At 47.2% G+C, this 288358-nt stretch overlaps 1 protein-coding gene across 1 annotated transcript; it reads right to left on the bottom strand.

Annotated features, from left to right (window-relative positions):
- Positions 1-20045: 20045 nt before the first annotated feature.
- LOC144822590 (uncharacterized) lies at positions 20046-29924 on the bottom strand. Its single transcript, XM_078680309.1, has 4 exons — positions 29657-29924; positions 27451-27771; positions 22016-22048; positions 20046-20685 (listed from the first exon to the last, which is right to left on the bottom strand). The coding sequence occupies exons 1-4, from the start codon at positions 29922-29924 to the stop codon at positions 20189-20191; spliced, it is 1119 nt and encodes a 372-aa protein (XP_078536435.1). The 3' UTR covers positions 20046-20188.
- Positions 29925-288358: the final 258434 nt, after the last annotated feature.

Genomic DNA, 288358 nt, shown 5'->3' with positions numbered 1-288358 from the left:
TTCAGGAAAGCCTATTGTTAACGAGATATCAAAGCCAGTTACTCTAGAAGTTGGTCCATTGTCCCGAACTACTGATTTGTTACTTACGAAATCATGTCCAGAAAATTTGTTAGGTATTAAAACATTGAAGGAATTAGGTGCAGTAATATGTTGCTCCCCAGAGGGAGTTCGTTTGTTTTTGCGTGACTTCAAAGGTCACTATGTATTACGTGATTTTGATCCCAGATTGTCTAATGTACCGCAGCATTTATGGGCGCAAGGTCCAACTGATGTAGGTTTCATGCAAATCACACCCCATCGTGTGACTCTCAAGCAGGGTGTAGTCTTGCCACGAATCAGACAGTACAGATTGCCACCTGAGGCTGTAGCAGCCTTATCCAAAATTATTGACGAGCTTATGGCTCAAGGAGTGGTTGTAGAAACTGACTCCAATGTATGTAATTCTCCTATCATTCCAGTCATGAAACGTACTGATCCAAATGCACCTCCAGTATATCGATTAGTGATTGACCTTCGAGAACTTAATAAATGTATCATACCCCAGTATCCAGTAGTCCCAGATATTTCATCTCTGTTGACAGCTATTGATTCTGAAGCTATATTTTTTACAGTAATCGATCTCAAGAATGCATTTTTCAGTGTTCCGATTCATCCAGATAGCCAGTACCTTTTCGGTTTTTGTTTAAATGGAAGGAGCTATAAATTCACACGAGCTCCTCAAGGTTTCACAGAAAGTCCTAGCATTTACAGTCAAGCACTCAAGAGACAACTAGACAACATTCACATGCCAACTGACACTGCCCTGCTCCAGTATGTAGATGATCTACTGATCACAGCCCGTTCTGAGCGTGCTTGCGAGCGAGCGTCACTTACAGTTCTGTATTTCCTAGCCGAGATGGGGCACAAGGTGTCCCCTTCGAAGCTTCAGTTCTGTGTCCAGCAAGTGATCTACTTAGGCCACTTACTGTCCAAGTGGGGTAGGCAGTTGACACCAGATCGTATCCAGTTAATAGCAAGTCTCCCTCGGCCCAAGACACAGAAGGAGGTACGTGCTTTTATCGGCCTCACTTCTTATTGCAGACAATGGATTCCTCAGTATGCATTTCTAGCCAAGCCACTGATACAGTTAACGACACAGGAGGCAGCCGTATCGACTGTTCTCCCTTGGACATCCGAACATACACTTAGTTTTAATGAGTTAAAGAAAGCCTTATGCCAAGCACCTGTCCTAGCTACACCGAACTACAGTAAGCCTTTTACACTTTTTGTCACAGAACGTGATGGTACAGCATTATCTGTTCTCACGCAAGATCAAGCAGGACAATACAAGCCCTGTGCTTATTTTTCGAGCACATTAGATCCAGTAGCCCAGGCTCTGCCTGCGTGCCTCAAGTCAGTTGCAGCCACAGCTCTAGCTATCAGACAAAGTGATTCCATAGTATTAGGACACTCTCTGACAGTACAAGTTCCACACTCCGTGGAAGTTCTTTTAAACCGAACACAGACTCAGCACTTGACAATTGCAAGTTTAACAGGTTATGAACTGACACTGTTCCAGCCACACATAGAAATCAGACGCTGCAACGTTCTAAATCCTGCTACACTGTTACCGTCAGTTACTTCAAATCCTGCCACACATGACTGTGTGGAAGTCATTAACACTATGACTAAGCCAAGACAAGACCTGACAGACATTCCATTACCTAATCCCGACCTGACACTTTATGTGGATGGTTCATGTATGAGAACTAGTACAGGAGAACTAGTAGCCGCGTATGCAGTGACTACTGACACTGAAGTTATTGAAACACACCGTATTGACACCCTGTCTGCTCAAGCAGCAGAGCTAGTTGCTCTGACCCAAGCCTGCATACGTGCCAAGAACCTGAAAGTAAACATATATACAGACTCACGTTACGCATTCGGAGTTGTACACGACTTCGGAGTGCTCTGGCAGGAGAGAGGTTTCATGACTTCTCATGGAACCAAGATTCAGCATGGTCTCCTTATTCAAGCTCTGTTAGATGCAATACATTTACCGACAGCTATCGCTATCATGGAGTGCAAAGCACATACGAAAGTTACTGACATTATTTCCCAAGGTAATGATCTAGCAGATCGAACAGCCAAGCTTACAGCTCAGACTCCAGACATTCCAGTTAGCAAGACACAGACATCCACTCTAGAACAGACTACATGTATGACAGTTAAGGACCCTACACAAGATGTCATAGACATACAGTTACATGCTACTCCTGAAGAAATCAAGAAATGGTCCGAACAAGGAGGGGTCCAGACAGATCAGGGATGGTTGACGAAGGGAAAAGCCACATGGTTTCTCCCCGACTCTATGGTTCAAGTCATTATTAATACCGCACATAGTCCAGCACATCTAGGAGAAAAAGCTATGTTAGACAGTATACAGAACCTTTGGTTCAACAAGCATCTACGAGCTGCAGCCAAGCAGAAAGTCCGTACCTGTATGATATGTTGTCAGTTCAATCCAGGTAAAAGTGTTCCGGTGGAACAAGGTGGATTCCAGCCCCCTGACCACCCTTTTGAAGTCCTCCAGATGGATTATATTCAGATGGAGCGATGTCGAGGTTTCAAGTATGTCCTCGTAGTTGTATGCGCTTTGTCCAGGTGGACAGAAGCATATCCAGTTCCAGATTACACAGCAGTGACCACTGCCAGGCAGTTGGTTCGTGAATTCTTCCCCCGTTATGGACTCCCTAGGGTCGTGTATTCTGATAACGGCCAGCCATTCTCATCTGAGCTCATGAAGCATGTTTCCCTCTTATTAGGGTACCAGTGGAAGTTCCATTGTGTACGCCATCCAGAAGCAGCCGGTCTCGTAGAGAGACATAATCAAACCCTGAAAATCCGTATTGCTAAGACATGTAAAGAGAAAGGTGTAGACTGGCTAGTTGCCCTGCCAGTTGCTCTATTTTTCATGCGGATGGTTGCACACTCCAGATCAGGTCTGTCCCCTTATGAGGTCGTATTCGGCCGCCCCCCAAATATGTGGGGTACACCTAGACCCCGCAGTATTACAGATGTTTCAAGTAATATGCTGACAGATTACCTAGCTTCCTTGATGTCTGCCCTACACTCTTGTCGTTCACAGGTTGCCGCTGCATTTCCAGACAATACTGAAGTCAAACCACACGAGGTCCTTCCCAGAGATTTGGTCTTAATCAGGAATTTTGATCGTTCAAGTCCGCTGGAGCCTCGCTGGAAGGAACCGAAACTCGTCCTTCTGACCACCCGTACGGCCGTGAAGTTGGAGGGCCGTAAGGGCTGGGTCCACCTGTCCCACGTCAAGAAATTTCACGGACTTAGAAACAAGACTTTTAATGACATTTCTACAGACATTTCCAATTCTAAAGACTGCCTGAAACCAGACTCTAAATCAAACATTCATTTAATTCCAGAACTGAAAGTTCCTCTGTTGGAGAAAACTCCGCAGCAGGAATATCGATTGAAACTCCGGTCTAGTAAAATAAGTCAGCCAGTTTAATTGTCTAAGTCCCCCTCGGGTGAAACGGTTAGACAGGTATCTGACATGTATGAGATAGACCCCCATAGTGAGAGAGTTAGTCAAAACTCTATCCGATGTATCGTTTTTCTAAGTTTTCTATTGTTTCTAAGTTTGATGATTACCTGCACAAGTTATGCATTGCATTTATGTTTTCCAAGTTCACATGTAAATAAGTTTTCTAATGCTACAGTAGAGCACACGTTTAGTGATCTGCCTCCTCACGAGTTATCCTATCGTCTTGCTTTGCGTAATAACACATTCATCAGAATGTTACATTATCCACACCAGACCAGCAATGCTACCAATTGTTGGGTGTGTGGTCGACTCCCCCCTTTCCAGACACCGAAGGGAGTTCTGCCACTCTTTCCTTATCCGTTTTCACATAATGGTTCGTGTGGAGCATGGTCCACGTTAACGTCATCCTCAAATGATATGTCCCTTCTGAATAGAACATGTTTTCCAGACAAGCAAGGTCTCCCCCATAGAACAGGGTTAGATCTAGAAAATGAAGTTTATAATTTAGGTAACTATTCTTCGAATGTTATGGTCCTGAATGTTCAGTCTGATACTACTCCAGACTTACCTGCTATTTCAGTACTACCAGTCAAAGGCGAATTATGTGTCAGAAATAATGGTTCCGCACATGTAGGACATAGTGATTGTACTACTACTGTCGAGTATAGTGACAGTGGGAAATCTATTTTCAAAGCTTCACGTCATTCTTATTTTGTTTGTGGTCAGACCGCATATGTTCGTCTGCCCCTCGATTGGGATGGAACATGTTATATTGCCTTCCTACTGCCACCAGTTTTTCTAGCCCCATCAGATTATCACAGAGACACACATCTAGTACACGTTAGACATAGACGAGAGATTGAGTCCCCAATTGTCGATCAAACTGAAACTGCTCTAGAACAGTATACAGATTTCAATAAAGGTTTCTTCTTCTTTATAGGCCCTATCCAGAATAGTAAGCTAATCCGTAGGTTAACCAGAACCCTTGAAGCAGTAGTGAATGAGACTACTTCTGCTCTAGGTAACTTAACCGAAGAGCAATCTGCTATGAGATTTGTCGTGCTCCAAAATCGTCTCGTTCTTGACGTCATACTGGCCGATAGAGGAGGAGCATGTAGAGTCATCGGATCTAGTTGCTGCATTTTCATTCCTAATAACGCGCCGTCTGTTTATTCAGCTATAACCAGACTTCATAAAATTGCCCATCAGTTACACCAGAATCCAGGCACCTGGACATGGTCCGGTTGGCTCTGGAGTATCATATCTGCCTGGGGATGGAAAGTATTGTCATTCCTAGGTATTGCAGTAATGATCATATTCAGTTGCTGCCTCTGTATACAATGTGGCCCTGCGATTTGCGGCATTTGTGCTACCTCATGTATTCCTAGTCCTAAGTCCCGTTCTAAATCCCGTTCCAAGACAATTCGAGACGAGCAAATGATACTGTATGAAATGATAGATGGTATCATGAATATTGATGTTTCCTGATGGAAACGTAGGGTCAAGGAGGGAATGTGGAAAAGTAAATTTTGCCATGTTCTGTGTCCCTACGTGTTCCCCATCTTATGCTATATGTGCATGATTAATATGCATATGTATTCTCTATGACCGATTAAAGACGCAATTACAGTTGTGTCCATCTCTAGTATGCCAGTTTCCAGTTTTCATGAATACAACGAATATTAGGCCTATGTAAAGCTACGTTGCCACGTTTTACAGTGTGCACGTTAATTCATTGAATTGTCCCCGTTTCTAGGCCTCAAAAAGGGCCCGGACTCAGATTCAGCTCCTGTCTCCTGAACCCTCTCCGAGGAGCGATACAGCCCCCACCTGCATCCCTGACCCTTAGCTTACTTTCATGCCTCACAGTGCCCGGCTCGGCCTGGCTCTGCCTGCCAGTCTGCCAAGAGTATGTTATGATTCTAGTTATCAGTCCAGCCCTCCTTCTCTGCATTCCTAAGCTACTGAATCGCATCAATAGTTTCCGTCATGGTCTAGCCTTTATGTCTCCATGTAAGAGAAATACTGTATTAATATTCATAGAATATTCCTCAACACGCACTACATGTAGAATAATGCATGCACCAGTCTTAGTGTCTGTTAGCCTTTACCCTGATAACTTTTGGATTCTATCAACATGTTCTCTAAACACCAGATACTAGATAGGCTTTAGGTACGTGTCGCTCTGACACTCCAGACTTTCGTCTCCTCTTCTAGCGCAGAGTTCATAGCCCCCAGTTCTCCCTAGTAACACGTCATTGCCAGTTTGCGCGCACCACTAGGTTAGAGGTCCCAGCTGCTCAGGTAGCCCCCTCCATGTTTCCGCCCCTTTTTATGACATATTCTGTTACGTTTACATCACATGTCTATGTATACGCCCTGTACACGCCTTCTTGTTACATCATTTCTGCCCTTATCTTTCGCGACTGCTACAAACTCCGCCTACTGCTACGCCTATTGTATTGAATGCCATGTGAATGTTTTAACTATATATACTTGTGCACTGTTATTAAAAGTTAGCGTTCCTTTGTCCCTGCCCCAGGCAGCTGCCATCCCATTCCCATGCAGGCTGTCCTGTTCCAGTCCTTTATGCTTAATTAAAGCCTGTCAACTCTAGCTACCTCGTATCTTGACTCTTATTTATTGAGCTATCTATTTGTATGAGTATCCTGAAAAATAGTACCGGTAATTAATTATTTATTTACCACAGCCCAGGAAGGGATAATACAAAGAATGGTCAGGAGCAGAGCCAGGAAGGACTAGAACCAGGTGCACAGGATTCAGGAAATTAGAATCAGGGTGACCAGAACTAGTTGTACTCCCATTCTTTTGAGCTGGCATTCTATGTGTGTCTGCGTGTTTGTGGTGTGTGCAACTGTGCAGTAGAAAGACTCCATGTGTGGGAAAAGTCTGAATAGGATTCCTTATGAACAAGTTCTTACCTTAAAAGGGTTTTGTATGGTCTGCTCTAATGCATTGGCCTTACACCTTTTACTAATCATTTGCCCCCCTCCTAGTTTGCTATGTAACAGTTAACGTCTTATTATTTGTTGGCCCCTTTTAATTGTAAATGTTTAGTTTGGTATTCTTATTTGATGCCGGTACTGCAACTGTTACCTTCCTTTCCCTCCAATTGTGAAGCGCTCTGATATCCTTCGGGACCGTGGACGCGCTATATAAAACTTTATAAATAAATAAATAAAACATATGTGGACCATTGGGATGCATGTTCCATGACGTGATGGACTTGCCTAGACAGTGAAAGTATATTGACTGCAGCACCTTGGCTGGAGGGTGGAGACTGAAACACAGAGTGAAGGGGATTAGATCCAACTACCCACAGAAATCCTGTCAGCTCTTTGTAGCAAAGGGTTGCTGATTATTTCTTTCTGAGTAATGATATGTTTGGTAGATGTTAGGAGTAAGGGATAGTTCAGAAGTGTCTCTGAAAGGTACAATATAGTTCTTGGCAGTAAGGATACTCTGTTGCATCATAAATGTGGTAGGTGGACCTTTGATATAATCCTGATGAAAACCACGCTGTCTTCTCTGTAATCGACCCCGTCCAACAGCCCTGTGAAGCATAGGCGGTCAGAGAAATGGCGACATGTCTGACCACCAAATTTGGATGGCAGTAAGAAATAGTAAAAACTTATTAAGGCTTCCTGAGCTATGGGAGAAGCCTCCCATGGCAAGGCAGCATTCTTTTTTCTTTACAAAAATACTGTTTTAAACAGGCCTGTGACCTTCCAACACATCCCTGTTAGAAACAGTAAAATGCATTGAGTGGAACTGCCGTAATGGTGGTTCCTGTCAATTTCTTTATAAATGACCGCTTTCTTTGCAGTGATTTATAAAACTTGTGGGCTGAATATTCACGGCCTGGTGGATGTAAAGTCCCGCTCAAGGCAAACGGCGAACGCTCCATCCACAAAAATATCACCTAGTCCCAAAGTTACTAAACAGTTACGCTTTTGTCTGTGCCTGTTAAAGCCCAAGAAGGCTGAAGTCAGTCAGGGGCTGAGGTCTCCACAAAGGTTGAGTCTGAGCATCAGGCAGAACATTATAATTGAGGAAGATTCACCCCAAATCCATTCCGAAACCTCAAAAGTGGGTCAACGTCCCCTGCCTGGGAAGTGGAACTGTGAAATGATTGATCCGTAGGTCACAAGAATGGAGGCAACAAAATGGACCTGATCCCTTAGTGTCTCATTTATTTCAATATTTGTAATAAAATCAATGAATAGAATATCTCTGCGTAAAAGTATTTAACTGATTTACTAGAAATATACATTCATATTCCAATGATATTCAGTACAATAGATTATATCATTGCTTTCGGGTGTTTCAGTCTGATTTGCTTAATGAACTGAACCAGAATTATGAATTCCAAAGTGCACATACTTGTGACATGTCCATATTTCTGAAGACCCCACACATGTCGTACCGAGGCTCCAGTATGGCCTAGCAAGTCATGGACATTCATCATGCATCACCATCACTAGAGCATAGCTAGCCACCAGTGTACAAGGCAGGTGACCGAGCGTGCAACCCTCACTTGGTTTCTGCAGGTAGAAACACAGGAGAAGGGCTGCAGCTGCACAAAGGCCGTCATGGACCAGGGAATGGGTCTGTGTTATAGTTGAAGTGGTGAGCATGCTACAAAGAATCTCCGGTGGGGGCCTGACCGAGGGTTGCCCAGTTGGCCTGTCTACCATCACCCTCCGGTGCCCTCCCTGTTGCTGTGGAGGGCTGCAGAGGGGGCCTGGCAGACAGTGCAAGTGCATAACTCCCCCAAGTTCACAAGAGGAGCTCTTCTGAGGCACAGGCAAAGCACCTGTTACCATGCAAAAGACCTGGCTGTCAGAGGCACACTGATGAGTGGAAGGGGGTGGGTTTTGGTGACCCACCACAAGTGTGAGTATGAGATGAGATTAGCACTGCAGCTGTAGGTGGGCTGCGCATGGGAATTGTGAGTGGGTCCAACTGATAGAGATGCAGGCTGGGGGTCAGATAAGGAGGATCCTGTTTGCTCTACATAGGGGACATACCTTGCACCTACAACACTGCAACACTGCATCCAGAGGTACTGAGCGTCACATTGACTGTGGGGGGACTGTGTGATGGAGTCTTGAGTGTGCCAGCTGTTACACTGAACAGGAGCCTGTGGAGGATCAAGAACTGACAATAATCTGCAGCTGAAATTAAAGCAGCCAGGAAGGTGGACTCTGAGGGCTACAGGTGTGAGACCCAAACTCCTTGGTCCAACAGCTGTTGTCCTTTGGAACAGGGACAGAGTCAGTCCTGACCTGTGCCAGCAGGGAACGGCAGGCCTTGTAGCCCCTCCAACACACGGTGCTCATGAGGCCTCCCACGGAAAGAATGGTAAAATAGAAGCAAACCAACCCCAGTTCCGAGCCCCAGATCATGACCGCCAGAGAACCGGTACCTCAGGAGATACCATAATCAGTCATGTGAAAAGGATGTTGGACTCTCAAGCATGTTTAAGGCGGGTGAGCAACCCAATAAACCCTTGCGGGCTTGGGCAAGTAATATTTACAAAAAATAGGCCAGCAAGGGAATTTGTTTCAAAATTGTCAATTTCGGTCACCATGGGAAGTAAATGAATCAGTTACCCACATTAATGTCAATAGGTGACTAGATTTGAGTTGTTGTTACACAAATGTTATTACCACACTAATAACAAAAAGAAATACACAAACCAGGGTTTTAGTCAAAGAATTATTATTTTCTTTATAGTGAATAAAAAAGGGTACTAGAAAAATGCATTTGGGACAAATGAAGAGCAGATTATATACTCCTACTATCCATCTCAAACAAAAGTCAAAACTGCTAAACAATGTTGCTATAATGATTTCAAACCAACAGAGTAAATGAAAATCAATATAATAGATAAAAATCAAGCAGAATTTAGACTTTATAGTCGACGTTTCGGTCTTTTATGTTTGATTTCATAAGACCATCATCAGGACTTCTTTGTTGTGCATTTAGGACGATGACCCTAGGGAAAGATGCAGAATGCACCGCCTAGCGGTCAGTGATGCTGATCAGGATCTGTCAATGAGAACAGTGGGATCCAGGCCTTCAATATTATGTATAGTCACTTGGACGAATATTATTTACATTCCAATTGAAAGTTATGAATTCAAGTCCAAACGGTGCCTTTAATTTTGACACGATTTGAATGATTTTTGAAAGCGACACGAGTTACGCCAGCAGCATCAAAGCGACAGCGGACTCTCAAGCAGCCACATTTGATGCCATTCTTCACCGTTCCAACTTAAATAGACTCATTCCTACAACATGTCCAGCTGCTAAGAACATATCACAAAATCTTTGCTGACATGGTGGAGGATATAGAAGACACACTCGTGCCACAGAGAGTGCCAGAGATGAAGGGAGTCCCCAGCACCAACGTACTCGTGAGAGAACTGGTTCCCCGTGACATTATTACAAGGCAAGACTTCAAAATGTCTCTCTGTGGAGAAGGTCACAGGTTTCCGATTGGGCGGCACCCTCTGAAAGCCCCCCTCCCATAGTCAATGGTGGCCTGCCCATTCAACTTCAGGACAGAGACTGGCTGCTATAAATAGCTCACACCAAGGAGCTGTGGTAGATAAGCGAGCTAGTAGGCAAGATATATCTGATCTACACTGTAGTGGTTCAGTGTCAACTTTCTACCTACATGGAAATTTAAAAAAAACTTGAGCGCGCTGAACATTCATTACTATCTCATGTACCCAGCCAAATGTAGGACCATCAACCAGGACAAACAGTCTTCCCGACGACATCAGTGCATCAGTGGAGGAGTGTGGCTTAATGGTTAGAGCGGCAGACCCTGATGCGGAGGTCTGGCCGGGACCAGGGTTCAATTCCCACCTCGGCGGGTCTTGGGCTCAATTTCCACGGACCTGATAATTCTCGCCTCGGTGCCTATTCTAATCATGGGTCCCACTCTGCAACTCTGGGCAATAGCTTGCTTAATCTCCACAACGGCCCCCACAACGCTAAGGATGCCTGGCTTCCACCTTGGGGGCGCCAGGAGTGGACACCTCGCAGGGAAAGGCCAGGAAGGGTTCCTCAGCGGTATTCGTTGTGCGCTATACAAGTACATTTACATTTACATCAATGGGACTGGCTCCAGAAGAAGGGTATCAGTGTACTGCTCACAATGGGGTCAGAAGTTTGGAGCTAAGAATAGCAGCTCCCCGGAAGTGCTATGCAAGACAACTGAAAATACACCCTACACTTCAGGAGCTGGCTGAGGCCAGGGCCCAAGTGATTGTAGATGTCTGGTTTCAAACCTCAAGCCACCAAAAATCGAGGTCTTCTAGAAACCATGAACCCAGGCAGGTTCCGCTGAGGACCAAGACAAGCCGGATGAAGGGCCTTCTGCTGGCTCCTCAATTAGCTGATGATATAATTTCACTGGTTCCACACTCTGGGCAGACTCTAGAGCATGCATATGGATGCTGAGGATGGCATAGTGCACCCCCATTAGGAGTGAACCTGGTGGTTTCTCTTTTTTGACCAGAGCCTGGCGGTTATGCTGCACTTGAGGAAGCAAAGGGTCGGGAATCACAAACTGGAGTTGCTGAAGCTCCAGATGAGGAAACAAGAAAAGTCGCTTTTGGTACATGAATTGAACATGACAGAGCTGAACATCAAGGTCAAAGAGGTGAAGTCCAGTGCAAAGGAAGGCAGCATACATCCAGTTCAAGGGTGTAAGTTCTACATTCCCAAAGATCTAGTGCAGAATGTCCAGAAGGGGAAGGATATTTATGCTTGATTTGCATCTTATAAAGCAGCACTGTGTATGAATGAGGTCCCTGAGAAACAGTGGGGGGCGGGCCTGTGCAAATACTTTAGGCCAATGGGAGAAACACCCTGACACCTTGGAAGGAGGCAGGTGCTCAGAACTATCCCAATATGAAGCAAGCTTTATGCCTTAGGTATGGGCTCACACCTGAGGAGTACAAGGAAAGTTTAGGGGGGATATGTACAAGGAAGTGGCGGAGAGATGCCTCTCCCCACCACTACTGAAACGCAAGACTGCAACATAGTTACAAGAATGTGGTCCGATCTTGCATTTCCCCCGGCGATGGTGCTAAGTTTAGCAACTTAGTGACAACACTGACACCCTTGCACCAGAGTTCACGAGAGTCTGTGTGCAGGGGAAACATGGCAACCCTTGATCCTTCAGGGATCATGGAAACAGTACAGTACTTTTTGCTCAGTTGATCGTGTTCACTTAGTCTGAGAGTGATATGCAGAATAAACGATGGGGACATTTTCAATCAGCTTTTTTTGTACCAGCGTCATTCTTGTATAACCCATGTTTGCTGTGACAATCACTGGGCAGAAACAGATGTATGAGACTACAAGCACCGACAGAGTAAATAAAAGGTAGAATACCACCATGGTGCAAAAACAGTGAATATATGGAGGCATATAGACTTTACAGTAACAAGCGTACTCCTACGATGGAAACCCTACCTGAGTGCACCTAAGTGTACCTAGCATGTATGTGGGTGTAGAGCCAGGATTCCCTAGGAAAGAACCTACCCCATCACCTGATGGGAGAGAACGAAGGACCCCATATTGGTCTTGAGTTGGACACCCCGCAAGAGATGTCAGACCACTGCATGCTGGAGCTTCTGCAGGCCGGGACCTCTGCATCTAGTGTCAGCTTGGAAGCTTCTCCTCTGCTTGTCTAGTGTTGGTATTATTCTTTTATACCAAAGAGATAGCCTCTGGGCTCCATACACAATTGATGTGTTGTGAGTATGAATATCTAAATGAGCCTAAATCAATACCTGTATTTATGCAAAGTAGTTATTTCGTCTTTGGATGAACATAACCATGACGTTCATGCAGAGCATGTTCATGTTGGGATGTAAGTTATGTGCAGGGTACTTTTCTAAGAATGCTTATGCATAATAAATAACTTTGCAGCTCGAACTCTGGCAGGCCACGGGACCTCCCGGTCGCCCTCGTCGTCTCGAGGAAGGCGGCAAGCTGTCTGTTGACGGTCTTCTCGATGACTTTGGCCGGGAATGGTAGGAGCGAGATGGGGTGGTAGTTCTTGAGGTCGGTGGGGCCTGCTGATGGTTTCTTCAAGAGGGCGCTCAATTCGGCATGCTTCCAGCTCTCCGGGAAGGTGGCGGTGTTGAAGGAGCAGTTAATAATGTCCCGGAGTTGGGGTGCGATGACAGAGTCGGCCTTGTTGAAGACGTGGTGGGAGCATGGATCGGTTGGCGATCCGGAGTGGATGGTGTTCATCGTGTGGATGGTGTCTTCGATGCTGACCGGGGTCTAGGTGCGGAGGGTGGTGGTGGGGGGCGTTGGTTCTGTGGTTCGGTGCGGGGTCTGTTCGTTGAGGCTGTTGTGTATGTCTGCGATCTTGCTGTGGAAGAACGAGGCGAGTGAGTCGCAGAGGTCTTGTGATGGAGTGATGTCGTTGTTTCCGGCGCTGGGGTTGGAGAGCTCTTTGACGATGCTGAAGAGCTCCTTGCTGTTGTGTGCGTTGTTGTTAAGTCGTTCCTTAAATGCTAAAATGTATGAGCGGGGGCTGCACTCTAAGTTTTCAAACTTAATACAAATTAAACCAGTGTGTGTGCTGTGTAAGGATTAGTGCCTGCACACTATAAATATAGACTGTATATGGCCTGGTGCCGGAAGACCACCAGGACTCCAAACACGCACAACAAAATTGAATTAAATACTCCTTTTGTCAAGCTATAGTATATTTTATCTAGTGTACTTCATCACAAAAAATTCATATCATTTCAATCATCATATGTTTGTGTATGGTAAATCACGGAAAATCATCAAAATTCCTATTTACATCAAAACATCATTATTAAATCAATGAATCACAAAATATATCCAAAACATAACAATAACACCCAATGCATTTCGGGGCCATGCCCCTTCGTCAGGGGTCTAATTATTGCTGTTTTGTATGCTGCCACTATTATGAATAGTGTGCGTTATCTTCTGCCTGTAATGTTCTGAACTTGTCTAAATGCGTCCAATCTGTGGGGTATGCGTTAGTTCTAAACCCCTAAGCCTCTCTATCCCATTGTTGGGCTTAATTTTGTTTTTCTTGACTGATTTCTGTTTGCCGCTTGTTGTTTGGGCTTCTGCCTGTGTGATAGGAATTCTGACTTAGAGTGGTTTGTACAGTCTCCTTAACCAGTGAAGTTGTTATGATCACTATTTGCCTGTTTATTTATGCTTCGTCTTCTTTTTCAGAAGACAAGTTAACCACTTTGAAGAATGCTTTTATGTTACTGTTCTTTTTTCTCCCTTTCATTTTTTGTTTTGGTCCTCGTTTAATTTGTTCCCTGAGTTTTTCTGGGCTTTCTTTCCCCAAGCTTTTGTCTTGAGGGCTGTCATGATTGATGATTTCTCGACCCATCCCTTGTTGCCCCTGCATATAGATGGGCGGTGTATTCGATTGCTTGAAGCGATCCTTTCGTTGCGATTCTGCAGGCGTCTTTGTGGCTTTCCCTGCAACAGCGGCATAGGTTTCATCGTTGTTTTTTTATCTCCGAGATGTTCGGCTATATGGCCTGTCCCCACTTGTGTTTTGGGCCCTCTGTCCGTGCTTGGTTTCGAAATTTAGTGTATTGTATATGCTCTGTGTCTCTTTTATTGCTGCTGAAGCTACAAAGGGGACCGTGCGTTGTGCTTAGCGGATTTAAGGTCCCAAGCTGTTCTCTTGACTGGCTGTAATGTGGCTTTGTTGATTTGTTCACCATGCCTGAGTTTTCTTCATCTTTTGCGTTGTTAGTTGTCTTTTTTAAGTCATTCAGGATACCCCCCAGTAGTTGTGGGATCGTTGAGAGTTTGTCCAAAATTGTGTAGCAGGCGCAGCTTGGCTGCATTATTTTGGTTTCTGCTTGTACCCTTTTGAACATGTCATTCATGTCTGCCAGCTTGTTGTTGATATTGGCTTCATGTATTGCTAGAAAATGTAGGAGGTATAATTGCATATCCATTTTGTCCCAATGGTACTGCATGGCCTTTATTGATAGCCGTAATGTATTTAAGCAAGGAGGGCCATAGTATTTCCGGTCCCTTTGAAGGCTCTTCTGTGTTTGGGGTTATATCAGATACTTGTTTTCTGTCTGCCTCCTGTGGGATAACTGGGACGTATGATGGAAATGTCCTTTTGGTCGCACTCCATTTTTTCTGTCTCTTCTGGTTCTTCTATATACTCTCTTTTTGGTGATTTTCCTAGCTCTCTCCCGTCACCCACTTGTGAGTGTTCTAACTGTGCCAACTGAACTTGGGCCCGGTCTGTGGAGATGTCTGTCACTAGGTTGCTAGTGTTGGGTCCTGGATTTGCTCTTACTTGACCCAGCGTGTTAGAGTCCTTGTTTGTTGTCTGTTTTGGAGGTTGAGGCTCTGATTTTCTGGATGGATCTTATTTTCTGTTGTTGGTGAGCTCTGGATTATTTTGCTAAGCCTCTCTTACTGTTATTAATGGCTGCAAAGTTGGCAGGATTGCTATCCTCAGCTCAAGTGGGTAGCCCCTTTAGTTCACGGTACTATTATTGGCCTTGTAGTTTTCCCTGTAGCCGCCTTTGCCTGTGCCAATCATTTCTACTTGGGTTGGGCTTCTTGCCGGAACATTGTTTGTCGTTTCCAGACTTTCCCTGACCTCATCGCGCTCTCAAGGGGTTACATGGGTTATGGTTGTAGTTAACATCCCTCAGGTGATTGATTCTAGACTGTCTGCTTGATCGCTCACCTGCTTAGATGGTTGATTACTTGGTGTTGGTTTGATTAATTTATTGATCGGGGATAATGTTTTTGGCTGGTTTCCCAGGGCTTCCTATATGAATTTCTGAATTAAACTCTCTGCGGTTTTCTGCTGTTCACTGTAGTGTACACAGCTTATTGAACCTTATTCAGCTCCTTCTTGGTGCCCACTTGGTGTTGGTAGGCATAATGATAAATGTGAGATGGAAGCCTAACTCGCCCCACTTTGACCACTTTCAACTGTTTCCACCTCCTTTCTGCCTGACGGAGCTCTGGCTCTGATACTATCTCTGTCTGCTTCTGTTCTGTCTCAGTCACCCCGCCCTGCCCCTGCTCCCGCCTCTACTCCTGCTCCTGCCTCCGCTGCAGCTGCCGCAGCAGCAGCTGCTGCAACCGCTCTGTCATTATGGTAGGAAATGAGTCTGGGAGTGAGCTCAGAGAGGCCAGTGGCTGGGGACAAACAGGACTCTCAGGGTGGGGTAGGGTCACGGGCTTCCCCCGGCTGAATACGGACCCCCCCCTGTGCTTTGCCAAGAACACGCACTCTGCTGTGTCAAAGACACGGGAGGACAGAGGCATCAACACCAGTGCCGGTAATGTCTCTTTCCTTTTTTGCGCTCACCATCCGCGTTTGCTGCCTTCCTTTTTGTCGCTGTCACTCTCGCTATCGAGATGTCGGTCAGCGGGAGACAGCGGCGGCTCGGCGGTGCAGTGGTGCTTGCAGCAAGGATGAGGATGTTTAATAAAGAAGAAAGGAGGCAGACTAGCTCTGTCGCCGCTCCACGGCTCCTCCGTGCCGCGGCTCTGTGCTGCTCTATGACCACGCCTTCCACTTTCCACAGGAAGAAGCCTAGAGACGTCACAAGGAGTTATGCTATGCCCTAATAGTCGCCCTTTATTGATTGTGTTGCACACTTAGTAACTTCATCTCCCGCTGGGAGAGATTGAGGAAATGTGTACTGTACTCGCATTGCCATTTTTATCAATTTGTCTGAAATTATTAATATTGTTCTATGATAAAATATGGCATTGAGCTTGCAATGAATGTTACTTACTATTCATGGTAATGGGAGGTGACTGCTGGAAAAAAAGTCTTTGGAACTGTATTCCAAGCAATAAATCAAATAAAAAAAAATAAAAAAAACATTAAGATACCGAAGCACTTGTCCTTGTGAGCTCTGCTTACTTCAGAATAAGACTTAGAGAATCGGTCGTACTTTTGGCGACGGCTGTTACTAATTGCAAGAGTACAACAAGCCAGATACAGATTCGGGCTATTGAGAGAGCCAATTGATCATGGTTGACTATTGAGAAAACCAGGTCTACATAATAATTCTGGGACACAGTGGTCCACTTGGCTAATATAAACTTCCAGCTGGAAGTATTAGATGTTTTGAAATACGGATATGCAACGTTTTTGTCCTGAAGATGGTCCTGGGGAATGTTTAAACCAATAGTGGACCGAAACATCGACGCCTAATATCGATTTGCTTAGAGACGAACCTTTGTGTTAATTTGAAATCATCACATTATGTTCTGAAAACCTTGTGATGTATGGTGTTTTGTTTGTCCATACAAATTAAGCAAAAGATGTTTTATACTACTTGTAACAAGATCTAGAATGTTAGTAGTATGATTGTTGCCGTATTATACTGTTTGAATCTTGATTATATTAAATAATGATACATGATGATAATCCCATGCATTATTTGACATATGTTCACTTGTTGTGACTAATCACAAATTAGAAATAATTGCGAAACAATTCCTTAGGGGACACTTTTGTAGTTTTGTTATACTTCAGAATAGAGCAGCCTTTTCCACAAATTGAATCGTGTCAAGACTCAGGGTGTATGTTAGACCTGGCATCATTGGCGTGAGTCTCCCTTCCATTTTGATGGATTGCCTCCTCTGTGTTGATATGTATTTGCTGGTTATTGTATGTATGTGTGTATGTATGTATTGGTTTTTATTAAGCGCCTATCTCACCCGTAGGTCTCATAGCGCTAGCTGAAAGCCAAATCAAAAACAGTGTTTTTTTTTTTTAAAGCCACGTTTTTAGGGCTTTACGAAATGTCTTGTGATTTGTTTTGGGCACTGTGCCACTGCTGGTCAGTGCCTCAGTGCAAGTGCTCCCTATGTTAAATGTATGTACTAATTGTTATTCCATGATTGGGTTATTTGATTTACTGTCAGTCCCTAGTACAGTGCACCATGTGTGCCCAGGGCTTGTAAATCAAATGCTGCTGGTGGGCCTGTATCACTGGTTGTGCCACCCACAGAAGGAGCTTGTAAAGTGTGTCTCAGGCCTGCCATTCCAAGGCCTGTGTGCAATCTGTGACTGCCATGTCGACTTGGCCGAGTGCACCCACTTGCCAGTCCCTAAACCTTCAATTTGCTTCATATTAGACACACCTATGGCAGGCCCAAGGGCAGGGTGCATTGTAAGTATAAGATAGGACATGCTCTGGTGTGTGCAGCATTTTCTAATAGTGATTTACAGCCATTTTTGTTTTTCACTATTGAAGGCTACCTGTTCTCCATAGGCCAGAATGGGCTCCTAGAATTATTACATTCTTATATTCGTAACTAGTATGCTGAACTCAGAATAATAAAATACATCTTTTAGTAAAGTTTTACTAAATACCACTTTTAGAAAGTGGGTATTTTCTTGCCTAACTATCCAGGCCTGCCTCTGCTGGGTTATGTATTCCTTGTCTGGGTTTGTGAGTGACAGGGCTGGGGGATTCCATGAGACAGGCTGGGGCAGCCCGGTGGTGAATAGAGAGATCTGCATCTAGATGGGAGGGAGGAGTTGCACCTGGGACCGGAATAGGGCTGGGCCTTCCCTCATCAATGCTGGCTCCACCTCCAGTGGCTTGTCTGATGTCTCTGCCCTGCACTGAGAAAGGAGAGGAGTAATCATGTCAATAGAGTGCTCCAGAGCTGTATCTTCCATCCCCTGTGCTGGCTCCACCCCCTGTGGGGCAGTTGATGTCTCTGCCCTGCACAGTGAAAGGAAGAAGAGAGTCATGTAAACAAAGTGCTCAGGAACTGGTTAGAGAACAAAGGATTTTGGGGTATAGATATTGGGACCCCGATGCCAAGAAATTAGATCACTTCTGGTCAAGATACCTTTCTGCCAAGGAGAAGAACCAAGGAAGCTGCAGGAGTTGTACTGCCCCTCTGCCAGTGTGCTGTTTGCTGGGTTGGCCTGCAGTGGTTGCTTCATTGCCAAGTAAAGGAGAAGGAACTTTGTAAGGACTTTCATCTACAGAATATTCTCCATGGGCTTGAACTGCACTTGCCCCCTGCTGTCTCAGGGATAAAAGACTTCACCTCCAGCTCCCCACTGAATTTCCTTGCTGGGAATTCTGACTCCAGACACTTGCATGCCGCTGGGAGCTGGAAGCGTGACGCATCGAGAGGAAGCGTGTCGCTGGTGCAGCTGAAATCTTCGCATCGCCGGAGAAACGAGCCTTCGCCGCATCTCCCAGGAAGCGTGTGTTCAACGAAGCTGCCTGCTGTTGCCTCACCAGAGAAGCGTGACGCCATTGTGAGAGTCGCCATCGCATCACCGGAGAAGCATGTCGCAGGGCCTGTCGCGGCTCCAAAGTACAGAGTCATCGTCATCGCATTGCCGCATCAAGGGCACCATCTTCTCGCATCGCAACTGGATCATCACATCGCATCAAGGAGCCATCTTGCGCACCACAACGGGCCCGCAGGCTGAGAATCTACGCATCACCTCCGCACTGGTAAAGATCACGACGCATCCCCTACTGCAAGCATTAAGGCACGATGCATCATCTCCCCCATATCACGGAACGAACGCATTTCCCCTTTTGCGAGCCTTTTGTTTACTTTGCGTTACGCATCCAGGTACTTTGGTGAAAACTTTGTTGCATTTACCAACAACTTGAACTAAGCAACTGTAATTATCTTTTAAGTAATCTTAAGTGTAGTATTGCGTATTTTTGTCGTCTGTGGTCTTGTGTTTAAATCTATTTAAAGAATACTTATTTTTATCAAACCTGTGTTGTATCCTTCTGTAGTGTTATCACTGTATTACCGTGTATATTCACAAATGCTTAACACACTGTCTCTGAGATAAGCCTGTCTGCTCGTGCCAAGCTACCAAGGGGGTGAGCAGTGGTTATTAAGGAATGTAATCCCCTTATCCTGACTTAGAAGTAAGGGTCCCTATTTGGACAAAGGTGAATCCTAATGCCAACTAGAGACCCCCAGATCTAACAGTGTACCTCTGGCAGAGTCTGAGCTTCCATTGGTGCAGGAGGTTCAGTGGCACCGGGGCCCAGATGCCCTTGTTATTGCTCTATTTTACCTTTCAAACAGCGGTGAAGGGAACCATTGCCTTCCTTGCTGCTGGGCCCAGGACAGACTGGCTAGGCGATGTAGCTTCCATTAGTATAGCAGGTGCAGTGGCACCGGACACCGAGCCCCGGATTGATGTTGTATTTTAGAGTGCCCTGTACACACTCTCTACATCACTGCTGCTGGGCACGGGACTCCGATGGTGAATATTTCAGAGGAGCCCTCCATTTTACTCGAGTTGCCACAACCTCTGACCTCTGACCTCTGACTCCGACTTCCATTTTTCTCTCTCACTGACATGTTCTACTTGAAATCACATCACTCTGGCTTTTAGGAAGATGCACAGACACTTTTGTTTAACTTGCTTTTCTATAAAACTGTTTTGTTTTTTATTGAATCGAATTGCCCTTTTTTGCAGTGTCAAGTATTTTGACATTATCGTGAATTCAAATTATCATGAAAAAGAAATAATTTGTCAGACACACTTTTTTAACATTTGTACGATTACTGCAGAAAAACGCGTCTTTGGCGCCCCAGGCAGATGTACGGGTATACTTTCTCTTTGAAGGTGGCGGTGTGGGTGTAGATGTGCTGCCGGTTTGTAGCATCGTAGAAAGACACCAGCCCCTCCTCGTAGTTCACGAAGATCCCCACTTTGCTAAGCCTGCCAGTAAAAGAGTGCTGTTTGTCCGTTTCATCCATAACATTATACACTGAGAACCCCTGGGTGAGGACCCAGAAACCCCTATTGGGGGTAAACAACACTTGCACCCCTGGGCTTGCGGATGCGCTGGCCACCCCCAGCCTCCAGTTGTCTTCCATCTTATACACTTCCGGGACAGTCACTGTCGTGTCTATGTCCACCTGCCAGTACCACCTCCCAGAGAGGACCCCCCAGGACCCCCGGACGCAGCGGTCCAGGCCGAGGTTCTGGAGATCCTTCCCGTTATTCTTGATGAGGAAGGTCGCACTTGCAAAGCTGGACTCCACCGACAGGGGTGCTGCGGAGACAGAAAACACCATCAGGCCACTCACCCAACTTTTCAACACTTTCCAATAATGCGCAGAATTTGCTGTCAGAAAAAATATATTAAAAAATAAGGGCACTAGTTATGAAGGCCTTACACTGCTGTTACATCACTTTTTGTGACGCTGCAGTGGCATAAAAAACGTGCCACACTGCTCCGCCTCTGGGGCGGCCGCTCCTTTTCCCACACGGCCGCCAGGCTCTGGAACTCCCTCCCCCTTGCCCTCAGAGGGAACCCCAACAGGATGGCTTTTAGGAAAGCACTGAAGACACATCTGTATACCAAAACTCGGTAACCTCGCGGCCAGCCCACTATTACAAACAATGCAAGCGCTGCGAGGCCTCCGGGTAGTTTCGGCGCTATACAAATATAATTTTTCATTTCATTTCATTTCCATATTTACAAAGGGATGCGTCTAGGTAGATGTGTCAGCATTCAAGCCCCTGCAGCACACTACACCTGCAGTAGGTGTAATGTATCCACGGTGGGCGTCCGACACAGGAAAGCCAGGTAGGAGTGTTCCAGTGAAATCTATGAGGTTTCACTGCGACACTTCTAGAGCGCCACTACGTCAAATCCTTACACCTGCTTGAAGACGGCGTAAGGATGAGGCAGGGCTTTTCTTATTGCTGGACTTGCGCTTGTAAATCCATGTAACAGAGCCCACTCATGTTTTTACTCAGCGATGTGACCCTTGCCTGAGGGACTTATTTACAACCCCCATTCCCCACCGGTGCGTCACTTTAAATATCTGAAAAAGCCAGTGGCCCTCCTATACGAAGACCAGTACCGCATGAGGTGGATGCATGATAAACTTCAGGACAACCCTACTCACAGATCTGTACTAACGTCACAGACAAGTTGTACTAAAGTGTATGTGCAGCAGGTCAGTGTGACGGGTGGTAATGTGCGGGCAGTTGTGCCTCATGCCTCATGTCAGGGGATTTTGTGTTTATCAGCTAGGAACAGCTAGGACAGCTAGGAGCCCCCTCGAGCTGCTGCAGATACAGTCTCAAGTGATCTCATATTCTGATATGGTGCCCATCTGCCGTTCTTTCTTCAATGCACAGAAAGTCCAAAGTAACTAGTTTTGAGGAAAGTAACACTTTTTAAGGTGGCTGTGGTGAAAAAGTGGCCACCCGCCCTCCTGGCCTTTGGACAGATCTCTCTAGACATGGAGAGTTATAAGTATATCTCTTCTGTGTAACAAGTCTCACTTGTTACATATCTTTGTAAACACTGTACCTGGCAGGGAGGGGACTAAACATATATATTAAGGATGCAAAACAACTTATAGATGTACCTTTGAAGGCTGTTGGGTCGAAAACACGACTCCCTGCAAAGATAAAAAAGAAACATAACAAGATATTAATTTTATATTTTGTTCCTTGGTTATACACTGGTAATATAAACATTAATCAGCTGTATACTTGTGGCCGCCTGCACCATCACCTTTCTAGGGAGGCATCCAGGAAGCATTACTGTATTTACCACCCTCTTTACCCCAAGACCGAAAGGGACAAATAAGCAGCCAGTGGTGTAATGAAACCATAGGGCCCCACTGCAAGGTCTTGTGTGGGGCCCCACGTATAATAACTCAGCCACCTGTCTGTGCCCCAGCCTTCCCGGGAGGCATTACCATATTTACCATGTTTACCTCCTATGTCTACCTCTCATAACTTCAACAATGAAAAGTGGGCGAGAAACTACGCCCACCTGCGCACTTCGCGTAGCCCAACTATGCGCCGCATGCCCCCCTCCCCTACATACCTAATTTTAGTCAATGGGCACATAAAAATAAATAAAAAGGCACTTACCTTGTCCGCGGCATCCCGGGGCGGCCGCGCATGCGCATTTCTCTCGAGGGCGGCCGCGCATGCGCATTGATTAGCAGACGGTGGCGTGAACAAGCAGAGGGAGCCCCGGGACGCCGCGGACAAGGTAAGTGCCTTTTATTCATTTTTATGTGCCCATTGACTAAAATTAGGTATGTTCGGGAGGCGTGGCGGGCAACTTCGCTTATTGTGGAGAAGTGTGGCTCACTGGTTAGAGGAGGCAGACCTGGAAGCAGAGGTCAGCCCGGGACCAGGGTTCAATTCCCGGCTCGGCGGGGTCTTGAGTCCTAAAATGTCCATGGACTCGACAATTCTCGCTCCGGTGCCTACTCGATTCAAGGGTTCACACTCTGCGACTCTGGGCAATAGCTTGCTTAATCTCCACAACGGCCCCTCGCGGCGGGATGCCTGGCTTTCACCTTGCGGATACCCTGCCGGGGTTATCTCACAGGGGAATACCAGGACGGGTTCCCTAAGCAAGCGCTTAGAAACCGCTTGGTGATTTGCGCTATATAAATTCCTGTACATTTACATTTACATTCGCTACGCCCTAGGAGTGGGCGTAGTGTTGCCTGCTTTGCCTACTTTGCACAAGGCGAAGTAGGCAACAATCAATCAATCAATCACAGCATTTATATAGCGCACTACTCACCCAGAGGATCTCAAGGCACTAGGAGAGGGGGGGTCCGCTACTGCTCGAACAGTCAGGGCTTGAGTTGCTTCCTGAAGGCGAGGTGATCCTGGGTCAGGCGGAGGTGGGTCGGTAGGGAGTTCCATGTCTTGGCGGCGAGGTAGGAGAAGGACCGTCCCCCTGTGGTGGCTATTCGGATGCGGGGGACGGCGGCGAGGGCGTGGCCGGTCGATCGAAGCTGGCGTTTGGGAGCGTAGAAGTTGAGGTGGCTGTTGAGGTATCCTGGGCCTTGGTTGTGTAGGGCTTTGTGTGCGTGGGTGAGGAGTCAGAAGGTGATTCTCTTGTTTACCGGGAGCCAGTGCAGGTCTCTCAGGTGTCCGGAGATGTGGCTGCGGTGGGGGATGTCCAGGATGAGTTGTGCTGAGGCATTCTGGATCCGCTGGAGTCTCTTCTGGAGTTTGACGGTGGTTCCGGCGTAGAGGGAGTTGCCGTAGTCCAGACGGCTGGTGACGAGGGCCTGGGTGACCGTCTTCCTGGTCTCGGTGGGGATCCACCGGAAGATCTTACGTAGCATGCGCAGGATGTTGAAGCACGACGAGGAGACGGCGTTGACTTGTCTGGTCATGGAGAGGGAGTAGTCCAGGATGAAGCCCAGGTTGCGTGCGTGGTCTGTTGGTTTGGGTGCGCTGCATAGGGCGGGGGGCCACCAGGAGTCGTCCCAGGCGGAGGGTGAGGATCCCAGGATGAGGACTTCCGTCTTGTCCGAGTTCAGTTTCAGGCGGCTGTTCTTCATCCATTCGGCTACCTCTTTCATCCCTTCGTGGAGGTTGGCTCTGGCGGTGGCGGGGTCGTTGGTGAGGAAGAGGATGAGCTGGGTGTCGTCGGCGTAGGAGATGATGTTGAGGTTGTGCTGGCGTGCGATGTCTGCGGGGGGGCTCATGTAGACATTGAAGAGGGTTGGGCTGAGTGAGGAGCCTTGAGGAACGCCGCAGATGACTTCGGTGGCTTCAGAACTGAACGGAGGGAGGCGGACTCTCTGTGTCCTTCCGGCGAGGAAGGAGATGATCCACTCCAGTGCCTTCTCCTGGACTCCGGCCGCGGAGAGGTCTAGGAGGATGAGGGCCGCTGTTTCTCCGTTGTCGAGTAGAGCTCGGATGTCATCGGTAGCTGCGATCAGGGCGGTCTCAGTGCTGTGGTTGGCCCGGAAGCCGGACTGCGAGGGGTCGAGGGATCCGCTTGTCTCAAGGAAGGCGGCCAGCTGCTTGTTGACGGTCTTCTCGATTACTTTTGCAGGAAACGGGAGCAGCGAGATGGGGCGGTAGTTCTTGAGGTCGGTGGGGTCCGCTGTTGGTTTCTTCAGTAGGGCGCTGAGCTCGGCGTGCTTCCAGCTCTCCGGGAAGGTAGCGGTGTCGAAGGAGGTGTTGATGATGTCCCGCAGGTGGGGTGCGATGACAGCGTCGGCCTTGTTGAAGACGTGGTGAGGGCAGGGGTCGGTCGGAGATCCGGAGTGGATGGAGTTCATCGTGTCTTCGGTGCTGATGGGAGTCCAGGCGCATAGGGTGGTGGTGGGGGGCAGTGGTTCGGTCGTGGCGTGCGTCGGTTGGGTGCTGAAGCTGTTGTGTATGTCTGCGATCTTGTTGTGGAAGTAGGAGGCGAGGGAGTTGCAGAGGTCTTGCGAAGGGGTGATGTCGTTGTTTCTGGCGTTGGGGTTGGAGAGCTCTTTGACGATGTTGAAGAGTTCCTTGCTGTTGTGTGCGTTGTTGTCCAGTCGTTCCTTGAATGCGGTTTTCTTGGTGGCGTGGATGAGTTGGTGGTGCTTTCGGGTGGCGAGCTTGAGGGCAGCCATGTTGTCCGGAGTTGGGTCTCTGCGCCAGGTTCTCTCTAGGGCTCAGCAGTTCTTCTTGGAGCTCTTGAGTTCGTCGCGGAACCATGGGGCTTTCTTGCTGCCGGGTCTGCTAGGCGGGGTCCTCAGGGGGGCGAGGTCGTCTGCGCAGTCGCTGATCCACTTCGTGAGGTTGGTGGCCGCCTTGCTTGGGTTCGTTGTGCTGGTGGGAGGGTTCATGCTCAGGGAGGTCACGAGCTGGTCGGCTGTGATCTTGTTCCAGCTTCTGCGTGCAACCTGTTGCTGGTGGTGGTGGATCGTGGTCCTTCCGAAGCTGAAGTGGACGCAGCTGTGGTCCGTCCAGTGGAGTCCGGTGGCGTGGCTGAAGGCGATGTCCTTGCTGGATGAGAAGATGGGGTCGAGTGTGTGTCCGGCGAGGTGGGTGGGGGTGGTGACCAGCTGCTTGAGTCCCAGGTTTGCGAGGTTGTCCAGCAGGGTGGTGGTGTTGCGGTCGTTGTTGTTCTCCAGGTGGAAGTTGAGGTCCCCGAGGAGGATGTAGTCAGGGGAGCAGGGGGCGTGCGGGCTGATGAAGTCGGCGATGTCTTCGCTGAATTGTGTGCATTGTCCCGGGGGTCTGTAGATGAGGGTGCCTCTGAGGGTGGGCGTAGCGAAGTCCTTCGCCCAGGGTTACTATTAATTCCTTAGAGATGACATTCACACTAAGGAGCTTATTTAGGACACGCTATCGCCACCTTTCACTGACGCTCCTTTGACGCAAGCCTCTCAATCAGATCTATAAGGTGATGCAAAGCCACTCTGCATGGTTTACGTGGCCTCATAGATGTCCTGATCTGTGATGGAGGCATGGCTATGTCTTCCGTTGTGAGTCCCAGTAATTTGGGCAAATACAGACAGCAGCCTTTGATAAATGGAAAAGAGGTTTTGGTATTCAGGGATACAGGACAGACCATGGTGAGGAACAAAACAATGGATTTAGGCCCAGAACTCTGTACTGGGGTGAATGTATGACATTGTTCTGAATTCTATGCATCAACTGTTGTGTTTGCATTTGTAGTTTTTAATAAGCATCGTAATGATGCCTGTAGTTTTTAATAAGTAATGTTTGTTTAATTGTTCATTTATTTTCTTTATTGTGCAATTAATGTTTTTATTTTTTATTTTAGATTCTGGTGGGGATGAACAGAATAATAAACACATTACACCCTCATCCTTTCTTGGGCAAAGGGTGCAATGTCCTTTCTTCAACAGCCCCTGCTCGCAATCAGAGGTTCTTTTCAGTCGAAGGAGCACATGCGGGCTCAATTGATGGAAAATGTAAGGGCCCTAATTAATGAGAAATTGGCATAGGGTAGAGTCGCAAGTCTTCTTGCTGTGCTGCCCTACACTAATGTGAAAGTGCAAGAATGCACTTTATTTATTTAGTAAGGTGGATTCCTGTCCTTCCCCCTGCGCTGATGCACATTGTGCTGCCTAGTGATAATGTAGGCGCCCTTTCACTATAGTGCAAATGTTCCTCCGTTGCTGACAGGTTTGTTTTGTGCCGGAAGGACCCCTTGTTGTGCAAAAACAATCCTGAGAGGCATTTTCCTAATTCAAAATGTGCTTCAGAATGCAAAAATTATTTCTCCGCATTAGGCCTGCTCTCGGGAGGCTTAATGTTTTGGCGTTGCACCAGGTTTACATGATTAAGTAAATCTGGGGCAGTGTAAAAATCCTTGGGTGCTGCGTGGGAAAAACAAAATAATGCCCATGGAATGCCTCCTTGATGCAGAGTACGGTTAAAAAAACACATATAGCGTAGCGTGTCCCCGACAGTAATTTCACTTACATAATATTTAAATGGGTAGGTTGAGATATTGCATGGCTTCTTAATTTTTGGAATTGGTTACCAAATATATTGATTACTTACTTTTGAAGTCATGCTTCTTTCTTCCATGATGTCTTAAGCATCATCTTTATATATATTTTCACATGAAGTTGATAGAGTTATTGTATCAAAAACAACCCTCGAAGCTGATGTATATAATAAAAAAAATAAAGGTTTGAATGGAAAACTAATCTGTTTCAAATCTTGGTGGTGCCTTGCGATGGACACTTCTTCACCTTATAACCTGCGCATACTGAAGGGACAGAAGTGACAGCGTCTGCTTCTTGACGTAAGTCATCTGCATGTAGGGTTGTCGAACTACACCCCCTTCTTCATTCATTGCCTTCAAGGACTTTACAATCTCTGAAGGATATCACTAGAATCTATAGTTCCTAATAAAATCAATTCAGCATGTCAAATTACTTTAATGCATCTATTAAGATTAACATTTTCTTGTTTCATTAATTTTCTTTCTTATGATTTTCATTAGTAATGTGAAGTTGTAATGAAATTTTTTGATTAATCCAACTGTACTTTTTGGTTGAAGGTTGGCTTCTCTTACCTCTGCACTGCACCCCACTATCCCTCCTAGATGTGCAGCTGTTGGTTCCCCACGAAGCGCTTGGACAATTGAAGATAGACGTTTCTGCTCCTGTGCACTTGACGTTACTCATCCACACAGGGAAGACACCATTTTTATATGGACCATTATTGGTTTCTGCGCTGGATGCTGAGCCACAGTTCAGTTGTCTACAGACCACCTCAGCATCCTTCAGATCCCATTCGCTATCACAGACCGTCCCCCAGCGATTCTCGTGTTTGATCTCCACCCTCCCACGGCAGGCGTCACCGGAATTCACCAACCGGACAGTATCAGCTCCCCCTGTGAGCAAAGGACCAGAAGGAGGTGAGAAAATTGTTTACAAAGGAATCTAATTATTGAGAAAATTTGTCATAAAGTATTTAAAACATCCATGTTCCCCCATTGTCAACTCATAGTGATTACTGTGTGTGGAGTCTTCTGCATATATAAATGAAAGTCATACACAGAGTTGAAGTCAGGTCCGGTTCATTCACCTCAGCCATCAGGAATTTTCCAGTAACTGACAACCAAAGAATGTGCACAGTAGAATTCTACATGGAACTCAATGGTAAGATGCTACATGGAACTGAGCATGACATCCACACCTTCCCTCTTTACAATAAATAATATGTTTAACAAAACAAAGGAGAAGAGATCAAAAGAAAAAAACAACATAGTCCTTAATATGTAAGAGTAATTAACAAGCATAGGTCTTCGTATTCACAGGTAACCTACTGATCCTCTGACTTCTCTCTTTGATATTAAAGGGCAAAAAATGTAAAACCATCAGAGAGGAATCAGCATTAATTGACGAGGAAGAAGAGCAAGTGAGATCCCTAGGACTAGAGGATGAAACCAAATTAGAATTGACCAAAATCACCCGACTCTTATTCCAAATTCTGCCATCATCAGTCTTCACAGCATTCTTTAGAATGTTGACAACTTTTCTGACTTTAGTGTACTTAGACCAGGGTTGACAACCTACAGGTGCCTTACTCTTCACATACTTACCAACATTCACTTGTATCGAAGAACAGGAGCGTAAACCCGTCATCCGTGTTGGGATTGGGGTAAAGTATGATAGAGAGAAGGAGTATCCCAACTGGTATTATTCATAGGCAATTAATACGGATATGCATACACTATTATCCACAAGGAAATAAGGAGACTCTATTGAATTGTAACATGTGCTCATGGCATCATTTTTATAAACCATTTGAGGAAAAGTTTAAAAGGAAAAAAGGGAATAATTTACAGTTGCAACAGCACTGTAATACATTAATAAAAAGCAATTATTGCAACCCAAATTGCACGTGTGTGCGTGGTTTGTGAGTACTAACCGGCAGTAGCAACTCAGGTGACAATCCGTATTAATTGTCTATGAATAATACCAGTTGGGATACTCCTTGTCTCTATCATACCAACATTCACATCATTAGATTGGGCACATTTCTTAACATCAAAATCCAGTTTCCTTGTCAACTATTTATCAAGTTCTCTTTGTCTCCAATCACCTAGTTGATTATCTTTCAACCCCTCATTCAAACTCATCCATCCTGGACATAACTTACAGTTCGAAGCTCTACCCTTGAATAACTTAAAGGGAGATCTTCCTGTGGTCATGTGAGGAGACATGCGAAAAGCAGTAATCCTGTCTTGCAAGACAGATTTCCAGTTCAATTTCTTTGCCCTGGCCAATCGTATGCTTTCTTTTAAAGTCTTGTTAACCCTTTCTACAGCCCCATTAGTTTCCGGATGGTAATGGGAGCTTCTCTTATGGTTAATACCACAATCTTTCAGATAGGACTGAAATTCAAAAGAACAAAACTGCGTCCCATTATCAGAGAGAATGCAAATGGGGAAACTTTCCCTCTTAAATATTTCCTCCATGAACCTTATGACATTTTTTGATGAAATATATCTGACAGAAGTCACTTCAATCCATCTAGAGTAAAGATCAAGAACATCTATTAAATAAGGAGTGTCACTAACACCATGAAAAGGTCCAACAATACCAATGACTATCTCATCAGGCCCACTCCTACAGACCATGGGCATTTGTTTGGTTTTCAATATATCATCAGTAGTACAACACTCAAGACAATCACAAACCATTCTCTCAACCTCATTATCCATCCCTGGCCCTAAAATTGCATTCTCAAATACTCTTTTGTTTTCACAATACCACAATGTCCAACATGTGCAAGATTAAGAAGCCTACTACGCACATCTAATGGTTTTTCAAGCTTTGTACCCCAAACAAGCACACCATCCACAACAGACAGTTCTTGACCAACGAAGGACCGTGGCTTCTCAAGATGTCTGTTCTTTCCCAATGGAAGCCACTCAATAACTTTTGTGATTTCAAGATCATTACTAATTTCAGTTTTCCACTCAGACTCATCTGTCTCACCCAAAGTGAATTCATAGACATTTATCACATCATTCACCATAATTTCTTAATATAAATCAGAATTCTTTTCATCTACTAAACGTGAAAGATAACTAGCAGATTTGTTGATTACCCCTGGAATGAAATCAACATCAAAATCAAACTCTTGAAGGGAAATAATCCACTTCTTAACCCTTGAAGAAATAGAATCCAGACAGTTTTTTGGAAACACCTTTTGTAAACGTTCATGGTCTGATAGGACCTTCACTCTGGTACCTCAAACCACATTTCTAAACTTACTTAATGCCCAAAAGATGGCCAAAGATTCTTTCTCTATTACAGAATAATTAATCTCCGAGCCTCTCAAAGATCTCCAAGCTCAAGTAATCAAACCTTTATCGCCACTTTTCTTTTGAAGGAACACTTCTCCTAAACTTTTGGCACTAGCATCAGTCAAAATGATAGTCTCTTCACCTGGCACAACAGTTTGCAAGCAGGGGGCTTCATTTGAATCCTCCTTGATAAGGACAAACTCACTGGCATACTCAGTACTCCAATCAAAAATAACACTCTTGCCTGTCAACCTCCTAAGGTTTTGTGTCTTATCTGCATACCCTGGAATGAACTTAAAGTAAAATTCTACCATTCCTAGAAAAGACAACAACACCTCCTTTTAGAAGGCTCACTAATGTTCACAATGGAGTAAACAAGCTCTTTTTTAGGGAAAACACCCTGTCAAGAGATGCAATGACCTAGATAGTTTACTTCTTCAACTGCAAACCTCTCTTTTTTGAGGGTCAAACCAGCCTTTCTCAAACATTCAAAATCCATACAAACCCTTGAGTAATGCTCCGCCTTAGTGCTACCATAAATCAACAAATCATCTTGATAGCACTTCACACCAGAAAGACCTTTTGGAACATTCAACATTATCTGTTTAAAAACAGCCGTCACCGAAACAAGCCCAAAAGGCATCCTTAAAAATGTTAAAGTTCCCATGGGAGTGACAATGGCCGTCAAATCCTGTGAAGGCTCATCTAATTCCACCTGATGATAGGCTGATGCAAGATCAAGGGTGGTGAAGTTCTTAGCACCCACCAAAGTGCCAACCAACTCATCTATCAACAACTACCTCTTTATTGAGTGAGTGTAAGTCTTTGCAGAGACTTATCTCATCACTGGCCTTCTAAGCAACAACTAATGGAGCCAACCACTCTGTTGCCTCAACAGGCACAATGACTCCCATGTGCACCAAACATTCAATCTCTTTCTGTACATCCGCTTGATCATTCAAAGGCACTTTCCTGACCTTAGCAACAACCAGGACAGCACCCTCTCGCAATTTTATGTGATCTTAATACCCTTTCAGATACCTTAATTCCACTTCACCTTCAGAAGAACGACGACCCACCACCACCAGCAACAGGTTGCCCGAAGAAGCTGGAACAAGATCACAGCCGACCAGCTCGCCGCTTCCCTGAGTCAGCACCCTCCCGCCAGCTCAGCGAACCCCAGCCAGGCCGCCGACAACCTCACGAAGTGGATCAGCAACTGCGCGGACGAACTCGCCCCTCTGAGGACCCTGCCCAGCAGACCCGGCAGCAAGAAAGCCCCATGGTTCACCGACGAACTCAAGAGCTCCAAGAAGAACTGCCGAGCCCTCGAGAAAGTCTGGAGAAGGGAACCAACACCGGACAACATGACCACCCTCAAGCTTGCCACCCGGAAGCACCACCAACTGATCCGCGCCACCAAGAAAACTGCATTCAAGGACCGACTGGACAACAACGCACACAACTGCAAGGAACTCTTCAACATCGTGAAAGAGCTCTCCAACCCCAACGCCGGAAACAACGACATCACCCCATCGCAAGACCTCTGCAACTCCCTCGCCTCCTACTTCCACAACAAGATCGCGGACATACACAACAGCTTCAGCATTCAACCATCGCACACAACGACCGCAGCAACGCCGCCCACCACCACCCTCCGCGCCTGGACTCCGATCAGCACCGATGACACCGTCCGCATGATGAACTCCATCCACTCCGGATCTCCGACCAACCCCTGCCCTCACCACGTCTTCAACAAGGCCGACGCTGTCATCGCACCCCACCTGCGGGACATCGTCAACACCTCCTTCGACACCGCCACCTTCCCGGAGAGCTGGAAGCACGCCGAACTCAGCGCTCTACTAAAGAAACCAACAGCGGACCCCACCGAACTCAAGAACTACCGCCCCATCTTGCTCCTCCCGTTTCCAGCCAAAGTCATCAAGAAGACCGTCAACAAACAGCTGGCCGCCTTCCTCGAGACGAATGGATTCCTCGACCCCTCACAGTCTGGCTTCCGAGCCAACCACAGCACCGAGACCGCCCTCATCGCTGCCACCGATGACATCCGAGCCCTGATGGACAACGGAGAAACAGCGGCCCTCATCCTCCTAGACCTCTCCGCGGCATTCGACACTGTCTGCCACCGCACCCTAGTGCAGCGCCTCAGCAACGTCGGAATTCAGGAGAATGCTACTGGAATGGATCGTCTCCTTCCTCGACGGAAGAACACAGAGAGTCCGTCTACCACCGTACAAGTCAGAGGCCACCGAAGTCATCTGCGGCGTCCCTCAAGGATCCTCGCTGAGCCCCACCCTCTTCAACGTCTACATGAGCCCCCTCGCGCCCATCGCACGCCAACACAACCTGAACATCATCTCCTACGCCGATGACACCCAGCTGATCCTCTCACTGACCAACGACCCCGCCGCTTCCAGAGCCAACCTTCACGAAGGGATGAAAGATGTAGCCGAGTGGATGACGACCAGCCGCCTGAAACTGAACTCAGACAAGACGGAAGTCCTCATCCTGGGCTCCTCGCCCTCCGCCTGGGACGACTCCTGGTGGCCCCCCGCCCAGGGCACCGCACCCACACCGACAGACCACGCACGCAACCTGGGCTTCATCCTGGACTCCTCCCTCTCCATGACCAGACAAGTCAACGCCGTCTCCTCGTCATGCTTCAACATCCTGCGCATGCTACGGAAGATCTTCCGGTGGATCCCCACCGAGACCAGGAAGACGGTCACCCAGGCCCTCGTAACCAGCCGACTGGACTACGGCAACGCCCTCTACGCCGGAACCACCACCAAGCTCCAGAAGAGACTCCAGCGGATCCAGAACGCCTCAGCCAGACTCATCCTCGACATCCCCCGACGCAGCCACATCTCCGGACATCTAAGAGACCTGCACTGGCTCCCCGTCAACAAGAGAATCACCTTCCGTCTCCTCACCCACGCACACAAAGCCCTACACGATCAAGGCCCGAGCTACCTCAACAACCGCATCAACTTCAACGCTCCCAAACGCCACCTCCGATCAGCCAGTCACGCCCTCGCCGCCGTCCCCCGCATCCGAAGAACGACAACAGGAGGAAGGTCCTTCTCCCACCTGGCCGCCAAGACCTGGAACTCCCTCCCTCCCGACCTGCGCCTGACCCAAGACCACCTCTCCTTCAGGAAGAAGCTCAAGACCTGGCTGTTCGAGCAGTAGCAGCACCCCCCCCCCCAAGCGCCTTGAGACCCTCCGGGTAAGTAGTGCGCTCTATAAATGTCCTTGATTGATTGATTGATTGATAATTTGTCTTCAAAAACATCAGCAAAGCATTCTGCCAAATTTGCAACAGAATCATCCACCACCTGAACTTGGACTTGGGGGATAGCATTCGGTTTGAGGGAAACACCTATTATACATTGATGAGGTCATTCTAAAACTGCATAGCCTTTCTTGGCCACATATACTTTAGCAGCAGTCAAAGGCCCTCTCACTTAGATACATGCTAAAAAACACCCAAGTATGTTTATTGGTAGACCACTGTAACCAAGGGGAGAAACATCGTTTTTCAGAAGTGTAACTTTTCCTCTAAAATGCGCATCATAAATGTCTTTGGAAATTACAGTGAGATAAAAGCAGGAGTCAAACTTCATTTCTAGTTCAACACCTTCAATGGTGACAACATGGGAGGGATTTTTTGTTTTATTATAATCTACCTGATACATAATGTCTTTTACTTGTGGTTGTACCTTGTTTTGAGACTGTTCCTTCAGTTTTACCATGGTTTTTCAACACTTGGTAAATTTAGCCTGTCTCCCACATGCATTGCAACTGAAATGTAAAGCTGGGCAGAAAGAAGCATTCACTCTGTGACCTGTCCCCCCACATCTAAAACAGGCAGACCTGTTGTCTAGTGAAGTTTAATTTTTAGCTTGACACACTACTTCTTCAACACTATTACTCATAAAATTAGACTTGTTTTTTACAGCGCTTAACTCATCAACACATTTCATCATGTGTTCTACTCTCTTATCAGTAGCCAAAACCTCATCTAAGGGAGGCTCATCCTTCAACCACAGTTTGTCTATAATTTTATCATGAGCACATTTGAATACAAATTGATCTCTAATTCTTTCGTAATCCTGTGACAAATTCTTCTACAGACTCATCCTTCTTTTGTTCACGTAAACCAAAATGATACCTCTCCATAATAGTACCTAAACGAGGAAGATAGTGTCTCTCCAGTTGAAGAATACAAATCTCATATTCGTTCAAAGTCCTCTGATAGGAAGCACTAAGCTCTAGTAAATGTTCAAGAGCTTCCCGTTCTTCTCCTCCAAGACAGTGAAGAAGTAATGAATGTTTTCGCTCGTCACTTAAGTTTATCCCACTAACTCTTGCATAGTTTACACATCTTTTTACCACTTTTGCTATTTAATAGTAGGTTCTCCCAGACTTATCAAGAAAATTGGTGACTGTGTCACATTCTGCATTTTTTTTTACATATTACAACAATATTAACAAAATGACTCTAAGAAAATTGTAATGCACTATAAGAATTAAATCACTTTTTTTTAATGCAGTAAACCCATTTTTTTTGTGAATCCCCTCAAAATTATTAATGCTCAGTACCAAAGTCAGTGAAATCACTATTTCCTGCAGTAAATATCACAATAAATAAATCTTGCATTTCTCACATCACCATACAGATATCATACAGATATGACAAACTCTTCCACCTAAAAAATCAACAAAGAAGAGGTTACAATGCAAATTCAAAGTGTTCTAATAACTGTTTCATCTGTGACCTGATATGTTGTCAAATACACAGTTTAAAAAAAATATATCTAACTAACTTTCAATACTGGCACTCAAGCCCTGATGTGCCCATTTCGTTCAATAAGCGTGATTAAGTGGCAAACAGATGTCAAAGTCCATTCTGCCAAACAACTTTGAGAAAAGAAAACTTCTCATAGAGTACATTGTGCTCGCTAGTATTCACAATATCACAAGATGGCGCCAATGCGTTACGATGCACAATAGGAAGCTTCGTGAAAATCAAACTTGCAGTTTCTCAATGTATTAACCCCTTGGGCGCGGACACGATTCTGTGCCTGTGCGGCCATTTTATTGAGTAGGCGGGTTCATGATGGCCCCCAGCCGTCATCAGCACACGCCCACCATGATGCATGATGGCCAGGGGCCGTCATCAGCATGAAAGGGGTGAAGATGGTTCCTTTGCGTGACCACATACGCTGCCAAGACAGATGTCAGCTGAAACGCAGAGGAGACTGTGCCAAAATGCGCTAATCCTTTCAAATACCACAACGTTGCACCACAGACACCGGCTCACCTCCTCATCTTTTTTTAATAAATGGGAGATTCATATCACGTTACCAGCTGCTGGAGAAGAAAGACAATCCTTCTCATCTACACATAATTCTAATTCTGCTGCTGGAGGAGGGAGAAGCTGAACCTTTGTTTGATGCTGAGGTGATACAACTTGCTCGTCGCCAAATAAATGTGGTGTCTTCTGCACATATAAATGGAAGTCATACACAGAGTTAAAGTCAGGTCCGGTTTATTCACCTCAGCTCTCAGGAACTTCCCAGTAACTGACAACCAAAGAATCTTCACAGTAGAATTCTACACAGAAGTAAATGGTAAGATGCTGCATGGAACTGAGCATGACATCACACTGTGTCATAAATGCTACCAGATCACACTCATTGGCTAGTACTAACAATCAACTCAGAACTCTTTCAGGCTACCTAAATGACATCAAGATATATATATTAACATTGGGACAAAATCACATTTAATAATGACTCGATTGACTTGTTTGCTGACCATATTTTTTACACAGCTATACAAAGCACAACCTATGTGTGTCCCTTTGGAGGAACATGTTCCTGATGAACCCCCAGATTGATCATCTCTCTTTAAATATGTTTAAAAAACATAACACTTTCCCTCTCATCATACCTGCCAGTAGTTCTAAGTGGTTTATTAAAATCCATCACAGACTGTCACATTTAGTTTATATGGTGGTTGCAATTAAACTGTTTCAGAAATTACAGATTTATGAGGGTTCAGAGGGTGGGTTGATTGAGGCTCACCAATGGAATATAAGAGCCCTGCTGAGATGATGGAGACAGCCCCAGCCATCACCAGAGGTGAATCACCCACCTTATCTAGTGCTCTGTGCCTGCCTGGCAGGGAGAACTGGGCAGTCAGTGACTGCACCAGAGCAGGGGATGCCGCTAATGCTGACCTGGCCACCGTGCTTCTTTTAACCCGCTTACCATGCATTCAGTGTTCACATTTAAACTCCCAAAGCTGAGTTAATGTGGGGCCTTCTTTGTTTTCTGTGCCTGAAAATGTCATGCTCGCATGGTGGACCAGGGCAGGAGAATGAAAGTTGACCCTCCATAAACAGAGCTACGTGTTCCTGATAATATTTAAGTGGCATATTATGCTTTTGTGTAAGTCTTACATAAGTTCACATAGGCTGGGCAGGTGGGGTTGAAGTGAAGTGAGACACAGCAAAGTCTTTCACCACTCACATGTATGTCTAGGATCAGATAGATAGATAGATAGATAGATAGATAGATAGATAGATAGATAGATAGATAGATAGATAGATAGATAGATAGAAAGATAGATAGATGGATAGATATATAGATAGATAGATGATATATAGATAGATAGATGGATAGATAGATAGATAGATAGATAGATAGATAGATAGATAGATAGATAGATAGATAGATAGATAGATAGATAGATAGATAGATGGATAGATATATAGAGAGATAGATGATATATAGATAGATAGATGGATAGATAGATAGATAGATAGATTATATATAGGCCCCTACACATGCTAACAGTATATCAATGATGTAATAACAGTGTGACAAAAGCTTGAGTCTTTGTTGGAACATGCGCTTCAGTTTATTCACTACAGCCTTAGCCAACACGTGTTTCGTCGTGCTTATGGTTGTGCACAGCGACTTCTTCAGGGCTAAGAAACAAATAGTACAGAATTTGGAATGAAAGGTATGCAACAATAGCTTCCAATGTCAGCTTCCAATTGTGACAGAATAACTTTGAAGGATCGTCGCATGTTACCTTCACGAGACTGTGATAAAACCATGCTGTCCTAATTGTGTCATCTCAGTTGTTTAGTGACAAACTAGTGTATTTTAAGAAAAATTATAATAACACTGTTAGATAAAATAAACTGGTCCAGAGTTAAGGCATGACTGTTCCTTGTGAGTCCAGTTGTGACCTATGAAGCTAAACAGTCAAAAGTGACTGCTGTGCTGTAACTGGCCACGTACCCCATATCACCCATGCCTTTCAACAGTTGTGTTGGGTTTTCGTTTAATAAACCACTCAATGGAGCCTCTTCAGTGTGTTGTGTGGATTCCTTCAACTTGCTGCAACTCAATTTTGCAATACTTCTCTCCAACTCATGCCTGTCAATTTGAATGTTTTAAATACTTGTTTTGAGTTTCTAAATTACCATGTTTGTATCAGGAGGGTACATAGCACTCTATTTGTGATTAATTCCCATATCATGCATTCTCCATCAAATAATGCGCACCTCATTATCTCCCAGGATTGTTGTGCGTACACATTCCCTTCACTGGGAATAATATCATTTTAGTGGTGTTTTTACATAGATGTAAAGAATATAATAAAAAATTGTTGTTAGTAATATAATGTCTTTCAATATTATATTTTTAACAAAAATAGTTTTATACTATAATGATCTTCTTCAAGCCTGTTTCCGCAATATATAACTTTTTGTGGAGGACTTTGGAAGCGCCAGAATACTTGATGCCGCATTTATATTATAGTTATTCGTCCTCCAGTTCTCGAGCAGATAATTTTCAGAAAAAAAATCAGCGCTTTTTGAAAAATATTTTGCAAACACGTTGGGTACATATAGCCTAGAGGAATAAAAAATATATAATCATATTTAAATGCAAATCCCTATTTGAATTTCATAGACATTATACCTTGCTCCCACAGCACAAGTGCTGAGAATTCAACAGTCAGAGACAATCCTGTTCTGTTCAACCTTGAGCTTAATTTAGTGAATCGTAAATACACCGCTCAAATAGGAATATAGTTAAGAGTTGAAATCTCATCCACACATCTCAGTGAAGCAGGTAACCCTCAGTGTGCCTTGTAGGAGAGTAGGATCTGCTTACTATGGTTACCCCTGCTTTTTGCTGGTGTTTCACTGTTTCTCGACTTTAGTCTGGCTGGAGCCTTGCTAACCAGGACCCCAGCCTAGCAGCTTCCTCTCTAAATTGATTGCATGTACTTTAGGTGCACTCCAGATTGGTTACTGGGTTACCCTTGTGAGTCCCAAGTATATGGTACCTTAGGTACCAAGGGCATGGGTACCCCAGAGGCCTACCAGGGGCTGCAGCATGTATTATGCCACCCCTGGGAAGCCTTGCAAAATGGCACCACTGGTCAGCTACTGGAGCCTGGGTATGGTCGTGTAAGCACCCCTTACTAAGATATAGGTTACCTATATCCACCTTCATTCCCAGACACATATAAACCTATAAGTCACTCCTATGGCAGGCCTTATCAATCCTGAAGGCAGAGTGCTTGGTTTTATGTGAGAGGGTGCCCATGCATGAGCAGGACTCCTCTGCAGCTTTCGGAATCTGTTCTCTGAGGCTGTTCTGTGATACAGCCATATCATATACTCTTAAGTGTATTATAACCTCGCAGTAAATGCTAACTTTGGAATGGCTGCATGGAAACATGTTGTGTTCGGTGTCATACACTTTGGAGTCCTACAACCCCCGCCAGTCCTGGCGGCAGGGGTAGAATTCCACCCATCTAGAGCAAGAAGACATGTACACACTTATCTGACCAGTAATAGTTTTAAAGAGCCCCAGCATCGCAAAATGGATGCTGCAGCCAGAGACACAAGTCTGGCCTCCTGCTGCTGGATGAAACTCCGGCAGGGGAGGCCTGGACAATAGGTTTCCTGTCACAGGGTGTAACCACCTCCCCTACAGGCTTTAGTGTATTGGGACTGGGTGGGTGCATTCATAGAATGCTTTTCTGACAGTGCTGGGGCACACTTGGTGTTCCTGTGCATACCCCAGTTCAAACCGGTTGCAGGGGCGCTCAGCACCTGCTCTTGTGTGAAAGTGGACACAGGGAAAGGGGTGCAACCCCCCCTCCCTGGGTCCTCCCATAGGTTGGACCCTAGAGTCAGTCCAACCCTTAAACTTAGTATAAGTATAGGAACACAGTCCTTAGGACTTTAGATTACACCTGGACTAAACTCTGCAACATATATCCTGGAACCTCGACATTCTACATTGATTAGAAGATGGAAGAATTGTTGGGTCCAATCCAGATACCGACACTGTAGCTCTTGACATCCTTCATGGGACAGCTCGAATCCAGCACCTGGTCATCATCGACGCCTCCTGGTCCTCATGGCTGAAGAGTCAAGCTTCACCTTCTTCATCTGTGGGCATCAACTCATCGCCTTCCTGGTCACTGGCTAGTGACTCAGACTCTGTCTCCTCTGCTTTCAGGTTCTTCACATCTCTGATCCACCCTTGGATCCATCCGGACACTTTTCATTTGGTCGCCTCCTGCATTTTTCAGCAGATCGCCATAGAAAACAATGACAAAATCCAACACGAAAAGACACCTATGCACCCGGCTTACCTGGGTGAGGTTACTAGAGTACTCCAGTGCTCCCGTAGCTGTTGACTGCCTAGTTCTAAAGGGGTTTGCTCCAAGTCCACTTCTAAGTGTCCTTGGGGCATATGTAGGTAGCCGTTTGCGATTCGCAAACGTCAAAATTCGGCGAATTTCGGCGTTTGCGAACCGCAAACGGCGTTTTGATATGTAGGTGCCACTTAGCAAAAAAAGGAATCGCAAAAATTGCGATTCCTTATTTTGCTTATAGCATTTAAGGAATCGCAATTTTGCGATTCCTTAAATGCTATGTAGGGGTGCTTTAACATTTGCAAAAGGAATTGCAAAATACCACCTACTTCACGTAGATGGTATTTTGCGATTTCCTTAAAAAATGCATTGAAAAAAAAAATTCAAAGTGCCATGTGGCGCACAAACATGCCCTTAGGTCACAGAATCCACGCCGCGCAGGGGCCGCCTCGTCTTGCAATCCCTACTTCCCAAGACTTTTCTCCCACTCCTTGGGCAGTTCCTCCGAGCAGTAAACACGCCTCCTCTCCCCTCAAGAAAACAAATCAGTTAAAAACAAAAATCTGATTAAAACACGGCTTTGCCAGTCTTGAGTACCCCACTCTGCTCCATTCAAAACAAAAATCAGGACTTTAAAAGCAGTAAAGTAAAATCTAGGAGGCTTGCAGCCCGTCTGCACGCTGCAACGCCTCAGCTGATCTCTCTCCTTCACAGGTGGCTATTCATCTTTGATAGGCTGCAGCCTTCAAGGCTAGTGGTTGGTTTCAGCAGCTAACGCTCCCGGGCCCGATCTCCAGCTGGTGTTAGACTTCAGCAGTAATGCTGCCATTCTGAAGAAGTATACATACTGCCAACAATAAAAACTAGACATTTGTCACCTTTAAGAAAGTCGAAAATCTCCAGCAGGATGAAGCTGCAGTCTGTAGCCAACATGGGCTCAATGAGGCCAGAAATCTCTTATTCGAGGAAACTCTGCGCAGAATGTGCTGCTGTGGAGGAGTATGTTGTGGGAGCTGCAGCAAAGTCAGGCCAACCGGATTGCGCCTTGAGCAGGTAACTTCCGGTCTCTTCTTAGAGCACTTTTTAGCTAAACCCTTTCAAGCTCCACATTTTGGTTTTAGGTTGTTTGATTATCTTCTGCCCAATTTCTAAGAGTCTAGGATTGGGTGGGCACCATGTAGAGGGCAGGAATCACTTCATGCTGGGTCCAGTTGGAGGGTTAAAGTTGTTAGAGCTTTTTGTGTCTGTGTTGTTATGTACCCCAAAGTAGGCCTAAGTAGCGAATGACCTTAACATAACAGTTGTGGCAGTGACCTTTTACCTAGTTCTCTGCTGAATAAATATTGATCTGTTTCCCTGAAACTAGCCTCATTTATGATGCATGAGGATTCTTAGAAAAGTGCCCTACACATGACATACATAACAGGATTAATTTACTCTCTGTAAAAGTCATGGTCATCTTCACCTTGGGGCCAAAGAATTACTTTCCACAATCACTGATGTTTGTTCTAGGCACGTGCACAATCATATTCACAACACATCGATTATGTAAGGAACCATGTGGCCATCTTTACAGAATGAAATTCTCCGTTCCATGCAAGCTGACAGGATAGCGTAAAAACACTTACACACACTTGTAAATACTTCTAATTTGGTGACCCGTGTAGTCGCAAGTCAATCAGAGTACACTTATCACACCATTACACTATCCATTACACACAAATGCTGAAATATGCTTTGCATCCACAGAAAAAGTACTGACAGCAGTAAAAACTGTGTAGTGAGAAGAAGAGCACTAGCTTAGGGAAAACAGTTAATTGTCATGACTCCGGTACTAACCTTAGAGGCGGTTGCCAGAGCAAGGATTCCATACTCAAAAGCACTGCATCTGCGATACATACTATGTGCCAATTCTCTCACTGCAACAGACGTAGACTACAAATTTGATTCTACATTTAGAACACAAGCATATCTGCAATACGAACAAGAAAACCCTTAAGTATTTATACATTATTTACACTGAGGGACCTGCCCAGCCTGCCGTAGGAAGTAAACAGCAATACTGCGCAGAATGTGCAATTGTGAAGGGACGTATGCGGAATGCCAAGTTCCATCGTAATACATAGACACAGTCTCTAGGGAGACTGAACGACACAGCTGGCATATCTAAAAGCCCTGATACTTGCACTACAAATTGGGGTCATAATGGGTTTCTAGATTCCAAAGGTTTTACAAAAAAACACAAATTGCTGTGAGAACAGGTGGCAGAGCTTAAAGCATGCTTGCCACAGGCTCATGTAATTCATACATTGAGTCATCAGGGTGTTGGCATGCACATTGAAGAGAATCTATTGGCTGATGAAGCCGCCAAGGCTAACTGCTGCAGCTGCTGCAATCTCTCATTCGAGGATAGACGGACAGATAATGATAGTTGTGAATTCTACATGCAATAACAGGTCACACATCAGGAACAAAGATGTAGATTATGTGATTATCACAGTGAGACCTTGTGCCACCTCCTGTGCACGTGTGAGTTTTCTAAAGAAATGAGGAAAATTTTAATGAAACTGATTTTTAACATGCTACAGATCCGTCCCTGCAGGCAAGCTGTGACGAGCTGGATGGGAGCAGGTTCAAACATTTTAATATGCCGCGGGGTAAAGTTCATGAACTCTGTAGAGACCCAGCTTCAAAAAGCAGAAACAGACCACCGACAATGTCTGGGTTAATTTGTAAATTAAAGAACCAGAAAATACATTTTTAACTAAAGGAACTTTTAAGTGTTTGCTATCTTAAATTGTTTTTGTACATATATGCTTTATGTTTGTGAAATACCAAATAAAGTAAATTTTTGACTGACTTCATGCAATAACAGCTCAGCCTTGCCAAAAGGTTTTCCACTCAAGTACTCCTACAAGCTAGATGTGCAAATTCTGTATGCTCAAGTTCCAGAACTGGGGGATAGAGTAATACAAAACATGGCTTGCAGATTAGGATTAATTCTAGCTGCACATGACGGTCAGGGTTCAGCACACGCATGCATCACTGCAACTGTTTAATTACTAAAGCAGCATTATTGGGTGGCAGGTTTCACTAAACAGACAAAGGTTTGTGTCCTAAAGTGCGACATCTGTGGTTAGATGAAAGGTTCCTCTGTAGCACGTCTACCATAAATTCCATTACAGATATCAGACAGACCATTTGCATGTGTCTATTTGGACCACTGCTGCCACTTACAATCTGACAGGGTTTACTGGTACATCTTGGTGGCAGTAAATTCATGCTCTAGATACCTGTGGGTTTAGCCTCAGCTCTCAGCTGACACCTGAACTTTTATAAAGGATTTGCAAGTTTTCATAGAGACGTATGAAATTGGCATATTACGTTCTGACAGTGGCCTTGCATTTAGCTCACAGGCTTACAAAGAAGCCACAAGAAGTTTGGGTGTAGCATTGCAGTGCTTCTCTCCCTATAATCCCAAGGGAAATTTTATTGTGGAGAATTAGAACTGGGAATTAAAGCAATCCTTAACAGCTAGGGTGACAGTTTATATGAGAATGGTGCTGTTTCAATACATGCTTATTGAAAACGTCCCCATCATTTATTCTGTGTATCTCTTTGAGACTAAGTGAGTACTATTGACTGCGCGGAAGTACTGTACTGTTTCCACTATCCCTGAAGGAAGCCATGTTCAATAGTTGCCTGAAACAATTCACTCCTTGGTAAGGTTAGGGGAATTATGATGGTACTGTTAGCTAGTTGATCTAAAGACTAACATATCCTTTGGGGGTGTCTGGAATAAACTGGGCACCAATCCCTTAGTTTATGTTGTCTAAACGCACATGTCCTATGTATTTTTAGGAACTACACTACACTGTAGCTCAGAACGGGAGGCCAGACAACTAGCCCTTGCAGTCATCTAGTAGTCTTGGTTTCAAGCACATAGGCAAGCCTTAAGTACTAGGGCAGTCCTCTGAGGTTTTAAGACAGGCTTACAGCAACAGGGCAGTCCTCTTAAGTCCAAAGCTGACCTTTAACAGTAGGAGAGTCCTCTAAAGTGTGGGGCACCAACTGAGTGTCCTCCTCAGTCCAAAAGTAAACTGAAGAAAGGATCTGAGGGCCCAGTTGTTTTTTTTACTTGATACCTGTTTTGAAGTGGATACAAGTTCTGGAGTTTTTCACCCACAGATAATTCTGGAATTTTCTTCCTCTCTGCACAGGCTTAAAGTGGTCAGTGGTGACAAGAGTCAAGTGTAAACCTTTCTGTGTGTATGTGCTAAGGCATCTCTTTTGAAAGGGAACAAAGCTGCACCACACATCTGGGTCGGATAGCCCATCCTGCCAACAGCTAGTTTCCCATTGTCTCACTGTGTGGGAAGAATACCCACAGGCCAACTGCCATGCTAATCAAAGTCATGTGACCAAAGATGCCAGGATACATGTTGCAAGCATGAAATGGTTAGGACAAGGAAATGACAACTTTCTAAAACTGCCATTTTTAGAATTGTGTCTTAAAATCTGACTTTGTGAGAATAAACAAGGACCCCCTGGAAAGGATACACTTCCTGGGACAGGGTAAAGCAATTTAAAATGAAAGACAAAAACCAAGGCAAGATATAATGTCTAGCTCAATTACATTAAAGAGAAAAACACAAAGTACTATGATAGCATGATTGATTTAATTCGAGTTGTTAAAAGTTGGCATGTACATATTCATTAACACATTTTCTTAAAATATAAAAATAAATGTTTGAAAATAGTTTCTTTCTGAATGATACATGAAATTCATAAAGTATATTGGTACATCAATTATTCTTAGAGATGTCACGGAGGAGATGGTTCTGACTTTACCCTTAAAGAGTATTTGTATAAATAACAATTCTTTAGAGACCAATCATGATATTTCTACGCATTACCAAACAAAAGTTATCACTGATTCAATGTGATAGGATAACTCAATGTTTTTCTAAGGGCGAAGCAGGCCTCAAAGTAATGAAAAACAAATTCTTTTTTTTTTCTCCTAGGACATGTAAAACGTAAAGGAACTTCACCTACTCTTTAATTACAATGCACCCTGCCATCTGGGCTCTTTAAGGCGTACCTTAGGGGTGATGTATTTGCATTCAAAAGCACAGTTTATATCTGGAAAAGGGGATATTTTGCCATCTCTAATTTGCACTTTAAAACTCCACACCGGCTACTTACTGAGGAGAAACTATAGGTGTAGTAGGCTCACTAGCAGCATTTAATTTCCAGGCCCTGTGTACATGTTGCACCACTTTATTAGCTACTTATAAGAACATTAAGTGTGGCAATCAGGTGTAGGCCAATTATAAGGATTGAGCACAAGCACTTTAGCACAGGGTAGCAGTGGTAAAATACACAGAGGATACAAACCTACAAAAAAAGAATTTCAGCAAATAGGAGAGTATTAGCAATACAATTTAGAGGAAGGGCAGCTAATGAATTCTGTATCAGCCGCCTTGTATTTGGGGCATTGGGAATGTATGTGTGGGGTCAATTCTAGCCAGATTATGAGATGCAGCATATGCACAGTGTAGAAACTTATAATGTCAAAGTTTATGGCTGTGATTTAGGAAACAAACTTTGTTTGGGCGCAACTGTAGCACCAGGTCTCATCTGGCACCAGAAGTCCAGTTTCCATATTGCCCTGACACTACCCCCCTTATCCAGTTTCATGGCAAAACATGCCTGGTACAGCCTGGAGATCAGTCACACCGTCTTTCACAGTAATGACTAATATCAGTGGAGGGAAGTCATGCGGGACCAACAGATACGAGGGCTGTCGGGGACGCAACGTGTTGTTCATTCGCTGAAGTATAACATTATCCATGTGAGAAGTTGGCCTGGCATATGCTGTCCACTAGTTATAGTCGGCACCTTGCACCAGTCAAAACGACCCTTAGAAGTGATAGGGTAAAGACAACCTCATTTCAAAGCTATCCTAGTGATAGCTATGGAGAGCAGCCTTCAGGCTAAGTCTTGCAGGAATGCAAAGCAGCTTGTTTTACCAGTCTATAATCTCATCAATGACAACATGAACAGATAACCACACCAGGTAGATATATAAAAAATATATGGATTTATTACCAAACACACCCTACTAGTCTCTTTATGATGCAAGAGGTCAAAGGAGATATGTTACACTTAATATATCACAGTAAATTAACACAATATACGATAGCCCCTTGGGGCGAACCAAACCATATATTAAGAAAGTGGTATAAGAACCATGACTTGACTAGACACAAGGCCTAGAGCCTGTAAAATAACTGGCACCCCACGGAACCACCCATGGTAGTGACACAGGGGACCCACAGGGGACATGTGAGGTGTAAGAACACAGCTGCGGGCTCCGATAGCCTCTAAAGGGAAAGTTGCGGTTGGAATTTAAAAGTTTAAGGACACTTATAGGTGGACTAGAAACAAATCCTTTTGGACTTAGATGGTTCTAGGGCCAACACCCATGGGAGCACCGGAGTACTCGTGTTATCCCACCCAGGGAAGACGGGTGCATAGGTGTCAAATGGTGTTGGGTCGCTTCGTTATTTCCAATGGCGAGATGCTGCAAAGTGCTGCTGCCGAGAAGAGGAGAAGTGTCCGAAGAGTTCCAAGCCAGGATTGAAGATGTGAAGAACCTGAAAGCAGAGGAGACAGAGTCTGCGTCACTTGCCAGTGACCAGGGGCACGATAGTTGAATGCCCATCGATGTTGGGTGCTTCAGGTGCGAGGAGGGGAAACTTGACTCTTCAGCCACGAGGACCAGGAGGCATTGACGATGACCAGAAGCTGGATTTGAGCTGTCCCATAAAGGATGTTGAGTGCTGCAGCGCCGGTGCCCAGATTGTACACAACAAGCCTTGGCAACAGCAACCCATGCATTAAGAGGAAAGATGCTTCGGTGTGGACTAGCAAGGCCCTGGGGACTCCCAAGCAATGGAGAGTCTGGACACATCTGGAGCAACCAGGGAAGCCTAATTAAAGTTAGATTTTCCTTCACAGGGATCCACCAGTCAATGGACAAGGGATTGTAAAGGTTCCTTGAGCAAAAACACAAAGGGACGGCTCAAGGAACACTCGTGGAGTGTATCCCAACAATCTTCAGTGGAAAAGGTGCTCAGGGTCTGGGCTACAAGTAACTCAATGCACAGCCTCAAGAGAAATCAAGAAGCTAATGCACTTACAAATGTCCACAGTATCCAGTGGTTCTGGTTCCACGGTACCCATGAGGGCTATGGGTCTCAACTTTGCTGGAGACTTGGGTCAACCTTTGGGAACTCTGTTAACTCATCTCCTGTGTTGCAAATACTTTGGAGTAAGGCAGGAGCTTTGGAAATGCAAACCGGTCAGATGCGTCTTTGGTGCCTGCCAAGCAGGGGAGTAAATTCTTTACTCCAAGGGAGATTGTTCAGTCATCTAGCATTGTGTAGATCGTCAAAGTTCCAGGACTGAGTTCCAGGGATATCTAAAGTTCTGTAGTCAGGGATTCCATCTTTATACCCAAGGAAGGGGTTGGACTAACTCAGGAGACCCACCTATGGGAGGGTTTGGAAAGAGGGATGGCTACACCCATTTCCTTTGTCCAGTTTTACGCCAGAGCAGGGAATGGTAGTCCCTGCAACCGGGTTGAACTGGACTATGCACAGGGACACCAAACGTGCCCCCAGTGCTGAACTTCAATCACTCTTTGTGATGCCAGGGCTCTATTAGCTGGTACTGGGTATACTGGTGCTGTCATGTCTCTCCCTCTAGAATGGTTGGATCATACTCCCAACCAGTTACTGGTGTGGGGGCATGATTCCAAGGTGTTTGACACCAAGCACAACATGTTTCCTTGTAGCCATCCCAAAGTTAGCATTTACCGCAAGGTTGTAATGCACTTAAGAGTATATGGTCAGGCTGCATCACAGACATGCTCATGCATGGGCACCCTCTCACATAAAACCAAGCACCCTGCCTTCAGGATTGATAAGGCCTGCCATAGGGGTGATATGTGCAGTGATAGGGTGAGATATAGTGAACCTATATCTCAGTAAGGGGTGCATGCACCACCTCACTCAGGCTGCGGTAGAAGTCCTGTGGTGTCATTTTGGAAGGCTTTCCAGAGGTGGAATAATACATGCTGCAGCCCCTGGTAGGCCTCTGGGGTACCTATGCCCTGGGGACATATTTTACCATATACTAGGGACTTATAAGGGCACCCCAGAATCCAATCTGAAGTGTACCTAAGGAAGCAGCTAGGCTGGGCTCCTGGATAGCAGGACCCCAGCCAGACTAAAGTAAAAAAACAGTGAAACATCAGCAAAAAGTCGGGGTAACCGTAAGAAGAAGATCCTTCTCTCCTACAATCCATGTGTGTTCTATCTCACCAAAGAAGAATCTGTGTGTGTTATGATGTGGACAGGGAAGAGGTCCCCAATCTTGTATAAATTACGGGTAATGAGAGTAAGTTATACCAGCTTTTCTTGTGTGAGGGGAAGTCAGGGGTTGTGTGACAATGGAAGAGTTGATGATCAGCGTATACCACCAACGAGAAGGTGGTAGAGCTTCCTATGATGTCCGGTCAGTAGCAGACCACGTCTGGATATTGAAGTGGTCTAAGGGTATGCTTTTTGGAAGTTTAGAGATTAGCTTTTGGCACTGATGAAATCTTGGCTTGGTATGGAAAGAACTGTCTTTAAAATCTAATCAGGACTCTCAGTTTTTCAGTACCCTGTATTTTTGCACAGTTTTTATGTAACTTATATTATCGCACACGCTAATTGATGTGGTAATGAGTGGGAATGAACTGGGACTGCTGATGTACTGTCTTATCTTTTTTATATATTATAAGTTGACAATGTTTAAAGTGATTTTATGGTCTAATATTTTTTGATCGTATAAAGATGAAGAACACTTAACCGCGTGTCAGATTCTTGAAAGGCCCAAATGTGATATTTAAAAATAACTTTGTAGGAATTATGCCCTATTAATTTTCAACATGCCGTTTCTATCTCTAATTATCTGCCAGAAATCATTAAGGGAGCTCTAGAATACATTTTAAAGTGTTTTCGTCTCACATTTACTGGTTAAAATATGCCCTGAAGAGGTAAAAATTCACAGACTTTAGGTGATGTCTTCATTTTATGTACTGGCATGGACATTAAAACACCCCGGTAATGGCGGTATAAAACCTATTTCCCAAAATCTTCATTGCTGTGTCTCACTCAATGGACCTCCTGTAAGTGTTCAAAAACACTGTGCCACCAACCACCATTTGCTACTGTTGGATTTCCTCCCCTGTGGCCCGAACACCACCTGTATCTCTACAATCCCTGTTTGCGACTGCCTGTCGGCTGCTGCTCAGTCGTCGGTTCTGAAGTGCTAATCAAGCAATGTCTTCCTTCAAATGAAGCCCACAACTAGCACAAGGCCTTCCATGACAAGCCAGAAATTAGCCCAGACCAGGAACATCATCAAAAGGAAGTCATTGAACATTGCAAATCAAGCACATGCTCCTATGGGAAGCAAATATTTATGTAGCATGCTTTAACCCCTTCGCTGCTAGGCCTTCCCCCTGTGATAAGCTTTTTTGTGGCAATTTGGGGTTGTTCGGGCTTAGGCCCCTGTTTTTGTTCACTTAAGGTATCCACATCAAATTTGCATCCTTTTTTTCAACACCCTGGGGATTCTAAAGGTACCCAGGCTTTGGAGGAATTTAGAAAGGGAAGGGAGGAAACCTGTTTCATGGACCCTCCTATTTGCAATTAAGAAATGATATAGTAGTTAAAATGATTTTCAAACTCAGAAAAAGGGTTTTCCACATAGTGATAAGCACTTTAGACGTCACAAAGCCTGTGGTTTTGCAACATGAGGCCCTTAATGCTAAAAGTGGCTTAGATTCAGGCATTAACCTGGTTTGACAGACAGTACAGAATGTCACGCTCTTATTCTATGGACTAAGGCACAGTGATTTGGGAGGCCCTCTTTGGGACTGTCTCTTGCTCCAGAAATACTCCTAATTGTTTATGTTTGCCTGCAGAGGTGACAAATGATAACGATGATTACACCCTTTGCAAGATTAGTTAAAGCTTTTTTTAATTTACTAAATGTAGGTTCCTGATGTTACTCACAAGGCAATGGAAAGGTACAAGGGTCATGTACCATAGGTTTACCAAATGATTTCCTATTAGACATCTTTTTCTGCCGCAAATCAGTACAATCAGGATTTATTCATTCCAGTCCAGTTCAATTAAACAAATGTGACTGAAGACCTGAAAACAATGATTTGTGAAAGAACAACAGAACTGGAAATGTTGTATCCCAGTGGCATGGAGCATCTAGGATTTGGGGTGATTTTACCAAAACAGAAACACAGTTTAATTCAGAAGTTTCATTTCCATCTCAAGACAGAAGGATGAAAAACTATGGGCCTGATTGTGGTTTCAAGGACCGAGTACACAGTACACATCACCTCTGCCATCCTCAAGGACCTCCTCCATCCAAGTTTAGAGTTGTCTGCTGGACCTGGTGGCTACTCTGTATATTGACAGAACCTGTTGTCATGACGGTTCCTGCTCATGCATGAAACATTTGAAGGACACTACCTTCAGACACGATGGCTGCCGAGCAAACGTTTCCAAATGTTTTTTTTTTAAACAAATTGCCAAAGTGACAGTTTGTTTTTGAAAACAAACAAGCTAATGATCCAATACTCTGGGAGATTTCTCTCAGGCTGGGGGGTAAATATTTCTGTCCTGTCCCTTACAGCCATGTATAATCTAAATATTGTAGATGGTGCTCTCCGTTTCTCCGAGCAGAAAAATGGAGAGCACCGGTAGGCGCGGGTCATTCTTGCTTGCAGGGGAGAGGGTGCGGAATACCACTGAGACTTAGCTGATTGTGTTGCGGCTAACCCCCTTACACGGCCGGGTCGAGTGTGGCGGAAGAATGCTAGAGACACAAGTGCAGACACAACACGTAGTATTATTATTATTATTATTAGGAGCTTATAAAGCGCACTTATACCCAAGAGTGAACCTGGTGCTGTATAATGATTCCCTGGAGAACGAGGGGCTTAATTCCTAAATAACCAAGTCTTCAGCCCCTTTCTGAAAGAGAGGAGCTCCTCTGCCTTACTAATATGTGCCGGCAGGCTGTTCCAGGCTTTCGCTGCACTGTATGAAAAGGTATTTCCTCCCCAACTGGCCTTTTTTATTTGGGGCACCGCCACTAGTCTGCTTTCAGCGGAGCGCAGTTCTCTCCCGGGCCCATACTAATTGAAGCACCTAGTCAGAAACTCTGGGCCACTGCCCTTAAATGATTTGAATACCATGTATATCGCCTTAAACTGAGCTCATCTGGATACTGGCACCTAATGCACTTACCGTAATCCCTCTGGTACAGAGGCAAACCATGGAATGCCTGTTATCAGTCTCGCTGCCGCGTTTTGAACCATCTGTAGTCTGTACAGGTGGGTTTTTTTCAGATTCAGGTATAGACTATTACAGTAGTCCAACCACGACAGAATAAGAGTTGAGACTGCTAACCTGAAACCATCAGCTGGAAGAGAAAATTATATTTTTCTCAGTATCCTAAGGATATGGAAGCAATTTGCAACCACTCCACTAACCTGCGCCCCAAAATCCAGTTTCTGGTCCATGATAACGCCTAGATTTGTTGCCTTGCACATGGGGACTGGTGGCTTCCCCAATACCCAAGACAGGAGAGCAAGGTCAGTGTGCACGTTGCCTGGTCGGCCCCCGGGATGCCTGAGACAGAACTGGGACTGAACAGCATCAAGAAGGTGCGTGACAACGGGGGTACACCCTATGTGCTGCCTGACTCTGTAATGGCGGGAGCAGAACCCCAGCGGGTAGATCTGTTATGAAGTAGCACAGGAGGTGCCAGTTGATGGGGAGGTTTTAAACAGGAGTCCACAAGGGCCATAGAGGATGCAGCTTGGAAGTCAGATGTGAGGAGAATCCAGAGCTGCACTTGCGCCTGACCCTAAAATGGCTGCCACTGGGGAAGCTACCACCCTCTCACAACACAGAAGTCTGAAGATCCGCTACAAGGTCTACAGCACAAAAGCACTACTATGCATAGACGTCGGTCACTCCAAGGGGCTCCCTATTATCAATAAAGACATCACGAGTGTGGAGATGACACATCTGCCCAGGAAGCATAGTTTCATATGATGCGGTGAGTGGATCGCGCCTGACCCCCACTCTAAGGCGGATTGTCTCAACGGGCAGCTGGGGGTATGTTTCCCTTGTGTCAAAGGTTTTGGGAGCGGCAAAGTAATCCGGACCTCGCCGTGTGCAAACTCTTTATTTATTTACTTGGGCATAAACACTACAGCTGGTTGGGATCAGGAGAATTATCAGTAGCAGTTAGCACGCCTCCGGGTAGCACAGGCAGCTAATCAGATCCACGCCTGGCCGTGCCTGACCCCAAGATAGCGGGCCGACACGCTGCAGAGGATCTCCTAATTGAAGGGGATGCCACATTAAAGTGCCTCTCCAGCATCTAGCGCTGCAGTGCAGCATGAGGGATTGTGGCCTACCCCATAGGCCATCAAGCACTGATAGCGCTCAGCATTGGGCTACCGCTTCTAGGAGCAAGCTCCCTGAGGAATGATAATCCTTCTCTGTCACCTCTCCACTCATGGGGTCAGCGGAAGGACGAAGCAGAGGGTGTTTCCCAATTACACCGGGACCGATGCCTTCGATTGAACTATGATGATGCCCCATGGGCGAAAACCGAATCTGTTTGTACTTACCGATGGACCCGAGTACCACTGGCCATTACCCAGTGGAGCTGTCCTATGCAGCTATAGAGGAGTCTGGCTATTGTTCACCCCTCGGCCGTCACCTACCCAGGCAGACACCGGACATTGTTTTTAACAGTGCTTCACGGTCTTGTCTATCTTTCACTTTGACTGCTTGTTTCCCCTGATGTACCTTCCCCAATCTGGCTGCCTGACACCATCTGCAGTCCTTTTTCCCTGTTTACCTTCCCCCTCTACCTTCCTTGTCACATAAGATGTTTTGTCTTTGCTATGTAAGGCGAAAATAATTTATGTTATTATGTAATCTCATGTTTTTCTACTGTCTGTTCTCACCGCGGAGTCCGAACAACCTTGGCCGATGCTCGGTGGGGCTGTCCTATGCAGCTTGAGAGGATTATGGCCCTGGTTAACCCCCTCAGCCGTCACCTACCCAGCCGGAAATCTAACATTGTTTTCGTTGCCTCCCCATTATGTTTTCTTCCCTCTATCTTTCTCCTATGTCTATACTTGGAATTTGTAACTGAAGTAATCATTTAATCTGTAAATTGCTGATCATCAAGTAAAGCGCTCTGATACCTCCGGGTCTAGCCGGTGCTATATACAACTTTGCAAATAAACAAATAAATAAATAGTCAAGCTAAAAGAGGAAGTATTGCATCAAAGAGCTGCAAGCAAAAGAATAGGACTGTCATCAATTGAACTGATGTATTTGGAATACTGTTAAAAATCGGGTCTCTGGTTGGTAGATGTATGCATCCTGTCCAAGTAAGGACAACCATTCTAGTCAGGGTAACTCAGATATGCACCCTTAATAAACCTGTACTCACACCCTGGTAGTTTGGTTCAGAGCAGGCTTAACTTAAGCTGCAATGAGTAAAGTATTTGTGTAACACTTAAAACAGTGGGAATAGTGAAGACACCATAAAAAATATACTACACCTGGTTAGAAAACTAGAGCTTAATTTATTGAACAAAGCAAGAGCAAAACAACAAAAATAAATATTTGGAGTTGTGTATTTTCAAAGAATATCCGCAAATATAGTGCTTAAAAAGCATAAAGCTCCAACCAGGACTATATGGTTGCACTTGACCAGATCAAAATCCTATAGTTTAGCATACAGCACTGGAGAAAAGGCAGATTCGGGGCCAACCATGTCCAACTGGAAAAAAATATTGGATGGAGGAAGCATCAACTTTGAAAACCCGATGGGGGCTGCAGAGGAGGTGATGCGTTGGGGTTGATCCCTTTGGATGAAGGCAATACGTTGGTTCTAAAACATGCGGTCAGAGATGCGTCACCTGTGAACCCATCATGATGAAGGTGATGCATCATTGTTGAGCCCTACATCCAATGATGCAATGTCCTCGAGCATGTATGTGTCTGCATCAACGGAGGCATGATGACTGGACCGGTGCAATTGCAGCAATGTGTCGATTTTGCTTTTTCAGCACAGAAGACCCACTTCTAAGGACCCAGGACTGCATTGGCACCATTTGGCATGGGCAGACTCACAGATGTAAGAGTCCAGGTGCTGTAGCAGGGTTGTTTGACGTCGTTGATGTCCCTGAGACTTCAGTGCAGGAATAAATCAGGCAAGCCCTTGGAGTCAACCTGGGGTCAATTGGTGTTGGTCCATTCCTTCTCACTATGGCAAAGAGGGCAGCAGTCTGGTCAGCACAGCTGAAAAGTAGAAGGGAAGTCCTTCAGCAGCACAGCATTCCTTCTTCCTTGCAGAGTTTCCACAGGTCCAGAAGTGTACTGTGTCAGTAGGGTCAGAAGTCTAGTTCTTATACTCAGTGGTGCCTTTGAAGAGGGGATGACTTCAAAAAGGTGCCTATTCACTACGGTTTCATCTGGAATCTGTGTCTTTAGAATATCGCTGGGATAGCTGTCCTGCTCTATGAAATCATTCATTCATTAATTTGCTCATTTATTCATTCCTGTTAAGTCAAACACAGGATTTACGAGTTTTGCAGTTTCATCAGACTCACATGCACTAAAAAATAATTCATTAGCCGTTAATTGGTGGAAGATCACAAAAGGAAAGACAGATTTTCTTTTGGTGAGCACCAAATGTGCACATTTCTCCTCATAATCCCACAATAGACAGGTTTCATGACACCAAATATCCAACACCTTGGGGTTAGAGTTCACGTTTGTGATAACATCCGATGATGTGGCACTCATAATGAGGGCCTTTATCTCACAAGATTCCTCCTGACAGCCACTCAGAGGGGAGGGTACACTGAACAGAATGTTGCCAACACCTGTTTAGTGTTGTGGATAAATTCCACTGACTTCATCAGGGCTAATAAGCCATATATACGTTCAGTCCTCAGTTGTAAAACAGATTATCGCAAGCACTCTGTAGTAAGCTGTGATCTCTATCACATTGTTTCATGTGTAATGTTGCTTTAAGAGTGTACTACTGGTGCTTAGTTACTTAAGAATGTGTAGTATTCTCGTGTCATGGTATTTCTTCTATGTTACTCTTTCCCTAGCTGCTCAGCCTGTGTGTGTGTGTTCTGGGTAGAATGTTGGTGTGTGGGCTATGTGTAGAATGCCTGAGTGACTGGGGGCTGGTAATACACCTTACAGTATAATATGCAGGATACTACAGACTGTTTGATGGTTACTCTTGAGATAATGTCTGTTGGAGCCAGCTGACTTTAATACCGGCTCTCTTTCCATGTAATCCTACTTAAATAATCTCAAGACAATCAACTGTTTCCAGCTCATTACTACATTTTATTGGTGACGGAGCTGATTACATGGATGAACCTGCGTGCCTTAACACAACTTAGCTTTATTAGTTACGTCTCGCTATTCTTGACTCTTTAAAAGAAAGACATTCAAGACTATTTACTACGTGACTCTACAGCAACAGCAACAAACACGGCTGTCAATTTTGATTTATCGTCACACCTATTTCCAAAAAAGAAGCATTTTCAAAAAACACGGTAGGATCGTTTTTATTTCATTGCCTTCTGTTAATTGATCCTATAATCGTTTGGTGTATTCTCGCTTATTTCGGATCATTGAGACGTTTTCTAAAGACAAGGGCACATTTTACTAATTTTTGGCGGATTTTCCTCGGATGCATTATTTAAAGATATCAACATTAACTTGCCATCAACTGTCTTTACCTGTGACGTTTGCCTTGAATAAGCTACGCAGCTTCATTCTTTTCTTGCTTGTGTTGTAGTTCCTTACAAGTAATACCACAAGTTAGAGCACTTCTCTTCTATTGGCTGCTGCTAAACGTCAACTCTTCTCTCATTTGCTGCCTATTGTTGTCTTCATCATCCTTCAAGCAAAACCATTGGCTTCTGGCAAACAACGTCACGACCTTCATTTTCCTCAATTGAGTATTGGTATCCTAGCAACTGAAACGCATGTGTCCACCGGCAGGAAAGAAGCGCATCAGTGTGTACTTTCAAACAATTGTGTGGTTCTTCGCTGATACGCACAGCAATTTATGTGCGTCATCTCTCATAATTAAAAGGTGTTTCACTGATATGCACAGTAAAAGAGAGTATCTTTTAAACATTTAAAGCGCTCTTCCTTCTTGAGCATTCTCCGCATCTAGTACGTGCCAAAGAGAGAGGATTTACATTTTTTTATCGCTGTGCCACAGAGAGCTTGTATTAAGTCTCACTGTAACACACTGTGTTATTCATACTTTGACATGCTCCATATTTAGTACGTGGCAGAGAGAGAGAGAGAGGGTTCACGTTGTTTTTCGCTGACTCTCACAGCAACATCCGTATTTGTTCACACAACTAACTTCTTCAAGGCACGTATTTTCGCTATTCATTCGACTAACTCCTTCAAGCCACATTTTTTTTTCGCTGATACATACAGCTAATTTCGTGTGTCATAAATTATTTTTTATGAGCTTTATAATTGACATTCATGCATATATTAATGCAAAACACTGTGCTATAGTAAGTTTCTGTGATTTTAGAGTGCATTTATCATTGTATGCCACTTGGGTGTACGTTTTTATGATAGTATGTTGTTTTAAACATTGTTTCACTTTTGCACAATTCAGAATATCATCATTTTGTTTAAACTTTATTAGCGATGTGTTCTTTGCAATCTGTTAATCCCCCACTGTCCTTTCTTGACACTACTGGTGAACCTACTATAAGGTGGGAAGTGTGGCATGATGCCTTTGAAACATATCTAGGAGCAATAGGTGCATCCAGATTTGCTGCTGAAAGGAAAAAGTATTTATTACTACACTCTCTGGTGTTTGAAGGGAGATCGGTCTTCAAACACCTTCCCGATACTCCTGAAAATGACCCTCCTTTAAATGATGTATATTTAGAAGCTGTACAGAAACTTAAATTACTTTTCGACAAGCAACCCAGCCTCATGGTCCTTAGGCACACGTTTTTTAAGAGGAAACAAACAGATAGTGAAGACGTTGATTCCTATATATCTGCTTTAAGGAAATTAGCAGGGGACTGTAAGTTTGAGAATTTCACTGACCAGCTTATCAGAGACCAATTTGTATGCCATTGTAGAGAGAAAAGTATAAGACAGAAATTACTCTCTATGGGTGATCCTTCTTTGGATGAAACTATAAAGATAGCTAAAAGTATTGAAATATCTATGGTTTCTTTAAAGGAATTGGAGGGAAAAATTACTGAGCCAGTAAACGCCATCAATCTTAATTTCACATCTAAGACATTTAAGAAACCAGTCAAGTCTAGTTTTACCAACCCAGCTAGGTCATTTAAATCTTCCAAGCTTAATTCTACAGATGCCAATGTTTGTATACGATGTGGTAATGTGTCTCATCCTAAAGGCTCCCGTTGTCCAGCTTCAATGTCACCTGTAACTATTGTAAAAGGGTTAGACATTTCTCTAAGGTTTGTCTCAAATTAAAGGGGCAAGGACAAAGGAGTTTTGAAAAACCCACGGTTTGCATGATTCATTCAGATTCTTCCTCAGATGGTGAAGTTGTTTCTGTTGTTACTGAGTTTATGCCTAAAGAAGTTGTTGTAGGAGACCCTAAAGATTGTGTGGATCCTATAGCAGACATTCAAATTGGGTATAAATGCATAAAACTACTAGTGGATTCTGGTGCAAAGATAACTATGATAACGGAAAAACTTTTTAATGAAACATGGGAGGGTACAAAACCCCTTCTTCCTCCTGACCGCACACCGGTATCATATGAAGGCCGGAATTTTGACCTTCATGGTTATTTTGAGGATGAATTGTGTTTTAAGGGGAGGAGGATACGTGGTAAAATGTATGTGGCTGTTAAGGGTCTTGATATTTTAGGATGGTTCCATCAGGGTCTTTTCAAGATGATTTTGAGACCAGGAACTAAAGACCAAGACCTTGTTGTTGATTTTGCTGATGAAGTTCAGTCTCTTCAAAAGAATTTCCCATCTGTTTTTAGTGGGGAACTCGGGAAAATTAAGGGATTTAAGCACAAAATAATTGTCAAGGATGGATCGTTGCTTGTTAAGCATAAGTTGAGGGGTGTACCTTACAGTGTAAGGCAAGATTTAGACAATGAATTACAACAGCTTTGTGAGAAAGGTGTTATCGAGCCCACAGAGTTACCCCCTTGGCTTTCACCTTTAGTCGTAGCCAGAAAAAGGGATGGTCAACTTCGTGTATGTGTGAATTTGAGGTCAGTAAACAAAGAAATTTGGGTTGACTCACATCCCTTGCCTAAAATCCAAGATCTTTTTGCGAATACAAAGGCTGCTAAAATTTTTACTAAACTGGACTTGGCTAGCGCCTATCACCAGATTGAATTGCACCCAGAGTCACGTCATCTCACAGCTTTTGTCTCTTCTCTGGGGACGTTTCAATACCGATGTATGCCGTTTGGATTGGCATCCGCTGCGTCGGTGTTTCAACGAGTGATGAATAACATTCTCAGAGGAGTTGATGGAGTGTTAGTTTTCCAAGATGACGTACTTATTTTTGCAGAGGATTCTCTTTCCCATGACAAGATTTTACATAAAGTTTTGAGTCTTTTTCAAGAACATGGGGTTGTTCTTAAGTTAGAATTTTTTTTTTTTTTTTGTACGCAAGTGGAGTATTTAGGGCACATTCTTACTCAAGATGGAATCAAACCAAGACCTGGACTTTTAGAGGCTATTTCAAATGCTGCCACTCCCACAGACAAAACAGGTGTGAAATCTCTTTTGGGTCTCTGTGAGTACTATTCGAGATTCATACCTCACTATGCTACCATTGTTCACCCCATTAGCAATTTATTAAATAAGGGAAGCAAGTTTGCGTGGTGTGATGAATCTGTATCGGCTTTTCAAATGGTTAAAGACAGTGTAAATGGAAGTTCCATTCTGAAGCCTTTTGATCCAAGTCTTCCTTGTTGCTTGACGGTCGATGCAAGCTGCATATTAAACGCCTAAACATGTATTTAGTCGTCCACATGCAGGCACTTTCAATTACATGACTTATTTAAGTGGAATCCCTGTAATGTTGCATATCTTTCCAAAAATACACCAGTGCCTATTATTATAACGATTTTTTTTCATTCTTCATCAGTGATATTATTTTTTACATATAATGAAAATCACTATGACTTTTTAAACGACAAAGCTTACGCGGTAAAAATCACTCTGCATTTGCTTCCCTTTAAGAATGTAGTTTATCTACCCCACGCATGTGAACCTTGATATTTCCATCTGGCAGCAAATTCCGGCCTTGAATCACAAGACATGAACAACAGCCTTATTGTCACAAAAAAAGTTAGCGTAGCATCTGTTCGCGAACATATCTTTCACTTAGCTAATATTCACAGACAACACCATTCCTTATAAAAGAGTGGCCTTCCTTTACAATGTACTGAGGTGACCCCCTTAATTTTAAACGCATCCTCCACTTCAAGACAGGCTATTTTTTTTATAACTACTAAGCAATGGTTTAGTGACCGGACTGCCAAACATTATATCAAGTCATTCTGCTACTCTTCACTCCATTCTCTGCGACCTATTTCTGTGGACTTCCTGTTGAACTGCCAGTGCTGCGACGTTTGTGTTCCCATCTCGTTTATTTCAAAATGGATGTCCCTCCTGTCTTCGCAAACAAGCCGGAACACTTAGAACTATTTCGCCAGAAGATGCTTGACTACTACGGCATCTTAGCACTCTCGACTCTGAATACTTCATATCGATTATCATTTCGATATTCCTATTTCACCTGTGTGCAGCCTGTATTTCATTGCCTGAGCTGTGATTTCATGTGGGCCCTGGACTTATGTCTCTGCAACTTGGTACCTCCTGAAGTGAATTACAATCATCTCATGAATCCGTTAATTGATCATGAACAGTTTTGTTGCAACGGAGGGATTATGGCCTTTGCAGCGATACAAGGAGTTCTGGGTCATTGGGATATATTCGCAGCGGCGCAAGATTTCCTGACAGACAGCTACATTGAAAACCCACCGAGCTGTCCTCTGATGGTACTAGAGGCTCCGGTAATAACAGATCATGAATGCTGCTTTCCTCTTTTCAATTGGATGGCTGACATGTTTTCGGATCATAACAGTGACTTCTTGTTAGAAGCAGTTGCTGCCTACTTTGCCTATGCAATCCTGGGTTGACTGTTATGCAAGCCATTGACGTCCACATTTCGTTTTGCCTCCCTATCTTTTTCACGTTTTCTTGGATATTTTCTTAACATGAACAGACCTATTGGCTTTACTAACAGTGGACATTATGATTTCCTACTGGTTAAATTTTGATCTTTTATGTGGACTAAATTTTTTTTCTTCACCTACTCCATTTTGAACTTTATTTTTTATTAAAGTCTAATCTCAACAATTCTATTGTATATCTTATCTTATGTTATTTCAAACGTACTCGAACCAAAACTCGCTAATATATGCTATATGTGCCCAAATTAATGTGTAAATATAGAGTGAGTTTTTTATAACTGTAAACGTAATTTTGCATTTGAACTGCTTAATTCCGCCTCAGACACCTCTGATCATTTAATTTTCCATAAACTAAAATATTTTGATTACATACATGCACCTCTCGCCATTTTGTCGGTTTTGGCGCGTTTTTTTTCCCTTACACAATAGCATAACAGAAACGTGATAGTGCTTCGCATGCAGAGAGCTGATTGATAAAGACATAATGTCTAACCACTAGCATTTTTATGTATCGTTCCTAAACTGAAAGGCCAGAGACCTTCTTCCATTTATTAAAATATAATGAGCCTTATTTATGAAGACCTTGCGCCGCCGGTGCGTCACTTTTTCCCATGTTAAAAGTGACGCACCGGCGGCGCAAGGCCTTCATAAATCTGCCCCAATATACTTCCTCATAAGAGTGTATATTTAATTTTGCTAAACCATATTCATTTTTCATCAACTATACCGTTTGTATTTTATGTACTAGTGACTATACCGATTACTTTGTTTTTTGCAATGTCTCTAATCGTATTAGATAAGAAACTTGCCTTGAAAACAGTGCATTTCTGAATAAACATTTCAAATATACACGTTCTCTCTTTTAACCCATAATCCCAACAAGCACCGGTTTCGGATTCATAATCCTCATCAGCCAGGCTATCTTGAATCCAGTGGCCAAGTGAGCAAGGGACTCACGTCTGAGCATACCCTGCCACACTTAGGGCGAAAAAAGCGATACAAAAGGGGATGATGGACGGAGCATTTGAGCAAATCAAACACTCACCCCAAGTCAACTGATCTGGGTTCAATCCATCACCATTCTTTAGCTCACTCGGCCACCCCAGTTCAGACATGGCCATATGCAAATCAGTCTGACCCTGTGCCTCATGGGAACAGTCCAGCTCGAACTGCCAAGCCATGTCTTCCCTGGACCGGAAACAAGCATCCTGGGACCGGTTTCGGATTCATAATCCTCATCAGCCAGGCTATCTTGAATCCAGTGGCCAAGTGAGCAAGGGACTCACGTCTGTGCATACCCTGCCACACTTAGGGCGAACAAAGCGATACAAAAGGGGATGATGGATGGAGCATTTGAGAAAATCAAACACTCACCCCCAGTCAACTGATCTGGGTTTAATCCATCACCATTCTTTAGCTCACTCGGCCACCCCAGTTCAGACATGGCCATATGCAAATTAGTCTGACCCTGTGCCTCATGGGAACAGTCCAGCCCGAACTGCCATGCCATGTCTTCCCTGGACCGGAAACAAGCTTCCTGGGACCGGTTTTGGATTCATAACCCTCATCAGCCAGGCTATCTTGAATCCAGTGGCCAAGTGAGCAAGGGACTCACGTCTGTGCATACCCTGCCACACTTAGGGCGAACAAAGCGATACAAAAGGGGATGATGGATGGAGCATTTGAGCAAATCAAACACTAACCCCCAGTCAACTGATCTGGGTTTAATCCATCACCATTCTTTAGCTCACTCGGCCACCCCAGTTCAGACATGGCCATATGCAAATCAGTCTGACCCTGTGCCGCATGGGAACAGTCCAGCCCGAACTGCCAAGCCATGTCTTCCCTGGACCGGAAACAAGCATCCTGGGACCAGTTTCGGATTCATAATCCTCATCAGCTAGGCTATCTTGAATCCAGTGGCCAAGTGAGCAAGGGACTCACGTCTGAGCATACCCTGCCACACTTAGGGGGAACAAAGCGATACAAAAGGGGATGATGGACGGAGCATTTGAGCAAATCAAACACTCACCCCCAGTCAACTGATCTGGGTTTAATCCAGCACCATTCTTTAGTTAACTCAGACACCCCAGTTCAGACATGGCCATATGCAAATTAGTCTGACCCTGTGCCTCATGGGAACAGTAAAGCCCGAATTGCCAAGCCATGTCTTCCCTGGACCGGAAACAAGCTTCCTGGGACCGGTTTCGGATTCATAATCCTCATCAGCCAGGCTATCTTGAATCCAGTGGCCAAGTGAGCAAGGGACTCACGTCTGAGCATACCCTGCCACACTTAGGGCGAACAAAGCGATACAAAAGGGGATGATGGACGGAGCATTTGAGCAAATCAAACACTAACCCCCAGTCAACTGATCTGGGTTTAATCCATCACCATTCTTTAGCTCACTCGGCCACCCCAGTTCAGACATGGCCATATGCAAATCAGTCTGACCCTGTGCCTCATGGGAACAGTCCAGCCCGAACTGCCAAGCCATGTCTTCCCTGGACCGGAAACAAGCATCCTGGGACCGGTTTCGGATTCATAATCCTCATCAGCCAGGCTATCTTGAATCCAGTGGCCAAGTGAGCAAGGGACTCACGTCTGAGCATACCCTGCCACACTTAGGGCGAACAAAGCGATACAAAAGGGGATGATGGACGGAGCATTTGAGCAAATTAAACACTCACCCCCAGTCAAATGATCTGGGTTTAATCCATCACCATTCTTTAGCTCACTCGGCCACCCCAGTTCAGACATGGCCATATGCAAATCAGTCAGACCCTGTGCCTCATGGGAACAGTCCAGCCCGAACTGCCAAGCCATGTCTTCCCTGGACCGGAAACAAGCATCCTGGGACCAGTTTCGGAATCATAATCCTCATCAGCCAGGCTATCTTGAATCCAGTGGCCAAGTGAGCAAGGGACTCAAGTTTGAGCATACCCTGCCACACTTAGGGCGAACAAAGCGATACAAAAGGGGATGATGAACGGAGCATTTGAGCAAATCAAACACTCACCCCCAGTCAACTGATCTGGGTTTAATCCATCACCATTCTTTAGCTCACTCGGCCACCCCAGTTCAGACATGGCCATATGCAAATCAGTCTGACCCTGTGCCTCATGGGAACAGTCCAGCCCGAACTGCCAAGCCATGTCTTCCCTCGACCGGAAACAAGCATCCTGGGACCGGTTTTTGATTCATAATCCTCATCAGCCAGGCTATCTTGAATCCAGTGGCCAAGTGAGCAAGGGACTCACGTCTGAGCATACCCTGCCACACTCAGGGCCAACAAAGCGATACAAAAGGGGATGATGGACGGAGCATTTGAGCAAATCAAAAACTCACCCCCAGTCAACCGATCTGGGTTTAATCCATCACCATTCTTTAGCTCACTCGGCCACCCCAGTTCAGACATGGCCATACGCAAATCAGTCTGACCCTGTGCCTCATGGGAACAGTCCAGCCCGAACTGTCAAGCTTCCGGTCCAGGGAAGGCATGGCAGAGTGGGCTAAATAACGGTGATGGATCAAGCCCAGATCTTTTGACTGGGTGTGAGTGTTTGATTGGTTCTGATGCTCCGTCCATCACCACCCCCTTTTGTACCGGTTTTGGCCACCATAAGTGTGGCAGGGTATGCTCAGACGTGAGTCCCTTGCTCACTTTGCCACTGGATTCAAGCAAGCCGGGCTGAAGACGGCTGGAATGCCAGAAACCGGTCTTAGGAAGCTTGTTTCTGGTCCAGGGAAGGCATGGCTTGGCAGTTCGGGCTGGACTGTTCCCATGAGGCACAGGGTCAGACTGATTTGCATATAGCCATGTCTGAACTGGGGTGGCAGAGTGGGCTAAAGAACTGTGATGGATCAAGCCCAGATCTTTTGACTGGGTGTGAGTGTTTGATTGGTTCTGATGCTCCGTCCATCACCACCCCCTTTTGTACCGGTTTTGGCCACCATAAGTGTGGCAGGGTATGCTCAGACGTGAGTCCCTTGCTCACTTTGCCACTGGATTCAAGCAAGCCGGGCTGAAGACGGCTGGAATGGCAGAAACCGGTCTTCGGAAGCTTGTTTCTGGTCCAGGGAAGGCATGGCTTGGCAGTTCGGGCTGGACTGTTCCCATGAGGCACAGGGTCAGACTGATTTGCATATAGCCATGTCTGAACTGGGGTGGCAGAGTGGGCTAAAGAACGGTGATGGATCAAGCCCAGATCTTTTGACTGGGTGTGAGTGTTTGATTGGTTCTGATGCTCCGTCCATCACCACCCCCTTTTGTACCCCTTTTGGCCGCCGTAGGTGTGGCAGGGTATGCTCAGACATGAGTTCCTTGCTCACTTTGCCACTGGATTCAAGCAAGCCGGGCTGAAGACGGCTGGAATGCCAGAAACAGGTCCTCGGAAGCTTGTTTCCGGTCCAGGGAAGGCATGGCTTGGCAGTTCGGGCTGGACTGTTCCCATGAGGCACAGGGTCAGACTGATTTGCATATAGCCATGTCTGAACTGGGGTGGCAGAGTGGGCTAAAGAACGGTGATGGATCAAGCCCAGATCTTTTGACTGGGTGTGAGTGTTTGATTGGTTCTGATGCTCCGTCCATCACCACCCCCTTTTGTACCGCTTTTGGCCGCCATAAGTGTGGCAGGGTATGCTCAGACGTGAGTCCCTTGCTCACTTTGCCACTGGATTCAAGCAAGCCGGGCTGAAGACGGCTGGAATGCCAGAAACCGGTCCTCGGAAGCTTGTTTCCGGTCCAGGGAAGGCATGGCTTGGCAGTTCGGGCTGGACTGTTCCCATGAGGCACAGGGTCAGACTGATTTGCATATAGCCATGTCTGAACTGGGGTGGCAGAGTGGGCTAAAGAACGGTGATGGATCAAGCCCAGATCTTTTGACTGGGTGTGAGTGTTTGATTGGTTCTGATGCTCCGTCCATCACCACCCCCTTTTGTACCGCCCCCCTTTTGTACCGCTTTTGGCCGCCATAAGTGTGGCAGGGTATGCTCAGATGTGAGTCCCTTGCTCACTTTGCCACTGGATTCAAGCAAGCCGGGCTGAAGACGGCTGGAATGCCAGAAACCGGTCCTCGGAATCTTGTTTCCGGTCCAGGGAAGGCATGGCTTGGCAGTTCGGGCTGGACTGTTCCCATGAGGCCCAGCGTCAGACTGATTTGCATATAGCCATGTCTGAACTGGGGTGGCAGAGTGGGCTAAAGAACGGTGATGGATCAAGCCCAGATCTTTTGACTAGGTGTGAGTGTTTGATTGGTTCTGATGCTCCGTCCATCACCACCCCCTTTTGTACCGCTTTGGGCCGCCACCAGTGTGGCAGGGTATGCTCAGACGTGAGTCCCTTGCTCACTTTGCCACTGGATTCAAGCAAGCCGGGCTGAAGACGGCTGGAATGCCAGAAAGGGTCCTCGTAAGCTTGTTTCCGGTCCAGGGAAGGCATGGCTTGGCAGTTCGGGCTGGACTGTTCCCATGAGGCACAGGGTCAGACTGATTTGCATATAGCCATGTCTGAACTGGGGTGGCAGAGTGGGCTAAAGAATGGTGATGGGTCAAACCCAGATCTTTTGACTGGGTGTGAGTGTTTGATTGGTTCTGATGCTCCGTCCATCACCACCCCCTTTTGTACCGCTTTTGGCCGCCATAAGTGTGGCAGGGTATGCTCAGACGTGAGTGCCTTGCTCACTTTGCCATTGGATTCAAGCAAGCCGGGCTGAAGACGGCTGGAATGCCAGAAACTGGTCCTCGGAAGCTTGTTTCCGGTCCAGGGAAGGCATGGCTTGGCTTGGCAGTTCGGGCTGGACTGTTCCCATGAGGCACTGGGTCAGACTGATTTGCATATAGCCATGTCTGAACTGGGGTGGCAGAGTGGGCTAAAGAACGGTGATGGATCAAGCCCAGATCTTTTGACTGGGTGTGAGTGTTTGATTGGTTCTGATGCTCCGTCCATCACCACCCCCTTTTGTACCCCTTTTGGCCGCCGTAGGTGTGGCAGGGTATGCTCAGACATGAGTTCCTTGCTCACTTTGCCACTGGATTCAAGCAAGCCGGGCTGAAGACGGCTGGAATGCCAGAAACCGGTCCTCGGAAGCTTGTTTCCGGTCCAGGGAAGGCATGGCTTGGCAGTTCGGGCTGGACTGTTCCCATGAGGCACAGGGTCAGACTGATTTGCATATAGCCATGTCTGAACTGGGGTGGCAGAGTGGGCTAAAGAACGGTGATGGATCAAGCCCAGATCTTTTGACTGGGTGTGAGTGTTTGATTGGTTCTGATGCTCCGTCCATCACCACCCCCTTTTGTACCGCTTTTGGCCGCCATAAGTGTGGCAGGGTATGCTCAGACGTGAGTCCCTTGCTCACTTTGCCACTGGATTCAAGCAAGCCGGGCTGAAGACGGCTGGAATGCCAGAAACTGGTCCTCGGAAGCTTGTTTCCGGTCCAGGGAAGGCATGGCTTGGCAGTTCGGGCTGGACTGTTCCCATGAGGCCCAGCGTCAGACTGATTTGCATATAGCCATGTCTGAACTGGGGTGGCAGAGTGGGCTAAAGAACGGTGATGGATCAAGCCCAGATCTTTTGACTGGGTGTGAGTGTTTGATTGGTTCTGATGCTCCGTCCATCACCACCCCCTTTTGTACCGCTTTGGGCCGCCACCAGTGTGGCAGGGTATGCTCAGACGTGAGTCCCTTGCTCATTTTGCCACTGGATTCAAGCAAGCCGGGCTGAAGACGGCTGGAATGCCAGAAACCGGTCCTCGGAAGCTTGTTTCCGGTCCAGGGAAGGCATGGCTTGGCAGTTCGGGCTGGACTGTTCCCATGAGGCACAGGGTCAGACTGATTTGCATATAGCCATGTCTGAACTGGGGTGGCAGAGTGGGCTAAAGAACGGTGATGGATCAAGCCCAGATCTTTTGACTGGGTGTGAGTGTTTGATTGGTTCTGATGCTCCGTCCATCACCACCCCCTTTTGTACCGCTTTGGGCCGCCACCAGTGTGGCAGGGTATGCTCAGACGTGAGTCCCTTGCTCATTTTGCCACTGGATTCAAGCAAGCCGGGCTGAAGACGGCTGGAATGCCAGAAACCGGTCCTCGGAAGCTTGTTTCCGGTCCAGGGAAGGCATGGCTTGGCAGTTCGGGCTGGACTGTTCCCATGAGGCACAGGGTCAGACTGATTTGCATATAGCCATGTCTGAACTGGGGTGGCAGAGTGGGCTAAAGAACGGTGATGGATCAAGCCCAGATCTTTTGACTGGGTGTGAGTGTTTGATTGGTTCTGATGCTCCGTCCATCACCACCCCCTTTTGTACCGCCCCCCTTTTGTACCGCTTTTGGCCGCCATAAGTGTGGCAGGGTATGCTCAGACGTGAGTCCCTTGCTCACTTTGACACTGGATTCAAGCAAGCCGGGCTGAAGACGGCTGGAATGCCAGAAACCGGTCCTCGGAATCTTGTTTCCGGTCCAGGGAAGGCATGGCTTGGCAGTTCGGGCTGGACTGTTCCCATGAGGCCCAGCGTCAGACTGATTTGCATATAGCCATGTCTGAACTGGGGTGGCATAGTGGGCTAAAGAACGGTGATGGATCAAGCCCAGATCTTTTGACTGGGTGTGAGTGTTTGATTGGTTCTGATGCTCCGTCCATCACCACCCCCTTTTGTACCGCTTTGGGCCGCCACCAGTGTGGCAGGGTATGCTCAGACGTGAGTCCCTTGCTCACTTTGCCACTGGATTCAAGCAAGCCGGGCTGAAGACGGCTGGAATGCCAGAAAGGGTCCTCGTAAGCTTGTTTCCGGTCCAGGGAAGGCATGGCTTGGCAGTTCGGGCTGGACTGTTCCCATGAGGCACAGGGTCAGACTGATTTGCATATAGCCATGTCTGAACTGGGGTGGCAGAGTGGGCTAAAGAATGGTGATGGGTCAAACCCAGATCTTTTGACTGGGTGTGAGTGTTTGATTGGTTCTGATGCTCCGTCCATCACCACCCCCTTTTGTACCGCTTTTGGCCGCCATAAGTGTGACAGGGTATGCTCAGACGTGAGTCCCTTGCTCACTTTGCCACTGGATTCAAGCAAGCCGGGCTGAAGACGGCTGGAATGCCAGAAACCGCTCCTCGGAAGCTTGTTTCCGGTCCAGGGAAGGCATGGCTTGGCAGTTCGGGCTGGACTGTTCCCATGAGGCACAGGGTCAGACTGATTTGCATATAGCCATGTCTGAACTGGGGTGGCAGAGTGGGCTAAAGAACGGTGATGGATCAAGCCCAGATCTTTTGACTGGGTGTGAGTGTTTGATTGGTTCTGATGCTCCGTCCATCACCATCCCCTTTTGTACCGCTTTTGGCCGCCATAAGTGTGGCAGGGTATGCTCAGACGTGAGTCCCTTGCTCACTTTGCCATTGGATTCAAGCAAGCCGGGCTGAAGACGGCTGGAATGCCAGAAACTGGTCCTCGGAAGCTTGTTTCCGGTCCAGGGAAGGCATGGCTTGGCTTGGCAGTTCGGGCTGGACTGTTCCCATGAGGCACTGGGTCAGACTGATTTGCATATAGCCATGTCTGAACTGGGGTGGCAGAGTGGGCTAAAGAACGGTGATGGATCAAGCCCAGATCTTTTGACTGGGTATGAGTGTTTGATTGGTTCTGATGCTCCGTCCATCACCACCCCCTTTTGTACCGCTTTTGCCCGCCATAAGTGTGGCAGGGTATGCTCAGACGTGAGTCCCTTGCTCACTTTGCCATTGGATTCAAGCAAGCCGGGCTGAAGACGGCTGGAATGCCATAAACTGGTCCTCGGAAGCTTGTTTCCGGTCCAGGGAAGGCATGGCTTGGCTTGGCAGTTCGGGCTGGACTGTTCCCATGAGGCACTGGGTCAGACTGATTTGCATATAGCCATGTCTGAACTGGGGTGGCAGAGTGGGCTAAAGAACGGTGATGGATCAAGCCCAGATCTTTTGACTGGGTGTGAGTGTTTGATTGGTTCTGATGCTCCGTCCATCACCACCCCCTTTTGTACCGCTTTTGGCCGCCATAAGTGTGGCAGGGTATGCTCAGACGTGAGTCCCTTGCTCACTTTGCCACTGGATTCAAGCAAGCCGGGCTGAAGACGGCTGGAATGCCAGAAACCGGTCCTCGGAAGCTTGTTTCCGGTCCAGGGAAGGCATGGCTTGGCAGTTCGGGCTGGACTGTTCCCATGAGGCACAGGGTCAGACTGATTTGCATATAGCCATGTCTGAACTGGGGTGGCAGAGTGGGCTAAAGAACGGTGATGGATCAAGCCCAGATCTTTTGACTGGGTGTGAGTGTTTGATTGGTTCTGATGCTCCGTCCATCACCACCCCCTTTTGTACCGCTTTTGGCCGCCATAAGTGTGGCAGGGTATGCTCAGACGTGAGTCCCTTGCTCACTTTGCCATTGGATTCAAGCAAGCCGGGCTGAAGACGGCTGGAATGCCAGAAACTGGTCCTCGGAAGCTTGTTTCCGGTCCAGGGAAGGCATGGCTTGGCTTGGCAGTTCGGGCTGGACTGTTCCCATGAGGCACTGGGTCAGACTGATTTGCATATAGCCATGTCTGAACTGGGGTGGCAGAGTGGGCTAAAGAACGGTGATGGATCAAGCCCAGATCTTTTGACTGGGTGTGAGTGTTTGATTGGTTCTGATGCTCCGTCCATCACCACCCCCTTTTGTACCGCTTTTGGCCGCCATAAGTGTGGCAGGGTATGCTCAGACGTGAGTCCCTTGCTCACTTTGCCACTGGATTCAAGCAAGCCGGGCTGAAGACGGCTGGAATGCCAGAAACCGGTCCTCGGAAGCTTGTTTCCGGTCCAGGGAAAGCATGGCTTGGCAGTTCGGGCTGGACTGTTCCCATGAGGCACAGGGTCAGACTGATTTGCATATAGCCATGTCTGAACTGGGGTGGCAGAGTGGGCTAAAGAACGGTGATGGATCAAGCCCAGATCTTTTGACTGGGTGTGAGTGTTTGATTGGTTCTGATGCTCCATCCATCACCACCCCCTTTTGTACCGCTTTTGGCCGCCATAAGTGTGGCAGGGTATGCTCAGACGTGAGTCCCTTGCTCACTTTGCCACTGGATTCAAGCAAGCCGGGCTGAAGACGGCTGGAATGCCAGAAACCGGTCCTCGGAAGCTTGTTTCCGGTCCAGGGAAGGCATGGCTTGGCAGTTCGGGCTGGACTGTTCCCATGAGGCACAGGGTCAGACTGATTTGCATATAGCCATGTCTGAACTGGGGTGGCTGAGTGGGCTAAAGAATGGTGATGGATCAAGCCCAGATCTTTTGACTGGGTGTGAGTGTTTGATTGGTTCTAATGCTCCGTCCATCACCACCCCCTTTTGTACCGCTGTTTCGTGGGGAGGCTCGTAGCTGTGCTGGTTCTGTCATTGTAGGGTGGGACAGCTCACAGCTGTGCTGGTTCTGTCATTGTAGGGTGGGACATCCCGCAGCTGTGCTGGTTCTGTCATTGTAGGGTGGGACATCCCGCAGCTGTGCTGGTTCCTTCATTGCAGGGTGGGACGGCCCGCAGCTGTGCTGGTTCCGTCATTGCAGGGTGGGACGGCCCGCAGCAGTGCTGGTTCTGTCATTGTAGGGTGGGACGGCTCGCAGCTGTGCTGGTTCTGTCATTGTAGGGTGGGACGGCTTGCAGCTGTGCTGGTTCTGTCATTGTAGGGTGGAACGGGTCGCAGCTGTGCTGGTTCTGTTCTCGTAGGGTAGGACGGCTCACAGCTGTGCTGGTTCTGTCATTGTAGGGTGGGGCGACTTGCAGCTGTTCTGGTTCTGTCATTGTAGGGTAGGTCGGCTGCAGCTGTGCTGGTGCTGTTATTGTAGTGTGGGACGGCTCGCAGCTGTGCTGGTTCTGTCATTGTAGGGTGGGACGGCCCGCAGCTGTGCTGGTTCTGTTATTGTAGGGTGGGACGGCTCGCAGCTGTGCTGCGTCTGTCATTGTAGGGTGGGACGGAACACAGCTGTGCTGGTTCTGTCTTTGTAGGATGGGGCGGCTAGCAGCTGTGCTGCATCTGTCATTGTATGGTGGGACGGCTCACAGCTGTGCTGGTTCTGTCATTGTAGGGTGGGACGGCTAGCGGTTGTGCTGGTTCCATCATTGCAGGATGGGACGGCTCGCAACTGTGCTGGTTCTGTCATTGTAGGGTGGGACGGCTCGCAGCTGTGCTGGTGTTGTCATTGTAGGGTTGAGCGACTTGCAGCTGTGCTGGTTCTGTCAATTTCAATTCAATTCAAATATCTTTATTCGGCACTTAAAAAGATACCATTAAAGAACATGAAGATACATACATACAATGTTTAAAAGCATTTTAAAAAAAAAAAGAAAAAAGCATATTAAGAACAATAAAAATAGGTCTAAAAAAGGGGCGAAACGAACAATAAATCATTGAGGATTTTGTACAGACACTCATTCAGACTATAAATTGTATTGAAATTGAAATTGGTTCTGTCATTGTAGGGTAGGTCGGCTGCAGCTGTGCTGGTTCTGTCATTGTAGGGTGGACGGCCCGCAGCTGTGCTGGTTCTGTTATTGTAGGGTGGGACGGCTCACAGCTGTGCTGCGTCTGTCATTGTAGGGTGGGACGGCTAGCAGTGGTGCTTGTTCTGTCGCTGTTGGGTGGGACGGCTCGTAACTGTGCTGGGTCTGTCATTGTAGGGTGGGACAGCTCACAGCTGTGCTGCCATTGTAGGGTGGGACATCCCGCAGCTGTGCTGGTTCCGTCATTGCTGGGTAGGTCGGCTGCAGCTGTGCTGGTTCTGTTATTGTAGGGTGGGACGGCTCGCAGCTGTGCTGGTTCTGTCATTGTAAGGTGGGACGGCCTGGCTCTGAGCCTTCTTACATATTTCCTTAATCAACGGGAGCAAAGGGTCAAATTGGGTGACTTCCTTTCCACCGCCAAGCCTTTGCAGTGTGGGGTCCCACAGGGCTCCTCATTGAGCCCTACGCTTTTCAACATTTATGTGGCCCCACTTGCTAGACTTGTCAGGTCTTTTGGATTGGAAGTTCTCTCGTATGCCGATAACACCAAGATCATGGTCTCCCTGTCACAATCCGTCGAGACCACGGCCCTAAATATCAAAAACTGTATGGAAGCAGTGGCAGGTTGGCTGACGTCGAACTTCCTCAAATTTAAACGGGGAAAAGACCGAGATCCTTGTATTCGGAGAAAACAAAGAGGTCTGGTCAGCCGACTGGTGGCCACCGGCACTGGGAGCTTGCCCTCAGCCTTCCCCTGTCGCCCGCAATCTGGGGGTCATTTTTGACACCTCTCTTCACTTCGACAAGCAAGTAAATAGAACGGTTTCCACTTGCTGTGGGATTCTAAGGGTGCTGAGAAAACGTACCCACTATCTCTCCCCGGACGCCCGGAAACTTGTCTCTCTCACCCTTCTATCCTCGCGTCTGGACTATTACAATGCCCTATACCTCGGCATGAGCAATAAACTGGTCCACCGCCTGCAAGTTGTCCAGAATGCAGCAGCGAGGTTTGCTGTCGATGCCCCCAGACGTTCCTCAGGAACATTGATCAGGAAAAGACTTCACTGGCTTCCTGTGCATGCCAGGATAACATTCAAAACTCTGATCATCACTCACCGGGCCCTCCATGGTGCTGGTGCCGAGGACATTAGGTCCTTGGTGTCAACCTATGCCCCTGGTAGGGCCCTGCGCTCGGCCAGTAAGAATCTGCTAACTGTCCCCCGAATTGCTAAGGCGAGATGGGGAGGTAAGGTGTTTTTTTCCCTTGCCCCCAAACTCTGGAACCAGCTCCCCTTGGAACTCAAGAACCAGAGTCCCTCACCCTCTTCCGTAAAGGCCTCAAAACCCTGCTTTTTGTCGAAGCCTATCTCTAGTTCTCCTATGCTCACTAGCTGCACCTGCCGATTTTCTATCTCCTGCGCCTTGACACCTCCGGGCAAAGTCGCGCATTACAAATCTCCAATCAAATCAAATCAAATAATTGCAGGGTGGGACGGCTCGCAGCTGTTCTGGTTCCGTCATTGCAGGGCAGGTCGGCTGCAGCTGTGCTGGTTCTGTTATTGTAGGGTGGGACGGCTCGCAGCTGTGCTGGTTCTGTCATTGTAAGGTGGGACGGCCTGCAGCTGTGCTGGTTCTGTCATTGTAGGGTGGGACGGCCCGCAGCTGTGCTGGTTCTGTTATTGTAGGGTGGGACGGCCCGCAGCTGTGCTGGTTCTGTCATTGTAGGGTGGGACGGCCCGCAGCTGTGCTGGTTCTGTCATTGTAGGGTGGGACGGCTCGCAGCAGTGCTGGTTCTATCATTGTAGGGTGGTTCGGCTAGCAGCTGTGCTGGTTCATTCATTGCAGGGTGGGACGGCTGGCAGCTGTCCTTGTTCTGTCATTGTAGGGTGGGACGGCTAGCAGCTGTGCTGGTTCTGTCATTGTAGGGTGGGACATCCCGCAGCTGTGCTGGTTCTGTCATTGTAGGGTGCGACATCCCGCAGCTGTGCTGGTACTGTCATTGTAGGGTGGGACATCCCGCAGCTGTGCTGGTTCTGTTGGTTCTGTCATTGTAGGGTGGGACGGCCCGCAGCTGTGCTGGTTCTGTTATTGTAGGGTGGGACGACTCACAGCTGTGCTGGTTCTGTCATTGTAGGGTGGGACGGCTCACAGCTGTGCTGGTTCTGTCATTGTAGGGTGGGACGACTCGCAGCTGTGCTGCTTCTCTCATTGCAGGGTGGGACGGCTCACAGCTGTGCTGGTTCTGTCATTGTAGGGTGGGTCAGCTGCAGCTGTGCTGGTTCCGTCATTGTAGGGTGGGTCGGCTGCAGCTGTGCTGGTTCCGTCAATGTAGGGTGGGTCGACTGCAGCTGTGCTGGTTCCGTCATTGGAGGGTGGGTCGGCTGCAGCTGTGCTGGTTCCGTCATTGGAGGGTGGGTCGGCTGCAGCTGTGCTGTTTCTCTCATTGTAGCGTGGGACGGCCCGCAGCTGTGCTGGTTCTGTTATTGTAGGGTGGGACGGCTCACAGCTGTGCTGGTTCTGTCATTGTAGGGTGGGACGGCTGCAGCTGTGCTGGTTCCGTCAATGTAGGGTGGGTCGGCTGCAGCTGTGCTGGTTCCGTCATTGTAGGGTGGGTCGGCTGCAGCTGTGCTTGTTCTGTCATTGGAGGGTGGGTCGGCTCGCAGCTGTGCTGGTTCTGTCATTGGCAGTGCTGGGAGGGGCAGGTGGTGGTGTAAGCTCGCGGGGCCTCCTGAGAGGTCCCTGGATCCTATTTCCTCTTTTTACAAATAAATCTTTCTTTTAAAGTGATACTTTGGTGAGCAGTATCTTCAGTTTTGTTAGCTTTTTTAACTATAAAAAATACTGTAGTTGGTAGTGATACCATTCAATACAATCTTCTTTTTCTGGAGCCTGCTAAGGCAGTCAAAAAGGAAAAGGAGGGCCAGGAGGAACATCAAGAGAGGGAAAGGCATGGGAGGAATGAGCTTCAGGAATGAGTGATAAGTCAAGAGCCTTTCTGAGTAACGCAAAAAGAACAATTATGGGCAGAAAGCAGGACAATGTCATACATTCACCCCAGTACAGAGATCTGGGCCTAAATCCTTTTTTTTTTTGCTCACTCTGCCATTCCAGTTTGAACCCAGCCTTATGCAAATCAGTCTTGACCGTGCGCCCAATGGGAACAGTCCAGCCCGAACTGATCCCATGAGGCACAGGGTCAAGACTGATTTGCATATGGCTGGGTTCAAACTGGGGTGGCTTGGTGAGCAAAAAAAACAATGGATTTAACCCAGATCTGTGACTGGGGAGAATGTTTGCATTGTCAGCATGCTGTCCATCATTTGTTTGCTGTAACACCTTTCTGAGTAACAGCTGCTGCATTTCTTAAAGTATTTCTTGCTCCTAAAGTAGGTCCCAGTCCTATTGCAGGAAAGGGCTGGGTGCAACACTTACCTTCTGAATATTTTGGTTCTCAATGTTTTGACATGATTTTACATCCATAAGATATTTAAATTTCGGATATTCTGGCAGTGATCCAGCAAATAGAGAAGAAAACAGAATATTCCATTTATTAAATGATGGGAGACTTACTTGCCCTTTGGAGTTTCAAGAAACAAGTTCAGGGCTGTGCAGCCTTATTGACAATAGGCAATGTGGCTCTGGTGACCTGTATAAAGAAGCTAGGAGCAAAGAAGATCAAAGACCTCATCAGAGTTAGTGACAGAAAAGAGCTGACTCTGTTTAAGACACAAAAGAATTCTGAGAGCCCAGTATTTGTCAGGAAAGGAGAATGTAGTGGCAGACTGGAACTCGTGACTTGTTGCGGATGACAGTGACTGCATGTAGAAAGGGAGGGTTTTCAGAAAATGCAGGAAATTTAGATCTGTTAGAGGTGTTAATATTGAAATAGTTGATGTCAATTTGAATAACGAGACATTCATGTAAAAAAAAAATGACTCCATGTTGCTGATGTGTGCACATGCATACATTATCATACATACACACGCTTACAGACTCTGGCAGCGTCGGTTCATTGGGCCTCTTTTGTATTTTCAGATGATACACATAATTGGTCAAAAGCATTAGCAAAGCCAATAGATCTACAACACAAGACCTATTGATTTACCAATGCTTGTTTCTTACTAGGGCAGCAACCTCTCCTTTAGCCATCTTTTACACGGTTACTTTCCTTTCCCTTCTCCTTCCTTTAATCATTATTTTCCTGATCCTTTCTTGGGCATTTCACCCTCACTTTTAAAATGTTTATATTGTTGCATTTTTGACTGTTAATTGTGAACACCAGCAGTTATTGCAGTCTACACATGGTGGAGCTGTTGGTCTAATTTAGAGAGGCGCACAAGACCAATTGTTTATTAATGGAATATACATTAAAAATTCCAATACCTGCCACCCAAACCAGTCTTAATATTTTGGGGGGCTGGAATATTCTGAATTGTCACAGTTGCACGGTGTGATGGTTAGTAGCTGTTTTGGTACTATTATAGGCATTTTTTTTACACATTAAACTCTGGTTCAAATTGATACATTAGTTAGCAGTATTGTCATTTTTTTTAGTTTTATTTTTTAGGCATAAACACCGCCCATCCTGACACCACCCATGCCTCACACCGTCCATCCTAACACCACCCATCCTGACACCGCCCATCCTGACAACGCCCACCTTTACACCGCCCATCCTGACACCGCCCACCTTTACACCGCCCATCCTGCCACCGCCCATCCTGACACTGCCCATCCTGACACCTCCCATCCTGACACCTCCCATCCTGACACTGCCCATTCTAACACCGCCCATCCTAACAACGCCCATCCTGACACCGCCCATCCTGACACCACCCATCCTGACACCACCCATCCTGACACCGCCCATCCTGACACCACCCATGCCTCACACTGCCCATCCTAACACCGCCCATCCTGACACTGCCCTTCCTGAGACCGCCCATCCTGACACCGCCCATCCTAACACTGCCCATCCTGACACCGCCCATCCTGACTCCGCCCCTGCCTGACACCACCCATCCTGACACCTCCCATCCTGACTCCGCCCCTGCCTGACACCACCCATCCTAACACCGCCCAGCCTGACACCACCCATCCTGACACCGCCCATCCTGACACCGCCCATGCCTCACACCGCCCATCCTAACACTGCCCATCCTGACACCGCCCATCCTGAGACCGCCCATCCTGACACCGCCCATCCTGACACTGCCCATCCTAACACCGCCCATCCTGACACCGCCCATCCTAACACCGCCCATCCTGACACCGCCCATCCTAACACCGCCCATCCTAACAACGCCCATCCTGACACCGCCCATCCTAACACCACCCATCCTGACACCGCCCATCCAAACACCGCCCATCCTGACACCGCCCATCCTAACACCGCCCATCCTGACACCGCCCATTCTGACACCGCCCATCCTGACACCGCCCATCCTGACACGCCCATCCTAACACCGCCCATCCTGACACCGCCCATCCTACCAACGCCCATCCTGACACCGCCCATCCTAACACCGCCCATCCTAACACCGCCCATCCTGACACCGCCCATCCTAACACCACCCATCCTGACACCGCCCATCCTAATACCGCCCATCCTGACACCGTCCATCCTAATACCGGCCATCCTGACACCGCCCATTCTGACACCGCCCTTCCTAACACCTCCCATCCTGACACCGCCCATCCTGACACCGCCTATCCTGACACCGCCCATCCTGACACCGCCCATCCTGACACCGTCCATCCTAATACCGGCCATCCTGACACCGCCCATTCTGACACCGCCCATCCTTACACCTCCCATCCTGACACCGCCCATCCTGACACCGCCTATCCTGCCACCGCCCATCCTGACACCGCCCATCCTGACACCGTCCATCCTAATACCGGCCATCCTGACACCGCCCATCCTGACACCACCCATCCTGACACCGTCCATCCTGACACCCACCACATTTCTCAAACAGCGTCTTCCTAAGTTTCTTCTTAGGTCTCTTCTTCCTTCCACTAACCACCTAATCCAAACACAGCAAACATAAATCCAGCCCAAGCGCAGGCCTAAGGTGCCAACCTTAAATAAAATTCACTCTTTTCCTACCCCAAGAACAATGTTTGTTGTAGTGATCATAGATTAGGGGAGGGTGTGCGGTGGTTGGCATCTGCCTGACGGTGCTTGGGTATGGCAAGAGCACGGCCAATGGAATTTTCATCTATTCGAGCAAGGAAATAGTTTCTAATTATGCAAGCGTTTATGGATCGACCAATGGCAAGTGCTGAACTTAGAGATAATAAATTCCAGGCACACAGAATATCATAAACTCTCCAGAAACCTCAGAGGCTCACCGATGCCATGTGCGTGTCTGACTCTACAGACATGCCTGGGGTGGGGGGTTTGCAATCTTGGGCTCGATTCACAAAGATAAAAATGGGAAGAAGGTCTAACTTTAGGACTTTCGGTATTCCCAAAGGGTATTTACTGCTCATAATTGCCCATGCCAAAAGTCGTAAAGTTAGATTTGAGTCTCAGTTGAGCCGTGGCTCCGCCTCCTTGTTTTTACTTCTTTCCTAAAACCATCCTGTGGTGCCAGGAGCGCCCCTCCAATCCTGGAGCCAGGGCCGGGGCTGGTTGAAGTCACTGCTCTGTTGTTGTATGAGAACACTGGACCGGAGCGGTGGACTCCTCCGGCTGTGTATGTCTGAGCAGAAGCTGCCTCCACTGCCCAGTCAATGCCCTTGTCCACAGAGGGCTCCTGCAGCAGGCCTAGAAGGCCAGAGTCTGGGCCAGGAGGACATCAAAATGCCCCAAAGGAAACTAGTAAATGTTTGGACACTTTGGGTGGGGTGGATTGGTGAAGGAATCGAAAAAGGTAGTGGTGTGTTTAGGAAGAGGGTGGTCTGTTGCGAGTAGAGTGGTTGCTGTGAGTTTGGGAGAAGGGTTAAGAAACAGTTTCTTTAGGATTTAAGGAGGTGTTATAGGGTTTAAATGTTAGCCTTCATTTTACTTTTCGCTTTCAACTTAGCATCTTTTTGATGTGGTGGTTTGCACATGTTTTTTCACTAACACTAGAAAGTGCCACACACGCATTTATTTTTAGCAGGCTTTGTTGTTGTATAGACTGTCTTGTTAGTTCCCCGCAAGGTCCTTGGTTTACTATGTGGTGTCAGACTAAATGAATTAGCTATGGTGTATGACTCCTCGCCCCACCAGCAGTGCGACGAGAGGTGGGTTTGCAGAATGGTGGAGAAAGTCTGCGGGTCCCCCGACCATCTCTCAGCAATCCCACCGTGTAGGGCATACTGGAAGTAACAAGAGGTCCTATTGGCCCATAAGGACCCTCAGCAGCCAGGAAGACATGATCCCCCAACCAGTTGAGCACCAGGAGGCACATTTGCCGAGTATTGGAGAAAGGGGACAGGGCCTATTATTTTAGGTTGGGGGGCTGTGTGGCCCCCTTCCCTGGACCATTTTGGACTCAAAGGGGACCCCTTACCCCGGGGCCTGATCATTTTTTTTAAAAAAAGTATCTCAGAAATGGGAGGGGGACGGCACAGACCTCAACCCCCTGGGCCCAGCCTTTAATATTTTTTAATACTTCAAAGGGAGGGGGTTTCAGTGGCCCCTCTCCCGGGCCATTTTCGGCCTCGGGGATCCTATCTCTATATATATTCACTGAAAAAACCATACAGAGTAATAAAATTGGCATTACACTATCTCTGTACCAGCATTAATGTCAAACATTGCACAAGGGGTTTGTAAATATGCCAATGAAACCATTACACTATCTCTGTACCTGCATTAATGTCAAACATTGCACAAGCAGCTTGTAAATATGCCAATAAAACCATTACACTATCTCTGTACCAGCATTAATGTCGAACATTGCACAAGGGGCTTGTAAATATGCCAATGAAACCATTACACTATCTCTGTACCAGCATTAATGTCGAACATTGCACAAGGGGCTTGTAAATATGCCAATGAAACCATTACACTATCTCTGTACCAGCAGTAATGTCAAACATTGCACAAGGGGTTTGTAAATATGCCAATGAAACCATTACACTATCTCTGTACCTGCAGTAATGTCAAACATTGCACAAGCAGCTTGTAAATATGCCAATAAAACCATTACACTATCTCTGTACCAGCATTAATGTCGAACATTGCACAAGGGGCTTGTAAATATGCCAATGAAACCATTACACTATCTCTGTACCAGCATTAATGTCGAACATTGCACAAGGGGCTTGTAAATATGCCAATGAAACCATTACACTATCTCTGTACCAGCATTAATGTCGAACATTGCACAAGGGGCTTAAAATATGCCAATGAAACCATTACACTATCTCTGTACCAGCAGTAATGTCAAACATTGCACAAGGGGCTTGTAAATATGCCAATGAAACCATTACACTATCTCTGTACCAGCAGTAATGTCAAACATTGCACAAGGGGCTTGTAAATATGCCAATGAAACCATTACACTAATCTCTGTACCAGCAGTAATGTCAAACATTGCACAAGGGGTAGGTAAATATGCCAATGAAACCATTACACTATCTCTGTACCTGCAGTAATGTCAAACATTGCACAAGGGGTTTGCAAATATGCCAATGAAACCATTACACTATCTCTGTACCAGCATTAATGTCAAACATTGCACAAGCGGCTTGTAAAAATGCCTCTTTTTTTTGTATATTCTATCTCAATTTATGCCATTAGAAAAACCCTTTAAGCATCTCTCACGGCATTTCATATTCTTGTCTGGGTGCCAAATTTTATTATTCTGCATGCATTTTCTGCTTCCACCCATGTCAAACATTGCGCAAGAGTCTTGTAAATATGCCCCTCTTTATCTTATATTCCATCTCAATTGATACCATTACTGAAATACTTTATGCATCTCCCACACCATTTCATATGGTTTTCTATCTGCTATTCCTATCCCTCTCCATACATTCACTGCTTCCACCCATGTTAAAGGTTGCACAAGGCGCTTCTAAAAAAGGAGCATATTTACAAGTCCAATGAAACCATTACACTATCTCTATACCAGCATTGAATCCAAGCATAAAAAACTATTTAAAAAGAAGTCTACCTTATAAACTAACAAATACAATCTGTAAGCACACACAGCTAACATTATGGAAAAAGGTAAAACTATAATACCTTAATTCACACAGACACTCACTGTGATACTTGTCAAAAATCTTTAAGCTCTCTATCTTTTTTAAAAGGATCATTACTCACCTTTAAAAATGCTTTGGAAGATGTAAAACAATGTCAGTCACAGTCAACAGATATTCTTAAGCAGAATCTCAGAATAATGCTTCTTTCACTGGAGCCTGAGAATAATGGCACAGATACTTTCACATTTCAGACCCATATTCTTGTACCTAACCAATCAAAATTATTCCCTCACAAATTCAAAACCAAACTGCACATTTAAATTGGTTGCACATTTCAAGACTTTGAAACTCACATAACATTCACCCATCCCCCCAGAGCTCATTCACCCTGTAACCATAGTAACTCCCTCCTAACCCAGCACACAGTTCACAAGTTCATCATACTATGTTGCAAAAGAATCCATCAAGGGTGTTTGACCTCTCAATGTACTAGCTAATCAACTGCAATGTTTCTTTAAATGACTTTTTCTCAACCATTGAAATGACTTTTTACAAAAAAAAGCATGTACCCTAATTTTCAGTGGAGATTTTTAAGAAAGCACCAATCATTTCTGGTTTTTCAACTGCACTGATTCTCAACCACTTTTTTTCATAATCAAACTGCCATTTCATTTCCACAACTCATCTGACTAGAAGCACATCTACCTTCAAAATGCCAAAAGTCTGGTTTGTGGGTCATAGCTTCAGAAAGGCCTTAAAAACGTGGCTGTTTAATATTTAGTACTCTGAAGCCATATTAACAATTGGATCTACTGCGCCGGGAAACCCTTTGTTGGGTAGCTGTGCGCCCTATAAATGCATGAAATAAATAAATAAATAAATAAATAAAATAGCTATGTCCACTGGAGTCAAAAATACGCAGCTAACAGAGGTATTTACAACCTTGATTTACCAAATGTGGACATTGTATGGATTGGACAGAGAGGATTGAGAAGTCACCAATTGATACCATTGGTAAAATCCTTTATGCATTTACCACACCCTGACCTTATAATTTTGCACTGTGGTGGAAATGACTTGGGCACTTTGACTGGGGTAGGTCTGGAAATGCTTTTAAAGAACATCTTTGGGCAATTGATGTCACTTTTTCCAAAAACTGCCTTGGTATTTTCTAACATATGCCAAAGGCAAAAATGGAACTGGTCCAACCAATTTTGTCCACAGATTGAGAAAGCAAGGAAACATGTGAATAAATCTGTTTCTGCTTTCCTCAGAGACTATGGTATGGGTTCTATATACCACAACAACTTGCGTTACAACATGCAAGACATCTATAGGAGAGATGGTGTGCATTTTACAGATGAGGGGAATAGAGTTTTCCTCTTGAATATAAGACTCTGCATTGATACCTACTTGTAGGTACAAAAAACACCCACATAACACAACAGCTCTTTTCAGAGCTAACTTACCTCTAAACACTCTACATTATTTTTTTACTCTATTTTTTTACACTGTTTTTCCCTGTGGTGCGCTCAGGGTGCGCGTACCGGAGAGCGTAGCCGGGAACGCACCCAGCGCTTACCCCGCGAAATTTAAAAAAAAAAAAGTTTTTGGGCCCTTCAGGGTCCTTCTAAGCCTCCCTCAAAAAAGCTAGGTGGTCAGGGGATGTCTACCCTGCCCCCTTTTAATCTTTTCCCCCTTTCTTTTATACCTCAGCTGTCTCGATTTTCCCGAGACACAAGATGGCGGAAAGTCCGGACTGTTAAGAATGTTGACAGACATCATACAGCCAATCAGCTTTCCGCTTGCGCACTCCAGTAGCGGGCCGGGTGCGCTCCCCAGTACGAGTACCGGTGAGCGCTCGAAGCGCGCCTATTGATATATATGTTTTTTTGAAGTAGCCTTTCATAAAAACCACAAGAGCAATTTCAAAGAAATATAGAAAAGGCCCTACTACATACCAGTACCTATCATTTTGCCAACTTTGGTGTAATTCCATTCATCCGTTCAGACTGTAGGCGTGTCTAAATGTCCTATGGAAAATTGAATGGGGAAAACACATTTGAAAGTATTGAAATTTGGAACCAATCAAAATATTACTTTAGTTTTGAATTTCTGTATGATGAAGTTTGATTGGTTATGTGTATATCTCAAATGAGAGGAAAACACGGCCATTTTGTAATACCCCAGTCTGAGGCACTTTTGATAGAAAATTTGGGTGCTCAATTGCTGGACTTAGAATAACACACTACTAACTCTTCTATTTTCAAAAAGGTGAGTTGTTAATTTGTAAGGGGAACTATGTTGTACACTTTAAGATAATTTGGAAAATGTTTTCCATTAGTTATTTACAGTCCTTCTGTTATAATTATTGTTTAAGATTGGCTTCATCACATGCAGTGCTTTATATTTCTAGTTCCTGTCTGATACTATACACTGCCCAATTAATTTTAAAGAACTAAATACTTGATTAAGCTACTTTAATGTTATGTATTACTAAAAACAATAATTGAAAGTGATTACTTTTTTCTGCAATTTACAGCAAGAAATTTGAAATTAAAATGGAGCACAGCAAGGAAATTTCTTCTGAAATTACAACAACACATCTTGAAAATGAAAATGACATGGATATTGAAAAAAACATTTCATCACAAACAGAAGATGACTTAAAAGATTTTTTGAATCAATCTCTAGATGAAGAATTAATTGAAGGTTTGGATGAAGTAGAATGCCAACAAACATCAATGAACAATTTTCATGAGGAGATTAAATATATGAATGAAGATGAAATACCAGATGAGGACATGCTACAAGTTCTGTTAAATTATGAGAAATCTGAACAATAAATTATTAATTACAAATTCAAAATTAGTTGACATATTATTCATTTTTATTTCTAATTTATGAGGTAAAATCGAAGTGATTGTAGTATAATGAAATACTTATAGTATAGAGTGCACAATTTTTATGTTACATAGTAAGTTTACTCATATTTACTGCCCTTCTCCCACTGTATTTTTACCAATGTATATTTGATATCTCTTCTTCATCTCCGGCCTCCTTTCTCTCACTATCTGTCTCTGATACACCCTATCGCCGCCATGTGTAGTTTCAGAAAAGAGTGAAATGTAATACTTCAAAACTTGAACAGAGAGCAGGGTGGAGTGCCCCTCACCCCAATTCTTTTTTAAAACTATTTTCTTTCACTGTTTTCCCCTTGGTGCGCTCAGGGTGCGCGTACCGGAGAGCACACATGGGAACGCACCCAGCGCTTACCCCACAAAAATTTCAACAAAAAAAAAGTTTTTTTGCCCTTCAGGGTCCTTCTAGGCCCCCCTCAGAAAACCTAGGGGGTCAGGGGGTGTCTACTCTGCCCCCTTTTAATTATTTTCCCCTTTCTTTTTCACCTCTTGTGTCTCGATTCTACCGAGACACAAGATGGCGGACTCTCCGGACTGTTTAGAATGTTGACAGACACCCGACAGCCAATCAGCTTTGCGCTCGCGCACTCCCGTAGCGCGCCGGGTGCGCTCCCCGGTACGCGTACCGGTGAGCGCTCGGAGCGCACCTATAGATATATAAGTGTTTTTGAAGTTAATTTTCAAAAAAAACACTGGAGCAATTTCCACCAAATATAGCAAAGGCACATCTGCGTACCAGTCCCTACAATTTTGCCAAGTTTGATGTAATTCCATTCAGCGGTTCGGGCTGTAGACTTGTCAGACCGTCCTATGGAAATTAACATGGGAAAACACGTTTTGGGACCTCCCTTTTTTTTCAGCCCCCACTTCACGAACCCCCCTGAAACTTCAAGGGAAGGAGCGGAGCGGAGCTGGCCAAAATTTTGGAAAATTACACACAAATTCCTCAACCGGCGCCAGAGTTATTCCCAATAGAATGTTGCGGATTTCCTATGGTAGCCAATCCTAACTATAACTACCTACTGGCGACCGCCAGTAGGTAATATATATACTCTAGATCTGCATAGGATTATCACAGTGCCATCCACGCCGAGATAGAAAAAGACAAAGGGGCATATTATCAAGAAGGGCGGTATAAATATCGCCGCTTTAGCGGCATGAAACTGCTGCTAAAGTAGCAATAATGGGCTTCATAATATGCGGTAACAAATTCCAATAGAAGCCCTTGTTCACAACATTACCTGGGCTCCAATGGGAATTCACACGGGCATATTATCAAGCCCATTATCGCCACTTTAGCAGCAATTTCCTGCCGCTAAAGCAGCAATAATTTTAACTCCGTCCTTGATAATATGCCCCAAAGTCTTTTACTATTTTCACAGCAAAGTCTTTAAGCATAGGACTAGCACAGTGCTGTCCTTGCCGAGCTGTAAAATGACAAAATCCATGTATCACTCCAGGCACAATATTACAGCTTTGAATTGGTAAAATACCAACCACCCAACCTGAAATTAACAAAGGCAACCTCTGACAAGTGTTTTGCTCTCAATAAACTCTTCAGAGAGGTATAGCTCTGTCCAGACACAAGCGAGCACCCGGTATAAGTTAAACCAATACCCTTTCAGGCACAGAGTGATGAATAAATTATGCAAAAAAGAGGCAGAGAACCCTGGGTACTTCTTAAGTTGAGGTGGAAAGCAGCTCCTGTATAGTGTACTCTCAACACCACCGACACTCTAGATCTGCTTAAATCAAATGTCTACTTTCCTATGATCGTCTTTAAGCATAAGCTTCTTTTTCTATATATATATATATCTCCTAATTGGGAGGAGCAAGTACTATAGAACATCACATTTCAGAAACTGCGATTGTGCACCTCTGGGCATTTATAACCTTGCATGCACTGCCATCTACTGGAAAAATAATATAATGGAGACAGGATTTTAATCTTTATTTTACTCAGCATATCTTGCCACATACAACAAAGCTGGACAGTGTGTTCTTTTTTTGGTTTTGCTTAATCTAAAAATTCTTACAGTCACTTTTGAAAATTCGCCAATAATAAACTGTTTTACGTTGTACTTTCACTCTGTTGTGACCCTTCATCTTTATCTACTTAATATGTATTGCAATTCACCTGGCACAGTTGCATATTGAACCCTCATTGATTAAAGTTGGATAAAACTCTGAGACAATTATTTAATTGGAAGTTTATGCGATAAAGTTTAGCGTGGAAAGAAAAAAAGGCATTATTGAATTTTGTAGGGAAAAAAAGTTTTTTAAAGTATTTAAGAATCTACTTCTGTGTCAGCCCCCACATGGTGCATCTTCTGTTGATTACAGTGAATGTTTAGCAGCAATTGATAGGCTGACATTGCAATTCAAGGAAGAACCGCGCTTTATAATGGAGAGACATATATTGTACACATGTCATCATCCATCTAATGAACCAGCTCATACTTGGGATGCAGCGTTACGGATTTTAGCTTCTGAACGTGAATTTGTAGGAACTCTTGAGCTTTATATGAGAGAATGAATGGTTATTTATTGCTACAGAAAATGCAAGAGCAACTTTTGAATATCACAATCCCTTCTTAAGAGAAACAATTGATATTGTGAAAAGTGCTGAGGCTGCCATCAAAGACATGTCTGAAAACAAAATTACTCATGAAGAAGTGTGTGTAATGAGGTAAAAGCAAACACCTGACAGAAATGGAGGTAAGTCAAAGAAGAAACTAGCCTAACTTTTGGGAGGCACCTAGCTATCCGGTGAGGGCCCCCCCCCTCCAAAACAAGGTGACTGTAACCCTGAGGAGACTTGGCTCGGCCTGGACAGAGTGCTGGGGTGAGGTGGCTCCGGCGGGGTCCGGCTGCACGTGCTGTCCACCTAGGAGCCTGGTGGTGCAAGTGGGCTGTGGAGCTCAGCTATAGACAGCTCTTTGCCTGGACTCTATTCTTTGTGGATCACTCTTCTGTGGACCTGTTGTTGAACCGTGGCCTAGTAGAGCCACTTTCTTCATGGGGAATGGCAGACCAACAGGGGCCCACAGCCAATCCAAAAATGACACCTTCACTGCTCCATCATCTGGCACACGTGGGCACAGGAACCAGCAGCCCCCCATATGCCCCCTCCCCGGCAGAAGATTCTGAGGCATCTTGTTGACAATTCAGGCTTCCCAGTTGGTGTTGGAGTCTAAGATTGGTGAGGTTGGAGTGGCGGTATCTCTCCTGTGACAGGGTTTATGTGGGTGGCGGACAGGATGATAGAGGATGGATGAGTCTCTGTGGGGGAGAACACTTTGGGTGAGCTGCAAGACAGGTCCTTGCGGGTGGTCGGCGCGATACGAGGCCTAGAGGAACAATCGGTGGATCTAGAGAATTGAGTCCGGTTGTGTAACTTATGTTGTGTAGGCTTCACAGACGGTGTGGTGGGGTCAAAACACGAGCATTTCCTGAAGAATGGATCTCATCCTGGGTGGCCATGAGCCGCTGTTTGTGGTTGAACAGGGTCCAAGGGTCTTGGTGCCCAGGCCGCACCCGAGGATCTCAACTCGCCTGATTATTGCCAATGTACTCATCTCTAGGGACCGCATCCACTTTCGTAGCACACTATGGATCATGATGTTCCCAGACTAAACTCACCAGGGGCAGCTGTCTTGGACACCCTACAACAAGGTAAAGCCGAAACTCTGCTCCTTACATCTGAAGTACGTGCTGATGTTCCCTGCCTATGGGTTATCTACAACTCTAAAACTGTCTTATTTCATTCCCCGATAGTGGCCTGCGAGTGGGTGAGGGAACAGCAGGCCTTGACAATTATTCTGTTGCTGAGATGACCTGAATGTGGGGGGTACCCTGGTGGGGGGGGGGTGGGGGGGGCTCCTGTCTTTCCATCAAAAGTCACAGGGCTGGACCACTGAGGATCTTGAGCAGACTCTGACGCTGAGATGGGAAACCGGGGCTTAGGGTCAGGGCAGCATGGCTCCAAGGGACAAGTGTCTTCACAGCAACAGCCTGCCCAGACATTGGCTGTGACTTATTGGCAGACTCAATCAACAGTGCCTGGGGCCTTCCAGACTCTTTTTCTTGTACTTATGTCAGCACCAGGGTCTTCTATGTTCGTAGCTAAGGTGAGATGGTGCAGGACAGAGAGGGGAGTGAATATATGGACTTTCACTAACGTTTGAGTGCTTGTCTTCTGGGGTGAGCGACAGATGCTCCTTGGTGGAAGTATGTGGTGAGGGTTGTTGGTGAGTGGACAATATTTGTTTTGCTCTTTTTATTTCAAGTTGGAAGTTGTTTGTTTGGTGACTAGGACGATACCACAAACAAGCTGTATCCCTATTTTATTCACAGCAAACTATACGCACACCCACTTGGGGCAACACTCTCCGCGATAGTCCTTTCCTAAGTCATGGTCCCCTACTTATGTACTTACTTATATACGTCAATGGTCCTAATGATGATATTAAACGAGGGGCGGGCACCGCTTTTGAAAGCGCCCGGGCTCTGCGGTCTGGCTCTTGCAGGAAACTCACCTGCTTGGCACTCATTGCTCCTTCCTGGCCCGTGAGTGGTTTGACAGGTTTCTTCATGCAGTGCTCCTCGACAAAGCATTCCCACTGGTGGTCTCTCAGGTCCACTTGAATCCTCCGGGAGGTATGTTGTAGTGGAGGGCACGCTGCTCGGGTGCACATACCACTTCATTTGTGTATATATTTTCCCCATCTTAGTACACAGTACAAAGAGGGAGCTTTGGTCACTGATTTTCTGATGTCTTCATGGGACAACAATTCTTGGTGGAGTTGTTTCAATTTTATTAGGGTCACCAGGGAAGACTTATTGGGGTTGGGCACAGCCGGAGGGAGCACAGATGTGATGTTAGCATAGAGAATACCCCTCTTCAAAGACTGGAACCAGGTATTACTATTGGACCTTCTGAGCCACTCATCAGTACACTTCTGGACCTCTGGACTTCACAGAAGAAGGACTTCCCTGCTATTTGAGGCCAGCCTTGTCCCCCAGAGGACTGTCCTGTTACTTGCCCACTGCCTTGACCCTCAGAGGTCTGCCCTGATGCTTGAAGCCTGCCTTGACCCCTAGAGGGCTGCCTTACTGCTATGAGAGAAGTGCCCTGCTGCTTGAGGACTGCCCTAATCTCTGAGAAGGAAGACTGGACATGCTTCCCATGCTGACGGTTACTGAATGCCTCCAATGGTCAGTTGGCTGACCTCCTGTCTGATCTACAGGGACACAACAAGCTCCAGAGGCCTCTCTGCAACTGCCCATCAAACCTGCTGCCACTGGACATTCCAAAAATAGTGAGCGTCAGGAGAACAATTGTCGGGCGCCTACCTTCTCCCACATTTAAACCTGACTGGTGAAGTGTAGATTCATTCTGTCTCAGTCAGAAGATACTCTTCAGTTATCAAGAAAGTAGATGTTCCCAGTCACAATCTACTTTAATACTTTCATCATCCGATTCCCTTTATTCCATATTTCATATTTGAGTTAAAAAAGATAAACTTCAATCAAGGTATTAACACACAGCCAGCATGCGTTTTGAGGTATCACTTATCTTTTCAAGGCTGAAACCAACATATATGTACATGGAATAAGTTTCAAATCATTTAAAATCGATATTATATGTGCAAGATTGGATTACTACACAATTAGGCTCAATCAGTCAGCAAAACAATGCCTACATTCTCACATTTAATCTACATGTGTGATTTTACATCACCACCAAAAATACAACAAATAAAACCACACTGACAATCATGAAAATGCCTCCTCACATCAATTTTATGCATTTTCCTCTAAATAATTGTGCAAAAACAAAAGTACTGTGAACAACGGTTGCTTGTTTTCTTTTGTTTACACAAATGGTGCCTAATTACTGGATGAGGAGTAATGACTTAATTTTCATCACAGCTCTAGACACTGGGGCAATTACTTGCTGCAGTTGCCTGCTGCACCTACCGCGCTGGATTGCAAGTGAGGTGGAGCGGCTAGTAAATCGGAGTCCACGTTGGGGGTGCATCTTAACCCCTTCCCGTGGGGCTAATTCCCCCGCTGTGCTGGGGGCAGGGGGGCGCGCGCAGAGCCATGGTGCTCATTACGAGTTCGGCTCGTCATGCAGCACGTGACGCTGTGCTCATGACGAGCTGAGCTCGTCAGAACCACGCCCGTTCCAATTGAACGCCCAGCCCAGCAGGGGAATTATCCTCATGTGGGCGCGGCGCAACGGTCATGACGAGCTCAGCTCGTCATGGGCACAGCGCAACCGTGCCTCATAACGAGCTGAGCTCTTCATGAGCACTGAACGGGTTAATCCACGGACGAGAGGTAAAATTGGTGAGGTTGCTTATTTATTTATTTATTTATTTATTTGGAGTTTTATATAGCGCATAGTTACCCTCGGGCATCCCAGCGCTTGTCCAGGCAGCAACAAAAAGCCAGATCAGTCACATCAAGTAGGAAATAAATGTGTCTTCAGAAGCTTCCGGAAACGAAGAGTACAAGTCTCTAAGCGCATTCTCAGCGGCAGCGCATTCCAGAGAGTGGCTGTGTGAACCGAAAATCTTCTACCACCAGTACGGGCCTTCTTAACTCTCGGGACCTGAAGCAGATGTTTCTGGTCAGAGCGCAACGCTCTGTTCGCTTTATAGGGCCCCACTAACTTCCTTAGGATAGGGGGTCCCTTCCCCTGAAGGATTTTATGTGCTTTGCAGAGAGCTTTAAATGTAACCCTCTCCCGCACGGGAAGCCAATGCAGTATCTTCAAGGCGGGTTTAGCTGACTGTCTCCTTGGCACATTCGTCAGCATCCTAGCTGCAGCGTTTTGAACCCGCTGAAGCTTGCTGAACGTTGCTTCAGGGGCACCAAGGAAAATAGCGTTACAGTAATCAAGCCTTGAAATAATCAGCCCCTGAATGAGTAGCTTCCTCGATGTCAAAGGGAGGAGAGGCAGAACTTTACGGGCTGAACGAAGGAGCCTGAAACAGACCCTGCTGTTTTCTTGGCCTGGGTCTTGAAGGAAAGGTCTTGCTCCATCCAGACCCCCAAGCTCTTGATCTCCTCCTTAGGGCTGGGGAGCTCGCCCAGGCAACTGGGCCAGATAGTAGAAGGGAGTGAAGGAGTCTTGTGCCCTAGCACAGTTGTTAAAAGTGAGGTTGGGGTTGGACCAGCGTGAAGCAGAAGTGAGCGGTGCTCTGACTGCTCCCCCACTCTGCTGGACCTCCCCCCATCATCAGGTCTAGTGTCTGAACCCTTAGACTGCCCCGCGATGGCATAAAAGAAACTTAGGACCAGAACTATTCACATGAAAAGAGTGGGCACGGAGAGCCCAAAAGAAATAGTAAATGTAAAGCCCTCCATATTGGAGCTGTACAAAAGGGGGTGGTGATGGACGGAGCATCTGAACCAATCAAACACTCACACCCAGTCAAAAGATCTGGGTAAAATCCATATTGGAGTTGTCCCGGGAACCATTGGGATGACAACATTTTTTTCTCTCGTATATCAAAATCAAGTGATGCACCAACAGGAGATGACCATGGAAACCTTCAGAGAAAACATCTGGACAGCGAATCCTGAATTCTCATATCTGACCGGGTCATGAAGAGGAACAAGAAGGGGTTTATCTACTGAATAAACAAAAGGAGAACAACCTCAAGACTTCCAGGAACTAAAACTACAACAGGCTGAGGAGGCACCACCCTCAGTTGCAGTGAATGACTTCACTCCACCAGACATCAATTTCAACTCAGCTTCTCCTTCAGCGTTTTCAAAACCAACATTACAATCCTTCGATCAAAACGATGACATCTTATATGATCTCGCGGCATCAGACGGGGAAACAGTAGAAAGCTTGGCAGCCTTTCTGCCAACAATCCTAGGTCTCAGCCTCACGATCTCTCTTGGTCTTGGTTATCTAAAAACGTGAACAGCCATTGACAGGGCACTGCAAACAAACAAAACTTTATTTATTCACTCCGGAAATTATTGAAGGAGCCTTCAAGTGACGTCAATATACAAGAAAGTATTTAATTTTTTTCCAATCTTTGACCAGAAAAGAAGTCGAGACTCGACAAATCACACACTTGGTCAATAGGTAATAATCACTATTGAACCGCCCGGCGAGAAGGGGTCACGCAACAGGAGGCCTCGCACTTCTATTGAAGGGAGAGATATTCTGGGATCCGGAAGTAGATAATAGGTGTGTGCCAAACATCCAATGCATACAGATCAAGTACAGGAAAGAGAATCTGGACTCCATTCACCATCTCGTTATATTTATCGTTTACATCCCCTCAGGGCCTAAGAGTGATCCCTTAATGATCAAAGCATTTGACAAAATCGAGGGGCATATTATCAAGGGGGTTTATCTCTGCTTTTTTGGCTTTAAAAGCCAAGAAAGCGGAGATAAAATTATCTCCCTATTACCTAGCTGTCGCTAACACCAGTTAGCGAGAGCTAGTAGGAGATAGCGACCATCTTGGGCCCCACTTTGCATGTCAGTGATATTTATCACTAATGACATGCAAAGTGGGCGTGCCAAGATGTTAGCGAGTGGAAACAGTCGCTAACATCGCTATCTCCTATTACCAACTTTTGGAGATATTTGCGCTAAGCGCGAATATCTCCAAAAGCTAACGCCTGCCCAGGAGCAGTTCTTTGCCATGTTATCCAATGGGAGGTGGATAACATGGCTAAGAGCATTAGCTCGGTAATGCATGAATATCGCTGACTTTTCAGCGATATCCATGCATTGCGGCTGTTTTTTATCGCATTTGCGATAAACCTTGGTAATACCAAGGTTTATCTGCGATAAAAATCGCCGCAGCTCTAACCAAGCAATAGCGATAATTATCGCTATTGCTTGGTAATATGACCCCAATTTCGTTATAGAACCGAAAGGATTTCCATCGGTAATCACAGCGGGGGATTTCAATGGAAACATTTCTAATACTCTACTGACCGAATGGGGGTTCGCGCACAGGAGAAAAAGTTGTCCACTCCATCACCGCTGTTTCCTATAGATGTCAAACATGATAAAAGGGGGAACATGCTTGTGGCCTCAGTGACGTCATCTAAAGGGCTCATACCAAATGGAAGGCTAGAGGGGGATGTTCCCGCGGCTGTCACCAGAAAGTGTCCCTTTAGTTCCTGCATTCTTGACCTCTGCAGCTTCAACCTCTTTGGGATCATGCCGACCCTGGATGAAAGTGATCCTGCAATCTTGTTTCTGGCACCTGAGATCCCTTTGCAATCCTCTGACACAGGGTCCCTGTCTCATCAAAACCGAACCATAGAAGTCGATTCAAAAAACGGACAGAAAACATGGAACTAAAGCAAATGCAAAAATGTATTCTGCTCTCACTGCTTCACTATTGCCCAACGGAAGCACCGGTGCCGGCCCGATAACAGTTCACAGGATCCGGTCACCGAGCGAGTGGACTCCCTGGACCGCTGGACCGTCGGGCGTGGTCACCGTGGGGGCCACTCTGCTCTAAGGCAGACAGACTGCGTCACCTCTCAATTAAACAACTGGATTAGATTGAAATTTCTAAAGTACTCCAGAGCCGGACAGAAAGAGACCGCAAGGCTGAAAGAAGTGCGCGAGTGACAGAAGGAAAACAACAGACTCGGAGAACATGAAACAAACCGGGTGGACACTCAAAGCGCACAACACCGGAACAACAGGGAGGAGTTCTGGAGGACAGTAGCAGAAGCAACAGGCACAAGGAAATCTCCAGTTTCCGCTTCAGAGTGGGAAAAGCATCTATTTGAGTTTTATAATCTTAATTTCCACGGTTTGGTAAAACTAATGACATTTTGGCCCTGAAAGGAGGGAAAACTCCATGACGTGTTAGCACCAGCGAAAGAAACAGCACTAAACATAAAGGGAGGAAGACCAACTGCAGCCACAGGCCCAGACAACATGTCCATTAAAGTTCAACAAAATAACCCCGAAGCCTCGAGCAAGTTTTTGGCCTCTTCATTCTCCCACTGACTCTCCATCGGGAGAATAAAAACTATGGCAGGGAGCATCGTGGATCCCATCCTGAAAAACGGTTTTGCCCATCACCCAACAATTACCGACAGACAGCCCTACTGGGCGCTACTGGGCAGACTTCTGCAACATGCGCACTGGAACATCTGTAAGACTGGGCACTCTCCACAGGAGAGACACCAACAACTCAGGCTGACTTTCCACCAAAGCATCCTGTGACGGGTAACAGTGCAGCCCGGCAAACATTCAAAGATAAATAGTAACAAAGGAACAGGCTGTTTACTGTCTTTCTTGATTTTACCACCGCCTTTGATCGTGTAGACAGGCCAATCCTTAGGTCTGAGTGAAGCTTGGTTACCTAATGACCTCTCACCATGATCAAGAGGTTACACTCTGCAGCACGGTGTAAAGTCCAGCTGGGGGTGGGGGGGGTTTGAAGGGCCTGTCGCTGCGAGGAATGGCCTTGCAAGCCTCTCTTGTAGCCCCCATTCTATTTTCCCTTTCTATAAGTGACCTCCCAGAGCGTTCACAAACAATTATTACTTCTCCCCTAAAAATAGCTTCAAGCAGCATGCACATTTTAATGAACGCCGACGGTGACGCAATCATTGACCCTACTCCGACAGGCTTACGAAGAAACCCCAATGCCCTAAATCATATGCTGAAGAAAGGTTTCTTATACCAAACATCTCTGAAACTAAAGTTCTTCCCTTTGGCGGGAGAAAGCGTCGCCTTCACTATAACTGGACATTAGATGACAAACCTATGAAGATTGTTAAGAAATATGCCTACTTAGGGAGAATTTATACACAGACTTTACAAAATTCTTCCCACCTTGGGCACATTAGCCTCAAGGCGGAGGCTCTCGTTGGTGGATTATTGAGATTGAACTCTTCCACAGGGAATAGACATTTTGCACCCACACGCGAGGTCTACATCACCAATTCTAATCTACACCTTAGAATGCAGTCCGATCAAGGCGTGGAACTGAGTGAACACAAAAGAAGGGATTCTATGACGCAAATTGCGAGAGTGAATCACTCAGTCTCTGTCCCAGCATCCGCCTGGAGGTATCCGTGGTCAGTGCGTCAGCAAAACCTATCACAAACACACTTCGTTGGGCCTACAATCTCCTACACGCAGACGCAGGGTCGACAAGGCACATTTTAAAACAGGAGACTTTCAGAAACGAGTCATCACATCCTACTTTTAATAAGAATTCAAGCATTGCACGAACTCAGTCTGGTTGCACAAATGCACTTTTGAAAGCAATGTCCCCTTCACACTCGAAGCTTTATCTAAAGATCCTGACCCCGACAATGAGCACCGAGCTGGATGCAGACCCCTGTTCACAGCTCAAACCCGTTGCACACCTTTTAGATGGTTTACAATATAAAACCCCGCAGCGATACATACGTTATCATCCGAGCATAGGGTCCGGCGCAGCATAGGCTGGGGACTCTTCCCTTGAAGACCCAGACTTTTAAATGGGAAAAATCTGAAAGAAACAATGTAATTTGGGTAGAAGCCTAATTAAGTTTTCTTTCAGATTTTTCCCATTTAAAAGTCTTATGGAGCGCGGACCCTATGCTCGGATGATGACGTATGTATCGCTGCGGGGTTTTATATTGTAAACCATCTAAAAAATGGGTCAGCCTGCACTCCACCTGCAATGCTCCAGCCCACCCCACAGCAAGCAAAATATACAAACTCCAAAAAAGGAAACAAAAATAGAGGTGCTAGTCCTAACCCCATTTTGAAAAGTAGCGGGCTGAATGTTCTTGATTTTCCAAAATGAATAAAAAATGCCAAGAGTGGATGATGCAGATTGGAAACAAAGCAGAATGAAGCTTTCTTCCTACAGACCAACTCCAAATGAACAAGGGCTGAAGAAAGAATAGAGAGGGGTTTTCAAGACAGGAAGAGGAAGTTGATACTGTCTGTACACTAGCCACACTCTCTATGGCACTTTCCACAGTAAACAAGAGAACATGCATTTCATGCTAAAACACTACATGGACAGCCCACTCAGGTACAAGGTGTACTGTAAAGGATACTGGAGCTCATTGTTGGGGTCCTGCATTAAGCGACAGCCACCCACATTCGGGGTAATCCCACTGATCCCATCTGTAATGTGAAATGCTGGACATAATTCAAGATTGGCTCAAACAAAATGATGCCCAGGCTTCCTAAAGAGATGAAGGTTTATTGCCAGCGGAGAGAGCAATAGTCCCCTGTCATCCTGGGACAGTGACATGTTGTCGGTATTCTTCTTTGGTTGTGGGGTTAGGTACAGCGCCCACAATCCCATTCCCCACACATTGCAAATCTTGTCACTGCAACAGAAGCTGAGATGCCTGTTGTCATCCTTTGGTTCTCATACATCCTGTCCAGGGGGGCATCGTGTGCTGATACTGAAGAAAAAACAAGCATTTGCAATGCAATAGGTCTCGCCTTTGGGATCTTATATGTATTTAGCTATGCACCACATTAGCCTGGGTGCTGAAACATCTACTGTTCTTTAACATGGAGGGAAAGTAAGCACCAAACTGCGTGACACGCCAGGTATGGGAGAAATATTGCCTTTCAGAGGGAAATGGTATAGTCTAAAGCTCCGTTTTTAATATTAAAAGAGGGCCTTCAGTGATCATATCACTGAAAATACAAGATTTGAAAGAACTATTGTTTACGGGTGCTCGTGGAAAATAATTACTATGGAATGGAATCTAGAGAATGCCAAAGTGATTCTGGTATTCTACTGACCTCTGCTGGTCGTTTTCTAACAAGAAATGTTACTAGAGGCAGTTGCCAGAACAAGAAAAAAAGAAAGTCTCTCAGCAGAAACCAATTCTGGTATTTTACTGACATCTGCTGGTCGTTTTCTATCAAAATAGTTAAATAGAGGAAGATGAACAGAAAAATAAGTCCCTAAGAGGAAGCAGACAATCCTAGGACTGATCTCCAGAGCCCACAAAGCACATACACATATAAGTATAAACTAAAGTATAATAGAGAGGTCTTTAATGCTCGACCTAATCAAGTGTTCGTCAGTTGGAGAATTCATTGGCTTTTTGGCAACTGAATTGAGCCAGCCAGATGTGGAGACAAGAGGCACGGGTTCTCCTCATCTCTGCACTGGTGCACACCATGGCAGTGATCGCTGGGAATAACAAGAAAGCTCTGATGAACACTTCGATAAACCTGAAGGGAGATGCATGAATGCTAATTGGCCCAGTGATTTGGAGCAAGGGTTTGTTTACCCTAATCTTGTCCAAACACCTAATAAGAAGGTAATTTGGATTTTAATGTGAATTCCCCAAGTGAAGGATTCCACCCACGCACATTGCTTGATTATGTTTTGAAGTTCAGTCAATGTAAGTCCAGGATAAATGGATCTGTGCAGGGGTATTAGCCTATCCATGCAAGATAAACTTGCACGTTGTGAATTTATAAAGGACCTTATTTGCAGTCATTGCTTATCCTGAACTATGGGTCTGGCCTGTATTCCTTAGTCCATGGGTAAGTAGTAATAGGAGTATAGGACAGTTGCAAACGGATGTATTGTTGTGCAATATTAATTGCTCTGGAATTAGTAAATCTATCATTTAGTGCAGTAAGTACTAAATAGTTAATGTATGGAAAAGAGGAGAAAATAAACACAGGTTCTGGAGATTTGTCTCATTTTACACTTTGAGTCTCCACATCAAGGATCTAAAGGCCAGATGTATGTGGCCCAATACCAGTCGGTAACGGCCGAAATTACCGAATTTTGGCCGTTACCGACCGGTATTGGGCATTTGGGATGTAGGGGAGTATTCAGTAAATAACGAATCGGTATATGAGATGTAGAAAGCACTTTGAAGAGTGCTTCTGTGCTTTAACCCCTTCGGGGCTAATGACGAGCTGGGCTCGTCATCGCGCTTACCTGTCCTGCGCGGATGACAAGGCCAGCTCGTCATCAGCCCCACCCTCGGGGGAAGCGCTGGCGCTCCCCCCGAGGCTCTCAGATTGTCATTGTTTTGCTGGGGGCGGCAGTGGAAGAGCTTCCGCTGCCGCCCCCGCCCCCCCCCATGGTAATCCCTGATGACGTCAGCGCGCACAGCGCGCGCTGACATCATCAGGGATTCCCAGCGCTCGGGAAGCCATTTGCTTCCTGCGCGCTTCAGAAGAAGGTAGGTTTTGGGACTCCGGCGGGGGTTTGGGGCAGCGAAGAGGCATCAGGGGAGAGGAAAGAGATTTTCCTTTCCCCTGATGTCTCTTTGCAGGGCATTTCTGCCTCACGATCGCGCACAGCGTCGCGATTGTGCGGCGGAAATGCCCCCACTAGACACCAGGGATATACTTTTAGTTTTTAGGAAGTGACCCCTTGGGCAAGGGTCACTTCCAGGCTGGCTGGCAATATGTTTTCGTTTTTCTGCCCCCCCTGGGGGGAAATCGGCCCGTTTTTTCGGCCGTTTTGCCCCCAGGGGGGGCAGAAATTCCCCACTAGCACCAGGGATATAGATTTGTACAAAGATGGCGGCCATTTATTTTGTTTACGTTTTTCTGTCCCCCCTGGGGGCAAATCGGCCCGTTTTTTTTTGCCGTTTTGCCCCCAGGGGGGACAGAAAATGCCCACTAGACACCAGGGATGTAATTTTAGTTTTTAGGAAGCGACCCCTTGGGCAAGGGTCACTTCCAGGTGGGGTCTGAGTATGTTTTCGTTTTTCTGCCCCCCCTGGGGGGAAATCGGCCCGTTTTTCGGCCGTTTTGCCCCCAGGGGGGGCAGAAATTACCCACTAGAACCAGGGATTTTTGTTGGGGCAATGTGTTTGTTTTGGGAAGCGACCCCTTGGGTAAGGGTCGCTTCCAGGTGGACATGATTGTGTTTTTGTTTTTCTGTCCACCCTGGGGGCAAATCGGCCTGTTTTTTTTGCCGTTTTGCCCCCAGGGGGGGCGGAAAATGCCCACTAACACAAAGTTTTTAGGAAGCGACCCCGTGGGCATGTTTGCTGGTGGTGTGTGTGGGGAGTGGTACTTGGCTGGATGGTGTGCGTGGAGCGGTGCTTGGCTGGCGGTGTGTGTGGAGTGGTACTTGGCTGTCGGTGTGCGCTGAGTGGTGTTTGGCTGGCGGTGTGCGTGGAGGGGTACTTGGCTATCTATGCACAGAGTGGTGCTTGGCTGGCGGTGTGTGTGGAGTGGCGCTTGGCTGGTGGTGTGTGTAGAGTGGTACTTGGCTGTCTGTGCACGGAGTGGTGCTTGGCTGGCGGTGTGTGTGGAGTGGCGCTTGGCTGGTGGTGTGCGTGGAGTGCTACTTTGCTGTCTGTGCACGGAGTGCTGCTTGGCTGGTGGTGTGTGTGGAGTGGCGCTTGGCTGGTGGTGTGCGTGGAGTGCTACTTTGCTGTCTGTGCACGGAGTGCTGCTTGGCTGGTGGTGTGTGTGGAGTGGCGCTTGGCTGGTGTTGTGCGTGGAGTGCTACTTTGCTGTCTGTGCACGGAGTGCTGCTTGGCTGGCGGTGTGTGTGGAGTGGCGCTTGGCTGGTGGTGTGCGTGGAGTGCTACTTTGCTGTCTGTGCACGGAGTGCTGCTTGGCTGGCGGTGTGTGTGGAGTGGCGCTTGGCTGGTGGTGTGCGTGGAGTGCTACTTTGCTGTCTGTGCACGGAGTGCTGCTTGGCTGGCGGTGTGTGTGGAGTGGCGCTTGGCTGGCGGTGTGTGTGGAGTGGCGCTTGGCTGGATGGTGCTTGGCTGGCGGTGAGTGGTGCTTGGCTGGTGGTGCTTGTGGAGTGGCGCTTGGCAGGTGGTGTGCGTGGAGTGCTACTTTGCTGTCTGTGCACGGAGTGGTGCTTTGCTGGCGGTGTGTGTGGAGTGGCGCTTGGCTGTTAGTGTGCGTGGAGTGCTACTTTGCTGTCTGTGCACGGAGTGCTGCTTGGCTGGCGGTGTGTGTGGAGTGGCGCTTGGCTGGTGGTGTGCGTGGAGTGCTACTTTGCTGTCTGTGCACGGAGTGCTGCTTGGCTGGCGGTGTGTGTGGAGTGGCGCTTGGCTGGTGGTGTGCGTGGAGTGCTACTTTGCTGTCTGTGCACGGAGTGCTGCTTGGCTGGCGGTGTGTGTGGAGTGGCGCTAGGCTGGATGGTGCTTGGCTGGCGGTGAGTGGTGCTTGGCTGGTGGTGCTTGTGGAGTGGCGCCTGGCAGGTGGTGTGCGTGGAGTGCTACTTTGCTGTCTGTGCACGGAGTGGTGCTTGGCTGGCGGTGTGTGTGGAGTGGCGCTTGGCTGTTAGTGTGCGTGGAGTGCTACTTTGCTGTCTGTGCACGGAGTGCTGCTTGGCTGGCGGTGTGTGTGGAGTGGCGCTTGGCTGGTGGTGTGCGTGGAGTGCTACTTTGCTGTCTGTGCACGGAGTGCTGCTTGGCTGGCGGTGTGTGTGGAGTGGCGCTTGGCTGGTGGTGTGCGTGGAGTGCTACTTTGCTGTCTGTGCACGGAGTGCTGCTTGGCTGGCGGTGTGTGTGGAGTGGCGCTTGGCTGGTGGTGTGCGTGGAGTGCTACTTTGCTGTCTGCACGGAGTGCTGCTTGGCTGGCGGTGTGTGTGGAGTGCTGCTTGGCTGGCGGTGTGTGTGGAGTGGCGCTTGGCTGGTGGTGTGCGTGGAGTGCTACTTTGCTGTCTGTGCACGGAGTGCTGCTTGGCTGGCGGTGTGTGTGGAGTGGCGCTTGGCTGGTGGTGTGCGTGGAGTGCTACTTTGCTGTCTGTCCACGGAGTGCTGCGTGGCTGGAGGTGTGTGTTGAGTGGCGCTTGGCTGGTGGTGTGCGTGGAGTGCTGCTTGGCTGGAGGTGTGTGTTGAGTGGCGCTTGGCTGGTGGCGTGCGTGGAGTGCTACTTTGCTGTCTGTGCACGGAGTGCTGCTTGGCTGGCGGTGTGTGTGGAGTGGCGCTTGGCTGGTGGTGTGCGTGGAGTGCTACTTTGCTGTCTGTGCACGGAGTGCTGCTTGGCTGGCGGTGTGTGTGGAGTGGCGCTTGGCTGGTGGTGTGCTGGAGTGCTACTTTGCTGTCTGTGCACGGAGTGCTGCTTGGCTGGCGGTGTGTGTGGAGTGGTGTTTGGCTGGCGGTGTGTGGGGAGTGGTGTTTGGCTGGCGGTGTGTGGGGAGTGGTACTTGGCTGGATGGTGTGCGTGGAGTGGTACTTGGCTGTCGGTGTGCGCTGAGTGGGGTTTGGCTGGCGGTGTGCATGGTCTGGTGCTTGGATGGTGGTGTGGGTGGACTGGAACTCTGCTGGCGGTGTGTGAGTAGTTACTTTCTGTTGGTCACTACACACACTGCTAGTTGAGTGACACTCTACGCAGTCCATCATTTTCTGTAGTTGCTATGTCAGATATGTGGGCGTGTGAAAGTGATGGGCGGCTGGCGGTGTGAATGTTTTGTATGTGTCACACGTACAAAAGGTGTATGAATGTCCTTACTGCCCCTGTGTGATATGGGTACTGGTAGTAGCAAAAGACTGACTGGCACCAAAGTGGTCAGGCACTTTACAAAAATTCAAAAAATTATCCAGTGTCTTGATGTTAAAACTCATCTAATCTCATTTGGTCTAAGCCCTAATTGATGGCCCATCTGGCCGAATTTTAATTTGGGGGGCAAATTTGTGTGTTGTTTTTTTAATTGTTATATTGTTTGTGAAATGTGGTAGTAATTTTTTTTTCTTCTCTATTTTTGTCTTGTTCCAGGCTTTTGCTGTTTGGATTGTTGTAGGTTGCGTGTCTGTTTGCAGCTTGTGTAGTTGCTTGTGCTTGGTAAGTGAATGTATTTTGTACTACTTCTCCTTGATGTTTGTCTTTTTGAAAAAGGTTGTACCTCTAGCAGTTTGTGTGGCTCTGTGTTTTTTTTTTCAGGATTAGTGTTTGATGTGCACTTTGTTTTCTAATGTCATTTCTTTTTTTCTTTCTAGTGGGATTTCATTTCTTTTCGCTGTGTCTCAACAGAGTAGGTGCTGGTGAGTGTAGCTATATTTTGTAAGAGTGAAATTGTTTTGGATTGTATTTATCTTTTAGTGAAAGCCTTACCTTGTTTACTTCTTACTTTGCACAGTGTAGGTTGTTGTTCACTTGTGTGTGCAGTCTTCTTTCTTTGTAAGGATAATGGCTAGTCGCAGGATTACTGCTCAGCAGGTTCTTGGTTTGCTTTTTGAGTCTTCCTCGGACCATGGTTCAGAGTCTGAGTCCGATTCGGACTCCCAGGAAGTGGCAGAAGATTCAGGCAGTGAGTTTTCTCTTCGCATGGAATCATCATCATCGGATGATGACTCTTCTTCTAGTGCTGATGAAGGGCCTATGGTACAGGAGGACATTGTGTTGCCGGTAGTGGGCCAAGAGGCACCTGTGCTGCTGCCTAGGGCCGCAAGGTTTCCTTTCTTTTTACGTCGGCAAGAGGCATGTGGGCTGGAGCCTGCACCCAAAAGGCTTCACATTGCTGTGGTGCGCAAAGGGGCATCTGGTGCTTTTCGTCTTCCTGCTCGTGTAGTGCAGCAAGAGGCATCTGGGGCTGTTAGGCTTCCCATTGGTGTAGAGCGGCAAGAGGCATCTGGGCCTGCTGGGTTTCCCGGTGGTGTAGTGCAGCAAGAAGCATCTCAGGCTGCTGGGCTTCCCGTTGGTGTAGTGCAGGAAGAGCCCTCTGGGGATGCTACGTCTTCTGTTGGTGTTGTGCAGCCAGAAGTATCTGTGGCTGTTAGGCTTCCCGTTGGAGAACAGCAGCAAGATGTTTCGGTGCTGCAGGCTGGGGTGGCTGCTCCCCCCGTTGATAGGGATGGCCTCTGGGTTCCCCCTGGCTTGGTGCAGCCGGCATTGCCAGAGTTCACTGGTGTTCCTGGGTGTAGAGTGAATACAGAGAATTTTCTGCCAATTAATTTTTTTCAGTTGTTTTTTGACGATGTGTTTTTGCAAAAGATTGTTGAGCAAACCAATTTATATGCAGAACAATATTTGAGGGCCAACAGTGCCAGCCTTAAGCCCTATTGTAGAGCAATCCGGTGGACTCCCACCAATGTTGAAGAGATGAAGAAGTTTCTGGGATTAACTTTTTTGATGGGCTTGATAAGGAAGTCATCAATTACTTCATATTGGTCCACTAGTCCCTTGATGGTAACAGCTGTATTTCCAGCAGTCATAAGTCGTGATCGGTATACGCTTCTTCTTCGGATGATGCATTTTGCTGATAATAGTTTAGCGTTGTCACGCGATCACCCTGATTGTGACCGTTTGTTTAAAATTCGGCCTGTCCTTGATCACTTTGTTGATCGTTTTTCTGAGATTTTTGTCCCTGGTAAAGAAATTGCAGTGGATGAGTCTTTGGTGTTGTTCAAGGGCCGCTTGGTTTTTAGGCAATACATTCCTAGTAAGAGGTCACGCTATGGAATCAAACTGTATATGCTGTGTGACAGTGAGACTGGATATGTCTACAATTTCAGGGTGTACACTGGTAAGGAGTCCCGCATTAACCCTCCCGGTTGTCCTTCTACTTTTGGAGTAACTGAGAAAATTGTGTGGGAACTAGGTAGAGGATTATTTAACAAAGGCCATCATTTATATGTAGATAACTTCTACACTGGTGTGCAGTTGTTCAAGGAGTTGGCCAAAGTGGGCACTGTTGCTTGTGGCACAATGCGCAGTAACCGTAAAGGTTTCCCAAAGGAACTTGTTTGCAAAAGGCTTGTGCGGGGACAGTCTACGGCATTGCGATGTGGGGAGCTTTTAGCTGTGAAGTATTCAGACAAGAGAGATGTGTACATGCTGACTACTATCCACGATGAAAGTACTGTACCTGTGCCTGTTTGGGGTCAGGGTGCTGAAGTGCGCAAACCTGTGTGCATTCTAGCTTACAATAAGTTCATGGGTGGTGTTGACAGAGTAGATCAGAGGTTGGAACCTTATGCTGCTCTTCGAAAGGCTTACGTTTGGTACAAGAAGTTGGCTATCCATCTGTTCCACTTGGCATCATTTAATGCTTTCGTTGTGTACCAGAAGTCTTGTTCTGGGACGAAGATGACTTTTCTTAAGTTTCAGGAGTCTATAATAGGCAGCCTTGTACTTGTGCAGCAGGCAAGTGTTCCTAGATTTGGAGTGGTGGAGGAAGTGGCTAGATTGCAAGATCGCCACTTTCCTGAATCTATTCCTTCCACTACTGCTAGAGACTTTCCGACTAGAAGATGCAGAGTCTGTTGGCGAAGAGGCGTGCGGAAGGAGTCTCGTATATACTGTCCTGACTGTCCTTCTAAGCCTGCATTGTGTATGTCAGCTTGTTTTAAATCGTACCACACGCAAAAGAACTATTGGGAGTTTGATTGAGCTGTAAAGTGAATTGCTTGGTCTGCATTCTGTAAAACATTTTTAGTTTGTTTCAAGGATTGGCATTAGTGCAAAGTTTTTATTTTAAGAATTTGTGTTACCTGATTTGTAGGTATTTCCATTTGTTTAGTGTCATTTTCAAAAAAAGAATTCTAAATGTGTTTGTGGTGTGTGCCGGCTGGTGCTTGGCTGGCGGTGTGTGTGGAGTTGCGCTTGGCTGGCGGTGTGTGTGGAGTGGTGCTTGGCTGGCGGTGTGTGTGGAGTGGTGCTTGGCTGGCGGTGTGTGTGGAGTGGCGCTTGGCTGGTGGTGTTCGTGGAGTGGTACTTGGCTGTCTGTGCATGGAGTGGTGTTTGGCTGATGGTGTGTGTGGAGTGGTGCTTGGCTGGCGGTGTGTGTGGACTGGTGCTTGGCTGGCGGTGTGTGTGGAGTGGTGCTTGGCTGGCGGTGTGTGTGGAGTGGTGCTTGGCTGGCGGTGTGTGTGGAGTGGTGCTTGGCTGGCGGTGTGTGTGGAGTGCTGCTTGGCTGGCGGTGTGTGTGGAGTGGTGCTTGGCTGGCAGTGTGTGTGGAATGGTGCTTTGCTGGCAGTTTGTGTGGAATGGTGCTTGGCTGGCAGTGTGTGTGGAGTGGCGCTTGGCTGGTGGTGTTTGCGGAGTGGTACTTGGCTGGAGGGTGTGCGTGGAGCGGTGTTTAGCTGTCTGTGCACGGAGTGGTGCTTGGCTGGCGGTGTGCGTGGAGAGGCGCTTGGCTGGTGGTGTGCGCTGAGTGTTTGGCTGGCGGTGTGCATGGTCTGGTGCTTGGCTGGTGGTGTGGGTGGACTGGCGCTCGGCTGGCGGTGTGTGAGTAGTTACTTTCTGTTGGTCACTGCACACACTGCTTGTTGAGTGACACTCCACGCAGTCCATCAATTTGTGCAGTTCCAGTGTCAGAAATGTGGGCGTGTGAAAGTGATGGGCCCTTGAATGGCGCTGTTTGCTGGTGTGAGTGTTGAAATGTGATGGGTCCGCGGCTGGCGGTGTGAATGTTTTGAATGTGTCACACGTACGAAAGGTGTATGAATGGCCTGTAAAGAGGTTGGTGCCTTGACGTGGCTTTACAGCTCACGAGCTGTGAGTCAGTGGTTCAGTTTATCATACTTGCAATTATACACAGTGTATTTCATTTTTGTGAAATTACTTGCGTATACAATTGTATGTACTGAATCATCACTCACCCTCGTGCCAAATCCAACCAGTATGTGTGTGTGCTTGCGGATTAGATGGGTGTGCAGTAATAATTGTTTTTTTTCTCTTTCTGCATTAGGGTGTACCTTGTCCCTTATTGTGATTGTTGTAATGTGTTGCTTTTATTCCAGATGGTGTCAGTGGTCTTGTTTGTATCAGGTATGAAAGGTGCGTGAATGGCCTGTAAAACGGTTGGTGCCTTGTCGTGGCTTTACAGCTCACGAGTTGCGAGTCACTAGTTCGGTTTTTATGCATTTATTTATTGACAGAGCATTTCATTTTTTTGAAATATCTTGTTAATAAAATTTTATATACTGAACCATCACTCGCCCTCGTGCCAAATCCAACCTGTATGTGTGTGTCTTTGAGGAATAGATAGCCGTGCTTGAATGTTTGTCTTTTGAGTAACTCTGTTAAGGTGAGGTACCCTTTTACTCGGGAGAACAAGGGGAACGCTGGGTGGTAGGACATTTTTGCCGGCACGGCGATCCCACGGCAAAATTTTTGTAAAAGTGCTATTTTTACCTAATTAAGGTTTGCAAGGAGTTCTGGGTAGGAAAACATTGGGGGACCCACGCATGCCATACCTCCCTGGACTCCCCCGGGTGTCTACTTTTCAGAAATGTGTGGGTTTGGTAGGTTTCCCTAGATGGCTGTCTCGCACGGGGCCAGAAACCCAGGTAACCCCTCTTGCAAAAGCTGGAGAATTCATGTCCACCAGCTTTTGCAAGAGGGGTTACCCGGGTTTTTGGCCCCGTGCGAGACAGCCATCTAGGGAAACCTACCAAACCCACACATTTCTGAAAAGTAGACACCCGGGGGCTTCCAAGGAGGTATGGCTTGCGTGGATCCTCCAACGTTCCTTTACCCAGAATCCCTTGCAAACCTCATTTTTTGCTTGGAAATAATCATTTTTTTTCACACGTTTTAGTGTGGGAAAGCGTGGCATCACTGGGCTCACACAAATTACCTCCCACCCAGCATTCCCCAAGGTCTCCCGATAAAAATGGTACCTCACTTGCGTGGGTAGGCATAGCGGCTGCTTTAGGAAAAGGCCCAATTCATACTGTGGAGACAAAAACATTACCTTTAGCCAAATAATCTTATTTTTTGAGGGGGTCACCTGAGCTTTTGGCCCGGGGCTTGGCAGGCATCTTTGGAAACTACCAAACCCAAACAGTTCTGAGAACTAGACACCCGGGGGAGTCCAGGGTGGTATGGCATGCGTGGGTCCCCCAATGTTTTCCTACCCAGAAACCCCTGCAAACCTGAAATTTTGGTCCAAAAACCAACTTTTCCATACTTTTTTGGGTGGGATCTCGCTGCCGGAACAAATGTCCTACCACCCAGCGTTTCCCTTGTTCTCCCGAGTAAAATGATACCTCACTTGTGTGGGTGGGCCAAAGGCAAGTGACTTAGGCTGGGGTGCTTAATTTGTAAAACGTAAATATGAGTAAAAACTACCTTTTTCAAAATTCATTTTTGGGGTGTTCTACTTTGGGGCACCCACACAAGTGAGGTATCCTTTTACTCGGGAGAACAAGGGGAACGCAGGGTGGTACGACTTTTTTGCCGGCACGGCGATCCCACGCCAAAAAGTTTGGAAAAGTGCAATTTTTACCTAATTTTAAGGTTTGCAGAGAGTTCTGGGTACGAAAACATTGGGGGACCCATGCATGCCATACCTCCCTGGACTCCCCCGGGTGTCTAGTTTTCAGAACTGTTTGGGTTTGCTACTTTGCAAAGAATACCACCGAGCCCCGGGCCACAAATTCAGATCCCCCCCCCCCAAAATCAAGGTAGTTTTGCAATAAGGTAATGTAAATTCACCACCGTACGATTTGAACCGTTTCCTGTTGCAGCCACTATGTCTACCCACGCAAGTGAGGTACCGTTTTTTTCGGGAGACCTGGGGGCACGCTGGGTGGGTGGAAATTTGTTGATCCACGCAGATTCCAGAACTTTCCACCACAGAAATGTGAGGAAAATGTGTTTTTTTGGTCACATTTTTATGTTTTCAAGGAGTTCTGGGTAGGAAAACATTGGGGGACCCACGCATGCCATACCTCCCTGGACTCCCCCGGGTGTCTACTTTTCAGAAATGTGTGGGTTTGGTAGGTTTCCCTAGATGGCTGTCTCGCACGGGGCCAGAAACCCAGGTAACCCCTCTTGCAAAAGCTGGAGAATTCATGTCCACCAGCTTTTGCAAGAGGGGTTACCCGGGTTTTTGGCCCCGTGCGAGACAGCCATCTAGGGAAACCTACCAAACCCACACATTTCTGAAAAGTAGACACCCGGGGGCTTCCAAGGAGGTATGGCTTGCGTGGATCCTCCAACGTTCCTTTACCCAGAATCCCTTGCAAACCTCATTTTTTGCTTTGAAAAAATCTTTTTTTTTCACACGTTTTAGTGTGGGAAAGCGTGGCATCACTGGGCTCACACAAATTACCTCCCACCCAGCGTTCCCCAAGGTCTCCCGATAAAAATGGTACCTCACTTGCGTGGGTAGGCATAGCGGCTGCTTTAGGAAAAGGCCCAATTCATACTGTGGAGACGAAAACATTACCTTTAGCCAAATAATCTTATTTTTTGAGGGGGTCACCTGAGCTTTTGGCCCGGGGCTTGGCAGGCATCTTTGGAAACTACCAAACCCAAACAGTTCTGAGAACTAGACACCCGGGGGAGTCCAGGGTGGTATGGCATGCGTGGGTCCCCCAATGTTTTCCTACCCAGAAACCCCTGCAAACCTGAAATTTTGGTCCAAAAACCAACTTTTCCATACTTTTTTGGGTGGGATCTCGCTGCCGGAACAAATGTCCTACCACCCAGCGTTTCCCTTGTTCTCCCGAGTAAAATGATACCTCACTTGTGTGGGTGGGCCAAAGGCAAGTGACTTAGGCTGGGGTGCTTAATTTGTAAAACGTAAATATGAGTAAAAACTACTTTTTTCAAAATTCATTTTTGGGGTGTTCTGCTTTGGGGCACCCACACAAGTGAGGTATCCTTTTACTCGGGAGAACAAGGGGAACGCAGGGTGGTACGACTTTTTTGCCGGCACGGCAATCCCACGCCAAAAAGTTTGGAAAAGTGCAATTTTTACCTAATTTTAAGGTTTGCAGAGAGTTCTGGGTAGGAAAACATTGGGGGACCCATGCATGCCATACCTCCCTGGACTCCCCCGGGTGTCTAGTTTTCAGAACTGTTTAGGTTTGCTACTTTGCAAAGAATACCACCGAGCCCCGGGCCACAAATTCAGATCCCCCCCCCCAAAATCAAGGTAGTTTTGCAATAAGGTAATGTAAATTCACCACCGTACGATTTGAACCGTTTCCTGTTTCAGCCACTATGTCTACCCACGCAAGTGAGGTACCATTTTTTTCGGGAGACCTGGGGGCACGCTGGGTGGGTGGAAATTTGTTGATCCACGCAGATTCCAGAACTTTCCACCACAGAAATGTGAGGAAAATGTGTTTTTTTGGTCACATTTTTATGTTTGTAAGGGATTCTGGGTAACAAAACCTGGGGGTAGGCAGACGAGTCACCCCATCCTGAATTGCCCTGGGTGTCTAGTTTTCAGAAATGTATAGGTTTGCTAGTTTTCCCTAGGTGCTGGCAGAGCTACGGCGCAAAAACAAAAGGTAGTCTTTTTGTCAGAATCGTGCAAAATTTCACTGGGAAATTGAGGTGCGACCATGCTGCGTTTTGCGCTGTGTCATGTCGCAGCCACTATGCCTACCCACGCAAGTGAGGTACCATTTTTTTCGGGAGACCTGGGGGCACGCTGGGTGGGTGGAAATTTGTTGATCCACGCAGATTCCAGAACTTTCCACCACAGAAATGTGAGGAAAATGTGTTTTTTTGGTCAAATATTTATGTTTTCAAGGGATTCTGGGTAACAAAACCTGGGGGTAGGCAGACGAGTCACCCCATCCTGAATTGCCCTGGGTGTCTAGTTTTCAAAAATGTATAGGTTTGCTAGGTTTCCTTAGGTGCTGGCAGAGCTACGGCGCAAAAACAAAAGGTAGTCTTTTTGTCCGAATAGTGCAAAATTTCACTGGGAAATTGAGGTGCGACCATGCTGCGTTTTGCGCTGTTTCATGTCGCAGCCACTATGCCTACCCACGCAAGTGAGGTACCATTTTTTTCGGGAGACCTGGGGGCACGCTGGGTGGGTGGAAATTTGTTGATCCACGCAGATTCCAGAACTTTCCACCACAGAAATGTGAGGAAAATGTGTTTTTTTGGTCACATTTTTATGTTTGTAAGGGATTCTGGGTAACAAAACCTGGGGGTAGGCAGACGAGTCACCCCATCCTGAATTGCCCTGGGTGTCTAGTTTTCAGAAATGTATAGGTTTGCTAGTTTTCCCTAGGTGCTGGCAGAGCTACGTCGCAAAAACAAAAGGTAGTCTTTTTGTCAGAATTGTGCAAAATTTCACTGGGAAATTGAGGTGCGACCATGCTGCGTTTTGCGCTGTTTCATGTCGCAGCCACTATGCCTACCCACGCAAGTGAGGTACCATTTTTTTCGGGAGACCTGGGGGCACGCTGGGTGGGTGGAAATTTGTTGATCCACGCAGATTCCAGAACTTTCCACCACAGAAATGTGAGGAAAATGTGTTTTTTTGGTCACATTTTTATGTTTGTAAGGGATTCTGGGTAACAAAACCTGGGGGTAGGCAGACGAGTCACCCCATCCTGAATTGCCCTGGGTGTCTAGTTTTCAGAAATGTATAGGTTTGCTAGTTTTCCCTAGGTGCTGGCAGAGCTACGGCGCAAAAACAAAAGGTAGTCTTTTTGTCAGAATTGTGCAAAATTTCACTGGGAAATTGAGGTGCGACCATGCTGCGTTTTGCGCTGTTTCATGTCGCAGCCACTATGCCTACCCACGCAAGTGAGGTATCATTTTTTTCGGGAGACCTGGGGGCACGCTGGGTGGGTGGAAATTTGTTGATCCACGCAGATTCCAGAACTTTCCACCACAGAAATGTGAGGAAAATGTGTTTTTTTGGTCAAATTTTTATGTTTGTAAGGGATTCTGGGTAACAAAACCTGGGGGTAGGCAGACGAGTCACCCCATCCTGAATTGCCCTGGGTGTCTAGTTTTCAGAAATGTATAGGTTTGCTAGTTTTCCCTAGGTGCTGGCAGAGCTATGGCGTAAAAACAAAAGGTAGTCTTTTTGTCCGAATCGTGCTAAATTTCACTGGGAAATTGAGGTGCGACCATGCTGCGTTTTGCGCGGTTTCATGTCGCAGCCACTATGCCTACCCACGCAAGTGAGGTACCATTTTTTTCGGGAGACCTGGGGGCACGCTGGGTGGGTGGAAATTTGTTGATCCACGCAGATTCCAGAACTTTCCACCACAGAAGTGTGAGGAAAATGTGTTTTTTTGGTCAAATTTTTATGTTTGTAAGGGATTCTGGGTAACAAAACCTAGGGGTAGGCAGACGAGTCACCCCATCCTGAATTGCCCTGGGTGTCTAGTTTTCAGAAATGTATAGGTTTGCTAGGTTTCCCTAGGTGCTGGCAGAGCTACGGCGCAAAAACAAAAGGTAGTCTTTTTGTCTGAATCGTGCTAAATTTCACTGGGAAATTGAGGTGCGATCATGCTGCGTTTTGCGCTGTGTCATGTCGCAGCCACTATGCCTACCCACGCAAGTGAGGTACAATTTTTTTCGGGAGACCTGGGGGCACACTGGATGGATGGAAATTTGTTGATCCACGCAGATTCCAGAACTTTCCACCACAGAAATGTGAGGAAAATGTGTTTTTTTGGTCAAATTTTTTTGTTTGAAAGGGATTCTGGGTAACAAAACCTGGGGGTAGGCAGACGAGTCACCCCATCCTGAATTGCCCTGGGTGTCTAGTTTTCAGAAATGTATAGGTTTGCTAGGTTTCCCTAGGTGCTGGCAGAGCTACGGCGAAAAAACAAAAGGTAGTCTTTTTGTCCGAATCGTGCTAAATTTCACTGGGAAATTGAGGTGCGACCATGCTGCGTTTTGCGCTGTTTCATGTCGCAGCCACTATGCCTACCCACGCAAGTGAGGTACCATTTTTTTCGGGAGACCTGGGGGCACACTGGGTGCATGGAAATTTGATGATCCACGCAGATTCCAGAACTTTCCACCACAGAAATGTGAGGAAAATGTGTTTTTTTGGTCAAAGTTTTTTGTTTGAAAGGGATTCTGGGTAACAAAACCTGGGGGTAGGCAGACGAGTCACCCCATCCTGAATTGCCCTGGGTGTCTAGTTTTCAGAAATGTATAGGTTTGCTAGGTTTCCCTAGGTGCTGGCAGAGCTACGGCGCAAAAACAAAAGGTAGTCTTTTTGTCCGAATCGTGCAAAATTTCACTGGGAAATTGAGGTGCGACCATGCTGCGTTTTGCGCTGTTTCATGTCGCAGCCACTATGCCTACCCACGCAAGTGAGGTACCATTTTTTTCGGGAGACCTGGGGGCACACTGGGTGGATGGAAATTTGTTGATCCACGCAGATTCCAGAACTTTCCCCCACAGAAATGTGAGGAAAATGTGTTTTTTTGGTCAAATTTTTTTGTTTGAAAGGGATTCTGGGTAACAAAACCTGGGGGTAGGCAGACGAGTCACCCCATCCTGAATTGCCCTGGGTGTCTAGTTTTCAGAAATGTATAGGTTTGCTAGGTTTCCCTAGGTGCTGGCAGAGCTACGGCGCAAAAACAAAAGGTAGTCTTTTTGTCCGAATCGTGCAAAATTTCACTGGGAAATTGAGGTGCGACCATGCTGCGTTTTGCGCTGTTTCATGTCGCAGCCACTATGCCTACCCACGCAAGTGAGGTACCATTTTTTTCGGGAGACCTGGGGGCACACTGGGTGGATGGAAATTTGTTGATCCACGCAGATTCCAGAACTTTCCACCACAGAAATGTGAGGAAAATGTGTTTTTTTGGTTAAATTGTTTTGTTTGAAAGGGATTCTGGGTAACAAAACCTGGGGGTAGGCAGACGAGTCACCCCATCCTGAATTGCCCTGGGTGTCTAGTTTTCAGAAATGTATAGGTTTGCTAGGTTTCCCTAGGTGCTGGCAGAGCTACGGCGCAAAAACAAAAGGTAGTCTTTTTGTCTGAATCGTGCTAAATTTCACTGGGAAATTGAGGTGCGACCATGCTGCGTTTTGCGCTGTTTCATGTCGCAGCCACTATGCCTACCCACGCAAGTGGGGTACCATTTTTTTCGGGAGACCTGGGGGCACGCTGGGTGGGTAGAAATTTGTTGATCCACGCAGATTCCAGAACTTTCCCCCACAGAAATGTGAGGAAAATGTGTTTTTTTGGTCAAAGTCTTTTGTTTGAAAGGGATTCTGGGTAACAAAACCTGGGGGTAGGCAGACGAGTCACCCCATCCTGAATTGCCCTGGTTGTCTAGTTTTCAAAAATGTATAGGGTTGCTAGGTTTCCCTAGGTGCTGGCAGAGCTACGGCGCAAAAACAAAAGGTAGTCTTTTTGTCCGAATCGTGCTAAATTTCACTGGGAAATTGAGATGCGACCATGCTGCGTTTTGCGCGGTTTCATGTCGCAGCCACTATGCCTACCCACGCAAGTGAGGTACCATTTTTTTCGGGAGACCTAGGGGCACGCTGGGTGGGTGCAAATTTGTTGATCCACGCAGATTCCAGAACTTTCCACCACAGAAATGTGAGGAAAATTTGTTTTTTTGGTCAAATATTTATGTTTGCAAGGGATTCTGGGTAACAAAACCTGGGGGTAGGCAGACGAGTCACCCCATCCTGAATTGCCCTGGGTGTCTAGTTTTCAAAAATGTATAGGTTTGCTAGGTTTCCCTAGGTGCTGGTTGAGCTACGGCTCAAAAACAAAAGGTAGTCTCTTTGTCCAAAGAGCTTAAGATTTCACTGGGAAATTGAGGAGCGACCACGTTGCATTTTGTGCCGTTTCCCGTGGTAGGCACAAGGCCGACCCACACAAGTGAGGTACCATTTTTTTCGGGAGACCTGGGGGCACGCTGGGTGGGTGGAAATTTGTTGATCCACGCAGATTCCAGAACTTTCCACCACAGAAATGTGAGGAAAATGTGTTTTTTTTTTCAAAATCTGAGCTTTGCAAGGGATTCTGGGTAACAAAACCTGGTGGTAGGCAGTCGAGTCATCCCATCCTGAATTCCCCTGGGTGTCTACTTTTCAAAAATGTATAGGTTTGCTAGGTTTCCCTAGGTGCCGGAAGAACTAGGGTGCAAAAACTACAGGTAGGCACTTTGCCAAAAAAGGGTCAATTTGTAACTGCAAAATTTAGGTGTGACCACGTTGCATTTTGCGCCGTTTCCTGTCGCAGGCACAAGGCCGACCCACACAAGTGAGGTACCGTTTTTATCGGGACACTTGGGGTAATTCAGATTTGTAAATCAACTGTTATTACCAATTGAGCTTTCTTGCATTTCTCCCTTTGAATGAAAGATATTGTGTAGAAAAAAAAACTTTATGAAAAATGACCAATAATTCTCATGCTAGTATGAGTATTCCCAACTTTGAAAATGTGCAATTATATACTGTTTCTGAACTCTATAATTTGTACCCAATTCATACATACATAGGTGTCTTTCATGCAGATTATTCCATGTGTACATTTTCCAAGACAAAGTGCACTATACCCAGTAAATGAAAAAATACCATTGCAAGTTGCTGCTCAGTTTTTGGATCTGGGTTCGTCGGGTTCTTGGTGAAACTACAAGTCCCATATATCCCCACAACCAGGAAGGTCTAACGGATGTAACGGTATATTGCTTTCCAAGAGCTGTCAAAATTAGAGAAAGTTATAGGTGAAAACGTTGAGACAAAAGGCCGTTGTTTTCAACAAATTTTCAAATATTCCAATATCTAACTGTTAGTTTCTATAACGAACCCTTCATGGATTTAGACAAATGACCCCTTTCTGAATTCAGAATTTTGTCTATTTTTCGGAAATGTAAAGCTTTCCAGGATCCATTATTGCTTTCAAACTCATTTCTACCATTAACTGGAAGGAGGTGGAAAGCTCTAAAAATAGCAAAAATAGGCTATGTCCCAGAAAAATGCCAAAACTGAGTGAAAAATTTCGGTTCTCTGACAAAACACTGTCATTCCCTAAAAACTGAGAAAATGGAGAATTCAGCCCCACAAACCCTTTTTTGATACCATATTCAGGGAAAAAGCCAGAGGCTTTCATTTGCAGCCCGTTTTTCCCATTTTTCTGAAAAAAACAAAAAAAACACTATATTTTGGTTAATTTCTGGGACCCCTCCAAGGGAATCCACAAACCCTGGGCGCCTTTAGAATCCCCATGATGTTGGAAGAAAAGGACGCAAATTTGGCGCGGATCCCTTATGTGGTCAAAAAGTTACAAGGGCCTAAGCGCGCACTACCCCAAAACACCAAAAAAAGCCTTAGCACAGGAGGGGGAAAAGGCCTAGCAGCGAAGGGGTTAAGGATTCGTTATTTACCACCAACTTTTAGTTGGTGGTAAATAACGAATACCTCTGTAAATGCAAATCTGTGCATTTACACCTGTGCCATGTGACAGACATACATGCCCTTAGGGCATGTATGTGTGCCACATCTGCACACAAGCACTATTCAGGGGTGCAACAGGGTGTCAAAGTGACACCCTGCCACCCTTGACTCTTTCCCTATTTTACTGAATCGGTAATTACTGATTCGGTAATTGTCATTCATTCCTATGAGCCTCCAGGCCCCTAGGAATGAATGGCAATTACCGAATCGGTAAATACTGATTCGGTAAATACTGAATCTTAACGATTCGGTAATTTTTAACGAATTATTACCTACATAGCATTTACCGATTCTAAAATACGGAATCGGTAAAATTCGGTATTTTAGAATCGGTAAATCCTATTTACGTACATCTAGCCCTAAGTAATTTTGGCACAGCCGAAGCAAAATGCAAAACCTCAGTTTACATTCTTTTAAAGATTATATTGCTCTGTCCCAGAGCCAGGGACATTTGTGAGGCTGTTTTCAATAGCCTCCCATGCTCACCCCTTTTTTATCTGTAGCACTATTGGGGTACAGCTATTTCCGTAAAACACAAACAATTGAAGAAGGGTCTGAGGGAATTTTAAAGACCTGCCCAGTTCGTATCCCCCTAACTGTAATCCTAACAACAAAAGAACCGGGGGACTATAACGGAGCTTCAAGTACTCCGAGCTGCTGCAAAACTCCTACATAAGTGAGTTAGGCGCTAATAGAGCTACATAAGTCTCTATATCAGAATGTGTGCCAGGACAAACCTGTCGAAGGACCTACTGAGATTGTTGGTAAGACCCGTACAGAGATGTGTTGGATTCCCATCAAATAGGTATGTAGATCAAGTGTTCTCATTTGGTCATCCAAAAATGGGGTGGTGTGTCTCTTGATCAATGAGACCCATCCATCGCCCTTACTCAATTGGGTCGCACCATCAATCGCTAAGGTACCCATGAACAAATGATAAAGATGGGATCGAGTGCAGTGCAAAAATCAAAAGATGTGTGAGTTAAAAACAAGGGGTAAAAGGATCAATAGGCGAAAAACTCTAATGTAATTTGTCCTTTCCCTCAAACAAACAAGAACAATGCAGAGGAAGCAGTCTAAACATATAACTGCATTTACAAGGCCAACATGTTTCAGCCGGTAGGGACAAGATCCCATGGCTTTCTTCAGGGCCAGAGTTCTAAGCATTAGCTACTGCATACATAAAGTGAACGTAACGACAATCTGTAAAGGATATACATAAATAGTCCAAAATCGTGTTCCTCTGTACCAAACGGTGTCTCTTACATCTGTTAACAAGAAACAAGAAATAAATTGTAGTAAGTCCTATCAAAACAGGAAAGACCTGGCACTGGCTTCTACTAATTAAGCCAATTTATTTTACTAATGTTACTCACCTGAATAGTACAGGGAGTGTACCTCACCTCTCCTGGAACCCAGCTCAGGAAAAAGGAGGCCCCGCTCTGTGAAGGCAAGGAAGGGGTAATGAACGGAAGGGTGGACAGTACTACTCTATCTCTCCCTCCAATACATAATATAGCCCCTATAACAGTCAAGCTTCACAGAGCCACAAAAAATCCTAAGGGTGGAATAAGTCACAGAGCCCATAAAAGTCCCAGGTTCCCAAGATCCATCACTTAATGTAAAAAACTTTCCTCGTACAGCTATTTCCACCCAGAATTTAAGGACTTGGTTCTCACCAGGACCTGACATGGTTGGCAACACAAAGATCTAATATCCTGAAAGGATGATCTACTCATGACTTCCACTCAAGGCTTGGGAACTTTTTCAGAGTTTGGGGACAGGAAACTCCAGCACTAGTGACAGATACCCCCTCTTTATTACAATGGAGATATATCCTGTCGCACATGGAATGCGATGGACAGGATACTCCAGCACTAATGTGACGGACATCCTGCCCTCTTTATTACAAAGCCATTATATCTTGTCACACACATAATGCGATGGACAGGAATCAAAAAAAATCTATGCTCCGGAAACTCAAGAGCTTCCAGAACACCGTTGCTAGACTGGTCCTCGGCATCCCATAATAGGAACACATCACCAAGCACCTGCGAGACCTCCACTGGCTCCCCGTCGAGAAGAAAGTAACCTTCAAGCTACTCACTCACGACTACAAATCCCTCCACAATACCGGCCCCCATTCCCTCGATGAAAGAGTCTCCTTCCACGTACTCAAGAGAAACCTCCACTCTACCGACCTCGCCAGAACGGGTGGAAGAGCCTTCCCCTTCATCGCAGCAAAGACCTGGAACGAACTCTCGCTCAACATCAGTTGTTCTCCCACTCCGCACACCTTCAGGAAAAGCCTCAAGACCTGGCTCTTCAGCTGAATCAGAGCTACACAACTCCCACAGTGCCTTGAGACCCTCACGGGTGTGCAGCGCGCTTCACAAATCCCTGATTGATTGATTGACAGTTTATCCACCAAACTCTACATCAGGCCCACAATCTTTCTTCCGTTCATCCGGCGTGCACTTGTGTCAACAGGTTCTCGTGCCTGGTATCTGTCAGATCAGACCGCTCTGAACAAGGATGGAACCCACTCAGTTTCATTGACCTTCAATGTTCATGGGATTGAAAGAGGCTTCTGCAGCACAGTCTCCAGGCTCTCAAGCACTGGGGAAAGCTTTCAGAAGATGTGAGTCCCACACTCTTGTAGGATTTAAGTAATACATGTGTACATAGTGTGAGCTCCTGCCATGAAATATGATGGATGATTACAAGTGCTGAAAAGATTGACTGGTATATTGCTGCCCTCTAGTGGTAGTAAATTGGATTATCACTACTACTTTAAAATAGAGCAGTTGAGGTAGAGCCTCGTAGACATTGCATCTGTCTGCTTGCAGAAGACTGACTGTGCGCTTACCCTGAGATCACAAGGGCTTCCTGCCTGCCAAGTGTCTACCATGGGATGGGTTATGTTCATCAATCATCCTGTGTTTGTCCCTTCCCTGGGACACAGCCTATTTGCCATCTCTCTGATTGGTTTGCTTCTATCCTTCCACTACTCACTTTTAGAGGACTACTTTATTCTTTTTGGCCTAGCACAGACCAAGCAGTGCACGTGTGTTCCAGCTCCCTCACTCTGGTGCCTCTGCCCCCGTGCCACCGTCCATCCTATGTAGCCACATGTGACTCGGGGGCTTGTTCCCCTTGTCACAGTCCCATGCGCCCTGCTGCTTCCCCCTCATGTGCTTCTCTCACCGCCCTTCTGTTGCTTCTCCCTTGTGCCCTGCTTCTCTTCTATGTCCACCCACTTCATGTGCTTACCACCCACCCGCTCGACGTTTCCCACCCACTCTATGTTGCTCCCCTCCACCCCCTGCTCAGACCTTGTTCTTACTATGTACTTTTAAGGACCAAGGCAACAAATTGGCCCCTTAGGAGGGTTCTTCCACATCAGTTCAAGTTCCATATATTTTTTTTTAACTGATCCTTTTAGGATCGATTAATGCTGCCTGGTTCACTTCATCGGTGCACCTGAGGGTGACGCATGCGCATGCCTACAAATGATGTGGCAGTGGCGTCACAGTGCCCGTTTAGTTGTTTATATATCTTACTTTTGACAATGTTGCACATCATCACCAACCGGAACTGACAGCAGCAACATCCCAAAGGCCTCCTAAAGACGTGAGCTCCATCGGATGGAGACGGATGCAACGAGGCACAAACGCCTCCCAGCCGGGGAATATCCTCCCCCTCCCTTAGCCATTTTCCAACTGCACCTATTCCACCTACAAACACACCATGGACAACTTGTTTGGTGCTGACAAAGATCGCAGTTTATTGAACACCTAAACATTATGTAAATGTAAATGTATGTATACTTGTAAAGCGCACTATCCCATTTCAGGCATCCTGGCTCTGTATACCACTGTGGAACCCTTCCTGGCTTTCCCTGTGAGATGCCCCTTACTGGGCACCGCCAAGGTGAGGCCAGGCATCCTAGTGCTTTCGGGATCGTTGTGGAGATTAAGCAAGCTATTGCCCAGAGTTGCAGAGTGGGACCCATGATTAGAGTAGGCACCGAGGTGAGAATTATCGAGTCCGTGGACATTGAGCCCAAGACCCTGCAGCGTCGGGGATTGAACCCTGGTCCCGGGCCAGACCTCTGCCTCAGGGTCCGCCGCTCTAATCGGGGAGCCACACTTCTCCACTTATACATTTATTTCCTCAGATCATACATAACATTCTGTTGACACATTTAACGATTTGCCATCATAGGCCGTTCAGTCCATTTGTGCTCGTTATATACTTTCTGATGGATAATCTTCTGGGGAGGGACCCAACTGCTACAGCCACTGCTGCCAAGGGGTTAGGCTTCAACTTGCTACGGACTTGGTGGGTGTCCGTCCAGACTTGCCAGGGCCTTCAGTGCCGTGCTGCTTGCCTTCAGTGCCATCTTGGCCCCTCTCTGCTCCTCAGGGTCCCTGCTGTGTGGCATCCCTACGACCCCATGTGAGCACCTCATCCATCCAGCCTGTGGCTGAGTTCTACCTCTTGCTTCTTTGGTACCCTTACCATGAGCCATCCCAAGGGCCCTGTGGAAGCCTTCCATCTACTCTCTCTGTGGCTACTGGCCAACGTGTCTCCCTTAGTGTCCCTGCTGTGAGGCATCCCAATGGCCTTCTACTTCTATCAATTTATCTTCCTTTCCTATCCTTCAAGGTTGTCTTCCGCCTCACCTCAACCACTGCGGCTGCGACTCCCGCCTCTCTGCCTTTCTCTGGAGTGGGTTGGTGGGATTCCTTCTCTTCTTCCGTAGGAGGGGATTGAATGCTCAAGGGGGCTTCTCGCCCTCTTCTGAATACCCTCCATGGCTTGCTACCTGTCCCTCTAATTGGGGGAGGCCAAGCTCCACCTAGGGCAACCAATTGCAGTTGCCCCATTTTCCCAGGCTTGCACCCTGGGTGAAGAGGCTTCCTGCCTCTGGGCGGCGTTGTTCCCGGGCCCCCATCGGGTTAGGCTTTGCCTTCCCCAGCCCTGTCTCCTTCATGACATACAGCACTCACATGCGAGGAAATTAGGAGTTAAAACTCAGGCAAGGGGTACTTCAAGAGTCAGGCAGGGGGTACATCAAGAGACAAGCATGGGGTACATCAAGAATCAGGAATGGGGTACATCAAGAATAAGGCATGGGGGACATCAAGACTCGGGCAAGGGTTACTCAAAGAGTCAAGAAGGGGTACATCAAGAGTCAAGAAGGGGTACATCAAGAGTCAAGCAGGGGGTACATCAAGTGTCAGGAAGGGGTACATCAAGAGTCAGGAAGGGGGTACATCAAGAGTCAGGGTAGGGAGTACATCAAGAGTCAGGCGGGGGTACATCAAGAGTCAGGTGGGGGTACATCAAGATTCAAACAGGGGGTACATCAAGAGTCAAACAGGGGGTACATCAAGAGTCAGGTGGGAGTACATCAAGTGTCAGGAAGGGGTACATCAAGAGTCAGGGTGGGGGGTACATCAAGAGTCAGGGTGGGGAGTACATCAAGAGTCAGGCGGGGGTACATCAAGAGTCAAGTAGGGGTACATCAAGAGTCAGGTGGGGGTACTTCAAGAGTCAGGCAGGGGGTACATCAAGAATCAGGAATGGGGTACATCAAGAATAAGGCATGGGGTACAACAAGACTCGGGCAAGGGTTACTCAAAGAGTCAGGAAGGGGGTACATCAAGAGTCTGGGTGGGGAGTACATCAAGAGTCAGGGTGGGGAGTACATCAAGAGTCAGGAAGGGGGTACATTGAGAGTCAGGCATGGGGTACATCAAGAATAAGGCATGGGGTCAACAAGACTCAGGCAAGGGTTACACCAAGAGTCAGAAAGGGCCCGGGGCACATCAAGAGACAAGCATGGGGTACATCAAGAATCAGGAATGGGATACATTGAGAGTCAGGAAGGGGGTACATCAAGAGTCAGGAAGGGGGTACATTGAGAGTCAGGCAGGGGGAACATTGAGAGTCAGGCAGGGGGAACATTGAGAGTCAGGCAGGGGGGTTCGTCAAGAGTCAGGCAGGGGTTACATCAAGAGTCAGGCAGGGGTTATATCAAGAGTCAGGTAGGGGTTACATCAAGAGTCAGGCAGGGGGGTACATCAAAATTCAGAGAGAGGGAACATCAAGAGTCAGAGAGAGGAAACATCAAGAGTCAGAGAGAGGGAACATCAAGAGTCAGAGAGAGGGAACATAAAAAATCAGAGAGAGGGAACATCAAGAGTCAGAGAGAGGGAACATCAGCAATCAGGGAGAGGGAACAACAGGAATCAGTGAGAGGGAACATAACGAGTCAGAGAGAGGGAATATCAAGAGTCAGAGAGAGGGAATATCAAGAGTCAGAGAGAGGGAACATCAGGAATCGGAGAGAGGGTACATTAAGAGTCAAGCAGGATAACATAGTCAGATATTCTCTGATGTATATGTTGTTTCATAAATACATTTGCAAATCATTTTACCATATTAGAGTTACTGCCAGAAATACTCCATCTAATGGCATGGTAGTTTTGTAAATTATATTAGGACTGCATGTCTCATATTTACAAAGAGTGTGCATTGCCTGAGCGTCCCACAGGGTGACTTAAGGCATCGCAAGCTCTTTAGTGGGATTCACTAAGCCATGCAAAGTGACCTCGCGTGGCTCTGCATGGCTTAGTGAACCCAGAGTAAGGCAGGGTAGTGGGCGTCTCTGCCTTGCATTACTCTGCTTTAGGGAGGCGTTCCATGGGTCAAGCCTGGGCGTTCCCATGGAGCCACCCACAGACTCTGATGCACTCCCAGATTCACCCGGGCAAGTAAACCTGGGGTTGAGTCAAACTGGTCTGTCTACCCATCATAGGCATAACGAGGAGAAATTCCATCATCTCTCCTTGTTATTTCCTCTTCCTGTGTGTGCTGTATTCTGCAGCACACTTAGAAACAGGACATTGACTCAAAGAATTGCTTTGCCCAGTAAGGTATCTCTTCCTGCACATAAATAATCCTACCTGTCATGCAGGCACCCTTGTACCATGGCACAAGTGTACCTGCGTTGGTGCTAAGTAACTCTTTATGCCAACTTGTATTGCTGCATTGCATGAAGTTTGATAGGTCAACCCCCACACTTGTTGTATTCTGACACACAACCCATGGACGCCTAACACAATCTGGTCCCTAAAGTAACAGTTTTGGAGATTCAATAATCTCAATGCATTCAGGGGCTCGTGTACTTGCATCACACAAGTAGATGGCAAAAATAATTTTGCGTTGGGGCTGCAGCTAAGCATGGGCGTAAAATCCGCTCCGCTCGCGGATTTTTCGGATTTTCGGCAAATTCGCAATCCGCGAACGCTCGCGAATTTGTCGAAAATCCGTGAATCCGCTCGCGGCGGATTTTTTGCTTGGTTGCGGCGCGCGGTGTGGTGCACGGCGTTCACTTTCCGTCATTTTAGCGTTTGCCGAGTTGTTTTTCTTTGCGAGTGACGCGCCATTTTAGATCTTGCTGCGTGTTCCCGCGGGAGTTTGTCGCCCGCGAATACGTACTCGCGGCTTGCCACCTTGCACAGCACACCTCGCGAGAGTTCGCAATTGCGAACACGTAGTTGCGGCGGAAAGGAACAATCTCGCACTTGCGAAATAGAGATTTTGCAATTTCGCACAAGAAAATCACCAGCAAACAGGATAAACCTTCAGAAAATTATGATTTTTATCAGAATCACTCCTCAGGTTGACATTTGCATGGCCTTTTTTTTTGCAAGGAGTCCATTTTGGGGGGGGGAGGAAGGAAGTGCCCCACAGTCTCCAACTTCCTGTTCCTGTCCAGCAGGCTCCTCCCAGTGCTTTGTCCATCTCCTGGTCACTTTCATTTGGATCTGGAGCTGGAAGGATTACTTTTTGTGGGTGCTGCTGGATATTTGGATTTGAGGCCTTTTTGACTGTCTTTGGATCACTTTTGGATTAGAAATCAACTTTCACAAGTAAGTTTGTTTGGGGCATTACAGTTGCTGCAAGTACAATTTTGGAACTTTTTCAGAAAATTAAATAAATTATATTGTGGGTAGCCACAGTATCCAGTAGGACCAGGGTTGGTTATGGGTGCATGATACAACTGTTTTGTTGAATTTAAACACCATTGAGGCCATGGATGGGCTGGGATTGTGCAGATTTTATTGTTTTTTTGTCGTTTTTTCGGGCCTGCTGGTGTGGCCCTTTGCCCAGGGGTGGTGAGTGTTGCATGGGCCTAGTCTTTCTGTGGGGTGTCTTCTTGAATTTAAACATAATTGAGGCCATGGATGGGCTGGGATTGTGCTTATTTTATTGTTTTTTGTCGTTTTTGGGGGGCTGCTGGTGTGGCCTTTTGCTTGCCCAGGGGTGGTGGTGGTGCATGGATTGAGTGTGCCTGTGGTGTGGTCTCACTCTCTTTGATGTAAACATCATGGATGGCATTGGATTGTGGTGATTTCTGGCTGTTTTTCTGTTTTTTGGGGGTGTACTGTTGATGTGGACTGGCCATGTGGGTGGTGGTGGTGGCCATCTTGAGTGCTGGCTGGTACAGGCAACATGTGCTTGGGGTGTAAGGGGGCCATTTTGAGGAGAGGCAGTGTCTGAGGCCTGCACTTATTTTGCCTACTTTTCATCCCTTATGCCCAGGGGTAGTGAGTGTTGCATGGGCCTAGTGTTTCTGAGGGGTGTCTTCTTGAATTTAAACACCATTGAGGCCATGGATGGGCTGGGATTGTGCAGATTTATTGTTTTTTGTCGTTTTTTTGGGCCTGCTGGTGTGGCCCTTTGCCCAGGGCTGGTGAGTGTTGCATGGGCCTAGTCTTTCTGTGGGGTGTCTTCTTGAATTTAAACATAATTGAGGCCATGGATGGGCTGGGATTGTGCTTATTTTATTGTTTTTTGTCGTTTTTGGGGGGCTGCTGGTGTGGCCTTTTGCTTGCCCAGGGGTGGTGGTGGTGCATGGACTGAGTGTGCCTGTGGTGTGGTCTCACTCTCTTTGATGTAAACATCATGGATGGCATTGGATTGTGGTGATTTCTGGCTGTTTTTCTGTTTTTTGGGGGTGTACTGTTGATGTGGACTGGCCATGTGGGTGGTGGTGGTGGCCATCTTGAGTGCTGGCTGGTACAGGCAACATGTGCTTGGGGTGTAAGGGGGCCATTTTGAGGAGAGGCAGTGTCTGAGGCCTGCACTTATTTTGCCTACTTTTCATCCCTTATGCCCAGGGGTAGTGAGTGTTGCATGGGCCTAGTGTTTCTGAGGGGTGTCTTCTTGAATTTAAACACCATTGAGGCCATGGATGGGCTGGGATTGTGCAGATTTTATTGTTTTTTTGTCGTTTTTTTGGGCCTGCTGGTGTGGCCCTTTGCCCAGGGGTGGTGAGTGTTGCATGGGCCTAGTCTTTCTGTGGGGTGTCTTCTTGAATTTAAACATAATTGAGGCCATGGATGGGCTGGGATTGTGCTTATTTTATTGTTTTTTGTCGTTTTTGGGGGGCTGCTGGTGTGGCCTTTTGCTTGCCATGGGGTGGTGGTGGTGCATGGACTGAGTGTGCCTGTGGTGTGGTCTCACTCTCTTTGATGTAAACATCATGGATGGCATTGGATTGTGGTGATTTCTGGCTGTTTTTCTGTTTTTTGGGGGTGTACTGTTGATGTGGACTGGCCATGTGGGTGGTGGTGGTGGCCATCTTGAGTGCTGGCTGGTACAGGCAACATGTGCTTGGGGTGTAAGGGGGCCATTTTGAGGAGAGGCAGTGTCTGAGGCCTGCACTTATTTTGCCTACTTTTCATCCCTTATGCCCAGGGGTAGTGAGTGTTGCATGGGCCTAGTGTTTCTGAGGGGTGTCTTCTTGAATTTAAACACCATTGAGGCCATGGATGGGCTGGGATTGTGCAGATTTTATTGTTTTTTGTCGTTTTTTTGGGCCTGCTGGTGTGGCCCTTTGCCCAGGGGTGGTGAGTGTTGCATGGGCCTAGTTTTTCTGTGGGGTGTCTTCTTGAATTTAAACACCATTGAGGCCATGGATGGGCTGGGATTGTGCAGATTTTATTGTTTTTTGTCGTTTTTTTGGGCCTGCTGGTGTGGCCCTTTGCCCAGGGGTGGTGAGTGTTGCATGGGCCTAGTCTTTCTGTGGGGTGTCTTCTTGAATTTAAACATAATTGAGGCCATGGATGGGCTGGGATTGTGCTTATTTTATTGTTTTTTGTCGTTTTTGGGGGGCTGCTGGTGTGGCCTTTTGCTTGCCCAGGGGTGGTGGTGGTGCATGGACTGAGTGTGCCTGTGGTGTGGTCTCACTCTCTTTGATGTAAACATCATGGATGGCATTGGATTGTGGTGATTTCTGGCTGTTTTTCTGTTTTTTGGGGGTGTACTGTTGATGTGGACTGGCCATGTGGGTGGTGGTGGTGGCCATCTTGAGTGCTGGCTGGTACAGGCAACATGTGGTTGGGGTGTAAGGGGGCCATTTTGAGGAGAGGCAGTGTCTGAGGCCTGCACTTATTTTGTCTACTTTTCATCCCTTATGCCCAGGGGTAGTGAGTGTTGCATACTTGCATGTCCCTAGTCTTTCTGTGGGGTGTCTTCAATGTAAACATCATGGATGGCATGGGATTGTGCTCATTTTTCTGTGTTTTGTCGATTTTTTGGGGTGTATAACTGAACTGATGTTCCTCTGTCTTCCATTGCTTTTAGGTGCACAAGAAGACTCAATAGAACCACCAGTGCCAGGAAGAAGTCCTGCAGCGGTGTGTGCAGCATAACGTCACGCGACGTCACGTCTGGACACAGAACCCTCTGCAACTCGTGCAACTGCTGCCTGCTGACCTGCTCTGAAGAAGATGGCCCCAAAAAAAGTAACCCGTAGCTCCTCTAGCAAGAAAGGTGCCAGTAAGGAGCAGAAGAAGCAAGTTACCAAGGACACTGGTGTGCCGCCCGCCCCTTTTTTTGGGAGTAAAAAAAAAAGTATGCCTGCAGCAGCTGCAGCGGGATCTGCTGGGGACCAAGCTGGCAGCAGCACCCCCGCTCCATTGGGCTCAGTGCCACCACCACCACCACGCCAACTTAAGTCCAAGCCCTTGAGTGCTGCAGAGGCAGCCAGTATACTTCTTCAATCACCATCGACCAGTGATTTTGGCTCATCGCAAGAAAGCAGCAGCAATGTCCCTCAATCAACACAGGTTGTTGTAGCTCATCTGACGAGTGTTGAACAACCACAGCCGCAACAACAATCACATGTGCAAGTACAAGCCCAAGTACATGTGGAAGGAGAGGCAGCGCAAGGAGATGCGCAAGCAGAGGTGCATGGAGGGTCACAACAAGTGCCCACAATAGTTGTTCCCCCCGAAGTAGGGGCACATCAGGAAATCGACAATCAAGGCGAGGTATCATTTGAGGAAGCCACTCCTCCTGATGATCCTTCATTGTCTTCCACACCCCTAGCAAGGAAGAGATCAAGGGTGGTGTCTACATCCTCTTCAAGCACACCTCCTTCTGATGATACGGATCAAACTTGGGAACAAACAAAGGTAGTTAAGCGTAAAAGGAAGCTCGTCCAAAGTCTCAGAGTTATGGAGTGTGATGAGTCTCAACAAGAAGTGGCGGATACTGCTGCTGATGAAGACTCTGCCAACGACGACCCAGTCATCATAAAGGTCACTGCAGCCCCAGCGGGCATGCAGCAAACAGACATTTTGACCCTAGCCCGAAGAGCTGCTGAGCGTGATGATGATGTTGTCGATGAGGAGGCAGTGGAAACACCACAATCATTGGAGTTAAGTAGTACACCAACTCTTCCCGCTTCCATATTTCTTTCTGGCAAGAAGAGACCTCCGTCAACCTCGACCTTAATTAGTGGCGGTGAAAGTGCAAAACGTACAAAAGTTGGGCAATCCACATCCTCCACTTCATCTGGCATTAGCTTCATGACCACCACCACCAGTATCGCCGCCTCCTCCATGTCCCACAGACACTTCAAGTCCCCAGTTTGGGACTTCTTTACTGTTTGTCCAAAAAATCCAAAGTTTGCCATTTGTACCCTTTGTAAGCTTGCAGTTAGTCGTGGTAAGTCAGGTACCAACTATGGTACCGGCGGCCAGAGAGGTCATCTTGAGAGAAAGCACACTGTCAAATGGTTTGCGCACCTAGATGCGATCAAGAAAGGCCAAATTCAAGGAAACGTTGATGTTTCATCTGATGATGACGAGCAGGAAGAAGACGTGTCAAACACTTCCCTTACACCCAGTACCCCTGTCAGCAGCACACCCAATGTGAGGCACACTAAGAGTGTTGGAGCGAGTGAGACACCAACGCACAAAAGTTCACCAGCGAGCAAAATTGGGTCAACGAAGTCATTATCAGCCCGTAAATGCTTGGTCCAGGGCAAAATTAGAACAATGCTTACTTCAGACGTGCCATATGAACGCAACCACCCACTGACGCGTCTGTATAACACTAAGCTGGCTAAAATGCTAGCTGTGGACCTTCTACCTTTTTCTTTTGTAGAAGCGGTAGGTTTTCTTGAATTAGTGGCAACGCTCTGCCCTAAATGGAAGGTTCCGAGCCGGTTCTATTTTGCCAGAGTTGCGGTTCCAGCACTACATGAAGATGTGCTGCAGGCGATTGGGGCAGCTTTGCAGAAGAGTGCTGTTCACACAATACATCTGACAACAGACATGTGGACCAGTGGCCCAGGCGATGATTACATGTGCATCACTGCACACTGGGTCTCTTTTTCAGGTGTTAAAGCAAAGCTAAACGCAGGTGTTGACCCGGACCAAGTTTTCAAAGCTGCTCGGAAACATGCAACACTAGCCATGTTTGGCTTGGATAAAAGTCACACAGCAGAAAACCTTTTGGAAGAGTTTAACAAAAAGGTCTTGACAATGCTATCCCCCCTAAAACGCAAGATTGGTTATGTTTCCACGGATAATGGCGCCAATGTAGTTAAGGCCATGTTCATGGGTGACCATGTTAGAGTGCCGTGTTTGGCGCACTGTATCAACCTGGTAGTTCAAAAATTCTTGAGTGATAAACAGAGTCCAGCGTTCGAGGTAATGGCCACCTGCCGCAAAATGTGCAACCATTTCAGCCATTCTTTTAAGGCCCGGAAGCATCTGCGGAGACTGCTACTTCAACGTAGAATGCCAGTGAAAGCACTCATCCAGGAGGTGGCAACACGTTGGAACTCAACCTTCTACATGCTTGAGCGTCTGTATGAGCAGTATACGGTACTCGATCACTATTTCTTCACAGAGGCTACATCTCAGAAGGAGGACCTGCGGATGAGTGCGGCGCAATGGGACATAGTTAAAAGCCTGACAGACATGCTTCGTCCTTTTGAGTTCTTCACGCGTGCAGTCAGCCAGGAGGACTGTAATTTGGGAAAAGCTATCCCATTGTTGTGCATGCTGGAGCACCAACTGATGGCGGTGTCTTCTGAGTTTGAAAAAGATGAAAAAAAAAAAAACATTTCATTTTGTCTGAGAAATTATTACATCGCCTACGTGGTGATGAACGTCTTCAAAAGATCAAGTCAGATCAGCATTACATTTGTGCTACTATTCTGGATCCACGCTACAAAAAGGCGCTGGCAGGCGAAGCATTCTTTCCTTTTGCTGATGCAGATGTTCAAAAGTACAAACATTGGTTAGCCTGGTCAGCCAAGAGGTTTGAAAAAGAACGGCAGGTTATTGAAGGAGAAGCCAGTACATCAGCATCAGCATCAGCAGGCCATCCCCAGTCACAAGAATCCACTTCTGAATCTGCACCGGTGGCTGGGGCACAAGTGACCTCTCAGCCGTTAAAGACACCGGCAACTGGATCATCTGCACCACACACAACAAAAACAGTGGCTGTTGTAGAGGATTGGCTAAGTTTGCTTGGGTATGGTTCTCGAAAAAATGTCACAGCCACAGCAAAAAGTAAGCAAAGTGGAGGAACCGTTGATGACCTTGAGTCGATGGTGCAGGACTATATGAATGACTCAACAGTGGTCTTTCTTAATGATGAGCCATTGCAGTATTGGCATGGCAAAAAACAATTGTGGCCACAGCTCTACAACCTGGCTATAAACTATTTGTCTTGCCCACTCGCAAGTGTGTCTTCTGAACGTGTTTTCAGTGCTGCTGGTGGCATTGTAACTCCCAAACGGAGCCGCCTCTCGCCCAAAAATGTGGAGCGGCTGACAATGATCAAGATGAATCAGCACCTCATACCACCAGATTACAAAGTACGAGAAAGCACGCCGCATGAAGACGAGGAGGACAGCAACGTAGATGAGGGGATTTTTTCTCTGTTCGGTGCCACTGACCTCATCCAGCCTGAATTCGCAGAGTATGATGACGAAATCTTGTTCTTATTCCCTGACACCGAGCCCTGAAAATGAGACAATCAATCAAGAACTTTCTTTTTCGTCCTTATTCACTTTTATTCCTGTGTGCTTTGTGTCTCTCTTTCTTTGTTTTGCACAGTTAATTTAATTCAAACTTTAATCACCTAATCCCAAAAACAAGACCATCATCAGAACTGTCTTCACATGTTTGCTTATTGATTTGAAGGTGCCGCAGTCTACATTCCTCAGGTTCACAAGTTCTGAAGAACATGCTCCTCTATCCTCCTCCTCCAGACTGCGATTTCCCTCCAAGCAGAGTGCTGGATTACGCCCAATGAAGAAAGACTCAGCACTTGTGGGGGTGTTGTACTTCTTTGTGGGTGAGTTGACGGATTTGGGCCCATTGCTGTGAAGCTCTAATAATGGACAAAAGTGTTTTGGACCAAATATGAGGTGGAAATTTCTTGCCGTTTTTGCTGACTTGCTTGCCTTTGAGGTGCTCTTTGGCGGGGTTCCGGGGGTTTGTGGGTAATTTTTGGTGTCTGTCGAAGCACTGCTGCGACAGTCTAATCTTGATTGCATTTGCTTTTCAGGAAATCCGTGGTGGAAAACAGGAGTTATGATGATTGATGATGATGACCTAGCTGAACAGCGCCGCATTTGGAACGAAGGCCGAGAGATATTGTAAGTATGAGATTTAGCTTTTTCGCTGTTTGGGGGTGTTGTCGGGTGGTTTTTTGCGGGTGGGTTGGCGGGTCTTGCCTGGGGCATTCCTGGGAAGGTCTAATACCGGATAGAAGTGTTTTGGACAAAATCCATAAGGAACAGCCTTTTTTTTGCTATTTCTTCTGACATCTTGCTCAATGTAGCGTTTTGGGGGGCTTCCTGCTGTTCGTGGGTGGGTTGCGGCCGGGGTCTCTGTCGAAGCACTGCTGCGACAGTCTAATCTTGATTGCATTTGCTTTTCAGGAAATCCGTGGTGGAAAACAGGAGTTATGATGATTGATGATGATGACCTAGCTGAACAGCGCCGCATTTGGAACGAAGGCCGAGAGATATTGTAAGTATGAGATTTAGCTTTTTCGCTGTTTGGGGGTGTTGTCGGGTGGTTTTTTGCGGGTGGGTTGGCGGCTCTTGCCTGGGGCATTCCTGGGAAGGTCTAATACCGGATAGAAGTGTTTTGGACAAAATCCATAAGGAACAGCCTTTTTTTTGCTATTTCTTCTGACATCTTGCTCAATGTAGCGTTTTGGGGGGCTTCCTGCTGTTCGTGGGTGGGTTGCGGCCGGGGTCTCTGTCGAAGCACTGCTGCGACAGTCTAATCTTGATTGCATTTGCTTTTCAGGAAATCCGTGGTGGAAAACAGGAGTTATGATGATTGATGATGATGATGATGACCTAGCTGCACAGCGCCGCGTTTGGACCGAAGGCCGAGAGACATTGTAAGTATGAGATTTAGCTTTTTCGCTGTTTGGGGGTGTTGTGTCGGGTGTTTTTTTGCGGGTGGGTTGGCGGGTCTTGCCTGGGGCATTCCTGGGAAGGTCTAATACCGGCTAGAAGTTTGTTGGACAAAATCCATAAGGAAACACCAGTTTTGGCACTTTTTGTAAGTTAGGGTTCGTTAGGGTTAGCCCTAGCAGCAGGATTGCATGTGTTTCGGGGGGTTCTATTGCAACGCGGTTCTGTTGTTGTAGAGCACTGTTGGAGCGATGCTGGCTATGGATACTTTTGCTTGCTTGCAAGTGGTTTGAATACAATCCACGGTCTGTATTTGGGCCTACTGTTACTTTCAAAGTACGTTTTGTAACCATTTTTCTGCTAGGCATCGTTTTTGGAGATATGATTGGCGTTCTTCTACATTTTTGCGACTGGCTTTAGTAAGGGTCTTGGTGGGAGCATTGCTGGGAAGGTCAAATTTTGTTCTAAAACACAGTAGTACACCTACCTTGAGGGGAAAGATCCGCTATAATATTTTGGCCATACTTATTGATCCTTAAAAAGGTGACTCAGACAGAGCACGCAATTTCAAAAATATTGTACTGTCTATTAGGGAAATCAAAGTGTCACTTTTTGAACCACACAGCGTACATACCTTTTATTTATTTATCAGTGGTATTGTAATAGCACTTCCTGTTTTCCGTTCAATAATTACAGGCCGGGTTTCAGTCAACATCCGCCAGGCAGGCAGTGGACAGGGTGTCTTCTGTCAGTGGTCACCACATTGATGGACGAAGCGTCAGCTGGAATGGAGGAGTGCCGCCAATAAGAGGAATTGTTTGCTGCATGCAACTTACTTACCAAATTCAACAGGACAACTCCAACAACATACGCAATACAGATACAGTATCCATTGTTGTCTTTTATTCTATGAGTGTGACTGCATGTGCTTACCTTTAGTTTGTAACCAAAGATTGTCTGTATCTTCAATTATTGTTTGTCCATGCTCTGCTTTTTTTTTCTTCTCTCAACAAAACCTACCCAAAAAGAAACCCCCATTCCCATCCATTTTACAAACCCTAACCCTCTTCCCCCGGGCTGTGTTGTTTTGCTTGATGTCTGACTAAAATGACATCAATAATTCCACACACTTGCTGGGGAGGATAAGGTCATAGCAGCAACAGGCTGGTGAAGGAATACGAGGATATCTTCTAGACTTACTCAGCTTCAGTACTATATCTTCTAGTAGTAGTAGCCAATGTCAAATAAATTCAACGCAAGTACTAGTTATACTTGCAAGCAAATACTTTACCATTTGTTAGGCTACATTATGGCACTGTTCTAGTGTACTGTCACCTGCTATTTTCTCGATCGTACCGTAACCGTTGTAATGCTACAGTAAGGAGGACAAACAAGGTTTCGTTTTCTTTTTTTCCATAGGCATGCAACTGCCACTGTGTCACACCACTAGTACCACCGCAATGAGGAAATGTCACCCGCCCAGGATTGACAACGTTAATCCCCATTTCACCTGGAGCCAGCCCTGGGCCTAGCCCTAATTTCTAACACAAATTACAGGTAAGATAAGCGTTTGGTGGGAGGTAGTATAATGGAGTATTATTTCGGAGTAGACAAGAGATTGACGGTTGTACTACTAAAGTCCTACGACTGTTCAGGAAAACAAAGTTACTGTTACACCCCCGCCCCCCACCCACCAGACTGAAAAGCAGTAAAAAACAGGTATGGTCAGATAAAGTTTAAAAATATATTTATTTAGCCCTAACAAAATAATCTCCCTCACCCACCCTAACCCCAACGATTGTCTCTGAAACGTCCCAAAACGATCCCAACTCCCAAATCCCACCCCCCAAAAGTCTATAAAAAAAGGGCAAGGGACACTCCACTACTGGAGGGTGCTGGTGCTGGTGCATGATGCAGCATGGGCATCATACTCCTTGCGGAGGGTGGCAAGCTCGGAGCGGAGGCCCTTAACCAAGTTCTTATACTTTAGGACCTCCTGCTCCAGGTTGGACATGCGGACTCGTAGGCGGCGTTGGCGGTCCTTGCAGCTCCTGTGGGGGGCAGCTGGTATTTCGGTTGCTTGGCGGTGGCGGTCGTCTTTCTTAGCCCGGCTCGGTCCCGCTGGCTTAGTCACGGAGGAGGATGCAGCGGTCACAGTCGAGGATGTCGTTGTTGCCCCGCTCGACTGCGTTTCCTCCTCCTCCTCCAGGGCCACCAGCCGCCGATATTCGGCGACTGTGGCCTCCAGCCTCCGTTGCCGGGCCAATCTAGCCTGCTCCCTCCTTGTTGTTGATTTGGAAGGAGCAACTATATGAAGAAAGAAAGACATAGTCTGTAACCAATGCTCCTTATTAATAACACAAAGTGATTGAGCCGAAAGTTGGGTCACAGAGTACAAGTAGCAAATTGAAAGCACAGTACATAACTATTGAGGACAGTATCTATGTAACCTCCCACTTCTGCATCCTTGCTCTAACAGTAGTGGTAGTTTAATGAACTAATTCTACGACCACTATGGACTTCCATTACAGTCGACTATGACAGTACACCAGTCTTATTCTTCTTCTTCTCTCTTGTTTAGGGAAATTGGTACGTTATCTTATGCAAGCCGGCAGAATGACATGGACAGCACAGTGAACTTGCACCCGAGAAAAAAAGTTGCACACCATGATGAGTGAGACAGACTTGCGTTACTGTACCGGTCCAGTACATGCAGGTGGTGAAGCTATTACTTTTCTATTACGGGTGGCACTGAGAATACTCTGTTACAAGGGCTACTGCTTAATTAATTTACCTTTCACCCTACAGTGCAAATGAGTACTAGAAAAGGAAAATGAAGAAGCTAACTAATTTGATTATCTATCACTTCACATGGGACGTATTTAATGACAGATGAGATGACTTTAGGTGCTTTGCTTAATATTGAGTGAACAGTGATACACCCACACATGAATGACGTACTACAAGTAAACTAAAGTTATTAAGAGAGGTACGGAGTGTCCACCGTAATAACCAGATATATGCTGTGATTGCAAACGCAATACAAAGTACTGCTACTATTCATGGTAGTATTGGACACATTTACAATTTCTTTTCCTTGCCTTCCCTGCACTGGAACGGACGTGCGGGTGCGGTGGTACATGCTCTTCAAGGTAACACTTACTTCACCTGGCGACCATCTACTCTCTCTAGATACACATGTGCTATGTAAGAGTCAGAGAATACCATGCTCCAGGCATCCATTCAGTCAAAGTATACGCACACATACAGTTTCTGTTTCACCCACCCAGGCTGCTGTCCTTCCACCCATCCTTGCCTCATCATTGACCCAGCCATGCACCATACCATATTCTTTCCTTCCCAGCCACCTCGGGGGCCAAGCAAACACATATCGTTCTTCTTTGCCAGCCATCATACAAGTTCGCGTCCCACTTACTTACACCCTTCTTTCGCTTTTCGTTCATCCCATCCATCACGTTCGTCTAAGAACTTATTGGGATTCTTCTCACCAAAAACTTCACAGCTAAGTCGAAGTACATTTCGAGGAGGCTACTACTACCTGGTTGATTTGTAATTGTAATACACCCGTGCAGAAAGCACACTATGCAGTCTTCAATCTCAATAAGTAAGGAATATATAGCTTACCTGTTTCCGCCACCACCGTTTCATCCCCCACAGGACCGTCCGCCGGCTCTTGCACCGCCTCCTCCCCAGAGGCCTCCGAGTCCTGGTCCAACACAGCCACCTCCGCGCTGGCCCCGTCACCAGATGTTACACCTACAAAGTACAATGTTAGAATACACCACTCACTACTATATAATATTTGGTCTAGGAGAAATGTTAAAAAAACAGAATACAATGTAATAATTTGTGACTGTCTACTCCATAGTAAAAATGTCCCATTTTCCAGGGAAGGCTGTTGTCTTGCTGCACTTTTATGCACAACTGATGAATGCTTGCTTTTGATTTTTAACACGCACCACTTTTTCTCCTAACAGACAGAAGCTTGACTCCTAAGAACACGACCAGGATCAAGTTCAAACCAGGTGAGAGCTCGGCTCGACCACAAGAAATGTGTCCAATTAATCGTCAGCACTAACCACTTTTCCGTTTTCAGTTAAATAGTTTTATGACAAAGTAGATTTTAATAAATGTGTTTACTTTTAATAAAGCTTTTAAACTTAAATAGACTCTGTGGTTTTTGTTCCTCTAGACTAGAGTGGATAAGCTAAAGGTTTTGGAATTTTTGCAAGCATGAGTGCCTCTGACACTTCTTGACTGTGCTGTGACTCCGTACTACTCTCTTGTCCTGCGTACGATAATCTAGAGATCATTGGGGATCTATAATCGGTGACTTCGGGAGCTGAATGACTCTGCCACACTATCTAGTCAGTAAGGAGACAGTGCATAGAGGTATTGCTGAATATAATGGGAGTCCAATGGAATTGCCAAATGTCCAATCTTAGTTAGCTACACAGACAGACTAATAAGAATAGTCTAGTAATACCACAGGGAGTCATATTCGAGGCAGGATAAGAATTTATATCCAGTCTACAAGAAGATCAAAGACGATTTAGAAAAAATCGAATGAGGAACGCTAGGAAAAAATAGGTACTGTTTATTAAAATGTAAACTTACTGGGGCCAGCAAAGGAGCCCTCGCCTGCCCGATCCTGGCCTGCATCCTCAGCACCCTCCTCCTTTGTCCTCTTGCCCTTGGGGGGAGCTGATGTACAACATGAAAGAAAGAAAAACCAGAAAACATGGATGAGATTTTTCAACCAAATCAAACATTTCAAAAGAACAATAACAAAATATTTTGGAAAAATAGCAAATAGATAGACAACTATTCCACGGGATCTATCTCATGTGGTATACTACGTTATTCGTATTGCCTGATTTGCGGAACGTTGACTTAGAAAGTTCCTATGTAACTCAATAAACAGACTACTAAAGAGGTTTGCCTAGGCCTGGCACTGCAGGCAGCAGTGCGCAACACGCGAAGTGACAGACAAAGTCCATCCTGCTTGCAGATCAGTGAATACTCAAACTATCAATCCACCCGCCACCACCGCCACTATTTCTTCTTATAGCCATGTGTCTAAAGGAAGGACTGGACTTCAGTCTGTTGGGGCTGATTTAGAAGTCCCTTGCGGAAGTTGCGGCTCATTTTCCTCCATTGTTGCGTGCCTTTTGTGACGCAGCGGCAGAACAAAAGACTCGCCATGGTGTTGGTGCGGCGTATATATTAAAAAAAAACACATATGGGCATATGGGCGATGCATCACGTTGTAAAGCCCTGCGCCATCAGGGGGCGTTCCGGCGCAAGGGAGGGCGTACCTGCGCAGGAACGAATCCTAAAAGTGGCTGAGGGAAATCTACAAGATGTCAATCAGTCACTTTTAGGACAATGATGCATGACTCAAACCCTGCGCGCTTGAAGCCGACGTACGGCTTGATGCAGCATTGGGGAGATAGGGTACCCCAGAGCATTGCTGGAGCTGCGCCATCGTTGGCACGCAACTCCAGCAATGCGCTGCCTTTACGGCACAGATGCGTAAGGCTTCTGTGACGTTTTGGGCCAATGGGTGGTGGTGGCATGGCACACAATTACTGCCGCATCACTGCTACTTTGCAGGGATGCGCCGGTAATTGAAAATATGACCCTTACTGTCTAGCATTACGCAGTTCTTTTCTTTACACTACACTCATACATAATTTCTCAGGCCAATGAAATGCTTCTGAACACAACATACAAAACAAAGAAGCATAGTAGCAAGCAAGGCTACTGAGAAGGAGAGCAGTGCACCTGAAATGCATAGAAGATTTTGAAATATAATTTACCTCAATGTAATCGGCAGCATTATTGATCTTGGTAAAGAACAAAGATTTGCAAATAACAGAGCAGGATAAAACAGAGTAGTAAATGTACTACTACTACTACTCACCAAGCCCGGGGACCTCTACGCCGAGCGCGTCCAGCAAGTCCCGCTCCCGGTCCATGACATCGGTCCAGCGGTGGGTGGCCTGGTTATATGTGCGCCGGACCCCAGAGATCTTGTACATGGCCCGGCACACCTTCTCCCACCGCTTGCGACGCTCCCGGATGCCATAGCCAGTCGCGATCTTGCCGCCTCCCAGGATCGTCTTGGGGAGGCGGCGCTGGACGTGGAAGATCAGTGCCGCCACTTCCTCCGCGCTGAAGATCTCCCTCGGGACCACTTGCTCCCCCCTTAAACGCCCGCACGGGAGCCGGGCACGGGGTGCGGGACCCTTCCCCTTCTCAGGGTGCTTCCCGGCTCCCTTTACCATGGTCTGGGCAGAAATAGAGTTAAATGATAAACAAGAAATAGAATAGTGAAGAAGAAAAGAAAAGAGTTTAAAAAAGTAGTTTAAAAGTAACTAAAAGCTGCAGAAAACACAAAAATATAGAGCTAGAAAAATAGAGGGATAGATAATAAGTAAAATTAGATCAAAAAAACTTCAAACAAGCAAAGGATGGCAGAGATTGAGAGAGGATAGAGAAAGCATGCCCAGAACCATAGCAATGAATGAGAAACAAGATGGCCGCGCCTGTTCACGACCGCGTGGGTAAGTTCGCGCGAGATTTTCCTTGCGAGTACGCGCGAAATTGTACTAGCGAGCAGCACACTTTGCGAGATTACACATAGCGGGCGGAAACGGAATTACGTCACGCCAACAAGATGGCCGCGCCCGTGTACGACCGATAGGGTAACTTGGCAAACGTATAGCTAGAAGCGCCTCGCGAACACGCGCAAGATCACGCGAACATACACGTCGCAAAAAAAACAATTTTGTATTCGCACGTATTCGCGGCTTCCGAAATCGATCTCGCACGGATTCGCGCCCCAAAAAACGCGCGAAATTGCAGAAAAAAACGATTTTAGCTAAACTGAAAGCAATGAGCAGGTGCAAAAGTTCAAGCTTAACATTAGTAACATTCAAGGTAGTGCTTCCTGATGGGCCCCTCCAGAGTTTGCAACTATTCTATGACCCTGCTATGACCCAAACAGCAGGCTCATAGAATAGCTACAAGTAGACCATAAAGGTCCTGTGAAAATTTTTTTTCACTGCAACAAAAAGCAAATTACAGATAAGGAAGGAAGCAGGTGCCAGCCAGACTGGAACTTTCAAAATTACTGACACATTAATGAAACACAAATTAATTGATGGCAGTTGAAGAAGGGCAGGTGTGCTTGCTTTTTTCAACCACCATAATCTACAGTGATAAATAAACCTAATGGGTGGCAGTGAGGATGTACAAGAGGGTGGCATGGGTGTCCCAGAGGGTGGCAGTGGTGAAACAGAGGGTGCTGTGAACCTGTGATGATAAACCAGACGTAGAAACAACATAGTCGCGGCCGTTGCGAGCCGAAAAGTAAGTTCGCAATTGCGAACTTGTCCCAAAATCGGCGCGAACGCGCGCCAACACAAAAAACAGGAAAATCCGCAAATCCGCTAGAGTTCGCGGATCTTCGCGGATTGCGAATCCGTAAATCCGCAAGTTCGCGTACGCGAGATCCGCTAGATCCGCCCATGCTTAGCTGCAGCATAAAAGCGACACAACCCCAAATCTGCCCCCGAATCTTTTGTAATTTAGCAGCTGAGCTTTGACTTTTGATAAAAATATTGTTATCCACAGTATCATTTTTATAGTTGTTTTGCTCTCCATATTAATTGCTTCACGCTACTAAACAGTTGTGGTGAAGCACGTCGCGTGCACCTGTCGCGGAGCGCGCTTGCAGCTCACCCACATCCTGAAGCAGCTTACACCGTATTCATTACATATTTCTGATGTATGACGTCTAAGCGGATGCGAGCCCACAAAACCACTCAGCCTCCGAGGTGAGCTTCAAAGCGCTGAGACAGTGCTTCAAAGCTAGAGCGTGGCACGAAGGGCGCTATCGTCATGATGATTCTGAGGTCAGCCTCTTCCTGCTTAATGGCAAAACATTTCCACTTTTCTGCTCTAGACAGTATTTTTCTACATGTTGTTGTGGAAAGTCTCACATCCTCCCAGGTGGTCAGCATAGATTCAAACCAGGTGGTGCAGTTTCCTGGTATGGGGTGAAGGGCACAGAAGTGTGCCTTCTGTCAAGCATTACTTTATCTGTTCTTGTTTTATTGCATTATTTAAAGAATGTTTCAGCCATTTTAAGCTTTGCATTTTAGCATACAAAGCTACATATTTATCAAAGGCTTTGTGTCACAAATGTGCCACGCAAGGGGACGCGGGTGAAGAAAAATCAAGAATAAGATTTACCAGCCACCTTGCATTGCCCTGCGTAGCTTGGTAAATCCAGAGTTTGCATTACTCTGTGGCAAGGAGGCCTTCCATGGTGGAGCATGGGTGTTCCTACACTTCCACTCATGGATTGTGGCCCATTCCCAGAATTACTATGAGTGGAAGACCTGCAGATGCATCAAAATGCTGAGCCTTCTCCAGGGAGGTGTAGCGAGGAGAGATATGTGTATTTCTCCTCATTTTTTCTCATTCTCCATGGGATGCCTTTTGTAGCACACATAGAAAGAGGACAAAGCCTCAGAGGAATGTTTATTCTTTCCAGGAAGGTGTCCCTTCCTTCCTGCGCAAAAACATTCATGCCTACAATGCAGGCGTCCTTGCACCATGGTTCACGGTCCCTGCATTGGCGCTATGCAGCACATACTGCACCAGTACAAGGAGAGGACTGCACCATGTAATGTTAAACATGGTGCATATGTGCCCTCACGGTGTCACGCAATGCAGCACAGCACGGTGTATTGCTGCGCTGCGTTGTTTAACATTTTCACAAATCTGCCACAAAATGTATAGGTGTAGCAATTACTTGGGAACATCTGAGAAGATCTAAATAAGCTTTTTCTTTTTCTGGACAAAATTAAGAAGGAACGGAAGAGTGGGAATGTTACTGGTAAAGACTCAGACCCAACACCACAGTGTCCTCCACGTTCTCCAGACTTTTCATTGAAAACTGTTACTTTGACAACAGTGGTTCAGTTGCTTAGATCCTTAAAGGAGACACAAGTTTCCAAGGCAAGTTTGTTTATTATGTTTTGGAACTCCGAAGAGGTCCACATAAAAAAAAAGAAATACATAATACAAAATACTCGTACAAATGCAACAAACATTAACACGTTTTTGCCAAAACACTAAATAATCAGCACAACACAGTTAAATAAAAACCCTCTAGTAGATATCTAGGAAACATTTAAAAAAATTAAAAATGCTAAAGCAGAACATTTCATTTGGAGGATTGTATAAAGCACATAAGAAAGATTTGGCTGTAAGGATATTCAATTTCAAACAAATTTGTCTTTACCACTTGCGACGAAATAAATGAAGTGCAGGACATATAAAAAGAACATGTATAAAGTCCTGGGTAGACAAGTTACAAAAATTGCAAATTGCAGAGCAACCTTAGCACTTAGCCATAAGCTTATTAAGAGGAAGTAGATCCTGCCTCAAGAGAAGCCAGAAACGCCGCATGCCATGGTATAGGTTCCAGGCGACATAGGGTTGCATGCGTTTTAATACGCACGTATCAGTGAGGGGGGATACTTTCTTCTTTGCAAGAATAGATTCCCTGTCCAGCCTAAGGCTGAGATCCCACGAGGCCTGTTTCAAAAGTGATTTTAACTGTACGGCAGACAGAGTAAAAAGAGTGCTCTCCTCCAATTGCAGAAGTACAACAGCTTTCCTGAAATTCTTTACAATAGAGGAGAACTCCCTTAAAGTGCCCAACAATTCCGACTTCATTAAGTGTCTCAAGGTACCCACATCCCCTCTGGCCAGACTGGCTACCCAACGCACTAGCCATGTCAAGCCCTGCACCCAGCTACTACGGATGCCAAACTCAAGTCTCAGGGATGCCACTGTGCAGGCAGTGTTAATAGAGGCTAAAACCCGTAGGATTTTTTCTTCTGCAACATGTAAAAAAGAACAATACCCTATATCAACTATTTCAGTTCCGTACAGAAGGGATGACGGGATTTTTGCCCTAAAAACCTCTAGCATGTGAGGGAAATGTCTTCTCCCGGTGGCAGAGTACAATGCACTCAAACTTTTACCCTGAGACAGGGCCTTCCGGGCGTTATTATCGATGTGGGGCTTGTCACTTAGGTTATCAGATATTATTTTCCCCTGGAAGACATAAGACTTAACCACCTCCAGTTTATGACCTCCTACGGACCAACCAAAGTTCTCATATTTTCTTTTTTTACTCCCTGAAATACTCATAATTTGACTTTTGGCCGTATTTATCTTTAAATAATGAAGTTCTGCAAAAAGGTGTAGGGCGTGCAGACGATTATTTAACCCTTTGGGCGTAAGGTCCAATATAAGGATATCGTCCGCATATAACAAACAGGAAATTGGGGTTCCCCCTAATGACGGAGCAATACCTTCACAAGCAAATAAAGACATAGGAAGATCAGAGATGTATAGGGAAAAGAGCAGAGGCGCCAAAAGACAACCCTGCTTTAATCCGTTGATAGTGGGAATGATTTGTGATAATCCCCTTTGCCCTCCTTGAAGGACTTGGCACCAAGTATCTGAGTGAAGGGCCTTAACCAAATCTAACAGGAGAGGAGGCATGCCTAGAGCGGCTAGTTTTCTCCACAGCAACGGCCGATCCACTTTGTCGAACGCTGTGGAGAAATCTATGAACGCCGCATATACTCTTCCTCCTCGAACCCTTACATATTTATCAGAAATTATCTGGAGAGCGGTGAGGTTGTTCAATGTGCCATGACCCTTGCGAAAACCTGTCTGTTCTAGAGGTAAAATGTGATTCCTCTCCACCCAGTCATTTATAGTATATAGGAGACATTTGGGGAAGACTTTACCGATTGCGTCGAGAAGGGCGATTTGCCGATAATTCTTAGGTTCGTTCCTATCTCCCTTCTTCAACAATGGCACCAGAATGCTCCCTTTCCAGGACGAGGGGACAGATTTATTCAGGAAGCAAAATCTAAATAAGAAGAACAACATTTTGCTCCAGGAAACTGGGTCCTGCTTCAGGACAGATATAGGGAGCTCATCCGGCCCCATTGCACCTGAAAGGCGGAGTTCTTTTATGGCCGATTCAATGTTTTTTTTCGGATGGGAAATCTATTAACAGATCACTATCATTGTCAATGGTTTTTTCGGACGGGAAATCTATTAAAAGATCACTATCATTGTCAATGGTTTTTTAGGACGGGAAATCCATTAAAAGATCACTATCATTGGTGAGACACCTTTCTTGTGAACCCTGCATCTACCTGACTTCTCATGGAGCATGAAGCTAGGTCTGGGCAGAGTTCAAAGAGTTCTGCTATGCGGAGTGCCTTAGGTCGCACCATTCGCGCTGGTTTTTAGCACCAGGTGATTGTCCCGTACTGGAAAATCAGTGCAAATGGCACCATGCACAGTGCAAGAGGGCGCTGCTTTTTTTCTGCCGCTTGAGTAGATGTTCTACTCGAGTGGCAGCTTCCTCAGGGCTAACGTCACCATGAGCAGCGCAAGAAGGCGCAGCTTCTTACTGCTGCTAGTGTAGATGTTCTACTCGAGCAGCAGTATTCTCAATGTGAGTGGCACCACGAGCAGTGCAAGCGGGCATTGTTTCTTTCTGCCGCTTGAGTAGAAGTTCTACTCAAACGGCAGCTTCCTCATCTAAGGACACCACGCGCAGTGCAAGAGGGAGCTGCTTCTTTCTGCCACTCGAGTAGATGTTCAACTCGAGCAGCAGCTTCCTCACTGCAAATGGAAGGTCTCTCAATGCGAGCAGTAGCGACCATCCGCGATTGCCCGCATTGAGAAATCATGCTGGGAGGTGGTCTGAAGTAAGATTTTCCTCACTCACACTCCCCAACTTAACGTGACCAGGGAAAAAACTCCACTCCACTACGTGGATCAGAGTTTTTCCGAACTTCATATGTTACATGGAGTACGGAGTGGAAAGAACTCCCCAAACTCCCCGACTGGAGAAAATTTCACAAATAGGCTTACATGTAGCCACCTTGGCCTATTGTTTTTCATTTGTTCAAGCTGGTGACAATTTATGGGCCTGTTTGCATCACTTTTCCACAAAGCACTGTGGAGCAAGAGCAACGCAAACCTTACAGGTGATTTATGAAGCGACGCAAGGCCGCTTTGCGTGGCCCCGAGCGGCACCACACATCTGGAGTAAGGCAACACAGCGTAAATCACAGCATTGCCTTACTCTGCCCGGAGAAGGCATTCCATGGGCGTACAGGGGTGCTCCCACACAACACCCAGGGTTTCTAATGCATTGCAGGATTTACAAGAATTGGTAAACTTTGGAATACGCCAAAAAACATACACCTCCCAGAAGAGGCTTAAAACGAGAATAAGAATTCTTATTTCTCCTCATTACTTCTGCAGCAGACATAGATATAGGAATTTACCTCTCGGGAGAAAGGTGTCCTTTCCTGCACAAAAACAATCTGGCATGCAACACGGGCACCCTTACACCATGAGGCGAGGGTGCCTGCATTGGCACCAGGGAGCACTCTGTGCGACAGAGACCCAACATTCAGCAGCAACATGTCCTGCTGCATTGCATAAATGTTTGCGAGAGCTTCCCTATACTTGTCGCATTCTGACACACAACCCATGGGGACATAGCACAAACTTCACCCTAGAATAAAAAATTTTAAGATGCAGTAATTTCAAAGCATTCATGCCCTCTTGTATTTGCATATCATGCAACCCAGGGCCACAAGAAATGTTGCTGCACTTCATTGTGTGAAAGAGACACAGCAGAAATGTGGTAATCAAGCAAGATATGGAGCATGTCTGCTCCCTCCTATGGCTGGAGCCCTTTGTGCTGCCTGACGCTAGCGCCGGCACCCTTGCATCATGGTGCAAGAATGCCTGCCTTACAGGCGGGATTGTTTAGTAGAGTAAGGGAAACCTTCCTGCACAAAAACAATCCCTAGAGGCATTCTCCTTTTTCTGTGTGTTCTGCAGAACGTAACACGTGTAAAAAGAGAAAATAACGAGGAGAAATAAACACGCTCCTCCTCGTTACGCATCACTTGGAAAGATGCAGCTTTCTGAAACATTTCCAGGTTCACTAGTTTTAGTAAATCTGCAAAAGCACCAAAATCCATGCATGGATGCAAGGGAACAGCGACACTCCTCCCATGGACTGCCTCCCCGATGCAACGTAACGCAACACAGTGACATGCGCTGCCTTGTGTTACTGTGCATTTACGAAACCATAAAAAGAGACACAACCCTGAATCAAAACCTTAGGAAATCTTTTGTTATTTATCAGCTGAGCACTTCTGGAAGAAACATTGTCATCCACAGTGTCATTTTTATATTTTTGATACTATTGTGGTGAAGCACGTTGCGTGCACCTGTCGCGGAGCGCGCTTGCAGCTCGCCCACATCCTGAAGCAGCTCACACTGTATTCATTACATGTTACTGGTGTATGACGTGTAAAAGGATGTGAGCCACAAAACCACTCAGCCTCTGAGGCGAGCTTCAAAGCTAGAGCGTGGCACAAAGGGCCCTATCGCCATGACGACTCTGAGGTCAGCCTCTTCCTGCCTGGTGGCGAAACATTTCTGCTTTCCTGGCCTAGGCAGTATTTTTATTCAATTTGTAATGGAAAGTCTCACCTCCTCCCAGGTGGCCTGCATAGATGCAAACAGTGGTATGGGGTGAAGGGCCCTAAAGTGTGCCTTCTGTCAAGCATTATTATTCTGTTCTTCTTTGGTTGTTTTATTTAAAGAACCTTTCAGCACAAAAATGGGCAAAATGCATCACCGCCATTTTAAGCGATGCATTTTATCATTAACGCAGCATTTTTATCCACCCCTGGATGTTGGCGCATTCCCAGATGTGCCTTGAGTGGCAGACCAGGGAAGCATCAGAATGCAGAGCCTCCTCAAGGGAGGTGCAGAGAGAAGAAACATCTTCATTGCTCCTCGTTTTTCCTCTTACTACGTCTCCTACATTTAGCAGCAAACATAGAAAGAGTAAAACGCCTCTTAGAATTGTTTTTGTGCAGGAAGGTGCCCTTTCCTGCACAAAGACAATCCAGCCTGCAATGCAGACACACTTGCACTATGGAGCAAGGGTTCTAGCGTTAGCGCCAGTCAGCACATAGCGCTTCAGTGGAAGGAGAGGACAGGAATGTGCCTTATCATTTTAAATATGGAGGATTCGTTCTCTCTGCCTCTCACGGAATGCAGCGCAGCACGGTGTTGTGCTGCGCTGCCTTGTTGCGCTGCGCTGCGTTGCATGACAGTTTGATAAATCTGCTCCAAAAAGTATAGATATGGGAATTATTGCAAAAATCTGTGAAGATCTTAATAAACAATTTGTTTCATGCACTCGGACCCACACCACAGGGTCCATCCACTTCCTTCAAGCTTCTCAGGGGTTCAGTTGCCAAGAACCTTAAAGGAGACCCGGCATCGGCCTGGCTTCTCACAGAGCATGTGGCCCACTTTACCCCATTACTTATCTCTTGGTCTACCTGTGTCCTTCTGATGGCTGTGCCCCTCTCTCTGGCAAGCTCCCCCTCTTTTAATAAATTTGAACCCTTTAATCTGAGCTTATTGTAGGTCCATCGCCGATACGCCAATTGTGGCTAAAACATTAGAAAACATTGTGGTGCTCCAGGTACAACTTTATAAAAAATGTTCCTCTCCAACAATCTCTGGGGCAAATTATTACTGGAAAATGTCAGAGCGCAGAGATGCGCCCAACTTGGCAGCGTCATGCTCCAACGTTTTCAAAACGCAGGGATGCACCGTATTTACAACAATATAGCTCACGCCTGTGTTTTTTCTAGTGTTGGCGCTCGAATTAGCTGCCCGGCGCCAATGCAGGAACACTTGCTCCATAGTGCAAGGGTGACTGCGTTGCAGAGAATGATTGTTTATGTGCAGGAAGGTGTCCGTTCCTGCACATAAACAATCCATAATGGCTAATTGTTACTTCTGTGCGTTCTACATTCTGCAGCACACATAGAAGTAGCAGATCATTATTATTTGATGATTGTTTATGTGCAGGAAGGGACGCCCTCCCTCACACAAACAATCATTAATGATTTTTTGCTCTTTTTTTGCACACATATTAAAAGCATAAATTAGGTGAAATAAAAGCATTTCTCATAGTTTCGCCATTCTAACGCCTGCTCATGCAAGGGGTTAGTTCCTGACTCTGCCTCAGATTTACACCTCCTTTTAAATCTGCGGCAGTGTCAAAAAGCATGGTGTGCTGCGGTGGAATTCACACAGCAAAACCCATTGCACGCCGTTTTGCTGCAGAGGGCTGTGGCGGAAAGGGGGATATTTACAGGGTGGCGTTTAGCCATGCTAAGTGGCTTAGCGCCGCCTTGTATATATTGAAAATGGGACGGAGAATGTTACTCCGCTTCTGAGAAGAGTCCGGCACCTTGTTGGTGAGGGTTGCGTCACCCACCTGGCTCTCCTTGGCCTTTTTGCAGGAGGTTTGTCCACCGTTGCTCGTGTTCAGCAAAGCTTCATTAAAAGGTTTGCAATCATGCTTTAATGTTCTGCAATGCAACAGTATTTTTGTAATCAATATTTAAAACACAAGCGCATAGTTATCATAGTTTTGCGTCATCTTTGCGCCACGCAAGGGGGCACAATGCCGTCCAAAACCTAGAATGACATTTGCCAAGCCATGGAAGCCACCTTGGTGCCCGTGAATGGTTTGTAAATCTGGATTAATGCAAGGCAGAGTAAGTCACTGCCTTGCGTTACTCTACCCAATCGAAGCATTTCGTGGGTGGCGTGTGGGTGTTCCGACGCGTCCACCTATGAATTTTGGTGCATTCCCAGATTTAGTGGAAGATCAATAAAAGCTAACCTCCCCAGGGGAGGTGTATCGAGGATAAATATTTGTATTTCTCCTAGTTTTTTCCTCTTTCTACATGTGTTAGCTTCTCTGACACAATATTGACAATAAAAATATTGATGGAAAAATTATCGATGTAAAAATATAGAATTAAAAAAATATCGACTCCCTATACTTAAACAGCTAAGTACAAAAATATTGAAAACAAAATATCGATGTCAAAAATATAGTTGTACAAAATATCGATTTTTATATACATATAAAACAAAATATTAAACATTAAAAATATTAAATAATCAAATTAATAAAAAAATAAGATTCAATATATATTTTATTAAATATAACAAATAATCTTAATTAAACAAAGTTAAACACAAATACATAATAATTTATATATATCTGTACTTTAAAATAATTTTTTTATTATATAAACATTTACAAATATATACATATATCTCCTCAACACGCCTGCCCATATTTGGAGCAAGCACCAGGACGCTCTGCCTCACTTTCAAAAGATGGTTTATTTACTACAAATGTAACGCGTTTCTATCGCAGCCGCGATCTTCATCAAACCATTTTCTCTTTCATTGCCTCATTACTTTATACATTTTTCTGACGTCATTGCAATTACCATTATTTGGAAACTTTCTGAAACTTTTAAAGTGACAGTGCTATACAAATGAATCAAAGTGCAACATGCAAATCATTAACATCTTTCAGTTAACATTAATAGGGAGAGCACAGAGCAAATCAAGTAAAGTGACAAGTGTCAGTGCAATCATTGATCAATGAAACTTCAATAATGCTCATCATACGCTGCTAACAAATTATTTCAAATATATACAGTCATATATAAAAATGGCATTTACCGATTTTACTAAAATATAATCAATTTTTCATTTCTACCAATTATAGTTACAGAAAGCTGAACTGAGGAGAATTTTCACAGAAAACAAACATATATATATATCAAAGGAGTTCAATTCCAGAATAGAAACGAGGCGGCACACCAAGTAAGGTTTTGGGTAGATTTAATCACCAAAAGCAACAACGCGTTTCAGCCGCAAAAGAGGCCTTCGTCACGTTGTTTACAATGCCTCACAATCGCCATTTTGTAAGCTTGAAGTCATAATAAACATAGAGAAAACACTTGCAATTGTGGATTTCTTCCAAACAAACCAAAACACATGCTGATTTTATGTATAAAGTTATCTCAAACTGGTCGGATCTATTCAAAATAAATACGAGATATATGATAAATGGTATAGCTTACATTACGCAATCGTAAATTCAAGAGTTCATTTTCCTCACAATGTAAATCTAAAGTGAGACATGTAAAAGTAAAAAATGAAAATTAAAATTGTTTTAAATTGGTATTAGCATCTACGGTCTATTTTGCCTCATGGTGGGATTAAGGGAAGCTTTATGGAAAATTACGGGTGAAAAAATAAGCCCACCATTCCTACATCTAGGTACCCAATGACATATCACAATTGTGTGATGATTTCTGATCTTAAACACAATTAATAAATAAATAGAATACATGAACACAATCCAAGCCAAGTGGCCCATAGTGTTTAGTAAGCAAATACATACATAATTGCATATTAAAGAATTATAAAATTGTCTCGTCATATGTGATGGTTCAAGGAAGAGGTTCCTCTGGTGGATGGTATTGAATTAATGTACTGTAGAGGCAAAAGGAAAAAAGGAATGCGGATGTGTGACTAAGACTTAATTTTCTAAATATGAGTGTATGTACATAATACTATCTAAGTGAAAATTGGTAAAGAAATGGTGAAAAATAGTGAAAAATGGTTAAGTAAATAAGGACAAGTAAAGTGACAATAGACAGTGCTACTGTGTAGTTAATAATTTAGGAAATAATTATCCAGGTTAATTTCTAGGGATCCTATCTATGTTGGGTGATGCAGTATAGATACAAATAAACGCACAGAAGTGCATAAAGGCCTGTTTAGAACATGCCGCATCATAATGCTGTCCTCTAACAAAACAAAACCTCCATTTGTGACGTCCAGTTATGACTGTCCTGCGTGAATCGGTGCGCCTTCAATTCATTGTTAAAATCACAATAGAACGAGGCGTGTATGCCGCTAGTGATGAAGTAAGAACACCTCACACTAGTAAATCACCAGTGCAGGGAGAAAGGACAGGAATGCACCATTTGCTTAAATACGCTGCATTGCGGCCCTTTCACTTTGGCGTAGGGCAGAGCAACAAGGTGCCTCGCTGCGGGCCCTATGCTAAAATCCCAAGAACGAGGCCCTGGTGGGACGTGGAGCTCCTCAGCATCCCCTGCTGCTGTCGCGTGCTGGTTGCGTTGCCCTCCACAGACCCCGTTGTTGTACTTCACTGACTCTCTAGGTTAGTCCTTCTTTGTCTCTTTAGTGTTGCTTTTCGCTGCCCCTCTAGTTTTGCGTTTCAATGCTGTTGTAGACCCCCCGGTATTCTCCCGCACTGCTCTCATTGATTCCCTTTACTGCCCGTCTAATGATATCTTTTTCTGCACCCTCATATGTTCCCTTCTTTGCCTCCTGAGGCTGCTGGGGTTTTTCTAGCCCTAGTGCTGATCCTTTTGTGATATTTGGGCATTTGACTTCTGAGCCTTCATAATGTTTTCCACAAATGTTATCCAAGACAATAATTTAATTATTTTTCCCCATTTATTGGGAATTTTCTACGGTTCGTAGGGTTTGTGTCTACCCCTAGAGGGACTGGAGGGAACATTGAACATAGCCAAAGTATGTCAACATTTTTGGCCACATCTACAATGAGGCTACATCATTGGAGCATCCGTTTTTGCGACGCTCCGGGGGTGCCGTGGTCTGCTCCATTTTTACCAGGTGGCACTCAGCCACTTCGCGTGGCTTAATGCGGCCTCATGAATATAATTCCCTTTAACACAGTTTTCTGCATGTCTTTTTGACACGGCCCCAGATTTATGAGGAATCGTAACTCTGAGGCAGCACCGAAAGCTTACGCCTTCCGAAGAGAGGCATACGGGAGGCAAAACAAGGAGAAATACCTTTGTTTCTCCCTGTTTTCCTTTTTCTATGTTCCCTACATTCTGCAGCACACACAGAGAGAGGAAAACATCTCATTCTGCAGGAATATAATATGGCACATTATTTTGCAGCATTGCAAGGTAAAGGAGCAGGAATGCACCATAACTAATAAATACGGGGCATTCCTTGCCCTTTTCTCTTGCCGTAGGGCAGCGCAGCAGGACGGCGTGTGGATCTGTCCTACGACAAAATTTAAAATATAAGCTCTTTGTTTTTGGTAAAAATTGGAAAATGCTGAGGAAGGAAGTATGTTTTCCTTTTCTAAAAATGGCAACATCAAAAGTTTTGATCTGCTAAGATCGCCTTCATGTGAGATGTCAGGAATATTTTTCTTACCACACGTTTTTCATTCTTTACGTGTTAGTTCTATTGTCCCTATATTTGTTGGTTTCTCCCTTCTTTCAGTGGTGATGGGAACAGGTGTGAAACCCCTGGGTGAACCCAGAAAGCTATACATTTCTGAAAGTAGATAAAATAAAAAACTTTTCAGAATGAAGTGAGAGGATGTTGTCTCATGGCCAGAGCTGCCAACTTTGGAGCTGGGGAACCAGGTTTGAGCTCAGCGTCGGCTCAACATCCTGTGAATCTGGGCAAATCACTTTATCTCCCCATGCCCCATTGCCCTGTGGATGGGAATGCTCTAGGCCTTAAGGGCAGAGAGACTGCTCGGGCTGTGAAGCTGGGGTAAAGCCAGTGCCTTGAGACCCTTCCGGGTGAGTAGCGCGCGATACAAATGCTATGACTGATTGATTGATTGATGCCTATCAAATAATGGAAGTGTCCTTATGTGACGTAACTGGTGCTCATTCAAAGTGCTCCAATACCTGTTGGTCGAGTTGACTCTATATAAAATCTGTAGATTGCTCAAGAATTTAAAAAAAAAAAAAAAAACAGCTAAGCATGGAAATAAAAAATAATGTAAAAAGCTGATTGTTTCATCTTTCATTTTTTGAACTGATAGCTGCATCATGGAGGCATCAACTTTTCACGATCGTAATTTGTTTATTTTGGCGATGTCCTTAGAAGTCGTAGCTTGGCCTGGGCATGGCCACCACTCAGGGAAACCTATCAAACTAAGAAATCTCTAACATTCAGACCCCTGTGGAGCCCAAGGTGTTGTGACTTGCCTGGATCTCACTATTTTCACTTACCCTGAATGTCCTGCAAGCCGTAAACTTTAGATAAAAATATGCATTTTCTTCACATTTTTGTACGGAACCGTTACCGAATCTGTTGGATCCACAAAACTCCTCCCTCCCGGCATTCTCACACAACACAAACCCAAACACGGAAACTTCACGTTATCACCATACAAAGTGATTGTTTGTGGTGATATTGGAAGCAGCATTTTTTGGGCCCCCACTTAGCTGCCACCCCCAAGAAAAACAGCCAAGCTGAGACATTTTGAAAACTAGACAACCAAGGGAGTCAAGGGTGATGCGACTCGTACGGATCCCACTATGTTTTATTAGCTAGAATGCCATTCAAGTCTCTTTCTTTGGCTCATATTAAAATCATTAATTTTCCTCACATTTCTGTAAGGGAAAAATCTCAAAGTTATGTGGTAAGAGTTTTGTTGTTTCCCATGGATTTGGGTAAGAATATGGGATCCATACATGCACTACCACCCCTGGTTCACCTTGGCCTTGAAGTTGCAGGGTGCCCTGGATTTTTACGGTTCCTTTGTCGACTGACCCAGACACTCAATAGAGCTGACTTGCACAACGACAAGTGAAAGTAAATGGGGGTTTACCCCCTTCCTCCTGGTCCATATGTTAAACTAAGCCTAAAAGAATCCAACTTGCTTGCCCTGTGGATGGGAATGCTCTAGGCCTTAAGGGCAGAGATACTGCTCGGGCTTTGAAGCTGGGGTAAAGCCAGATGGCAGGTAGGGCCAACCCGCCCATTCTTTAAATACCCCTGACAGCCCGTGGACCTGGGGGTCCATAGGGAGCAGGCTGGGGGCAAGTACGCCATGCTTTCCAAGGGAGTGAGGACGCTTGGGGCTTTAGAGGTGGCTTATGGCCTAATCGGGGTGGCAGCCACTGCATATTTTTATTTTTAAAAACAGGTATAGTTGTCTTGCCATCTAGGTGATGGGGGGGCTTAGGAGTAAAGTCCTGCAATTTGCTCCTCTTGGGGCACAGAAAGACTGCAGGGCTAAATTTGCAGGCATGGCATGGCCTGATGCCTGGATGGGCAACCACACATATTTTCTTTCACAATTTTTCTCTGGTGTCTACCTGTCTTCAGGCCCCTGGGAGCAGATCTGGGGTAAGTACCACAATTTGGCCTCATGGGGAGCAGAAAGGCTGTCTTGCCCATGTTGGGTGGGGCCCCAGGCCAGGGTTGGGCTCATTGTGAAGAAGTGCAGTGAACTTGAATGGTTTGCCCATCGCACCTGCGCTGCCCCTTTATTGTTCGATAAGTGTTCCCTTAAACTGCTCTAGTAGGGTTGTTCTACACTTCACACTAGTGCTGCCCTTCACTGACCGCTAGTGCTGCCCTATACTGCTCCTAGCACTGTGCCCTTGTGTTGCTCATAACTACCTTCTCGTTCTGCTGCACGCGGGAGCCTGTTTACAAGCCCCTTGTGCCACCGGTGTGCTACATTTTTGACACTCCAATGGTGAAGACTGCAGACCATATCTACGAGGCCACACAGAGACACTTTGAGTGACTTTGCATGGCCTCATAAGTATGGAGTAAGACATTACAGCGCAAGCCGCTGCACTGCCTTACTCCGTGTCAAGGAGGCGTTCCATGGGTGCTGCAGTGGGTGTTCTCGTGCAACACCCATGGATTTTCACACAGTCCCAGATTTACAAGGACTTGTAAACTTAACAAGGTGTGAAAAGCCTACGCCTTCCAGAGGAGGCGCAACGAGAAAAATATCTTTATTTCAACAAATTCTTTCCTCTAGGTGTGCTGCATTGTGCCGCACACACAGAAAAAGGAAAATGCCTCTCAGGATTGTTTTGTGCAGGAAGGTGCCGCTCATTGTTTTTATTCACATTTAATAAATATACATGGTTGTTCCATGTGGATTACATGCATAGGCCTCATTGTATTTCTATGTATATTTGGTTGTTTTTCCAGTATTAAAAAAAGCTTTGCAACAAGAGGTATTAAATGTGCGGTACTTGTGTATCCCAGAGCACGCACCATTGGATGTTGATACAAAGCCTAATCTACTAAGGTAGTCATTCCAGATGTTATGTACAAGAATAACACGTACGTTAGGAGGGTCACATTTGGAGGAAATTGTTATATTCCTCAAAAAATGCCACTCATTCCAAGTGTGCTGCACGGTACATCACACATCAAATATGTGGTATGTTATTGTAACTGTCTAGACCTAGGATTTTGTATGAGCCAAGCACATGCTCGGTATCATCACACACAAGTGCTCCCTGGTGTAGATGTATGCGCGTGGCACCATGCATAGCGTTTGTGTCTGGTGCAGATTTGTGCATGTGGCACTATTCACTGTGTTTGTGTCTGATGTAGATGTGTGCGCATGGCACCAGGCAGCACATATGTGTCTGGTGCAAATGCGTATGCGTGGCACCAGGCAGCACGTTTGTGTCTGGTGCAGATGTGTATGCGTGGCACCAGGCAACAAATTTGTGTCTGTTACAGATGTGTGCATGTGGCACCAGGAAGCACGTTTGTGTCTGGTGCAGATGTGTACGTGTGGCACCAAGCAGCGCATTTGTGTCTGGTGCAGATGCGTGCGTGTGTGTCTGGTGCAGATGCATAAGCGTACACCAGGCAGTGCGTTTGTGTCTGGTGCAGATGCGTGCGCATGGCACCAGGCAGAGCGTTTGTGTCTGGTGCAGATGCGTACGCAGGGCACCATGCAGCGCATTTGTGTCTGGTGCAGATGCGTGCGCGTGGCACCAGGCAGCGCGTTTGTGTTTGGTGCAGTTGCGTACGCGTGGCACCAGGCAGTGCTTTTATGTCTGGTGCAGATGCGTACACTGGGCACAAGGCAGCACCTTTGTGTCTGGTTCAGATGCGTACACGTGGCACCAGGCAGCGCGTTTGTGTCTGGTGCAGATGTGTGTGCGTGGCACCAGGCAGCATGTTTGTGTCTGGTGCAGATGCGTACGCGTGGCAACAGGCAGCACGCTTGTGTCTGGTGCAGATGGGTGCACGTGGCACCAGGAAGCGCAAGTGTGTCTGGTGTAGATGTCTACACGTGACAATGGTGCAGATGTATATGCGTGGCACCAGGTAGCACGTTTGCGTCTGGTGCAGATGTGTACACGTGGTACCAGGCAGCATGTTTGTGTCTGGTGCAGATGTGTGTGCATGGGACCAGGCAGCGTGTTTTTGTCTGGTGCAGATGCGTACGCATGGCAACAGGCAGCATGTTTGTGTCTGGTGCAGTTGTGTACGCGTGGCACTAGGCAGCACATTTGTGTCTGGTGCAGATGCGTGCACGTGGCACCAGACAGAATGTTGGTGTCTGGTGCAGATGTGTAGACGTGGCACCAGGCAGCACGTTTGTGTCTGGTGCAGATGTGTGCGCATGGCACCAGGCAGCATGTTTGTGTCTAGTGCAGATGTGTGTGCATGGCACCAGGCAGCGTGTTTGTGACTGGGGCAGATGTGTGCTCGTGGCACCAGGCAGCGTGTTTTTGTCTGGTGCAGATCCATACGCGTGGCACCAGGCAGCGCGTTTGTGTCTGGTGCAGATGCATGCGCGTGGCACCAGGCAGCGTGTTTGTGTCTGGTGCAGATGTGTACATGTGGCACCAGGCAGGGCTTTTGTGTCTGGTGCAGATGCGTGCATGTCTGGTGCAGATGCGTACACGTGGCACCAGCCAGCGCATTTCTGTCTGGTGCAGATGCGTGCACGTGACACCAGGCAGCGCAATTTTGTCTGGTGCAGATGCGTATGTGTGGCACCATGCAGCACATTTGTGTCTGGTGCAGATGCGTGGGCGTGGTACCAGGCAGCACATTTGTGTCTGGTGCAGATGCGTGCGCGTGGCACCAGGCAGCACGTTTGTGTTTGGTGCAGTTGTGTACGCGTGGCACCAGGCAGTGCTTTTGTGTCTGGTGCAGATGCGTACACTGGGCACAAGGCAGCACCTTTGTGTCTGGTTCAGATGCGAAAACGTGGCACCAGGCAGCGCGTTTGTGTCTGGTGCAGATGTGTGCGCGTGGCACCAGGCAGCATGTTTGTGTCTGGTGCAGATACTTACGAGTGGCACCACGCAGCATGCTTGTGTCTGGTGCAGATGCGTGCCGTGGCACCAGGAAGCACGAGTATGTCTGGTGCAGATGTGTACAGGTGGCACTGGTGCAGATGTGTATGCGTGGCACCAGGTAGCACGTTTGTGTCTGGTGCAGATGTGTACACGTGGTACCAGGCAGCACGTTTGAGTCTGGTGCAGATGTGTGCGCGTGGCACCAGGCAGCATGTTTGTGTCTGGTGCAGATGTGTGTGCATGGGACCAGGCAGCGTGTTTTTGTCTGGTGCAGATGAGTACGCGTGGCACCAGGCAGCACGTTTGTGTCTGGTGCAGATGTGTACGCGTGGCAATAGGCAGCGCATTTGTGTTTGGTGCAGATGCGTGCACATGGCACCAGGCAGCACGTTTGTATCTGGTGCAGATGTGTACACGTAGCACCAGGCAGCACGTTTGTGTCTGGTGCATATGTGTGCGCGTGGCACCAGGCAGCATGTTTGTGTCTAGTGCAGATGTGTGTGTGTGGCACAGGCAGCCCATTTGTGTCTGGTGCAGATGTGTGCACATGACACCAGGCAGCGCGTTTTTGTCTGGTGCAGATGCATACGCATGGCACCAGGCAGCGTGTTTGTGTCTGGTGCAGATGTGTACACGTGGCACTAAGCAGCGCATTTGTGTCTGGTGCAGATGCATGCGCGTGGCACCAGGCAGTGCGTTTGTGTCTGGTGCAGATGCATGCGTGTATGTCTGGTGCAGATGCGTACGCGTGGCACCTGGCAGCGCATTTGTGTCTGATGCAGATGCGTGCGCGTGCACCAGGCAGCGCGTTTGTGTCTGGTGCAGATGCGTACGCGTGGCACCATGCAGCACATTTGTGTCTGGTGCAGATGCGTGCGCGTGGCACCAGGCAGCACATTTGTGTCTGGGCAGATGCGTACGCGTGGCACAATGGAGCGCATTTGTGTCTGGTGCAGATGCGTGTGCGTGGCACCAGGCAGTGCTTTTGTGTTTGGTGCAGATGCGTACACTGGGCACCAGCAAGCACCTTTGTGTCTGGTTCAGATGTGTACACGTGGCACCAGGCATCGCGTTTGTGTCTGGTGCAGATGTGAGCGCATGGCACCAGGCAGCGTGTTTGTGTCTGGTGCAGATGCGTACGCGTGGCACCAGGCATCGCGTGTGTGTCTGGTGCAGATGCATGCGTGCGTGTCTGGTGCAGATGCTTGCATGTGTGTCTGGTGCAGATGCGTGCGCGTGGCACCAGGCAGCGTGTTGGTGTCTTGTGCAGATATGTACATGTGGCACTAGGCAGCGCATGTGTGTCTAGTGGAGATGCGTGCGTGTGTGTCTGGTGCAGATGCTTGCGTGTGTGTCTGGTGCAGATGCATATGCATGGCACCAGGTAGTGCTTTTGTGTCTGGTGCAGATGCGTACACTGGGCACCAGGCAGCACCTTTGTGTATGGTTCAGATGCGTACACGTGGCACCAGGCAGCGCATTTGTATCTGGTGCAGATGTGTGCGCGTGGCACCAGGCAGCATGTTTGTGTCTGTTGCAGATGTGTACATGTGGCACCAGGTAGTACATTTGTGTCTGGTGCAGATGTGTGCGCATGGAACCAGGCAGCACGTTTGTGTCTGGTGCAGATGTGTGTGCGTGGCACCAGGCAGCGTGTTTGTGTCTGGTGCAGATGTGTGCGCGTGGCACCAGGCAGCGTGTTTGTGTCTGGTGCAGATGTGTACGAGTGGCACCAGGCAGCATGTTTGTGTCTGGTGCAGATGCGTACATGTGGCACCTGGCAGCGCGTTTGTGTCTGGTGCAGATGCGTATGTGTGGCACCAGGCAGCACGTTTGTGTCTGGTGCATATGTGTACGTGTGCCACCAGGCAGCACGTTTGTGTCTGGTGCAGATGCGTACGGGTGGCACCAGGCAGCGCATTTGTGTCTGATACAGATGCGTATGTGTGGCACCAGGCAGTGCATTTGTGTCTGGTGCAGATGTGTACGCGTGGCACCAGGCAGCACATTTGTGTCTGGTGCAGATATGAACGTGTGGCACCAGGCAGCGCGATTGTGTCAGGTGCAGATGTGTACACGTGGCACCAGGCAGCGCGTTTGTGTCTGGTGCAGATGCGTATGTGTGGCACCAGGCAGCGCGTTTGTGTCTGGTGCAGATGTGTACGAGTGGCACCAGGCAGCACATTTGTGTCCGGTGCAGATGTGTACGCGTGGCACCAGGCAGCACGTTTGTGTCTTGTGCAGATATGTACGCGTGGCACCAGGCATCGCATTTGTGTCTGGTGCAGATGTGTACGCGTGGCACCAGGCAGCACGTTTGTGTCTGGTGCAGATATGGACGCGTGGCACCAGGCAGCGCGTTTGTGTCTGGTGCAGATGTGTACGTGTGGCACCAGGCAGCACTTTGTGTTTGGTGCAGATGCGTGTGTGTGGCACTGGTGCAGATGTGTAAGCGTGGCACCAGGCAGCGCGTTTGTGTCTGGTGCAGATGTGTACACGTGGCTCCAGACAGCGCGTTTGTGTCTAGTGCAGATGTGTGCATGTGGCACCAGGCAGCGTGTTTGTGTCTGGTGCAGATGCGCGTGCGTGGCACCAGGCTGCATGTTTATGTCTGGTGCAGATTTGTGCGCATGGCACCAGGCAGCGCGTTTGTGTCTGGTGCAGATACTTACGAGTGGCACCAGGCAGCATGATTGTGTCTGGTGCAGATGCGTGCTGTGGCACCAGGAAGCACAAGTGTGTCTGGTGCAGATGTGTACAGGTGGCACTGGTGCAGATGTGTATGCGTGGCACCAGGTAGCACATTTGTGTCTGGTGCAGATGTGTACACGTGGTACCAGGCAGCATGTTTGTGTCTGGTGCAGATGTGTGCGCGTGGCACCAGGCAGCATGTTTGTGTCTGGTGCAGATGTGTGTGCATGGGACCAGGCAGCGTGTTTTTGTCTGGTGCAGATGCGTACGCGTGGCACCAGGCAGCAGGTTTGTGTCTGGTGCAGATGTGTACGCGTGGCAATAGGCAGCGCATTTGTGTTTGGTGCAGATGCGTGCACATGGCACCAGGCAGCACGTTTTTGTCTGGTGCAGATGTGTACACGTAGCACCAGGCAGCACGTTTGTGTCTGGTGCAGATGTGTGCGCGTGGCACCAGGCAGCATGTTTGTGTCTAGTGCAGATGTGTGTGTGTGGCACAGGCAGCCCGTTTGAGTCTGGTGCAGATGTGTGCACATGACACCAGGCAGCGCGTTTTTGTCTGGTGCAGATGCATACGCATGGCACCAGGCAGCGTGTTTGTGTCTGGTGCAGATGTGTACACGTGGCACTAAGCAGCGTGTTTGTGTCTGGTGCAGATGCGTGCACGTGGCACCAGGCAGTGCTTTTGTGTTTGGTGCAGGTGCGTACACTGGGCACCAGCAAGCACCTTTGTGTCTGGTTCAGATGCGTACACGTGGCACCAGGCATCGCGTTTGTGTCTGGTGCAGATGTGTGCGCATGGCACCAGGCATCGCGTGTGTGTCTGGTGCAGATGCATGCGTGTGTGTCTGGTGCAGATGCTTGCATGTGTGTCTGGTGCAGATGCGTGCGCGTGGCACCAGGCAGTGTGTTGGTGTCTGGTGCAGATATGTACACGTGGCACTAGGCAGCGCATGTGTGTCTAGTGGAGATGCGTGCGTGTGTGTCTGGTGCAGATGCTTGCGTGTGTGTCTGGTGCAGATATGCATGGCACCAGGTAGTGCTTTTGTGTCTGGTGCAGATGCGTACACTGGGCACCAGGCAGCACCTTTGTGTCTGGTTCAGATGCGTACACGTGGCACCAGGTAGCGCATTTGTATCTGGTGCATCTGCTTGTCTTTAGGAAAGACTTGAAAACTTGGTTGTTTGCTGGATAGTTTCTTCCCCTCCGGGTGCCCCTTCTCTGTTATTGTTTTGTTTCTTGCTCTTTTTCCATGGCCAGGAGCTCAAAGCGCCGGGACACTCCTTTGGAGTAGCCGTTGCGCTATAAAAGTCCCATTTTAACATTAACATTAACATGTGTGCACGTGGCACCAGGCAGCATGTTTGTGTCTGTTGCAGATGTGTACATGTGGCACCAGGTAGTACATTTGTGTCTGATGCAGATGTGTGCGCGTGGAACCAGGCAGCACATTTGTGTCTGGTGCAGATGTGTGTGCGTGGCACCAGGCAGCGTGTTTGTGTCTGGTGCAGATGTGTGCGCGTGGCACCAGGCAGCGTGTTTGTGTCTGGTGCAGATGCGTACGAGTGGCACCAGGCAGCATGTTTGTGTCTGGTGCAGATGCGTACATGTGGCACCAGGCAGCGCCTTTGTGTCTGGTGCAGATGCGTATGTGTGGCACCAGGCAGCGCGTTTGTGTCTGGTGCAGATGTCTGTGCGTGGCACCAGGCAGCACACTTGTGTCTGGTGCAGATGCGTACAAGTGTCACCAGGCAGCGTGTTTGTGTCTGGTGCAGATATGTATGGGTGGCACCAGGCATCACGTTTGTGTCTGGTGCAGATGTGTATGCATGGCACCAGGCATCACATTTTGTGTCTGGTGCAGATGTGTACACGTGGCACCAGGCAGCGTGATTGTGTCTGGTGCATATGTGTACGTGTGGCACCAGGCAGCACGTTTGTGTCTGGTGCAGATGCGTACGCGTGGCACCAGGCAGCGCGTTTGTGTTTGATGCAGATGCGTATGTGTGGCACCAGGCAGTGCGTTTGTGTGTGGTGCAGATGTGTACGCGTGGCACCAGGCAGCACATTTGTGTCTGGTGCAGATATGAACGTGTGGCACCAGGAAGCGCGATTGTGACAGGTGCAGATGTGTACACGTGGCACCAGGCAGTGCGTTTGTGTCTGGTGCAGATGCGTATGTGTGGCACCAGGCAGCGCGTTTGTGTCTGGTGCAGATGTGTACGAGTGGCACCAGGCAGCACATTTGTGTCCGGTGCAGATGTGTACGCGTGGCACCAGGCAGCACGTTTGTGTCTTGTGCAGATATGTACGCGTGGCACCAGGCATCGCATTTGTGTCTGGTGCAGATGTGTACGCGTGGCACCAGGCAGCACGTTTGTGTCTGGTGCAGATATGGACGCGTGGCACCAGGCAGCGCGTTTGTGTCTGGTGCAGATGTGTACACGTGGCACCAGGCAGCACTTTGTGTTTGGTGCAGATGCGTGTGTGTGGCACTGGTGCAGATGTGTAAGCGTGGCACCAGGCAGCGCGTTTGTGTCTGGTGCAGATGTGTACACGTGGCTCCAGACAGCACGTTTGTGTCTGGTGCAGATGTGTGCATGTGGCACCAGGCAGCGTGTTTGTGTCTGGTGCAGATGGGTGTGTGTGGCACCAGGCTGCGTGTTTATGTCTGGTGCAGATTTGTGCGCATAGCACTAGGCAGCGCGTTTGTGTCTGGTGCAGATACTTACGAGTGGCCCCAGGCAGCATGCTTGTGTCTGGTGCAGATGCGTGCCGTGGCACCAGGAAACACGAGTGTGTCTGGTGCAGATGTGTACAGGTGGCACTGGTGCAGATGTGTATGCGTGGCACCAGGTAGCATGTTTGTGTCTGGTGCAGATGTGTACACGTGGTACCATGCAGCACGTTTGTGTCTGGTGCAGATGTGTGCGCTTGGCACCAGGCAGCATGTTTGTGTCTGGTGCAGATGTGTGTGCATGGGACCAGGCAGCGTGTTTTTGTCTGGTGCAGATGCGTACGCGTGGCACCAGGCAGCACGTTTGTGTCTGGTGCAGATGTGTACGCGTGGCAATAGGCAGCTCATTTGTGTTTGGTGCAGATGCGTGCACATGGCACCAGGCAGCACGTTTGTGTCTGGTGCAGATGTGTACACGTAGCACCAGGCAGCACGTTTGTATCTGGTGCAGATGTGTGTGCATGGCACCAGGCAGCATGTTTGTGTCTAGTGCAGATGTGTGTGTGTGTGGCACAGGCAGCCCGTTTGTGTCTGGTGCAGATGTGTGCACATGACACCAGGCAGCGCGTTTTTGTCTATTGCAGATGCATACGCATGGCACCAGGCAGCGTGTTTGTGTCTGGTGCAGATGTGTACACGTGGCACTAAGCAGCGCGTTTGTGTCTGGTGCAGATGCGTGCGCGTGGCACCAGGCAGTGCGTTTGTGTCTGGTGCAGATGCATGCGTGTATGTCTGGTGCAGATGCGTACGCGTGGCACCGCATTTGTGTCTGATGCAGATGCGTGCGCGTGCACCAGGCAGCGCGTTTGTGTCTGGTGCAGATGCGTACGCGTGGCACCATGCAGCACATTTGTGTCTGGTGCAGATGCGTGCGCGTGGCACCAGGCAGCACATTTGTGTCTGGGCAGATGCGTACGCGTGGCACCATGGAGCACATTTGTGTCTGGTGCAGATGCGTGTGCGTGGCACCAGGCAGTGCTTTTGTGTTTGTTGCAGATGCGTACACTGGGCACCAGCAAGCACCTTTGTGTCTGGTTCAGATGCGTACACGTGGCACCAGGCATCGCGTTTGTGTCTGGTGCAGATGTGTGCGCATGGCACCAGGCAGCGTGTTTGTGTCTGGTGCAGATGCGTACGTGTGGCACCAGGCATCGCGTGTGTGTCTGGTGCAGATGCATGCGTGTGTGTCTGGTGCAGATGCTTGCATGTGTGTCTGGTGCAGATGCGTGCGCGTGGCACCAGGCAGCGTGTTGGTGTCTGGTGCAGATATGTACACGTGGCACTAGGCAGCGCATGTGTGTCTAGTGGAGATGCGTGCGTGTGTGTCTGGTGCAGATGCTTGCGTGTGTGTCTGGTGCAGATGCATATACATGGCACCAGGTAGTGCTTTTGTGTCTGGTGCAGATGCGTACACTGGGCACCAGGCAGCACCTTTGAGTCTGGTTCAGATGCGTACATGTGGCACCAGGCAGCGCGTTTGTATCTGGTGCAGATGTGTGCGCGTGGCACCAGGCAGCATGTTTGTGTCCGTTGCAGATGTGTACATGTGGCACCAGGTAGCACATTTGTGTCTGGTGCAGATGTGTGCACGTGGAACCAGGCAGCACGTTTGTGTCTGGTGCAGATGTGTGTGCGTGGCACCAGGCAGCGTGTTTGTGTCTGGTGCAGATGTGTGCGCGTGGCACCAGGCAGCGTGTTTGTGTCTGGTGCAGATGTGTACGAGTGGCACCAGGCAGCATGTTTGTGTCTGGTGCAGATGCGTACATGTGGCACCTGGCAGCGCGTTTGTGTCTGGTGCAGATGCGTATGTGTGGCACCAGGCAGCACGTTTGTGTCTGGTGCATATGTGTACGTGTGCCACCAGGCAGCACGTTTGTGTCTGGTGCAGATGCGTACGGGTGGCACCAGGCAGCGCATTTGTGTCTGATACAGATGCGTATGTGTGGCACCAGGCAGTGCATTTGTGTCTGGTGCAGATGTGTACGCGTGGCACCAGGCAGCACATTTGTGTCTGGTGCAGATATGAACGTGTGGCACCAGGCAGCGCGATTGTGTCAGGTGCAGATGTGTACACGTGGCACCAGGCAGCGCGTTTGTGTCTGGTGCAGATGCGTATGTGTGGCACCAGGCAGCGCGTTTGTGTCTGGTGCAGATGTGTACGAGTGGCACCAGGCAGCACATTTGTGTCCGGTGCAGATGTGTACGCGTGGCACCAGGCAGCACGTTTGTGTCTTGTGCAGATATGTACGCGTGGCACCAGGCATCGCATTTGTGTCTGGTGCAGATGTGTACGCGTGGCACCAGGCAGCACGTTTGTGTCTGGTGCAGATATGGACGCGTGGCACCAGGCAGCGCGTTTGTGTCTGGTGCAGATGTGTACGTGTGGCACCAGGCAGCACTTTGTGTTTGGTGCAGATGCGTGTGTGTGGCACTGGTGCAGATGTGTAAGCGTGGCACCAGGCAGCGCGTTTGTGTCTGGTGCAGATGTGTACACGTGGCTCCAGACAGCGCGTTTGTGTCTAGTGCAGATGTGTGCATGTGGCACCAGGCAGCGTGTTTGTGTCTGGTGCAGATGCGCGTGCGTGGCACCAGGCTGCATGTTTATGTCTGGTGCAGATTTGTGCGCATGGCACCAGGCAGCGCGTTTGTGTCTGGTGCAGATACTTACGAGTGGCACCAGGCAGCATGATTGTGTCTGGTGCAGATGCGTGCTGTGGCACCAGGAAGCACAAGTGTGTCTGGTGCAGATGTGTACAGGTGGCACTGGTGCAGATGTGTATGCGTGGCACCAGGTAGCACATTTGTGTCTGGTGCAGATGTGTACACGTGGTACCAGGCAGCATGTTTGTGTCTGGTGCAGATGTGTGCGCGTGGCACCAGGCAGCATGTTTGTGTCTGGTGCAGATGTGTGTGCATGGGACCAGGCAGCGTGTTTTTGTCTGGTGCAGATGCGTACGCGTGGCACCAGGCAGCAGGTTTGTGTCTGGTGCAGATGTGTACGCGTGGCAATAGGCAGCGCATTTGTGTTTGGTGCAGATGCGTGCACATGGCACCAGGCAGCACGTTTTTGTCTGGTGCAGATGTGTACACGTAGCACCAGGCAGCACGTTTGTGTCTGGTGCAGATGTGTGCGCGTGGCACCAGGCAGCATGTTTGTGTCTAGTGCAGATGTGTGTGTGTGGCACAGGCAGCCCGTTTGAGTCTGGTGCAGATGTGTGCACATGACACCAGGCAGCGCGTTTTTGTCTGGTGCAGATGCATACGCATGGCACCAGGCAGCGTGTTTGTGTCTGGTGCAGATGTGTACACGTGGCACTAAGCAGCGTGTTTGTGTCTGGTGCAGATGCGTGCACGTGGCACCAGGCAGTGCTTTTGTGTTTGGTGCAGGTGCGTACACTGGGCACCAGCAAGCACCTTTGTGTCTGGTTCAGATGCGTACACGTGGCACCAGGCATCGCGTTTGTGTCTGGTGCAGATGTGTGCGCATGGCACCAGGCATCGCGTGTGTGTCTGGTGCAGATGCATGCGTGTGTGTCTGGTGCAGATGCTTGCATGTGTGTCTGGTGCAGATGCGTGCGCGTGGCACCAGGCAGTGTGTTGGTGTCTGGTGCAGATATGTACACGTGGCACTAGGCAGCGCATGTGTGTCTAGTGGAGATGCGTGCGTGTGTGTCTGGTGCAGATGCTTGCGTGTGTGTCTGGTGCAGATATGCATGGCACCAGGTAGTGCTTTTGTGTCTGGTGCAGATGCGTACACTGGGCACCAGGCAGCACCTTTGTGTCTGGTTCAGATGCGTACACGTGGCACCAGGTAGCGCATTTGTATCTGGTGCATCTGCTTGTCTTTAGGAAAGACTTGAAAACTTGGTTGTTTGCTGGATAGTTTCTTCCCCTCCGGGTGCCCCTTCTCTGTTATTGTTTTGTTTCTTGCTCTTTTTCCATGGCCAGGAGCTCAAAGCGCCGGGACACTCCTTTGGAGTAGCCGTTGCGCTATAAAAGTCCCATTTTAACATTAACATTAACATGTGTGCACGTGGCACCAGGCAGCATGTTTGTGTCTGTTGCAGATGTGTACATGTGGCACCAGGTAGTACATTTGTGTCTGATGCAGATGTGTGCGCGTGGAACCAGGCAGCACATTTGTGTCTGGTGCAGATGTGTGTGCGTGGCACCAGGCAGCGTGTTTGTGTCTGGTGCAGATGTGTGCGCGTGGCACCAGGCAGCGTGTTTGTGTCTGGTGCAGATGCGTACGAGTGGCACCAGGCAGCATGTTTGTGTCTGGTGCAGATGCGTACATGTGGCACCAGGCAGCGCCTTTGTGTCTGGTGCAGATGCGTATGTGTGGCACCAGGCAGCGCGTTTGTGTCTGGTGCAGATGTCTGTGCGTGGCACCAGGCAGCACACTTGTGTCTGGTGCAGATGCGTACAAGTGTCACCAGGCAGCGTGTTTGTGTCTGGTGCAGATATGTATGGGTGGCACCAGGCATCACGTTTGTGTCTGGTGCAGATGTGTATGCATGGCACCAGGCATCACATTTTGTGTCTGGTGCAGATGTGTACACGTGGCACCAGGCAGCGTGATTGTGTCTGGTGCATATGTGTACGTGTGGCACCAGGCAGCACGTTTGTGTCTGGTGCAGATGCGTACGCGTGGCACCAGGCAGCGCGTTTGTGTTTGATGCAGATGCGTATGTGTGGCACCAGGCAGTGCGTTTGTGTGTGGTGCAGATGTGTACGCGTGGCACCAGGCAGCACATTTGTGTCTGGTGCAGATATGAACGTGTGGCACCAGGAAGCGCGATTGTGACAGGTGCAGATGTGTACACGTGGCACCAGGCAGTGCGTTTGTGTCTGGTGCAGATGCGTATGTGTGGCACCAGGCAGCGCGTTTGTGTCTGGTGCAGATGTGTACGAGTGGCACCAGGCAGCACATTTGTGTCCGGTGCAGATGTGTACGCGTGGCACCAGGCAGCACGTTTGTGTCTTGTGCAGATATGTACGCGTGGCACCAGGCATCGCATTTGTGTCTGGTGCAGATGTGTACGCGTGGCACCAGGCAGCACGTTTGTGTCTGGTGCAGATATGGACGCGTGGCACCAGGCAGCGCGTTTGTGTCTGGTGCAGATGTGTACACGTGGCACCAGGCAGCACTTTGTGTTTGGTGCAGATGCGTGTGTGTGGCACTGGTGCAGATGTGTAAGCGTGGCACCAGGCAGCGCGTTTGTGTCTGGTGCAGATGTGTACACGTGGCTCCAGACAGCACGTTTGTGTCTGGTGCAGATGTGTGCATGTGGCACCAGGCAGCGTGTTTGTGTCTGGTGCAGATGGGTGTGTGTGGCACCAGGCTGCGTGTTTATGTCTGGTGCAGATTTGTGCGCATAGCACTAGGCAGCGCGTTTGTGTCTGGTGCAGATACTTACGAGTGGCCCCAGGCAGCATGCTTGTGTCTGGTGCAGATGCGTGCCGTGGCACCAGGAAACACGAGTGTGTCTGGTGCAGATGTGTACAGGTGGCACTGGTGCAGATGTGTATGCGTGGCACCAGGTAGCATGTTTGTGTCTGGTGCAGATGTGTACACGTGGTACCATGCAGCACGTTTGTGTCTGGTGCAGATGTGTGCGCTTGGCACCAGGCAGCATGTTTGTGTCTGGTGCAGATGTGTGTGCATGGGACCAGGCAGCGTGTTTTTGTCTGGTGCAGATGCGTACGCGTGGCACCAGGCAGCACGTTTGTGTCTGGTGCAGATGTGTACGCGTGGCAATAGGCAGCTCATTTGTGTTTGGTGCAGATGCGTGCACATGGCACCAGGCAGCACGTTTGTGTCTGGTGCAGATGTGTACACGTAGCACCAGGCAGCACGTTTGTATCTGGTGCAGATGTGTGTGCATGGCACCAGGCAGCATGTTTGTGTCTAGTGCAGATGTGTGTGTGTGTGGCACAGGCAGCCCGTTTGTGTCTGGTGCAGATGTGTGCACATGACACCAGGCAGCGCGTTTTTGTCTATTGCAGATGCATACGCATGGCACCAGGCAGCGTGTTTGTGTCTGGTGCAGATGTGTACACGTGGCACTAAGCAGCGCGTTTGTGTCTGGTGCAGATGCGTGCGCGTGGCACCAGGCAGTGCGTTTGTGTCTGGTGCAGATGCATGCGTGTATGTCTGGTGCAGATGCGTACGCGTGGCACCGCATTTGTGTCTGATGCAGATGCGTGCGCGTGCACCAGGCAGCGCGTTTGTGTCTGGTGCAGATGCGTACGCGTGGCACCATGCAGCACATTTGTGTCTGGTGCAGATGCGTGCGCGTGGCACCAGGCAGCACATTTGTGTCTGGGCAGATGCGTACGCGTGGCACCATGGAGCACATTTGTGTCTGGTGCAGATGCGTGTGCGTGGCACCAGGCAGTGCTTTTGTGTTTGTTGCAGATGCGTACACTGGGCACCAGCAAGCACCTTTGTGTCTGGTTCAGATGCGTACACGTGGCACCAGGCATCGCGTTTGTGTCTGGTGCAGATGTGTGCGCATGGCACCAGGCAGCGTGTTTGTGTCTGGTGCAGATGCGTACGTGTGGCACCAGGCATCGCGTGTGTGTCTGGTGCAGATGCATGCGTGTGTGTCTGGTGCAGATGCTTGCATGTGTGTCTGGTGCAGATGCGTGCGCGTGGCACCAGGCAGCGTGTTGGTGTCTGGTGCAGATATGTACACGTGGCACTAGGCAGCGCATGTGTGTCTAGTGGAGATGCGTGCGTGTGTGTCTGGTGCAGATGCTTGCGTGTGTGTCTGGTGCAGATGCATATACATGGCACCAGGTAGTGCTTTTGTGTCTGGTGCAGATGCGTACACTGGGCACCAGGCAGCACCTTTGAGTCTGGTTCAGATGCGTACATGTGGCACCAGGCAGCGCGTTTGTATCTGGTGCAGATGTGTGCGCGTGGCACCAGGCAGCATGTTTGTGTCCGTTGCAGATGTGTACATGTGGCACCAGGTAGCACATTTGTGTCTGGTGCAGATGTGTGCACGTGGAACCAGGCAGCACGTTTGTGTCTGGTGCAGATGTGTGTGCGTGGCACCAGGCAGCGTGTTTGTGTCTGGTGTAGATGTGTGCGTGTGGCACCAGGCAGCGTGTTTGTGTCTGGTGCAGATGCGTACGAGTGGCACCAGGCAGCATTTTTGTGTCTGGTGCAGATGCATACATGTGGCACCAGGCAGCGCGTTTGTGTCTGGTGCAGATGCGTATGTGTGGCACCAGGCAGCACACTTATGTCTGGTGCAGATGCGTACAAGTGGCACCAGGCAGCGTGTTTGTGTCTGGTGCAGATATGTATGGGTGGCACCAGGCATCACGTTTGTGTCTGGTGCAGATGCGTGTGCGTGGCACCAGGCAGTGCTTTTGTGTTTGTTGCAGATGCGTACACTGGGCACCAGCAAGCACCTTTGTGTCTGGTTCAGATGCGTACACGTGGCACCAGGCATCGCGTTTGTGTCTGGTGCAGATGTGTGCACATGGCACCAGGCAGCGTGTTTGTGTCTGGTGCAGATGCGTACGTGTGGCACCAGGCATCGCGTGTGTGTCTGGTGCAGATGCATGCGTGTGTGTCTGGTGCAGATGCTTGCATGTGTGTCTGGTGCAGATGCGTGCGCGTGGCACCAGGCAGCGTGTTGGTGTCTGGTGTAGATATGTACACGTGGCACTAGGCAGCGCATGTGTGTCTAGTGGAGATGCGTGCGTGTGTGTCTGGTGCAGATGCTTGCGTGTGTGTCTGGTGCAGATGCATATACATGGCACCAGGTAGTGCTTTTGTGTCTGGTGCAGATGCGTACACTGGGCACCAGGCAGCACCTTTGAGTCTGGTTCAGATGCGTACATGTGGCACCAGGCAGCGCGTTTGTATCTGGTGCAGATGTGTGCGCGTGGCACCAGGCAGCATGTTTGTGTCTGTTGCAGATGTGTACATGTGGCACCAGGTAGCACATTTGTGTCTGGTGCAGATGTGTGCACGTGGAACCAGGCAGCACGTTTGTGTCTGGTGCAGATGTGTGTGCGTGGCACCAGGCAGCGTGTTTGTGTCTGGTGCAGATGTGTGCGCGTGGCACCAGGCAGCGTGTTTGTGTCTGGTGCAGATGCCTACGAGTGGCACCAGGCAGCATTTTTGTGTCTGGTGCAGATGCATACATGTGGCACCAGGCAGCGCGTTTGTGTCTGGTGCAGATGCGTATGTGTGGCACCAGGCAGCGCGTTTGTGTCTGGTGCAGATGTCTATGCGTGGCACCAGGCAGCACACTTATGTCTGGTGCAGATGCGTACAAGTGGCACCAGGCAGCGTGTTTGTGTCTGGTGCAGATGTGTATGCATGGCACCAGGCAGCGCATTTTGTGTCTGGTGCAGATGTGTACACGTGGCACCAGGCAGCGTGTTTGTGTCTGGTGCATATGTGTACGTGTGGCACCAGGCAGCACGTTTGTGTCTGGTGCAGATGCGTACGCGTGGCACCAGGCAGCGCGTTTGTGTCTGATGCAGATGCGTATGTGTGGCACCAGGCAGTGCGTTTGTGTCTGGTGCAGATGTGTACGCGTAGCACCAGGCAGCACATTTGTGTCTGGTGCAGATATGAACGTGTGGCACCAGGCAGCGCGATTGTGTCAGGTGCAGATGTGTACATGTGGCACCAGGCAGCGCGTTTGTGTCTGGTGCAGATGCGTATGTGTGGCACCAGGCAGCGCGTTTGTGTCTGGTGCAGATGTGTACGAGTGGCACCAGGCAGCACATTTGTGTCCGGTGCAGATGTGTACGCGTGGCACCAGGCAGCACGTTTGTGTCTTGTGCAGATATGTACACGTGCCACCAGGCATCGCATTTGTGTCTGGTGCAGATGTGTACGCGTGGCACCAGGCAGCACGTTTGTGTCTGGTGCAGATATGGACGCGTGGCACCAGGCAGCGCGTTTGTGTCTGGTGCAGATGTGTACGCGTGGCACCAGGCAGCACTTTGTGTTTGGTGCAGATGCGTGTGTGTGGCACTGGTGCAGATGTGTAAGTGTGGCACCAGGCAGCGCGTTTGTGTCTGGTGCAGATGTGTACACGTGGCTCCAGACAGCACATTTGTGTCTGGTGCAGATGTGTGCATGTGGCACCAGGCAGCGTGTTTGTGTCTGGTGCAGATGCGTGTGCGTGGCACCAGGCTGCATGTTTATGTCTGGTGCAGATTTGTGCGCATGGCACCAGGCAGCGCATTTGTGTCTGGTGCAGATGTGTAGGCATGGCACCAGGCAGCGCGTTTGTGTCTGGGCAGATGTGTGCGCGTGGCACCAGGCAGCGCATTTGTGTCTGGTGCAGATGAAGGGACTGCAGGAGGTCACTATTGTAGTAAAAATTGAGCTGTGCTTCTTTCTCCCTCCTGCACCATTCAGTGCAGTGACTTTGTGTGCCGCGCTGTGCTGCGCTCAAATGTAGTGAATCTGCCCCATGTGGCTCCCCAGGATGGATCTGTAAGAAGCCAGAATATCAAGAGTGAGATGAGCCCGGATGTGATACAGATCAGTGAAACTGCTCCAAACCAATGGCAAATACTTCATTTTTTGATGCCCCCTCTAGCTCTGCCCCCCACCCGCTCCTTGCATGAATCAGGACATCCCTGAACTCATGTTAAAGTAAATGTAAATGTAAATGTATGTGTCTTGTAAAGCGCACTGCTGCCCTGAGGCATCGTGGCGCTGTAGACCGCTGGGGAACCCGTCCTGGCTATCCCTTTGAGATGGTCCCTTTTCTGGGTATCTCCAAGGTGAAACTAGGCATCCCCGGCGTATGTGGGGGGCCGTTGTAGAGATGAGGCAAGCTAATGCCCAGAGTTGCCGAGTGTGATCCCTGGTTAGAGGAGGCACCGAGGCGAGAATTATCGAGTCTGTTGACCCTGGTCCAAGACCCTGCCGCATCGGGAATTGAACCCTGGTCTCGGGCCGTTCTCTGCTTCCGGGTCTGTCGCCTCTAACCAGTGAGCCACACCACTCCAATGTGATGCCAGTCACTCAACAGCTTCACATTTCTTAATACGTCAAATTGTTTTCCCCTCTTTACTTTCCCTCTTTCATGGAGCTGCCAAAAGCAGACTGAGCACACTCCATGACCGCCCAGACCTCGGCACATGCCATGCACATGTGTGTGTCAGACTCCGCTACATGTATAGACAAATCAAAGCCCAGCTCTGCAAATGACAAAGTGGATCTTGAATCCTCATCCTGAACATGAGGAAGGCCGCATTTGTGACCCTCCTGCGGATCTGTAATAAACACGCGTGAGGCAGCCATGGATGGACCTTCAAAGTTTATGGGAAATATTCACAACATGTTCTTCAATCTAAGTTGATAAACAGTACATATGAAACCGTGCTGCTACATTATAAACACAAATGTTGTGCTAGAGCTACAAAATGAATAATTACTTTTTTGTCTCATGTTATGATTTCAAAAGATGTTTTTAAAAAATAGTTTTACCAAAATAAACCGTATTCGGTACTGTTCTTGTTTTGACAACTAGACTTTAACTCACCCGACTGCAGGGTGTCTGTGTGTCTGTCTGACTCCAGGGAGCAGCTCTGGGCTGCAGGGTGTCTGTGTGTCTGTCTGACTCCAGGCAGCAGATGTCGACTGCAGGGTGTCTGTGTGTCTGTCTGACTCCAGAGAGCAGCTCTCGGCTGCAGGGTGTCTGTGTGTCTGTCTGTCTCCAGGGAGCAGCTCTCGGCTGCATGGTGTCTGTGTGTCTGTCTGACTCCAGGGAGCAGCTCTGGGCTGCAGGGTGTCTGTGTGTCTGTCTGACTCCAGGCAGCAGATGTCGACTGCAGGGTGTCTGTGTGTCTGTCTGACTCCAGGGAGCAGCTCTGGGCTGCAGGGTGTCTGTGTGTCTGTCTGACTCCAGGGGGCAGCTCTGGGCTGCAGGGTGTCTGTGTGTCTGTCTGACTCCAGGCAGCCGATGTCGACTGCAGGGTGTCTGTGTGTCTGTCTGACTCCAGAGAGCAGCTCTCGGCTGCAGGGTGTCTGTGTGTCTGTCTGACTCCAGGGAGCAGCTCTGGGCTGCAGGGTGTCTGTGTGTCTGTCTGACTCCAGGGATCAGCTCTCCGCTGCAGGGTGTCTGTGTGTCTGTCTGACTCCAGGGAGCAGCTCTCGGCTGCAGGGTGTCTGTGTGTCTGTCTGACTTCAGGGATCAGCTCTTGACTGCAGGGTGTCTGTGTGTCTGTCTGACTCCAGGGAGCAGCTCTCGGCTGCAGGGAGTCTGTGTGTCTGTCTGACTCCAGGGAGCAGCTCTCGGCTGCAGGGTGTCTGTGTGTCTGTCTGACTCCAGGCAGCAGCTCTCGACTGCAGGGTGTCTGTGTGTCTGTCTGACTCCAGGCAGCAGGGCTGCAGGGTGTCTGTGTGTCAGTCTGACTCCAGGGAGTAGCTCTCGGCTGCAGGGTGTCTGTGTGTCTGTCTGTCTCCAGGGAGCAGCTCTGGGCTGCAGGGTGTCTGTGTGTCTGTCTGACTCCAGGGAGCAGCTCTCGGCTGCAGGGTGTCTGTGTGTCTGTCTGACTCCGGGCAGCAGCTCTCGGCTGCAGGGTGTCTGTTTGTCTGTCTGTCTCCAGGCAGCAGCTCTCAGCTGCATGGTCTCTGTGTGTCTGTCTGTCTCCAGGGAGCAGCTCTCCGCTGCAGGGTGTCTGTGTGTCTGTCTGACACCAGGGAGAAGCTCTCGACTGCAGGGTGTCTGTGTGTCTGTCTGACTCCAGGGAGCAGCTCTGGGCTGCAGGGTGTCTGTGTGTCTGTCTGACTCCAGGCAGCAGCTCTCGGCTGCAGGGTGTCTGTGTGTCTGTCTGACTCCAGGGAGCAGCTCTGGGCTGCAGGGTGTCTGTGTGTCTGTCTGACTCCAGGCAGCAGCTCTCGGCTGAAGGGTGTCTGTGTGGTGTGTTTGTCACTCGTCCCGGTTCTTGCTGCTGCTGCAAAGCAATTGTGGTTAGGAGCATCCTGTCTCAGCACAATGCACCCCCACATCCTGCTCTCAGGCTACACAGTTCATATTTATAATGTTTGTGGTCTCTACAGGATGTCAGCCCCGCCTGGCCTCGGCAGCTGCAGTCTTCAAAGCTGCCTCCTCGAGCTCTTTGAATGAGTAACGAGGCGCTGCATTCTCACCAAGGCTCTTGTACAAGTTTCCATTTTCCTGCTTTAGGTTTTATTTTTACACCTTTCTGAGGGCGATGGAAGCTTCTCATCCTCCCAGGGTAGCTAAAGTGGGCACAGGTGGGGCCAATGCCTATTTTGAGGTGCCAGGTGCACACCTCGGAGAGCACCGCTCAGGCTCTATTTATACGTGTCTGATGTTTCAACATGGAACTAGGCCAGAGCAGTGTCCAATCCATCAATGTGTTTTTCATGAACAATGGTTTTATAAAGCTCGTCGCCCGCCAATGACATGCCGCGGCATACGGGCACTATGTGTGCTTACTTTTATAGGAAACTTTACTGTGGTTTGAAATACCAGGTTTTTACTATCAATAATATAAAAGCGAATTAAATGTGTTGACTGATCAATGAAAAAGTAAAATCTGGATATGAAATCTAAGATATGAACGCAAATGAGAGGACACTTATGTAATAAGGGAACCAGCTTTCAACCACAAAATACCCACTGGAGGAGTCAAAACTGACACATGGCATAAGTAGAATGTAACAACATGTTCACAAATCTAGGCCCTAGAAGTCTATAAACAGAATTATGTTTATGGGGAGTGCTGGAGTCCAGCTCTACTGTAAGCCTCAGAAGTATCAGCCCTGATGAACATGAAGCTGTGATCCAGGGATGAAGATCAGGCCCCATCCCCCTCTCCTAGGAGCAGGTCCCATCCCCCCTCTTCTGAGAGCAGGTCCCTTCTCCCCTCTTCTGAGAGCAGGTCCTATCCCCCCTCTTGTAGGAGCAGGTCCCATCCCCCCTCTTGTAAAAGCAGGTCCCATCCCCCCTCTTGTAGGAGCAGGCCCCACCCCCCTCTCCTAGGAGCAGGTCCCACCCCCCTCTCCTAGGAGCAGGTCCCACCCCCCTCTCCTAGGAGCAGGTCCCATCCCCCCTCTCCTAGGAGCAGGTCCCATCCCCCCACTCCTAGGAGCAGGTCCCATCCCCCTTTTCTAATAGCAGGTCCCATCCCCCCTCTTTTATAATGTAATGTAAAGTACACTTTTATAGCGCTACTACCACTCCAAGGAGTATCTTGGCGCTTAACGCCAACCCAGGTGGAATAGGTTGGGGGAGCAGGTCCCATCCCCCCTCTTTTAGGAGCAGGCCCCATCCCCCCTCTTTTAGGAGCAGGCCCCATCCCCCCTCTTTTAGGAGCAGGTCCCATCCCCCCCTTCTAGGAGCAGGTCCCATCCCCCTCTTCTGAGAGCAGGCCCCATCCCCCCTCTTGTAGGAGCAGGTCCCATCCCCCTATTCGGAGAGCAGGTCCCATCCTCCTCTCCTAGGAGCAGGCCCCATCCCCCCTCACCTAGGAGCAGGCCCCATCCCCCCTCTCCTAGGAGCAGGTCCCATCCCCCCTCACCTAGGAGCAGGCCCCATCCCCCCTCTCCTAGGAGCAGGTCCCATCCCCCCTCTCCTAGGAGCCGCCCCCCCCTCTTATAGGAGCAGGCCCCATCCCCCCTCTCCTAGGAGCCGCCCCCCCCTCTCCTAGGAGCAGGTCCCATCCCCCCTCTTCGGAGAGCAGGTCCCACCCCCCTCTTCTGAGAGCAGGCCCCATCCCCCCTCTTGTAGGAGCAGGTCCCACCCCCCCTCTTCTGAGAGCTGGCCCCATCCCCCCTCTTGAAGGAGTAGGCCCCATCCCCCTCTCCTAGGAGAAGGCCCCATCCCCCCTCTTGTAAAAGCAGGTCCCATCCCCCCTCTTGTAGGAGCAGGCCCCACCCCCTCTTCTAGGAGCAGGTCCGATCCCCCCTCTTCTAATAGCAGGTCCCATCCCCCCTCTTTTATAATGTAATGTAATGTAATGTAAAGTACACTTTTATAGCGCTACTACCGCTCCAAGGAGTATCTTGGCGCTTAACGCCAACCCAGGTGAAATAAGTTGGGGGAGCAGGTCCCATCCCCCCTCTTTTAGGAGCAGGCCCCATCCCCCCTCTTCTAGGAGCAGGTCCGATCCCCCCTGTTCTAATAGCAGGTCCCATCCCCCCTCTTCTGAGAGCAGGTCCAGTCCCCCCTCTCCTAGGAGCAGGTCCCACCCCCCTCTTCTAATAGCAGCCCCCCCCCTCTTGTAAGAGCAGGTCCCATCCCCCCTCTTCTGAGAGCAGGACCCATCCCCCTCTCCTAGGAGCAGGTCCCATCCCCCCTCTCCTAGGAGCAGGTCCCACCCCCCTCTTGTAAGAGCAGGTCCCATCCCCCTCTCATAGGAGCAGGCCCCACCCCCTCTCATAGGAGCAGGTCTCATCCCCCCTCTTCTGAGAGCAGGTCCGGCTCATCTGGAGTTTAAGGGTGAGATCTGGCATCAAGTGATCCACTGAAGCAAGATCATGTTAGAAGATCCCACTGCTGTGTTTGGCCTCTTGCGGTGACCCATTGCTACATTTCCCCAAGCTCAGACGAGCAGCTGGGGGCCTCTGGTGACTGTCTGGTTTCTGAAGTGGAATCAGTGTTGCACTAAGACTGACGGGTGCAAACAGGCCATTGGTTTACAGCATCTTGATGTGCGACGGACATGCAATGCAGCCACATAAAGAAATGGCACCTTCATTGCCCTCTAGAAATCCTGTGGCCTGATGAGCCCAGCTCAGATACTGTGAAGCAGGACAGAAAGGCTGCTAGGAAACAGCCCATCTCATGCTCCATGAAGCAGGCCAGCACAGGCACTATGAAGCAGGCCAGCTCTGGCGCTATGAAGCAGGCCAACTCTGGCGCTATGAAGCAGGCCAGCTCTGGCGCTATGAAGCAGGCCAGCTCAGGCGCTATGAAGCAGGCCAGCTCTGGCGCTATGAAGCAGGACAGCTCAGGCGCTATGAAGCAGGACAGCTCAGGTCTATGAAGCTCAGGTGATGTGAAGCAGGCTACACCAGGCATAAATAGTCTTCCCTGAAGAATGAGATCTCTGCCGTCTCCTGTTGGCGCAATTAGAGGTCTCACCAATGTTGATTGTGCCATTGACTGACCTTCCTTCAAAGAGGTCTGTGTCCAGTTTCTCTTCTTTTATGGGACAAGATCTAACTTTTGGATGGGGCCACCAGCGCTGAACGTATTCCCTAGATCCATCCTATTAAAACCCCCGTCTTGGTAATTGATGGGGAGGCAGGGTGGGACCTTTCTGCTTTGATCCTGGAACATCAGGCCCAGCTCCTGCTTTCGCTCTTAAATCTGGGACAACTGCTGGGGGTACTGTAAACAGTATTTATTCTTTGGAGTTGGGGGCTCCATCCCTGAGACCAAACAACATTTGTAAAGGGCAGTGGGAAAGTGTGGCTCAATGGTTAGAGCGGCAGACCCTGATGCAGAGGTCTGGCTTGGGACCAGGGTTCAATTCCTGCCTCGGCAGGTCTTGGGTTCAATTTCCTCGGACCTGATAATTCTCGCCTCGGTGCCTATTCCAATCACGGAGTCCCACTCTGCAACTCTGGCCAATAGCTTGCTTAATCTCCACAACGTCCCCAACAGTGCTGGGATGCCTGGCTTCACCTTGGGGGTGCCCAGGAGTGGGCATTTCACAGGGAAAAGCCAGGAAGGGTTCCACAGCGGTATGCGTACAGCGCAAAGACACCTCAGGGTATAAGTGCGCTATACAAGTACGAATTCATTTCATTTCATTTCATTTCATGTGTGATACCCCTACCCAAACTTCAAGAGAGAGGTTGCGCAGTCACTCGGGCCTCCCCAGCGCCTTGAGACCCTCTCGGGTGAGTAGTCGCGCTAAACAAACCCATGATTGATACCACTCAGGCCCTGGAGACTCCATTCCCAGGGGATAGCATTTTTTAAAAGGGTTGGGGGTACCCGACCTCCCTCCCTGAGTCTATTGTGGCTTCAGGACCCCATTCCGCAGGGCCTTCTGTGCTTTAGGTGGGTGTCCTGATGCCCACCCAAGGCACCCACCAAACACTCTGCTGGGGGCTGCAGGTGGAGACTCAGGGCTCCCGCGACTCCAGCCACTTCACGCATGCACCCATCCCGGATGCATCGGGAGCCAGCATTGCATCCACCTGATGGATTTACAGCTGAGTGAGTAAGTCCTGAGGCGGAAAGCCGGGACTCTGCTTTAGTATAATCTTTGATGCTTGCGCTCTGGTGCTTATTTTAACAACTGTCATACATTGTATGGAATGTGTATCTTTTTTACTTTCGCCCACAATTTTAAAATTAACTTTCATTGCCATTGCGCACTCGGCGCTCACATTTTGTGTATTACCTGCCTCTCCTGGAAGCGCTGTAGCCCCCACCACAGACGATTAAGGTCTGGCTGGGTTTGACTACTTTGGGCGCCATCTTGTGTGAGGCGAGGAGCCGGCGAGCGGTCTAGTGCTCTGCCCCTCCCGCCCCACAAGCTTAAATGGTCCTCTTGTGCCGGAAGCGCAGCGGACGGGCGCAGCGGGAGCGCCGACTTCGCGCCGACTTCGCGCTGAAGTCGTGCCAAAGTCCTGCCCGTCTGCGCCCGTCCGCGCCAGGCCGGGACCAGGGGCCACTCGCTCTGACCCTGTTCATATCAGGTATTCACGTCTGGCCTTATTGAGTCTCCAGCCATCCCCCTGCACTTTTGCCCCTAGCCTGAACTGTCTAGATGCACCACTAAAATGTCCTAAATGTGCTCTTACACTAGACTCTGTTCCCTCGGTCACAGATTCCTTTTCATCCACCTTCTGGGACACTTCGTCTACTATACATCAGGTCCCTTTTACTAAATCGAAATGCCCTGATTTGAACTTTATTAGTATCAATTGCCGATCTCTCCCTAGGCACAGGAGAGATATCTTTGACCTCCTTGAGTCATCTAGCCCGGCAGCCATGCTCGTAACAGAAACATGGCTCAACGAGAGCTCTGGCCCTGACATCGCCATGGCTCTCCCTAACAACTACACCTATGTGGGGAGAAACCGTGCTCTCAAGGAGGGCGGAGGGATTGCTGTCATTTTTAAAAGAGACTTTTCCTGTTTATGGGAAGACCTGGATTTTCCGGGTTGCGAAGCAGGTCTTTTTAAACTTCTTCTTTCTCCCTCTTTCACTCTGACAGGAATCCTCATTTACCGGCCCCCTGGTTCTGCCTCGGCATGGGCTTCTGCTCTTCCTGAGCTTATTGCCCCGATGATTTTACAATCCACTAATCTCCTTATAGTGGGAGATTTAAATATTCATTTTAATCAAGCATCTTGCCCTATAAGCACGCGCCTATTACTGGACTTAGCCGCCCTGGACCTCCACCTACTTAATTCCAGCCCCACCCATAAAGCCGGTAATTTATTAGATCCCCTTATTTCGAATCTTAAGTGTATTACTTATCACTCTTCTTCTCCTGTTATCTGGTCGGATCATTTTATTATTGATTTTTCAATTAGGACATCCACTCACAATTCTTCTACTAGTCTAGACCCCCATAAGGCTAGTAGGAATTGGAAACGACTAGACAAGGATAAGCTGAACACCTACCTTGACATCTTCAAACCCACGTGCCCTATCATCACTACGAAGGATGTGTCTGTCGTCAGCTCCTGGTTGACATCAGCCCTAGACTCATGCCTTCCAACTCAGAGAAATAAATCTCAGATCCATCACCCTCCGGCTCCCTGGTTTAATGATGCACTTCGCCTTGAAAAATCATGTTGTAAGAAATTGGAACGCATTTGGCGCTCCAATTACTGTACGACTAGTAAAATAAGATATAAGGACGCCTTGCGAGCCTACCACTCTGCCTGTGACACCGCCAGAGCTAATCACGCCAACATTACCATACTCAATGCCCAAAATCGACCAAAGGCCTTGTTCAAAGTGGTAAAAGATCTTTCAGGCATGTCTTCTGTGCCTAAAGACCCGAGTCTGGACACAATTCAATGTAATGCCCTGGCAAAAAAAATTCTGGAGAAAATAGATAAGATTTACGCTATTTTCGATGCTACCCCCACTGTTTTTTCCGCATCGGTGTCTCATTTATCTAATCTTGTTCCTACCGATACAGTCAATTCAACTATAACTGCCCCTTCACTTCACTCTTGGGAGCCGATTTCGCTCTCACTCTTTCAAAACTATCTTAAAGAAATTAAATCCGGCTCTCCCCTTGATTCTATGCCTCCACAAATACTGAGCACTTTGGACCCAGCCATCCTTCAGATCATTCTAAATCTTTTAAATGCTTCTCTGGCTGAAGCTACGGTCCCTAATGAATGGAAGCATGCGATGGTGGTTCCATTGATAAAAAAGGCTAACGCAGACCCAAACAACCCCTCTAATTTTCGCCCTATTTCTCTACTTCCCTGCTACTCTAAGGTTCTTGAAAAACACGTTAACTCTCTTCTTACTTCTTACGTTGAATCTTCTAATCTTCTACATTGTTCTCAATCTGGGTTCAGGGCTGGCTTCTCTACTGAGACTACACTTCTCGGTGTGTCTGAGACCATCAGAAGACAGGTGGACAGCGGGGAGACTGTGGCACTCATTCTGTTAGACTTGAGTGCCGCGTTTGACACCGTCTCCCACTCCATCTTGCTGTCCACCCTGAATTCTGTGGGTATTACTGGTCCTGCCCTGGCCTGGATTGCTAGTTTTCTTTCTAATCGCACCTTTCAAGTCTTTTCTTCCTCGTCTGTCTCTTCTATCTTTTCTTCCCCTCACGGTGTCCCTCAGGGGTCTATTCTCAGTCCTTTTTTCTTCAATCTCTACGTGAGACCTCTCGCCTTTTTGGCAGAGCAAGCAGGCCTCACGATATATTCCTACGCAGATGATACACAAATCATCTATTCGTTATCCACCAATAAACATCTTCCTACGTCCTCTCTACGGTCCGGGTTGGAGCAAATCGCCAACTGGATGCACAGTCATAAATTAAAATTGAATGGCGATAAAACTGAGCTACTTCTATTCGGTCCTCTCACCTCTCTCTGGGGCCCTCAACATTGGCCTCATCAGATGGGTCCCACTCCTACCCCTTCAGCCTCAGTTCGCAACCTCGGGGTCTCTTTTGACAACCAGCTGTCATTTAAGCAACATGTTGTAAAAGTCTCTGCCACCTGTACTACCATCATAAGGTGGCTGAGAAAAATCACATGGATGCTCCCAGCTGATACCCTGAGGATTGTAGTCCAGGCCCTTGTCCCCTCTCGCATGGACTACGGGAACATTCTGCTTCTGGGTGCTTGTAAGGAGGTAACAAGGAAATTTCAGGTGGTCCAGAATATGGCAGTCCGCCTCCTCTGTAATCTGCCGGCCATGTCACCGGTCTCTATCCATCTGCGCAAGTTGCACTGGTTGCGCATTGAGAACCGAGTAAAATTTAAAGCTCTCTGTATAATGCACCATATTAAAATGGGTAAAGCCCCCAAATATCTATCCTCTTTAGTCCAGCATTATGTTCCCTCCCGTACACTGAGATCCTCCACACAAAATAAATTTCTGATCCCTCGGGTCAATAGAGCTAAAATGGGCGGCCGCTCATTTGCTCTACTGGCACCGTCCTTATGGAATTCCATGCCCCAATCTTTACGATCTGAGATCTGTTACCTGACATTCCGTAAAGGAATTAAGACCTGGCTTTTTAATACTTAAGTTGTGTCCTGATTTTCTCTTAAACTCACTCACTCTCTGTTTTTCTTTAGCGCCGGGAAACCTTCGGGTAGCTGCGCGCTTAACAAATGTAATTATAATAATAATAATATTAATGGTGGCTGCTGTTTATGTTTGCTCCCATTGGGAGGGAGCAATCTGAGTTTCCTAGCCTGCAATAGTGTCGGCAGGAAAAACAAAAGTCTGCTCCCAGGCGGTGGGAACATTTTCAAAGTTCTTGTCATGTGGGATCTGACTTACCTTCCCTGCCTGCGTTCCTGCAGACAGGGAAACTACTGTGTCCAGGGGTGGGCTCCCGGGGAAACCATATATGAGCTGGCCCAAGGGGCTTGGGGAGGGGAGCTACGAGCACCATTCCCTATATTTAAGTAATGGCCCCCGGGGGATGGGGTTTCCAGGGCCCATAGGTGGCTCAGGGAATAGGGCTGCATCGCCCCCCTCCATTAATTATGTCAGCTCTAGGAGATGGGTACTCCAGGACCTATATAATCTTGCACAGCCCCCCTCCCCATTTTCATAATAAGCTGGCACCAAGGGATAGGATCCCCTCGGTTGTAATCAGCATAGGGAGGGGTGCTGCGTGTCTCTCACTCATCTTCATACTTTGCCCCCAAGGTAAGGGATCCTGGGGGCTTGTGCCCCCTCCCTTTTAGTTTCTAAAGCCGTCTCCTTGTCGCCAATTCATTTTTTTATGCAAATACCATATTTTAAATCCATAGTTGAACAATAAATGTTTTGCCCCAGGTGCTTAATTTAAGTCTACAACAGGGGACCAAACCCTTGAGTCCTTTAATGGCTGTCTGCAACATTTTTCTTTATGTTACAGGTAGCCTATCCGAGTGCTCTCTCCCAAGGGATCTTGTCTCCTGTGGGGCTGAATTGGTCCAGGGGAATAAAGCCCCCGGCAACAATCAGAATGTTCTATTTCTACAAATTGGGTTTGTAGGAATCTCCAGAGAGTGCCTTAAATGCAACCACCCATATATCCTTGTTCCAGGCTAGGTTGCCCCCACGCTCCACTGCTGCCTGCTGCCTGTTTTTGCCACCTTCCTGCTCTGTTTCAGCTTCGAGCGACCCAGGCGCCGCTGAGCCGCCCACCCACCCCAGACTCTTCCCGCCTCCCTGCGGCCCCGACCCCCGCCAGCCCATTCGCCGCCCTGCTCCCGCCACCCAGCTGACCCTCCCTCCCGGCTCCCTACTTATGACGCCCACGCGTACGCGCAGTGTTCATGCGCAGCGGGCGCGCCGTTTGTGCACCAAAGGCACGCCAAAAGCAAGCCCGTCTGCGCCCGTCCACGCCTGGCCCGCGCCCAGCGCCAGGATCCCTGGCCCCCGCCGCTGCAAGACCACCCAACGGACCTACGATGCCGCCACCCTCCACGCACTCAATGCCGGCCGGAAAACCGCCTGCTACTGAGCCACCCTGAAACGCACCCACGGATCCTTCACCTGCAAAGCCTGCCGCTTCACCTGCTTCCGAACCCGCACCTCACCCACCAAACCGAGCACCAGCAACAACCACCTCAAGTGCATCCTGCTCAACACCCGCTCCCTCCACAGACACGCCGTGGAACTCTGAAACCTCCTCGACACAACTTCACCAGACGTCGCCTTCCTCACGGAAACCTGGCTGAACGCCTCCTCAGCCCCCGACATCGCCATCGCCATCCCGGACGGATACAAGATCTACCGGAGGGACCGCATCAACCAGACCGAAGGAGGCATCGCCATCGTACACAAGATAGACACCGACCCCAAGACGACCATCAGGGGCACCCTCATCTACAGACCCTCGGGACCACGCACACAATTCAGCGAAGACATCGCAGACTTCATCGCCCTCCCCTCCGCTGACTACATCCTCCTAGGGGACTTCAATTTCCACCTGGAGAACAACAATGACACCAACACCACCACCCTGCTGGACAACCTCGCCAACCTCGGACTCAAGCAACTGGTGAACACCCCCACCCACTACGCCGGCCACACGCTTGACCCCGTCTTCTCCTCCAGCAAGCACATCTCCTTTAGCCACTCCACCGGACTTCATTGGACGGACCACAGCTGCGTCCACTTGAGCTTCAGAAGGACCACGACCCACCACCACCCGCAACAGGTTCCTTGCAGGAACTGGAACAAGATCACCGGCGACCAGCTCACCACCTCCCTCAGCCAGAATCCTCCTGCCAGCGCAACGGATCCCAACGAAGCAGCCAACAACTTCACACAGTGGATCACCAACTGCGCAGACACCCACGCACCACTGAAGACCCCTCCCGGCAGACCCGGCGGTAAGAAAGCCTCCTGGTTCACCGACGAACTCAAGAACTCCAAGAAGAACTGCCGCTCCCTCGAGAAAGCCTGGAGCAACAACCAGACCACAGACAACATGACTGCCCTCAAGAACGCCACCCGCAAACACCACCAGCTGATCCGCACCACCAAGAAGACAGCATTCAAGGAACGACTGGACAACAACGCCCACAACAGCAAGGAACTCTTCAGCATCGTCAAAGAGCTCTACAACCCCAGCGCCAAAAACAACGACATCACTCCCTCGCAAGAACTCTGCGACTCACTCGCCTCGTTCTTCCACAGCAAGATCGCCGATATACACAACAGCTTTGGTGCAAAGACCACGCACCCAACCACCGAGCCAACGCCCCCCACCACCACCCTCTGCGCCTGGACTCCGGTCAGCACCGAAGACACCACCCGCGTGATGAACACCATCCACTCCGTATCACCACCCGACCCCTGCCCCCACCACGTCTTCAATAAAGCCGACTCCATCATCGCACCCCAACTCCGGGACATCATCAACACCTCCTTCAACACCGCCACCTTCCCGGAGAGCTGGAAGCACGCCGAGCTCAGCGCCCTCCTGAAGAAACCAACAGCGTACCCAACCGACCTCAAGAACTGCCATCCCATCTCGCTCCTCCCTTTTCCTGCCAAGGTCATCGAGAAGACCGTCAACAGTCAGCTTGCCGCCTTCCTCGAGACGAACGGATCCCCGACCACTCGCAGTCCGGCTTCTGAGCAAACCACAGCAGCGAGACCGCCCTCATCGCAGCCACAGACACATCAGATCCCTGCTCGACAATGGGGAAACAGCGGCCCTCATCCTCCTGGACCTCTCCGCAGTGTTCGACACGGTCTGCCACCACACCCTAGTACAGCGTCTCAACAACATCGGATTCCGAGAGAAGGCACTGGAATGGATCATCTCATTCCTCACTGGAAGAACCCAGAGGGTCCGCCTCCCCCCGTTCAGATCCGAGGCCACCGAAGTCATCTGCGGGGTACCACAAGGATCATCACTCAGCCCCACCCTCTTCAATGTCTACATGAGCCCCCTCGCAGCCATCGCACGCCAACACAACCTCAACATCATCTCCTACACCGATGACACCCAGCTGATCCTCTCCCTCACCAACGACCCCACCACCGCCAGAACCAGCCTTCAGGAAGGGATGAAAGACGTCGCCGAGTGGATGAAGAACAGCCGCCTGAAACTGAACTCAGACAAGACGGAAGTCCTCATCCTGGGATCATCGCCCTCCGCCTGGAACGACTCCTGGTGGCCCCCTGCCCTGGGCACCACTCCCAAGCCAACGGACCACGCACGTAACCTGGGCTTCATCCTGGACTCCTCCCTCTCGATGACCAGACAAGTCAATGCCGTCTCATCATCGTGCTTCAACACCCTGCGGATGCTCCGAAAGATCTTCCAATGGATCCCCACCGAAACCAGGGAGACGGTCACCCAGGCACTCGTCACCAGCCGACTGGACTACAGAAACACCCTCTACGCCGGAACCACAGCCAAACTTCAGAAAAGACTCCAATGCATCCAGAACGCCTCCGCACGACTCATCCTGGACATCCCCCGACACAGCCACATCTCCGGACACCTGAGAGACCTGCACTGGCTCCCCGTCAACAAGAGGATCACTTTCAGTCTCCTCATCCACGCACACAAGGCTCTCCACGACCTGGGCCCCAAGTACCTCAACAACCGCCTGACCTTCTACACTTCCACCCGCCAGCTACGATCCACCAGCCTCGCCCTCGCCGCCGTTCCACGCATCCGCAGAGCCACCGCCGGAGGAAGATCCTTCTCCTACCTGGCTGCCAAGACTTGGAACTCCCTCCCCATCCACCTCCGACTGACCCAGGACCACCTTTCCTTCAGGAAGCAACTCAAGACCTGGCTCTTCAAGCAGTAGCAGACCCCCCCAGCGTCTTGAGACCCCTCCGGGTGAGTAGCGTGCTTTACAAATGCCATGATTGATTGATTGATTACCTTAATATTTCAAACACAAACGTAATGGATTTACAATAAATCACAAAAAGACCACTTTCTGGACCAACATCTATCCTCCTGCCAAATATGTTTTTATTCTGTGCAGCAGTTTTGCTTTCCAAAAAGTCTATGGAAAATCCATGGGAAATTTGTGTTTTGAGGCCCACAAAGGTTAAAGGGATGTTATAGGTATGTGAATATGTCAGTGACAACACTCTCATTTTTAACTAAAAAACAGCATAGAAATTCACCAGTTATGTTATGTTATGTTATAAATGTTTTTATATCACGCTCTGCTACTAAAAAGTATCCTGGCGCGAGGAGTGAGGTTATCCAGAAAAAAAATGCGCATAGGAAAAATTATTATATGGTAATGTTAAACAAATGTGTTTTGAGACCCTTCTTGAACATAGAGATTGTCGGAGACGCTCTTAGATGCAGCGAGAGAGCTTGCACCACTGCCTGATTATGACCTCACATATTACATCACTCATTACATGTTCTATGACATCATTTATGATATTTCTGATGACATCATCCAATGAGTGTGCTAGTTTGCTTTACAAGTTACATAGTGGCGGGTAAGTGGTATATACGTTTTACCTAATTTTGTACAGTGTGTTTTCAGATAATGGCTGTTATTGATAACAAATTGTATGTGGTTCTAATGCATCGTAGGTGTGTGGAGGTATTGAACACAATATAAATCTTTGAATTTAAAAGTAACTCTGTTTGACAGTTGACGATTTGTGTTCATTATGTTCGAGGCAAATTGATTTGGCACTGACGGGCACAGATTCTTCGTACTACATATTCAGTATTGTAAGTAGGCTTGAGATATTAGACAGAATCGTCTCACTATTCAACATAGAAGAGTGTGTCCACCAGGTATAAAGCTATGTACATGTGCTTGTTGTGCTTCAGAAGATGAGAACATTATAAAAATGTCACCACATTTTGAAGACCGCAGGTCATATAATCTTTAGCACCTCCAGGCGTTGCTTATTTTAAGCGAATAGTGCCTTGTTTGCCAAGTGTTGAATAGAGTGTACACTATGCTTAGTAGATACTTTTTAATACTCTGGTGTATTTCTCCTTGGAACTTCACTGCCTGCACTCATTCTGGTATAGGGTTAATGCTCTTCATAGAGCGAATACTGTTTACAGTGCCCACTTCTCTATTTATATCAACTTTATTTCTCAATGTAAGTTGGGTGACTGTCAGGGGTTTCATGCAGATAAAATATGTCCGTAGTAAGGTATATACTTTGGAACAGTTCAGTGTTGTTAGGAACCTGGCCTTCTCAGAACAGCTGTATACAGATGGAACACCGTATGAAATGAGGGTTTCCCATGTATCTGTGGTTGATTGTTAATGTGATAACCTTGCTTTCTGCGCCTCAGCGAGATGTCTCTTTGATGGTAATAATGATGCCTCATGTTCTTCTGAGATATTTTGTACTTACACTCAAATCTCCAATGGTGGATCCGTTTATAGCGCAATGTGTATTAAAGAATCTTATATTATGTCAGCAGTGATGTCATCAGTGATATCATCAAATATGTCAATTGATATATCATCAGTGATGTCATAAATGTCATAGAACATGTCATGAGTGATGTAATATCATATGTGACGCCATAAGAAGTTATTTTTCAGTGTTTTTTTTGTTCAAAACGTTAATGTTGTAACTGACAAATTCACATCACAACAACGTTACCTTAACCCTTTTTTCAGTGAATTTCTAGTTTTTTTAAGGTGAAGTAATATTTAATCACCCCACGTAAATGCAATCACCTGCCCTGCATGGCCTTCACCCATACTTTGTGGGAGGTTGGGTGCAGGAACGCCACACATGCACCCAACCCCACTTTGCGTACTGCCGTTTTATTCAAGGGGAGGGGGCCGTGAAGCACCCCTCCCTGCTCCTCTTAAGGCCCTGGGTCCCCATCCCCCAGGGCTGTACATATAAGTTAAAAGGGGGCAGAGAGTGCCATCCCTGAGACTCTTCAGGCCCTAGGGATTCCACCCCCAGGGTTGTATATTTATGTTAAAAAGGGAGGGGGCCACTCAGCCCTCCTCCCAGAGCCTTGTAAGGCCCTGGGGACCCCGTCTTTAGGGTTGTTCATTTTTTATTAAAGAGGAGGGGACCATGCAGCCCCCTCCCTGAGGCTTGTTAGGACCTGGATTCCCATCCCCCAAGGCCAGTTCCAAAAATAAAGGGGTGGAGGCCATGAAGCCCTCCTCTCAAGTCTTGTTAGGTCCTGGGGATCCTATCCCCCATGGCCATATCTATATTTAAGGAGGAGGGGCTTGCATGGTGGAGTGGCTTGCATAGTGGAGAAGCGTGGCTCAGTGGTTAGAGGCGGCAGACCCGGAAGCTGAGATCGACCGTGGACCAGGGTTCGATTCCCCGCCTCGGCGGGTCTCGGGCTCAAAAATTCCACGGACTCGACAATTCTCGCTCCGGTGCCTACTCGAATCACGGGGTCACACTCTGCAACTCTGGGCAATAGCTTGCTTAATCTCCACTACGGCCCCTCGCGGCGGGATGCCTGGCTTTCACCTTGTGGACACCCTGCCGGGTTTCTCACAGGGAAATACCAGGACGGGTTCCCTAAGCAAGCGCCAGGATGCCCTTTGGGTGACAGGTTTGCGCTATATAAGTACACCTACATTTACATTTACATTATGGTCCCACCTCCCTGATCCCTTATTGGCCCCTGAGACCCCCTCCGCAGGGCCGCTTATTTAAAGAAAAGAGGCGGAGACCTCGTTAGCACACAGGGACCTCCTCGCTCTATACCACATATTATTTTAAGGCAGAGGGGAGACGTGTGGCCCCCATCCCTGACTTGGCCCCAGTGACCCTATTCCATAAGGCCCATATTTCTAAAAGGTGGGTGCCCTGGTACTCACACAGATTACCCACCATAATCTTGTTGGGGTCCGTGGGGGCTGCACCCTCCAGGCGGGAGCCATATTTTGGTCTGTTTCCCTGCCCGTTTCAGTGCAGGCAAGGCAACAGATCAAAAGTCCACTCCCAGGTGTTGAGAGCATTTAGAAGCTCGCACACCCTGGGAGCGGACTTGGTATTTGCTCCTGCTTAGCAGAAATTGCAAAATGCTTCATGGGAGCAGGATGCAGCACACATGGAAAAATGAACAACAAGGGGGTGTTTCTCCTTAACGCCGTTGCATGAGGAAACATAGGATTCTGACACATTTACAAGTTTACAAAACCTTGTAAATCTGGGAATATATCAGGTTCCATTGAAGTTGCGTGGGAATACCCACAGCAACTCCCATGGAACGCCCCTTTCACATAGAGTAATGTGTTAAAGGGGTCATATCTACAAGGCCACACTTTAACATATGGGCAGGCACACAGCAAGCCGGTGCTTCAAATACAGCGATGTACCAGCCGCGCCAGAGGCTGGTAAATAAGCCCCACTGCGTGTTGCTGTTGTCAGTGGGTGTTTTACTTGGTGGATGTAGGGGAGTGGAAAGCATTTAAGTAGATGCTGGTAGGTCACCTATATATTCACATATTTACTGCCTTTTTACAAAGTGCTGAATCATATTTAATTCCATACCAGACACTTTTTGTATAGAGTGGTGAATGCAGAGAAGGATTATGAGAATGGCAGTGTCAAGGTGGACAAACACAAGCGGGCTGGGGCTGGTAGTAGGTCATGTCCTTACTTCTGTTCTCAATGACACCTGCTGCGTTCCTGACCGCTTGTCTGGCCCTACCCAGCCACATCACAAAATGAAATGTGGAAAATAACTGTCCTAACGCCCTAGTATTGACTGCATTGACCCTTGACTGGCCAGCTTCAAATGTAGAAGAAGGACAAAAGGCATTTACTATAGTATTCCTTTATTCCCTATATCACCCCATCCCCATCCCTTTCTTAAAGTTATCCACCTTCGGGCACTGCCTCTCATTTTATTATTAGAAGAGGTCTGCTGGTGTGTACCGGCTTGCCCACCCATGCCTATCACCACTCCCTGAGTCCAGTCCTTCCTGGGACATGCCACATCTGTCCTTTGCCTTCTTCCTACGTTTATCCTTCTGACACTCCTTTCATCAATCCGTCCCACATCTTCCAATGGTTACCGCGCCAGCCATACTTAACCTGACAGGAACCCAAGCTTTGATCGCAGGTTCGCCAAACCTAACAGGTTAACACCGGCTCCCTAACCACGGAGCTGACATTGCAACTATGTGCTTGCGTGGGTACAATTCTCAAGTGCTTTTCTCCTTTCTGTCGACCATACTGATGTGTCTACCAAGGGCCAGACTGAGGAGACCCCAAGAAGAAGACCAGACTGAGGAGGAAGACCCCAAGAAGAAGGCCAAACAGAGGGGGAAGATACCAAGAAGAAGGCCAGACTGAGGAGACCCCAAGAAGAAGGTTAGACTGAGGAGGAAGACCCCAAGAAGAAGGCCAGGCTGAGGGGGAAGACCCAAAGAAGATGGCCTGGCTGAGGAGGAAGACCCCAAGAAGAAGGCCAGGCTGAGGAGGAAGACCACAAGAAGAAGACCAGGCTGAGGGGGAAGACCACAAGAAGAAGGCCAGGATGAGGAGACCCCAAGAAGAAGACCAGGCTGAGGGGGAAGTCCCCAAGAAGATGGCCTGGCTGAGGAGGAAGACCCCAAGAAGAAGGCCAGGCTGAGGAGGAAGACCACAAGAAGAAGACCAGGCTGAGGGGGAAGACCACAAGAAGAAGGCCAGGATGAGGAGACCCCAAGAAGAAGGCCAGGCTGAGGGGGAAGACCCCAAGAAGATGGCCTGGCTGAGGAGGAAGACCCCAAGAAGAAGGCCAGGCTGAGGAGGAAGACCCTAAGAAGAAGACCAGACTGAGGAGGAAGACCCCAAGAAGAAGGCCAGACGGAGGGGGAAGACACCAAGAAGGAGGCCAGGCTGAGGAGACCCCAAGAAGAAGGTTAGGCTGAGGAGGAAGACCCCAAGAAGAAGGCCAGGCTGAGGGGGAAGACCCCAAGAAGGTGACCTGGCTGAGGAGGAAGACCCCAAGAAGAAGGCCAGGCTGAGGAGGAAGACCACAAGAAGAAGACCAGGCTGAGGGGGAAGACCACAAGAAGAAGGCCAGGATGAGGAGACTCCAAGAAGAAGACCAGGCTGAGGAGGAAGACCCCAAGAAGAAGAAGAAGACCAGGCTAAGGAGGAAGACCCCAAGAAGACCCCACGAAGAAGGCCAGGAAGAGGAGGAAGACCCCAAGAAGAAGGCCAGGCTGAGGAGACCCCAACAAGAAGGCCAGGCTGAGGAGGAAGACCCCAAGAAGAAGGCCAGGCTGAGGAGACCCCAAGAAGAAGGTCAGACTGAGGAGGAAGACCCCAGGAAGAAGACCAGGCTAAGGAGGAAGAACGCAAGAAGAAGGCCAGGCTGAGGAGACCCAAGAAGAAGGCCTGACTGAGGAGGAAGACCCCAAGAAGAAGACCAGGCTGAGGAGGAAGACCCCAACAAGAAGACCAGGCAGAGAAGGAAGACCCCAAGAAGAAGGCCAGGCTGAGGAGACCCCAAGAAAAAGGCCAGACTGAGGAGGAAGACCCCAAGAAGAAGACCAGGCAGAGAAGGAAGACCCCAAGAAGAAGGTTAGACTGAGGAGGAAGACCCCAAGAAGAAGACCAGGCTGGAGTCAGCTGGACAGCTGCTCCAGGGTACCAACATACAGAATTAGTCCCGTCCTTTGAACCTCCACTGACTACAATGGGAATGAAATATCCACTGCAAAATTCAAAGCTGTTACTGATTGAAAAATCTACAATGGTCCCCAATGTTGAATTTGTTTTAATTTTCTGTCACCTCTCAACACTCGGTCACCAGGCCAAAGTGGCTCTGTACCCCTTGAGTATCTGCCTGTGTTTTCCATACTGGTCCATTTAAGTTTATTCCCATTGCCATACCAAATATAAAAATAACATTATTTTTTTCTTTTTTATCAGCCTATGTTTTTGTTGTGTTATGGTATTGTTTTTATTACAGAATACAGATTTCATCTTCAGATTCTGGGAGGTCTTCTGAAGGGCGATCCTTCATCAATTGCCTGCATCCACTCTGGCGTCTTCTGCGGCGTGTCATTTTTGAGGAATTTTACCGATTCGGTATTTTGGAATCGGTATATGCTATGTAGCAAATAGTTCGGTAAAAATTACCGAATCGTTAAGATTCGGTATTTCCCGAATCGGTATTTACCGATTCAGTAATTGCCATTCATTCCTATGGGCCTGGAGGCCCATAGGATTGAATGGCAATTACCGAATTGGTAAATACCGATTCGGTAAAAGGGGGAAAACATTGAAGCGTGGCAGGGTGTCACTTTGACACCCTGTTGTACCCCTCAATTGCGTAAGGGCATGTATGTCTGCAACATGGCACTGAAGCAATTTGCATAAAATTGCTTTTTTTGTTGTTGTGGTAAATAATGAATCCTAACATGGGATAAGCACTCATTTAAGTGTTCCCTACATTAGGAATTTGGTAATTTACCAAATCGGTATTTAAGAAATCAGTAATTTACCGATTCCTTAAATTACCGATTCGGTAAATTACCGAATCCTTAATTTTGTCTCCAACGTCAGAAAAGCCTATTACCGGTCTGCAACGGCCGAAATTCATTAATTTCGGCCATTACCGACCGGTAATAGCCTTCTTACATCTGGCCCTTAGTTGCTTCATTTTATTATTTTCTTTATAATTTGCTTGAAAGTTACTTTTGGTTTGCTTTTTTTTGCTTAGGAGGAATGGAGGTTTCTGTGTGTTAAATATGTTTGTTTTGTTTTATATTTGTTAACCCCTTTGGTGCTCATGACGGAAAGGTTCCATCATGAGCACCAGTGCTTGTATGCTCATGATGTAACTATTTCGTCATGTGCTCATGAGCACTTAATACCTCTGATGCAAACAGCAGAGGGATTTTTTTTTTCAGAGTAATGAAGATCACCCTCATGGTGTGCTGACGTTATTACCTTGAAAATAAAACTGAAACTTACAGGAGATGTATTGTTGGAAAGGGGAGAATCTGGCCCCCAACCTCCCCCTGCCAAAAAATGCAAAAGTCTTTCTGCCCCCCCCTGGAGGGAGATGGGGCAATTGCCCCTGATCTACCCCCTGGGGGGCAAAAATCCCAATGGGCATGAGGGATTTTTTTTCATTATACATAGGGTTGGGGGATGCCCAGAATGGGCATGCCAATGCTCCCACCCCCCCAAAAAATTTCTTTCTGACCCTCTTGGGGGCATATTGGGACAATAGCCCCTGATATGCCCCCTACAGTGCGGCAGAAAATCCACTAGCCACTGATCTTTTTTTTGCAATGTGCTGAGCTGTGGATTTCGGGACCTAGTGCAGCTGGCACCTAGAGAAACCTAGCAAGTCTTGACAAAACCAAAGAAGTAGTGGTGCACCCATAGACAAATAGAATAATGAGTCTTTGGGTCCATTAGAAAAAGTCCTGCTTTATTCAAATCCAGTTGTAAAATCCAAAGGTTGAAAACATCCAGCAAAACTTCCTCAGGGCTTGTGATTATATGTTGTTGCGCATTTATTTCAATTTATTTTTAATCCTTGTATTTTCCATGTTTTTCCAGTTTATGTTGTAATGGACTCCCATGATAATTACTAGTTTATCCTTGTCCAATACCTGAATCCATATTGCATAGTGCAAACCTGCATCTGGTCATTCAAAAAACGCTGGGTGTTAGGAAATCTGTGTCAGCCCAGTGAACCCACAAGTTTCCCACACAGAAATGTGGGAATAATGGGATTTGTTCCAGATAAATTTGAAGTTTGCAGGGGATTCTAGGTAGGAAAACCTTGAGGTATCCAAATCACACCTCCCTGGGCTCCCCTAGGTTTCTAGTTTTCAGAAATGTCTGGGATTGGAAGGTTTCTCTAGATGGCGACCAAGCCTGGGATCAAAAAACAGGGGACTCCCTCACAAAACAAGGTATTTTTGTAATACATCATTTTGAAGTCTTGACAGTACATTGTGGTACTAGGCCTACCCGCACAAGGGAGGTACCATTTTTGTCCGGAGAATGCTGTGTGGATGGAAGTTTGTGGAACCACGCAGACTCCAGAACTTTCCATCACAGAAATGTGAGGAAAATGTGTTTTTTTTGGACAAAGTTTGAGGTTGGCAAGGGATTTTGGTTAACAGAACCTAGAGAGAGCTCCGCAAGTCACCCCATCTTGGATTTCCATGGGTATCTAGTTTTAAAAAATGCATAGGTTTGCCAGATTTCCTTAGGTGTCGGCAGAGATTGGGTCCAAAATCCACATCTAGAGACACATTGCAAAACAAAAGGTCAGTTTTCACTGAAAAATGTTATGTTTCCACGTTGCTTTTAGGGCTGTTTCCTGCCATGGACACTAGGCCCACCCACACAAGTGAGACACCATTTTCATTGATAGCTTTTTGGGAATGCTGGGTGGAAGTTTGTGGGTCCATGCAAAATCCAGAACATTCCAAAACAGAAATTTGTGTAAGATGTGTGTGTTGTTTTACTGTCTGAAGCTCTGGGTAACAGAACCTGGACAGAGCCACACTGGTCACCCCCTTATGGATTCCCCTGGTTGTCTAGTTTTTAAAAATGTGTAGGTTTGTTAGGTTTCCCAATGTGCCAGTAGTGCTAGGGTTCAAAATCCACAGCTAGGTACTTTGAAAAAAGGATCAGTTTCCCTGGAAAAATGTGATGTGTCCACGTTCTGTGTTGGGCCGTTTCCTGTCTCAGGCACTGCACCTACCCACACAAGTGAAGTACCATTTTTTTCGGGAGACTTAGGGGAACACAGAATAGTAGAACAAGTGTTATTACCTATGGCCTTTCTTTGCATTTTTGCCTGCCAAATGTAAGACAATGTGTGAAAAAGAAGTCATTTTAAAAATATCCTCTAATCTACATACTTGTATGGGTACCTGCAATTTTGGACATGTGCAAATAACCACAGTTTCGAAAATCTATATTTTGTTCCCATTTCGGAAATATATATGATTCCTTGGTACTTATTGTTCACTCTTTATATTTTACCAAATGAATTGCTATATGCCAGGTACACAATGAAAAACTATTGCAAGATGCAGCTCAATGATTGGCTGACCTCGGGTTCTTAGTGACCCTACAATCCTTTACAACTCCTCAACCAGAAGTGTCCAGCGGATGTAACGGTATATTGCTTTCAATCATTGTTGGAACCGGAGGTCTCTGGTTGGCACAGGTATGCACTTGTGACAAGCAGGGACCCTCAGCTCCACGTCAGGGCAAGGGAACTACTCCTTCGAATAATCCCTGCTCACCCTCTAGGTAGTGTGGCGCGAGCAGACAAGGCTAATCCTCAGGGCGATAGTAAGTTAAGCATTTATGATCACACACAGTAAACCCACAGACCCACCACGAATGGACACCAGTCGTGTAGTTGTATCAAAAATACGTATACTTTATATAAAAGATAGGTTCAAGCAGGATTATCACAAGACCATGTAACATGTAATGATTCGAGGCCAACAGATGGTACTAGGCAAGCTTTAGTCTTTAAATGTTCGTTGTTCGGCAAGGTACGATGACAGGGAAATAAGAACGTTGTGGACCCTGGATCCGATATGAACTCGGGACGGAGTTCACGTGTACCTTGCTTGTGGAAGTCCGAGGCGTTTCAGGCGCGGCTGGTGAGGGCGGACTCCGAACGAGGCCGACGGTTCTCCAGAGGATCTCTCCGGCTCAGGTCCCCCTCGAGGTGCGAGGTGGAGGAGCAGGACTGTGGAGGGTTGCGGCGATCCGGGGTCGATGCAGCTCACGGGGTGAGGCGCCGTTCAGGCCTGCGGGGCGTACTACTTCTTAGCACGCCGGTTCGTACTCGTGGATCTGTGAGGGGCGTCACGTTCTACGGCAGACGGGTGCAACACCAGGCTTCCGGTACCACTGTACGGGGAGGCCTTTCTTGAGGTGCGGCACGGGTCTTGGTATGCAGAAGGGCAAAGCGAGACAGTCGGGTACGTTACGACGTACGGACCGTCCGAGGCTATGGAATGCACTCCGTGCAGATTCCGGTGGGAGAAGATGAGAGGTGCACAACGTGCTCCGTTAGCGGCAAGGTGACAGGAGAGCGGGCTGCCCGGCACTGAAGCGGAGAGCGACTCAGGGATGAGCGGGCTCTCTACGGAGGGGCGATCAGGCTCCAAGCTGTCACGACCTGGGAGGGGGCGAAGGCACCCGAGTCACAACTCCGGCGAGGGAATAAGAACTAAGGCCAACAGCAGACGGGCACAAGCAGATAGAACCCAATGGTCCTGGGGTTCCGTTTAGGGGGCAAGCTCTCGATCAAGCCCTTGGAGATCGTTTCAGGCACAAGTCTACAAAGTCCTTTCTGGTCCTTTCCTCTCCGTTCTCAGCAAGGCACCACTGCAGGCCAGTCTTACAGGATTCAGACCGGTTTCCGTCCTTCAGCTTCTCTTGGTCCATCTAGTCAGGCAGGGGTTCGTCGTGGTCAAAACTGGATCTGATTTGTAAGGAGCGGAGCTCCTATATTTATACTGAGATTCTTTTGTCTTTGCAGGCCAGGGGGCCTGAGCCTAGTTCAACCCGGTTCTGGAGTACTCTGTTTACAGGAAGCTGCCGTCTTCTTTCAGATTGCGGGCAGGGACATCAGACGCTCCGTAGGGGGGGTGGAGCCAGCATTGTGGTGGTGGAGCACAACCCTACTCAGAGTCAAGGACTACTCCGCCCACCCATCCTGGTGCAAGCACCCTATTCACCACCTGGGGGTCCCAACTGTCCCCGGGAATCTCCCAGCCCTGTCACTCACACAAACCCAGACAACAGATACACATCCTGGCAGAGGTGGGCTAAATAGTTAGGCGCGCAAAGGCTATCTTTCTAAAAGTAGCATTTGCAAACACAGGATATTAAAATAAACCTTACTAAAGGAAGTATTTTATTATTCTGAGTTCAGGCATACTAAACTCGACATGCTACCGTGTTCCCTGAGTCTGCCGGGACTATAGCGTGTAATAGTTCCGACAGCTCATCTTGGCCTAAGAGAACCGGTAGCCCTTCCATAGTGAAGAATGAAAAGGGCGGTAATTCACTATGAGCACATGCCACACTCTAGGCTTGTCCTACCTTACGCTTCAATGCACCCTGCCCGTAGGCCTACCATAGGGGCGACTGATATGGAGGTTAGGGAAGGTTCAGGGACTGGCAAGTGTGGGCACTTGCGCAGTCAGCGTGACAGTAAGGGACTGTACGCGGGGTCTGCAATGGCGGACCCGAGTCATGTCTTATGAGGCCGCTTCTGTGGGTGGCTCAACCAGCGCTGCAGGCCCACTAGCAGCATTTGTATCTACAAGCCCCGGCACTCCTCGTGCACGTTACTAGGGACTGACAGTAAACCAAATAAGCCAATCGTGGAAATCAATTACACATACACTTTACATTGGGAGCACTTGCACTGCGGCACGGATTTGCCGAGGCGCAGTGCCCTGAGCATCGAACACCAGCAAAACATCTGAGGCACATCAGCAAAAAGTGGACGGGAGACTCACGCCAAGGTGCCAGGTCTAACACGTGTCCCCTCCAGCTGAAATGTGGGGAGAACTACCCTTGCCCAGGGAGTTCCTCATCACTAAGGCGGAAAAACCTAGACAGACCGTCAGCATTGGCGTGGTCTATGCCAGGGCGGTGTTCCACCGTAAAGTCCATACTCTGTAGAGAAATGGACCACCTCAACAGTTTCAGGTCCTCACCCCTCATTTGCATCAACCATCTGAGGGGCCTGTGGTCCGTCTGAACTCGGAAGTGAGACCCAAACAAGTAGGGTCTTAGCTTCGTCAGGGCCCAGACCACAGCAAAAGCTTCTCGCTCAATCGCACTCCACTTCTGTTCCCGTGGAAGTAACCTCCGACTGATGACGGCCACAGGGTGATCCCAGCCCTCCTCAGTCGTCTGTGAGAGGACAGCCCCAATCCCATGCTCTGAGGCGTCTGTCTGCACTAAGAACTGTTTGGAGAAATCAGGAGCCAGGAGCACGGGCGCCGTGCACATGGCCGTCTTCAGGGTGTCAAATGCTACCTGACAGGCGTCAGTCCAGATCACTTTCCGGGGCTGCTTCTTCGAAGTCAGCTCGGTCAAGGGGGCAAGATGGTGCCGTATCCCTTGATGAACCTCCTGTAGTTCCCGGTGAGTCCGAGGAAGGCCCTCACCTCCATTTGGGTCTTGGGGGCTTCCCAAGCCAGGATGGTTAGGATTTTGGGTTGAAGCGGCGCCACCTGGCCGCTCCCAACTTGGTGTCCCAAATACACCACTGAACCCTGCCCGATCTGGCACTTGCTTGCCTTGATCGTGAGGCCTGCCTTGCGCAGAGCCGCCAACACTTCCCACAGGTGTCGCAAATGTTCCTCCCACGTACTGCTGAACACTGCGATGTTGTCCAGGTAGGCGGCACTGAACGCGTCCATTCCAACCAACAACCAGTTGACCAACCTCTGGAAAGTGGCAGGGGCGTTTTTCATCCCAAAGGGCATAACCCGGAATTGGTAGTTCCCATCTGGGGTTGAAAACGCAGACCTCTCCTTGGCCCCGTCAGTTAAGGCAATCTGCCAGTACCCAGACGTTAAGTCGAACGTACTGAGGTACCAAGCAGCCCCCAACCGATCGATGAGCTCGTCAGCTCTGGGGATGGGGTGCGCGTCAGTCTTCGTGACCGAATTGAGTCCTCGATAGTCCACGCAGAACCGTAGTTCGGGCGTGGCTCCCGGCGTAGCAGCCTTCGGGACCAAGACCACTGGTCTGGCCAAAGGACTGCTGGAGGACTCAATCACCCCAAGAGCAAACATCTTCGAGACTTCCTCTTTGATGCAGGCTCGTACCCTGTCAGTCACACGGTAAGCCTTGTGCTTCACCGGCAAGCTGTCTCCCGTGTCCACATCATGGACGCACCAATCTGTGACACCCGGAACCAGGGAGAACAAGTCAGAAAATTGCCCAATCAGCTGGCGGCAATCACTCTGCTGCTCAGGGGTCAGGGAGGGTGAGAGGTTAACTCCATCCGCTGACCCGTCTCGCTCGGAGGCCACCAAGAGGTCCGGAAGAGGCTCGGTCTCCTCCTCCGTTCCGTCATCAAGTCAAGTCAAGTCAAAATTTATATAGCGCGCTACTCACCCAGAGGGTCTCAAGGCGCTTGGGGGAGGGGGTGTTCGTTACTTATCAAATAACCATGTTTTGAGTTGTTTTCTGAAGGAGAGGTGGTTCTGTGTGAGTCGGAGGTGGGTGGGGAGAGAATTTCAGGTTTTGGCTGCTAAGTAGGAGAAAGATCTTCCTCCCATGGTGGATCTTTGGATGCGTGGAACTGCGGCTAGGGCTTGATTGGACGATCGTAGTTGGCATGTGGGAGTGTAGAAGGTCAGGTGCGTGTTGAGGTATTTAGGTCCTAGTTCGTAGAGGGCTTTGTGTGCGTGGGTGAGGAGACGGATCGTTATTCTTTTGTTGACGGGGAGCCAGTGGAGGTCTCTCAGGTGACTGGATATGTGATTGTGGCGAGGGATGTCTAGAATGAGTCTGGCGGAGGTGTTCTGGATGCGTTGGAGTTTTTTCTGTAATTTGGCTGTGGTTCCGGCGTAGAGGGTGTTTCCGTAGTCCAGTCGGCTAGCGACAAGTGCTTGGTTGACCGTCTTTCTTGTTTCGGTGGGGATCCAGCGGAAGATCTTTTTGATCATACGTAGGATGTTAAAGCATGATGATGAGATGGCGTTGACTTGTCTGGTCATCGAGAGGGAGGAGCCAAGGATGAATCCCAGGTTGCGTGCGTGGTCCGTTGGTTTGGGTGCGCTGCCCAAGTCCGGAGGCCACCATGAGTCGTCCCAAGCGGAGGGGGATGATCCTAGGATGAGGACTTCCATCTTGTCTGAGTTCAGTTTTAGACGACTGTTCTTCATCCACTCGGCTACGTCTTTTATTCCTTCGTGTAGGTTGGTTTTGGCGGTGTTTGGGTCTTTGGTGAGGGAGAGGATCAGCTGGGTGTCGTCTGCATAGGAAATGATGTTGAGGTTGTGTTGGCGCGCGATGGATGCGAGGCGGCTCATGTAGACGTTAAAAAGGGTGGGGCTGAGCGATGATCCTTGTGGTACGCCGTAGATGACTTTGGTGGCCTCCGATCTGAAAGGGGGGAGGCGGACCCTCTGGGTTCTTCCGGCAAGGAACGAGATGATCCAGTCCAATGCTTTTCCTTGTATCCCGACGTTGCTGAGGCGTTGTATAAGGGTGCTATGACAGACTGTGTCGAACGCTGCCGAGAGGTCCAGTAGGATGAGGGCAGCTGTTTCTCCGTTGTCAAGTAGTGTTCGAATGTCGTCTGTGGCTGCGATGAGGGTGGTCTCGGTGCTGTGTTTGGCTCGGAAGCCGGACTGTGAAGGGTCGAGGGAGCCGTTGGACTCGAGGAAGGCGGCGAGCTGACTTTTGACGGTTTTCTCGATGACTTTGGCAGGGAATGGGAGGAGCAAAATGGGGCGGTAGTTCTTAAGTTCGGTGGGGTCTGCTGTGGGTTTCTTCAGGAGGGCGCTGAGTTCGGCATGTTTCCAGCTTTCCGAGAAGGTAGCGGTGTTGAGGGAGCAGTTGATGATATCCCAGAGATGGGGTGCGATGATGGAGTCAGCTTTGTTGAAGATGTGGTGGGGACATGGGTCAGTTGGTGATCCGGAGTGGATGGAGTTCATCAAGCGGATGGTGTCTTCAGTGCTGATTGGGTTCCAGGCGCAAAGGATGGTGGAGGGGGGCTTCGGTTCACAGGTAAGGGGGATGGACTGGTCACCGAAGCTGTTGTGTATGTCAGCGATTTTGCTGTGGAAGAACGAGGCTAGAGAGTCGCAGAGGTCTTGAGAGGGAGTGATGTCGTTGGTGCCGGCGCTGGGATTGGTAAACTCTTTGACGATGTTGAAGAGTACCTTGCTGTTGTGGGCGTTGTTGTCGAGTCGATCCTTGAAAGTTGATTTCTTGGCGGATCTGATCAGCTGGTGGTGTTTGCGGGTGGCGTTCTTGAGGGCGGTCATGTTGTCTGTGGTTGTTTTTTTTTGCCAGGCCTTCTCAAGGGTGCGGCAGTTCTTTTTGGAGTTCTTAAGGTCGTCATTGAACCATGGGGCTTTTTTGTTACCTGGCTTGTTTTGATGGTTTTTCAAGGGTGCTAATTCGTTAGCGCTGCGGGTGATCCATTGTGTGAGGTGGATGGCTGCTTGATTTGGGTCTGATTATTTGGTAGGAGGGTTTTGGTATAGCGAAGTGGTGAGCTGGTCGGTGGTAATTTCGTTCCAGTTTCTACGGGGCATTTGTTGTGGCTGGTGGTGGGTCGTGGACTTTCGGTAGTTGAAATGGACGCAGCTGTGGTCCGTCCAATGGAGTCCTGTGGTGTGATTGAAGGAGATGTGCTTGCTGGAGGAGAAGATTGGGTCGAGCGTTTGTCCGGCGTAGTGGGTGGGGGGTGTTTACTAGTTGTTTGAGTCCGAGATTGGCGAGGTTGTCCAGAAGGGATATGGTGTTGCTGTCGTTGTTCTTTTCCAGGTGGAAGTTGAGGTCTCCTATTAGAATGTAGTCCTCGGAGGGAAGGGTGTGTGGGCTGATGAAGTCTGTGATGTCTACGCTGAATTGTGTGCGGGGTCTGGGTGGTCTATAGATGAGGGTGCCTCTGAGTGTGGTCTTAGGGTCGGTGTGAATCTGGAAGTGAAGGTGTTCGGCGGTTGTGAGGTTGTCATCGGAACTGGTCGTGATGCGGATGGTGTTTTTATGGACGATGGCGATGCCTCCTCCTGTTTGGTTGATGGGGTCCTTTCGGATGATCTTGTTGCCGTTCGGGATGGCTATGGCGATGTTGGGCGCTGATGATGCCTTCATCCAGGTTTCTGTAAGAAAGGCGACGTCCAGCGATGTGGTGTCTAGTAGGTTCCATAGTTCAGTGGCGTGTTTGTGGACCGAGCGGGTGTTGAGCAGGATGCCCATATCGTAGCGATATTGCTTTCCTTCAATTTAAAGACCACTCTTGCCTGATTGTGCCCCAATCTCGTCCGCCCCCCTCCACTATCCACTTATGTCAGAGCAACATACGCGCAGCGTTCACGCGCAGCGGACGCGCCCTATGCACGCCAAAGGTGCGCCAAAGGTAAGCCCGTCTATGCCCGTCCGCGACCAGCCCGTGCCCAGCGCCAGACCCCCTGTTCCCCGCAAAATCCACTCCACCCGCATTACGTACGACGCCAGAACCCTCTCTGCACTCAACACAGGACGTCTCTCAGACTGCCATAACGCCGCTCCAGGACACACCCATGGACCCTTCACCTGCCACTCCTGCAAGTTCGACTGCATCAGGACCCACACTAAACCCACAAACGCCAAACTGAGCTCCAACACTAACCACCTGAAACCGGACGAGATTGGGGCACAATCAGGCAAGAGTGGTCTTTAAATTGAAGGAAAGCAATATCGCTACGATATGGGCAGTGGCACCGGCACAATCAGGCACAAATACTTTAACAATCAATGAGAGCAATATCGCTATGATATAAGTAATGGTAAAATCAGGCACAAATACTTTAACAAGCAATGCGAGCAATATCACTATGATATAAGTAATGGTACAATCAGGCACAATTAATAGTTGGTAGCAATGAGCAATATAGCGCTACAATTCCGGGTTCAGCAGGGAGCGTGAGGAGTGACCACTTCTGCACGAGTCAGGGCGGTCACCGGTCATCGGTTGCCAACAGCATGCCCACTTCGGACCTCTCCAAGTGGGGCTTAAGGTGGTTAACATGTAGGACCCTCAAAGGGTTCCTGGGAGTTTGCAAGTTCACCAGGTAGGTGACAGGACTCTTGCGCTCCACAACCTCAAATGGACCCGTCCACTTATCCTGAAGTGCACAGGGCTCCACTGGGGCCAAGACCCACACCTTTTGTCCAGGTTGAAGCTCCACCAGAGTGGCATTCTGGTCGTACCACCGCTTCATCTCTTCCTGGCTGGCTTCCAGGTTTGCCTCAGCAAGTTTCCTGAATCGCCGGGTCTGGTTTCGGAAGGCCAGCATGTAGCTATATACATTCTGGGGAGGTTTCCTGGGAGATTGCTCTCAGCCTTCCTGAACCAGACTCAGAGGTCCTCGGACCGGGTGACCGTACAGAAGCTCGAAGGGACTGAACCCGAGCGACTTCTGTGGCACCTCTCGGTACGCAAACAGCAGGCATGGCAAGAGGACGTCTCACTTACGCCTCATCGGTCCTTCTAGGCCCATTATCATGCCTTTTAAGGTTCGGTTGAATCTCTCAACCAACCCGTTTCCTTAGGGATGGTAAGGGGTGGTGAACTTGTACGTTACACCACACTCTTGCCAAAGGGACTTCATATATTTCGATATGAAGTTGGTACCTCTGTCAGACACCACCTCTAGAGGGAATCCTACTCGAGAGAAAATTCCCATCAGCGCCCGTCCCACCACCGGGGCTGTCACTGTCCTCAGAGGGATGGCTTCCGGGTACCAGGTGGCATGGTCCACCAAGACCAGGATGAACCTGTTGCCCATGGCTGTCTTGGGGTCCAGAGACCCCACAATGTCAATTCCCACTCGTTGGAATGGGGTACTGATGACGGGGAATGGTTGCAGGGGAGCCTTGTTCTTCCCTCCACACTTATTTTATTTTTTATTTTATTTATGGGTTTGTAACGCGCCGGCATCACACCCGAAGGTGTATCTCCGCGCGGTGCTATGAAGTGAACAGGTCGGGGCATGCACTCATCCTAGAACAGAGTTGTCTTTAGGCATTTCCTGAAAGCTAGATGGCTCGGGCACTCTCTAAGGGAAAGGGGAACATTGTTCCACAGACGAGGGCCCATGATGGAGAGGGCACGACCTCCCTGTCTGGTCTTATTATGTCTAGGAATCTGTAGTAACAGCTGATTGCTGGACCTCAGATTACGGGAAGGACGGTGGTAGACAAATTTTTCGGCCAGATAGTGCGGCCCTAGGTTGTGGAGACTCTTGTGCACCACACAGCAGATCTTAAATTCCACCCGTTTCCGGATGGGAAGCCAGTGGAGGGCTTTGAGAAGGGGCAGGGATGGCGTTCTGGGGGGGGCATTGGTCACCAAACGAGCCGCGGTATTCTGAACAACCTGAAGTTTGTTAAGCACTCCTTCATTGGCTGCTAGAAATAGGCCATTGCAATAGTCCAGGCGGCTCAGAACGAGGGCCTGGACCAAGGTCTTTCTTGTGTTGTGTGGAAAAGTAAAATTTGTCATGTTCTGTGTCCCTACGTGTTCCCCATCATATGTTATGTGTGCATGATTAATATGCATATGCATTCCCCATGATCGATTAAAGACGCAATTACAGTTGTGTCCATCTCTAGTATGCCTCGTGAAAGCTACGAGTATTAGGCCTATGTAAAGTTATGTTGCCACGTTTCCCAGTGTGCACGTTATTACATTGTAAAGTCTCCGTTTCTAGGCCTCAAAAGGGCCCGGACTCAGATTCAGCTCCTGTCTCCTGAACCCTCGCTGAGGAGCGATACAGCCCCCACCTGTATCCCTGACCCTTCACTTACTTCCTGCCTCACAGTGCCCGGCTCGTCCTGGCTCTGCCTGCCAGTCTGCCAAGAGTATGTTATGATTCTAGTTATCAGTCCAGCCCTCCTTCTCTGCATTCCTAAGCTACTGAATCGCATCAATAGTTTCAGTCATCGTCTAGCCTTTACGTCTCCATGTAAGAGAAATACTGTATTTATGGTCATTTAATATTCCTCAACACGCACTACATGTAGAATAATGCATGCACCAGTCTTAATGTCTGTTAGCCTTTACCCTGATAACTTTTGGATTCTATCAACATGTTCTCTAAACATCAGATACTAGATAGTGTTTAGGTACATGTCGCTCTGACTCTCCAGACTTTCGTCTCTCCTTCTAGCGCAGAAGTCATAGCCCCCAGCTTCTCCCTAGTCACACGTCATTGCCAGTTTGCGCACACCACTAGGTTAGAGGTCCCGGCTCCTCAGGTAGCCCCCTCCATGTTTCCGCCCCATTTATGACATATTCTGTTACGTTTACATCACATGTCTATGTTCACGCCTCCTGTTACACCTACTTTCACCCTTATCTTTCGCGACTGTTACAGGCCCCACCCACTGTTCCGCCTATTGTATGTATTGTAATGCAATTGTTTTAGTATATATACTTGTGTACTGTTATTAAAAGTCAGCGCGCTCATTCCAGATCCTGCCCGACAGCTGTCGGGGCCCCCCTGTTGGCTAGCCATCCCAGATCTTGCCCGTGCAGGTTGTCCTGTTCCTGTCCTTTATGCTGTATTAAAACCTGCAAACTCCTACTACCTCGAATCTTGACTCTTATTTATTGAGCTATCTGTTATTGTTATGTCCAGTCAAAAATAGAGGTATTATTTATTTATTTACCACATAATGGCGCCCGAATAGGGACTTGCCCTTTCCCCACGCGCCGGTGAAGCCATGCAAGCCCCCTGATCCTCTGCAGCCGTGACGGAACCATACCGTACACGTGCAGATATTTCTGCTTCAAGTATCCCTCAGGCCCACGGAGGAGACGGAGGTTGCGGTCCAGCATCCAGACGAGGCGGTGGAGGAACGCGGCGAGTCCCGACCAGAGCCCAAGCCGAGAGTCCAAGGTCCGAGGTATCCGGAGGCCCACCCGTAACAGAAGTCCGAAGTTCGTCCGTCCGGCGTCGTAGCAGTCCAGTCCAGTCCGAGGCCTTCCGTTCTTGCTGCCCGGTGAGTACCATTGCTGGGGTAGTATCTAGACAGGGTCAATTGCATTGTCTCTGGTCCGTGGGTTTGGGTACGCAGATCCAACACGAAGTGTCCCCTTAGGTGGATGCGGGTCCTGACGTGTCTCTTTATGAGACCGGTAAGTTTCGTACTGTTTTAGCAGTGCATCTAGTTTCTGTTCTAGTCCGTTCTGCTCTCGAGAAATTCATGTATTCTGTTTTCAGTATTCCAGGTAGTATTTTGTCCGAACTGTTATTTTAAATGTCATTCATGTATTTCAATGTCGTGGTATGAAAGTGGTGTAATTATCGTGTTCATTGTGTATTGTATTGTGTCTAGACTACAGTTCAGTCATGCCGCTGCTCTCAAAACTACGTCAGTTAAAAACTAGAAAAGGTCTGTTAGAAGAAGCAGTTCCTGTCCCGCCTAGGGACAGTCCAGGTCATTTTATGTATCAAAAGCATGGCATAAGTGCCATATTGTATCTAGATTTGTGGGTGGAGTACACCAAACAGTTAGAAGAAAAGTATAGATGGCCCGTATCGGGTACATGGGATGCCGAGTGCATCATGCGAGTAGAAGAAGCATTATGGAAAAAGAAAGCCAGACAGTCACAGAAAGATGCCATCGAGTTATGGCGCAAAGAATCTCATAAAAGAACCGAAAAAGAAATCAGAAAGTCAGAATTAAGTAGAGAATCCTTAGAAAGAGCCCAAGAAAGGGAATTAATCGAAATAGGTGAACGAGTTAAAACCAAACAGTCAGACAGACAGAGGAATGCCCTCATTAAGGGTATGTATCCTCTTCTTGCCGAGGGCTTGCCAAAAGCAACCCCGGAAGCACCATGTAATTTTCCGCCACCCTTAGTTCCGACCAAGCTACGTCACAAACCGACCTCAGCTGATATTTTTCTCTCGTCCTATTTGGACGACACAGTCCCAGAATATGCAAATCCTGTTCTGCCAGCTCCTGTAAATAATGTAATTCATGATCCTCCAGCCACCGGGGCACCTGTGGCAGTACCTGTTACGGTACCCCCGGTCCAGCCCGTAGTACAAATTCCCGCCACATCAGTCACTCTGCCAGCTCGAAGAGTATCAGTCGACGATTCCAGTATAGGGGCCGCGGGAGGAGGTCCTCCTGGTACCCCGCCGCCAAGTAGACGTCTAGGGGCAGTCGAGTTACATGAACGTGCGTTACAGCGTACGCCTAAATATAAGTCCATTGCAGAAATCAGGCGACTTCTTACTGAATGCTGTTATGATCCAGTCCCAGGCGAGGATAGTATGGTTATATATTCCGTACGTATAAGGCAGGTGTCCGAGTATTTGGTCACCCTACCGAATATGAAAGAAGATCTAGACAGAATGTATCGTTTCATTCGTACAGGACGAGATCCAGAAAGTATTGGTGAAGTCATGTCTCTCAGGAAATCTGAGATCCAGTTCATGTTATTAAAGTTTCTGATCAATTGTTTAATTAGGGAACAAGATTCCCCGACTAAAGATCCGAACGAAATGAAAATTCTGACAAAGTAGAGTGATAATATAGCCGAGGGTAAGCACAAGACACTCAATAGTATAGAGAGTATGTACAAGAAAATACGTAAAGAAATAATAAGGTTACACGAACAACGCAAAGAAGCACAAGTAAGCGAGAAAGAAAATGACTCTTCTACTGAAGAGGTAGACGACGAGACTACCGCCAGAATAGCGTATGTAGGTAAATCTAGAATTCTAGACCGTCATTTACGCCTAGAATACAAGAAAGTTTTTCATCTTCCAGCACCGGAACAAGGCTCTCTAGAACAAGTATTTCAAGCTACCGATCAAATTCTGAAATCACGAATCGGTTATAGTGAATTAAGTACTATGCATGAACAAGAACTAGCCCGATCAGCAGTCCGATGGATTACTGATTCTACCACTTTTCCAGATGAAATAGTGGCACAAATGTTTCTGAAACTGCCCCCAGCCGAGCAGCGACTGGTGGGTATGTATATGATCCAGCACCTCATTACGCTGTATGAGGGTCAACATTCTGATCCAGCTCCGTTATATGATGTCCTGAACGAGTTACTCCAGTATAGATGGAAAGGTTTAGGTACTGATTTAATTAGTGTCATTCTAGAACAGCGCCACAAATATAGAACGTTTTTAAATCCGCATTTTGTTCATGTCTCACCTCCAGAAAGTAAACCGTTTTACATAGATAGACAGCATCCGTTACGAGAAGTACACCCAGTTAGGACACCAGATGGTGAAATGCAACGAGTATTTGTTTACACCCCAGTTACAAAGATGGAACTCTTAGAGATGAAGAAATTAATTCCCTGTCACGACAAAGATCCAGCAGGGTTCCACCGTGAATTAAAAGACATGCTCCGTATGGGAGAATACACGTATCCAGATATTATTAAAATGTTAAAAGTCCTGTTGCCTGCAGGCATATATGAAAAACTCAAGGAAAAGGATTGGGAGGTGGGAGAGAAAAAGATCGATTGGACAGCTCTAGAAGCTGAAGATAAGATACGAGTACCAGGTACCGGTCTTGGAGACAAATGTAAAGAATTACCAGAATTATTAATACAAGTTTTACCTAGATTATTAGCCACTAAAAAGGAAGACTGGGATGCAATCTCAGCCTGTAAACAGAAACAAGACGAAGACACTAGTGATTTTTATTCTAGGTTTGAGAAATGCTTTAGCATTAACAGTGGGCTCAAGACGAGTAGTGAGTCATACCCTCATCTTTTTGTTACTAAATTAGTCGAGAATTCAAGTCCACAAGTTAAGAATCGAGTTTTGAAAGTCGAAAGTACCTGGCAAGCTAATACTCCGTCCCAGATGTTACAGATGCTCCAGTATCACCAGAATAGAATCAGAGAAGAACAAGATCATGAAAGGAAACGTATGAAAGTACTAGTTGCACAATCTGTTCCACAAGACAGTCAGAAGAGGGGTCCGAATCAAGCCAGTCATCCTGCAGCTCCCGTTAAAGGGACATGCAATTATTGTAAACAGCCAGGTCATTTTATAAACGAGTGTACAGTTCTGAAACACAATATAGCCACTGGTAAAACTAAAGAAAGACCACGTCCGCCTAGACAAGAACAAGTTTCACAGACTTCTCAGCCACAGAATGCACAACAGACAGTTCCAGTACCGCAGCCTATCGCTGCAACACAGCATGTTACACAGCAGATGTACCAGTATGCACAGTCCGAGTATCCAGAGTACCAGCAGTACTCATGAAACAGCCTAGAGAGGGAGGTAGGCTTGCCTCTCATCGAGATTCCTGTAGATCAAGAAGGTCCCTATGTTCACAGTCAAGTATTAGGGAAAGACAGAAAGTTTTTGATTGATACAGGGGCAAGTAGGACGACTATTAGTCACGACGAGGTTCCAGGGGCTCCGCTCTCAGGCTCTAGAAATGTTTCCCTTGGATTTTCAGGAAAGCCTATTGTAAACGAGATATCAAAACCAGTTACTCTAGAAGTAGGTCCATTGTCCCGAACTACTGATATATTGCTTACGAAGTCATGTCCAGAAAATTTGTTAGGCATTAAGACACTGAAAGAATTGGGTGCAGTTATTTGCTGTTCCCCAGAGGGAATACGTTTGTTTTTTCGTGACTTCAAGGGTCACTATGTTTTACGAGATTTTGATCCGAGATTGTCTAATGTTCCGCAGCATCTATGGGCGCAAGGTCCAACTGATGTTGGTTTTATGCAAATCACACCCCATCGTGTGACTCTCAAGCAAGGTGTAGTGTTACCACGAATCAGACAGTACAGACTGCCACCTGAGGCTGTAGCAGCCTTATCCAAAATTATTGACGAGCTCATGGCTCAAGGAGTAGTTGTAGAAACTGACTCCAATGTATGTAATTCTCCTATCATTCCAGTCATGAAACGTACTGATCCAAATGCACCCCCAGTATATCGATTAGTGATTAGTGATTGATTGATCTTCGAGAACTCAATAAATGTATCATTCCCCAGGTTTTTGTTTAAATGGAAGGAGCTATAAATTCACACGAGCTCCTCAAGGTTTCACAGAAAGTCCTAGCATTTATAGTCAAGCACTTAAGAGACAACTGGACAATATTCACATGCCAACTAACACTGCCCTGCTCCAGTATGTCGATGATCTACTGATCACAGCCCGTTCTGAACGTGACTGCGAGCGAGCGTCACTTACAGTTCTGTACTTCCTAGCCGTGATGGGGCACAAGGTGTCCCCTTCAAAGCTTCAATTCTGTGTCCAGCAAGTGATCTACTTAGGCCACTTACTGTCCAAGTGGGGTAGGCAGTTGACACCCGATCGTATCCAGTTAATAGCGAGTCTTCCTCAGCCCAAGACACAGAAGGAGGTACGTGCTTTTATCGGCCTTACTTCTTATTGCAGACAATGGATTCCTCAGTATGCATTTCTAGCCAAGCCACTGATACAGTTAACGACACAGGAGGCAGCCGTATCGACTGTCCTCCCTTGGACATCTGAACCTACACTTAGTTTTAATGAATTAAAGAAAGCTTTATGCCAAGCTCCTGTTCTAGCTACACCGAACTACAGTAAGCCTTTCACACTTTTTGTCACAGAACGTGATGGTACTGCATTATCCGTTCTCACACAAGATCAAGCCGGACAATACAAGCCCTGTGCTTATTTTTCGAGTACACTAGATCCAGTAGCCCAGGCGCTGCCTGCGTGCCTCAAGTCAGTTGCAGCCACAGCACTAGCTATCAGACAAAGTGATTCCATAGTATTAGGACATTCCCTGACAGTACAAGTTCCACACTCCGTGGAAGTTCTTTTAAACCGAACACAGACCCAGCACTTGACAATTGCACGTTTGACAGGTTATGAACTGACACTGTTCCAGCCACACATAGAAATCAGACGCTGCAACGTTCGAAATCCTGCTACACTGTTACTGTCAGTTACTTCAAATCCTGTCACACATGATTGTGTGGAAATTGTTAACACTATGACCAAGCCAAGACAAGACCTGACAGATATTCCATTACCAGATCCTGACCTGAGACTTTATGTGGATGGTTCATGTATGAGAACAAGTACAGGAGAACTAGTAGCCGCGTATGCAGTGACCACTGACACTAGAGTTATTGAGACACACCGTATTGACACCCTGTCTGCTCAAGCAGCAGAGCTAGTTGCTCTGACACAAGCCTGCATACGTGCCAAGAACCTGAAAGTTAATATTTACACAGATTCACGCTACGCATTCGGAGTCGTACACGACTTCGGAGTGCTCTGGCAGGAGAGAGGTTTCATGACTTCTCATGGAACCAAGATTCAGCATGGTTTCCTTATTCAAGCTCTGTTAGATGCAATACATTTACCGACATCTATCGCTATCATGAAATGTAAAGCACATACGAAAGTTACTGACATTATTTCCCAAGGTAATGATCTAGCAGATCGAACAGCCAAGCTTACAGCACAGACACCAGACATACCAGTTAACAAGACACCGACATCCACTGTCGTGTATTTCTATAGGTTCTGAATCGATCCCCCTATTCCTGACCCTATTCTGGTTAAACTACCTAGCTAGTTAACTAACAGTCAGCCCATGAGGCAAGAAATCCCCCATGATGCAGATACCGTTATCTGACGCAGTCACACTACGGCACAGGAACGTGTTATCTGATTAGGTCATAACGCTTGAGATCTAATTAGACAAGCGACATTCCTCCAGCCCCTGATAAGGCATACGACGTTCTCATAACAAATCAAACCTATGACAACCTGGATAATCCGTGCGGCCATTGTTTTGATTTCACAGAGAACTTTAGTAAAGAATGTGCTAACGAGCAAGTCGTATGACATCTTTATTGACGTACCTATGTCCATCCTTACGTCAATCCCGGCACCTTTAAGGTATAAATATTGCCGACCTTGCCCTATGCAAAACACACGCGTGGTGACAAGACGGAGCAGCCATACTTGCCGAAGCCGAGAGCAGAAGCAGACCCCGCAGGCAGCAGCCCCGCCTTCCTGACGCGCTGAGAGACGCGCTGCTATCTCAAGCCGAGAGACCCAGCACCGGCGCTTCCGGGTAGCCCTCGCAGGCAGCCTGGAATATCGAGAGCAGAGAAAGAGATACCATTCCTCATCCATCCTAAATTCCAGGTACAGAACTGAATAACCCCTCCTAGAGAATTCTTTAGTTATTCACTTGGCAAAAACAAACTTAACTTAAACTGTAACTTTCTATTCCCGCCCACGCATTAGACTTAGGTCAGGTACACGGGGTAGGCGTATTTAGAAACACCAGTTGAGTACGTTTAGTCAAATGTATATGTGTATGTAAATATATTTTAATCATTTCAAAACATCATATGGCTCAGAAACCATATCAATGTTTTTACAGTATTATTTTATACTATTGCTTTTAATGTATGCACTTTACTTAACTATAAGTATTGCAATAATATCGATCCATTTCTCTTGTACGAGAAAAGAGACTGATCAATAAATAACATCTTTTATTGAACACGCCCGTCTCTTCCTTTTCTCTACATTCTGATGAGACTAAGAATGCACGTACTGACTGAGTAAAATAATTGCCTTGTGCTCACACGACTCTCGAGATTGACTCTTGATTAGGGGAGAGCAAAGTTGTCATGTTCTATGGTTGTCAGAAACTAAATCCCTTCTTGTCTAATCAGGGGAGTTAATCCTTCCTTGAACATTCGAGAAAGTTTCTAGCGAACTCTGAGCTTAGCTGGCAAACCCAAAAATTAAGTCTAGCATCGACAGTAGTAGACCTAGTTAACGTCTGGCCTAGGCCTTTACTGCTGTAGGTACTATTCCAATGCGCAGAGCCTATTGGGAAAATAGGAGCTACACTACACCACTCTAGAACAGACTACTTGTATGACAGTTAAGGACCCTACTCAAGATGTCATAGATATCCAGTTACATGCTACTCCCGAAGAAATTAAGAAATGGTCCGAACAAGGAGGGGTCCAGACAGATCAGGGATGGGTGACGAAGGGAAAGGCCACATGGTTTCTCCCCGACTCTATGGTTCAAGTCATTATCAATACCGCACATAGTCCTGCACACCTAGGAGAAAAAGCCATGATAGACAGTATCCAGAACATTTGGTTTAACAAGCATTTACGAGCTGCAGCCAAGCAGAAAGTCCGTACTTGTATGATATGTTGTCAATTCAATCCAGGTAAAAGTGTCCCGGTGGAACAAGGTGGATTCCAGCCCCCTGACCACCCTTTTGAAGTCCTCCAGATGGATTATATTCAGATGGAGCGATGTCGAGGTTTCAAGTATGTCCTTGTAGTTGTATGCGCTTTGTCCAGGTGGACAGAAGCATATCCAGTCCCAGATTACACAGCCGCGACCACTGCCAAGCAGTTGGTTCGTGAATATTTCCCCCGCTATGGACTCCCTAGGGTCGTATATTCTGATAACGGCCAGCCATTCTCATCCGAACTAATGAAGCACGTGTCCCTGTTGTTAGGGTACCAGTGGAAGTTCCATTGTGTGCGCCATCCTGAAGCAGCCGGTCTCGTAGAGAGACATAATCAAACCTTGAAAATCCGTATTGCCAAAGTATGCAAAGAGAAAGGTGTAGACTGGCTAGTTGCCCTGCCAGTCGCTCTGTTCTATATGCGCATGGTCGCACATTCCAGATCAGGTCTGTCCCCGTATGAGGTCGTATTCGGCCGCCCCCCAAATATGTGGGGTACACCTAGACCCCGAAGTATTACAGATGTTTCCAGTAATATGCTGACAGATTACCTAGCTTCCTTGATGTCTGCCCTACACTCTTGTCGTTCACAGGTTGCCGCCGCATTTCCAGACAATACCGAGGTGAAACCGCATGAATTCGTTCCAGGAAGCTTGGTCCTCGTAAGCAATTTTGATCGTTCAAGTCCGCTGGAGCCTCGCTGGAAGGAGCCGAAGTTGGTCCTCTTAACCACCCGTACTGCCGTCAAGTTGGAAGGCAGGAAGGGGTGGGTCCATTTGTCTCATGTTAAGAAATTTCAGGGATCCCGACTACAAACTGTTTCCAAGAACTTTGCCAAGGATTGCATTTTACCTAAAGACTGCCAAAATACTATTCTCAAGGACTGTCCCGCAAATGACATTGATACCAAGCCTCCCCTGTTAGAGGAAACTCCGCAGCAGGAGTATAAAAAGAAGTTACGGTCTAGTAAAATAAGTCAGCCAGTTTAATTGTCTAAGTCCTCCCCTAGGTGAAACGGTTAGACAGGTATCTGACATGTATGAAATAGACCCCCATAGTGAGAGAGTTAGTCAAAACTCAATCCGATGTATCGTTTTTCTAAGTTTTATATTATTTTTAAGCCTGATGGTTACCTGCACGAGTTATGCATTTCATTTATGTTTTCCAATTTCTCATGTAAATAAGTCTTCTAATGCTACAGTAGAACACACATTTAGTGATCTACCTCCTCACGAACTATCCTATCGTCTTGCTATGCGCAACAATTAATTTATCCGTATGTTACATTATTCACACCAGACCAGCAATGCCACTAATTGTTGGGTGTGTGGTCGACTCCCTCCTTTCCAGACACCGAAGGGAGTTCTGCCACTCTTTCCTTATCCGTTCTCACATAATGGCTCATGTGGAGCCTGGTCCATGTTAACGTCATCTTCAAATGATATGTCCCTTCTGAACAGTACATGTTTTCCAGACAAGCAAGGTCTTCTCCACAGAACAGGGTTAGATCTAGAAAATGAAGTTTATAATTTGGGTAATTATTCTTCGAATTTTATGGTCCTGAATGTTCAGTCTGATCCTACTCCAGACTTACCTGCAATTTCAGTACTACCAGTCAAAGGCGAATTATGTGTCCGAAATAACGGTTCCGTACATGTAGGACATAGTGATTGTACTACTATTGTCAAGTATAGTAACAGTGGGAAATCTATTTTCAAAGCTTCACGTCATTCATATTTTGTTTGTGGTCAGACCGCATATGTTCGTCTGCCCCTCGATTGGGAGGGAACCTGTTACATTGCCTTCCTACTGCCACCAGTTTTCCTAGCCCCATCTGATTATCACAGAAACACACATCTAGTACACATTAGACATAGAAGGGAGATCGAGTCCCCGATTGTCGACCAAACTGAAACTGCTCTAGAACAGTATACAGATTTCAATAGAGGATTCTTTTTCTTTATAGGGCCTATCCAGAATAGTAAGTTAATACGTAGATTAACCAGAACCCTTGAAGCAGTAGTGAATGAGACTGCCTCTGCTCTAGGTAAATTAACCGAGGAGCAATCTGCTATGAGATTTGTCGTGCTCCAAAATCGTCTCGTTCTTGACGTCATACTGGCCGATAGAGGAGGAGCATGTAGAGTCATCGGATCTAGTTGCTGCATTTTCATTCCAAATAACGCGCCGTCTGTTTATTCAGCTATAACCAGACTTCATAAAATTGCCCATCAGTTACACCAGAATCCAGGCACCTGGACATGGTCCGGTTGGTTTTGGAGTATTATTTCTGCCTGGGGATGGAAAATATTGTCATTTCTAGGTATTGCAGTAGCGATCATATTCAGTTGCTGCCTCTGTATACAATGTGGCCCTGCGATTTGCGGCATTTGTGCTACCTCTTGTATTCCTAGTCCCAAGTCCCGTCCTAAATCCCGTTCCAAGACAATTCGAGACGAGCAAATGATACTGTATGAAATGATAGATGGTATCATGAATATTGATGTTTCCTGATGGAAACGTAGTGACAAGGAGGGAATGTGGAAAAGTAAAATTTGTCATGTTCTGTGTCCCTACGTGTTCCCCATCATATGTTATGTGTGCATGATTAATATGCATATGCATTCCCCATGATCGATTAAAGACGCAATTACAGTTGTGTCCATCTCTAGTATGCCTCGTGAAAGCTACGAGTATTAGGCCTATGTAAAGTTATGTTGCCACGTTTCCCAGTGTGCACGTTATTACATTGTAAAGTCTCCGTTTCTAGGCCTCAAAAGGGCCCGGACTCAGATTCAGCTCCTGTCTCCTGAACCCTCGCTGAGGAGCGATACAGCCCCCACCTGTATCCCTGACCCTTCACTTACTTCCTGCCTCACAGTGCCCGGCTCGTCCTGGCTCTGCCTGCCAGTCTGCCAAGAGTATGTTATGATTCTAGTTATCAGTCCAGCCCTCCTTCTCTGCATTCCTAAGCTACTGAATCGCATCAATAGTTTCAGTCATCGTCTAGCCTTTACGTCTCCATGTAAGAGAAATACTGTATTTATGGTCATTTAATATTCCTCAACACGCACTACATGTAGAATAATGCATGCACCAGTCTTAATGTCTGTTAGCCTTTACCCTGATAACTTTTGGATTCTATCAACATGTTCTCTAAACATCAGATACTAGATAGTGTTTAGGTACATGTCGCTCTGACTCTCCAGACTTTCGTCTCTCCTTCTAGCGCAGAAGTCATAGCCCCCAGCTTCTCCCTAGTCACACGTCATTGCCAGTTTGCGCGCACCACTAGGTTAGAGGTCCCGGCTCCTCAGGTAGCCCCCTCCATGTTTCCGCCCCATTTATGACATATTCTGTTACGTTTACATCACATGTCTATGTTCACGCCTCCTGTTACACCTACTTTCACCCTTATCTTTCGCGACTGTTACAGGCCCCACCCACTGTTCCGCCTATTGTATGTATTGTAATGCAATTGTTTTAGTATATATACTTGTGTACTGTTATTAAAAGTCAGCGCGCTCATTCCAGATCCTGCCCGACAGCTGTCGGGGCCCCCCTGTTGGCTAGCCATCCCAGATCTTGCCCTTGCAGGTTGTCCTGTTCCTGTCCTTTATGCTGTATTAAAACCTGCAAACTCCTACTACCTCGAATCTTGACTCTTATTTATTGAGCTATCTGTTATTGTTATGTCCAGTCAAAAATAGAGGTATTATTTATTTATTTACCACAGTTGTCAGGGAGAAGGGGGAACACTTTCCGAAGGAGGCTAATAATGTGGAAGCAAGATCCCGCCGTGGTGCTGGCATGATGAGCAAGGGTGAGATCGTGGTAAAGACGGACCCCCAGGTTTTTCACCACCTGTTTAGGGGAAGGGGCCTGACCCAGACTAGTGGGCCACCAGTCAGGGGTCCACAGGATTTTTGCCTCTCCAAATAACATGACCTCCGACTTTCCCACGTTGCACTGGAGAAAGTTCTTGGCCATCCAGCTTGCGATCGCAGTCATGCCGTTAGAGAAAGCTTGTCTTATCTCCGGGGTAAAGGTTTTAAAAGTAAACAGCAGCTGCGTGTCGTCAGCGTAAGAGATGGGCATAAACCCGAAAGACCTCATAATGTTGGCCAGGGAGGAGACATATACGTTAAACAACGTAGGGCTGAGACAGGAGCCCTGCGGGACTCCTCTGATGATGTTGGTAGAGGTGGAACTAAAGGAACCCATGTTTACCTTCTGGGTGCGCTCAGCGAGAAAGCTGGTGAACCACGCCAGGGTAGATTTGTCAATGCCAATCTCCTTTAGTCTAGTTAGGAGAATGGCGTGGGATATGGTGTCGAATGCTGCGGACAAGTCCAGCAGCACCAACACCACAGACAAACCTCTGTCCAGGGACATGCGTATAGCATCCGTGACGGAGAGAAGAGCCGTCTCGGTGCTATACCTAGGCCTGAACCCCGACTGAGAATGATCCAGACTGCCGGTCTGCTCAATGAAGCTGGAAAGGTGGTGGTTGACATGCTTCTCCATCAGTTTGCCGACAAACGGCAAAAGGGAGATTGGCCTCAAGTTGGTCATGTCCGACCAGGGGATAGAGGTGTTTTTCCTGATGGGCTTGAGCATGGCCTCTTTCCACTCCAGGGGGACCAGTCCCTCGGAAAGGGAGCGATTGATCACCGTCTGAATGGAGGGACTGAGGACACTCCCAATGAGGTGCATGACACGGGCGGGTACAGGGTCCACTGGGCTGCCTGATTTAATGGTCCCAATCAGAGAGTTAACCTGGTCCAGGCTAATCTCAGGGATAGAGGACAGCGCAGCGGGGCCAGCTCTGACTGTTCCGGGCTGAAGGCTGGGAGAGGGGTCCTTATTATCAACAAGTGAGCTTGATTGGGCAATGTTTCGATAAATTGCATCGATTTTATCGGCAAAAAACCCAGCAGTATCCTCACACAGTTTTTGGGACAGTGTCTCTGGGCTGTCGCAGGCGACGGGCTTGGTGAATGTACAGAGAACCTGGTACAGCAGTTTAGAGTCATTACCTGCCTCAGAAAGTTGGGAGACAATGTGGGATTTACGGGCAGCTCTGATATTCCTATGATAGAGTCTCAGGGCCGAGTGATAGCGATCTTTATCGGCAGCACTGTGTGAAATTCTCCAGGACTTCTCCAACTTCCTGCATGCCTTTTTCTCCGCACGCAGTAAGTCCGAGTACCATGGTTCCTGCCTGCGGTTAGAACGCCGGTTGCAGAGTCTTAAAGGGGCAATGAGGTTGACCGCAGTGTTCAAGGCACCATTGTATTTGGACAGGGCCAAGTTGGGGGAGTCAGAGGGGAGAAAGACCGGAGGTATGAAAGCAGTTTTAAAAGTGTCTGCGGACACCTTGTGCCACTGCCTGCGCCATAGCGGGAGGGGAGCAGGTTGGGGGTGTGCTTCAATGAGAGTGGGGAGGGAAAAATGAATTACAAAATGGTCGGTCCCACTGGCTTGGCAAGTCGGGCATGTCCTACAGTGAGCATCTGAGCTCCTGTGCATCTGGGGCCAGTAAAAGTGGGTGACAAGCCTGTCATAGGTCTTGTCCATCCCCAGATGTCCTGCTAACGGCACATCGTGAACCAAACCCAGTAGGAAGGCTCTGAACTTCTGGGGTACCACCAGCAAACGGGCTGACCCAGGTTCAGCAGCCTTAGGCTCTGAATACAGGAGATCGTTCTCCCAGTAGACCAAGTGTTTCCCGGACTGAACACCATTGGCCTGGTCTGCAGCCTGCTGTCGCATACCTACGAGAGAAGGGCACTCTCTCTGCTCCTTGCAGAATTCCTCCCTGGAGGGACCCCCTTCCTGCTGCCAATGGGTCAGCTCGGGCAGGTCTCCCAGTTCGGCGATCTGTTCCCCGGTAGGCTCCACGGCCACCCCCTCGAGGTCTTCTTCCTCCTGGCCGTGGGATCCTCGGGAGCCGGCTGCCGCGCCCTCTGCGCCTTCTCTCTAAGGCCAGTTCCTGGGCCTCTCCCTCAGGCTCCAGGACCTCTTTGACACCCCTACTGGCTGCCATGGACCGTGTGGTCACGCACGCCCAGTCGGGTAGACCCACCATCTGCAGATGAGTCGTTTTCTCCACCTTTCCCCAAGGGGAGTTCTCCAAATCGTTCCCTAGCAGACAATCTACAGGCATGCAGGTCCTCACAGCGACTTGCAGAGTACCAGAGACCCCCCCCCACTCAAAGGGAACCTGAGCCATTGGACATTGGCTCTCAGAATTGTCAGCATTGACAAACCTACAGTAGGCGTGCGATACTACCTGCTCCTGAGACACCAGGTGCTGCCTCACTGCAGTCACACTGGCTCCTGTATCTCGAAGAGCCTCCGCCTTCTTACCGTTGATGGTCACTACCTGCGCATATTTTTTAGTGTTACTGGGCAGGTAGTTTTCGGGGACCATCTCACTGTCTCCTAGCGAGACTAGGGTCATCTGAACGGGATCCCCACCCATTTGGACGGCTACTTCCTCCCCAAAAGTTAACATTAGCTAGTTGCCGGGGTGGAGCAACAGTGGGTGCGGGTTTTGCAAATAAGCGACACTTAGGGTCAGAGGCAACGTGACCCAGGTCGCCACACCTAAAGCAGGTGATGGGCCCTCTTGGAACAGGTTTACCTGTCGGGCCCTGGTTGATTTCGGGGGTGGAGGAGGCTGAGAACCTTTCCCTTGGCTCCCTTGGGGATTACTTTGGGGGCCTTTTTGGAACCCTTTCTGTTTTCACCTGTCCCCCCCACTCTTCTGCTGGGGACACTGCCCACCTTTGGCTGAATCTCCCACTGGACCTTTGTGGACCTTGGTGCTGAGCCAGCGGTCCGCTTCCTCGGCAAGCTTCCTCGGGTTGGACAGCTTGCTATCGATCAGGTCCTGGCGTAACTCAGGAAAACAATTATCCGACAAGTGCTCCCATGCCATCAAATCAAGCAGCCCTTGAAAATCAGTTACTTTACTGCCCTTCATCCAACCATCCAGCGCTCTGCAGAAAAAGGTCATATACTCCACATACATACCCCCTTGAATCTTCACACACTTCCTAAAATGCTGTCGGTACATTTTAGGAGTTAACCCAAATCGATTAATCAGGGCATCTTTCATGTGCGGGTAGGAGTTGGACTCTACAGAAGGAAGATCTAGGAGGGTATCCCGCCCCTCGGTCAGGAACCGTCCCCACAACCCCGCTCCCCAGTCTTTCTCAGGGACCTGGTGGGAGGACATGGCTACCTCGTATGCCCGGAACCACTGCCCTATGTCATCCCCCTTAAAATACTCCTTCACCACATCCTTCGGTACGTAGACCCTTGACTCTACCTGGGCTGGCGTTGTGCTGCCACCAGGAGCTGCGTCCAAGCTCTTTGCTTTCAGCTCCAGTTCTTTTAGTCGTATCTCATGCTCCAGCTGGAGCCGTTTTTCTTCCATTGCCATCTGTCCTTTCAATCTGGCCATCTCCACTTCATGCGCTCTGGTTGCAGCCCTGTCCTCCAGCTCTTCTGACGACAGGCCTCTCGGCACTTCGATAAGGCTCTCGGGGGGATCCACTACCACCTGATTTTCTGGCTGTCTCGACTCCTTCCAAGCTGTTAGTGCCTTAATGCGCTGGGCTCTGGTTTTGCAGCCCGCTTGGGAGACTCAGAACTTTTCGCACAGGGCTTTCGATTGATCAACCTTCAACTGCTCAAGCCCTTCCCAGTCAACTTCGTCGATTCCAGAGATAACAGAGAGTGCTCTCACGGGGAGTTAACCGGGTGATAGTAAGTTAAGCATTTATGATCACACACAGTAAACCCACTGACCCACCACGAATAGACACCAGTCATGTAGTTGTATCAAAAATACGTATACTTTATATAAAAGATAGGTTCAAGCAGGATTATCACAAGACCATGTAACATGTAACGATTCGAGGCCAACAGATGGTACTAGGCAAGCTTTAGTCTTTAAATGTTCGTTGTTCGGCAAGGTACGATGACAGGGAAATAAGAACGTTGCGGACCCTGGATCCGATATGAACTCGGGACGTAGTTCACGTGTACCTTGCTTGTGGAAGTCCGAGGCGTTTCAGGCGCGGCTGGTGAGGGCGGACTCCGAACGAGGCCGACGGTTCTCCAGAGGATCTCTCCTGCTCAGGTCCCCCTCGAGGTGCGAGGTGGAGGAGCAGGACTGTGGAGGTTTGCGGCGATCCGGGGTCGATGCAGCTCACGGGGCGAGGCGCAGTTCAGGCCTGCGGGGCGTACTACTTCTTAGCACGCCGGTTCGTACTTGTGGATCAGTGAGGGGCGTCACGTTCTACGGCAGATGGGTGCAACACCAGGCTTCTGGTACCACTGTACGGGGAGGCCTTTCTTGAGGTGCGGCACGGGTCTTGGTATACAGGAGGGCAAAGCGAGACAGTCGGGTACGTTACGACGTACGGACCGTCCGAGGCTATGGAATACGCTCCGTGCAGATTCCGGCGGGAGAAGATGAGAGGTGCACAACGCGCTCCGTTAGTGGCGAGGTGACAGGAGAGCGGGCGGCCCGGCACTGAAGCGGAGAGCGACTCAGGGATGAGCGGGCTCTCTTCGGCGGGGCGACCAGGCTCCGAGCTGTCACGAACTGGGAGGGGCGAAGGCACCCGAGTCACAACTCCGGCGAGGGAATAAGAACTAAGGCCCAACAGCAGACGGGCACAAGCAGATAGAACCCAATGGTCCTGTGGTTCTGTTCAGGGGGCAAGCTCTCGATCAAGCCCTTGGAGATCATTTCAGGCACAAGTCTACAAAGTCCTTTCTGGTCCTTTCCTCTCCGTTCTCAGCAAGGCACCACTGCAGGCCAGTCTTACAGGATTCAGACCGGTTTCCATCCTTCAGCTTCTCTTGGTCCTTCTAGTCAGGCAGAGCTTCGTCGTGGTCAAAACTGGATCTGATTTGTAAGGAGCGGAGCTCCTATATTTATACTCAGATTCTTTTGTCTTTGCAGGCCAGGGGGCCTGAGCCTAGTTCAACCCGGTTCTGGAGTACTCTGTTTACAGGAAACTGCCGTCTTCTTTCAGAGTGCGGGCAGGGACATCAGACGCTCCGCAGGGGGGTGGAACTGAAGGACTGGACTTTTTAACAGTACCAGCGGTGCCAGGGAACAACACCTATAACCTTCATGGGATACCTGTTTCGGCGCACAAACTACAGAGACACGGGACACTTCCTTCGGCGTCAAAGATTCAAGGTTTATTTACTGCAGGGAACACAGAAGTCACAACAAGTACAACACGTGCAACTTGGGGAGACTGCTTCAAATTGGTTCTGTGGAGCGCTCCTTTTATACAGAATTTACTCATAGGACAACATGGTACACAAAAGTTTACAACCTGGTTCCCATAATTATCCCCCAGAGGGGTCGCTTTGGTCACTTTGGTACACATAAAGTCCGGAACATAAGTGCGGAAACATTTGGCGGTTCCCAACTGTAAAAACCCATCTTCCCAACATTAGTGAATTCCAATCGGCAGTAAAACAGATCGAAATAGGGACAAAGACAGGTGCAGAGGAAGATGGAGACAGTGGGAGATTGAAAAGGGTGAAAAAGGGGAGGTATCGGGAAACACGAGATACAGGCATCAAAGGGACGTGCCTAATGAGATGCACGGCTGAGACAATAAACCGGCACGGCAAGATGAGCCTCAAGCGGGGCCATCTGCCTTACAGTATCATCCCCCTCATCGTAAAAGATATTTACAAAGAACATGTGTCTTCCACAAATATCTTGAAAGTCCCAGGGTAACGAAGCGGACAGTGTCCGTTCGCTGGCTACTTGAGGGCAAGAGACAAAATGGATGCCGTATCTAAGATGGAACCCGTGGGTACAGATGAAAAACCCACATATCAAACGAACGGTTTAAGTTAGCACAGCGAAACTGCGCACACTTACTAAACTCGTCATTTGCGGTTCTTAGATACCAGACTCGACCATATTCGTGCGAGTCGAAAACATCACTTACAATTGTCACGGAACCTCAGACGCTCCTTTTGCCCTCATGTAGGCAAGCACTAGTCGGAATCATATTCGATATTCATCAGACCCTCGAGATGTTGCTGTAGCATAGCTCTGTCCAACCGAGACCCTTTGGTAACAGGTGGCTGTCTCATACACGTTGTAGCACAGAGGCCACATAAGGCAGGACCGCACTGTACGCAAAGGCAACACGTGAACAGGAACGCTACAACGACTCCAATGATCATCAGAATCTTCCAACCCCAAGTCGACATCAGGCCCCAAATCCATCCAAGTAGCGTCCAATCCCCTACATCCACGTGTATGGATTCGGAGATCTTATGCAACTTCGAGATGGCTTGATAGACAGTCGGAGCGTTATCAGGAATGAAAATACAGCAGCTCGAATGGATCACCTTACATACCCCACCTCGATCTGCTAAGATCACGTCTAAAACCATACGGTTTTGTAACGTTATAAGTCTATCCGCCTGAAGTTCTGTGGTGATATTACCAAGGGCACTGGCAGTAATATTAGCTGTCGATTCTACCACTCGAGTCAACTGTCTCAGGTTCCTACTATTAACCATAGGTCCCCAAAATGGGAGGAAACCCTTGAAAAAGTCTCCTGCCTCTTGACCGGCAGTATCCTCTTCGCTAATTACGCCTCTCACAACTCTAGTTTTGTGATAATCTGCATCTACAGTAAACGTCGGAGGCAACAAGTTTGCGATAAAACATGAGCCCATGAAGTCAGAGGGCAACCATGCATACGCACGATCATGACAAATAAAGTATGTACCCTTGGCAGCCAAAAACACAGGGGACGAGACCATTGGCAAAATATAATTTTCAGTGCAAGCACTCTCTCCAAGTCGGGCTTTCGATCTACGGCCGCGACCTATTAAACAAAAATTACCAATGTGGGGTACGACCCATATCGGAGGCGAGCTTTTAAGCTGTTTTTCACCAGTGAACACACTATATTCGCCTCTACTTAGGACCCTATAGGCTTGTACCTCTTCTTCAGGGATAAGCGAGGGATCATAGATATCGCTATCTAAATCCTCTATTGCTATAGACAAAGATTTTTGGTACGAAGTAGGACCAGAGTAGGGGGAACGTGGTTCTCGAATGGGGTGGAAACCCAGTGCGCTTTGAAACATTGTTTGAAATGCTCGAGCAGACCCTTGGGAGCTATACGGTAACACCAGATATGGAATTCCCTTATCCGTAGTATGCGGCATCAACCCACACACCCAACAATTAGTAGTGTTAACCACTAACTGATGCTGATGAAGGAGCTGAATAAAGGAATTGTTGCGGAATTCTGCACGTCTAGCCTGCTCGTGTTCAGGTAAGATGTGAAAAGAATGAGGAGAAACAGTGGAGGTGAGTTTAAGGTCAGGGGTAGGAGTAGGTATGGTAGAAGGCAAGAAGTAAGACATCGTGTAATATACTCCACCCACCAATAACGCAGAAACAGTCACAAACAGTACGAATATTTGGAACACAAAACATTTGGTACGACTGAGTTGCTGCAGCTTGAATCTTTGTGCTTGAGCTCTTTCCAAGTCCATCAGCTTCGAAAATGCCATTCCCTATGACCGTCCGCAACGTTTCTTGACGCACTTCGTTCTGTGTAGCAATAGTCAATTCCTAGGAGTTCCCAGGAACCGACGGTCTTTAACCTAGCGTCAAGACCTACTAACCAGGAGGAAGTACGCGCGCGGCCCTACGGCCTTCATTTCACAAATATATATATATGTGAAAACAATGTCTCTCAGCTGTGGAAACAAAAAGTGTAAGGAACGAAGCTCAATGAATATGTACAAAATAATTACAATAGTATGAGTGTTCAAACTGATCATGGAAAACGGGATAATGCACTTGTCAAGGGACAGAACAGGGTCTTTTATTAGTCTTTAGTGCTGGGTCGCAAAAAGTATCGGGTTTTCCCAGGACGTGTCTGTTCGTTAAACAAAAGATCCGTCGAAGGGACAACGCCCTGTTGATCAGCTGAATGTTCTGGTCTTGAGTCTTCTGATGACAAGTGTTCAATAATGCCTTTTTGCTGCACTGAGGATTCTCCGACAGGTTGTGCGTCACTGAAAGGTACAAACGCCGGCAATCCTTCGGTTTCAGTTGATGCACTGCCTTTCCTCACCCACGAGTCTGCTGGCAACGGGATGGGGACTTTCTTGGTATGGGTGGCATGCACCCAATTCTTCCGCCCCTCAAGACGAACTGCAGTTCTCGTGGCAAGGAGGACCTGATAGGGTCCAGTGAACCTGGGATCCAAATTGTTCTTGCGCGAAAAGTTTCGTGTTACCACCCAATCTCCGGGCTGGAGCGGGTGGCCTGGACCCTCCGTCTGTGTCGGCAATGCTTCGTGAACCTGTTGGTGAATTAACCTCAGTTTAGCAGTCAAGTCATGAAGATAATCGATCAACATTGGATACTCAAGATCACAAAAGGCACCCGGTCTAGGGACCCCCCAAACATTGGCAGGGCGACCGAACACTATTTCATAGGGACTGAGCCCTACTCGGGAGTGTACAGTTGCCCTTGTTGACAGCAATGCTAAGGGTAAAGCGTCAGGCCATGAAAGACCTGTCGTAGCCTGAATCTTTGCTAGTTTTAGTTTAAGGGTGCCATTGTACCCTTCAACCAAACCAGCTGACTGAGGATGATTGGCACTATGGAATTTCTGATTAATTCCAAGGCCCTTGCACACACTCTTCATCACACTCCCCACAAACTCACTTCCGTTATCTGACCACACAATTCTAGGCATTCCATACCGAGGAAAATATTCCTTCAGTAGGATTTTCGCAGTGGACAAAGCAGTATTGTCTTTGAGAGGATAGGCCTCAATCCATCGGGAGAATGCGCAAACAACAACTAAAACGTATTTCAGGTTATTGCATCGCTCCATATGGATGAAGTCCAATTGGATCACCTCAAAGGGACATGAAGGGGGAGCAAAACTACCAGAAGGAGTTGGGGTTCCCTTACCAGGATTGTACAACATACATATCATACAATTCTTAACCAAGCGTTCAGCACATTTCGTAATACCATCATTCTTCCACACAGGAAACAGCAATTTACAGATACCTTTCGCGCTAATATGTGCTAACCCATGTGCCATAGTCACAACAGCCAGCACATACGCATCAGGCAACATCCATCTTTTCTGTTCCGATAAGTCAATCCAACAACCATTCGCATCCAACTTTCCCGTACTTTCTTTCCACTTCGCCTTTTCAGTCTCGGTGGCCTTATTCTGAATTGCTTTCACACTCTCGATAGTGTTTTCACACATACTTGATTCTGCAGGCCACCTAACCGAACTCGTCACATACATTCGAGTGCTAAGGTTCCGGGCAGTCTCCTTAGCAGTCTCATCCTCAAACGCATTACCACGACCAACATCATCCGTCACCTTACGATGCGCACTACATTTAACAATCGCCACTTGCTTAGATAACGTAAGTGCATCCAAAAGATCATTTACAAGCTGGCCATGTTGAATCTTCGTACCATGTGACGTAAGGAATCCTCTCTCTCTCCACAGTCGTCCAAAACTATGTGCCACACCAAACGCATACTGGCTATCTGTAAACACATTCACCCGTTTATCTTTAGACAACACACACGCTCTCGTCAAAGCAATTAACTCAGCATCCTGAGCCGAATTCTGACTTAACCTTGCGTTTTCCACAATCGTTCTCAATGTAACTACAGCATACGCAGTTGTCACATCACCGTTCGGCAACTTGAAACAGGAACCATCCACATATAAAGTACCATCGGGATCTGTCAATGGAGTATCTTTTAAGTCAATGCGACCCTTAGTTTCCTCTTCAGTTTTGAGATAGCAGTCATGTACTGCTTCATCACTTGATTCTGTGTCGATCGGCAGCAATGTTGCTGGATTCAACACATTACATCGTTTTATCCGTATGTGACTGGCCAGCAACGTCAATTCATAACCAGACAATCTTGCACTTGTCAGATGTTGAGTTTTCGTTCGGTTCAATAGAGTGTCGACTGCATGCGGAACCATTACCGTGAGCATATTATCCATGACTAGACCTGCGGACTGTCGAATGGACGCCGCAGCTGCCGCTGTTGCCCTTAAGCAACTTGGCAAGGCTCTTGCTACTGGGTCTAAAGTCGAAGAAAAGTAGGCACATGGGCGTTGCTTACCACCAAAAGGTTGTGTTAAAACACTCAACGCGCAATCATCCCTCTCGTGAACGTATAGTGTAAACGGCTTACTGTAGTCAGGGGTACCCAACACAGGAGCCGAACACAACGCATCACGTAATTCCGAAAAACTTTTCTGACATTCTTCAGACCAAGGTACTGGGGATGAAACATCCTTGCATGTAAGGGCTATCAATGGTTTCGCCAACAATGAAAAATTTGGAATCCATTGTCTGCAGTAGGACGTAATACCCAAAAAGGCGCGAACATCTCTTTGGGTTTTTGGCACAGTCATTCGGGAAATCGCTGCAATTCTCTCTGGGGTCAACCTTCTCCCTTCTTTTGACAATAAGTGACCTAGATAGGTAACTTCTTGACAACAATACTGTAGCTTTGAAGGCGATACCTTGTGGTGTAAGTCATGTAGATAGTGCAATAATGATACTGTAGCCGTTTTGCAAATAGCTTCTGTATCAGCTGCCACTAAAAGATCGTCTACGTATTGAATCAAAGCTGCACCTTTAGGTAATACAAAGGCATCAAGCTGACCTTTAAGTGCTTGGCTGTAGATTGACGGACTCTCACAGTAGCCCTGTGGAGCGCGTGTTAGCCTAAAACTGCGACCTCCTAATGAAAATCCGAATAGGTCTCTGCTTTCCTCTGCAATCGGGATGCTAAAGAAAGCATTCTTTAGATCGATCACTGTGAACCAGGAGGCAGTTGCCGGAATCATTGTTAGTAAAGCCGTAATGTCAGGGACCACGGGAAATTGTGGAACCACTATTTTATTTACCTCTCTCAAATCTATAACGAAACGATACACAGGAGGTTTAGTTGGGTCAGTTCGTTTCAGAATTGGCAATACAGGGCTATTACATACATTTCCACGAGTTTCTTCAACAACACCCTTTCCAATGAGATCATACACAATTGCTAACAGCGCTCGTTCACCCTCAAGAGAAATACGATATTGAGGTAAACGCGGTAATCGCGCATTTGGTTTCAATTGAATCACATAGGGTGGAATGTCTAACAGGCCCACGTCATTGGGACCTGTGGCCCATAGAGACGCAGGGAGGGAACTCAATTCCGGTGGGAATTTATCAACCGATAAATACATGGGAGAGATCACTCTCCGTCCCAATGTAAGTTCCACTCCTTCGGGGGAACAATACAATGTTGCATATAATCGTTTCAACAAATCCAGGCCCAAAAGATTTTCACCACAACCTGTAGATAGAATCAGTGGAGCCGTTAGCTCACAAGGTCCAATCATAAGAGGCAAAGGGTTAGAGACTGGGTTACTAACAGGGGCGCCAGAGAATCCAACGGAAACATTCGTTAAGCCAGACAAAGGTGCGCCAGGGAGTTTTGAATGCATGATGGAACTTTTCGTCGCACCAGTGTCTAACAGAAAAGGCTCAACTACACCTGATGTAGCCACTGCAACGTAAGGGCCACTCTGATCGACCGGAACTGACACTACTCCCTCTCTTTGTCGTTGGCTGTCCTAGTAATGGTCATTTACAACAGTTTCATGCTCTGCATAATAATCATCAACATTATACTGTGCAGATCGAACTGACCCTGCATTTCGCTGGTCAAAACAATTATTTGCGTCTGATTGATTTTGATAACGATCACTCTGATTGTGGAATGAACCACGACCTCTACCACGAGGTGCCTGTTGAGGACCACCACCACGGTTTCCACGTATCGACACACCATTCAGACGGTCCCGTAAGGCAAGACAATCATATTTTAGGTGTCCCTCTTTCCTACAATATGCGCACTGATTATACCCAAGTGAAGATCTATAATCAAAGTTGTCAGAGCGCGGCTGTGTCCTATCGGGCTGTGCTCGTGGTCGATACTGCTGTTGCGAATCATTTTGGTTTGATCGTGGAGGGTATGCTTGCTGCAACAAAACCTTCGTTTTGAGCTCCTTAGTTTTCCTTTCTACACGATCACTTTCTTCCTTTTCCCTATTCTCATAATACTGAGCCGTTGCTAGTATTTGCGCAGGGGTTGAAACTGCCCACGCACTTTCTGAATTCTTTAATTTGTTGCTTAGTTCAGGCAACAAATTCGACACAAATTTGTCAACGAATAACCGCTGGCCTCCCTCAGCGCCCATGTCCTGGCCGCTATGGTCGACAAACGCTTCTTCAAACCTTGTAAAGAAATCTGAGACACTCTCGTCTTTCTTTTGCTTACAAGCCGATAACTTATCCCAGTTCACCTTCATCGCTGGCATGAGAGTTTTCATGAGCGTAATGATTTTCTGAGGCAAATCCAAAATCAGCTGTTCAGGCTTGGCCCCACCAACTTGTAATGCATCAGCTGCTAGCAGTGCAGCCCAATCACCCCCTAATTCAACTGCGTGATTGGCTTGACGAATTTTAGCCCAAACTGGTTGCGGTACCACATTGCCAAACAACATGTCGATGTCGGCAATATTCATAATAGTAGCTTCCACCAGTTGTGATAACTCCTTATAATAACCAGCCGGATTTTTACGCGGATCAGGTAAGGATTGCTTCACTTGCAAAACTTCTGATCGTTTCCATGGAAGATGTATCCACACCCTTCGAAAATGCGGTAGCACCACAGGGTTTGCATTAGGATCACCAGGCACCCACAGTGGCGGGACTTCCCTCATAGGATACTGACCAGGAACCGCTTTCCAGTTCTCAGTGGTATCATCTAATGATATCCGAGAATGTGCTGTGGGTCTGAATGCTAATAAGCGTTCCACGGCACGTCGTACATCGTCTCCTATAATCATACCGTTTGAAAAGTGACTCTGAAGTTCAATTATGTCGGACGGTACATTATCTACATCATCATTATACCATTCTTCCCTCAAAAAGTTACACATCTCCTCAAATACGAATCTCTGCGTAGGCTCATTAAACTGGGAAAACGTATCAAAGACTACACGTGGAGTGTAATTAGCAGGATGTCTTATCCACCTATGTGCCATTGTTACTAACGTCTCTTTCTCCCTACCACTAGGGATCTGACTCCGTCTCTGAGGAGTTTCAGATGAATCAGACGAAAATAACGGACCAGAAAGAGGTGAATAAAGAGTAGCAACAGAGTTAGGAACACGCTTACGAACAGAAGGAGAAAGAAAAACAGGGGCAACAACACTGGAGGTGAAGGAAGGCATAGTAGGAACGGACAAGATAGTTGGAGTAGCAGAAACAACAGTCTGCGAAGGTACAGGTACAGGAGCAGTAGGAACTAGAACAGGTGGTGAAACAAACGTAGGGTTAACAGCGGGCTGACCCGCAGCCGCTGGAGCAACAAAAGGAACAACAGGAGGTACTACAGGAGCAACTACAGGAGCAGTAGCACCCTGTACATAAGGAGGTGGTGATTTCATCAAGTATGACAGCAAGGAATCCTCCTTCAAATCTTCTTTTTTCTTTTCTAGATTATTCGGTAAAACTGGGTAACATTTATCTATTTTCATGTGATGCAATCTAGTAGCGATTTCCATGTCTTTTTCTTCTTTGTCTTGTCTACATTCTTTTATAGCTTGCATTACAGGAACGAACTCTTGCTTTTGATCCTTTTTAAGTTGTTTGATTTCTTTCTGCTTGGCCTCTTTACGCCATATCCGAAAGGAATCAAACATAGCTGGCCTAGCTTTCTTTAAAAATAATTTAGCCTCAAGATTATCTAAAATCGAAAGTTCAAAAGTTCCATGTGGTGGCCATCTAAGATCACCGTCTTTCTTTGTATAGCGGACCCAGTAATCATTATATATTATAGGACCCACCCCATGTCGACTATAAAGATCATGTATCGGAGTTCCAACTGGAGGTATCGGACACGAGTCCTCCAACCGGGAATCCATTGCGCAACATTTGAAAATACGAAACAAATCACTATGGCTAGGCATCGTGCACACTAACCTAGTATCAAACTTCAAGGATTACTGAAGCAATAAAACCTCGTGTAAGTCAAAACCCTCGGTTTTTGGCAATTGCAACTGTCAAATAATACTAAGGACCAATACTAAGAACCACAAATGCAATGGAACCATGCAATACAACAAAGCCTTAAGGCTATCACAAAGCTCGGAGAGCTAACCACAAAGCCTGAGGAGGCTATTACAAAGCTCAGTGAGCTATTACCACAAAGCCTTAAAGGCTAACCACAAAGCTTTCAAAAGCTAGAACAACCACTAAGGACTGGGAGCGACCCACAAATACTTAACTCAGAACTTCAATGGCGTCACCAGGAAGGCCCGTCTATCGTCTCGCTTGTACATAAGGTCTACGCCGGGCGTCGAAGACAGGTCGACAGTCAGGGCATCGGTCCGTCGCAGCCGTCAGGAGGCGGGAATCTTCGCAGGGAAAAACTTCGGGCCACTTATTTCGACAACAGGATCGATGAAGCGGGGTGCACCTTCCCTCGGAGATTTCACACGAAGTTCCTCACGATCATCAGGCTTTGGACCGGTACCGCTGAAGTCGCCCCACGTTGGGCGCCAACTGAAGGACTGGACTTTTTAACAGTACCAGCGGTGCCAGGGAACAACACCTATAACCTTCATGGGATACCTGTTTCGGCGCACAAACTACAGAGACACGGGACACTTCCTTCGGCGTCAAAGATTCAAGGTTTATTTACTGCAGGGAACACAGAAGTCACAACAAGTACAACACGTGCAACTTGGGGAGACTGCTTCAAATTGGTTCTGTGGAGCGCTCCTTTTATACAGAATTTACTCATAGGACAACATGGTACACAAAAGTTTACAACCTGGTTCCCATAATTATCCCCCAGAGGGGTCGCTTTGGTCACTTTGGTACACATAAAGTCCGGAACATAAGTGCAGAAACATTTGGCGGTTCCCAACTGTAAAAACCCATCTTCCCAACATTAGTGAATTCCAATCGGCAGTAAAACAGATCGAAATAGGGACAAAGACAGGTGCAGAGGAAGATGGAGACAGTGGGAGATTGAAAAGGGTGAAAAAGGGGAGGTATCGGGAAACACGAGATACAGGCATCAAAGGGACGTGCCTAATGAGATGCACGGCTGAGACAATAAACCGGCACGGCAAGATGAGCCTCAAGCGGGGCCATCTGCCTTACAGTATCATCCCCCTCATCGTAAAAGATATTTACAAAGAACATGTGTCTTCCACAAATATCTTGAAAGTCCCAGGGTAACGAAGCGGACAGTGTCCGTTCGCTGGCTACTTGAGGGCAAGAGACAAAATGGATGCCGTATCTAAGATGGAACCCGTGGGTACAGATGAAAAACCCACATATCAAACGAACGGTTTAAGTTAGCACAGCGAAACTGCGCACACTTACTAAACTCGTCATTTGCGGTTCTTAGATACCAGACTCGACCATATTCGTGCGAGTCGAAAACATCACTTACAATTGTCACGGAACCTCAGAGCCAGCATTGTGGTGGTGGAGCACAACCCTACTCAGAGTCAAGGACTACTCCGCCCACCCATCCTGGTGCAAGCACCCTATTCACCACCTGGGGGTCCCAACTTTCCCAGGGAATCTCCCAGCCCTGTCACTCACACAAACCCAGACAACAGATACACATCCTGGCAGAGGTGGGCTAAATAGTAAGACGCGCAAAGGCTATCTTTCTAAAAGTAGCATTTGCAAACACAGGATATTTAAATAAACCTTACTAAAGGAAGTATTTTATTATTCTGAGTTCAGGCATACTAAATTCGACATGCTACCGTGTTCCCTGAGTCTGCAGGGACTATAGCGTGTAATAGTTCCGACAGCTCATCTTGGCCTAAGAGAACCGGTAGCCCTTCCATAGTGAAGAACGAAAAAGGCGGTAATTCACTATGAGGACATGCCACACTCTAGGCTTGTCCTACCTTACGCTTCAATGCACCCTGCCCGTAGGCCTACCATAGGGGCGACTGATATGAAGGTTAGGGAAGGTTCAGGGACTGGCAAGTGTGGGCACTTGCGCAGTCAGCGTGTCAGTACGGGACTGTATGCGTGGTCTGCAATGGCGGACCCGAGTCATGTCTTACGAGGCCGCTTCTGTGGGTGGCGCAACCAGCGCTGCAGGCCCACTAGCAGCATTTGTATCTACAAGCCCCGGCACTCCTCGTGCACGTTACTGGGGACTGACAGTAAACCAAATAAGCCAATCGTGGAAATCAATTACACATACACTTTACATTGGGAGCACTTGCACTGTGGCACGGATTGGCCGTGGCGCAGTGCCCTGAGCATCGAACACCAGCAAAACATCTGAGGCACATCAGCAAAAAGTGGAAGGGAGACTTACGCCAAGGTGCCAGGTCTAACAATCATCTGCCATAGTTAGCAGAAATTACAGGTAAAAGGTTGCCACAAATGGCTGTTTTTTTCCAACTAAATTTCAATTTTTTTTTCAATTGTTAGTTTCTATAGAAAAATCGGGAAGGATCTACATAAATGACCCCTTGCTGAATTCGAAATGTTGTCTACTTTTCAGAAATGTAAAGTTTTCCAGGATCCATTATTGGTTTCACACCCATTTCTACCAATAACTGGAAGGAGTTTGAAAGCACACAAAATAGGGAAAATAGGCTATGTCCCAGTAAAATGCCAAAGCTGTGTAGAATATTTTGGTTTTCTGAAAAAGGTCTGCCTGTTCCTAAAAGTTTGAAAGATGGTGATTTCAGCACCACAAATTCTTTGTTAATACCTTTCGTATGGAAAAAAAACACTTTCTTCTGAAGCACTTTTTCCCAATTTTTCATAAGAAACAACAACTTTGCTTTATTATGACCCTTTTCTGGGTCCCCTCCAAGGGGAATCCACAAACCCTGGCAACCTTTATACTCCACGCGATGTTGCAAGAAAATGATACAAATTTGGAGAGGATACCTTTTGTGGACAAAACGTTACAGGCTTCTAATCGTGAACTACCCTAAATAGCAAAAAATAATGCTTTGCTCGGGGAATAGGGGGGAGGCCTAGCAGCGAAGGGGTTAAAATAGTTGTAATGCATATATTGTTGCATTTTCGATATGTTTTAATATTTTTGTTGATGAGCAAGACAAGGGTTCTTACATTCATCACTTGGACATTGGCACAGGTATTTGGATGGCCTGCAGGTGCTTCATGTGGCCCTTGCTCTGTCTTCCACATTTGATATTAGGATGTGGTGTGGTAGGGTCTGATGAGGATTTTTGCAGTCCTCACCCGGGCTTTAGGCGTGGCTCTTCGGTTATTGTGAGTTTGTGGGTGTATTTCATCACTCAGCGGTCTCCAGGCATGCTACAGGCTGTGGTCACTCCTTACTGGAATGATTCAATCTTGGAAGGGAATTATCTGAACCTGTCAAGCACTTGACTGATGGTTTGGTCTGGGCTTGAGACAGTCTCCTGGATTCACAATAATGTGTGATAACTACCGCAAGAGCAGCGTAAAGCCCATTTCAACATTGCAGCCTATCGCAGGTAAATAACCCTGTGTCAATGTGAAATTCACAACAAGACAGTGGTATGCGATAGACACCAAATAACGCTGTAAAAATGTCCGCGCGAAAATTAACACCATGCCGCAAGAATGCGATACGCGAATAGAAAAAAACATATGATGAGGCCAACCGCGGGACAAAAAGTAACGAAAACCAGCCACTGGCCTGGTAATCCCATGAGTCTGCCGGGACTATGAACTATAAAAACCCTGTGAAAAATACACCAGAAACAAGCCAAAGCACGTAGCAACATGGATGCACCCTGACCCAGCGCAGAGGTCAACTTAAATCACACAACTCATACAGACCACCAGCAAGGAACCACAGGGTGGGGGAAGGCCAAGGAGAAGAGGGAGAGGAAGACGGGATACAGACCGCAGGAAAACAAGACCAGCGTCACGGAGGTGACAGAACAATACCAGCAACTGACCCACTAGCAGACCACCTGGAATGCAGTCGGAGTGCTGAGGAGGCCAATCCAGGAGGCCAATAGGCGACAGCATGACGTGACAACCTAAACCAGGCACCAATCCGCTGCAAACAGAAAGGCAGGAACGGCGACAGGAGATTGTAGTCCAGCGCCACAGGAGTAGTTGGAGGAAACCCAACCCACGGTCATCAATGTGGAGACGGTGCAAGGAGTATGGAGTATGGACACAGCTCAAGAGGACCAGGCACAACACCAACAGGGAGTGAAACAAACAGGGCCTGGGGGCAGGGGGGATATAGGCAGAATGGCACATATGCACGACGAGACGTAGCACACTGCACACTCACAAACACCCAGGACCATGTCCCAGATCCCCTTGGCACACTGCAGCACGCCCACATTGACGACAATGTGGAACTACGTGCATAGCTGACACTGCAGAACAGAGGACACAACTGGCTCCGCACATGCACAGAAACATGTCGACTACAGCTGACAGAGCCGGTAACAGTGAAATTGAGTGGGTGACGACAAAGCTACATGTCCAAGCCCCAACCGGTTACCTCTGGTGACATGCCTGCATCCGATGAACACCACACACGCAGCTATCATGTTGACTGGCTACGGGCACATATGACCGGCCCCTTTATTGGCAGGACCACATATACAGTGACGCCTGTGCTGGATATGTGTGGGGTGAGTATAAGCCATTCCGCACAGAATGTCTGGTGCTGGCAACCACTTGAACATTGGACACCAGTGCAACTGAACCAGAAAGCACATGCATAACAGAGTCAACTGCTGAGCAACATGGAGTGAGGTGGAGATAGTCCAGAGGACAGCCAACATGCAAACAGAAGTGTCCGTGAGTTGCAGTTCACTGAAGTTGGGGCACTAGAGCTGAGCGCGCTCATGTGAAGAAAAAGTCTTGGATTATGTCCCTTCGATACATTCCTGATACAGAAGCAGTGGGGGGTTTCAAACCTACATCATCTTCACCATCAATGTCTCAGGGCCCCCACACTGTTTGAGGTGACATACCTGAACAACCGCTCCACAGAACAAAACACAATCAGCTACGGACAATGGCCTGCAGTGGACTGAGTCACTGGCACCTGCAGTGCTGAGCAGTGAATCAGGCCAATGATGGCATCCACAACAGGCCTGAGCAACCAGGAAGTCTGTCAGGACCACTCTCTCAACTCTGGCACATGGCGTTTGTAGGTGGTCCTTGCGGTGGTGCGTCGTCCGGGCTAGTCTAGACTCGCTTTGGTGTGTGAGCCCTGGTGGGATGCATTGGAGCCCCTAGGCTGTGTACAGCGCAAGGCCACAGAGTCATGGCAATGATGAGCCAAAGGCCCACACCTCAGGGGCCAGCCTATGTCTCCAGAGAAGGGGTCCCAGACTTGACCAGCACACAGTTAGTGGCCCCAGATGCACTGCGGCACAGGCACCCAGCCGTGGCTGGCACAGGCACCCAGCCACGAGATGGTGACTTGCAGTGCAGCCTGATGGGCCATGCGGCCTGAGCGTGTAACCATCATTGTCCAAGGTGTTTGTTTTGGAGTGTTTCAGGGGACTGTGGAAAGTGTCCTCCAGGGCAAGATGCCGAAAGGTATGATTTTATCAGGAAGCAGCAAATGGAGGATTTAAATGTGACAGCCAGCTGCAACCACCAATTCCGTTTCAGCTACATGGGGGTGAAAACTGCCCCCTACTCCATAGGCTCAGCCGCCACCACTGTTCGACCAGAGAGATTCCATGGTTGTCGAGGAACAGACTTAGTGGCACCGGGGCTGAGTGGGGATGCAGACTGCGATGAAGCCGGTACACTGATATGGACTCCGCCACTGCAGAATCATGAGTCTGTGACCTACTGGACCGCAGTGTAGGCCGTAGGCAGTGGTCCGCAGTGGCCCACAGCCACGTGTCTTTGGCTCGGGCTTGGAGCTTACACTGGCACGTGGTGGGCCCTCCATGACACACGCCGGTGTTAGATGCAGATTAGTGTGGCCTGGATACGTAGGGTCAGCCCTGACAGGTTTGTGGTCCAGCAGGCTGGAGCATGGCAGATGCACAGGATATCAGGCAACTCCGCTAATGAGGACGGTGTCAGCCTCGTGGCAGGTTGGGAGGTGCCTCCCTGGCAGAGACATTGGGCTTTCCGGAAGAGGACAGCGCCCATGGCTACGTGCTTTTTATTCACACCCCTCTGGCTGGGGTGACATGTTTGCGTCGTCTGTCCACTACAATCCATTCACCACAGTTGTATGTCACCGTGGATATGGGTGTGTTCTGCACGCTGCGGTTTGTTCAGCACTTTGCTGCCACTCTTGGCATTGTATACTTTCCCAATCATGGTTGTACTGCATCCTTCACAAATGCTTGGTTGCCTCCTCTACCCACATTCATCTATTGTGTGGCTGAGGTGCCATGCCATAGATTGGTCATGTTCACGGCTTGCCCAGGTTTACCAATGTGAGTTGTCTGGTGGGTGGGCATGTTGTTGTGCATCTTGGTTGTGGACTTGTGTCGTGAGCATTGCTAGATCTGTGGATTGAATGGTGTGGAGTTGAGGTGAGTGGGTGTTAATTGGGGAGTTGCCAAGGGGCTGTGCATTTACCTTGGTGCCATCCTGGGACAGCTGGTTGCTATGGACGGTCAGAGGGTGAAGGGATCATGCACACTGGCTGTGTATTTTGAGGCGACATTGGCGAAGGTCCCTCAGTGGTCTGATGTTACCTGCAAATTGATGTGTGACATGCGCTTCCTGTTGTGCTGATTGTGTGCTGTGTCACTAGGGGGGCACAGGTGGGACATATGTGTAGTGGATTGCCTCTGACACATGTGTGCATCTGGCTATGGCGTATGGTCCTTGCTTGGTCTCCAGCGGTTCCTGCGCTTTGTGTTGGTCATACGGGGACAGGGGAGGCAGGATGATGGTGATGTCCAGGACAGGTGTGGGAATCTTGGATGTGGGTGGCTGTGAGACTCTGCTGACTCTGGCAGTTGTTGTTTGTGGTGTTCCAGGGGCCAACAGGTGGTGCAGAGCCAGCAGCTTGGTGTGGGGTGGGATGTTGGTTGTCCTCTGTCTTGGTGAAGTTGGCCCGTTGGGCGATGATGGCCAGGATGCATAGGATGGTTGTTCCTTTCAGCCTGTAATGGAGAGTGACATTGTCAGGTGTTGGGCCTGTGAGGCAGGTGCGTTTCCTGCAGGGCTGCTGTCTTTGTCGGCGCTGCCTCTCTGGTGGTCTGAGGCGGTGTTCCGGTGGGTGTTCTGGACCTCTCGTCAGTGGAAGGTGGGGTAAGATTATTCATAAATTGTTTTTTTGACTAATCTGTTGCCCGAAATATCAGGACCATAGAAAGCACTTGGACCACCTCAACTGTTATTTTGAGTATGGCCCAATATTACGAACATAGGGAAAACGAGAGTAAAGATAAGTCTGACAAGAAGACGAAGGACCTTAAGACTCGAGTGTTATTACAGCAAGTAGCCAGAGGACTGGGTAGAGACGCAGTAGCAAGAGGATTTGTTCCAAGAGGGGTGGGAGTAGGATGGGGAGGAGGCCCAGCTGTTACATTGGGAGAAAACCAATGTGCCTACTGTAAACAGGAAGGGCATTGGCGAGCTCAGTGTCCTTTCCTCCTAGCACAAAATGGAGCTGTGAGAGATAGAGGGAGAGGACGAGGAGGAGTTGATCGGGGTGACATGAGAAGAGAAGAAGCGACACAAGGTGAGACGGGGGAAATTGTTTTGATAAGACAAAAAGGAGGAAGTACTATAATGAAGATTGTGGAACAGGAGGACCAGGTGGGTATTATTACGCATAGGACAGCCACAGACATAGCAGGGGCCTTATGTTAAAGAACAATTAATGGGAACTGTTGAGGATTTTCTAGTAGACACAGATGCAATGAATAGTTCGATTGCTCATTCACTGGTCCCAGGGGCTACTCTGTCCGGGCAAAATAATATTTCAGTAGGGTTTTCTGGAATCCCGGTAGTAAGCCCCATTTCTAAGCCTCTCCCACTTACCGTAGATCCAGTCACGGTGGATTCCCCATTTTTGTTGACATCACATTGTGGGGAAAATTTATTGGGATTGGACCTGCTGAAGAAATTGCATGCAAAGATTAATTGTTCTCCTGATGGAGTGTATTTAACTATTCAATCGCCTGGTCAGCACACTCGGCAGAGTTTTGAGAAAAATGAACCCCTTCCTCCTGAGTTGGCTGTCATTCCATCTACATTGTGGGCAACTGGTGACACGGACGTCGGCCTTTTGAATATTCCGCCTGTCTCTATTACTTTAAAACCAAATGTTCGTTTGCCCCGTATTCCACAGTACAAGATCTCACCGGCTGGTGGTAAGGCATTGTTGATGATCATACAGGACCTCATTGACAAAGGTGTAGTGGAAGAAACGGTTTCCAATACATGTAATAGCCCTAAATTACCAATTTTGAAAAAGGCCACTACAGGAAGTGGCCATGATTATGCTGATACTTATCGTTTTATAATTTACCTGCACCAAATTAATAAAGTAGTGCGTCTTGGACCCCACCCTGTTTTCCATTTTTATCAACGATGTCCCTGATTATCTTAATGCTTGTAACAATGATTCACCCCAGCTGAATGGAGAGAGAGTGCCTGCGTTGCTCTTCGCGGATGATACCATCTTAATATCCCAAACAAAGAAGGGCCTCCAGGCACTCTTAAACTCCTTCAGCAGCTATTGTGTGACCAAAGGGCTAGAAATAAATGTTGATAAAACAAAATGTATGGCTTTAAATCCTAGTAGACCGGACAGAGGGAACCTGACCCTGAATGGGGAAACTCTAGGTACTGTGGAGAACTTTACTTATTTGGGGGGGTAGTACTCGATTCTAAGTTAACATGGAAGGCCCAAATCGAGAAAAGTAAGGTGTCATATGCCCATAATGCTAAACCAATAATCTGTAGATTGAATGCCAGTACAAGTAAAAGTATAACACCTGTACTTGAACTTTTCAAATTTAAAATTCAATCTGCCGCTTTATATGGGGCTGAGATATGGGGACCTTGGGCCAGGGAGAGTTTCCAAGGCCTTGATAACAAATTTATGAGAACAATTGTAAAGGTCCCAACCAGTACACCACTAATACCTCTCCAGCTCGATTTGAATTTCAAACGAACCGACCACCTAACTATCATAAGACCATTAATGTTCTGGATAAGGATTTGGTCCACCCCAGAACTGATAGATTACAGGAATGGTCTTCGAGAAGTATTGAATTTAGATTCTTTCAATTCCCTTCGGTGGTTCGGGCATGTTAAAAAATGGCTCGTTAATCTGGGCTTGCGTTCGTTCTGGGAAAACCCAGAGAATCTACCCGCCTTTGCTAAAACCATGGTAAAAAGAGCCTACTGGTGCTTTATGGATAATAGACATGTTCATGAAAGTAGAATTGGCACTTTAACTAAACACTTTTTATCCTTCAAAAGTGAACCGTGTTTTGAATCCTTCTTGGACGAAATAGAGCCCCCTGTTGCCAAGACTCTTTTCCTGAAGTTTAGGTATGGGAATCTCATGCTGAATTCCAACATTGAGCGTTGGACAAAGAAAAAACCGGATTGTCCTAATAGTACAAGTGAGAGATGTCCTATGTGCTCAGATTTATGTAAGGAGAATGAGGTCCATATGCTGTTTATATGCAAAGCATATCTGAAAGCTCGGAAAAGATGGCTTAAACCCATGTGTGTTCTCTTAGGAACCAGATCCTGTTTCACAGCATACAGGATCCTAAAAACTAATACTGCACAGTTTATTGTATTCAGTATCAGTAGGTTTCTCTACTCTGTGTTTATTGTCCGAAAGAAATTGGGACAGGTGCTTTAAAGCTGGATTAGTTTTAAATACTGAACTTTGCTGCTAAAAATTGAACTTTGCTGCTAAATGAATGATGTTTATGATTTGATTGGTGAAAATTAACTTGCACTCCATTACTGAAATTATTGTTTTAAATGAATTGATGCACGTATATTGGTATGATATATGATTTAATGTATGTATATATGTGTGTCTTTTATGGCAGTTTGGCCGAAATAAAGAAATAAATAAATAAAATAAATAAATAAAGTAGTAGTCCCTCAATATCCTGTGGTTTCAGATATTACAACCATTCTTACCATGATTCCCCCAACAGCTACGTTTTTCTCCATTATAGACCTGAAAAATGCTTTATTTAGCATTCCAATATACCCTGATAGCTGTCATATCTTCGGCTTCTCGTTATCTGGGCGCAGCTTTAGATTTTGCGCGCCCCTCAGGGCTATACGTAGAGTCCTAGTATTTACAGTCAAGCTTCGAAAGTACCTTTAGACGAATTGACTTCGCCCCCAGGGAATGTCCTCCTCCAATATGTGGACGATTTATTGGTGGCATCAGACATGGAGGAAGGTTGTAAGGAAGCTACAGTTAAATTATTGTTGCACTTAGCAGCTAATGGTAATAAAGTGTCTCTTTCGAAGTTTTAATATTGTCGACAGGAGGTGACCTATCTCGGTCATCTCCTGTCGAAAGAGGGGAGGAAACTAACTCCTGAACGCGTGTCTACTATTTTTAAGATGCCTGTTCCATGTACTCAACGTGATGTTCGTGCATTTATAGGCATAACTTCTTACTGTCACCAGTGAATTCCTAATTTTTCCCTTCTTACTAAACCTCTTTTGTATCTACCCTCTAAGGATGTGCATGAACCTTTACCTTGGACTGATGAGTGTCAGGAGGCTTTTGATTCTTTGAAAACTGCTCTCTGTTCGGCTCCTGTCTTAGGGACTCCTGACTGCCGAAAGCCTTTTGTGCTTTACGTACACGAGGTGGATGGTTGTTCGCTTTCTGTGTTAACACCAGGATGTGCTTATTTTTCAGCAGTATTGGATTATGTTGCCAGAACACTTCCTAGCTGTTTGAGAGCTACTGCCGCAGTGGCAGTGGCCATCTGACAGTCGGAAGTACTCGTCTTAAATTCCGACCTCACAGTGATGGTACCGCACGCTGTGGACACACTCTTGAAAAAAACTAAGACTCAGCACCTTATGATGAACTAACTTTATTCGCTCCCCATATCACTATCAAAAGGTGTGCCACTCTGAATCCAGCCACGTTTCTACCCCTCCCTTCGGATGAGCCAAACAATGTCATCCATGATTGTATATTTCGGACTGAGGAAGAAACGAAGGGACGGGTGGTCCTCACAGACACTCCCCTATCTGAACCCCAAGGGGAGTTGTATGTGAATATCTCCTGTTTCAAGTTACCAGATGGCACAACAACAGCCGCTTATGCAATCACCACTCTTTGCACTATAGTTGAGGCTTCTCGGGTTCCCTATCATTCTGCGCAAGCAGCTGAGTAAATAGCACTGCTGCGAGCCTGTGAGTTATGGGAGGGATTGAAGGTAAACATTTATACTGATAGCCAATACGCCTTTGGCGTGGCTCAGAGTTTTGGAAAATTGTGGGCAGAAAGGGGATTTCTCACCTCACATGGCCAATGAATACAACATGGCCCTTTGATCTTAAGGTTGCTAACTGCTTTGACAATGCCCCGGAAGGTAGCAATTGTAAAATGAATTGCACACAAGGCAATAGTGGATACTGTAGGAGAAGGGAATGCTTTTGCTGATCAAATAGTGAAGGAGACAGCTAGATCTAAAGTGTCTCCCATGTATGTAAGTTCGTCTGGATGTGTCGAAGAGTCTGATCTGTTTGATAACACCATGGAAAGTGTCCGAGAAATACAGAAAGAAGCTACCTCTGCTGAAAGGTTCCGTTGGGAAAATGAGGTGGGGAGGTTGGATGTTAATGGTTGTTGGATTGACTTAAGTGAGAAACAAAGGTGGATGCTTCCCAATGCATTTGTTAATGCTGTAGTAACTATGGCTCATGGAAAAGCGCATGTTGGAACAAAGGGTATTTGCGCTTTGTTAGACCCAGTTTGGAATAACCCTAATATTGCCAAGACTGCAATTCATTTAGTTCAACATTGCATGGTTTGCTTACGACATAACCCAGAAGGGCGGGACTCTGTCCTTGGTGGACATTTTGCACCCCCGTCCTTACCTTTTAAAGTACTTCAGATGGATTACATACAGCTTGAAAGAGTGAATAATTTGAAATATGTTTTGGTGGTGGTCTGTGCGTTTAGTAAATGGGTGGAAGTCTACCCCACTAAGGAAAACACTGCCCTGGCAACAGCCAAAGCCTTGGCTAAGGAGTATTTCCCTAGATATGGATTACCTAGAGTGATCTGGTCAGATAACGGGAAGCACTTTAATGCAGATCTTATCAAACATAGCTGTAATGGATTACACATAAATTTCATGCTGCTCGGCATCCCCAGTCTGTAGGGTTGGTCGAGAAATACAATGGAAGTTTAAAATTGAAAATGGCAAAAATTCAGGAAAGCACCGGGTTAAATTGGCCTGTCGCTTTGCCTTTAGCTTTAATGTCTTTGTGGGTCACCCCCCATTCCCGGTCAGGATTGTCACCCTATGAGGTCATTTTTGGGCGGCCAGCTAATGTTTGGGGCGTTCCACGACTAAGGAACTTTCGAGAAATTGACTACCCAATGATGAAAGATTATTTGTACACTTTGACTATAGATCTTCGTTCTATCTATCAACAGGGGTCAGACACGCTGCAGCCCCTGCCAGAGGGTCCCTGATATCATTTGGAGCCTGGCCAATGGGTGATGGTGAGAAATTATCAGCGGAAATCTAATCTGGAGCCCAGGTGCACCGAACCCGTCTAAATTCTACTGGCTACTCGGACACCGGTGAAGGTGAATGGTCGGAAAAATTGGATCCATGCTTCCCATCTGAAGAAAGTACCTTTCCCGCTTTCTTTTGATCAACCAAATCCAGAAGGAATTTTGACCGAGGTGAGTGAAAGGGCTCCTTGTGTTGTTCCTTTTTCTGATGCCCAAGAAATTGAGAAAAGGCAAAAGGAAGGAGCATCAGGCACGAAAGGGGTCTCATCGTCAACAGTGTAATTGGCCCCTGAATCGGTTGCCCCTGTTGTTGCACAAGGAGTTCAGGATAATTCAGGCATCACGGATGCCACTTCATCTTCTTTGTTTGTTGACCAGGAGTTACCTGGTCATGTTCGTACAACCTGCGGCCCAGAAAACAACGCAGTAATCCCAATGAACACGGTAGGAGATAGGGAGAGACTTGAGTACTAGGGTCTTGCTAGATTAGTTCGGGGTTACTGAGCAAGACACTGGACTGAACACGTTGAGAGCTGGAACATTGTATTGCTCTGTTCAGAAAGAAAGACTAAGAAGCCGAAGAAAGGGCGCAGGTTGCAACAGTATATACAACGTTATTGCACGGATCTGTTTTCTCTTTGATGAATGATAGGAGGCTGCCTGTGAAGCTCTAGACGGACACAGGAAAGACGCACCCTCTGGCAGGTTGGAATGCGTCCCTTAGTGTAGTTTGGACTTTTAGTTAGAATGTATCCCGTTGGTCATTTTATTCCTGAGGAGGAACGCCCCCTCGCTCCTCGTTATATGCCTACTTATGTACCTATGTTTTCATCTTGGACAACACGTGTGAAAGTTGCTTTTTTAATCACCATTGCAGCATTTTTTATTATAATAATGAGTGTGTTTTTATATTTAGAATTTCACCATCCTATGCATACTGTTTTGGGAACTTCTACTCCACCAACTGAGCATTATTTTCTTATGTTAGCCCCTCATAAGGAAAGGCATTGCCAGACTTATGTTAAAAATGTATTTGTAGAGATGTTGCATCAAACGCATAGTGCTACAATACGACTAATTGTTGGGTTTGTGGTCTGCTATCTTCAGTAATGCACAGACATGATCTCTTTATTTCATTGCCTTTATCTTATTTGGGAAGTTGTGAGGCCTGGTTTAAATTGCTGTCCATGATGTACCTCCATTATACGGTAGATAGTTCTCGATACTGTGAGCGTGATTATGAAATGATCCTGGCCTATATAGGGGTACACCAGGGTTTTTACGCACAGGGGAATGATGGAGAAGGGCCGCTAGACCCAAATGCCTGCATGAATCTATATACAGAATATGAGAATGTTACATGGTTGAAGAGTGAAATCCTTGACTTTGCAGAATTTAATTTTACTTTCAGAAATTTCAGGATCAGAACGTTACTGATGACAAAGTTATCCCGGTGCCTATATTGAATAGCACCTCTGCCTTTTCTGTACAGGGAACCGGACACATTTCAGTAGGAGACAGCCGCTGTAATTACACATATCGACTACGCACCTTTAGTAGCCCTCCGCTGTAAACACCTCCAAATGTTTATTTTGTGTCTGGCGAGAATGCTTACACATGGCTACCCCGGGGATGAATGGGTCGTTGTTATTTGTCCTTTCTGTATCCAGCTGTTTATATAGCACCCTCCAAATATCATACAGAACATAGGTTAGACGGACAAAGTTTGCCTGTAATATGAGATAGACGGGAATTGCATACATCTGAGATAGATCAGACTGATACTCCTGAACAGCACTTTATTGACATTGTCAAGTGAGTATTTCCTATTTGGGGGGCCATCATTAGTAATAAAGAAGTAAGGCGCCTATCCAGGGTAGTCGAACAGCTGGTATTAACTAATCTGACGGTGGAGCTTCAGGCTACGGGACTTGTTTCTCTTCAAAACCGTACGGTGCTAGATGTTATCTTAGCAGATCAAGGAGGAGCCTGCCGCATGATCGGCAGCTCATGTTCCGTGTATATCCCTGACTTCGCCCCACTGTCCATTTGGCTATTCAAAAATTACATCTTTTACCTTCTGAAATTCATGCCGACACGGGTACCTGGTCCCTTTCTAGATGGTTTTGGGGTCTATTGTCTGCCTGGGGTTGGAAGATCCTGATGGTGTTAGCTGGTATAGTGGGTGTTATCTTTACCTGTTGTTTCTGCATACACTGTAGACCTGCCTGTTGTTCTTACTGTGCATCCAAATTAACGTCTTCTGTGACAGAGCCCTCTCCGACTAATGTAAAAGCCCCAATGTCCAACAAGAAATACAAGAGATAATGCAGATTGACGAGGGTATTTTCGAGGACTAATTTTCTGGATTAGATACATCATGCTAAAAGGGTGGTTCTGAGGGATAAAAATCGATCTTCTACCTTCATATTAATCTTTTGTGTTAGCACGATGTATCTATATTCTCATGCATATTATAAACTACGATAATTAGTTATGTCAATGCAGGAACCTCCTTTCTGCTTTTGCATTATATTTCTTTCGTACGCTGACTGAGAACCAAACAGACTCTGTTTTGTCCGTACTTTTATTGGACTCGAACGGTAGTCAAGTGCCACCCCCCAGCAGCCGAGTAAGCCCTGTTAGTTGAGTCATGCAGACAGCTAAATTCATACTATTCTTTCTTGTTCTGAGACCCAAGGTCGCATCTGGTTTCAGAGGTGATAAGCGCATTCCTGGAGGCGCCGTACCCATGCTCCCAAGCATCGAGATGAAAGGGAGTCACCCCTCCAGACCCTCCCCAATAATAGCAGAAGCAGACTTCTAAATGAGCTTTGTGTGCCATATATGGGCTTTCCTTTCAACTACTGTGCCTACCAGTAATTTTCCATGTACGGTGATCTCATGTAACACCATGAAAGCATATATGCCATGTATTGAGTGTGAATCGCCAGTCTTCTCCACGCACTGGCTGGGTGACGTCTGAGGGGCTCCTCTATAGAGTATTTGTTGTCTAATAAACAATTGACTTTTCTTCACTGCCAACTGATTGATTATTTGGTAAGACGATAAGGGGGCGGCTATTGGTTGGTATAGCTCCATTGATTATTTTTGTAATATTGTCAGTTTGATTGATTTGGAAACATCCTTGAAAAAAGGATATAAAAGAACAGTTGGAATTTGAGTCCTAAAGTAGGGAATTGTTGAATCACCATCTATTGGGAATCACCATTTGGGGTAAAATATCCAATCGAACGCAAACAGGAGAGTGATCAGTTATGAGAATGGGGCTAATATCAGATGAATGTAAAGATTGAGAAAGATTGTGTGAAGTGAAAATATAATCAATTCTGGACTGCATCTGATGAGGAGGGGAGAAAAAGGTATACTCTTGTGATTACAAAGTCTCCAAGAGTATGTTTGATTTTGTTATTTTATCGTTTGTAGAAAAGCATTACGTGTTTTATGTGGAGAACAAAAAACCTTGGATTTTCAGTCTAGTAAATGGGTCAACTACCTGATTGCAGTTGCCAGCAAGAATGAAGTTCTCTGCCAGGTAATTTGTGAGTGGTGGTGATATTTGGGACCAAAAATAAGCATCTCCATTAGTAGGGCCGTATATATTGAACAAGGAGACTGGAGTCTTCCCAATCTGCAAATTGGTGAACATCCATCTGCCCTCATTATCTGATTCATGAGATAAAAGCTTAGCATTAAATGCCTTATGGCATAGGGTTATAACACCATTTCTTGTACCATCCCCACAAGAGACAAAAGCTTCTCCTACCCAGATATTTTTGAGTTTTAAGGATTCAGACAAACTAAGGTGTGATTCTTGTAATAAGGCAATGTTGACATCTAGTTTAGATTAATATGATAATATTTGTTTACTCTTGATGGAGGACCACATCACAAACGACATGTAAAATGGTGGGCCATATGACAAGGAAACAATTCTTGTAACCTGTAAGTAGCAAATAAGTGATTATTAACATCAAATGAATTGTATTGAACAAAAACCATTTTCATATTCTAAAACTGGAAAACCTGAGAAATGTCTGTTATAACATTAATATAGACAAGAGGACTAAACAAGCTACATGCTGCAGAGCTGTCCATATTATCCATTCAGTGAGAATTAAGGAAGCTTTTCAGTTTAACCGGATAATCATAAGTAGTAGTCTTGTTGTTATGAGTAACTTTAAATTAAAAGAGATGGAAAAGGCAAAAACATGCACCAATGGAGCAAAGATCTGGTCTTAAGTCAGGCACTCCCTGTGTCTATCAGCGGAATCCATTGCATTATCCTGTGAGAAGAATAGCGGATTGCCTGACCATGAGACATGTTTTATTACTCTTACTGCTGATAAAACCTTAAGGAGATCAGTATATTCTAAGAAATACATTATGACTCCTCTTGGTTTCCTAATGTTGGAAGTATCTTTGTTTGGAGGACCCAATTGATGGGGGCGTTGAATGTTGTGATGAGTGCCTTCTGGCAAATTAAGAATTGTTGGAAGAGTTGACTCTGAACCTTCCTGTAAACCGTACAACCAAGGAATATTCCTTCTGTTCCTGTTTTCCGGATTCTCGACTTGCTTCTGAACGGACGAGACCTGAGACTGAATATCATTTAACTTAAGACTGGTTGAACCTAGAGATTCAATATTATGTTCAGCTGCTGCATTTCTTTCTTCCATTCGTGACCACCTTTCTGTTAGAATATGTAGTTTAGAATTAATCTCTTCTATGAATGGTTGAAGAGCGCAAATCTCTTGTAGAAGAAGATCCACATAAACCGTCGAGACTTGTTTTGGACAGGAAGGGGGTCTTTTTTCAAATGTTGTGTTGGTGCTTTGCTAACTGCAGAAGATGTGTTAATATTTGATGATGAGGCACCTTTAGGTAAGGAGGTCGTAGAGTCTTCCATTGTGCTAATCTGTGTGAAAAATTGTGTTTGATTTAGAAGCTTGTTAGTTGAAGGTGTCAACAAAGTTTTTGTTTTTTTCAGTCTGCTCATACGAGGAGGCAGTAGGAAGCAGTGTTAAAAACTTTTACTGTAGATGTCCTCTAGTAAAAAAAAAATCAGGTAATTGTTTACTTGAAGTTACATTACATATAGTTAAATAGCATGAGGAAAGTCAACAAAGCCTCACAACGCTATGTCAGCACTAAAGTTGAGGGGGTGTTATTAAAGATTCCTGTGCTGCTTTTTACCAAAGGAGCCAGACGTTGGAACAGTTTTCATTCAAGTCGCTTGTATGGCCATCAATTGTTATTTCAATAAATGCATTTCTCACAGGTATTTGTAAGATATAAATAAATGAAACACCATATGTGCATTAATTAATACTGTACGGTGCTGTAGGATATATTTGTGAGTCTTATTTTTTTTTAAAGAAAAAGAGCAGGAAGTCAGAAAGGTATTGCTGTGAAAGTTCAGAAAGTGCAGCATATGAGGTCATAAATAAAATTTCCCATTTTGTTGCTGGCAACTCAAAAATGTCATTTCCAGGCTCACAGGAGATTTTGTTACTTCTGAAGCTTCTGAACAGAATATTCTTGCGTTACATTTCTCCTATGATCTTAATCCTTCAAGATGGTGGGTGGCATCTCTTGAGAGCCACTCGCGACCCAAGAATCAAAGTTGGAGGCTTACGGTGTGTTTAGATGCCAAATACTGACAGCCTTGTCATCCTCGTCAATTTTGGAGCCCGGGATCCAATTTGTAGTGGCTCGCAGGCTCCTTCTTCTTCGTCTTTGTAGCCGCTCTCAGCGCCAACCCATGGAGAGTCAGGGAGACGCCACCATCCTCCTTGTGCACCAGCCATGCCCCTCACCCTTTTGGGATTTTTCTAATCGCGGATGAAATTCTTTGGAGCTCAAGGTTCATTGGAGGACTGGGTACAGAGGCCGAGGATGGCCCCCACCCTATTTGGTTATTAATTAGGAAGTTAATTTTTGTACCAAGTTTGAAGCCCTGTCTCAGCTTGAAGAGCAGGTTTGACCTTTGGCATTGGAGGTGAAAGGGTGAAGACTCCTGGAGCCATAGAGCTGCCTTGAAGGAGCAGGAAGCAGCTGAGAAGCATGACTTGGAATGTGGCAGGGCTGAGATCTGTTTTACATGGTGATCATGAGGTTACTGTGCTGAAATCATTTCATATTATACGTCTAAAAGAGACATGGGATGGTTCGGGTGGGCTCACCTCACATTATAACACGTTTTATGCTCACACCTCGCCAGCATTGCAGTTGAGAGCAAAGGGAGGGTTGGGAATGCAGTTACAGGACCAAGGACCGAGGCTTGCGTGGGGAATGATAGGACCTGAGGACTTTTTAAATGACCTGATCCAGACACAGCAAGTTGATTTTGAAAACTGTTCATTGCCAGATGCCTCGGATCAGATCATATTAACTCATTTTCTAATATCTGAGAATCAGTGCATAAGGGACTTCAGGGTGGGGGGGCAGCCAGGCCTGAGTGCTTCGACAAGAGTTTTTCTTCAGCTCATGAGGAACTGGTGAAGTTCTTACCTCAATTACCAAGGGTGAGGAGTTAGTAATGGAGGCCAGAGAGCGGTTTAGTCGAGCATGCAACATCCGAAAGGCAGTACTTGAAATGGAGGCATGGGGTGAGTGGATGGATGCATGTGAGTCTGGACAATATTGAAACAGGACTTTTTAATGAGGCAGCTCTCCCAGACAGACCCATACCACTCCTGCACAGGTTTGGGACAGCCATTCTGAAGCTGTTTATGCCACAGTCAGTCAGTCAGTCAGAAATTAACTTTATTTGGTTTGTCATAACCATAAAGCATGTAAAATACATTTCATTTCATACAAAGGTTAAAAGAGAAAAAATTTCCACTCAGTTAAAATATTTACAAATACTGTTAACATTTCTTATCTGGCGCCGGACCTTTAGTAGTTTCCGGCTTTCGTAAGTACGTTTTCTACTATTATCATGAATTTTACTCCCCGACATATTAAGATGTTTGATGTGGCGCCCATCCAACTTGTCACCGCATGTCTGCAAGTGCGAATGTTTAAATCAATGAAGGGTGTTTTTAGCAAGTTCCTTCTTTCCGCTTTTACTATTTCGCAGACACACAGTAAGTGGCTTAAAGTTTCTGTATGGTACCCGCATAAACGACATGCCTTTTTTTGATGGGTACTTTTCCAGGAGGGGGCTAAGTCCTTCGAGCAATAGTCACCAAATCTATATGCCATGAACTTACATTTGAGTGACAGTCGGAAATGGGCTGCTAGATAGGGTTGTGGTTTTAAGCTTATATACAGATGTATTATAACCCAAGCATGGCGACGTTTTGCAAATCTCCTTTTGTCTTCTACTAAGGATAATGCTTTTGCCCAGTTATTGCAGGCTTTGTTGAATTACGCCCTTTCCAACGTGCTTTTCCATACTTCCTCAATCTCCAGTTCTTCCAGGGCAATCCGCAAATGATCACCCCACGTGTTTGGATTTCTTTGATCGTGTTGTAGTTTTATTTCTGTCCAACATAAGTTGTCCAAAGTTCCCAATTCCGCTGTTCTAAGTTTCCTGCATAATTTTACCAAGGTTGCTTTCCTTTGAAATTCTTGATTCTGGAGTCCAAATTCCAAACCGTGCCGGCGAGGAACCTTTAAAGAGATTAAATACTGTTTTATAGACCTTGATCTGTAATTTGTTTAAGATGTTAATTTCTTGGCCATGCCAAGTTTCCAATCCATAGGATAAGGTTGGGAGCAATTGCGCTGCCATGATTTTTAGGAGGTGCCCATGTGAAGGGCATTCCAATTTCTTGTGCAACTGTTTGTAGGCCAATATTAGTGAATTGGCTTTTGCTGTGATCTCCTTTTTCTGGTCTATCCGAGATAGATTTCTTGCCATTTTGATGCCCAAGTATTTATAAACCCCTATTTCCGCTATTTGTGTGTTCTTTACATACCATTTGTATTTCCCTTGTCTCGGGCCCGCAAGTCTTACCACCTTGGTTTTTGATTTGTTCAATTCCAGACCTTGGATATCCAGGTAGTCTATGAGTTTATTTACGGTCCTTTGCAGCCCTATCGGAGTTTGGCTCAACAACACGATATCATCTGCATATTGCAGAAATTGGATTGACTCGTTTGCCAACTTTGGTGGGTGTCCGTTTACTTGTAACAAGTAATTGTTTAAATCTGCCAAGTATAAATTAAATAAACATGGAGAGAGAACACAACCTTGTTTTAGTCCATTTGTTATGTTTATTTTTGATGATACTCTACTTCCGTCTCCTAGTTTTACAGCAGCCCATGTTTCGCTGTATAACGTTTCTAAAGCTTTTATTAGTGGCTGTGGGAGACCCCATGCTTTCAGTTTATTCCACAGGCGGTCACGTGGTACTCTGTCAAAAGCAGATTTCAAGTCAATGTAGCAAGCCAGTAATACTCCCTTTTTTCTTTCAGCCTTTTCCGTCAAGATCATCAATGCAGATAGGTTTGAGATGGTACCCATGCCTTGACTAAAGCCCGTTTGAAATTTCGAGATGATGTAATTTTCCTCTGTCCATTCTTGTGTGATGTATTCCTATAGGTACAGTATCAATTCCCCTATTCCTGACCCTGGTCTGGTTAATAATTAACTAGCAGCCATCCAACGGTGCAAAAACCGTTATCTGATTAAGCCACACCACGGCACAGAAGCGCGTTATCTGATTAGGTCATAACGCATGCCATCTAATTAGACAAGCGATATTCCTCCAGCCCCTGATAAGGCATACAGAGTTCTCAAAACAAATCAAACCTACAGCGACCTGGGAAATTCCCATAGCCATTGTTTTGATTTCACAGAGAACTTCAGCAAAAGAATGTGCGAACGAGATCGGAGCAGCGAGACGTGCCGAGGAGCCCAGCAGAGAGCGAAGCCCACAGGCGCTGCCCCGCCTTCCTGACGCGCTGAGAACGAGACGCTGCCTTTCTCCTGCTGAGAAATCCAGCTCCGGCGCTTCCAAGCAGCCCTCGCAGGCAGCTGGAATATCAAGACCTGGGATAAGAGATACCAGCCCTCCATCATTCTAGATCTCAGGTACAGAACTGAATAACCCCTTGCAGAGAATTCTCGAATCAGTCCCTTGGCAAACAAACTTAACTTAAACTGCTACTTATCTACTCCCGCCCACGTATTAGGCTTAGGTCAGGTACACTGGGGTAGGCGTGGTTAGAAGCACCAGTTGAGTATGATTAGTCAAATGTATATATGTATGTATCTATTTTATCCATTTTAAGGTATCATATGGCTTAGAAACCATATCAATGCTTTTACAGTATTATTTTATAATTCTGTCTTTACTGTATGCACTTTACTTAACTATAAGTATTACAATAATAGCGATTCATTTCTCTTGTATGAGAAAGGAGACTGATCAATAAATAACATCTTTTATTGAACACGCCCTTCTTTTCCTTTTCTCTACAATCTGGTGAAACTAAGAATGCACTGAACTGACTGAGTGAAATAAGTTGTCTTTTGTTTTCACACGACTCTAGAGATACACTCTTGATTAGGGGAGAGCAAAGTTGTCATGTTCCCTGGTTGCCAGAAACTAAATCCCTTCTTGTCTATCCAGGGAGGTTAAAATCCTCCTTGCCTATTCGAGAAAGTTTCTAGTGAACTCTGAGCTAGCTGGCAAACACAAAACTTTAAGTCTAATATCGTCGGTAGAAGACCTAGTTAACCTCTGCCCTAGATCTATACTATTGAAGATATTATTCCAATGCGCAGAGCCTATTGGGATGATAGGAACTACACTACATGGCGCCCAACGTTTGGATAGGCGATAAAACTAACGCAAGACATTAGAGTAACTCAGTCGTGCTTTTTCACACAGAACCCCTTTTTTTCCCATAATACTCCAAAGACGTCTGGAGTGGGTGAAAGGTCATATCCGCCAAACCTCGCAGGAGGAGACTCCTATGTATGGTTCTTGGTTTATTCAACGTTGAAGGATACACTGTTCCAAAATATTGTGCATCTAATCTTTGTTTCCATAAAAAACCTGATCTGCAAACATACAGAATAACCTTCCTGTCAGTAAAATGACAGAAAGTGAAGAAGAAAGGGAGACAGTGAGACTAGCAGCTGAACTCCTAGTAGCAGACAATACTCTGCTGGAAAATGACCCAGATGCAATACTCATCCCGGTCAACATAAGGAAATCTATAACCCTAAAACTTATAGAAAATGGACTGACACCAAGAGGTGGTACAGTCATATTCGTAATTGAGGCACACGAATATCGGCAGACAGAGGTATTCTATTCATGGATAAACTTTCCAGCAGCAAACGCTGTAACAAAGGACTTCCACTATTACAAAATAGAGGAACCTCCTAATGAGTACACTCCTTTTGAGGAAGTGGAAATACCACTCAAATTCCAAGAGCACCTGCTCTTGTTTCATGGCCCCCTAAAACATAATAATCACATCACCAGGCTCGGTCCACTAGATAGACCAGGAGCAACGTGGCCGGTCCTAGCCGGATATACACCACATCCAGACATTGAAGAAATGCCTGCACCAGAGCTTTTAGCACAGCTAAAACAATTAATAAAAATACATAGACAATTAGTCCAATATGTAATGCGGACTTCAACAATCCAACCAGCAATTAAAATTCCACAGCTGACCACTCATCAGGGGAAATTACACCTCAAAACATACAGTCCTGTCTAGGTAAAGTACCCGCAAAACGGGAACAAATTCCTTTCTGGCTAGCACAAAAAATCACTCAAATAGAGGCGGTTTTTCCAGATACCACCCCTGTTGAGAAACATAGGATTCTGATTATCTGTCTTCCAATGGGAATCGCACCACATGTGGAGGACTGTGACAGTTGGGAAACAGTCTTTGCTTCCATTTACACAAAAACACATGGTGTACCATCCATGTCAGTAATACCAGATGTGCTAAAACAGATTCAAGATGAATACGGTCCAGAACCCGCTTTAACTCTCGGTATGAAACTACTGAAAGATTTCAAGCAGGTCTCAGCAATATTATTAGCCAACATAAAGGGAGAAGCAGCAAATGTGGCGATTCGCCAGAGGTTAAAAGAGACAAATATAGCAGACCAACCATCTGAAATTGCCAGAATCATAGAAACATCCTATGAAGAACTAGGAAGAGATAGTTTGGGTGGAATACCAGTGAAACCCCAACTAGTTGAAAGTCCTGAAAAGGTATTTATAAAAAATAATTTAAACACTCAAAAAAAGAGCTGGGATGCAAATAAGCAATCCAATCCTAAAGAAAAAAGATTCCAGTCCAGAGGAAGGTCTCCTCGACGGAGAGAAAGATCTCCTGATCAAGGATGCAAGTCTCCCCAAAGGGAGCCCTCTGTGAAAAAATACAACCTTAGAAATAGGGATAATATAAAAAAACCTGATAGATATCAAGATATTGATACACGTCCCTCTCAATCTTTTCAGACTTCCTCGCAGAAATCGGAAAGAAGAGGACGATCAGAACACAGGGAAGAGCACGTCAAGTCCAAAGACAAAGAACCTGCTCATCAGAATAAAAAATTACAATTTCCAATAAAGAAGGTAGCCAGTATTAAAGTAATTAACAATGCCGAGAATACTGAGGACACAGCTGAAAAACGGAGAATGGGCTCAGACAATGCTAGACAGCGCAGCAGAAGTGAGCATAGCTCGCAAAGTCCTTATGAATCATCTGGAGACAGTGGACACGAATGAATACATCCAGGTGGAAACTGCAGATACCAGAGTTAGCAAACCTCATAAAATATATGAAATAACATTGCGTATAGAGGGGGATAAGACTAGAAAAATAAGGGGTCTATTTTGAGATAATCTCTCCAAGGGCTATGACATCCTTCTAGCTGAACGAGACTGGCCTCCAGAGTTTGTCAGGGAGTGCCCACATGGCGAAGAAATAATTATGCCTGCCTTCTCAAACCATATTCCAATTCATAAAAAATATACACTTGCAAGAAAGTGGGCAGTAGCTCAAGCCCCTGCCTTATATAAAAATCATGTGGGATGGGATGAGGACTCTCCTCCTCACAAAATCCAGTTAAAATCACAACCTACTGCACAGAGGCAGTACCCGATTAAGCAAGAAGCTAAAAAACAGGTAAAAGAGATCCTAGATCAACTTGAATACCAGGGGGTGATTGAAACTTGCACCTCACAAATTAACAACCCTTTGTTTCCTGTCTCCAAGCCAGACAATTCATATCGTCTTGTTTTGGACTACAGACACCTTAACTCATGATGCAAAACATTTGCGGTACAAAACTCGCATAGTGCTGCACTAATGAATAACATAGTGCGCAAAAAATACAAAACCACATTAGACATTTCTAATGGATTCTTTTGTCAAAATATAGCACCAGAGAGCAGATATTTGATGGCGTTCTCAATAAATGGCACGCAAAAAAAATTCTGTCGTTTGCCCCAGGGGTTCAAGAACAGCCCAGGATTATTCTCAGCGAGAGTAACTGAATTACTACAAACATATGATGACGAGGCATTATCTTATGTCGACGACATCTATCTAACAGATGATGACTTGGATACTCACTTGAAGAGAGTGAACACCATAATACTTGGGTTCGCAGCAGAGGGTTACAAATTCAACTTTAAAAAGTCAAGAATTGCCCATCTAACTGTCCTGTTTTTAGGATATGAACTATCAAGTGAAGGCAAAAGCCTGGCTGACAATTTCCTAGAGAAATGTGCTGTAATCCAAGCACCTAGAACACTAAAAAACTTACAATCAATTCTAGGCTTCCTAAATTTCGGAAGAACTTACATTATAAATTATGCAGAGAGAATTAAACCTCTCTATGATCTAATAAAACCAGATTTTAAAAGAATCAATTGGACTCAAAAACACACAGAAATTTTGAGATCTTTACAAACAGATATGTTAATTAAAACAAAATTACAAACATGTGACAATACACGCAACCTTGTGATTCGAGTCATCCCAGGAAGATGCGGATTCACATACCTGACCTCTAATGAAGGAGAGAAGGTACCAATAGCATACAAATCACATTTGTACACAGAAGCTGAAAAAAGGTTCAGCATTAAGGAAAGCATTGTTCATGCGGTTCAAACAGCTGTAGCAAAAGAAAAATACCAAGCCGACGGTAGACAGGTTACAGTCACAACAGCCGAATCAGCTTTTGAGGCATTAACAACACCATGTAATTTACCGACAACGGCACTGAATCCAGAATGGTTACAATGGGTAAATTCTGTTGCTACAGACAAAGTAAAATACTATTTTGACCCGGAAATGAAAGAATTAAAATTTCTAAAATATGAGAGAGAATACCCTCTGCCAATCGACATTCTGCCTTTACGACAGTACGCCTGTGTAATATATACAGACGGACATGCTCAACCCTCAGTTTAGGGAGAGCTGGCTTACAACGCCACGTGCGAAATTGTAAAGGAAGTGTGGCGCGGAGGTAAATTAAGACCTCTACTTACAAAAACACACTCAGTGGAAAATAATTCAGAACAACAAACTGAAATAATAGCATTGAAAATGGCGCTAGATAATGCCGATCGCGAATTCCCGACACTTATAGTGTGCGATTCGTATTACTGCGTCAAATCATACAATAACGACTTACAGAAATGGATTAAAAACGGTTACAAAGATGACACAGGTGCCACAATAAAGCAGAAAGCGCTTTGGGAACAATTAGTTCTTTTAAAGAAAGAACTACCAAAAACTCACGTGATACATTCACTGAGTCATCAGCGTGATGGCGTTCACGTTGCAGGGAATTCATTGGCTGAGACAGCCACAACGGAAGCAACAAAATCGGCTTCCGTAGCTACAAAAAAGCGTGCAGTAAAACACATTGACGGTGAAACTGTGCTGGCGGTGAAAACGTCATCAAAAGGCGACTGCTCAGTGCTACCGATCAATTATCCACTCAATTATACATACATAATCGATGCAAACTCAGTCCCTTTTGCTCGAATCCCTGGAGTGGGGGATAGAGTAATTCCAAACACGGACAGGAGAGGCTTGTTAATAGCAGACGCACATATGGGTGAGGGTCTCAGACACCTTAAGCAAAAAGATTCTCTGGAAGAATTACAATCAGTGTACTGGTGGCCAGGCATGAGCCTGCATCATCACATTTTTGTAAAAAACTGCCCAGACTGCAATAGAGATCGCAGTGGCGAGCGAGGAGGACTATTGCCATGGCACTTCGCTCCAGAAAAACAACAACAATAAGAAAGTACCCATCACGAAAACACGTTATATTAACATAAAAAGACTAATTTTCACTTATAATGTAGACCCCAGCGCTCGGCTGACGTCTGGACTGTTATAAAAGGATTTTCGAGTCTATAATGGCATATACGCTAGAAGCATGCTACGTTATGAATAATGTATTCCCTTTAGCCCTCAAGCTTATGGGGAAGCATGGCCAAATGAGCATAGTATAGCGGGACTCTTCTCACTTCCTTCCTGAGGGATACGGGATGGTGTAAAGAGAAAACCAAGACATAGAGCAATCTATAACGGAAAAGGTATTAGGTTCGGGAGCTGGGTGGGTCAAACATTTAATAAGTGTCCAACGTAGTCTAAATAACCTGCCACGGAATTCTCTGAAAGGGTTCAGTCCGTACAAACTATTGTTCGGGACTAGAATGATGATCCAAGATCTTGATAGTCAGACTTCAGTGGTTAAAGACAAAAGCTTTGATATCAAAGATAGTTTGGCTATTTTACAGGACTTAAATGAAACAAGAAAAGACCTGAGCAACATAAAGTTGAAACAACAGCCAACAACCACTGAAGAGAAACCACCTGTCCCAGCAAGGCCTGTCTGGATTCCAAAAGTCGGGGATCTAGTCAGAGAGAAGATCGCGGTAAAGAAGGAATTTGGGCCTTCTTACAGAAAAGCAGTTCCTGTCTTGTCTGTCAACGGGACAAGATCAGTAGTACTACCGCCCCTTGCTGGTAAAAAGGAGAACCGAGTTGTATCCATCGACCTGGTTAAACCACAATCATGTGATAACAAACAGTAGGCCAAGTGGACTCCCAAGAAGTAGCAGAACACCAATGTTTGCTACGAATACAGAGGCTCAAACTGGAAGACTGATCACATTTGGAAAATCTACAGTGAATCAACAAGGACTATGCAACAAAGCAATGGAACTTGAACCTCTTAAAACCCAAATTAAAACTTTTCATCAAGAAACAACAACCTATGATGATGTAACTGCAGACTTTGCTAATGAAACAAAGCAAAATCCAAAAACAATTGGAACAATTGACAGAACAGCATCCGGCTACTTCATCAACTTCGATGATTCATCTGAAGACCTGAGTGAAGCAAAGAAACAGCCATCAACAAAAACTTTTAAAGACAAAGCTAAGGAACTTTTTCAACAGCTGAAAGAAACCTATCTGATCTCTCCATGGATTGAATTTTGGGTTGCCTTCGGTGCATTTATCCTCATTCTTTGGCTCATCATGGTACTATGGTTGGGACATTTCATTGAAGGAAATTATGCTAAAATGGACACAGCAAACCAGAAAATCAACTTGGTCCTTAAACCACACACATCTTCACACATCGAGAAAAGAGAACTTTCTTCAGTGAACTTCACAGCCAATCCTATACCAGGCGGTGTAGCATGGGACAAAACTGATTATGAAATCTATGGTCCGGTTGAAATCCTGAAGTATCTACACCAATTCAAGATCTCATTGAGTGACTTTGTAAAACCGAGCTCATTTGCTGATGATTGGGACTTTGAAAGTATCAATGATATGATGTCTGATCTTGTTATGTCTGCTAAATTCACAGAACATGATTATTTGCAGGGTTCGTCTAATTATGATCAGATGTTCTGCTACAACCACTATGGTAACCATTATCTACATAAATCTGCTCAACCTAGAAATGTTTTAAATTATAACCGATGGGAACATTGTGCTACTCCTCCAAAAGACAGCTCAAAAACATTTTATGATAAATATTCATACTTTTCAGGGTTTAACACGAGTAATGCAGAAACATTTTATTTCAAATTGTCAAATAAGACAGGTATGAAGACCATGCTTACAAACACAAAATTGATATATTCCGATTCATTCTTTGAACAAATGAATACATTTGGGTTTGATTTCTGGAACAATAATATTGAAGCAAAAACTGTTTGGGGTACAAGAGATTGGAAAGTACAAGGTATAGAATCATTGTTTAGAGCCTGCATGATCCCAGAACAAATTATATTTTTGAATGACACTATTCAACAAACTACCTGTCTTGGCTTAGCAAAAATCAAAGATTTGAACAAACCGTCTATTCCAAAGCCAACAGTGAACAGTAATAGCTCTATAGATGATGAGATAGACGTAAACCATATATTAAACCAAAACAGAACACATCCTGAATGGAAAAAATGGTTGATCTGGCCCACAGATACAAATAACTGTCAAGACAGATTCCTGAACAAAATACAGGGGTTCACATTGACTAGGCCAGACCCTAGATATTCCCAAAGACAACATCCAGGGATAGTAACCACCTACAGCGTGGGCAAGCTCTGCCTTCAATGGCTACAAATGTCCACACTGGCTGAAATTAAGCAACACCTAACTTTACTTACAGAAGGTGCTGACTTGCGTGATTTCATATTGGGACCACGCAAACAGCGTCAAAAACGTTTCATAGCGGCCTCTATATATGCAGCTTATAACGAAGCCTGGAAAGTAACTCAAATTGAGACAGCAGAAAAAATACGGGAAATTGACCGTATTAATTTGGAAAAATCACTTTCTGTGGTGGACAATGGGTTAATGACTCTGTCCTCCAGAATATATTCTCTGGACAGCATTGTGTCTTCAGCAATCGATATAATATCGCAAGACTTACTGATGTTATAACGCGGTCAGTCCCAATTGCGTTCTATTGTACAGCTTGGCTGGACGTTACAAAATCTGCGTTCTGGCTATGTGCCTTGGCGTTTAATCAACACAACGTCATTATTTAATATCTTTAAGCTTACTGATAAACAAATCAGTTTGGCACAGAAGGGTGCTGACTATACAATTCTGGGCATTGAAAAACTTGAGAGATTACCATTAACAATGTCAGAATGACCTGTCATTGAATGGATAATACATGGAATATTAAATATTCCGATAACTACTTTCCAGTTTCAATTCTGCCAAAAATATATACCGGCAGGCCAGTATGAAAGGTTGGGTAAAGGATACATTAAGTCAATATGGAACTTGCCCTATACACACGAATGTGTCAGCAATAAAGGCCAAAAAGTGTTTCTCAGTGGCGATAATTGTGCAAGATCACTGAGCGGTACACTTCTGTGTCAGGGTATTAGTTTGCACGGAGCCTGTGAAGGGACTTCAAATAACCTTTCATGTTACCAGCTAGGCACACCTGCAACACGAATAGAACCATTCTTTAGGAGACTCTCGAACGGTAGTTACATTCTAATAGTAGATCGCAGATGTTGTAGTTTGCTGCCCGGAAAACCTTATCTCATAAATGTGACTAGGAAGGTCATGTGCTGTGAACATGTATTGTTCCCCAGTGACTCTGCAGACAGGGAGGCAAGGTTATGGCCCGATTTGAAAATTGCTTCTATTCGAATAGATACTTTAAGCAGAATGAAGACTGTGCTCCTACAGACGCCGACGAGGCTCACGTCATCAAAAGAAACGTATGATCTCCAAGTTGCAAGGACAACAGAAGAGATTCATTCATTGTTATCAACTAATTCCCCCATACAATTCGCAGAAATACTGAACGAAATCTTAAATATTTCTGATACCACTGGTATCTCCAGTGTATTTAAAGCAGTGTTTTCGGGTGCTTTAACTCCATTCAAAGCCATCCTGGGTATTTTTCCAGACTTTGTCCATTCCATTTTTGGCGGACTTCCTCTCCTTTTAGGACTAGTAGCGGGTATTCTATTTTTGATCCTGTTATTTCGCTATGGCAAACCATGTCACAGACAAAACACCTGCGACAAGGGAAGAAATGATCCTAGCCATTGGCTACCGGGACCGGGTAACTAATATCCTTGGACTATCCCGGCTTAGAGACCTGAACATGACTTGGTTTCTTTCATTTAGACCAATGTGGCAAAGTTGTGTTATGTCTGTATTAAGATGCTTGCTATGCGGCGAAGAATGCGTGTTGGACACCTGTCTGGCACTACAATCGGATGTGCCAATGGACGCAGATACCTTGTTGGGTCCGGTAACGGCTCATGCATTGTGCTGTCCCCAGCGGCTACCAATCCTGATGAGGGCATTCGTGGACGGCACTGATTAGGTCATAACGCATGCCATCTAATTAGACAAGCGATATTCCTCCAGCCCCTGATAAGGCATACGGAGTTCTCAAAACAAATCAAACCTACAGCGACCTGGGAAATTCCCATAGCCATTGTTTTGATTTCACCGAGAACTTCAGCAAAAGAATGTGCGAACGAGCCCGTTCATATGACATCCTTATTGACGTATATATGTCCATCCTTACGTCAATCTCGGCACCTTTCAGGTATAAATATTACCGACATTGCCTTAAGCAAACACATGCGGTGGTGACGAGATCGGAGCAGCGAGACGTGCTGAGGAGCCCAGCAGAGAGCGAAGCCCACAGACGCTGCCCCGCCTTCCTGACGCGCTGAGAACGAGACGCTGCCTTTCTCCTGCCGAGAAATCCAGCTCCGGCGCTTCCAAGCAGCCCTCGCAGGCAGCTGGAATATCAAGACCTGGGATAAGAGATACCAGCCCTCCATCATTCTAGATCTCAGGTACAGAACTGAATAACCCCTTGCAGAGAATTCTCGAGTCAGTCCCTTGGCAAAACAAACTTAACTTAAACTGCTACTTATCTACTCCCGCCCACGTATTAGGCTTAGGTCAGGTACATTGGGGTAGGCGTGGTTAGAAGCACCAGTTGAGTACGATTAGTCAAATGTATATAGGTTGTCTCAAGGGTAAGTTCTTTTCCTTTGGCTTCTTGTGTACTTACAGCCTGATTCATCAAGGTACCGTTTTGCGAGTCTCAAATAGAGATTCATAAGGAATCGCTATTAGAGACTCGCAAAACGGTATTCATGTAGGAATTGCTAAATAAATAGCGATTCCTACACATTCCTTATTTGCGAGTAGCAAATTGCTACTCGCAAATAAGGAATACTCCCCATTCATTCCTATGGGCCAAAAGGCCCATAGGAATGAATGGGGAGTATTCCTTATTTGCGAGTAGCAATTTGCTACTCGCAAATAAGATAGCGATTTAAAGGGTGCCAGGGGTGTCCAAAGGACACCTTGTAGCACCCCTTAAATGCAAATTGGAACAGGTGTTGCGCACACACACATGTCCAAAGGACATGTGTGTGTGCAACATGCAACTTAGAAAAATGCTTTTAAAAGCATTTTTCTAAGTTTTTGCTATTTACCGAGCTATTTACCGAGAGGTCTGACCTCTCGGTAAATAGCGGCCCGAAATTGCGAATTAGCAATTTAAAATTGGTTGATGAATTGCATTTAAGGAATCTCTAATAGAGATTCCTTAAATGCAATTCCTCGCACAATAGCGAATTCTGTAATAGCGATTATTGCATTTGGGATGATGAATCCCAAATGCAATAATTGCGCTCGCAAAGGGCCAGATTCTCAGAATCTGGCCCTTTGCGAGCCGATTTTCGTTTCATGAATCAGGCTGTTAATGCGTCATTCTCTTGTGGTCCGATTTTCGGGTTATAGAATTTGTCGATGTATTCCAGCCACGTTGTTTCGTTTATTCCAATGTTGGCCGTCATTCCATATCCCTTCATTAATTTGTTGATTAAGCCCCAAAATTCCCTGCTATTTGGTAATTTACTTGCCCACAGCAGGTCCTCCCATATCTTTTCGTTATATTTCCTTTTTTCCACTCTACATTCTTCCTTGTATTCTTTTCTCATTTTTTTAATCTTATTGTTATCTATGTGTTTTCCCATTGTGATTGCTTTCACTTTTTGTCTTACCTCCTTGGCAATGTTTCTTTTTTTGTTTCTCAGCTGTGTTGTATACCATGGATCGTTATTAGCCACTTGCAGGCCTTTACCTCCTGGTTTTGTTGGAAATGTATCCAAGAGTAACGTATATAATTTTTCCCAATGTTTTACTAATGAATATACAGATGGCTCCTCAGCATTCTCTATGTGTTTTTTACCGTATCCATTATATCTTCCATTATTATTCCTCTCCATTTGAGTTTTCGTAAATTATACGTTTCAGGCAGTGCAACTAGAGATGCTACACACTCTTTTTGCTTGATGTCTAAATGTAGGACTGTTTCCTGAGGAAAGTGGTCGCTTTCAGGTCTTGTTGTAATGCGGAAGTTGTTGATCAGGGGAATGAGGTCTTAGCTGATTATTGTATAATCTATAATTGATTGTTTTTTTCCGCATGAAAAGGTGATACCTGCCGGTTGATCTCACTTCATATTTCCATTCAGTATGACAAGGCCTAGTATTTCCAGCTCGTTTACTGTTTTTTTGATGTACATTCTTATTAAATTTTCCCCCTGTCAAATTGCAGTTAAAATCCCCTGAGATTATTATCTCGTGATTTTGATGTGTAATTTGTAACGTTTTTATTAGAATTTTTAGGTTTAACAGTTTTTCCTTTTTCTTATTCTTGTCAGGATGAATGTATACGTTTAGAATTAATAGCTTTTTCCCCACTCCGTTTATAGACTGCTTACATTCCAATTTGATTACTTGAATCCAGTTTTCTCCGGAATCCATTTCCTCTGTTTTCCAGTCATGTTCTGTTGTCGTGTATACTGACAAACCCCCTCTTGGGTGTCCATACTTTGCGAATTTTTCTGCCATTATGTGGTATTCTTCGTATCCTACTATGTGTTCAGGTGTCGTATTCCGCGTTTCTTGTAGCAGTATTATGTTGAATTTACTTAAGAAAGCAATGGTTTCTTGGTCCTTTTGCATTTCTTTGAAACCATGGACAATCCAGGAACACATCGAATTTTTTTTTATCATTTTGCTTGGTGTTCTTCTTATTTTGTTCCCCACTTACTGTATTGTTATCATCAGGATCGATGTAAATTCAGGTTGTATGGTATCCAGGACCAGTCTTCATTTCCGTCAGACTGGGTGGTTGTTTGTCTGAGGGTAATGTTGTTTTTGCTTGTCTCCCTACATGTCTCTTGGTTGGTTGGCATACTTCTAGCTCCTTTTAATACTGAGAAAGTCTTTCCATTTGTATTAGGCAGCCACGTTGCGTCGTCATTTAATAGTGGGTGTGGATATTTTATTAGAGGTGGGTAGGATACTATTATACCCCAGGTTGCAAAGATCTCCCTTGTGGAGAAGATCCGTTCCGTTGTCTCTGCTGATGCCCATGTTGTTCTACTTACTTCCAATTCGGTCTCCTTATTTAGTTGTTAGTTGTTTATGCCACAGGTAACACTTTATCCACTGGCCAACTGAGGTGACCCGCTTTGACAGTGGGAGCCCTCCAAAGGACGACGCCAGAGACGTTGCAGAAGCGATTGAGTCTCTTTGCTCAAACAAAGCTCCTGGCCAGATGGGGTTCCTGGGGACCTTTATAAGTCACTTGTGGATGTATGGGCCCTCTGGTCACCCAGCACCTAAATGCGGCAGTGTGAGGTCAGCTGCCATCTTCTTGGAAGACATCTGTCATTGTACAGGTTTTAAAAAATGGGGATGCAGCCAGCCTGCTCTCGCCCATCTCTTTAGTGGATGCTGAATTGAAGGGGATGAGGAGGGGACAGTGGCATCGATTGAGGACTGGGCAGAGTATGGAATATTATTTCAGACACCCAATGTGGTGTCAGATCAGGGAGGGGAACAATCAAGCAAAACTGTAATCTTTATTTATTAATCACCAAGGGCCTCATTTATTAGGCCGTGCGTCACTTTTACGCCGCTGGTGCGTCACTTTTTGTGACGCACCAGCAGCGTAAATATTGTGCCTTGTTGCACCATAGGTAGATGCGTCACTTTGTAAACCCCTGCGCCACATTATACCTGCACTAGGTATAATGTATGCAAGGGGGGCGTATTGACGCAAGGAAGGGTTATGGAAGTGACACAGTGAAATCTATGAGATTTCACTGCGCCACTTCTAGGACTCAAATGCATCAAAATCTTACGCCTGCCTCACAGCAGGCGTAAGAATGGCGCAGGCCCTTTCACATGGGGCTAGCCCCTCGTGAAAGGATACATTGCTGGAGTTGCGTCACTTTTGTGGCACACTCCAGCAATGCGTCACTTTTGCGCTTACAGATACGTCAGAAATACTGACGTATCTGTAACTCCTTGCGCCATGATGCATCATACATTAAATATGACACATCATTGGTGTCGCAGGGAGGGCGCAGTGAAAAGTGACGCATCGCTGTTTTCACGCAGCGATGCGTCACTTTTCATAAATGAGGCCCCAAGTATGTTAAGGTGAGGAAGGAGGAAATACAAATGGCCTCCATGGACCTCAGCACAGCCTTTGATCCAGTTGATAGAGCCACTTTATGGACTGTGCTGGGGCGTACGTTGGGGGCTTGAACGCTGTCATTCATTATTGGAAGCCTCAGTTGATGGGAACTGCTCTTCGCACTTTCGGATGGGAAGAGGAGTCTGCCAGGGCTGAGTGTTAGCACCTTTGTTGTTAGCTTTATACATGAATCAGTTGGAATGGTTTTTGGGGGTGTCAGGGTGTCCCTCTGGTGGGTGACAGGCAGGGGCCAGCCTTGTTGTACGCGGATGAGTCTGTGCTTACGGCCAATCGACTGCAACTTCGAATTGATTGTTTTATTTGATGAACACTCTAGGCTGGAAAAACAATTTGACTAGACCGTACGTGAGGGTGTTAGGGCCTAAAAGAGTTCAAAGTAAATCCCAAATGATATGGGGACAGCACATTAGCAGAAGGAACAAATGTAGCTATGTATGTATTTGTTCCGATGAACTAAATTATGACTCTTTAGTTAGTGGCGTTCGCCGTCTTCTAAGAAAGTGGCTCATTGTACTGATGCTTTTTCGAGAAGATTAGACACCCGCACATTAAACCAATGATGGTTATTTATAGAGCCACATATATGCCCAGTCTGTCTTTGGGAGCAGAGATCTGGGGGTATGTGTCCAGATCTGGGGGTATGTGTCCAGATCTGGGGGTATGTGTCCAGATCTGGGGGTATGTGTCCTGATCTGGGGGTATGTGTCCTGATCTGGGGGTATGTGTCCAGATCTGGGGGTATGTGTCCTAGAGGATACATTTTTTAGGAGGATTCTGAGATTGCCTCAGTCTGACCCATCAGAAATTCTTCATGAAGAACTGGGAGTCACTTTTACCTCACATTGAATCCAAATCCGCCTGTATTATTAGGGTTGTCAGTATGGCTCAAAAATTACCTGGATTTTAACACAATGATTCTGAGAGACTCTCTGGGGTTGATTGATGGCCATCAGATCCCATGGATACAGATCTCTTGAGGGGGATGGGTAGGCCAGAGGTGTTTCACCAACCAGAGTTAATTGCAAAAAGGAGTATTAGTTCCACATGCAGGAAAAAGGGCAGAGAGGGGTTTGAATAAAACTTCCTGTAAGCACTATGAGATGGTAAAACTCTCTGGTAAATGTGAATGCCATTTAACTCTAGGCATGCTGGTATTTTATAGGCGCCTCTTGTCTTATTTTCACCTAAATGTATTTCCACAGCTGTAGGTTGGTTGGCATAAACCAAAGGATCCTTCAATTTGTACTTGTGATATGGCTGCTGCACTCGTGGGCATTTACTCTGTGCTTTATTGTGTTTAAATTTCCATAGACTGTGTTTAAATTTCCATAGTGCTTTGTCTGCGTGCATTTGGCTGTACATTACCTTGTGTTATTTTGACCATCAGCATAGCGCTTTCACTCCGCGCTTGATTCCGCTTCCACTGCGGCAGTACCCTTAACTATATCTGGCCCTCATAGCGCCCCTTTGCCCCCACTGCCTGTGCCCCTTCTCGCCCTGCCTTGCAGCGTTTCTTGTTGTTGTTGCTGCCATTTTGTTTGTTGACCCGAGCCCTCCTTCGACCTCGCTCCCGCCTCCCAGCTGCCCCTCCCACCCACGAGAGCTACAGGCCGTCCTCACCCTCTCGAAAAGCTGTGACCATCTTGCCTTCCACACGAGTGGTCGCTCCCCTCCACCCTCCTCACCTGATACTTCTGGTATCGTAACGCTCATCTGCTCGCAATTCGAACCACTTGCGCGCACCTCTAGGCATTATCTCTGTGTATTATTGTGTTTAGCATTCTCATAGCGCTTTGACTGCGTGCACCTCTAGGCATCATTACTGTGCATTATTGTGTTTAAATTTCCATAGACTGTGTTTAAATTTCCATAGCGCTTTGTCTGCGTGCACCTCTGGGCATTTACTCTGTGCTTTATTGTGTTTAAATTTCCATAGACTGTGTTTAAATTTCCATAGCGCTTTGTCTGCGTGCATTTGGCTGTACATTACCTTGTGTTATTTTGACCATCAGCATAGCGCTTTCACTCCGCGCTTGATTCCGCTTCCACTGCGGCAGTACCCTTAACTATATCTGGCCCTCATAGCGCCCCTTTGCCCCCACTGCCTGTGCCCCTTCTCGCCCTGCCTTGCAGCGTTTGTTGTTGTTGTTGCTGCCATTTTGTTTGTTGACCCGAGCCCTCCTTCGACCTCGCTCCCGCCTCCCAGCTGCCCCTCCCACGCTCCCTCGACTATCCATTTAATGACAGATGTCCCAACGCGCAGCGTCCACGCGCTGCAGCCGCGCCGAAGGTGCGCCAAAGGTAAGCCCGTCTACGCCCGTCCGCGCCTGGACCGCGCCCAGTGCCAGACCCCCTGGTCCCCGCCGCACCCAGCCCACTAGAGTCACATATGATGCCGCAACCCTCCTCGCCCACAACCCCGGTCGCGCTCCACATTGCCGCGAAGCCACCCCAGGACGTACCCACGGTCCATTCGCCTGCCTCTCCTGCAAGCTCACCTGTTCCAGGACCCTCACCAAACCCACCTCCTCCACACACAGCCCCGACGCTAACAGCCTGAAGTGCATCCTGCTCAAAACCCGCTCGGTCCACAGACACGCAATGGAACTCTGGGACATACTCGACACTGCGTCATCGGACATCGCCTTCCTTACCGAAACATGGATGAACACATTATCAGCACCCGACATCGCCATAGCCATACCGGACGGCTACAAGATTACCCGTAAAGACCGCACCAACCAAACAGGTGGAGGCATCGCCATCATCCATAAGAACACCATCAAAATCACGACCAGTGCCGATGATAATTTTGCAACCGCCGAACATCTCCACTTTCAGATCCACACCGACCCTAGGACCACTCTTAGAGGCACCCTCATCTACAGGCCTCCAGGCACCCGCACTCAATTCAGTGATGACATCACAGACTTCATCAGCCCACATGCCCTCGCCTCCTAGAACTACATTCTGTTAGGAGACTTCAACTACCTCCTTGAAAACAAACACGACAGCAACACCACCGCCCTTCTGGACAACCTGGCCAATCTCGGACTCAAACAACTCGTTGACACCCCCACCCATGTAGCCGGACACACGCTCGACCCTATCTTCACCTCCAGCAAGCACATCTCCTTCGTTCGCACCACAGCCCTCCACTGGACGGACCACAGCTGTGTTCACTTCTGCTACAAAACCACCCTGACCCACAACCGCCCACAACCTATTCCTCGGAGAAACTGGAACAAAATCACTTCCGACCAACTCCTCACATCACTCAACCAAAACCCTCCCACCCTCTCATTGGACCCAAACCAAGCGGCCACCAATCTCAAGCAATGGATCACCCACAGTGCTGACGAATTAGCACCCCTGAAAAAACACCAGATCAAATCAGCCAACAAAAAGGCTCCCTGGTTCAACGATGACCTCAAAAAATCCAAGATGCTATGCCGCACCCTGGAGAAAACATGGAGAATAAACCCGACCACAGACAACATGTCCACCCTCAAGGCAGCCACCCGCAAACACCACCAACTGATTCGATCCGCCAAGAAATCAGCATTCAAGGATCGTCTCGACAACAACACTCACAACAGCAAGGAACTTTTCAACATCGTCAAAGAATTCACCAACCCCACCGCAGCATCCAACGACATCACTCCATCCCAAGACCTCTGCGATGCGTTCTCCTCCTTCTTCTACAACAAAATTGCCGACATCCACAACAGCTTCGAGAACACTCCCAGCGTTCAACCCTCTCCACCCCCCTCAGATCCAACTCCGCCAACTAACAACCTTAGCGCCTGGAACCCAATCACCACTGAAGACACCATCCGCCTAATGAACTCAATCCACTCTGGCTCGCCAACCGACCCCTGCCCCCACCACATCTTCAACAAAGCGGACTCCATCATTGCACCCCATCTCCGTGATGTCATCAATTGCTCGTTCAGCTCTGCCACCTTTCCAGAAAGCTGGAAACACGCCGAACTCAGCGCCCTCCTGAAGAAACCCACAGCAGACCCCTCTGAACTTAAAAACTACCGGCCCATATCCCTCCTCCCATTCCCGGCCAAAGTCATCGAGAAAGCCGTCAACAGCCAGCTCGCCGCCTTCCTTGAATACAACAACTCCCTTGACCCATCTCAATCCGGATTTCGAGCCAAACACAGCACCGAAACTGCCCTCATTGCAGCTACTGACGACATCAGAACACTACTGGACCACGGTGAAACAGTGGCCCTCATTCTACTCGACCTCTCCACCGCTTTCGACACAGTCTGCCACAGTACCCTTATACAACGCCTCAGCAACATTGGAATACAAGGAAAAGCATTGGACTGGATCACCTCATTCCTCACTGGGAGAACTCAAAGAGTCCGACTTCCCCCATTCAACTCTGAGGCCACCGAAGTCATCTGTGGCGTACCACAAGGATCTTCACTCAGTCCCACCCTCTTCAACGTTTACATGAGTCCACTTGCCTCCATCGCGCGTCAACACAACCTTAACATCATCTCTTATGCCGACGACACCCAGTTAATCCTTTCCCTCACCAAAGACCCTAACACCGCCAAAACCAATCTTCACGAAGGCATGAAAGAAGTAGCCGAATGGATGAAACATAGCCGCCTAAAATTCAACTCAGACAAAACGGAGGTGCTCATCCTAGGATGTTCCCCCTCTGCCTGGGACGACTCTTGGTGGCCTTCCACTCTGGGCACAGCACCCACACCCACAGACCATGCACGTAACCTTGGCTTCATCCTAGACTCGTCTCTCTCGATGTCCAGACAAGTCAACGCAGTCTCATCCTCTTGCTTCAACGTACTTCGCACTCTCCAAAAAATCTTCCGTTGGATCCCCCTGGAGACAAGAAAGACTGTCACCCACGCACTGGTCACGAGTCGTCTGGACTACGGCAACACGCCGGAATCACAGCAAAATTACAGAAAAAACTCCAACGCATCCAAAACGCATCAGCGAGACTCATATTAGACATCCCTCGCCAAGATCACATCACCGGACACCTAAAAGACCTCCACTGGCTTCCCGTCAACAAAAGAATTACATTCCGCCTTCTCACCCACGCACACAAGGCCCTCTACAATCTCGGACCCGAAGGCCTCAACACTCGCCTGTCCTTCTAGAAACCCACCCGCCAACTAAGATCGTCCAATCAAGCCCTCGCCGCGGTCCTGCGCATCCGAAAATCCACCATGGGTGGCAGATCCTTCTCCTACTTCGCCGCCAAGACCTGGAACTCACTCCCCACTCACCTCCGCCTTACTCAAAATCACATCGCCTTCAGAAAATGTCTTAAAACCTGGCTATTCGACAAATAATGAACCCCTTCCCCCAAGCGCCTTGAGACCCTCTGGGTGAGCAGTGCGCTATACAAATTCCAGAACTTGAACTTGAACTCGACACTTTACATATTGTTTTTATTTGTCCAAAGTTAATGAATCTGCAACATAAGTATGTCCCGTTTTTTTGCCGCCACTGGGTTTTAGACAAGTGAGGCTAGCCTTATTATAGTTACAATTTTTAGACAAATACACAGTTTGTTTTTTATGTTTTTGTCTGGAGTTTTTCTCTCTTTCTGATGATTTTTTTTAAATGTGTTGTGATGATTTTAACACCTTTTTTACTAAATGTTCGTTTACGGTTTAATTTGATATATCGAACGAAGTTATTTTGACTGACTCACTGGCTCCCTCTGTTAGACCTGTCATTCGTACAGCGGTCTTTCCCCCAAATGTTTGGCTTTTGCCTCTCTTTTTTGTTGATTCTTTTTTTTGGCCTTAGGACTCTGAGCACTTTGCCACTGCTTACCAATGCTAAAGTGTACATGTTTCGAGCCTAAACATAATGATTCTGGCCTATACCTGATTGCCAAATGTGTTGTACCTGTAAGTCTCTTGTAAACTGGTATACCACATGCCCAGGGTCTGTACTTCAAATACTACCAGTCGGCCTGCAGCACTCCTTGTGCCACCCACACACGTAGCCTTTTAAACCTGTCTCATGCTTGCCACTGTAAGGCCTGTGTGTACAGTTTACTGCCACTCTGACTTGGCATTCAAAACTACATGCTAAGCCTTAAACTCTCCTTTTATTACATATACGTTACCCCTAAGGTAGGTAATAAGTATGCCGAAGGGCAGGGTGCCATGTAAGAAATAGTTAGGACATGTACCTTTATGTTTTGCATTTCCTGGTAGTGACAAATAGCCTATTTCATATTTGACAACTGTGATGCCTACTCCTCTCATAGGCCAGCATTGGAAATTCCGCAATACACTTTTAAGCTGTAATTCCTGACCAGAGAGGAGCAGTTTATTCATGTTTGATGTTTTTGGAAGGGTGATGAAAACCCCTACTTACTGGTGAAGATGATTTAACATTACTGTTTTAGAAATGCCACTTTTAGGTACTGATCTTTGTGCCTGACAGCCTGTTTCTTATACAAGGCTGGTTTGGGTGACAGCTTCACTTTATGCATTCCTTCTTGACAGCCACTAACACAGGAAGGGCTGGGTATCACTGGGCCCTCCTCTGCATTCTTCTATATTCTGATAGCCTTCCAGAGCAGGAAGGGGGAGAGGTGGGACAAACTTACATCTGAGTAGCCTGTGTCCTGTCCTCACACAAAGCACTGATTTACCTACCCCAACAGGGTTAGCCTGGCAGACAGGACTGGGTTGAAAGGGATCCTTGTGCATTTCAGCGAGTTCCTTTGAGGTCACCCTCTACATCAAAGGCGTTTTTGGGTAAAATTGCTGGGTCTCTGACCCCCTAAAACCGGACACTTCTGAATCTGTCAGAAGGAATGCTGAGCTGCTTGAAGGACTCAACTGGAAGGACTGCTTTTCTGGAAGGATTGCTTTTCTGCTTGTTGCCCTGCTGCCTCTCCCTGACTCTGCTGGATGGAGAGCTGGACCCTGGCTTCCCTCCAAATGATCTCCAAGGGCTTTCTCGCTTACCTTCTGTTTTCTGAAGTCTCAGGGGCATAACGACTTCCTACAATTCTGCTGGTGCTTATGGACTCTGCCTTCTGTGAGTCATACACTTGCCTAAGGTGTTCTCTCCAAGCTCTGGGCCCCAGAAGTGGGTTCTGCAGTTGTTTAATCACCTACAGCTCCTGGGCCCCTTAAATCAAGCTTTTGGGATCTTCATGACTGCAAACAGCCCAGTTTGCACTCATACTGTGATGCTCTCTTGAAGGATCAGCGCAAGCAACCTCAGCATCCTCTCTATGCTCAGTAATCATTACCGCCTGCATCTGCGATGCCTCGTCTGCCATCTGTGACACCCGGCAGACCCTTTGTGCCTACAGCATCATTGCTAGTGATGCTCTACTTGCTGCCAGTGATCGTATCCACCGCGAACGGGGCTCTTGGCTCAGCACAGCAGTACCTGTTTGGAACTGTATCCGACCCGCACTCCATTGTGTTGGCCCTGAACTAGGGATTTACCCCAGCCTAGTGTGACATAAAGTAACCTTGTAGTGCTATTGACTTCGAAGCACTGTTTGCGGTTTATTATTAAAAAAAAATCATAATCCCGGTTGTACTTATTAGATTTTTGTCATTTTGGTCTTGTTTTATTCATTAAACGAATATCTATATGTTTAAATCTGTGTGGAGTCCTTTTTGATGTATTCATTGCGTTACTGTGTGTATGTGTGGAACAAATAATGTACTTTAAAACTGACTGCTCTGTGCCAAGCTACCAGACGGTGAGCAGAGTTTATTTTATTCTATGTCTAGCTTACCCTGACTAGAGTGGTGGTTTCAGCCAGGCGTGGTTGGGTTCCACTGAATCTAGAACCTCATTAGCCTAGTCAATGATACCCTCCACTGTTTGGATACGCTCCTTACCACTAAAACTAGAGTATCGCTAACTCATCACTGACTACCTCCAGTGATTGGGTACCCTCCTTGCCCCTGAATCTAGAGCATTATTAACCTAGTCACTTATGCCCCCACTGGTTGGGTACCCACCTTACCACTGAATGTAGAGCATCATTAACTCAGTCATTGACGCGCTCCACTGGTTTCCTAACTTCCTTACCACTGCATAAAGAAGGTGGGAGTTTCCCACGTGCATTTTCCAAGGACACTTGTCAAATGTAAGATCAAGATCACCCCAATAGTTGTGTACCTTTGAGGGGTGGTCGGCCATGGCTGTTATCTTTAATGTAAAACGTTCAGAACATTGTAAAAATGGTGATGAATTTAGTGGACTTTCTTGTGTGTGATAAAAGCACTGGTTCCAAGATTAACATCAGGCAGCAAGAGTGACAGGTCTGTAGACTCACAAATATTTTGATCATTCCACTGTATATTGAAACCCCCCATTAAATAAAAATTCTAAGATTATAATAAATGTGGAGCAATCATTTCAGCTAGAGAGGAACCAAAATGTAAACTATACCTGGGTATGGGGGGGATATAATAGTGAGCAAGTCCACATTGTTTTTGGGTGGAGTTCCATAAAAAGTAAAGTTTATGCTAATGGGAAATTGGTAATTTCAATTTTTTTAATTAACAGATTTGAATGGCTGAGACAGCTTCTCTGTCTTCTAATATTGTTGTACCTTGGGGGCTGCTGTATGTAGGTTACGGTCGGACCAATCCCTCAGCCAAGGTTCAATCAGACCCAGCATATCAAGATTTTCAGTTTTAAGACAAGAAACATTTTCTCTACATGAGTCTTTTTTGCAAGATTTATCAAAATGCTGTGTCGTCCTTGTGCCAAGCAAGGTATGGCAAGGGCAATGCAACACTAAACTCTGATTTACCAAGCTACGCAAGGCCACCATGTGTGGCCCAGCGGCGCTTCATGAACCTGGAGTAGCGCAAGGCAGTGCTAGTCGCTGCGGCGTTCCAGGGGTGGAGTGTGGGGGTTCCAGGGGTGGAGTGTGGTTGTTCCAGGGGTGGAGTGTGGGTGTTCCAGGGGTGGAGTGTGGGCATTCCAGGGGTGGAGTGTGGGTGTTCCAGGGGTGGAGTGTGGGTGTTCCAGGGGTGGAGTGTGGTTGTTCCAGGGGTGGAGTGTGGGCGTTCCAGGGGTGGAGTGTGGGCGTTCCAGGGGTGGAGTGTGGGTGTTCCAGGGGTGGAGTGTGGGTGTTCCAGGGGTGGAGTGTGGGCGTTCCAGGGGTGGAGTGTGGGTGTTCCAGGGGTGGAGTGTGGGTGTTCCATGGGTGGAGTGTGGGTGTTCCCACTCATCCATCCATTGATATTTGCCCATTCCCAGATTTGCCATGAGCAGTCGCTCTAGCAATGCATCGAAATGCTATGTCTATACCAGGGAGATGCAACGACGAGAAATATCTTTATTTGTCCTTGTGAATTCCTCTTCCTATGTCTGCTGCATTCTTCAGCACTAGTAGAAAGAGGAAAAAACCTCGGAGGATAGTTGTTGTGCAGGAAGATGTCCCTTCATGCACAAAAGGAATTCTGCCTTTAACGCTGGCTCCCTTGTAACATGACGCGGATGTTCCTGCGTTGGCGGTTTTAATCGGAGATTCCGTCATCCCCTGGAATCCCAGCTTCTGGCCGTCTTCATTAGGCCCCGCTCCTAACCCAGTCAACTCTGTAAAGAGCCTCGGAGTAATCATCTGTAGCGACCTATGTTTTAAGCCCCAAATCAATCAGTAGTTTCCTCCTGCTTTTTCCACCTCCGCAGAATCCACAAAATCTGCAGGTTCCTTACCAAGGAAGCTCTCATCCTTGTTATCATGGCCCTTGTCACCTCCCGCATCGACTACGCGAACGCCCTGTATCCCGGCATACCAACTCCATTGCCTTCAACTCGTACAAAATCAGGCAGCTAGGCTCATCTTTCGCCAACCCAGACACCAACACATTAGTCCGCTCATGAAGAGCCTGCATTGGCTACCTGTAGCCAAACGCTGTCTCTTCAAACTTGGCTGTACCATATTTAAAGCTCTCACCGACCAATCCCCTACCTTCATCTCTTCCCGGATTCAACGCTACACTCCGTCACACAAGCTCCGTTCCTCCCATCTTCACTCGCTCACCATTCCCACCTTCAGACGGAAAAAGCATGGAGGTCTGAGATTTTCCTCCTTAGCCCCCCGTTTCTGGAACTCCCTCCCTAATGAGCTCTGACTGGCCACATGCTACACTAAATTCAAAACTTTCCTGAAAACTCTTTTATTCTCTCAAGCATATCAATAAGTACCCTTCGTCTCAGCTCTTCTTCTCTCAGCGCCATGAAACCGCCTAGTGTAAGCGCGCTTAAGAAATATTTTACCATAACATAGTACACCAGTGCAAGGAGAGGATTGCAATGCACTGTATAATGTTAAATATGGTGCATCGCTGTGCTCTCCCCTGAAATATCGATGGATCCGCTTCTCTATGAGTGACCATAGCGTGCAGTTCAACCTGGGGTCAGGGGTCACCATTTTACTACTTGTTTTAAAGCCTTGAACCACCCTCATCTCATTAGAAGCTTTCTTTACCTCAGGAATCTCACTCAACTACTTTCTTAACTTCAGAAATTCGTCTTGAGTATATAGAAAATGAAGGACAAAAAGGGACAGCATGTCTGACACTTCCAGGACGCTGACGGGCGCCTCGTGGATGCTGACAGGGACTTCCAGGATTCTGACGGAGGCAGACGGGCCTGCCCTTGCCGTGCCTTCGACACACCTGCCACAGGTACATGCTGCACAGATGCTGCTCGTATATTTTGCCATGGAGGCGCGTACATGAAACACTATACTTCAAAGACCTAGGCTAGTGGCAATAATCCTAACATGTACATGTAAATAAAACGATTTTACGTGGACTGATTAACATTTCAAATACAGCAGTGCCCGCTTAATCCTCCCAAATGACAAAAAATCCAAGCTAGTGTTTATTACTAAGAGCAGAAGGAATATAGCCCAATGCAGATAATGGGATAGAATGGTTGCTAAAATTAAACAAACCTTGCCCGGTTAAAAGAGACATGAAAAGATAGAGTACCTCTTCCCCTATAGTTTGAGTCACAAACACACATGATGCAAGGATTTTCTTCGAAGCATTTATTGTAATACAAAAAAGTGATAAAATGTATATGCATCTGTTTCAGAAAAATTAACTGAATAAGTGAACCTCAGATAAAAGCTCTATGATTTGTCTTTATCTTTGCTGAAAAATACATTATTTACATTTACACTTTTCAGAAGGTAATAAAACAGAAATGAAATACATTCATAGAGATTAAACCACTAAGCACAATATTGGCTGCACCTGTGGAGCCCACACAGGAGGCTACTCACCGCTGCATGTGTCATTCTGGGACAAACCATTCTAATGTCCTCAGGCAAACTCTTGTTCTTCTTAGGAGCAGACAAGCCACCAGTATCACAAGTGGACATTCCCGATGTAAGCAGCGCTTACACGGCTGACAAGACCTCTGTTTAACACCTTATGATCTTCACTTCTTGAGTTGTTGTCCCAGAGAGGTCACGGAGGGTGAGCGTTGGTGACTGGTAATGCACATTGCATGGTGAGGTGAGCACTGGCTGCTGGTGGCAGAAGATGGGAGCTGTGGTGGACATTGGGTGCAGGTGGTGTACATTGGGTGCTGGTGGTGGGCATTGGGTGCTGGTGGTGGGCATTGGCTGCTGTGATGGACATTGGATGTGATGGTGGGCATGAACGGCTGGCGGTGGGCACTGGGTGTGTGGTGGGCATTGAGTGCTGATGGTGGACCTTGGCTTCTGTGGTAGATGTTGGATGCAGTAGCAGCCATTGGGTATGGTAGAGGATGTTAAAGACTAACTAAAGGTTGTGATTGGTTGGCAATGTGAAGCCAGTGAACTACAAAGGTGTAAAATGAAGCTCCTATTTTTGATAGAGGTGCAGATAGTAGAGAACCCCAAGTGGCTCAAACCCGAGCACCTGCTCCTGTAGAATAGGATCCCAAAAGGGTCCCTTCACTAGCAGAAAAACCCAAACAACTCCTTCCAATACAAGAAAAACCAAAGAGGCCACCTTCTCTAGAACACCAGTTCTAGATGCCACCTCCACTAAAAGAACAACCAAAGAGGCTCACTTCCCTAGAAGAGCAACTTAAGATGGCTTCTTCCTGTAGAGGGGAAACCACCTCCTCTAGAATACAAGACTAAAAGGCTCCCTCCTCCAGGAGAGAAACCCAGGGGACTCAGTCCTCTGCAAGACTTACCCAGGAGGCCACCTTCTCCAGAACAGCGATGCTAGAAGCTCACTCCCCTAGAAGAGGAACCCAAGAGGCTCATTTCACTAGAAGAACAGCCACGTGGAGCTTTAGAGTTAGACAAGAGACATTAATGATCCAGAATGCACCGTGCATTTCAGGTAGGGACAAGCTGGTTGTATTATGAAACTTCAAGACAAGGACAGAGACAAGGTATGTGAGCTACACATAGAGGCAGTTTATGAATGGGAAAATACAATTCTGATGCTTTGCAGTCACAGACACAGGTCCTCTCCTCTCAGATGGAGGTTCTTTGGTTTTAGCCAGAATCAGTACTGAATATTGAAATGTCTTTGCTGCGGTTTCTTCACAGCAGATGGGTCGCGATGCTGTCCTTGGCCAGACCAGTGACTGCGGCAGCTGAAGACGAAGGATGGAGATATCTTCAAATTCATCATCGTTGACATAAAGCTCCTTGGCAGGGGACATAAGACCATTGCGATTACTGCGTTGATAGGCCGGCTCGATGCAAGCTGAAGTGGTTACATATGATCAGGGTGCTTCGCTGACCATCTTCCGTGCTTTCAATCCTAAGGAACGGAGACAAAGAGCATTCATTACAGATCTGTGTCGTATGAGCTCCGCAGGTGATCTTAAAGTTGTTACAACAGGTCATTCTATTATTTAGCGCATCCACAAATTGCTTACTAAATATTCAAATGTTTTCATGTTGTGGACTCCTTCACGCTCCTGCCCAACACCCAACCCCTGCCTGGTGTAGTGGTAAGAAGCCTGTTGGCTAACACTGCAGCACCTTGAAACAGCAGCGTGTTGATTATGACTCTTCTCTGCATGTGTTGAGCGCTAGTGAGTTATTGAGAGGGTAACGCAGGGGTGGATGGAAGATGGTGTTTCTTCTCAAAGGGAGGACTATACCCTACTTAACTACACCACTTAATTTCAACCTTAACTACTGGCCCTGCTGCAGAGCACAAAAGGAAGACTCCCCTTAAGGATTACTATGTTTGCATAGTAATAATAATAACTTATTTTAATGTATGTTGTAATTCTGCAGCTTTGCGTTTGTAAGCCCAGTAAGTAGTAAGTGTTTCTATAGGTTCATTTGCTCTCAGGGATTGGACCTCTGCAGAATGAGACCCCTGTTAGATTTGCAACTTGTAACCTACATGTTTAAATGGGTGTCAGTAAGGAGCGCTGGTGTCACTGAGCCAGCCTGGTGGCCTCGCGAGGAAGTTCCACTTTTGTGCGCTTTATTATAAGACTTTGCTCAAAGATTGCACCTCCAGCTCTTTCACTCTTTCACACTCCTGCCCCATAATGTGTGCCGCTCTATCTCATGCTCAAAGATTGCACCTCCAGCTCTTTCACTCTTTCACACCTGCCCCATGACGAGTGCCGCTCCTTCTCATGCTCAAAGATTGCACCTCCAGCTCTTTCACTCTTTCACACTCCTGCCCCATAATGAGTGCCACTCATTCTCATGGTCAAAGATTGCACCTCCAGCTCTTTCACTCTTTCACACTCCTGCCCTATGACGAGTGCCGCTCCCTCCCATGCTCAAAGATTGCACCTCCAGCTCTTTCACTCTTTCACACTCCTGCCCCATGATGAGTGCCACTCCTTCTCATGCTCAAAGATTGCACCTCCAGCTCTTTCACTCTTTCACACCTGCCCCATGACGAGTGCCGCTCCCTCCCATGCTCAAAGATTGCACCTCTCTTTCATTCTTTCACAATCCTACCACAAGACAAGTGCCACTCTATCTCATGCTCAAAGATTGCACCTCCAGCTCTTTCATGCTCCTGCCCCATGACGAGTGCCGCTCCCTCCCATGCTCAAAGATTGCACCTCCAGCTCTTTCACTCTTTCACACTCCTGCTCCATGATGAGTGCCGCTCCCTCCCATGCTCAAAGATTGCACCTCCAGCTCTTTCACTCTTTCAAACTTCTGCCCCATAATGAGTGCCGCTCCCTCCCATGCTCAAAGATTGCACCTTCAGCTCTTTCACTCTTTCACACTCCTGCCCCATGACGAGTGCCGCTCCTTCTCATGCTCAAAGATTGCACCTCCAGCTCTTTCACTCTTTCACCCTCCTGCCCCATAATGAGTGCCGCTCCTTCTCTTGCTCAAAGATTGCACCTACAGCTCTTTCACTCTTTCACACTCCTGCCCCATGACGAGTGCCGCTCCTTCTCTTGCTCAAAGATTGCTCCTCCAGCTCTTTCACTCTTTCACACTCCTGCTCCATGATGAGTGCCGCTCCCTCCCATGCTCAAAGATTGCTCCTCCAGCTCTTTCACTCTTTCACACTCCTGCCCCATAATGAGGGCCGCTCCTTCTCATGCTCAAAGATTGCTCCTCCAGCTCTTTCACTCTTTCACACTCCTGCCCCATAATGAGGGCCGCTCCCTCCCATGCTCAAAGATTGCACCTCCAGCTCTTTCACTCTTTCAAACTCCTGCCCCTTAATGAGTGCCGCTCCCTCCCATGCTCAAAGATTGCACCTCCAGCTCTTTCACTCTTTCACACTCCTGCTCCATGATGAGTGCCGCTCCCTCCCATGCTCAAAGATTGCACCTACAGCTCTTTCACTCTTTCACACTCCTGCCCCATGACGAGTGCCGCTCCTTCTCATGCTCAAAGATTGCTCCTCCAGCTCTTTCACTCTTTCACACTCCTGCCACATGACGAGTGCCGCTCCTTCTCATGCTCAAAGATTGCACCTCCAGCTCTTTCACTCTTTCACACTCCTGCCCCATGATGAGTGCCGCTCCCTCCCATGCTCAAAGATTGCACCTACAGCTCTTTCACTCTTTCACACTCCTGCTCCATGATGAGTGCCGCTCCCTCCCATGCTCAAAGATTGCACCTCCAGCTCTTTCACTCTTTCACACTCCTGCCCCATGACGAGTGCCGCTCCTTCTCATGCTCAAAGATTGCTCCTCCAGCTCTTTCACTCTTTCACACTCCTGCCACATGACGAGTGCCGCTCCTTCTCATGCTCAAAGATTGCACCTCCAGCTCTTTCAGTCGTTCACACTCCTGCCCCATAATGTGTGCCGCTCTATCTCATGCTCAAAGATTGCACCTACAGCTCTTTCACTCTTTCACACTCCTGCCCCATGACGAGTGCCGCTCCTTCTCATGCTCAAAGATTGCTCCTCCAGCTCTTTCACTCTTTCACACTCCTGCCCCATAATGAGGGCCGCTCCTTCTCATGCTCAAAGATTGCACCTCCAGCTCTTTCATGCTCCTGCCCCATAATGAGTGCCGCTCTATCTCATGCTCAAAGATTGCACCTCCAGCTCTTTCACTCTTTTACACTCCTGCCCCATGACGAGTGCCGCTCCTTCTCATGCTCAAAGATTGCTCCTCCAGCTCTTTCACTCTTTCACACTCCTGCTCCATGATGAGTGCCGCTCCCTCCCATGCTCAAAGATTGCACCTACAGCTCTTTCACTCTTTCACACTCCTGCCCCATGACGAGTGCCGCTCCTTCTCATGCTCAAAGATTGCACCTACAGCTCTTTCACTCTTTCACACTCCTGCCCCATGACGAGTGCCGCTCCTTCTCATGCTCAAAGATTGCTCCTCCAGCTCTTTCACTCTTTCACACTCCTGCCCCATGACGAGTGCCGCTCTATCTCATGCTCAAAGATTGCACCTCCAGCTCTTTCACTCTTTCACACTCCTGCTCCATGATGAGTGCCGCTCCCTCCCATGCTCAAAGATTGCTCCTCCAGCCCTTTCACTCTTTCACACTCCTGCCCCATAATGAGGGCCGCTCCTTCTCATGCTCAAAGATTGCACCTCCAGCTCTTTCACTCTTTCACACTCCTGCTCCATGATGAGTGCCGCTCCCTCCCATGCTCAAAGATTGCACCTCCAGCTCTTTCACTCTTTCACACTCCTGCTCCATGACGAGTGCCGCTCTATCTCATGCTCAAAGATTGCACCTCCAGCTCTTTCACTCTTTCACACTCCTGCCCCATGTTGAGTGCCGCTCCTTCTCATGCTCAAAGATTGCACCTCCAGCTCTTTCACTCTTTCACACTCCTGCCCCATGACGAGTGCTGCTCCTTCTCATGCTCAAAGATTGCACCTCCAGCTCTTTCACTCTTTCACACTCCTGCCCCATGAGGAGTGCATCTCCTTCTCATGCTCAAAGATTGCACCTCCAGCTCTTTCACTCGTTCACACTCCTGCCCCATGACGAGTGCCGCTCCTTCTCATGCTCAAAGATTGCACCTCCAGCTCTTTCACTCTTTCACACTCCTGCCCCATAATGAGGGCCGCTCCTTCTCATGCTCAAAGATTGCACCTCCAGCTCTTTCACTCTTTCACACTCCTGCCCCATAATGAGGGCCGCTCCTTCTCATGCTCAAAGATTGCACCTCCAGCTCTTTCATGCTCCTGCCCCATAATGAGTGCCGCTCTATCTCATGCTCAAAGATTGCACCTCCAGCTCTTTCACTCTTTTACACTCCTGCCCCATGACGAGTGCCGCTCCCTCCCATGCTCAAAGATTGTACCTCCAGCTCTTTCACTCTTTCACACTCCTGCCCCATGACGAGTGCTGCTCCTTCTCATGCTCAAAGATTGCACCTCCAGCTCTTTCACTCTTTCACACTCCTGCCCCATGAGGAGTGCATCTCCTTCTCATGCTCAAAGATTGCACCTCCAGCTCTTTTACTCGTTCACACTCCTGCCCCATGACGAGTGCCGCTCCTTCTCATGCTCAAAGATTGCACCTCCAGCTCTTTCACTCTTTCACACTCCTGCCACATGACGAGTGCTGCTCCTTGTCATGATCAAATATTGCACCTCCAGCTCTTTCACTCTTTCACACTCCTGCTCCATGATGAGTGCCGCTCCTTCTCTTGCTCAAAGATTGCACCTCCAGCTCTTTCACTCTTTCACACTCCTGCCCCATGACGAGTGCCGCTCTTTCTCATGCTCAAAGATTGCACCTACAGCTCTTTCACTCTTTCACACTCCTGCTCCATGACGAGTGCCACTCCCTCCCATGCTCAAAGATTGCACCTCCAGCTCTTTCACTCTTTCAAACTCCTGCCCCTTAATGAGTGCCGCTCCCTCCCATGCTCAAAGATTGCACCTCCAGCTCTTTCACTCTTTCACACTCCTGCCCCATAATGAGTGCCGCTCCTTCTCTTGCTCAAAGGTTGCACCTACAGCTCTTTCACTCTTTCACACTCCTGCCCCATGATGAGTGCCGCTGCTTCTCATGCTCAAAGATTGCACCTCCAGCTCTTTCACTCTTTCACACTCCTGCCCCATGATGAGTGCCGCTGCTTCTCATGCTCAAAGATTGCACCTCTAGCTCTTTCACTCTTTCACACTCCTGCTCCATGACGAGTGCCGCTCTATCTCATGCTCAAAGATTGCACCTCCAGCTCTTTCACTCTTTCACACTCCTGCCCCATGACGAGTGCTGCTCCTTCTCATGCTCAAAGATTGCACCTCCAGCTCTTTCACTCTTTCACACTCCTGCCCCATGACGAGTGCCGCTCCTTCTCATGCTCAAAGATTGCACCTCCAGCTCTTTCACTCTTTCACACTCCTGCCCCATAATGAGGGCCGCTCCTTCTCATGCTCAAAGATTGCACCTCCAGCTCTTTCACTCTTTCACACTCCTGCCCCATAATGAGGGCCGCTCCTTCTCATGCTCAAAGATTGCACCTCCAGCTCTTTCATGCTCCTGCCCCATAATGAGTGCCGCTCTATCTCATGCTCAAAGATTGCACCTCCAGCTCTTTCACTCTTTTACACTCCTGCCCCATGACGAGTGCCGCTCCCTCCCATGCTCAAAGATTGTACCTCCAGCTCTTTCACTCTTTCACACTCCTGCCCCATGACGAGTGCTGCTCCTTCTCATGCTCAAAGATTGCACCTCCAGCTCTTTCACTCTTTCACACTCCTGCCCCATGAGGAGTGCATCTCCTTCTCATGCTCAAAGATTGCACCTCCAGCTCTTTCACTCGTTCACACTCCTGCCCCATGACGAGTGCCGCTCCTTCTCATGCTCAAAGATTGCACCTCCAGCTCTTTCACTCTTTCACACTCCTGCCCCATGACGAGTGCCGCTCTTTCTCATGCTCAAAGATTGCACCTACAGCTCTTTCACTCTTTCACACTCCTGCTCCATGACGAGTGCCACTCCCTCCCATGCTCAAAGATTGCACCTCCAGCTCTTTCACTCTTTCAAACTCCTGCCCCTTAATGAGTGCCGCTCCCTCCCATGCTCAAAGATTGCACCTCCAGCTCTTTCACTCTTTCACCCTCCTGCCCCATAATGAGTGCCGCTCCTTCTCTTGCTCAAAGATTGCACCTCTAGCTCTTTCACTCTTTCACACTCCTGCCCCATAATGAGTGCCGCTCCTTCTCTTGCTCAAAGATTGCACCTACAGCTCTTTCACTCTTTCACACTCCTGCCCCATGACGAGTGCCGCTGCTTCTCATGCTCAAAGATTGCACCTACAGCTCTTTCACTCTTTCACACCCCTACCTCATAATGAGTGCCACTCCTTCTCATGCTCAAAGATTGCACCTCCAGCTCTTTCACTCTTTCACACTCCTGCCCCATGATGAGTGCCGCTGCTTCTCATGCTCAAAGATTGCACCTCCAGCTCTTTCACTCTTTCACACTCCTGCCGCATGACGAGTTCCACTCCTCCCCGTTTCCTCTGTGACAGTTTCACTCCTCCAATGAAGTTACAGAGAACCAGGGGAGGGCGGTGCAGTTCAAAAAGTCAACGTTTGACTGCATCGCAGATGAGAAGTATATTCAAGATACCAGACATACTTCTTGCCCTTGGAATTATTTCACCACTGTGTGGTAACTAGGGATTGTTCTAACTAGTGTTGCCATTACATTTTTCCAATTTGTAATCATTTTTCACACCAGAATTGCCAACTTTAAAACATTCCTTCTACATTCTGCGCCTGGTGGAAATTGAAGAAATAATTTTCCATTTTCACCTTTGACCCTGTTTCCGCGTGATCTTTTGTCCCAGAAATCGGCATCTTATGGGTAAAAGAAGGAGGAGAAAGAGGAATTTGGAATACCCACAGTGAATCTATGTCAGGCTCTGATTTTTCAAGGAGCTGCACCCCCCAACTTAAGGTGCTTGGAAAGGGTATTTGGAACAGGATTTGGTCCATATTTTTAGCCAAGTCACCTTGCTGCACGTCACTGAGTGAAAGGAAAAGGGCAGGAATGCGCATTATTCAAATCAATGCACTACACTCCTGTCCTTTCCCTTGAGCTGGTGCCCTTTAGGCAGCCTAGCGTTAACATAGACACCCTTGCACTATTTATATTATTTTATTTATTTTGTTTTGTTTTGAAGGTTTTATATAGCGCGAACAAGACTCTTGCGAGTATCAGAGTGCTTTACAAGTCATAAGTAGAAGGTCGGATATAGTATACCACGAACTATGTGTTAAAGTTATACATAGCTCTAAATCGAGAGAAGACAGTGATAAGCTAGCACAAACAAAATAAACAGAAGGACAAATAGGAGCACAGGAAACAGCAAGTAATACAATACAGTGAATAGACATAGAGTTCACATGAATTTAGCCACGAGGATAGCTTTTAACTTCTCTCTTGAAGGAGGCAGTGGAAGGGTTTATTCTTGTTTCACTGGGCAAAGCGTTCCATATCCTCGGTGCCATACCAGAAAAGGACCTGTTATAAAAAAAAAATCATGGCAAATCGTTGAGGTTGTAGAAGAGCCTTGGCACTCCTGAAGTCTCTGCTGCCCGCAGAGAGAACCAGTTTCTGAGCTAGGTATTGTGGGGGATTGTGGTAGAGCGCCTTGTGCATCCTACAAGCGATTTTTAAATGAATTCTGGCTTCAAACGGTAGCCAGTTGAGGGCTCTCAGGTCTGGGGATATGTGAGAGTTTCTCTTTGAACCTGTGATGAGTCTCGCTGCTGAGTTGATCGTGGCTCTTAGCGGGGCTGTCGATGGCCTTGGGAGGCCGCATAAGGTTACTGCTCCATATCACACGTAGGGGATAACTAGGGCTTGAACTGCTTGGTTGAAATCGTAGGCAGGCAGACAGGGTTTCAGTTTTCGCAGGGTCTTTAGGTGGAAGTTGGCTTCTTTTGTTGAGGCGCTAATGTGTTTCTGTATCTTCAAGTTACTGTCCAGCCTTACCCCCAGAGATTTCGCTGAGTCGACTATGAGTGGTTGTCCATTGAGAACTGTTAGGTGCTTCATCCAGTCCAGGATAGTGTGAGTTTTGTTAGGGGAGCGATTAAGAGGAATTCTGTTTTGATGGAGTTAAGTTTCAAATGGTTTTTGGCCAGCCAAGTTTGGGTTTTTTGTAATGTGGTGTTGAGTGATTTAATGTCCTCCATTGAGTGGATCTTGATGTATATTTGGGTGTCGTTAGCATACATGTGGAAGTGTATCTTGGAGAGGCTGAGAAGATCAGTAAGATGTTCCATGAAAAGGTTGAACAGGGTGGGAGAGAGGGAGGAGCCTTGTGGAACTCCCAGTGTGACAGGCAAGGGGATAGACAGGGATTGGTTGACCTTGAATCTTTGGGATCTATTTTTGAGGAAAGAGGTGAACCAGTTAAATACATTTCCAGACAAGCCCATTCTGTGTTTCAGGAGATCCAGCATGTTGTCGTGTTTGGCGGTGTCAAAAGCTGATGACAGGTTGAGTAGGATTAGAAGTACAAAAGGGGGTGGTGATGGACGGAGAATCTGAACCAATCAAACACTCACACCCAGTCAACAGATCTGGGTTTAATCCATCACCATTCTTTAGCTCACTCTGCCACCCCAGTTCAGACATGGCTATATGCAAATCAGTCTGACCCTGTGCCTCATGGGAACAGTCCAGCCCGAACTGCCAAGCCATGTCCTCCCTGGACCGGAAACAAGCTTCCGAAGACCGGTTTCTGGCATTTCAGCCGTCTTTAGCCCGGCTTGCTTGAATCCAGTGGCAAAGTGAGCAAGGGACTCACGTCTGAGCATACCCTGCCACACTTATGGTGAACAAAGTGGTACAAAAGGGGGTGCCTAGAAGTTCTTGCCTTCAGGGGCACCAGGACTGAGGAAAGCAGGGTCCTCCAACGCCCAGTGATTCAGAGGCTCCAGGGAAAATGTTCAAGTCGCTTTGAGGCAGAATCCTCTATGGGTGACAAAAGCCCAGAGCCCACCACGGTTGCTGCTAGCATCACTATTCAAGCCTGCTCTGTTCTCAAGAACGACCCCAAGGTAGAGGGATCCCTTGGAAGAATTAAAATAAATGCCCCTGATGCTCAGTGGGGTTTCCTTCTGCTTGCCAGTGACAGTTTTCAGATTTCCTGTCCGGGACCGCCATGCTTCACGTGACCGGCCCTGAAAGGCAACATTGCTCATGGGAGCCCCGCCCTAAGAGGTCAAAGTGTGGTGACGTCCGAGCCAGCTGCCGTTCACCTGTGGGTTCTGGGTTTATGGACCTCTCATGAATGAGGCTCTTGGTGTGAGCGTTCCTGGGATCTTGTTTCATGCAAAGTCCAAAGCAAGGTTTACTGACCGAAGCTAGACGGGATGTGTCTTCTGTTGAGGGAAAAGATGGCTAACATTAGCAGAGACCATTCCGACCACCAGCAGTGCACGTTGGGATGTTTTGATACTATCAATGTGGCTGTGTTTATACTCAGACAAAAAAGGGAAGATGCCCTGTGTGTTGAAGTCCAGCTGCTGGAAACCAGTGGGCCTTTCATTACCAGGTGAGGGTAGTTGAGCTGTGGGGTCCTGCTGAGACAGTGAAGAGGAGATCCATAAGGGCTGTGTGTGGCTGGGGAGGCCTCACTTGACTAGGTACCATAGACAGAGGAGTGACCCAGCTGTCCTTGTGCCAGGGGGTGTTCATGGGAAGAGGCTGGGTTTGGGGGATGCTTTTAGAAGGTACATCCCGACCACTGCAGGAGGAAGAGCCATAGGAGGCAACTCAGTGACACCCACAATACCTTTGTCCGAGGGGCTGCTCCTGGGGAGACGCGGTCAGCGGGTCCACAGCTTCCGCGTCATGAGGATGTTGAAGGAGATGCTCTTCATGAAGATGATCTTCAGCCCCAGCACCGTGAGCGACAAGGTATTGAGCTTCTCATCTGTAGATGCAAGAGAGAGAGAGAGGCGATGAGAGGTTAGAGAGGTTTAAGAGAGAGAGGGAGGGGTGAGAGGTTAGAGAGGTTTAAGAGAGAGAGAGGGGTGATGAGAGGTTAGAGAGGTTTAAGAGAGAGAGAGAGAGGTGATGAGAGGATAGAGAGGTTTAAGAGAGAGAGGGAGGGGTGATGAGAGGTTAGAGAGGTTTAAGAGAGAGAGGGGGGATGAGAGGTTAGAGAGGTTTAAGAGAGAGAGAGAGGGGTGATGAGAGGTTAGAGAGGTTTAAGAGAGAGAGAGGTGATGAGAGGTTAGAGAGGTTTAAGAGAGAGAGGGGTGATGAGAGGTTAGAGAGGTTTAAGAGAGAGAGGGGTGATGAGAGGTTAGAGAGGTTTAAGAGAGAGAGAGGTGATGAGAGGTTAGAGAGGTTTGAGAGAGAGAGAGAGAGGTGATGAGAGGCTAGAGAGGTTTAAGAGAGAGAGGGAGGGGTGATGAGAGGTTAGAGAGGTTTAAGAGAGAGAGGGGGGATGAGAGGTTAGAGAGGTTTAAGAGAGAGAGGGGGGATGAGAGGTTAGAGAGGTTTAAGAGAGAGAGAGGTGATGAGAGGTTAGAGAGGTTTGAGAGAGAGAGAGAGAGGTGATGAGAGGCTAGAGAGGTTTAAGAGAGAGAGGGAGGGGTGATGAGAGGTTAGAGAGGTTTAAGAGAGAGAGGGGGGATGAGAGGTTAGAGAGGTTTGAGAGAGAGAGAGGTGATGAGAGGTTAGAGAGGTTTAAGAGAGAGAGGGGTGATGAGGGGTTAAAGAGGTTTAAGAGAGAGAGGGGTGATGAGAGGTTAAAGAGGTTTAAGAGAGAGAGGGGTGATGAGAGGTTAGAGAGGTTTAAGAGAGAGAGGGGTGATGAGAGGTTAAAGAGGTTTAAGAGAGAGAGGGGTGATGAGAGGTTTAAGAGAGAGAGGGGGGGTGAGAGGTTAGAGAGGTTTAAGAGAGAGAGGGGTGATGAGAGGCTAGAGAGGTTTAAGAGAGAGAGGGGTGATGAGAGGTTAGAGAGGTTTAAGAGAGAGAGGGGTGATGAGAGGTTAAAGAGGTTTAAGAGAGAGAGGGTGATGAGAGGTTAGAGAGGTTTAAGAGAG

This window comes from Lissotriton helveticus, chromosome 3_1, assembly GCF_964261635.1.
Source record: "Lissotriton helveticus chromosome 3_1, aLisHel1.1, whole genome shotgun sequence".
In the NCBI taxonomy this organism is placed as follows: Eukaryota; Metazoa; Chordata; class Amphibia; order Caudata; family Salamandridae; genus Lissotriton; species Lissotriton helveticus.
The sequence above is the reverse complement of the archived record's forward strand: the minus strand, read 5'-3'. Positions and strand labels throughout refer to the sequence as shown.

Coding starts and splice junctions, on each gene's coding strand:
- LOC144822590 (XM_078680309.1), bottom strand. CDS start 29,924: ATGGTGAATGATGTGATAAATGTCTATGAATTCACTTTGGGTGAGACA. Junction 27,772..29,656: donor TGCACATGTTGGACATTGTG/GTATTGTGAAAA, acceptor CTTTGCTCACAG/GGGGAGCTGATACTGTCCGG. Junction 20,686..22,015: donor CGACCCAACAGCCTTCAAAG/GTACATCTATAA, acceptor CTGTCTCCGCAG/CACCCCTGTCGGTGGAGTCC.